Source organism: Xyrauchen texanus, chromosome 41 (genome assembly GCF_025860055.1).
Source record: "Xyrauchen texanus isolate HMW12.3.18 chromosome 41, RBS_HiC_50CHRs, whole genome shotgun sequence".
Lineage (NCBI taxonomy): Eukaryota > Metazoa > Chordata > Actinopteri > Cypriniformes > Catostomidae > Xyrauchen > Xyrauchen texanus.
The window spans coordinates 6,279,178-6,567,535 of NC_068316.1; the positions used below are offsets into that span (position 1 = coordinate 6,279,178).

Below are 288,358 nucleotides of genomic sequence, written 5' to 3' on the forward strand. Positions count from 1 at the left end.
TACTAACCAGAAGTTCTTGGACCTGCTGAACGAACTGATAGACATGACCACACATGATCTGACCAAGATGGAGAGAACCAAATATGAGACTCTCATCACCATACATGTCCATCAGAAGGACATTTTTGATGACCTGGTGATTTATCTTTGAATTTACCTTAAAATACCTTACAAGATGCACTTACAAGATCCATGCTGTCTACTGCCTACATTTCAATGGTAACCTGTATGGGACCGCATAAGTAAACAATTTGTAATGCTCTACATTGGCAGATACTCTGCCGTGCAAAATAGTGTTCATCATGGGAGACTCAGCACCCAATAAAGTTGGACATTAGCTGTTAAATGTTATTAAAACTAATGGCACGGTATTCTAATAAGCATAAAGAAAATACGTGCCATATACTTTTATTGGGTAAAACATTTTATTTCACTGAACTATTTTTTACAACTTTTCTGTGTTGAATAACTGAGCTTGTCGTAATTTGTTCTGAGATTACATTTCCGTAAACTAAACGTGATGCTTTCTTAGAATTTGGGTAAAACAAGGTATTTTAGGAGGTAGCAAATAAGTTGCATACCTGTTGGAACAGACTTTGTATAATTAGCACACATAATACCTACTGTATTATGTCTAAAAAATTTGGTCTCTGTAGGCATCTGACTATGTTTTCTAACAGAGCAACAGACTTGACTGCACTTGCACACAAACAGCACTAATTGTTGTGAATTCTTTCTGTTTTAATGATTAAGAAACCACTAACAATACAAGTCAGTTTATTGCACTTCTAAGCATCACACTGGAACACTAAGCTTTAATTTCCCACTCAAGGTGCGAATGAACATCCGGTCACCCTTAGACTTTGAATGGCAGAAACAGTCTCGCTTCTACTTCGAAGAGGAAACGGACAGATGCTTAATACAAATCACTGATGTGGAATTTGATTACTGCAATGAGTATCTCGGCTGCACTGACCGACTAGTTATCACCCCTCTCACTGATAGGTGAGCATAGACACATTGAAGAATTGATGGAACTCTCTCAGGTTTAGATTGGAAATTAGAGTGGAGTCAGCAAAATGGTAGTTAATGAGTGGCATACATTGTCTCCAGATTTATATTTAATTTGTCCCTTTGCAGATGTTATATCACATTGGCCCAGGCTTTGGGGATGAGTATGGGAGGGGCCCCCGCTGGCCCTGCTGGCACAGGAAAAACTGAAACCACCAAAGATATGGGCCGCTGCCTGGGAAAATACGTAGTTGTCTTCAATTGCTCAGACCAGATGGACTTCCGTGGACTGGGCCGCATCTATAAAGGTTCAGTGACTTGCATGAATATAGCAATTATCCTTATAAATTTTATGTGACTCCAAAAAGTATTTGGACACTTAAGCCACACTTAAGAAAAAAATATTTTTAGGGGATGTATGGAATCAGTGACTCTCAAGTTATACAACAAGATGTCATAACATAGTAACTAAAGGTTTAGTTCATCACATTAACTATGAACTATGTTCCACAAATGTTTGACAAACAGGTCTCCAAATACTTTTTGTCTTAATGTTAACATTATAAAAATGATCTTAGCATTTTAAACCTAATGAACTTTGCTTTAAAAGTGTGCTTCTGATAACTTACTTTAAAATACATGCCACTTGGTTTTATATTGTGTTATCTAATTTTTAAATGTGGCTTAAGTGTCCAAATACTCTTTGGGGCCACTGTAGAATAAATATTAAAAACAAAATAATTTTATTGATACTTTATTTTCTTTTTGAGCAAACACAGAAGACAAAATACCTTGTAAAACTGTCCAGAAGAACAGAATAACAGATTAACCTTACTAACCTTAAAAGAGCCTCTTTTTTATGCTTAATCAGGATAATGGACTACATATTTAAATTGTGTGACCTTTCTTTCATGGCTCTTCATGTTTATAATGTTTGTCAAACAGGATTAGCCCAGTCTGGTGCATGGGGCTGTTTTGATGAATTCAACCGCATTGAGCTGCCTGTGCTCTCAGTGGCTGCTCAACAAATCTACATCGTTCTGCAGTGCAAGAAGAACAAGAAGACCCAGTTCATATTCACAGATGGAGATTTGGTGGAAATGGACAGAGAGTTTGGCATCTTCCTTACTATGGTAATGTGGAAGAATAAATTTAGGCTTCCAACTTGTGCATCATGCAATATTTCAGTCATCAAAAGTAGTTTGCAGGTAATACACCTAATACAGTGGTTATCAACCAAAGGAATATTCTGGGTTCAATACAAGTAAAACTCAATTGACAGCATTTGTGGTATAAATCTGATTACCAAAAAATATATATATTTGGACTTGTCCCTTCTTTTCTTAAAATAAATTAAAAAAAGAAAATATGGGTTACAGTGAGGCACTCACAATGGAAGTGAAAGGTGCCAATTTATAAATGTTAAAATACACGCAGTTTCAAAAGTATAGCCACAAGATATAAACAATATTCTTGTTAACATGATTTTAGTGTGATAAAATGGCTTACTAACCTTTTCTGTGAACAGTTTTATCCTTTATTGCTGTGACAACATAACAACAAAAACCTTAAAACAACAATAAAAAGGACAGTTTAAAAAGTGTTACAGCTCAAATAATATACAAGTTTTAACAGAAGAATTAATGTAAGTGCTTTTATAAAATGAATAGCTTCTCCAAAAAAAATGGCCCATTTACTAATTTACTTCCAGTGCATTTACTTCCAATATTGAGTTTTCAGTCATGCTCTTTAATATTTTTTGTCTATCACTGAATTGCTATCATGTTCCTCTTTTCACATCACAGAATCCAGGTTATGCCGGTCGACAGGAGCTTCCAGAGAACTTGAAAATTCAGTTTCGCACGGTTGCCATGATGGTACCTGACCGAGCCATCATCATGAGAGTGAAACTGGCCAGCGCAGGCTTTCGTGATAATCAAGTTCTCAGTCGCAAATTTTACACCCTATACAAACTATGTGAAGAGCAGCTTTCCAAACAGGTGACCAGAATACATTTTAAAGATAAAAAATATGTGGTCATTTGTGGCTACGATTTTGTTAATAATTTTTATAAATTTTAATTAATCAACAGGTCCACTATGACTTTGGCTTGAGGAACATCTTGTCCGTTTTGAGAACTCTTGGTGCTGTGAAGAGATCCAACCCAACTGAGCCAGAGCAGACTGTGGTTATGAGAGTGCTCCGAGACATGAACCTCTCCAAACTGGTGACTATGATATATCCCAAATAGGGCTGTCGAGTTAACGCGTTAATAACGCGCGATTAATTAGACAAAAAATAACGCGTTAAAATTATTAACGCATTTAATCGCATGCTTGTAGTACCACCTGTATACTCCAGAGGGCAGTAAGTGAAATTTCAGCTGTGTGAGCAACACACAGTTTATACAGTGAAGAAAACAACACAGATATGCGTTACTAAGGTTTCAAATGCGAACTAAGGGATCTCAATATGTGTTTAAAGATTGAGGATTAAAATATATTATATTAAAATATATTTAACTTGACACAGTGACCTTTTTATGACGCAACTCACCTGAGACGCGACACAAGCATGTCTGACGCAGGTCATATGGTAGGGTGACCCAGTCCCGAAATTGGGAGCTTTGTTCCGCATCCCGCAAGTCATAAGCAGTGTCCCGCATTTCAATTTTGCCTGTATAATTATTTATCTTTATTATTATTTCGGCATAATTTTATTTCATCGTCCTTTAATTACAAAATCACTATAAAAAAAAGTTAATAAGAAATCACTGAACATGCGCAGCGCAGCCTTTTTTTCTTGCCAGAGCGGGAAAACACTGGGGAAAAAAACTGCAACAGAAAAATGGGTCTATCCGGAGCTCCTGAGAAGAAAAGTCTTTGTTCATATAATAAAGAATTGGAGAAAATATATACATGGTTAAAACAGTTACAGATGACCCTAAAAAAGGAGAGTGCAGTGTATGCCACCGAAGATTCACGGACAGCTCTGCTGAAGCATTTCAGTGCCCCAAACATGACAGCTCTGATATCTTTGGCTTTGAGCATTCCTGTCACCAACGTGTTCGTGGAGAGGTTGTTTTCACTGATGACCGCTGCGTGGACAGAGACAAGGAACTGAGGATCTGTGGACCTCATCAAAAGTGAACTCCTGGTGAAAGTGAACACCTACACTTGCCAGGAGTTCTACAGTCATAATGAATGAGAAGGCCCTACTCGAAGCAGCCAGATCAGACAAAAAAATTTTATTCAAGATGCACTAAATCTGGTAAGAACGCATTTAATCTTTCTAGTCTTTAATAATGGAATTGATGTGCTTATTTGGAAATGTGCTTTTTAACGATTAGATTATTATTTTCACTTCATTATATTTACAATGAGTAGGTCTGAGCTGTTAAAATTAGTTTGTATCGTAGACCTTATGCCAAACTGAGTGACATTCACAGCGTCGTCATTAACATTTAACATCGCTGCAAAAATACATCTAATATAAAATCAATATTTATTCACCTAGTACAATAATAGTAAGTTATCTCTCCCTCGTGTCCCGCATTGTCCCGCAAAATCAGGTCTGCTGACCTGCAACAGAGCAATAGCCAGGTGGTCACCCTATCGTATGGTTTTACCTCACAAATATTGAATTACTGTTTAAGGAGGTATCCTTTAAACTGTTACACCATTTTTACCCAGTCAATCTTTATTTAAGAAACATGCTCCCTGAAATAGATCCACTTTGCTGCTTCTGTAATGCTTTAGATAAATCTGCCCATGTCGTGGAAAATCGCGATGAATCTCTCTAAGTTGTAAGAAAACTCTCGGAGTCTTGAGTTCCAGATGCCAAAGTTGTAGTTTATTGAACACCAACAAACATGAGACCGGCCAGCTGTCCGTTCTGACATTATTCTCCTAAGTTCTCAATTATATACCTTTTTGCTATCTTTTACCCACTATCTCTGACCAATGGGATTATTGACCTTGCCACCAATATGTTTTATCTCCTTCACTAATTAAATATTGGTGGAAAATCCCCCGCTTATCTATTAAAAAAAAAAACATACATCAGCTGGTAACTTCACATTATCATTTGATTAATGAAAGAAAATGCAAGCTCCACAGATTTTTAGCTCATCAAGACAAAACATCATGGCAGCAAAACACCAGCTGCAAAGATAACATACATTCAGTTTACAATACACCATTCATATAATAACTGTTTAAAAGTATAAGAGATAAGTGATATCGTCAAGGTTACATGCCAGGACACTGCTGACCAATAGAAACACATTTTGTCTTTGAAGAAATACATATTTTGTTTTTGTTAGCTCATACACCTGTTTTTCAAGGTTATATACCATTCTTTGTGTTCTCTGCAGCATCAACACTTTTAGTAACCTCATATGCTCTCTCCTGGGTCACACAAAGGCCTGAAAACTCATATATGTATTTTGATATATAAAAACATACTAAAATATTGAAAATATACTATACCCATCATCTTTTTTGAGAATGTGTCCACGCAGTAGTATTTTGGAGAATTTTTTTTAAATATATTATTTAAATACTCTTTGTACCTCCAACAACTCCAAAGCATTGAAAAGCATTGCACTATGTAATGAATATAATGTCTTGGCATTATTGTAATATATATCTGTAGTATTGTGTACTATGTATAAAAAATATATTTAAAAAAAATATCTGACGCAGTTGTTCATTGACTGGCTCTTAAACAAGCCCTCATAATAAATCTCCAACTGATTGACAAATTCACTTGTGAAATGGATTGCTGTGAACTGTATCCCAATGATTGACTTATGATCAGTAATATGGTAGTAAACAATACATTGTATTCTAAAGCCGCTTTTTGTATTGTCTTATTAATGATGAACTCTTCTTTTAATTATCTGAATATTTATATATATATATATATATATATATATATATATATATATATATATATATATATATATATATAATTTTGTAATATTTAAAGATAACTATGTATAATTATTTCATCATTATGTATTGAATTATGGTTATATGAGGGGCTTTCTCAGCAAATATTTGTATATGCGATTAATCGCGATTAATTAATCGGGACACCATGTAATTAATTCGATTACAATTTTTAATCGATTGACAGCCCTAATCCCAAACTGTTCTGAAACAACTTTCAAGCATGAGAATAAATGTCACATTTGCATCTCTTCCTACCACTTTCCCTATACAGGTGGATGAAGATGAGCCTCTGTTCATGAGTCTGATCAATGATCTGTTTCCGGGCATCAATCTAGATAAAGCAGGTTACCCTGAGCTGGAAGCTGCTATCACCAAACAAGCTGAAGAGGCTGGACTAATTGCACACCCACCCTGGATTCTCAAACTTGTGCAACTCTATGAGACTCAAAGAGTGAGACATGGTTAGTAATCATCCATTTTATTTTTTCATTAATTTAATCATTTCCTCACCCTCATGTTGTTTTAAACCTTTATGTCCTTTTTTCTTCAAGGAAACTCAAAAAGAGATATTACACTGAATGTTAGCCTCAGTCACCATTCACTTTTATTATATGTAAAAAAGATGTAATGAAAGTGAATGGTGACTGATGTTTTGTAACAGTGTACAGTAGGTAAGTAAATGAGGACAGAATTGTAATTATTGGGAAAAGTATTCCCTTAAAGATTAAGCGATAAAGGTCGTTGATTGTGATAAGCAATGTTCTAGTCTGCTGAGAACATTCCTATTATAATCAGACAAACAAATTGCTGTTGAATTATTAAAATTATTCCCAAGCTAAATTCAACTAATAAGATGGACTAGATCATTTTGAGGCACAGCATGTTTTGTCAATTTTGTCATATGTTTTTTCTCTTTGTGTAGGTATGATGACTCTTGGCCCCAGTGGAACCGGAAAGAGCACATGCATCCATACTCTAATGAAAGCCATGACTGACTGTGGAAATCCTCACAAAGAAATGAGGATGAACCCCAAAGCTATCACTGCCTCCCAGATGTTTGGCACCCTCGATGTGGCCACAAATGACTGGACAGATGGTATCTTCTCTACACTGTGGAGGAAAACTCTGAAGGCCAAGAAGGTGAGATGGTGAACCTCTTAATGACTATTGGCAAAACTTTCTTTTTTAGGCAGAAGCTATTTGCATTACATGTGCAAACTTAATACTATGACTTCTCCCAAAAAACGAGTTCACTACAACATTACTAAAGTAAAACCATGGTTAATTTTACCCAGATCAAGCATTTTTCTCAATTCCTAGACCTTCTCTGTGACCAAATCACTGTGAGGAAATCAACGTTTATATTAATTTTATTAATTAATATAACAAGTATTACAGAATATTATTAAGAGTGGAGACATTATGGGGAAAAGTGGGACAAAGGGAGGACTCAAACCCGGGTCATCCACATGGTAAAGCACACCTACACAATCTTAACACACTATGCCATTGCATCAACGCTCGAGGGTGCATTTTCTCTTTTATTTCTTTGTGATAAAATTTCTTATCTAATCTGTGTAAAGTTATATTCAATATTACAGCTTTGTTGCCATGACAACATAACACCAGAAACCTTGTGATCTGGTAAACCTTGTAAATCACAGATTTTATCACACTAAAACCATGTTAACCTGTATCATGATTATATCTTGTTGCTATACTTAAATTATTATTTTTTTTTTTTAAATGGTTATAGACTGGCCCCATTCACTTTAATTTTAAGTGCCTTACTGTAACCACAATTTTTCTTTATTTTTATTTAAATGAGGGACTATTCAAACATTTTTCTTTATTTTTTTGCACCAATCAACTTTATTTTTTTGTCACAAATGCTGTTGATTGAGCTCAACTTTTATCAAACCCAGAACAATCCTTTAACATGGGGTCAACTCTTATTGCTTGAATAAATTATAGTATATGACTTGCAAAATATAATCAGAGTAATGAGTGATTTGAAATGGCAATTAGATTGACACAACTTCAATTGAATAGTATGTCTTTCTTGTCTGGTTTCAGATACTGTACCACTAAATAGCCTGTTACACATGACATTCACTTGTATCAAACAAAATGTGCATTTAATTTGCATTATGATAAACATCCAACAGGGCGAACACATATGGATTGTTCTTGATGGCCCAGTTGATGCAATCTGGATCGAAAACCTCAACTCTGTCCTAGATGACAACAAGACCCTTACCCTTGCTAATGGTGATCGTATACCAATGGCACCAAATTGCAAGGTGGTTTTTGAGCCACACAACATCGACAACGCATCTCCTGCCACTGTGTCCCGCAATGGAATGGTCTTCATGAGCTGCTCTGTTCTGGACTGGCAACCCATACTAAAAGCCTGGCTGCAGAAAATTCCAGCAACACAAGCTGATGTTCTTCTAGCCTCTTTCAACTCTGTCTATCAGGTGACAGCTAGACATGCAGGCAGTGTAAAGGCTGCATTGTAATTCATCCAAAAATGGTTTACTCATCCGCATTTTGCTCCACACCTGTACAACTTTCTTTGCAAAGCGTTTAAGCCACATGTGCTGTTAAGTGGTTTATTAATATGAAAAGATCCATTGATTTTTTTTAAATATATATATTGTTTTAAGAGTACATTTCCTAGGGGAAGGTCAGAGAGGATTTTTGTACACCATTCAAAGCTCTGATTATTGACATATGATTTGAACATATACTGTATATCAATTCAATGACTAACACCTAAAAACTAAAAAAAAAAAAAAACCTTTGCATTATATTTTCCTTTTCGTTAAATTCACATGCTTCTTGTCTGCCTGCACATGCTAATCATCTATGTTCTCCACAGGATCTGGTGAATTTCATCTCCACTGCAGTTTCCCCCAAAATGCAGCTGCTGGAGTGTATGTACATCAAGCAGACCATTGATCTACTACAGGTAAACTGCTAAGAAACAATGATTTTCATGCATCATGCAATAAAGCATTTAGCCACAGGAAACAGTGGTAAAAAATAATTTTTACACACTGCCTCGAGTGACGACAACAGCAGTATGATTAAAAACTAAAATTTTCAGTAAATATTTTCATTTATTAATCATTTATTAAAAATAATTGCATTAAAGGGGTCATGACATGGGTTTTTTTATTGTATTATTATGTTCCCTTAGGTGCAATTATAGTATTAATATATTTTTTTTTAAGAAAAACTTTTAAAATCTAGTGATTTATGACCTTTTCCCACCCTGTTTCTCATCCTCTGATTCAAACAGTCTGTTTTGGGGGCGTTTTCCATTTAAGACTTCAGTGTTAACGCCCACTGTTATGATTGGCTAACGTCAGTGCCTATGTATCAATTATTGACGCCCCCAGCCAGAACAATATGCAAGTAAACTAAGTAAAAACACTGTGATTATTCATAATGAATGAAATTGCGCTTTAAAAAGTAGTTTAAAGTTTAAAATAGATTACTTACAGTTTGCGTCGTCATTGTTCCCAGAATAGTCGGCACGGACTTATCTTTGAGCAACAGTTTTCTGGCAAAGCCAGCATCATATTGAGATTTGTTCTCAAAACAGTCATCCTTAAAATGTACAGAACAAACGCTTAAATTAACACTGCCGTGACTGGGACGTCCGCAAAAAATAAACTGCATCCATTTTTCCCTGACGCCTGGATCTTTCGGCAGCTTATTCAGAGGTTTTGTTTGACCACAGCCAGGAACAGCACATCTGTGTGGCATCGTAATTTTCCTGTGCACAAGTAGTCTCTGTCAGAGCTCGCTGTCCATCGACTGAACACTTGTGAGGCGCACGGCGATACTGAAATGAGCGTAGTTGTCTTGCGCTTAAAGCGTAGTTATCTTGTGCTGGAGGCGGTCATATGCAAACGCTGGTACGTCACTTCTAACCGTTACGTCACTTCTAACCATGAATCCAGAACGAGCTGTATTTTGAGCTTGATTAAATAAATGATTCGTTTAGAATGGGGAGGACGTCTTAAAATATTAAACTTGCAGGACGTTTTAATGATACAAAGACCTCTTATATACCAAAAGATCAAGGCAAATTTGGTTTCTCATGTCATGACCCCTTTAAACAATAATAGGTAATAATAAGTACTATGCATTAGCATAACTGTAACTGTTGGGGATGTTGTTCATATACAGAATAGACTTGTAACATTAATACAGAATTCAATTGATGTGTGATCACAGGTGTTCGTATATAATTTTACAACAGATTAGTAGCTCATCAATCACATTTTGGAGTCAGAACTATCCATTTTATAAGTTCAAAGGGATAGTTCACATAATGATGAAAATCCACATTTTCACTTTCGTTTTATGGAAAATATGCAATGGTGACTGAGCCTATATCAAAATTGAATGGTGACTGGGGCTTACGTTCTGCCTTACATTACCATTTGTGTTCTATGAAAGAAAATAAGTCATATGGGTAACAACATGATCATGAATAATCATGAGGGCAACAGTAGAATTGTAATTTTTAGGCAAACTATCGTTTTAAGTTTTCAGTCTTCAATAGAATGGAAATTGTTTGACTTTATTATGTTTTTCTATGCAACTGAAAGCACACTGCTCTTTATTTGTTTTCCATGCTGAAATTACAGGGCCTGTTGCCAGCTGTTGAGGAGAAACACCTAACAGCGGCTCACATCAACCGTCTCTTCATATTTGCTGTCATGTGGTCTGTTGGTGCTTTGCTGGAACTGGATGATCGAGCCAAGATGGAAGCGTTCCTTAAAAAGCACTCTGCCAGTCTGGACCTGCCCAACACACAGGAGGAACAGACTATATTTGAATTTGTGGTCAATGAGAGTGGACAATGGGAACTTTGGTCAAAAAGGGTAAAACCATGCTATTGATGACCGCAAATATTAATCAGTGATTTCTGTATAATGTATGGATCATGCTGTGGCATGTCATTAGTTATAATTAATTATATATTTTGATTGTAATATCATGATTAGGTGCCAGAATACCACTATCCCAAAGACATGGTTCCTGACTATGGCTCCATTCTTGTACCGAATGTTGACAATGTACGGACCGACTTCCTGATGCAAACCATAATGAAACAAGGCAAAGCTGTCCTGCTCATTGGTGAACAGGGAACTGCCAAGACTGTCATGATCAAGGTGTGTGTCTTTTTCAAATAATCCATTTTATTTTATTTTATCAGCAGAGTAAGCAGCAAGTCACACCTAACTAATTTTTGCATTCGTCTGCACTATTTTGCATTTTCCTTCAGTATACACTCCAACTCATCCATAAAGAATAAAATAAATAACATTTTAGTTTTTGTAAAGAAATACATATTTAGGCACAATTTATATTTGTCAACAAATAAAAATTCAAGTAATAAAACATAAGCCTTTAGATCATAATATGTCCAAAGATTTGACTGATCAATTTTATGGTTTATTTCAGGTTCAATACAAGTTGTGCTCAATCGACAGCATTTGTGGCATGATGTTGATTACTACAAAAAATTATTTCTACTTGTCCGTCCTTTTTTTTTAATGTTAAAGTGAGTCGCTTACAATGGAAGTGAATGGGGCCAATTTTTAGACAGTTTAAAGGCAGAAATGTGAAGCATATAATTTTATAAAATCACATAATTCTTATGTTAAAACTCATGTATTATTTGAGCTGTAAAATTGTTTAATTTTTACAGTCATTTTAGGGTTTTATGTTGTGTTGACATTATATTGTCATAGCAACAAAGTTGTAAAATTGCAGATAACTTTACACAGAAGAACTTAGTAAGCGATTTTATCATTCTAAAATCATGTTAACACACTTCTTGTGGCTATACTTTTGAAATAGTGAGTATTTTGATGTTTATTGATTGGCACCCTTCAATTCCATTGTAAGTGCCTCACTGGAATCCAGATTTTTGGTAATCAATATTATGCCATAAGTGCTGTCAATTATTGAGCTTACCATGTATTGATCCTGGAAAATTCCTTTAACTGAACTAAAAAATAAATTAAAATAATTCAGTGTGGATCGAGTCATTTTAATGACTATGCTCTAAAAAAGTAGTAACCTTCAGTTGTTACCTTGCGTTTCTATTTCTACTTGAACTGTTCAAAATTAGTAACATAATGGTTGATTCAGGTTGATTTAGACATTTTAAGTTATATTTTGACTTTTATAAAACCATTTCATTTATACATTTTAAAATAACATATTTTTAGGTTGCTGTGTATATTTTTGTATAGTATATATTTATTAAAGAGAAAGCATCTAAGTAATGGGTGATTCATGTTATCCAAACCTCTCTGCAGGGCTACACCAGCAAGTACGATCCAGAAACATATTTAAGCAAAAGCCTGAACTTCTCCTCTGCCACCCAGCCTGGCATGTTCCAGCAGACCATTGAGAGTTACATAGACAAACGCATGGGCACCACCTATGGACCTCCTGCAGGGAAGAAGATGACTGTCTTCATTGATGACATCAACATGCCAGTTATCAATGAGTGGGGCGATCAGGTCAGGTGTCAAATGCTGTTATTTTGGTCAAGGTCAAAAAGCATCCATTGAAAGCCCTAAATAAACATACTTTGGGCCTTAAAGTATTTAGACACTTAATCCACACTTTAATATGTCTGATTATCATTGTATTAGATAAAATATCAAACAAATTGCCATTTATTTTCAAGAGAAATAGCACAATCACACATTTCAAGCAAAACATTTCACAAAAAGAAGTTTGTTAAAGGTGCTGTAAGCGATTTTAGCCATTCTAGAATTTCCACAAAGTGAGCAGTTGGATTAGCCTGGCCCCCTCTTTCCAAAACATGCATTTTCAAAGATACCTAATTATTTTTATTGAGACAGATATAGAGCAGAAACAGTTGTCAAAAACAACAGCAGTAAAATAGTGCCCTCAACCGACAACTGTCATAAGCAGCATGGCATAAAAATTCTCTAAACTTGAAAATGTAAACATATACAAAAAAAATAATTCTCTACAATGCTACGAGAATGCGCAAAATGATTAACAGGCAGAAAGCGTCAATGACCGTGGACACATTTTTGTTTGCTGTTTACAGAGTCTAGAGCTGTCACTGAGACGGGTGAGATATCTCACGACAATTTTTTCATTAATATTTTTCATGGAGTGTGACTTTTTTGCACACCTTTTCATGAATTGCTTATATTTGCCTTTAAGTTTTAAAGGTCCACTCAGTTTTTTTATTTTGCTATTGCTAAACTTTTAAACAGAATGAAATAGAAATAGTAGAATAGTATCAGATGACTCATACCAGTCTAAGAGAAAAAGCTGCTTTATTTTAATTATGGTGCTTTGTGCATATTCATGAGCATCGCCATGTTGAGTTCAAATGACCAGCCGAATATTTCTTGCTTGATCTCATTAATCCCTTGTCATTGAATGCTTTCACTTACGGATTAAATTAATCATGACTGACTGAGTTTAGAACATTTTTACAATGACATCGGTAACTGAGAACTTCTGTTTTTGAATGATGCTGTATCTATGAGTCCACCCTTTATGATGAGAGCAAAAATGTCCCCTCCTGATTGAGGTTAAAGCAACTCTAAACAAGCAATCTTTTTTATTTTGCCTTAACTGAGCCTCCTTGTTTTGTGTGTGTGTGTGTTTTTTGTTTTTTTTCTTCATCTCTCAGATCACTAACGAGATTGTTCGTCAGCTGATGGAGCAGGGAGGCTTTTACTGCCTGGAGCGGCCTGGTGAATTCACCACCGTTGTTGATCTACAGCTGGTGGCCGCTATGATCCACCCCGGTGGCGGCCGCAATGACATCCCCCAGCGACTCAAACGCAAGTTCAGTGTGTTTAACTGCACTCTGCCCTCCAACTCCTCCATAGATAAGATCTTCGCCACATTGGCCAGTGGTTATTTCTGCCCGGAAAGAGGTTTCTTAGAGGAGGTGTGCTCACTGGCAGCTGCCATGGTGCCCACATCCAGGAGAGTGTGGCAGGCAGTCAAAGCCAAGGTACTGCCATATTCAAAAGTCCTTATTGAAGTGTAAAGGGCTGCTCAACCCAAGCTTTGTTTTTGCCTCTGTTTGTACTGTTTTCCAGTTGTTTATTTCTATGTAAACAAGGGCTAGACAGACATATTTGATTGTTGCCATTCATCGTGTCTTTTTTCTGCAAGATTGTCAAATGTAGCTGAAGGCTCTTGCGTGTTTTTCTTTACATAAACACCATCATGCTATAGCCAATATGCAGTTTCATATGCATTCGTCTATAGGGCACATATCTGTATCTGTAATGTTTTCTCCTCCATATGTTTTCCAGTAACAAAATTAATCATAATTGTTTTGAAACCTTAATTATGAGTATTCAGAATCGATACAGGATAATCTGAGAAAGAATATAGATATACAATACAATATTGCTAAAGATTATTAATAAAGAACATGTATATATATGGCCAAAGTATCAGAATGTCCAAATGATTGGAGAATGGCTCTCTCTTGTGGTCAGTCTGCTTCAAGGTTAGCTGTGAGCTCTATTAAAATGCTCAGCTTTAGTTAAAACTCCTGATCACCCTGTTTGTGTTTATTTTGTGATAATGACCTGCTTGGTGTACATCATTCCTTAAAGAGAGCCCTGCAGTAAACAATGTTTTTACCAAAACATGATGAAAAGTATAATATTATCTTAAAATTTTTGTTCTCAGATGCTGCCCTCCCCAGCAAAGTTCCACTACATTTTTAACCTGCGTGACCTTAGCAGGATATGGCAGGGCATTCTCACTGTGGGAGCAGAAGTGTGCTCGACACCTCAACTGCTGGCCTCTCTGTTCCGCCACGAGTGCTCACGAGTCATCGCAGACCGTTTCATCGATTACAAGGACACAGACACATTCAATGACATTTTGGAAAGGGTGAGTCAAGTAAATCCTAAAGGGATACACCCCCCCCCCCCCCACAAACCACATGAGTTGCATTCTTCTATGGAACATAAAAAACTGAATGTTAAGGATTGATCATCTCAGTCACCATTCACTTTTGTTGTATCTTTTTACATGCAATTAAAGTGAATGAAACCTTAGGCTAACATTCTGTCTTACATCTCCTTTTGTTCTCCACAGAAGAAAGAAAGTGATACTGGTTAATGATGTATATAACAGAGAATATAATGGAATAACAGTATACTATAAATTTTATTATTATTATCCATATTAATTTTATCAGTTATAAATGTACTCATGTTTTAGCCATATTAAATGTGTAATTTATTTTCTGCTTTGATGTGGTTTAGATCACAGAAAAGGATCATGGTCCTGGTATTTTGGAGTGTGGGTCATGGGAAGAGTATTTTGTGGACTTCCTGCGCGACGCTCCAGAGATGACTGGAGATGAACCTGAAGATGCAGAGGCTGAGACACCGAAAATCTATGAGCCCATTCCCTCCTTCAAAGCCCTGTCAGAACGCCTCTCTGTATTTCAACAGCAGTATAATGAAACTGTTAGAGGAGCAGCCATGGATCTGGTCTTCTTTGAGGTTGGTAGAATTTATTTTTAATGTTTCTCAAGTTATTTTATAATAATAACAGCACTTACCCTTATTACTTATGATTTTTGATAGCTTTTGAATTGTTAAATTATAACTGACAAACTATTCTTTTGTGATTCTCACAAAAACTGTCATGAACTTCGGGTCATATATTACCCCAAAATCGAAAGAAAGTATTTTGATATGAAGAAAACTCCCTTAAACTCCAAATAGTCACAAATAATATTGTATATGTTTACAATCTTAAGTCTTAAGACTTTTTGGTCCTAACTTTGTAAGCATGTTATTTCTGGTTCTGTCCACTCTATCGCCCTGGAAAAAGTATTATTTAATTCCACTAGATTACAGGAAGTACTACGATTTTTTTTTTCATCTATAACCTTCCATCACAAAATGCAGATCTGAAATGTAGGTGGTGCTCTAACAGATCTCAGCCATCACAGGTGTGCTCATCCATAGCATTCTGCCTATTTTTCAGTTCATGCACCACCCCCATTGTTTCATCCAACATTTCGGCCCGAGTGGACTAGAAGCTCAGTCTAGGTGTCATTAGAAAGCTGAGATCCTCCCCTCTGCTATGAGATATACTATTTTATCATCAATAGCAGATAATTGCAAGCATGCCTCATTTTGGTCTTACAGGACGCTATGATCCACTTAATGAAGATCTCTCGGATAATCCGGACACCTCGAGGTAATGCTCTGCTGGTTGGAGTTGGGGGTTCTGGAAAACAGAGCCTCACCCGACTTTCATCTTTCATAGCTGGATACCAGAGCTTTCAGATAACAATGACACGGTGAGTACACTACAGCTGCTTTTATGTTTGAATTCCGCTATTCTCAAAGACACAAATAAAGTTAAATTAATATTCATATATAAGATGTAACAAGAACTTCAACATTTAAAGACACGTCTTGTGACATCTGCATTTTGTTCCATTTTCTCTACTGCATCTAGCTTTGTTTAATGGAAGAATGTTTTCTGTCTGAACGACCTCTGCCCTGCTTATGTTGTGTTTTGGGTGCTGGTACGCTAGCATGGGATGCTGATGTGCAGGTGTCCCCACCAGGCTTTTAAACTGGCTTGACCAGCTGTATCAGAAAGAACATGCTGGACAACCAGCTTCACCTGTTAGGTTTTGCTGATGAAAAGCATGGCTATGCTGCTCCACCAGCTAGACCAGCACCAAACCAGCACTAGCCACCATATACCAGCCTAAACCAGCATTGTAATTGCATGCTGGTTAAGCTGGTCTTTTTTAGCAGGGTAAATGGCCTAAATCAGAGAACCCATTTTTACAAAATTTTTGGTACCATGTAGTAGCTTTTTACTTCATTGTGATACTAAAATTATGATATTTTCATCCTCAAAACATAATCTTTTAACAGATTTAACATAATTTAATTCCTTACAGAACATATAATGTGAGTAATCTTATTGAGGACCTGAAAGCCCTGTACAGAATTGCAGGTTTGGAAGGGAAGGGTGTCACCTTCATCTTCACAGACAACGACATTAAAGACGAAGCTTTTCTAGAGTACATGAACAACGTGCTGGCATCTGGAGAAGTTTCTAACCTGTTTGCTCGAGACGAGGTTGATGAGATAACACAGGGTCTTATTCCCGTCATGAAGAAGGATCTCCCACGCTGCCCACCAACCATAGACAATCTTTACAACTACTTCCTGTCCAGGGTGCGCAGTAACCTACATGTGGCTCTTTGCTTCTCTCCGGTTGGTGAGAAATTGCGTTCCCGGGCCCTGAAGTTCCCCGGCCTCATTTCCGGCTGCACTGTTGACTGGTTCCAGCGTTGGCCCCGAGATGCTTTGGTGGCCGTGGCTCAGCACTTCCTCTCCAACTATTCACTCAAATGTTCAGATGAGGTGAAGAAGAGTGTTGTAGAAACAATGGGAATGTTCCAGGATATGGTGGCTGAGATCTCGACAGAGTATTTCCAGCGCTTTAGACGTCAGACCTATGTGACCCCCAAATCCTACTTGACATTTATCAAGGGGTACCAGACGGTTTACTCTGAGAAGATTGAGCATGTGGGAATGCTGGCAAGCAGAATGAACACAGGTTTGCAATTATGTCTGTTTTAATTTTGTTTTTGTAGTTTTTTTTTCCTTTATATGATATGGATTAAACAAGGGCGGCAATGCTCTCAGTCTGGTTTCTTCAGCATTTGCACTGTCAGATTTATGTCTAGAGAGTTGTACTTGTGATCATTTCAAAACACCAATTCAGATAGATACAGTTGATAGAGATGGATGGATGGATGGATGGATGGATGGATGGATGGATGGATTGATGGATGGATAATTTAGCCTTCTTGACTTCACTAAAGCATCTGATTATTTGAGATACCCTACAAACTCATCTACAGGTCTCGAGAGACTCATGGAGGCAGAGCAGTCCGTTAATCAGCTGTCTGTAGAGCTAGCAGAGAAGGAGAAGGTGTTGGATGTGGCCACCCGGAAAGCAAATGGGGTTCTGGAGGAGGTCTCTGTCATTGCACAGGCCGCAGCAAAGGTGAAGGCTCAGGTACAGAAGGTGAAAGACAAGGCCCAGGCCATTGTTGACGAAATAGAGGGGGAGAAAAAGGTGGCTGAAACCAAACTAGAGGCAGCCAAACCAGCATTAGAAGCAGCTGAGGTTGCACTGCAGGTAGGTGCTAACATTCACTAGATGGATTTCTTTGACCATTTCATGTTGACTTTAAGACCATAAATAAATTTATGTCACCAACTTTATTTTAAATGTGGTTTCTAGACTATAAAGCCTGCTGACATTGCGACAGTGCGTAAGCTGGGGAAGCCTCCACATCTCATCATGCGAATCATGGACTGCGTGCTGCTGCTGTTACAGCGACGGATAGATCCTGTCACCATGGACCCTGAGAAACCTTGTGTGAAACCTTCCTGGTCTGAAGCCCTCAAACTGATGAACAATACAGGGTTCCTCAGCATGCTGTTGAACTTCAACAAGGTCAGGCAACACTGTGGTATTAATCAAATCTCACTTTAGGTCTTCATTAACTCTTTCACCACCAGCGTTTTTAAAAAAAAGTTGCCAGCCACCGCCAGGGTTTTTGACGATTTTCGCTAAACTTTAATGGCCCGCAGAATATTTTCTTCCATGAATATATGAAGATGCTATATATCAAAATAAAGATCTGGGCCTCTGCTTTTAGGCAAAAAAAACCGATTTTATTTTATCTTCATTTGTTCTTTTTTTATTGCGACTTGAACAGAGGTAGGTTTTGTCAAAAACAACATTTCAGACAAAAAGCTGAGAAAAAGGCATGTTTATGTCTGATATTTTGAGCTTCTCATACTCCACTTCTTCATGTTTGAGACGATCGCAGTCTGTTTCTTTGATCAAAGAGTTGCGTACTCTTTCAAAACATGCGGAGGGGTCTTCCTTACCGTATAACACCTAAAACACGGAAACCCGGAAAATTCCGTGTTTGGCGGGGAAGCGTGTCGTCTGTAGGGAGATGAACACAAAGTGCCCTGGTAATGATCCATGTTTAGAGCAACCTTAGGCCAGTGTGACAGTGTGTTATATATGCAGCCATCAAAGTCAAATAGTTTGCACATTCGAAGTGAAATCAAGCAACGATTTGACATCTTGATTAATAGCTGACTTTTTTTAAAAACCCATACACAAATTGTTTCACTTTGGCTTATATTTTGAATCATGCGATCATTGAGGAGAGGTTTACAGATGCTTTTCAAAGCATTCACTTTTTTCATCTGCTGGATGAAAAAGTGGATAAAAAAAACAATCACATAGACTTATATTGAAGGATGGACCTTAGCCATATAGAAACTAGAATACCATCGAGATCATTTGGGTAAGCTAGTAAGCAACCATCTCACCAACAATCCCCTAACAACCATCCAGAAGCCCCTAAAAACTGAAAAGCAATATGCTTAAAGCAACTCAGACAACCCTTGTATCCATGCACAACACTGTAGCATTGTGGTGGTGAATTTCAGATTATTTGTTTAAATCTTAATATGGCTATTAATGATGTTCTGAATTAAAAATTTAACATTTCTGATTTAAAATGTTTTCATAATGCAACACTATTGTACCATCAATTTTCTTTTTGTTATTTTTTAAAGGACACTATTACAGAGGAGACGGTCGAGCTGCTTGCTCCATATATGGCTATGGATGATTTTAACCTAGAAACTGTCAAGAAGACCTGTGGTAATGTAGCGGGACTCTATTCCTGGATTAAGGCAATGGTGGATTTCTATAGCATAAATAAGGAAGTTCTGCCCCTAAAGGTAATATCATATTCTGCAGTCTCACTTTGAGTAGTGTATTTATTAATAACTAAAGAGGTATTTGAAACGTACAAAAGTGTCTGTTTGAGGAGTAGCACTTGAAAAACAAAGGACATAAAATCTATTTAAATTTGTTGTAAATGCAAAGAATCTATAATGTTTCCAACAATTTTGACATGTTTTTCCTTGAAGTAAGTATAGAATTACAAGAAATGTGTTCACTATCGGCCTTACCTGCAGTCTTGATGGTTGTTAGCGGATGCTTGATTTTTTGTAATGTATATTTGTTAAATGTTTCTCGGTTTAATGTTTTATGTTTCATTTCTTTACAGCGTCCTTGAGCTTTGTGAAGGCACTATACAAAATAAACATTATTTGATTATTATTATTATTGATCTACTGACACACAAATCATGGTTTTAAAAGTTATGATAGCTCTTTAATATCATCTGCTGGTGGAATCCCCAAACTGGAAGTGGAGGAACTGATTTTAGGCTTTGTGCTGAGATTAGACGTGCTTCTCAGACCTCTAAGCACAGTGAACTATTTCTCAGGCAAATAGCAAATTGCGCTTTGCACAACATCACTAACATTCAATACAACCATAGTTTGTGCTCATACACCCAGAGTTAGTGCAAACACTCCCACCCATGCTCACTTGTGCTTTGTATTGTCACGAAAATTGCACTATTAATTAGCGCTCTCACGAATATTGTATAATTATAAGATGTGCACGGCCAATCTAAAATTTATTAGAAAACTAAACTAAAACTAACAAACACAGTTGGTAAAATAACTGAACCTAATCTAAATAATAATTTGAAACTGAAAATTAAATAAAAATTAAAACTAAATAAAAACCCAAAACTACAATAACCTTAGTCTACACAAAAACATTTAGTAACCTAAAAAAGTTCTAAATTTACTAGATTCTAAATCCTAAATCTAAATGAACTGGTTTAATTCGTTTAAAAAATGAAATGAAATGATTAAATTTCTGACTAATAGGACAAATTAAGTTACACCAATAAAAAATATTTTTATGGGTTTGATCAAGTCAAAATAGAACCTTGATGTAAGAACCTTAACAGTTGTAGGTTTCCACTTTGTTTAGTGTTTTTTTTTTTCTTCAGCTTTTGAAACTACTTGTGAAATATAGGTAAGAGATTTTTGTGAGTTCATGAGCATGATTGTATAATAATGTCCATGTATTGCAGGCTAACCTAAAGATTCAAGAGGCACGTTTGGGCGTGGCACAGGATGAACTGTCAAAGGCTCAAGAACAGCTGGACATGAAGCAGAAAGAGCTGAACGATGCTCAGGTAATTACAGCCGTGCTGATATTCAGAACAACAGTGCGATCAGGAGTGTGATTTTGCTTTTAAACAACAGTTCTACACTCAAGCGAATAATGTAGAGTATCATACAATTGTGTTCATAAGTATACATTCAAGACATGTAGCATTTAAAATGAGAGATCACAAAAATTGTCTTTTGATATTTTTTATTTAGTACTGCCCTGAAGAAACTGCATTACAGATCTTTAAGTATATTCCACATGACAAAATAATAAAATGAAATCAACTAAAGTGTGATTAAAAGAGTACACACTGAGCATCAATGACTGCCGGCAGCATTTTGTGATGTACTGTACAAATACAATATTCTGCTATGCTTAATACTAGAACTCTTGGAATGCCATTATACAACTGTTGTATAAACAGTTTTATAATGTATATTTAAATTATTGAAATCTCAGATCAATGTTTATGTACATTTGTTTGCACAGGCTATGTATGATGCTGCCATGGAGGAGAAAATGACCCTGCTGGAGGATGCTGAGGCATGCAGGAAGAAGATGTCCAATGCTGTCGCACTTATAGATGGACTTGGTGGAGAAAAGGTTTGCAAATTCGCTATAGGATTCCAGTTGTTGCAGAAGTCACTTTTATTTGATATTTTGTGAAACTGATACACTTTTAAGTGTGACATAGAGCCACTATATTTGCATGCTTTCCTGTGTGTGATAGGTTCGCTGGACAGAGAGCAGTGCTCAGTTCCAGAGGCAAATCACAGATTTGGTGGGCGATGTGTTATTGGCCACTGGATTTCTGTCGTACTCTGGGCCTTTCAACCAGGAGTTCCGCAACCTTCTCATGCAACAGTGGAAGAAAGAAATGAATATCTGCCACATCCCTTACAGTGAGGTATGACTTTAGGAAAAAATCGTTTTATTTGACTGATTTGTTTGTTTGGTCATTTATTTATTCATTCATTCCTTCATGCTCTTATTATAAGAAACTTCAAACTTGTTATGAGAATAGTCTGCTACTATTTGTTTGTTAATTTGTTAATTCATTTGTGCCCCAATTACAAGACACATTTTTTTTTTTAAATACGTTTTTGTTAGGATAGTATGTTATTCCTTCTTTGATCCATCATCAAATTCTTGATCCAAAGATTGATTCCATCCATCCATCCATCCATCCATCCATCCATTCATCCATCCATCTATCCCCCATCCATTGTTTGCCTTAATTAAAATATGCTCCATGCTCTGTCATTGGTTCATTCATTGATTGATCCAGACATCCATCTTTCTATCCATGCTCTAATTACCTGGAAGGAAGCTTATATAAGTAATTTTTATTATTAATTAATATTATGAAATTTGATTAATGTTTTCCCCCACAGAACCTGAATTTGATCAGTATGCTGGTGGACAATGCCACTATAGGGGAATGGAACCTGCAGGGTCTTCCTAATGATGACCTGTCCATTCAGAATGGCATCATCGTAACAAAGGCTTCTCGTTATCCTCTGCTTATTGACCCTCAGGGACAAGGCAAGATCTGGATCAAGAACCGTGAAATCAATAATGACCTACAGGTACCAATTTCTGGTTTTAGTCTGAGCCTGACTGTAAATGTTTGTCTTAGCATTTTTGTATGAATATATTATCATAAATAATATTTATATCAACACCATAGTTACTAATCATTTAATGAATCTACTTTGAATGAAATGGTGGGCTCACATTTTACCTCCTATAGCCTTTTTGAGGAGGAACTTTAGGTTTCTGCTTTGCTAAATAGCTGTCAATTAAGCAAAGGAACTAATTGTCAGTAAATATTCTGTCACTTTAACTTATATTTGTGTTGCCATCAGGTGACATCTCTTAACCACAAATATTTCCGAACTCACTTGGAAGACTGCCTGTCTCTGGGCAAACCTTTGCTCTTAGAGGATGTGGGGGAAGAGCTTGATCCAGTGCTTGATAACATTCTGGAGAAGAACTTCATAAAGTCTGGGAAAACTTATAAAGTAGGTTCTGTGATTATTCTGGATCACTGCTTTAACCCTTTGGGGTCAATGGACGCGCTGGCGCGTCCTGCTGGATATTTTCGTCATTACAGCGGAAATAATTTAAAATACTCCGTCATTTTTGGGTATACAGACAAGTGTAAGACATCATTAGAGACTATTAAGGGTCTACTTTTATTTGTGTACACTCACAATAACAACAAAATCTTGTGCTTTTGTAAAATAAAGAAAATAAAAAGGGTGAACTTTCAGCAGTCTTCAGCAGTGTCAGAAACACGTCACTAAAATGAACTGAAACTCTGCAAATACTTATAACACAAACATGAAACATATGTCTAAAGAAAGCTTAAAATTTCTACTTTTAAATAAAACAATTCAAATTTAAAACAAATATTCTCCTGCAATGCAATCTGTTTGAAACAAAGCGATGTACAGTTTTTTACCAGTCGATCTAATTATCTGTAATGTGATCACACCCACCAGCAGAGTGCGCCATTCATACGCTAATGTGCTGAGACGATCAACGCAAATGTACACGCCCCCGACAGTGAGGTTTAATGTAAACACAACACAACTCAACTTTTCTGCATGTTTGTAACGATACACAGGCGATGAAACTCCAGGATATTAAGAAAGAGTTAACATTTTCCTCAGAAGAAGAGCGGGACACCAATGAACCTTTGTATTTTGAAGAGAGACTTGATCCAGCCGAGGAGACAATTTCGGACGAGTAAGTCATTTAGTTTTCATTAGCTGACATGCTATTTTATATAAACATCAACATATTTTACTAGTGGGACTATTTACAGACTTGCCAGACAGGATTCAGGGTATTGACATTTGAAATATGACTGCTAATAAGCAAGTTTTAGTTACATATAAATGCTGTTTCGGCTAAAGCAGGTATTTAAATTGTATGCTGTATAATATAAATATGGTATGTAATATGATATGATATAAAAATAATATGAATGTTTAGATTATATTTTATCTAGTGTTTATAATGCCTCATTATCATCAACAAAGCTTGTGCTTGCAAATATGTGTTCAGGTTAAATTAGTAAAATGCACTTTAAATATGCCCATATTAGAAAATCAGCATATTATAATGATTTCTGAAAGATCATGTGACATTGAAGACTGCAGTAATGATGTTGAAAATTCAGCTTTGATCACAAATTGCTTTTTACAATATATTTAAATGGAAAACGGTTCTTTTAAATTGTAAAAAGAGTTCAGAATATCAATGTTGTTTCTGTATTTTGTATCAAATATATGCAGTCTTGTTGAGCAGAAGAGACTAAAATTAAGTAAAGTCTTTATGTAAAGAAAATGTATAGTCAGATTTCTTCTTTTAACTTAAAACTTGATTTTGATCATTAAGGGGGTTTTCACACTAGCACTTTTGGTGCGCACCCCGGTTCGAATGATGTCAGAGTTCGGTTCGTTTGGATGATGTGAACGCTGTCTTCCGAACTCGGGTGCGCACCCGCGAACCGTACTCGGGTCCGCTTAAAAAGGTGGTCTGGGGTACGGTTCATGTGAACTCCAGTACGGTTCGCTGCTGATATGAACGCAATCGAACCAAACCGCGAAAGTGAACCGCTATTGATGACGTATAATGTGGTCGTCAGTCTCACACGCGTCACTTTCAAAATGAGCGGAAAGGGTTTACTTTCGTGCGTGCGTGTGTGTGTGTATACACTTACCTTGACGAAAAGCGGGATGACACGCACACGCACTGCAAGCAGAGAGATGATTTCTGCTTGCCTTCGCAAAAATTGTCTTCGGCGGACAGCCCGCTGTCTTTTGAACGATTTCAGTATTTTTGCGGCAGACAGACGCAAGTGATTTTCTGTATCTTGATGTTGAAAACAAAACCAAAGGTTAAAAAAAGAAGAACAAATGTGAACCGAGCAAGTCTATTCATTGAATTTTGACGCCTTTTCATTTCGCGGTTATCAAGCAACACGATTACGCACCAGCTGCAGCTTGATGATGCAAGCGTACCGCGGTTCGGATACAAATATATAATGTGAACACAGTCCATCGGAGGCAGGGGGGAGGGGGGAGCAATCGAACTCGGGTTCGGAACAGGCAATCGAACCAAGTGTGAAAGCCCCCTAAGTCTCCTCACATTCATTCTCTATCCCTCATTGATAGGCCTAGGGGAGGGCCTTTTGTCTCTCAGGTGTGAATTACAATCCATATTCATGATCATTCACGCCTCCTTGCATATTACCTTAAAACACTAAAATTGTCTCACAAAAGTTAAATTACTAAATTGTTTTGTATAAATGAGTGATCAGGATGGTTTTCATATCATTTTGTAGCAAAAACTCTAGGCTACAAGATCCAATTCTCAAAAGGCTTGTGGACAAATATTTAGTATGTGTTATATGGCCTTATTTCAGTGACTTAAAATGTTTGTTTTTCAAAAACCATGCATAAACGTTATTTTCTAAAAAATACAAACCTGTACACACGTTGCTCACATATTATTGTAGCCCAGTTTGTGCTGAATACGGTGTTATCAGACTTTAGCCATTAATATGTTTTTAAGCAACTGAAAAAAGCACAAATGTCAAGGCATGTCAAAACTTCTCCAGGGCCCAAAATACCCTCAGACCCCAGAGGGTTAAAGACTTAATTTGATCTGGTTTTAAATTGCAACATTTCTAAACTTTCATAATACCAGTCACATGGTCTCCAACTTTCCTGGCCGTTAGGAAACCAAGTTAAGAACTTTTTTCTCCTCTTTTAGGTGAAAGTAGGAGACAAAGAGGTGGATGTGATGAAGGAATTTAATCTCTACATCACGACTAAATTGGCCAATCCTGCGTACAGTCCAGAGATCAACGCTAAGACTGCAGTGGTGGATTTTACTGTCACTATGAAGGGCTTGGAGGACCAGTTACTCGGCCGAGTCATTCTCATAGAGAAAAAGGCAAGTCTGAGCCTGTGCAAAACTTGGCACCACAATGCTTTGGTGGAAACGTAGCAGAAAAGGTGTGAGGTGTGTTATGCACCTAAGTTTAATACTTTAGGTTACTTATAGAATCTCAAAGCACCATTTGAGTGTCTTCAGATGCCACACTGTTGGACACCTTCTGAGGAACTTCTAGACAACCTCTGAGTCACAAATATCTGATTATGTCCTTATATATCTTAAGTCCCTCGAAACTTTGATTGGGTTACTGAAGGAACCGTTTATTCCTTAGAGTTCTTGGAGGAACTAAGAGCAAGTTTCTCAGAGTACTGAAAGTTACCTAGATGCTCTCTAAAGATTTCTACCATTGTGTGATCTCAAAAATATTTTAATGTTTCAAGTGTAATCTTCAGACATTTGATCAAATATTTTTTCAATCAAGGAAATGGAGGCAGAGCGTGTGAAGCTCTTGGAGGAAGTGACATCGAACAAGAGGAAGATGCAGGAGTTGGAAAACAATCTTCTATGCAGGCTGACCAGCACTCAGGGCTCTCTGGTGGAAGATGAATCTCTTATCGAGGTGCTCAGAGTCACAAAGACCACAGCAGAGGAGGTACGGTATTAGTGTCATGATTTTTATAGGGACTGACTCACAAAAACAATCTGTCACTATATTTGTTATTTTGTTCTATTGGTAACACTTCCTGTTATTTTTAATCTGGTTGCAACATAGTTTTGATAACTTTAACATGAAGCAGGTGTCCAGGCCTTACTTTCTAGAAATCAATAATTCAGACACTATATACAGCAGAAATGTCTCATTTGTAAATATCGAATTTACTTTAAATTATATAGCTGTTTACCTAAAACCATATGACTTTCTTTCCCTTAAACACAAAAGGAGATGTTAGGCAGAATGAATAATAGAATGCTCATATACCCTTCATTTTCATTGCATCTTGTGTCCTATGCAATGAAACTGTCATTCTGCATCTCCTCTTGTATTCCATGGAATGAAGAAAGTCATACAGGTTTGAAACAACATGAAGGTGAGTAAATGCTGACAGAATTTTAATTTTAGTGTGAACTATCCCTTAAATTAATTTATAAAATGTTTTTTTATTCTTGCGTAATCTTCTTTTGGTATATTCCAAACTGTCATCACATTATATATAGGGGAAGTATGAAATAGGATAAACCCTATTTTACTTCATTATCCTTTTTTAAACTCAGTAAAATCTTGGATAAGTTTTATCTAAAAACAGTGGGGAAATTAAACAGATATTTTAATTAGATTCTAACAACAAAACAATGCATCAATTAAGTATGTAATTCTTGCACTCTCTCCCAGGTGAGTGACAAACTTGCAGTTGCTGCAGACACAGAAATAAAGATCAACCTCACAAGAGAGGAGTACCGCCCAGTGGCCACCAGAGGGAGCATCCTCTATTTCCTGATTGTGGAGATGAGCCTGGTCAATATCATGTACCAAACCTCATTACGTCAGTTCCTGGGAATTTTTGACATGTCCATGGAAATGTCTCCAAAGTCCCCAATCACAGCTAAAAGACTCAGTTATATCATGGAGTACCTTACTTTTGAGGTGTTTCGCTACACTGCTAGAGGGCTTTATGAAAGTCACAAGTTCCTTTTCACGCTGCTACTGTCTTTGAAGATAGACCTACAGGCCAAAAACATATCTCACAGCGAGTTCCAGACATTCATCAAAGGTTTGGATCATAACGCTTTTCAAATTATGGGTTTTCTATGTTTAGTTTAACATTTAAAGAACACAATAAACAGTTATCTTTAATGTGATTAAGCAACAAAGCACAGAACAACGTAATATATATATATATATATATATATATATAGTCGAAGTCAGAAGTTTACATACACTTAGGTTGAAGTCATTAAAATTAATTTATAACCACTCCACAGATTTAATATTCACAAACTATGTTTTTTTGTTTAGGACATCTTCTTTGTGCATGACATGATTAATTCTTCCAACAATTGTTTACAGACAAATTGTTTCACTTTTTATTTAATTACAGAAAATTATGTCAAGCCTTTAGACAATTAGCCAATTAGCTTTTGAAAGGAGGTGTACTGAATTGGAGGTATACCTGTGGATATATTTTAAGGCCTACCTTCAAACTCAGTGACTCTTTGCTTGACATCATGGGAAAATCAAACGAAATCAGCCAAGACTCAGAAAAACATTTGGACCTCCACAAGTCTGGTTCATCCTTGGGAGCAATTTTCAAACACCCGAAGTTACCTCGTTCATCTGTACAAATACTAGTACGCAAGTATAAACACCGTGGGACCACCCAGGTACCATACCGCTCAGAAAGTAGAGGCATTCTGTTTCATAGAGATGAACGTAGTTTGGTGCGAAAAGTGAAATCAATCCCAGAACAACAGCAAAGGACCTTGAGAAGATGCTGGAGGAAACAGGTAGACAAGTATCTATATCCACAGTAAAACAAGTCCTATATTGACATAACCTGAAAATCTGCTCAGCAAGGATGAAGCCAATGCTCCAAATCCGCCATAAAAAAGACAGACTACAGTTTTCAAGTGCACATTGGAACAAAAATCTTACTTTTTAGAGAAATTTCCTCTGGTCTGATGAAACAAAAATTAAACTGTTTGGCCATAATGACCATCGTTATGTTTGGAGGAAAAAGGGTGAGGGTGAGTAGCCATCACAAAGACCTGATCTCAATCTGATAGAAAATGTGTGGGCAGAACTGAAAAAGCATTAGCAAGCAAGTAGGCCTAGAAACCTTACACCAGTTCTGTGTGGAGGAATGGATTTTTTTACAGCAACTTATTTTTAGAAGCTTGTGGAAGGCTATCCAAAACGTTTGACCCAAGTTAAACAATTTAAAGCCAATGATACCGAATACTAACAAATTGTATGTAAAATTCTGACTTAATGGGAATGTGATGAAAAAATAAAAACTGAAATAAATCCTTGTCTTTACTATTATTCTGACATTTCACATTCTTAGTGATCCTAACTGACCTACGACAGGGAATGTTTTCTATGATTAAATGAGTTTGAATGTATATGGCTAAGGTGTACTTAAACTAAAACTTTTGAATTCAACTGTATCTCTCTCTCTCTCTCTCTCTCTCTCTCTCTCTCTCTCTCTCTCTCTCTCTCTATATATATATATATATATACACACACACCGATCAGACACAGCATCAAAACCACCTGTCTAATTTTGTGTAGGTCCTCCTCGTGCCGGCAAAACAGCACCAACCCTCATCTCATAATAGCAATTTGAGATGATGTTCTTCTCACCTCAATTGTACAGAGCACTTATGTGAGTTACCATAGACTTTGTCAGTTCGAACCTGTCTGGCCATTCTCTGTTGTCCTCTAACTGGACGTTTTTTGCTTTTGGCACCATTTGGAGTAAATTCTAGAGAATGTTGTGTGTGAAAATCCCTGAAGATCATTATGATTATCTAATCAGCCAATCATGTGGCAGCATTGCAGTGGACCGTGGCACTAACAATTATCTATGTGATTATCTAATCAGCCAATCATGTGGCAGCAGTGCAGTGGACAGTGGCAATGGAGCCAGTTTTTCTGTAACTGCTGATCTCCTGGGATTTTCATGCACAACAGTCTTAAGAAATTACTCGGAATGGTGCCAAAAACATCCAGTGAGGGGCAGTTCTGCGGTTGGCTATTTGGGTGGCACGAGTTGGACCTACACAATGTTAGGCATAAGGTTTTAATTTTGGGGCTGATCGGTGTATATATATTTTCAAAATTTTTGTTGTTTTTTTGTAAAAAAAAATACATAAACATTCTTAAAACAATCTGTTTAATATATTTAAAAATTAGTATTTTTCCTGTCCCCATTGGAATTTTTTTAACTAAATTTAGTGAGGTTTATGCTTAAAATAAGAAAAAGCTATTTGCCAATGGGGTAAGAAAATCTATTTAATTTTTTATTTCAACGTATATCTCTGAAAACAAGTCTTGAAAACAGTTGATCTTGTTTTAAGTTTACTGGAAAACAAGAGAAAAGAACTGTGTACAGTTGGTGACCTGTGATTGCCTATACAGTTTTCCAGCCATATGAAGATGTTTGCAGAAAATTGATTTTGTTCTGTAAAACAGATGTTTTCCTCTCTTTTTTCAGGTGGAGCATCTCTTGACCTAAAATCTGTTGAGCCCAAGCCAAAGCGATGGATCCTGGACATAACATGGCTAAACCTGGTGCAGCTCTCCAGCCTGCCCCCCTTTTCTGCTCTCCTTACCCAGGTGGGCAGCAATGACCGTGCCTGGAAGAGTTGGTTTGATGAAGCGGCCCCAGAGGAGACCCCGCTGCCTGATGGTTATGAGAGCCAGCTGGATGCATTCCGTAAACTACTGCTCATACGTAGCTGGTGCCCTGACCGCACCATTGCACAGGTGCGACTAAAATCGTACTTACACAGACAGATAAGGTAGATTTGAAGAAAGAAAGAAAGAAAGAAAGAAAGAAAGAAAGAAAGAAAGAAAAAGAATCTTGCCTGCATTATCCAGTCCTAACAAATGAGAGCACTGAGGCACAGGAGAGTGTAAACTCAAATCTTTTTTTACTCTTTATATCTTTTTTAGTTTATTTCTCTCACGAGTTCCTCCAATCTATAAAAAGATCCTCTGAAATGAATTTGAACAGCTGATTAGCCTCTTATGATGTTTAATGCAACTGGTTGAATCTCACGAAACCAGTTAATTATATTTTACATAAAGAAAATGAAACCTGTTCCCTATCTGTCACTCAGTCAACATTGTGTACGGGTATAAAAGGAGCTGGCTTGCAACCATTCATTCAGATTTTCTCTTCAGAGCCGAGCGGTTGTGTTTCAGGTAGCTGAATTCCTCCACCAATCCATTCACCTCTACAAAGCTGTTGGATTTACTGCACATTACAGTGGCCTCTCCCCCTCATACACCGGCCCTCCAAGGCCTGCAGAGAACACCCCTGGGCGCTTCAGCAGTCCAAAAGAGTATATTCTTCCTCTAAAAGAGTATATTTCTTTCTAAAAGAGAGGCACTCATGGAGAGCGTCTTTTTAAAGATGCCTTTCCGTTTGTGTATAATTCCTTGTTGCGGTTATTACCTCTCCACTTCCGACGGCCATGATCACTGCCTCACGTGCTTGGGCGCTGCCCACGCGGAGACAGCGTTTATTGACGGGTCATGTTCTCACTGCGAGAACATGACTTTTGGCAACATTGCGGTCATGGCTTTCCTACCCCGCTCTGCCGGGCAACCCCCCCAAGGACATCCCGTTCCCCAGCATGCTCCATTGGCTGGTTCAGTCTGATGCCAAGGACTCGACGGGGCTACCACCTTTGGGTGCAGTTGCCCTGGAGATGATGGCCATGCTTGCCCGGGCGCCTGCGATTGTCAGGCTGGAGTGGAACCCTCCGCCCCCCCCCCCGGAACCCTCACAGCTTGATGATTGGCTGCTCCGTGAGTGGCGCTACCCCACCCCATCCCTGAGGTGGGAGGAGCTCATGAAGTCGTGGCAGGCACCTTTTACTCTCTGGAATCAATCTCTGCGCTCCTCTGCTCTCACTACCCTCAATGGTGTGGCTGCCAGGGGGTATTTGGCGATTTCCCATGTGGATTCAAGACTTGGTTCCTTGATGCCCCCATCTCCCAGGCTGGCCTATTCGGCGACACCGTCGAGGACTTCCTACCCCGGATCAAGCTCCACCTGTGGCATCGACACCGGCTCCGTCGCAGCCCGTCTCAGTGGGTCGCCCTTGCGTAGAGCCCCCCACAGGAAGCAGATGCCCCCGTCTCACGGCCCGCCACCAAGAACCCGAGGAAGGCTTTGAAGCGCCCCTGAGATGGGCAACCAGGGATGTGGAGACCCGCTACAGGCCTGGAGCTGGTGAACAGACCACTCCATCCCCTGGTGGAGGGCCGGGAGGAGAATCCTTTGTTGCCTTTCCTTTGATTTCGCCACATGCTGGGCTGCGGTACCCACATTTTCAGAAAAAGTGCAGTTTCCTGACTCCCTGTGTCACACATCCGGTGTTCACGCCCGTCATTATCAGGACCGCCAGACACCATGTTTTAATGGCAGGTACGGCACTGCAGAGGTGGGTCACCTGCCCCTGCGTGCCCATCTGTGGCACAAACACACCCACGACAGGGCAGTTGTGATGAAAGCCTTGGATGGGTTCTCTCCCTATTGCTGACCGGTCCTATGGTGGGTACCCGGAGCCAGGTAAGTGCTTCGATGTCCTAGACTCGCCACAGCTAGGAGTTCAGGGTTTGAGCCCCCTCGTGCCACCTCAAGGCCCCACCCGCCGGTACATCTGATACGTTTGTTCCCCTGGTCCCCCTCACCTGGAGTTTGGAGATGTGGTTTGCGCTCCCCAACCTGTCGTGATGGCTGACCAGGACCGGCCGACTCAGCTATGCGATTAAGTTTGTCAGGCACCCACCCCGGTTCAGCCCTGTCCATTTATCTCAGCGAAGGGCAAGAACGCCGCTGCCCTATGAGCAGAGATCGCGACCCCTCTACGGAAGGACGTGATAGAGCCTGTCCCTCCAGTCGAGATGAAGAAGGGGTACTACAGCCCCTACTTCATCGTACCAAAGAAAGGCAGTGGGTTGCAGCCAATCTTGGACCTGCACAGACTCCCGTTTAAGATGCTAACTCAGAGGTGTATTTTAGCATTCGACATCAAGATTTGTTCGCTTCGGTAGACCTGAAGGACGCGTACTTTTACATCTTGGTTTTACCTCTACACAAACCCTTCCTGCGGTTTTCCTTCGTGTGCCAGGCGTACAGGGACAGGGTCCTCCACTTCGGCCTGTCCCTGTCGCTGAGGCAGCCCTTGCCCCGCTAAGGGAAGTGGGCATCTGCATCCTCAACTATCTTGATGACTGGCTGATTCTAGCTCACTCTCGAGACTTGTTGTGTGCGCACAGGGACCTGATGTTCAGATACCTCAGCCGGCTGGGGCTTTGGATCAACTGGGAAAAGAGCAAGCTCTCCCCGGTTCAGAGCATCTCTTTTCTCAGGATGGAGTTAGACTCAGTCTCTATGATCACGCCGTCTCGCTCCCCTTGGCACAAATGCGCTGGCACACAGCTGGCCCCAGCGGGCTACGCAAGTATGCGTTCCCCCCTAGTGAGCCTATTTGCACAGACCCTGTGCAAGGTCAGGGAGGATGAGGAGCAGGTCATCCTAGTAGCACCCTACTGGCCCACCCAGACTTGGTTCTCGGACCTCACACTCCTCGCGACAGCCCCATCCTGGCGAATTCCCCTGAGGAGAGGACCTGATGCCCCGACCGAGCTCAAGGTTCCCACGACCCCATTTAGGGATCAGCTGGTGAACCTGCAAGCGAAGCCGCCCCAGGAGGAGGCAGACCCAGCCTTCTCGTTGCTGTGTCCAGTGCATAATTTACGCATCTATTTGGATCGCACACAGAGCTTTAGACGCTCTGGTCATGGAACATGGATGTCCTTCCTCCTTAGCCCTGTGGCAGGTGAGTTGGTGTATAAGCTCGCTGTCGGCCCAGTACATGTGCTAAATAGGCCCTTTACTGGGGTAGGTACTCCACATGCACTGGTTGCCTGTATGTAACCCTGTGTGATGTATCTTCCGCAAGACGGTTTCCCCATTGGTAAACCCACGTCTTCCTTGGGCAGAATTCCCTCTGCCACTGGTCACCATGTTTTTAGAGCTCCTCCCCTCTGGGGAGGACCTACCATGGGTATTTCTCCACCTGCGACACTGCTGACAAAACTCAGTAAGACCATGTGACATATTTCCACACAATTACTTCCCCCTCGGGTAGAGTGTGGTCTCCATCGTGTCTTCCCCTTGGGAAGGGACACCTCCCCGATGTAGACATTTATGGCACCCAGCTGAACGATTTCCATTGTTTTTTGGGGAGAAAAAAGAGAAGAGGCCACGGCCTGTCCCCTTTTTTTTTGCAGTTGACTTGTCCCCGAGGTGCGGGGGATGTACGACGCTTGTAGGTGCTTTGGGGGAGGTTACGTGATGGCTGGGTGCGCTGGCTACAAGACAAGCAACTGCTTGCCCGTCTCGCACCATCAGTCCACGTAACACAGTTCAGCTAGTCATGGCGTTGGGTATAGAGACACTAGTGCCCCTAGTGTCACTAAATCGACACAACATCGAGTGAGTGACAGATAGGGAACATCTAGTTTACCTTCGTAACCGCCGTTCCCTAATAGATGGTGTTCCATCAGGGAACGGAGGTTACTTTATTTTTTTATTTTTTTATTTTTTTATCTTTTTTCATTATTTTCATGATTGTCATTAGATTCTAATAATTGGAATAAAGTATTTTTTCAACATATTTCATACTTTACAACTGTCTACAGTTCAAATCAACAAAAAGGTATTAAAACAAATAACATGATGTATACTGTACATGCTTGACTATTAAAATTTTATATATATATTACAATAATGATAATTTGGGGGGAAATATGGGGGGCTGTTCTTGAGCTTCACCCTTTTATGTATATTGTATAAAAAGTGTATTATTGTTGGTGTTTTGTCATACAGTATGTCACCACATATAATGTTATATTAAAAAAAATTAAATCTGCAACTGCATAGGTAGATTGTTCATAGTAAATGGTGAGTAGAAGGATTGATGATGCTCCCTTACTAGTTTACTCAAAGATTTCATGCTATAAAAACTCTAGGGCTTTATAATTTAATTCCACGGGCCTGATTTGTGGTCATGGATAGGCACATGTTATTAATTTAGTATGTCAGTTGTCATTGGAGTGTAAACTGCTTAGTAAACCATTGGTTGACCGTTAAGCTGAAAATAGGTTTTCATTGGTCTTCATTGGTTTTCTTGCCAAATTTCACTGTTTTCTGTTCTGCTTGTAAAGTTGTTTTAACCTTTTTCACAACAAAGCATTGACAAATGTTGATTCAGCTACTTTGTTCCTAAAATGACTCTGAGCTAAGGATTACACACATGCTGTAGTTTCCCCTGGTACACCTGTTCACTCCCATCACTCACTGAGTTATGTGGCATACTGTTTAATAGCAGAAATCACATGTTGTACTGTAGCGACCTATTGGCCTACATATTAAGAGTTCAAAGATGGCTCATAGATTGTTGTAAATTCTTTAACTGGTAAACACCTATTATTTGTACAATATGAATCTTAATGGGATAGTTAAACCAAAAATGCTTATTTTATCATAATTTACTCACCCTTATGTTAATTTGAATTTGAGCCTCAGTCACTTTTCACTTTCATTGCATCTTTTTTCCATACAATGAAAGTGAATGGTGACTCAGTCTAATATTCTGTCTAATTTTCTCCTTTTGTTTTGACCAAAAAATCTTGAATATTAATATTATTTGGCTCCTTTTAATTATGTGCTAGGCACGCAAATACATCGCTGAATCAATGGGGGTGAACTACGCAGAGGGAGTGATTCTGGACATGGAGGCCTTGTGTTCAGAGAGTGAGAAGAGAACACCACTGGTCTGTTTCCTGTCTATGGGCTCTGATCCAACTGAGAATATAGAGAGACTTTCCAAGTCAAAGGTATAAATAATTATTATTCATTATTTCTCTTTCCATAATACCTTGTTACTGAGGGCCATTATTAATTTATTGTAGCATTATGTGTTCTGTATTCTCTAATATCCCATTTCAAATTAACTGCACATAAAAAAATTTAATCGCTGATGTTGTTGCATTCTTATTTTTCATTGAGATTTCTAGAAGGTTGTAACATAGAATGATTTGATGAATTTGGGCTTTTGAGACATTTCTCAACAGTTTTCTCGATTCTTTGGCAGGGTGTTCCTTGCAGACCCATATCTATGGGGCAGGGACAGGAAGTGCATGCACGAAAGCTTCTGGTCCAGAGTATGTCCGATGGAGGTTGGTTACTGCTACAGAACTGCCATCTTGGGTTGGACTTTCTGGATGAACTTCTAGACACAGTCACCACGGTTGAGAACGTCCATGACAGCTTCAGGATATGGGTGACCACAGAGGTTCACCCCAAGTTTTCCATTAACTTCCTGCAGTCTTCCATTAAATTCACCAATGAGCCTCCACAAGGTAGAGAGCTTTATAATAACCACCGAATATGACCTGCTGTGGTCCTGAGTTTTTATTATTATATTATTAATATTATTTTTATAATTAAACAATACTCACACAAGTTCCATGGCAATGACAAATGTTGCCTTTAGGCTATATTAAGTTATCCTATTCACACCACGTTTGTATTTGCTGAATGAATAACATGCACAATTGGATTTTAAAATAGACAATGCATCTCTATGAATTCTTTCACACAGCGTCCAAAACTACGATAATCCATAATTCTTTTTATTATTATTTTTTTTAATGTTCAGATGAAATTCAAAAGAAAATAATTTATTCAGGTAATAATAATTAGGACATCACTGATAATCATTGAATTTAATTACAGTGCAGAATAAGCGAGCCTCTCTAGTATTTCCAGAACAGAATAGCTGTAAATGTACAAGCATGTTTTTGTTTATCCATAACCATATTTACAGGAATATTGTAAAAAGATGTGCACTATAAATCATGTAAACTTCTTTGTGGAATAAAGTCTTAAATAGTATAATTAACCAGTATAGTTGTGAACTCATCACTTGATAGTGCTCAGGTTGGTGAATGAATGCTTGCATCGGAATTCTTACATGTAAATCGTCTTGTCCTTCCGAGACCTCTTCACCTTTGAAGACTTAATTGTAGGCAATTCTTGTGATGTTTATAAATATTTCTAAGACCAATGGTATGTAAAATGAGGGCATGTACTATACATGTTAATCAATTATTAGGACTACTACTACAACAACACTAAATAGTTCTGACATTTACAGACTGACAGCCTAGAGAATCTTGGTTGGTAATTAATGTAAACTGTCAGTTATGTCTTTAGTGAATTTAAACAGGCAGGATAACACATTTAGACATGGTTAAAAGATGGGATATGTGCATTAAGCCTTGTAATGCAGCATTAGATGTTATTGTGCTTTTACTCCAGAAGTAAATTAAAGCAATGAGCTACTAGAAGCAGTGTGTTAATATGTTATCATGGCTTTTTGCTTTTATAAAATAATGGCAACAGCAATATGATAAAATACACCAATATTTATTTGTTTGTGATTGTCAAGCAATGCGGCAACTTGGCTAATTAATATAGAAACCGTAATTTTTGGTATGATATCTAGTCATATTTTTGAGACAGAACTGTTTAATAATGATACTTTTATATTGTGCTGTTGTTATTTTATTATTTGCTAGATCTGTCACTTTCAAAAATTTCTGGTCCTTTCTGAAAGGTCAACAACAATGTGTCATTAAATTAAAAACAGGAAATGCTTCACAGATAATGTGGGGTTAATGATCTGTGTGCCATGATGCAGGGGTAAAGGCCGGACTCAAGCGGACATACACTATCGTCACACAAGAGCAGTTGGAGATCATCAACATGCCTCAGTGGAGACCTCTGCTCTATGCTGTAGCCTTCCTTCATACCACAGTCCAGGTCAGGACAGCTGCTTTACCAAATCAGTGCTTTTTCACAGATGCTTTAAATGCCCATAGCATTAGATGATTTTGAGAGTGAGTCATGTACAAAAGCAATTTCATGTTTTCCAGATATATGCCTGTAGAACTGTTTATTATTGCATTAGAATTTACAGTTACAATAGAAACATTTGTCAGAAGTAAATGGATTACTGTTCATTTTATAATTGGGCTAAATTTTAAATAATTGAACATACATTAATTATACATAAACAGTCGGGGGAAATCAATTGATAAATATTTTTGCTAAGTAGAGATTAGACATCCCAATAGCCACTGGCACTTTTGTTTAGATAGTTCCTATTTTGAAAAAAAAAAAAAAAGTATACAATTATATTAATTATGTATTTATAATGTATTTTACAAATAATTGTATTGAATATTTTATTTTATAATCACATATTACAATTATAATAAAAATTGTAATGCGCTAGTTCTGTTCAGAGCCATGTAGAATGTATTTCTTGCTTACTGTTATATCTCAAAAGGAGAGACGCAAATTTGGTCCACTTGGTTGGAACATTCCCTATGAGTTTAACCAGGCAGATTTCACTGCCAGCATCCAGTTTGTACAAAACCACCTGGATGAAGTGGATGTCAAGAGAGGCGTGAACTGGAACTGCCTGCGATACATGCTGGGAGAGGTACAGCACGGGCTCTTCACGGACCATGTTTACATGCACTTAAGGAAACGGTTTATTCCAGAGTTTTTGCAGAAAACGGTGGTCTGAAACGTCATGTAAACAAGAACGCCAAGGGAATAAAAGAAATCAATTTTACACACCCAGGTTTCTCCCGGAGAACGGGGCTTTTGTGGCCATGTAAACCCATTTGCAGTGTTCTTACAGGTCTTAGAAGAGTGCGTGGCATAGACCGAATAACTAACGTCATAGGATGGATCAACTAGTCAACACAGCGGAAATAATTCCACATTTCTGAGAGTACAGTGGAAAAGGGAAAAGCACATATACTATAAAATATACAGATTCATACACACCAATTTAAAATATAGACTACTGTTCCTTACAGTTGTATATACTGTATTCCTTCAATTATATTGGGGAAAATTGTTTTATGTAAGAGGGAATCCCCACTATTGAAGTGCAATTCTGCTGCAGCTTGCGATGGAAAGTTAAGCAAACAAACACAGCAACTATTCTGGAATATCTGGAAATAAAGCGAAGCAACAGAGTATAAAATAGCGAAGTCTTCCTCAGAAGACAAAACAATGCTGATTTCGAGTCTTAAGTAGCTCTCTGGCAATAAACGGCTTTCTGATGCCCATGTAAATGTAAATCACTGGTTTTACCACTTTAGAGTAATGCCACCCCAATACATTGACAATATTAATTTGCTCCACTTGGTTCAACCGAGTATTAGCAATAAAATGTCTATGAGTTGATGAAAATAATTAAATATTTTTTCTCCTAATGTTTGTCCTTTAGGTGCAGTATGGTGGACGTGTTACAGATGACATGGACAAACGGCTTCTCAATACATTTGCTCGGATCTGGTTCAGTGAGAACATCTTTGGGGATAAATTCTGCTTCTACAAAGGATATACCATACCGAAGGCCAAGATGCTACTGGATTACCATGCACATATTGATGCTCTGCCATTGGTTGACACACCTGAGGTGATACAATTATCTTTAAGGCGTGCCTATGTAGTATATGTATATTCTGTTATACATTTAACTTCAGCAACAAAATTCAGACTGCCAACAGATAAAGAAGTAGAACAACCAAAAGTAAATGAAATTACGTTACCATCATCCTTAAAGATTTCTGTGTTGTAGTACCAAGTGCTGTAGCTAATCATCAAATGATCACCTTTTTTCAATGTCAGTCTTTTGTTAACAGAATATCTAAATGATCCAAGATCAAACAAGCCAGTAGATCAGTTGAGCAATTGTTTCTAATTAAATCTAACAGGTATTTGGCCTCCATCCCAATGCTGACATCACTTACCAGACAAACATGGCTAATGAAACCCTGTGCACCATACTCAACATCCAACCAAAAGACAGCGGCAGCGGGGAGGGTGAGACCAGGGAGGCATCTGTTCAGCGACTGGCTAGTGAGATGCTGGAAAAGCTTCCTGCTGACTATGTGCCTCATGAGGTGAAAATGGCATCAGGGTCACTTGCAACATTATCATGCCACTTCATTTTTATTGGTGTAAAGCTCAAACCACATAATCGTAGTGATTCATAATACAGTATTTAAACCAGGCGTTATCATAGCATTCAAATTCAAATGTGTTTGTGTAGTGCTTTTCACAAATTCACTTTCTTCCAAAACCGAGCGTTTTAAGACATGCACCCGATGCCTTGGCTGTTCCAAAACGTAGGAAGCACAATAAATTGCCTCCTTAGAAATGTTTTGCTCCATTTATACGTCTCCATCACATGTGTCCTTCACAAAGGAAAAAATCCATCCAAGATGACAGACGTAGAAAGAAAAATGTTGGAAATGAATTCTTACATTTCATTCAATACTGAAAATTATTGATAAAAATGTTTTTCATTCTTAATTAAAAAGACTATAGCATTGTTAGCTTAGCAATATTCTAAAGTCCAACCCTATAGGAACCAATTGTGATTCTCATGTGTGGAGTGACTTTGCAGAGTGTTCCAAATCAGTCACTTATGAGGGTCCATCTTGGTTAGGAGACTGCCTTAATGTAGAAGGCAGCTTCCTATGTAAGCAGTAGACAGCGCCTCTCGCTAGGTTCTGGAACAGATCTATTTTTTCATAGCAGCAGTATCTTGGTATAATAGTATTATATAATCTTATTTAAATGTGCATAGACCATCATATTAATGATCTTAACCTTTCAAATGTTTATATGTAGGTGAAGAGTTATCTTCATCAAATGGGTGCATTCCAGCCCATGACTATATTTCTCCGTCAAGAGATTGACAGGATGCAGCGTGTCATTGGCCGTGTGCGCACTACCCTCATGGACCTAAAACTCGCCATTGATGGTGTGTTAAAAATTTTCACCCACATTTCAGAAAGGCAGTGTTAACATGGCTATTTGTATTGTAACACAACAATTTCATATTCCTAAGGGACAATCATCATGTCCGAGGATCTCCGCAATGCTCTTGACAGCATCTATGATGCTCGAGTTCCAGATACCTGGCAGAGGATATCATGGGAATCTGCTACTTTGGGGTTTTGGTTTACTGAACTGCTCGAGAGGAACCAGCAATTCCACAACTGGGTCTTTAATGGTCGACCTCTTCTGTTTTGGCTCACAGGGTTTTTCAATCCACAGGTGGGTCAATATGACTGTCAACTCAAAAGAAAAAATTACAGGGGGCCTGGGTAGCTCAGCGAGTTTTGACGCTGACTACCACCCCTGAAGTCATGAGTTCGAATCCAGGGTGTGCTGAGTGACACCAACCAGGTCTCCTAAGTAACCAGATTGGCCCTGTTGCTAGGGAGGGTAGAGTCTCATGGGGTAACCTCCTCGTGGTCACAATTAAGTGGTTCTCGCTCTCAATGGAGCGCGTGGTAAGTGTACATGCTGTAAGTCTCCGTGGTGTCATGCACAGCAAGCCACGTGATATGATGCGCAGATTGACTGTCTCAGAAGCGGAGGCTACTTTGACTTGTCCTCCGCAACCCAGATTGAGGTGAGAAACTGTGCCACTACGAGGACCTAGTAAATAGTGGGAATTGGGCATTTCAAAATTGGGGAGAAAGGGGGATAAAATGTAAAAATAAATCAATAACAATTAACAATTTAGAGAAACAGATTCAGATTCTTAATCTTTTGTTGAACTGATTTGCCTTCACATTTTAAGGCTTTGACTTTTACTATGCCTCATGTTACACTTCAATCACATACAAATTATCTCTCACCAATCATACTGATTCAGTTTCTGTCTTTGTTTTAAGGGATTCTTAACAGCGATGCGTCAAGAGACCACCCGAATGAATCTGTCTAAAGGCTGGGCTTTAGACACTGTCATCCTGGTCAATGATGTCACAAAAATGTTGAGAGAAGATGTCACAGCCCCCCCGCCAGCAGATATTGGCGGAGTCTACATCTATGGCCTCTATCTGGATGGTGCAGGTTGGGACAAGCGAAATGCAAAACTAACAGAAGCACCTTCGAAGGTATAATGGGGGAGTATATTATATTTAGGAAATACCCTACATGGACAACGGTGTGTGGACACCCACTTCTAATTAACAGACTCTAAATTCTGATTTGACAAGCCACATTAGAAGCCATTGTAAACTGACCGTAAACCCACCCCTGTGAGTGCACATTTTGTTTTAATGCATGCATATAATGTATTAAGTTGCTACTTTGTTTGGCAATCGAAAATTCCTACAGGATAGTATTAGGTTAGAAAAATAAACTATATTACTTGCTTGAAGTAGTTTGTTTTGATTATGATCCATGATCAATTTAACTATTTATTGAACATCAGAGACTTTTATCAACAGTAAGCCACTCGAGATGTGTATTACAATGATTTTACCATTGGTAATGGGAGTTCTTAACCACAGCGCAAAGTGGAAACAGCATTCCATAGCTTATAGAATTTTTGAATGCCCATGAATTTGAAATTAAATGTTCAACAAGCACATATGCCTATGGTGTTCAGATGTCCACATACCTTTATCTATGTAAGGTACTGTATACTAAATATATATTCTAAATGCTAAATTGGAATTTAGCAAATATGTGTTCCGTAGTTAGCCAAAATAGGCTTTGGAAGTATGCAACAACAATATCCCAATTAGTCTTAAATGGATTAATCTTCTGAACCCAAAGCCAAATAATCAATCATGTATGACTGTCATCTTTGTATTTGCAAACATTATATATTTATAATCTTGTTGGTAGGTTCTCTTCTCACCATTGCCAGTTGTGCATGTTTATGCAGTTAGCAATGCGACCACAGAAACCAAGAAGCCTCAGCCCTTCAGTCTGTATTATTGCCCCGTCTACAAGAAACCCAGACGAACCGACCTCACGTTCATCTTCTCCATAACGCTCAGAACAAGCCTGAATCCTGACCACTGGGCATTGAGAGGAGTGGCTTTGCTTTGCGACTGCAAATAAAAGATGCTGAATACAGAGCTGATTAGACAAATAAAATTTTTGTTTAGTTAGTTTAAAAAATAGAAAAACGTAAAAAGTTATGTAACTCTATAAAAATTGGTTAGCTAAAAGGTTTTAACATATTAAGACATTGTTTATAACATAGTAGTTTATAACAGTACAAAACCAGTTTTATTTATTAATTTAATAAAAAGACATTGCAAAGATTACCCAAAAGTTTTTTTGTGTAAAATTACCTAAGATAACTGATGTAAAAAAAAAAAAAAAAAAAAAAAAACAGAATAAAATATACAACCTCCGTAGTCACTTTCATGAATCTTAAGAATCTAACAAATGTCTTTTATGAATTTAGTCTATATAACTATACTAAAATATGAATATAATGAGAACAAAAGTAATGCACACACATGCACGAAAATTTTAGGATTGCACCTCATGGTGGTCATACATTTTGCATTATTACTTTTGCAGTGCATTGTTATTGATTGATGCTTTATTGGAAATAAAGTGCTGTACAGCCTTAAGATCCTCAAAGCACATCTTGATTGCAAAGCTCTTTATTATGATCAGTGAAAAAAACATAATCATTAGAAAAAATTGCTAGAATAATTGCTTAAGGAAAAGTTTGATGCTGAAACTTAATGAATTTCAAATTCATTTACTTCTCAAACTTTTTTTCATTTTCAGAGACTTCAGAAACCAGCTGATTTAGTTAATATGTTTATTTAAAAATTCTACAACTGAATAGTGATGTTAGATCACCAAGATTAGACTGCAAAAGTTGCTTCTTTTTTTTTTTAAGGTTCACAGGTTTTATAGCACAGAAAGCACAGAGAATTTTTACAAATGATTTGCTTGCACAGTAAATGCATTATAATCTAAACAGCTACATGAACTAAATTTTAAATAAAATTCTAAAATCATATATTGTTTTATATAATTTCAAGACCATTTAGAATATATTAAATATTCTCAAGAAAAAGTCCATCATTTCCTTTTTTTCCCCAAATCATGTAGATGGTGGTATAGATTGGAGGAAAATTCAGCTATTTTTGGAAATTTAGTTTGCTTCCTAAATGTATCAATGTAGGCTTTACAAATATTACATTGAAATAAGCTGAATTTATAAATATAAACCCATACCCTGCTCATCTTAATACACTAGTTTAACATTCACAACCCTTGCATCTTTCAGAGTCCATGGTAGATGTAAACAAGAAAATCCTAAAAACAAAACAAACGAAAAATAATGATCTTAACAGATATTCTGTGTAACTTCCTTGATTCATACATTAAGTTGTTGTAAGCACAATCCACTCAAAATCAAGACTGGCCCAATCTTATCACCTTCAAGTTCTTTAATTCCATATTCAAAATCATATTTGTACAATAGTCTTTTCCAAATGTGACTCAAATCTGCCAAGGTTCCTTAGTTAGTCAAACTTGCATTTTCAAGAAAGCTGCTTCATATCATACATTGGCACTTCCGATTCCTCGCCTTTTCCTTCGTCTGCACCTTCTTGTTTCTCTGTTGGCTCTGTGTAGGCCACATCAGGGGTGGCCCTGCGACCCTTTGGTGGTGGGACAGGCGCCGTTCCCTCTGTGGTCCCCTCTGCTCCTTCTTGACCTTCAGCCACCGTCCTCTCCTTCTTCAGGTTCAGCTTGGCTGGCACGGTTTTGGTGATGGTTTCCTTGAAACGTTCACCAGATTGTTTCAGGCGTTCCCCAGACAGGCGGATTTTCTCACGTCTCTCAGCCGATACTATACGCTCACCCAGCTTGTTGACCTTGGTTCCCAGGTTCTCCTTGGTCCTGGTCATGTTCTCTCTTGAAAAGGTTTGCTTCAGGCTCTCGATGCGTTTCAGGCCGGTTTTTTTCATCCTGGCAGCAGTGGAGGAGTCAGCCTCCTCGACAACCATGTATTCCTCATCAGAGTCAGGGAGTGGGGCCTCCGGTGCGTCAGGATCTACAGGGGTGTCTCCACCCATTGCTCCCTTTGGAGATCTTTTAGAGGCAGCTACAGCTGGGACCTCATTATCTCCCTGTGGGAGGAGAATACATTTAACTTTAATTGACTGTGCGTAGATCATCTAAGACCTTTAATCAAATGGTTTCAAGCTACTTGAAAGAGAAACATGTACATATCAATCAGCCCCACCCCAGTAGCTATTTAGCATTTGTAAAATGTATTTGTAATGGTGAATTAGTAGTGTGTAGTATTAGTCAATATACTTTGATTAGTGTGATGTAGTAATAATGTGATCAAAATAAAGCAGGTCTGTTCTGAAATAACAATGCAAAATGCAGATAAATGAAAACTAACCATATAATCATGCATATTTAGGATAGCAAAATACTTAGACATATAAAAAATATTTTGTTGTTTATGTTAAAGACCTTATGTCCAATCAAACTTTGCAGTATTTTGGCACAAATTAATCTGTTTATTTGTAGAAGCATGCAAAATTAGGCAGATGCCATCATGGACAAGTCGCATGACATGGTCTCATTCTTGAAACCATGAGCAAATCTATGCAATACATATAAAAATATATTTCAGACTATGTTAAATACAGGTTACATTTCTTACTGTTTTGGGTCGTCACTTGATTAACAAATGTTAATCCACTTGAGAACCATTTTCTTAGGCCACATCCATACTAAAGAAATTTCGATTTCTCAACATCATCCTTTTCCAAACTGTGTGCTACTGGATAGTGTTTTTGAAACACTGTTTTCGGTGGAAGAAAGCACTATTCTAGTGTGAATGCAAGGCGCAAACTTACTGAAATTAATGTTTTAAACAAAAATGTATTAGTGTGGAAGTGGCTTTAGAGAAGCTTATTATTGCACATGACTCACATAATATGATTTTAAAGACACAAGCATAACATATGTATGTAATTTTGATAACAGAGTATTATTCACTTCTATCACAGGCCAGTATATACCAGTTTACTCAAAGAGTTAATGACTTGAAACTTATATAGAGTAAGTGAATCAAGTTGTATGGCTCACTGTGGATCATGGACTAAAGCCAGTTAAGGTTGACCTACACTTTGCTTGTCCACACTTCCACAACATCTGATCATTTGTAGCAGTACCATACACTAACATAATGTTTTCAAGAAGAAAAAGACTATTGATATCAACCGGGCAGTTTAGATTGGTTATAGTTTAAAGAAGCAGCTTTTTTAACCATCACTCCGTCAGACTATACTATATTAGGACATGAAGCTTCACTGCGTTAGCTCTCAGAATAACCCTGAACAAATCTGTCAGCTGTTGCATCCTCACAGTACAGTCAGACAAGAGACGATCAATCCCAGTGCACAGTAATTTAAAAAAAATAAACATTATATTTGCATTATTTGAGAAAGATTATATGAAAAGAGTTAATTTGTTAAGGAGGATAACCCATTTGTCTCCAAGATTTTCTGTAGCTTGAACAGATGAGCTTGATTTCCACTTTTTATTGCCTTCTTTACTTGTTGTTGAGTCCTTATGTATTTGCACCCTGTGGGCTCTATTGAAGTGATTTGATTTCTGAGATTATACAGTATATGCATCAGTATGTCCCAGTATGCCAAATAATTCTTAAGATAGATATCGGACCTTGCCAATTTTGACAAAGAAAAATTGGTGTGTGATATCCACTTTTGGATAAGTAACTCAAACAAAGTAATTCACTTCAAATTACTAACTACTTCTTTAAAACTTTTAATCAAATTACTTTGCTGACAACTCCTTGGAATAAGTAATCACATATTACTAACTATGTAATAACACCAAACTAATTACTTTACATTTAAATTACTAACTTTTTCCAGAAATGTTTGCTTTTCTGCTCATCAATTTCAAAATAATGTCTATATATCCTCCTTATAATGTAATAATGTTGTCACGTACCCTTCAGCTGTCACAGAAATGCAAACAGATGTACAAATGATAATATGAATTCACATTTTAAATGTATTATACATACTGTTATTTTTTATATTTATGTAATTTGAGTAATATACTTGAAAGTAATTACGTTAATTGAAATTCAGTAACTGTAATCTAATTACAAGAATTTAAAATGTTGCACTACTTTTTGACTTGAAAGTAATTAGATTAGAATAACTAATTACATTGTAATCACATTAAACCCAACACTGCTGATTTCACAATTTCTGTATGGCTTCTCTTGGTGTTGAGTCATACTAATTTCATTTCAGACAGCTAACCTCATTTTAATCAACTGCTTAAAATATTGTCTGTTCAGTTTATCCAGGATTAGGCTCTAAACCTCTTAATATGGCTGGATATCAATGCCTTCTATGAATTTATGGATCAAATTGCCTAGTCTATCAGCTTATTTCTCTAAATGTCCTTCCATGTATCAGTTAAAAAAAAAAGCAGACAGCCTAATCCTCTATCCAAGTACCAGTCTCAGTGGGAATTGGCAGTACATTCTCGCTGTGTTACTTTTGGCTGTAGGCCATGTTCTGCCTTATGTTAGCATGATGTCTGACTGTGGTGAATCTTGCTTTTGTGAGATCATGTATCTTGAAGTAATCAAGCTATCGTTGAACTGGCAGACCCCATATTAAACACAAAGTAAACACTATCATTTTCTTCATTAAGAGGCAAACAAGCAATCTTTTTGCAGCTTTTTACCAGAGATCATCTAGTCTTACCTGGTAGATAACTACACGGAACTTGTTCTTGTTCAGCAGCTCAACTTGGGTCTCCTCTACCTTCTTGACACGAATGTTCTGCTTCTCCACACGGACACGGACGTCCTTGACATGACAGCTGACCTTGCGCGTTTTCTCCAGAAGTTTCTCCACAGTGCTACTTGTAGCTGTGTGCTCCTTTGTCAACTTCACGACTTCCACCTGGATGGTCTTCACAGTGCTTTCCAGCTCCAACTGTCTCTCCTCCATGCGTTGCTGGCACGCCTGTACATTGTCTATGATCCCAGACACCCTCTCCAGAAGAGAGAAGATGTTCAGGGCGCTGGGCTCATCTGCCGCACCTGCAAGTCCGAGTTTATCAGTCATGCTTTTCCTTGTGAGGACACTAAACTAAAACTGCCTAACGTCTCAGAATAGGGGGGTGTTGGGTTATGGAGTGGGATGGGCTGGGACGCTGGATCATGGAGCTGTGGTAGGTCCTGGAAGACACTTGAATGAGATGGACTCTCCTTCTGACTGGAGTGCCTTCAACGTTCTGGGTTGTAGAATATAGAAGCTCCACCCTTCCTGTATATAGGGAACACAAGGTTCAAAGGGCAGACAGACAGTGAGAGACTGAAAAAGAGGGTCGAGGGATTGGAAGGGGGGCACCGAACCAACTCGCCATGAATTTAGTGTTATAAATATCCACTGTAAGGTGACACGTTGTCATTTTTAGAAGATGTGTATATGTGCAGCTGAGATAATGGAAACCCCCTTCTTTATCAACTGTATAACCATTTATTTTTGAAGAATGAAGATGAGTGCTAAGCATCTTCAAACAAATGTTGATGACAGATGTTCATTTTTGTTTAAAATAAGTCTTACCAACAATGACCTTCTAATCTCCCAACTTTGACCAAAATGTTTCAGCTCTACCTTGCCAACATGATCACACTAGGACTCAACATTGGTAGACTGACATTGGCCCTATTCTGCTGAATTAGGCAAGTGGCATTTTCTATCACACATTTTTGCATCAATTCACGATTACCTTTTTCTGTGGTGCAAGCAACCTCCAAGACATGTGTTCTTTGGAAACCAGCAAACGCATCCACATAATCAATGATGAGCAAGATTCGGAGTTTGCATTTTCTCTCTAACATTAAATGTCTGCTCCACTAACGGTTGGGTTTAGGGTTGGGATTTGGGTTATGGTGTGTGGTTAATAAAATATGCATTCCTGTTGTATGTATTACACAATTTGCAACTTACTCTGTGGACATTTCAACCGGAAACTGGAGCTCACACATGCCCATCCATTTAACAACACATCCAGCTTTAGCCACTGGGGGCAGTGTTATGAATTTCAGTACAGACCTATTTCAGCTGAAGAACTTTCAACCTGCTTTCTCCAATTTCACAACAAGATCAGTCTGACCTTGCAACTTTCTGAATTCTGGATTGAGAAGTTCAAGGGTACTGTTTGCTACAACCCAAATCTCAGACATTTAGCCAAAACTTTTTGCATGTGTGAAAACCAGGATTTGTCAAGCACACGTTTTTCCAAGCTGTTTTGGATGAAACATGTTGACCTCAATCATTTAGTGACCTGGGTCCAGATTCACGAAAAAAAATTCTTAACATCAGACATTGTCTGATGAGTCATCTAATGGAGTTGCCTTGTCTAATAGCCTACAACAAATTCAGTACTTCAACACTGGTAAATTGTAACAATTTATCTATTAACCTTTTTTTTTAAAGTAGCAAGCACCTCACGATAATTTGAATGTAAAGTGTGTGAGATGTGTTAGTTTAACAACATTAACCATCAAAGGAGAATTGACTTGCTGCTAACCATTTTATAACTTGTAATTTAACATGGAGGAAAAGAAAAGAAACAAAACCTTTTAGGAGACAAAAGCTGGATGTTCTTGTACAGGAAATTACTGCAAGGAAAATGTTCGCTTTATAATAATATCACGTCAGAAAGTTAGAGGTGTGTAAATGGGCTACTCCAATAGGGATGTGGATGGGGGGTGAAAAATAAAGTCTCAGCTTTTTAACAATATAATTATAATGTTTCTATGAACTCTAAAGATCGCAGAGAGAGAGAGAGAGCACTATATGAATTTAATTAGCATGATTGGTCACCAAATTAAGAAGCTTCAAAACAAAATGTATTGTTTGAATTTGGTCACAAGTTACAAGTTGAAAATAAAAATATAATTAAACACAAAACAGTCAAAAATGCAACTTTAGACTCAACATGAAAAACCCAGTAAATTCATTAAACATCTTACCTTTTAGAATTTAAGTGAGTTTATCCTAACTTTAAGATGTTATTTACAACGATTATTAAGAAAAACATTTTCGAGAAGTTTTTTCTTAAGAACAACCTTAAGAAAAAAAGATAAGAAATTCCTTAAGAGGTTTTTCCGTGGGATACAAAATATTCTTAACTTTTTTCTGAAGTTAGAAATTAAGAAGAAATTTCTTCTTCAGAACGCTTCGCGAATCTGGCCCCTGGGGAAGATGATCCACCTTAAGGAGGAGGTGCTATCATCTCTCCTTGGGGATGAGAGGACTGTCCAAACTGTGAACTGATGCCACCAGCTGCGGCCTATTCTTAAACCTCAGGTCCATCTATAATTACTCATCAGTTGTGTCATGGCTGACTGAGGCTTATTTAAGTCTCAAGACCTCTTCATTCAGCTGATCCTCAACACCACTTTCTTGCACACAAATCTCATATGCATTGTGAGACTCGCATGACTAAACATTTAAACATATGCAATTTACTCTTTTAATTTATTTCTTTTAATTGCTGCCACTCATTACATTGCTCTTGCAATCTATGCCATTTTAAAACCCAATAGCTCAATAGACAACTTGACTTTGTTGACTCATTATTATTGGAAAGGTAACCCAAGTCCTTTCTGTCTTTTTAAATCGCAAAGATGACAAAAACACTTGAAGTGGATTCATAAGAGCTAAGAGAAACACAATGGTATTATTAGATTACTCTGTGTAGGCTTGCAATGCAATGTGTTTTAGAGCAGTTAATTCCTTTCTATTTAAAAGTTAAGTGTGTTATTTCTTCGGCATTAATGTAACCTAACGGATTGTAAAAAATGATGACTGTTTCTTACAGGTTTCCCAACACTCCCCCCGCCTCCTATTGGTCAAACAAAACAGAAATGCCAAAAATGCACGCCATTGATTGAGCCAATGTTTATGTGTCAAGTTGTTTACACTTTCCAAGGGAATCAAACTACAAATAGCTTACTTACAGTTGTCTCTTCATTTTAAGCTTGAATACGAGAAAGTATTTTAACATTTAAAAAATTACATCACCTCTAAGGCCTTTCTTTGGCAAATCATGTGATTAGCTTAAACGTGTTTTATTGAATGTAGTGAGACATACAGCAATACATTTAATAGAACAAGGAGCTTTGTATATAAGAATAAAATTAGGATGATTGATAACTATGATACTCCATGATTCTCGTAATGAAGATATTGTAACGACGGATACAAAAACGTTCTGTTTGTTCAATCATTAATTGTCCTATCATGAAGTTACACATTCTTCCAACTTGTAAATGTGATAATTGTGTACAGGTGACAAAAAATGTGTAAGACTGAGAATTTAATTTTATTAAATCTACATCACTGGACACAGTTTCACAGGTCATGCGATATGCAGTTTGTAGAATTAAATTAATAACAATAATGACTGTTTCAACATTAACAACACCGATAACATTAGAACATAAAAACTACAAACATTTCAACATTGATCAAATTAGCTAGTCAAACACGTTGCATTTCATTCTCTGGAATTACTCTCAAAAGAAACTGTAAACGTCATCACTTTGTCGGCGCGCTTGAGCATGTCCAATTAAATTTGGTGTTCAGCTGTGTTTGATTTAAGTAAATCAAATTTAAATAAATCAAATGGGGTTAAAGACAGAGCTAAGAGTTAATATTTTCAGTTAGAAGCACATTCCATTCCAAGAAAAAAAAAGGACCTCTATTTTTGTGGTACAGTTTGTGTCCCGAGAGTTACATTTAACAATACGTGAAAAATGGTACCACAAACTAAGAAAAATACAACAACAACAAAAACAAACTCGACAAAAAGGAGCTGGCTTTTGTCATTCATTTGACAGTGTTTGCCACTGACATCAAGTACCTAAAATGTCCTGAAAATAGAAAACAATAAGTCACCATCCATTAAAATAATCAAATAAAATGTAATCGAAAATAACCTTATTGTCCAGTCAAGAAAGCCCAAAACAAAAAAATTACATTAAAAATGTAATCCACTCGGTACAAAAAGTATAAAAATAAAAACAAGCTACATCATCCTTGAAGAGGGGTCTGATGAAAAATGTCCCAAGTTCTGCTTTTGTCGTCTTCCACGATTATTCTTCGGACATTTCCTTTAAAGAAATAAAATAGAATAACACCAAAATAAATCACATAACTTTAAATAAGCAGTGCTTGACTGTGATTATAAGAATAGTTGTCAAATTTGGGTAATGCTTTGCATTAATATTTAACTATAAACAGTATAAAATAAACTATGACACTATTAGACTAGTATTCACCCTGTTATCTGTACTACACAAAAGAGAAGGTTTCTGCTGGTGTCTAAATCATAAATTAGCTCAAATGAAACAGTCGAAGCACCATTGTTAAAGGGACAGTTCACTATAAAATAAAAATTCTGTTTTTATCTGGCAGACTGACAGCCTCAGTCACCATTCACTTTCATTGCATCTTTTTCAAAACAATGAAAGTAAAGGGTAACTGAGGCAAACATTTAGCCTAATATCTCAAGCCTTCAATATAGCTACCTTTTTACCTTGGCTTATAGTGTAGCAAACCACTTTTACAAATGTAGCTTCCCCAACAGTGTATTAATGAAACTCAATCTACTAAAGGAGAGTGAGATTTATTAGGCACTTACCTGGTAATGCACATTACAACTGCCACAATAATGGCAATCTGCACAGCTCCAATGATAGCAGCTATAAGCACATAATGAAGTTTCTGACCACTGGGTACCACATACAGGATGTTAAAGTCTGCGATCTCCTCACACTGTGTCCCCGTGTAGCCTGAATCACACCTATGGAAATACAAGAAACTATATGAAACTTCTTTGTTGAAATGCCATTTGATAACAAACAAGTCAAATGATTAACATGATTCCATGCAACCAAATTTCCATCCGACACTCACCGACAGGAGGCGATACCATAATTAAATTCACACTGGCCATGAACGCAGAAGTTAGCGTAGTCATCTGTGCAGGGGACAGGCATCCAACCGTATCCTTTTCCATCACCAGCTTTTGCTGGGTCTAAAAATAGGACAATCAACTGTAAACCACATTGCTGAAAGTGTACCACATTTAACCTCTTTACTTATATTAGCATTCAGCAAAATGCAAAGGATTGTAGCTATTTGAAGCATTTTTGAACATTGCTGGAGAATATTTCATAATTATTTTTTTTTATCAAAAATGTACATTAAAAGCGTTTATAATTAAATTAAACCTTCACTAGATTAGTTTAATGAACCCTTTTCACAGCCTCTGATAATGCATTTCCACCTTATATAGCAGCATATATCTTGCAAACTACAGTTGGCATCTTGATCTCTTCTGACTGTTGTATTCCACTGCTCTCTATTTTTTCCTCTTTTGGAAGTTGTGTAAACATAATAAAAAAAAAACAAATTTTTTTTTTACTGTTGGAGCAAATGGGAACGTAAATATAATATTTACTGTGGTCTCCCTTTCAGGGCAATTGAAGTTTACCCCACTATAATTTACTTCCACGTTCTAATCCCCGAAATAAGAAAAGGGTCCGTTATTTTCTTTGGTTATATGAGTATATCACTGCACGAAAAAGCATTAATCTAACATGTTTTTATGGAAGAATATAATTATTAGTGGGCTTACCGGTAAATTCAGGCTTGTAGGGAATTCCAGCATCAGTTTTTTTGCCTTTGTCTTTATCTGGGTGATGGAAAAAACAAAAAAAGGATTGGTTTTGGATGATGCAATCACTTTAGAACATCTAACATCCCACACCTTTTAACCAAGTATCAATGACTTTTTCAGTCATTCTTTTTTATTATTTTATACAGATCTTAATAATTTAATGTATAAATTAAAAATACATTTATGTTAGAGCTGAGCACAAGTAGAAAAAATGTATATTGACTATTGGAAATTTCATGACTTCCAAACATCTTTGTTTCCATCTATCCATTTAACTTGTTACAAAAAAATCCTGTCATTTCTTTTCGATTAGTGAGTTTTCAGAGATTCAGTAACATTTTTTGCATCAGTAATAAATTCAGTGTTTAAAAAAATGTATCACTGAATGCAAGTTGTAACATTTGAGCCACTATATAACAATTTAAGGCAATTCAATTTAAGAAATATATATATATATTTTTTCCCCCACAATGTGTTCATTTAATTATGCTGATTATTATTTTAGTATTATTTTGATTGTAATAATATATTCATTTGGTTGATTCTCACAAAACCTGTCAAGAAAATGTCCTGCACATATTTAACCCCAAATCAATTCAAAATTAATATGAAATTATATTTCGCATAAAGAAAATGAAGCCTATATTTATGACCACTAAGATTTGTTGTCATTGTGACATTATTTTCAGGACATTTAAGCTAATTTTACCCCCCAATTCTTATTAACACAACGTGTCTGTGCATTTTAATTTTATTATTAACGGTGTTTTCAAAGATGATTTTATTTCCATGACAGAGTAATTCTTTTTTACTATATTACAGTAAATAAATATGATATTGTACAATGAATTTTGCTATTAAAATCAGTGAAAATTAAAGGCAGTAATACAAAAAGGGAGTACTACTATTATGTACAAATAATTTACAATTTAATTAATATAACCTTTTTCACAGTGCGGTAATTAGAATATCATAATGTCTTTTTTTTTGCAATGCGGTTATGATAAATGGGGGGTAAAGTGTGCATAACTGTCAAGAAAATAAGGTAATTTTTTCAATATAATAATACAACAGTCCGTCTGATTATGGGTATTGATAGGGCCTGACCTGGGCATCTCCCCAGATGTTTCACGTCTATCTGTTCCTGCTTCATGCAGGAAGCCTCTCGCACAAGGCAGGGGTTGTGGTACGAGTTTCCGTCTGTACCGCATACAGGATTCTCATTATGCCCACTACAGTCGATTTTACACGAACAGCTGCAACAAAAAGAACGAAAGACATAGTTAAATGTTGTAAGTCACATTTGTGTTATGAATATTTACATAATGCCCAACACAAATATATTTCTGGTACAAGCACCTCACGAGTACTTTTACTGGTACTTTGTGTAATTGTTGTCTCCCCCTGGTGGTTCATTCATTAATGGTGCTCCATTATGAGGCCAATCTATTTCAAGCTATGAGCGTTTGAGTGTTGATGTAGGAAAAAGTTTTCCTTGGGCTCTACAGTGCTACAGTGGTTCCTGGACCTAGTCCATACTCTTTATTAGCACTTGGCATGAAAAAATGTGAAAACAAAAAGGAAAAACAAACCAGGCAGAAAACTTTAGATACAAAAACTTTTGTAGTGCTTCTTTTGCATCCCAAGGGTGTAGTTATTTTCTCACTTTGATAGAGCTGAATAATTTCCCAGATTGTTTTTGTATTATACAGAATGGCAGTTGTTTCCAATTTAAAAAAAATAAACATTCATTACCTTCATGAGCTGGTATGAAATAGCATGGGGACTCATTATATACAGACTCTTGAGTAATCTCTTAAAATTGGCAAGACTACATAACCGGTAATCATAAAGGAATTAAGCAGCACGTACGAGTCTTCGTCCTCGGCATCTTCGTCACATTCCGCGCCGTACTTACAGCTGCTGCATTTTGTGACTTTCTTGACCGAATCTGTGCCTGATCCCTCATATTCTGCAAGACAATTATAAAACAAATTCAGTTACATTTAATAAATAAAATTACATATCTTTTAAGGCAGTAAACACAGCACTGATTCTTCTTAAACAGTTTTGAAGGGTTCTCATGTATACTGTGCACTTTAGGCTGCTTTTCCTTTACTATCCAACTCAATCATTAAAAAAAAAAAAGTGAGTATTGGAATTTTAATTTTGAAAATTAATGTGTACACCGGCACAATTTATATTTGTCTACAAAAATAATTTCAATCATTTAATTACAAACATTCAGATCAAAAGGTTTTAAAGATCACTTTAGATTATCCACTTGATTTACAGCTTAAAATTCAATGGCATAGCATACATTAAAAAAAATGGACAGACTCAACAGCACGTGAGCATTTTTGCTGTGCTCTGTAATTTGCTGTAATGACAACTCTACAGTGGCCTCATGCGCAAATGGCACCCGAACCAGGGGAGGCACAAACTAAGCGCAGAGTCACTCTTTTATCACTGAACTGGCCAATTCAGCACAACGGAGCTAAAATTAACCTCAGATGGTGTGTTTTCTTTTGGCTAATCTACTGAGCTCTGGATTGCTGGGAGATTACCCATTTTTGGGATAATTTGAAGTCTGAAGGTCAAATTCCTAGAAATTACAATGTTACGATTTCCTCAATATTATTGTCTTTTTGATTTGGTCCAAAAAGACAAATTAAAACATACCTCCATCCCCAGATCCCGAGCTGCTGTCTGGAAACCAAAAAAAGAAGTCATTTTTAACTTTCCATCTATGAACGCACATAAAACCCCAATTCCGAAAAAGTTGGGACAGTATGAAAAATGCTAATAAAAACAAAAAGGAGTGATTTGTAAATTATATTCACCATTTGCTATATTAAAAGCACTACAACTAAACATTATATGATGTTTTACCTTGTGAATTTAATTTTGTTTTAAATAAGATAATTTCAAATCAGATGATTGCAACACACTCCAAAAAAGTTGGGACAGGCGAGTGTTTACGTCAGTGAAACATCACCATTTCTTCTAATAACACTTATTAAGCATTTAGGCACAGAAGACACAAGTTTATGTTTAAAATGTGGAATTTTCCCCCATTCATCCATTATGCAGGTCTTCAGCTGCGCAATTGTACGGGGTCTTCTTGCCATAATGTGTGCTTCATAATGCACCACACATTCTCAATTGGAGATGGTCAGGACTGCAGGCAGACCAATCTAGCACCTGCACTCTCTGCTTATTCGGCCAGTATGTGGTTTGAAGTTGTCCTGTTGAAAATGCCAGGACGTCCCTGGAAAAGGACGCTGCTCCAAAATTTTTACATATCTGTCTACATTAATGGTGCCCTCACAGATGTGTGAGTTAACATGCCATGAGCTCTGACACACCCCTGGCCCATACAGACACTAGCTTTTGGACCTGAAGCTGATAAAACCTTGGATGGTCCTTTTTCTATTTGGCCTGGAAAACATGACGGCTGTGTTTTTAAACCCATGTTCATGATATCCATTACAGATTTACACATTTCTAAGACAGTGATGTCTGAGGGATCAGAGATCACGCACATTCAGAAATGGTCTTCATCTTGCCCTTTACGCACAGAGATTTCACCATATTCCTTGAATCTTTTAACTATATTGTGCACTGTTTAGGGTGAAATGCCCAAAATACTTCTAGTTTCTCTTTGGGAAAATTGTTCTCAAAGTGCTGGATTATTTGTTGGCAAATTCACAAGTCTCAAATGATCCTTGTTCTTGAAGTCTATGCTGTTTTTGGAGGACCCTTATACAGTATACGACACATGACCTTACCTGTTTAACATCTCGTGTTTCATGTCGCCTTGTTATTTTACCTTGTCAAATTGTTATTAGTCTTAAATTGCCCCGTCTCATCTTTTTTGGAACGTGCTGCAATCATCTGATTTGAAATTACTGTCCATTAAAACAATTAAATAAAAAATGAAATTCACAAGGTAAGACAAATAATGTGTAGTTGTTGTGTTTTCAATTTAGCAAAGGGTGAATGTTAATTTACAAATCAAAATTTTTTATTTATTAGCATTTTTCATAATGTCCCAACTTTTTCAGAATTGAGTTATACCTCATAAAACATTAAGCAGAGTTTATTCAATAGTATATAATGCTACAGTTGAAGTCAGAAGTTTACATACGCCTTAGCCAAATACATTTCAACTCAGTTTTTCAGAATTCCTGTCATTTAATCATAGAAAACATTCCCTGTCTTAGGTCAGTTAGGATCATTACTTCATTTTATTAATTTTTCAGATATAAAATGTCAGAATAATAGTAGAGTGAATTATTTATTTCAACTTTTATTTCTTTCATCACATTTCCAGTGGGCCAGAAGTTTACATCCACTTTGTTAGCATTTGGTAGCATTGCCTTTATATTGTAAGTTGGGTCAAATGTTTTGGGTATCCTTCCACAGCTCCATCTGTGCTGTTTTTCAACAGTTTTTCTGTGTAAATATGCACTAAACTGACATATTTGACAGCGCCTCACTGTTTTTCTGTGTCTCCTATAACAGCACTGTTTTGTAGGTGGCTTATATATAACTTGAACTTTTAAAAACACTCAAGACTTTTTTTAGAGCAAGAACGGTTTGATTAGAACAGCCCCTGAGGATTTAAAAAATTTTTTTTTATGAATTAACAATATAGGTTTAGAATACAATGGAGGTAAATATTGAATATTAATATTGACAGAACTTTTATTTTTGGGTGACTATTCTATACTATTCACTATTGAGTGTGTGCAAATGTCTGAGATTTGTTCTAATATAATTAGCACAGTCATTGTAATATGAACTGAGCCAGAAGATGTTAGGCTTTCGTTTCATGTAGTTGACTCACCAGGATAGCAGGTGCCCTCAGAGGCCAGAGAAATTGGTCTCTGCTGCGTACAGGCTGCCTGTCTCAGATAGCATTCATTCTGATAGGTGTCTCCGTTAGAACCACACACGGGGATGTAGTTCTTAGGGCACTGCGGCAAATAGGGAGAGATGACAAATGAGAAAGGCTTCTCAGATACAGAACGTTTTGAAGAACAGGGTGTATGACTGAGTATGGACTAGGTCCATTGATCACTGGTGTGATTTTTCAGACTAGCATGTTTGAGATATGGGCTCATTTATTTTCCTATTTATGTAAAAAAAGAAGTAAAATGCTAAAGCATTGATCCCGTAGGATAATTTGAATAATTCCCAGAAGCACAAAGAAAAATCATAAGGACCAAGTGCTACTAGGCATAGTGGTCTGAAGCCATTGGATGCAAGGCAAGGCAAGTTTATTTATATAGCACATTTCATACACAATGATAATTCTAAGTAATTTAAATATGTATATGAATAATGTTACAAAATACATACTAACATTTGAAATAAACTATCCTAATAAATGTAATAGCCTAACGGTACGCTGTTTACGGTTGCCAAGCAACATAGCAACTTGGCTCATCAATATACAGTAGAATACAGAAGTGATAAGTGCTCACAAGTGTGCATTTATTGCCTTTTTTAAATGGTTATGGACATAAAATTACATTTTTATTTAAAAAAAAGAACAACATTACAAAGTATTTTTTAAATATGTGTACCTGAAACTGGCATACGCATTTGAGGTCAGCACCATTGTCTCGACAGGTCCCATCATAACGGCACGTAGTAGCATCACACACACGTAAGTCGCTCTTCTTTTCTGACAGATCTGCTGGGGTACAACAGAAGCCAAACTTTAAAACAAAAAAGGATGAGGATGATTAACCCACACAGACCCAAAAATAGAGATTGATGATGTATTCTCTTTCCCGCTTTGAACTTTTTTTTTTAGGAATCCACTGATTATAGGAGCATATTGATGATTTTTTTTATTTATATATATATATATATATATATATATACCAAAACTACAGTTGTGAAACACTTCAGGGTGTCATGCATTTTATTATTTTTAAATACTGTAAACAAAGAGAAGATCATACCTCTCTTACTTCGACTAAGCCATGTTGATAATTGACCCGGGTAGCGCTGTTTCATTCCACTTTTGAAGAGAGCAAAATGTGCTCCAAAACATACAGATGGCAGGAACAGGCTAATTTATATTCACGAGCAAAGCTCTAACGGATTGTTCAGTGAAACGTTGCGATCCCCTGCCATCCTGCTTTTCAGAAATTCGGAAATTTGCGGGCCACTTCAAATGAAGCGAGTGACGTCACTGTAAGTGTATTGGTGTGTGGTAGGGTCCCTTTTGCAGTGTAGACAGCGCACAGCTTACTGGGGCTGGCAAGCATTATGTTGATGTAACCAGTCCTAATTGCCCCGCTCCGAACGGGACTCGAACCGGCGTGGGAGGCGCGTGCTCTATCAAGGAGGCTAAAGGCTACAGCCCCTAGAATCAGTCGCTAGTGCACCTCTTGAGGTCAGGAGAGTGAGGTTTACACACTGCACAGCTCTCTACCAGCTGGCTCCCATTACACTCACCCCCCCTAAACCTCACTCCCATCCGGGTCACGGCACCATTGTAACCAGTCCTAATTGCCCCGCTCCGAATGGGACTCGAACCGGCGTGGGAGGCGGGTACTCTAACAAGGAGGCTAAAGGCTACAGCCTCTAGAATCAGTTGCTAGTGCACCTCTTGAGGTCAGGAGAGTGAGGTTTACACACTGCACAGCTCTCTACCAGCTGGCTCCCGGTACATTGAGTCAAGAATATTAAATGAACCATGTAAAATCCCACGAGCGGTGCTAATAATTCAGCAGTGGCGCAGCGCCGCGACAAAATGCAACTATGGTAAACACTGGAATGAGGCTTACAATCTGCCAAAAATCTAGAAAGTAGGTCACACAGGTTTGGAGCAACATGACAGTGAGTATATGACATTGAATGACAATGAATACAAATTTCTGGTAAACTATTTCTTTAGCATCACGAGGGCAGAGCAGGTGCGGTGCGGACTGGTCTCAACCACTCAGACCACATGTTCAACTGCAAAAAGGCTGCTGGGGTTTTCACACTTGAACCCTCTTAAAAAGAACCAAACTGAGACTTTTTTTCAGTTCAACCACAAACAAATAAATATATAAACAGTGAAACAAAGTCTTCTTCATATCCAAATGTTACCATCCACTGTGTACCTGTTTTTGTCCATTTTGTGACAGGATCTCATCCCACTAATCATCATCATTAGTTTTTGAAACAGTCAACTTGAATATTAGGGATGCTCCAATCAGGATTTTAACATCCGACACCAATCTCCAATTTTCATCTCATCAATCGATGCTGATCATTTAACTTTTATCAGCAGCTCTGTCAAAACTGGTTATATGTAAGCTGTCTGCTCAATGTCACTGTTAACTACATTTCCCTGTTGGTAAAACCATAGTTGTTGCCTAGATTTTGCTGTCAAAAATAATGTTGATTGATTGAATAATTTAGTATACACAAAATATAAATGTTACTCTTTATTCTAGGCCTTAAAAACTAGTAGGCTTATACAAACTATTCTTTACTGTATATAAGACAGTCCTAAAGAATGAGGCTTAATGTCTAACTGAAGTTGAACTGATAACCCATTTGTGTAATTCAATTTAAAGTGAAAATATTGGTTAGTTTGTTACCATTTAATTTAATTATTTGTATTCATTATTTTATTATATTTAATTTAGCAATACATTATATTATAGTAACTAAATATTTTATATAGATTTATACAGGTGAAACTCAAAAAATTAGAATATCGTGCAAAAGTTCATTAATTTCAGTAATTCAACTTAAAAGGTGAAACTAATATATTATATAGACTCATTTCAAGCAAAGTAAGATATTTCAAGCCTTTATTTGATATAATTTTGATGATTATGGCTTACAGCTTATGTAAACCCCAAATTCAGAATCTCAGAAAATTAGAATATTGTGAAAAGGTTCAGTATTGTAGGCTCAAAGTGTCACACTCTAATCAGCTAAACACCTGCAAAGGGTTCCTGAACCTTTAAATGGTCTCTCAGTCTGGTTCAGTTGAATTCACAATCATGGGGAAGACTGCTGACCTGACAGTTGTGCAGAAAACCATCATTGACACCCTCCACAAGGAGGGAAAGCCTCAAAAGGTAATTGCAAAAGAAGTTGGATGTTCTCAAAGTGCTGTATCAAAGCACATTAATAGAAAGTTAAGTGGAAGGGAAAAGTGTGGAAGAAAAAGGTGCACAAGCAGCAGGGATGACCGTAGCCTGGAGAGGATTGTCAGGAAAAGGCCATTCAAATGTGTGGGGAGCTTCACAAGGAGTGGACTGAGGCTGGAGTTACTGCATCAAGAGCCACCACACACAGACGGGTCCTGGACATGGGCTTCAAATGTCAAACGTCTTACCTGGGCTAAAGAAAAAAAGAACTGGTCTGTTGCTCAGTGGTCCAAAGTCCTCTTTTCTGATGAGAGCAAATTTTGCATCTCATTTGGAAACCAAGGTCCCAGAGTCTGGAGGAAGAATGGAGAGGCACACAATCCAAGATGCTTGAAGTCCAGTGTGAAGTTTCCACAGTCTGTGTTGGTTTGGGGAGCCATGTCATCGGCTGGTGTTGGTCCACTGTGCTTTATTAAGTCCAGAGTCAACGCAGCCGTCTACCGGGACATTTTAGAGCACTTCATGCTTCCTTCAGCTGACAAGCTTTATGGAGATGCTGACTTCATTTTCCAGCAGGACTTGGCACCTGCCCACACTGCCAAAAGTACCAAAACCTTGTTCAATGACCATGGTATTACTGTGCTTGATTGGCCAGCAAACTCACCTGACCTGAACCCCATAGAGAATCTATGGGGCATTATAAGAGAAAGATGAGAGACATGAGACCAAACAATGCAGAAGAGCTGAAGGCCGCTATTGAAGCATCTTGGTCTTCCATAACACCTCAGCAGTGCCACAGGCTGATAGCATCCATGCCACGCCGCATTGAGGCAGTAATTAATGCAAAGGGGCCCAAACCAAGTACTGAGTACATATGCATGATTATACTTTTCAGAGGGCCGACATTTCTGTATTTAAAATCCTTTTTTTTTATTGATTTCATGTAATATTCTAATTTTCTGAGATTCTGAATTTGGGGTTTTCATAAACTGTAAGCCGTAATCATCAAAATTATATCAAATAAAGGCTTGAAATATCTTACTTAGCTTGTAATGAGTCTATATAATATATTAGTTTCACCTTTTAAGTTGAATTACTGAAATTAATGAACTTTTGCACGATATTCTAATTTTTCGAGTTTCACCTGTATGTTCCTACCTTTTCATTTTGTTGGATGTTGGTAATATTAGTTCCGCTTTCACATGTTTCCGTGGGGAGTGTAATAAGGGCGACACGCTCTCTCGTGAGGTAAACAAATGACAGGAGAATGAAGAGCGCATGTTTCTGGATTCAACAGGTGTTACTGTTAATGCTGTTTGCTCAGCAATCATTTAATAAAGATGTTTGAATTATACCCCATCTTGTATTCTGCGATATCATTATGATACCTGTGCCTTGCGGAGACTGAGATGCTGCTACCGCAGATAATAATAACGGTAGTTTTGTGTAAATCAAGCGTTTAGCGCACGTAAGCAAACAACCGAACTCTGATCACTTCTGATACTCTTAAGCATGAGAGGGAGTTGTGGAGCACAGAACCGCTCTGAAAACACTGTAACAATTCGCTAATTTAATATAGACTGGACTGAGCAGCGCAAATAAACTTTGACGAGAGCAGACTATTTATTTAATTAAATCGCAGCCCTTGCTATTTAATAATCGCACAAGGTCATATCGCGGTTTAGATTTCATTTCGATAAATTGTGCAGCCCTATGGGAAACTATGATTTTTTTTTCTTTAATTCAGTGTTTTTAAATAGCTTTATAATAACCAATAATTTCTAAGGCAAGTTAGAAGGCCAATAATAACAATTCTTACTTTTATCCCCAGTATATAAATAAAGATTTCAAATAAATGACAACAATGCACCTCAATAAAAGGTCATTGTGCATGCAAATTAAGGGCACTGAGCAGCCGTAACCCTCGTGTAAATCCAAGAAGATGAGAGGAGGCGTAAAACAGCCGTTAATGAGGAGCAGACACTTAAAGCCACTACACACGATTTCTGGCATGTGGCTGAGACGTGCATTTGGAAAATGTCTTGAATGCTGCGGCCACAGAAACCCAGCCAAGTGGTTTTGGAGAGAGGAAGTGTTCCAGATTAAAAAAAGACTGCATAGACTTAAGACAAGTGAAGTTTGGAGGAGCAGCTTGAGAAGTTCATTAATAAAGGTGTTGAAACAAGATGGGAGGTTAATCTATGGAGGTGTTAAAGTGCTGTGATAAATGATACTTAGGTCTAGTAATAAATTCACTATCAAATCTAGCTAAATTTCAGAACTTGCTGTCTATTTGAATAAACTATTATTGTTGTTTTTTCAGTAATAATAAGTACCTGGAGATGGCTAACAAAAAAAAAAAAGTGCCTGTGCCATATTTACATACCATGGCACTCTAAAGTACAAAGAATAGATGTCCAAAAAAAAACATGGTATTACCATGATGACGTCCCAAAAAATAAAAACATTATATTACAATAGTAGTCCATAAAACATGTCAAATTTATCCACTTGGGAGCGTTTTCGAAAAGTTCTGTTTTTGCTATCAAATACGGCATCTCAGTGTGGATGGAAGGCCAAAACGTAGAGAAAAAATATGCATTTTCAAATAAAAACCAATTAGTGTGGATATGGCCTTAAGTTCAAATAGTTTGCCGTTTCGGTTTGTGCATACAATTAATACTCTTGTGAAACTGCAGAAGTCAGACCTGGTAACAACACGTTCTATAAAAACAACCAGCATTGCTACTTACTTTACAATAACGAGTTCAATCTGTATTTCCCCATTACATAAAACATTCCTAAATTGAACTGACTGAGATGTGCAAATGATGAATACACCATGCGATAAGGCCTAACCTTCACAACGGACCTCATTCAACTCTGAACTCCCAGTTCCTTAAACTTCCCTCATCTGAACTGACCCAGTTCCGATCGCCTATCTCCAAACAAACACAATGCACAATGTGTGTGATGCTAAAGTGGGGCAGAGGGGAGACCCAGATCTCATACTGAACAAAGATAATCAGAGCCGTGACAGAAATCAATGCCATTTGAAAGATAAGGACATCAGTCCATTGCCTGTAGCCAAACAGCTCATCCGCTCAAGACCAGTCGATACTCATCTTCTCAATGGGTCAATAGAGCCTGCACAGTCTCGTTAAAAAGGAGGAAGTTGTGGCATTATTTATCTGAACTTTAGGTCTAAATCCCATCTAAAGGACTTTTTAACTGCATACCGTGCTAGTTTCTTTCACACTTGTCTAACTTTAACAGATTAAAAAACATTTGGACAAAGTTCAGTGCAATACTTTCCAAGGTTCAAAATACGTTCAAGGTAGCCATGCAACTCTTCTCGTGTTATGCCAATATAACTTTCATGATGCTTCTGAAAAGACCAGCAAATGTTGTGTTTTGGATTTAGATGTCCCCGCCACCAGGTTTCTTAACTACCTTAACCAGCGAGACGTCCTTGGTCAAACAGCTTCACCACAAAGACCACCCGGCTGACACCAAACAAGTACTAGCATAAACTAGCAGCACAGACCTATATTGGTAAAACTGATATTATATTATATATACTGTATGTTAAGTCCAAGGTCTCAAACTCTTTATAAATAATATGATTCTAGAATTGAAGATTACATATGATTCATGAAACTACACAACACAATAACAATATTCTCTTTAAAATTAGGGCTGTCGATAGATGAAACATTTTAAATGAATTAATCACATGGTATGCCGATTAATCAAATTAATCGCATATATAAATATTTCCTGAGACAGCCCCTCAAATAACGATAATTCAATATATAATGATTAAATCATTATAAATAAAATATATATGTATTATAATAAAATTACTGTAAAGGAGTCAATGGAAAGTAGGAGGCGAGAACCGGCTTGATAATATAAATAATATTTTAATAATAAATTAGACACAAACACACATGACGGACATGTCCGTTAACGATCTCTCTCTCCCGCACCACCATCTGTCATCGGCCTTTATCCCTCTCTGAGACTTAATTAGCCTGATAAGGGACCAGGTGTGTATAATCACAACCCGGCCCGCCCTCCGCCCTGCCACAATTACATTTCACAATTTTGCAATTCACATAAAGCAATGACTTGAATATACCTCTTCTACGAATAACGTGTTTTCAATTACCAAGTTCGAAGTCATTTTGATATTTTTTCTGCGTTTTAAAGTAAACAATGTGATGTGGTGTAACCATTCAGAGGCAGTAAAAAAGTTTAATTAAAAGCTGAAATTGTTGAAAAAAAAAAAAAATACATTTTGGCAAGAGTAGTGCAGAATAACCTTTCATTATTATTTCTTACAAACAATATATGATTCATATTTTAAGTCATATGGTGTATCCAACATGTATGGTAGGTAGCCAATTTATTTTCATATGACAAAAAAATAAAAAATAAAACCCCTTTAGACCCTCAAGACTGTTTGTGAAGTTTAAAAGAAAATCATTATTGTGTCATATCATTAAATGCCAATCTAATGCTGGAGGAAACAGGTAGACAAGTATCTATATCCACAGTAAAACGAGTCCTACAGTACTGTGCAAAAGTTTTAGGCACTTGTGAAAAATGTTGCATAATGATGATGTCTTCTTACATAATGACATAAATAGTTTTCATTTACCACTTAATGTCATACAAAGTCCAAAAAACATTAAAAAAAACTTTGCCTTTAAAACAGCACCAAATCTCCTAGGTACTCCTGGACACAGTTTTTCTAGGTTGTTGGCAGATAGGATGTTCCAAGCTTATTGGAGAATTTGCCATAGTACTTCTATCTATTTAGGCTGTCTCAATTGATTCTGACTCTTTATGTCAGACTGACACGATGTTCAGTGGGGGGCTTTGTGGGGGACATGACATCTTTTTCAGGGCTCCCTGTTCTTCTATTCTAATCATTTCTATTTGCAAAAGTAATGTTTGGGAGTCTAACGTTTATATTTCCTATTGACACACTAAAGCTGAAGCTATAAATAACCATCTTAAGACAAATGCTTTGGTGAAACATCTCATTTGTAGAAGATTTTTGCACAGGCTGCTCAGCAAAGAAGAAGCCACTGCTCCAAAACTGCCATAAAAAAGCAGACTACACTTTGCAAGTGCACATGGGGACAAAGATCTTACTTTTTGTAGAAATATCCTCTGGTCTAATGAAACAAAAATGTAACTCTTTGGCCATAATGAACATTGTTATGTTTGTAAGAAAAAGGGTGAGGGTTGCAAGCCGAAGATCATCATCCCAACCGTAAAGCACGGTGAGGCAGCATCATGTTGTGGGGTGCTTTGCTGCAGGAGGGACTGGTGAACTTCACAAAATAGATGGCATCATGCAGAAAGAATATTATGAAGCAACATCTCAAGACATCAGCCAGGAAGTTAAAGCTCGGTCACAAATAGGTCTTCCAAATGGACAATGACCCCAAGAATACCTCCAGAGTTGTGGCAAAATGGCTTAAGGACAACCTCAATCTGATTTTATGGGCAGAACTGAAAAAGCATGTGTGAGCAAGGAGGCCTACAAACCTGACTCAGTTACACCAGTTCTGTCTGGAGGAATGGGCCAACATTACAGCTTATTGTGAGAAGCTTGTGGAAGGCTACCCAAAACGTTTGAACCAAGTTAAACAATATAATAAGCAATGCTACCAAATACTAACAAAGTGTATGTAAACTTCTGTCCCACTGGGAATGTGATGAAAGAAATAAAAGCTGAAATGAATCATTCTCTCTACTATTATTCTGGCATTTCACATTCTTTTTTTTTTATCCCCTTTTCTACCAATTTGGAATGCCCAATTCCCACTACTTTGTAGGTCCTCGTGGTGGTGCGACTCTTTACTTGTCCATGACCCTTTAAACAACTTTACAAATTTCCTTTGGTCTAGTCTTGATTTAAGAAGAACGTTTGTCCTGTATCCTCGAGAGACATAACCCTGTCTTTTATTATGTTTGTTCGTGTGTGTGTGTGTGTGTGCGTGTGTGTGAGCTCTGGGCTGTGATTTAATTGTATAACTGTAAATTGCTGAGAGGGATGTGAGTATTATAAGGGGGTTTCTCTATTGATTCTGTAGTCACTCTTCTTTGCCTCTGGTATATAAGGGACACACAAAGACAGACAATACATGAATTAAGAGGGACAGAAGAGAGTGATATAGAGGAGAGGCAATGATGTAAGAGTAATGTTTATTGGTGGGTGATAAGAGGACAAATGTACAGTGGAGTCCAAAAGTCTGAGACCATTAATGACTGCATTCTTTTCAAATTGAATACCATTTTTCATCAGAAATAATATTATCAGCAAAACAATTGTGAAAAGTTCAACTGAAAAATTTGTATTAATTTTAAAACCTCTTAGTAGCATGGCAAATGTTTGATATGGTAAACATCACAAATTTGATTAGTCACCAAGGAAAAGTGCAGAATCTTAAAAAATTTCTTAGACTTCTGTACCCCACAATATATTCTGCCAGACACTGCAGGGCACATTTGGGTTGAGTGTTGTGGTTAAGGCTCTAAAAAGAGAGTAGATGACTAGAGCTTGTTTTTGTTATCGACTTCCAACCAGAATTCATTGCAGTAGAGTTGTACTCTTGTAATTAGTTCAGTTGGATCTTTGAGATCAAAAACGCCATGAAACGTGTCTTATAGTCTTTGGCTTTAAGATCAAAGATTCTAAGGTATGAAGCTATCATACCATTACACTTTGAAGGAGTGCAGTTGATGCAGTCTAGTGGTCTCGAAATTACACAGCTTTGATCTGCAGGACTGTTAATTCATTAAGTTTGATATACTTGGTTCAACCTCAGTTTGGCAGTGGATGGTGTACGTCTTAGGACTTAATTTCACCGCAAGTTGATTTGTAGCTGCATGCAACCACTGAATCGAAAGTCAACGGGGCCAATGGTAAAGATTATATGCTGTATGTATATACACTCTCTGAGCACTTTATTAGGAACCCTATAACCCAAATAAAGTGCCAGATGTGGTATTTTGCTGTTATAGCCCATCCGCCTCAAGATTTGGCGTGTTGTGCATTCTAAGATTCTATTCTGCTCATTACAATTGTACAGAGTGGTTATCTGAGTTACCGTAGACTTTCTGTCAGCTTGAAGCAGTTTGTCCATTCTCTGTTGACCTCTTACATCAACAAGGCATTTCCATCCATAAAACTGCCACTCAATGGATGTTTTTTTTTTTTGGCACCATTCTGAAGAAACTGTTGTGCATGAAAATCCCAGAAGATCAGCAGTTACAGAATTACTCAAACCAGCCCGTCTCACACCAACAATCATGTCACAGTCTAAATCACTTAGCTCCTGACCTGTATATGCCTGATTTTATGCATTGCACTGGGTCCAGAAACCTTGGATTGGTTCCAGCCGGACCACAAGACATCATGACATCAGGTGCCCCATCTAACCATTTCTGCACTTTAGGTTAGCAGCGCAACAAAACAATGAAGCTCTGTACACAGCAAGCACTCTGGAGCATAGACAGCACTGATCTTTCAGTGCTATAGCCTTGAATATTTTTCTCTAACACCGAACATGCATAATTTATTAACTTTTGCGCACCGAACACGTTGCCTCTCTCCCCTGGCCTGCAACATGAGGGACTGCATAGTAGAGCCTTAGACGCGTGTATTTTAACGACAGTAGACCATAACGGAAAAATACAGTGAGCAGCAATACAGACAGATACCTTCATCTTTCCCTAAAATACACTACAGGAAATGAAAATGAAGCAAAGTGAAACAATCTTTATGTGTCTGGTAAGACTCAGAGAGTTCAGCTAAGCAAAATTTGTAACAGGACAATTTATTGTGGCTCCAGAGCACCGTTAGACTGTATATAATTTTTTCCCCCATCTAACATTTTCTTTATTACTCAGCATGTTTCCAGCCTATTGATAATAATCCAAAATATTTTTGTTTAAATGTACGGCAAAAAAGACAACCCAAACTTTGAAATTACGAGTTCTCTGTTTATGATGAAAAACATTTAAATTGCCCATTTGATAGTCAGCCCATTTATACTTAACTATAGCAAACACTATTTTTAAACTGCACTATATTTATATTCATTGTTGGTTTGTTTTTGGTAGATTCGCATTTTATGGAAAATGTAAAAATGGTTCATAAAGACTTTTACATTACATACATTTTCTCTCAGATGTTACCCCTGAACTCCAATACAGTCTTTCCTCAGTCACAAGGTCTCCTATGACCCCATAGGTATCTGAATGTAAAATATATATATGGTAGAAGATCCCCTGTAGCCCAGTTCTTTGATTGTCTTTGGGTCCCCATCATCCCCCCAATGTCCTCATCCTTGTCCAGTTATTAAGAGACTTTTTGACTGTTTATGATTTATGATTTTTTTTTAATTTTATTTAACAAAGTATTGCTGCCGACTTGGAAATGTATAATAATTTTTCAGACAAAATTGCAATACACTATGTCATTAGTCCGAATGGTTATGAAACAATGTATTATTGTCAGGCCATTTGGTGGGATGGAAATGTTGAGACCGGACCTCTTGTAACTTTAATTGAATACTCCTGGTGTATAGTTATTGATGCAACAAATTTAACTAAACACAATTTTTAGATATTACTTAACCTTTGGATAATCTTGGACTTTTGCATAATCCATTAACACTTTAAAATGAAAATACTTCATCTCATTTGATTTTCTCTTATTATTCAGAAGTTGATGGACACAAATCAAATTGGATGAGCCACACTTGAAGCCATTGCAAAATAGCCTATCGGTGCACACCTATGACTGCACATCAGTTGCACTCTATATTAATGAGTGCGTTTACATGCACAGCAATGTAAAACAACAGCCCAAGAAACCAGCACGTTTTTAAATCATCAAATGATTCTCTGCTTTTAACATCAAAACATAAACTATCAGTCAACCACACAATACTTGCGCACATTGGTAAGAACGGCATGCAAAAATCCATGTGTGCTGATCAGTTTGTCCTTAAACCATTTATGGCCATACCCCGAGAAAGGAAAGCCATTTAAATGAATAGTTCACCCAAATCATTTACTCACCCTTGTGCCGTCTCAAACTTTTCTTTTTTCTGTGGAACACAAAGATATTTTCAAGGATATATGATGTGTTTATGTCTATACAATGCAAGTCAGTGGGGCCCACAACCATCAAACTCCATAAAAGATATAAAGGCAGCATAAAGGTAATCATCCGACACGATAAGACTCGAAATAAGGCAGTGGTGCAGTAGTGTCTGAAGAGGTGGGCATATTGTGAATTTATGAAGGAGTATTCATAAATTCATACACACACACACAACATGCCTCCGATCTCATTTATTTACATGTATATACAGTATATATGTATAATGTTAAAAAAAAATTCAGTTCCATTAAAAATTATGATTGTAATTGTAATTATAGTCCCACATGAATTTACAAAATGTATATCAGGGTAAGTTTCTTGCTGGCATGGTGTAAAGAACAACTAAGAACCATGGTATGGTAACTTGATGTTAAATATGTATTTATATGTATATGTCTTATTAATGTTCCTTTCATTAGGCTACTACGAAATTTACTTTCATTAATAAACTAATACATACATAATACGCAATAAACTGTTAAGCATTGTATAGCTTATATGTGTGTAGTAAAGTTCACATTAACACATTATCTTGTATTACCATATGTAGCCTACGTAATAATGGTTATTTGTTTTATTTGTGTACTATAATGTGCTTTTCTGTGTATAGTGAAAAAAAAATGTAACTAAGAAATATACATTTAAATGATTTGATATCAAGAGAGAAAGGCACCACCGACAGCAGTAAAAGACACCAAAAAAAAGAAATTTGATATAATTACTGGACACAGTTGTCCAGCATCTGCAAAGAGCATCAAAAACTAGCACGGGTGCAATAACATGCAGTATTTTCACAAAGTTGAATTGCATAAGTTCAATTTAAATGTATGATGTACAGCTCAAAATATGCTTCCTCCTTGTGCATCAGCATTAGCTGGAAATGTCCCGCCCCTTAAACGGAAAATATTATTGGTTAGCAAATATCAATCGCATCTGAAATGAACGTTCTGATTGATGGATTAGCTTTGTTGTACTGTCTGTTTTACCAATGCATCAGTTGCTGTACACTTTTAAAAATAATAATAATAATAATAATACAAAAATACAAAATCTCTCACCAGTGCTGTGGCATTGTGTTATTAGATTGAAAACTTCCATTTTGGTTTGTCACCCAAAACCGAGTGTATGGATTACCTTTTAGATGCCTTTATGTCCTTTTTGGAGCTTGAAAATTTTGGACCCTATTGTATGGAAATAAACACCACTTCTCATTCAGTTTATCTTTGTTTGTGTTTGTGCTGCAGAAAAAAGACTAAGTCTGAGACAGCATGAGGTTCAGTAATGATGAGCGAATTATTTCTGGGTGACCTGTTCCTTTAAAGGGGTCATGACATGGGTTTTTTTATTGTATTATTATGTTCCTTTAGGTGCAATTATAGTATTAATATATTTTTTTTTAAGAAAAACTTTTAAAATCTAGTGATTTATGACCTTTTCCCACCCTGTTTCTCATCCTCTGATTCAAACAGTCTGTTTTGGGGCGTTTTCCATTTAAGACTTCAGTGTTAACGCCCACTGTTATGATTGGCTAACGTCAGTGCCTATGTATCAATTATTGACGCCCCAGCCAGAACAAAATGCAAGTAAACTAAGTAAAAACACTGTGATTATTCATAATGAATGAAATTGCGCTTTAAAAAGTAGTTTAAAGTTTAAAATAGATTACTTACAGTTTGCGTTGTCGTTGTTCCCAGAATAGTCGGCACAGACTTATCTTTGAGCAACAGTTTTCTGGCAAAGCCAGCATCATATTGAGATTTGTTCTCAAAACAGTCATCCTTAAAATGTACAGAACAAACGCTTAAGTTAACACTGCCGTGACTGGGACGTCCGAAAAAATAAACTGCATCCATTTTTCCCTGACGTCTGGATCTTTCGGCAGCTTATTCAGAGGTTTTGTTTGACCACAGCCAGGAACAGCACATCTGTGTGGCATCGTAATTTTCCTGTGCACAAGTAGTCTCTATCAGAGCTCGCTGTCCATCGACTGAACACTTGTGAGGCGACGGCGATACTGAAATGAGCGTAGTTGTCTTTGCGCTTAAAGCGTAGTTATCTTGTGCTGGAGGCGGTCATATGCAAACGCTGTTACGTCACTTCTAACCGTCACGTCACTTCTAACCATGAATCCAGAACGAGCTGTATTTTGAGCTTGATTAAATAAATGATTCGTTTAGAATGGGGAGGACGTCTTAAAATATTAAACTTGCAGGACGTTTTAATGATACAAAGACCTCTTATATACCAAAAGATCAAGGCAAATTTGGTTTCTCATGTCATGACCCCTTTAAGGTGTTTATATGACCTCATATGTTGCTGGCTTGTTAAGCATTGGTGTAAGATGGTGCATTTAAACGCGCTCATTGTGTCAAGTTGCCAGACTGCACTCTGCTTCATGTTGTACCCAATAACACCCATATAAGTTGACTTGACAAGTTGAATAACTTGACATGTCCCGTTCTGTATTTTCACATAACTCAATGTTTCTTTGTCTCTTTCATGTGTAAATAACATACAATGATAGCTTTGCAAATATCTGCAATGTATAAATAGTGTTGCAAAATCTCTGCCAGTTTTCTACCTTTGCATGGTATATGCTGTCATAACATCCAGCCATCATACTGGATTTTTGAGAGCCAAAGTTCATCTTAAAGACAATATTTCAACTGCAGTCCAAACAAGTCAATTTATAGCCACATGTAACCACTGAATATAAGTCAGCAATGCCAGTAATTACAAGAACTATAAAAAAAATACCAGAACCATATCAGTATAACTTGAGGAAGGAACTGGTTCTTGAATGAGGTCTTCTGGAGTATGCATGGACAACTTAGTCTTGAGTTTAACCATCAAAGTAGTGATATAACTACAAGCAAAGAAAGAAACAAAGGTCTACCCACTTTGGCAGTGTATGTGGGTGGGAGTAATTGTGGTTTACTGTGGGTTGGGCCTCTTTGAAGGCACCATCTGTGAAGGGGTTCCTTAAAATAATTGCCTCTTTATTATATGTTTTTGTGGAAATGACAGAATCTTCAAGCATGACATCAGAGTTACTTTAGGAATGCACACATGGTTGTACAAACAAAAGCATGAAGGTACAACACTATATGAAAGAAATATATATATATATATATATATAATTGCAGTGGAGTCCAAATATCTGTGACCACACTGAAAATGTTTAAACAAAAAGTTTAAGGATTTAGATAAAATGTAAGAAAATGTATGTAAAATGTACAAGAAACATTTGCATTTTTTCTATGTCACTGAACAAATGTAAGCAAATTTGTGTCACTGACCATGTTGACTCCTATACTGTAGGCTATGTGAAAGGTGAGGTCAGATTTTCTTTGATTCCATTGATGCACACAAGGTGCTCTTTGGAAAATTCTCCTTTAAAATAGCATGACAACATGTAACGTGAACATATTGCTTTAAATGTGTTTGCAAGCACCCAAGCTTTCCAATACTGCTTCCCTCCAGTCAAACTCCCGCTACGGCATACGCCATTGATTTTACACCTATAGGCTACGGGGAAGCTATGTGCATAAAGCATTTCTCTTGCTCCAGACTGATTTAGAGGCAGTTTGTCTGTTCAATGGAAAGTCATTAAATTGACTGATGAGTTTAAGAGTTGGGTTTTCATATGCCTTGGTTTAGAGTGCCGGCATCCTTGAATATAAAAAGCCGGATGCATGTCAATTGATATTCTTTCAGATCTGTGTGCTTTGTGCTTTGAGGGATGTGTGTTTCAACAGGGGTCTTGAAATGGGCTGAAGAATACTAATAGGTATATACCAGGTCCAATACAAATCAAGCTCAATCGACAGCATTTTGTGGTAAGATATTGATTTCCACAAAACATCATTTTGACTCGTTCCTCCTTTTCTTTTAAAAAAGCAAAAATATTGGTTCCAATGAGGCACATACAATGGAAATTAAATTGGCATATTTGTAAACGTTCATATACTCACAGTTTCAAAAGTGTATCTACAAGATGTAGACAATATGCGTGTTAACATAGTTTTAGCGTGATAAAAATACTTATTATATCCAATTTTACAACTTCATTGCCACAATGATGTAATGCCATAAACCATGTAATTCCAATATTACAGCTCATAAAATACACAAGTTTAAACAGAAGAATTCATTATTCTTCTTTAATAAAATGATAAGCTTCACATTTCTTCCTTTAATTAAACCCTCCAACAATTGGCCCCATTTACTTACCCAAATTATTTGTTTTGGTACAGTACTACAGTAAGGCACTTACAATGGAAGTGAATGGGGTCAGTCCATAAAAGCTAAACTACACATCATTTTCAATGATCACCACAAGATGTAAACAATAGACATGTTCATATGATTTTAGTGTGATAAAATAGCTTACCTTGGCTGCGTTTCCCAAAAGCATTGGCGCCTCTACGTTCAACTTAAGCTTGTAAAGCTTTTGGGAAACGCAGCTCTAATCTGTGTAAAGTTATATCCAATACGGCAACTTCGTTGTCATGAAAACGCAACCCTGTAATCCCAGTACTGGATAAAACTTCACACATATATGGTTAGTAAGCAGTTTCATCACACTAAAATCATATAAACAAGTCTATTGTTTACATCTTGTTGCTAAACTATTGAAACAATCAGCATTTTAGCATTTATGTACTGGCCCATTCACTTCCATTGTAAGTGTCTTACTATAACCACTTTTCAAAATTACTTTTGTGGTAATCAACACTATGCCACGAATGCTATTGGTTGATCTTAAACCCTGAATATTCCTTTAAGAAATCATTCTATGTAGCTTTAGACTTTAGAGGTTCCTAATTCATGAGACAGTTCCTGTCCAGGTAAAACAAAGATGAGTGCTCTGATTGGTAAGTGCACAGGAAGTGATCCACAGTAAATGCTATTTAAAACATTATCTAATGACATGATCTAAAATTCAAATGGGTGAAATCAAATAGAGTTGGTTCACAGTTCACATTAGGCCTTCACTTAAAGGTAAATTGTCTCATTTAAAAACATCCAGGACAGCACTGGGTTCTATAATAAAAGAAGGCAAGCTATTAACACACCTTGCATTAATGCAATTCTTCTGCAGTGTTTGTAAGGCCAAAAATAGGATGTCTAGTGAATTAGTGACACCAAGAAGCGCATCAATGAAGGGTGCATTTTTTGGTTGTGGTCAGAACTACCCAACTGCTCAGGGCAATTGTGATGCCCCTGAGACTTTCCCCATTGTGTCCCTGCCTTTTACAAAACCAGCCCCGCGTTTATGCAGGACAGCCACTGATTAAACCTCTGGTGCCTGCAGCTTTGAATCTGAAAACACTGGTGCACAATGGCAGCTATTGTCAGCTGCTTTTCCTTCTATTAATTCTAGGTGACAAAAAGGGTGTCAGGATTTTAAAAAGAAAGACAGCTAGAAGAAGGGGAAAAAAAACTCCAGCCCATCTGGAGAGTTAACATTATATACAATGACCCAAAAGGCAGAGATGGCCATTCTGTTGAAAAGGTTACATTTGAAAAGGCTACTTTGATAATTTGTATGCATTATGCAGTCAATTAATTTGTATCAAGTCATCAGGTTGCTAATGTAGTCTTCAGTTTTTGTGTGCTGCACCTTAACAAGGCCTCGAAATGTGGACAATGCCCCTTAAAACATTATAAAGTAATATGATATAACCACTTAAAAGGATAGTTCACCCCAAAATGTAAGCCTATGTCACCATTCATTGCATCTTTTTTTTCCATAAAATGAAAATGAATGGTAAGAGGCTTGCATTCTGCCCAAGGGTGTAGATTTGGCTTATTATACTTGTAAATGTAGCATGAAGCATTTACATTTTTCCAATGCTCATGGTATAAGTAATGGGGTGGGGGGGTACCTGCTTGTTTTGATTATTGGGAGGGTTACCTAAGTATCACAACTATTTAATAATCAGACTATAACAATAAAATATAATATTGGAATTCTAATAATAATAACTAGGCTATAACACTAACAAAATTACTGTTGACAAACAAAGTCAATTATGGCAATATGAAGAATGCAGACTTGATATTAAGGACCTGATAACCAATTATTGCTCTATCCCTACATTTTTATATAAGCCTATGTAGATAACCTAAACCGATCAAAAACCATTAGTAGAATGCATCAAGTATGGTTCAATCGAAATAGCATGACACAACATTACTCCTGCACTAAGTTGGTAACATCCAATATTCAATCTATAGTACAATGAACACGTTTCTAGGGCAATGGTAGAACATAAAAGACAAAAAATTAAATCACAGCACCATAAAAGTTTTTTTTAAAATAGGCCTATTTCATTCAAGTATTAAATAGATCCCATTGGTCATCATTCAGGACAGTACAAGGACAGGCTCACCGTTGTATTCTCAAGCTGCAGTTGACAAATCCATCCAGGATTAACCATGTGGCTTTAAAAATTACACTTGGCCTATCCTTAACCCGTGCATGGATGGATAACCACACGTAGCTTAAAAAGGCCAACCAGCATCTCATTATCTTAAAACCCATGGTTTCAAATCTGTGGAATAAATGGTCACCATAGACCCCTGATGTGAGTGATGTTGTAGGGTGGGGTTCATGTTTGCCTTTTATATTTTCTCACCTGATCTGTTCTATCAGAGATGGATACCTCACTTAAGACTATCCAAAGCATTGAAAGAGTACTGTATTACATGGGCACAAATAAAGATACCCCCATACATCAGTTTATTGCACTGATTGGTAAGTCACATTTTAGCATCCCTACACTGCCTGTATGTTGGAAGCCTCTGGAGGCCATGCTTGCTGCTCCATCTTCAAGATGCAAACAACAAATCTTCAACAAAGATACACAGGGAGCATGCATTAAATCCCATGCAACAAATTAAATTCTGGAAGCATACCTAAACAGCCTTTGCCTTTGCCGGACGCACAGTCAGTGTTTTGCGGGTGGGACGACTGGACAGATCCCAATACAGTGCTGAGGGCAATGGTCAGCAGGCAGAAAAAAGACCGTTTTGGTCCGGTCCACCTTACAAGCCCACTGCCCACCAACATGATTCAATGCAACAGCAGTCTATATCTCCGCTTTGACCTGTTAAATAAAGATACCGCGTAACAAATGAGGAGCGACCTATGGATGATGCGTTCCGTTTTAAAACGTGTTTGTGTCCCAGGAAGGCAGATCGAGCCAAGCGAGCATCACTCCGGTTAAAAACAATCGCGCATTTCGATTACAAGCACATTTGCATGGGTTTGCTGTTGTGTGTGTATTGCATTGAGCTCGTGCGTGCATCAATAATAGCTCGCGGACATCTTTGTGTGCATCTCTTGCGCGTCTTTTTGCTGGTTTGTCAAACTCCGAAGAGACCGAACCCGACGCGCATCGAGTGTTTTGCGTCCTTTATAAGTCCTTCTTCATCAACAGCTGCCGTTTGTAGCGATTTGCAATCCTTTCGTCTCGCGGCAATATCGCAATTCTCCTTGCCTAAAGTCCCTACAACAAAGGGTCGGCACGAATAGGTTGCAGTCACGTGACTCCACAACCACCTCCCCCTATTCCTGGAGGAAATGCAGGACCCCTCAACCCGACTGTTGGGTCATAACCACTATGCAGTAGCCTACATTTTACTCCAGACTTTATATATATATATATATATATATATATATATATATACACTCACCTGAAGGATTATTAGGAACACCATAGGCTACTAATACTGTGTTTAACCCCCTTTCGCCTTCAGAACTGCCTTAATTCTACGTGGCATTGATTCAACAAGGTGCTGAAAGCATTCTTTAGAAATGTTGGCCCATATTGATAGGATAGCATCTTCAGTTGATGGAGATTTGTGGGATGCACATCCAGGGCACAAAGCTCCCGTTCCACCACATCCCAATGATGCTCTATTGGGTTGAGATCTGGTGACTGTGGGGGCCATTTTAGTACAGTGAACTCATTGTCATGTTCAAGAAACCAATTTGAAATGATTCGAGCTTTGTGACATGGTGCATTATCCTGCTGGAAGTAGCCATCAGAGGATGGGTACATGGTGGCCATAAAGGGATGGACATGGTCAGAAACAATGCTCAGGTAGGCCGTGGCATTTAAACGATGCCCAATTGGCACTAAGGGGCCTAAAGTGTGCCAAGAAAACATCCCCCACACCATTACACCACCACCACCAGCCTGCACAGTGGTAACAAGGCATGATGGATCCATGTTCTCATTCTGTTTACGCCAAATTCTGACTCTACCATCTGAATGTCTCAACAGAAATCGAGACTCATCAGACCAGGCAACATTTTTCCAGTCTTCAACTGTCCAATTTTGGTGAGCTCTTGCAAATTGTAGCCTCTTTTTCCTATTTGTAGTGGAGATGAGTGGTACCGGTGGGGTCTTCTGCTGTTGTAGCCCATCCGCCTCAAGGTTGTGCGTGTTGTGGCTTCACAAATGCTTTGCTGCATACCTCGGTTGTAACGAGTGGTTATTTCAGGCAAAGTTGCTCTTCTATCAGCTTGAATCAGTCGGCCCATTCTCCTCTGACCTCTAGCATCAACAAGGCATTTTCAGCCCACAGGACTGCCGCATACTGGATGTTTTTCCCTTTTCACACCATTCTTTGTAAACCCTAGAAATGGTTGTGCGTGAAAATCCCAGTAACTGAGCAGATTGTGAAATACTCAGACCGGCCCGTCTGGCACCAACAACCATGCCACGCTCAAAATTGCTTAAATCACCTTTCTTTCCCATTCTGACATTCAGTTTGGAGTTCAGGAGATTGTCTTGACCAGGACCACACCCCTAAATGCATTGAAGCAACTGCCATGTGATTGGTTGATTAGATAATTGCATTAATGAGAAATTGAACAGGTGTTCCTAATAATCCTTTAGGTGAGTGTATGTTAAAATGAACTAATATAGCTTTTTCTCTGATCATGTTGCTACTTGTGCCATGCACAAAATTAGGACCATTTTATTTTTCCTGGCACTTTTAATTATGATCCAAATTAATCTTTGAAGACCCTTGTTTTGACCAAATCCCAAAATTTTACTGGTGAAGTTGGGCACTTGTATTGTGAAAGTGGTACACTTCATTGTTCCCTCTTAAGCAAGCTTGAGGTCAAACTGCAGTGAGTATTAGTTTCCCACTGACACACATAAATATAGTAAACAGATTTGTGTTTTTGTCACATTTTTCCTTATTACTTCCTAAAATATACATATAACATAGACAATGACATATTGTAACTTACAGCAGACTATCCCGATTCAAACAAGCCCAAACACAACATAATATGCTAAACAGATCTTGAAATATTCCTCAAAGAAGGAATGCACAAGAGGGCGCTCGTGTGTGTGTGTGTGTGTGTGTGTGTGTGTGTGTGTGTGTGTGTGTGTGTGTGTGTGTGTGTGTGTGTGTGTGTGTGTGTGTGTGTGTGTGTGTGTGTGTGCACACATGCACATATGTACTCGTCTGAAGTATTGGGATGTTCCGAACACTTCATATTTCTGTATGTTGTTGTCTAATCCGTTCATTTCTAATGGTCGGTCACTTTTGACCAGGAACACAATAGGTGTAACAAAGTGAAATAAAACCAATAAAATGTAAAGAAAATGGTCCAGTTTTTGTGTGTTTTCATAGACCACATGTAAACAAAGACAAGGACTTTTATTCCAATTGTACAAAGTAATTTCTTAAAAAAAAAAAGATGGAAAAGTTGCCTTTCATAAGGGTAACGTATGCAAAAGTATGCATACGCATTTGCATTTAATTTAATTTCAATAAAGCATTTAAATTATTTGAATCATATTTGTAATATACAGTGTATTATATTTATTATTATTTAATCACGTGTTAAATTACTGTTATTTGGGGGGCTTTATACATACAATTCATTTGATTAATTAATCGGCATGTCATGTAATTAATTTGATTTAAAAAAAATCATCAATTGACAGCCCTAATTATTTAGATAGTATTGTATATCAATGGTGGTTTAGCAGGATGAGATTATTTTGCACAGAGGGGGGCACATATCCTGAAAGTTTATGTCTGCTATAGCACCCCTTGAGGCAACTCTGAAAAAGCAACAGGTAATAGTTAAGCCCAAAAATCCAGTATAATGAAGTATTTTGCTCAGATGCTCTACAGTCGTCATTTAAAGTTTCCACCCTAGAGATTTGGCCTGTTGGGGCATATTACTGTATGCTCTGATTTGTAAGGACAGATCCATTTAAATGCAGTTGGTTGAGCTGTAACACACACACAGGAGCATTAAATGCGGTAATATGCAGTAAATCCTCATGAAATGTAAAGGTTGCAGGAATGCTCTTGTCAATTAGTGGTGAACACGCTTGCCAAATTTCCAAGGAAATCATAGGCATTCTGTCATTAGGGTGAGAGATGTGATTAGTAACATACAGTAAAAGAATATTACTATTGTTGCAACATATGCAAAAGCAGTTATTACACATATAATATATAGGGGAGACTGGGGCTATATGTCACTTTTACTCCAGTGACTATTTCTTAACGTAAGTTCATTTTTGTGTATTATAATATTAGTTTAGAGGAAATAATTACAAAAATGGATTTAAAACAGTTTTTAACTAGTTGCTTGAAGTCAACATGCAAGAAAAATATAAATTTCTAGACTTAAACTTTTGACTCATAACCTTACTTTCTTAGATATAGTCCTTGTGACAACCCCCATGTGTGCAGTAAAGTCCTGGTATCCCTAATATAATTATATAGCACTTTGCAATAGATGCATATCTAAGCCTGGGGCTACAGCAGGATTGCTAATCATAATTTGGGCTGGATGCCTCATCCGTGCTAGTGCTGTCAATATTGATTCTGGGGCCACACAAGTACACTATTGATCTCTGTCAGACAGACATTTAATAGACTGAGTTACAGAAACCAGACAATCACTGCAGCAACAGCAGCATGTGAGCTGTTTGTGTTCATCCTTTCTATCAAGAACAGTCTTCGTTATAGTAAGTATTTGAGAATGAGTTGTTTATTTCGAAGTGAGGAGATGTGTCTTGTGCAGCTGTTTTTTCAAAAGGAGTCGGCCCACAATTGTATCAGTGAACTTGGACATCTTGGATTGGTTCAGTTTAAAGATGTGAGTAACCAGTGTTTTGCTTGTGTCATATGTCATATGATTACAGCTTGTGTGTACTACTTCATATGTTTGTGTTTTTTGATACTTAGCTATAGTTTGGGGACACATTTGTCCCCGGAAATCGGACAAATACCTCCCATTGGGAAGATAAAATCAGTGATGTTTTATTTTTGGAAAAAAATGCAAAGAAAAACATGTATATATATATATTTTAAGGGCATAGTTTTGATTAGGTTTAGTCGATTGTAATTAGCTTTTCAAAAAAACAATAGATGCTCTACTTTCATAAGTGTGCAAAATGCAGTGCTACGTGCTACTGTACATAATGTCTTATCCAATTTTCGTAAGAGTGTTAATTCACAATATTCATGACAGCACAAGGAGCAAGTGGGTGTGGGCGTAAGTGTTTGCGCTATCTGTGGGTGTATGTGCATAAACTGTGGGTGTACTCTATGTAAATTAAGTGGCGCAAAGCGCAATTTGAAATTTTCCTTAGAAATAGGTAATTGTGCTAAGACGTTTCAAAAGCATGTCTGTTTTCAGTGCAAAGTCTAAAGTCAGTTGCTGTATTTGCAGTTTGGAGATTTAACCAGCAGGTTAACTCTTAAAATATAGTAGAAAATCTAATTATGTCCATGATGATCACTGTTTTTTGAAAAAAATATTGATGAGATTTGTGTTCAACTATCTTTAGTTCATGGTTTATTGTTATTATGTTTATATTTACAATTGTATGTATGGTCAAATTTAATTTGTATGGGTATTTTTCCACATGTTGGCGTAGAGTGATTTTTAAGTGCAAAAGGGGCCAGTTGAAGAAGTTGGACAGAATGTTTTGGATTTGATATGATTTATTTATTTTGATTATATTTTCTTTTCATTTAAAATGTCATTTGAATTTAGAAATATTACTGATTTTATGTTCTTTTTTTCATGTTTAAAAATGAAAATCAACCGGTAGAAGTGAAGTGCATTCCGATACAATCACTGTTAATACTAGCCTTGATTTCAGTAGATGAAAATTTGTAATAATATTATATTCTCTATAATTTAACAGAGCATAAATCTAAATCTTTTAAACATTTTTCAGTGCATATAAAAGAAGCATGTCACAATCATAGAAATTTGCCTGACATTCAGGGACGCAGTTAATGCACAAAAGAACGTAAGTCCATACATCTTATTACCAACGTCTTATAAATGTGCTGTCTTTGTTTATATCACTGGTGCTTGACAGGGAATGGACTATTAGGATACAGACGTTGCCAGAGAATCCCCTCAGAATTAAATTGCAATTTCGCCAAACCCACTTGCGCTCAGACATAGCGCATGCTTGCGTGAAAATACCAAAACTTAATTGCCATGCCCCTTGACTTTGGATGTATTACTTATGGCATAGAAGTAAATGGAAAGTCCCTACCATAATAGAAAAACAAATGCATGTGTATGTAAGTGTCTCCAGGCCAATTTGAATACAAATATGGACAATCCATTTGGCAATGTAAAGTGGCTACAGAGTCTGCACTGTTAAACTTGTACAATATGAAATGACATCATAGTTGAAAATGTAATTGTCATTAGGCCCATTAGCCATGATTACATATATAAATGATCTTTCCATTCTGGTTTGATTTTGTACTTTTATTGTTGTAATGGAGGATTCATTTGTTGCAGTAAATGCTCAGGGCATTTGGCACTCAAGTAGCCTTTAAAAACATTCCATTGATTTCTAAATGTAATCTGCTTTTAGTAGCATGCACACATATTCCAGTGTGTATCCTCACTCTCTACTTAATTGTTCAGTTCATATTGGACTTTCATTGTCATGGAATTTCATTTCTCACCATTGGCCGAATCAATGGAAAAAGCTGCAGAGAGAGAGAGAAACATATATTGATGTCCTCCAATGAATAAAGGAGCTTTTTCAGAGGCTAATAGGGCTAAAACTAGTCTAATACTTAACAACTCCAAAACTGATAAGTTGTTAAGACTCTGCCTTGATATGTTACAATTGTGAATTTAACTGTATTTTTTCCCAATGGTTGTCCAGCTGAATCCTGGTGTAATGGATTTTCAGAGGCGATTTGTGAAAGAAGTGAAGAAATGTGAAGAAATGGAGAGAATTCTGAGTAAGAACGTGGTGTTATTCAGAAAGCTATCACATTATTATACAATTTTCTAAATTAAGTAAATATTTATTAATATTTTTTTAAGCTCAACATTTATCATTTTTCACTTGTTAATTTAAAGTTATCTAACAGAATTACATTTGTTAAGATTACACTTGCATTATGTTCCTTAGATGTATTTAGACATTGCACACCAAAGAACTATCTTTGATATGATTATATTTCAAGCTTTCTTTGTCTCTTGAAATGTTATCATTTAGGGTATCTCGAGAAAGAGATGGTGAAATGTAACATTGTTATTGCTGCAACGAAGGAAAAGGAGATGGTCCCCTGTCCCAGAGACGTTCTGGAGCTAGAGGTGAAAAAATTACTTGCTATTTTGTTATTTTTGTTTTATTTACACTGGACATTTAAAATGTCTAATTGATATTGCATTCAAATGCAACTTAAAGAATTAGTTCACCCAAAAATGAAAATTCAGTCATTGTTTACCCCTGTGTTGTTATAACCCCGTATGACTTTCTTACTTTTTCTTAACACAAAGGGAGAAATTGTGAAACAATGTTGCAGAAGAATTGATGCATTTCATGCACATCCTAATTTTTTTAAACGGAGTATTCAGAAATCAAACAGAAACACAGAGGAGGCTACAGGCAGCCACAGTCACACTATATCCTAACCTGAAAGCAAATTAAATATGCTCTATGATAATCAGAGTTTTTGTCCTAACCAGCAAGGACGAGCGATGCTACATTTTATCGATCCCTTGTTTTCTATTTTCAGCATTGCACGGGTAACTCCGTCTGCTCTGAACTGGCACCAGTCCAAAAACTTTCAAACAAATCAGGCTGGGCATAGAAATGCATCAATTGTCCGACTAGAAACTCTTCAGACATGTTTAGTAAGTTCTGTTCTCTGATTTTGTGCAGCTGTGTTGTGTTCTGTTGTCACTATCACTATGGCGGACCTGTTTTTAGATTTTCGTTTGAACGCCCCAAGTGAACGTTTTCACGAAATAATACATTTGATTTCAGTTTGTTGCACACCAAATCTTATCATTTGCTTTAATAACAATCATAAATCTCGTGGAATAATTTATTAGACTTCTGAATAATAATTTTGCGTTCTTTTGAAACTTGAAGATGTCATCACTATAAACTGCCATTGTATGACATCACTGAGCACAATTGTTTTTTTGCAATTTCTCCCTTTGTGTTAAGAAAAAGAAAGAAAGTCATTCAGAGTTATAACAACTCAGGGGTGAGTAAACAATAACTGAATTTTGATTTTTGGGTGAACTATCCCTTTAAAGCTGAAGTGTGAAGAATCAGGTGAGAAACAATTGCACTCTTTTAACACAAAATTAATACACCAAGATGCATTTTAATGCATAACATAAACCGTAATGTTAATGTGATGCACTGTTACTCTTGCCTCCAAATCTTTAGTCCACCTTTGAGAAGTTGGAGCAGGAACTGAGAGAGATCAACTGTAACCATGATGCACTTAGGCAGAACCTCACTGAGCTGATGGACATTGACTCTCTGCTCAGGATGACCGAAAACTTCTTTGAGGAGGTAACGAAGATCTTGAGATCTTACACTTACCTGTACTCAGAATCATTTTCTTCCATAACTAAACCCACTATTAGAGCTTGCTGAACAGATTGATACTTTAGGGCCAGGGGCCGTATATGTATATATATATATATACAATTTTTTTGACTGTTTACAAATGTTGTATATGTACATACCTAGTTATAACCACACTAAATGTTGCAAAGGAAGGCTTCAGTACACATATGACATTCATACAGCATGCAGATTTAGTGCCGCTTCTATCTGAAATTGGTCTTTTATATATTGCTCCACATATTCTTTGAAATAATGGGTCTAATTGACTCCTCTTGAGAGACAACTCGAACCTTTTTAATTCAGATTAACATCATTCTCAAAAACGTATCTTTAAGTTTATTTATTTTTAAATGATTTTATAATAAAGCTATCATGCTTGTAAATGCCACTATTGGTAGCCTTATATGCCTTGTTTCATGGCTGTTTGTTTCATCATTTCTTTTAGTTATGTCATAGTAATATGTGAATGATGTTAGACTTGACCAAAGTTTTATTTTGAAGAACAGGAACTCCATCAAGCAGGGGTTTATACTGACAAAATATTTAAAAACGCTCTTGAAGTTGCAATTTCCTTGAGAAATGAAGTGCTCCTGGCAAAATATTTCTTTATTTGAGACCATGCTGCAATATGGCAATGTAGGTTGATGTACTTAAAGGGTTCATTCACCCAAAAAAATGATTTACCCTCATGTCAGATGTGTATGACTTTCTTTCTTCTGCTGAACACAAACAAAGATTTTTTAAAGAATATTTCAGCTTCGTAGGTTCATGCAATGCAAGTAAATTAAGGTCCAAAACTTTGAAGGTCCAAAAAGCACACAAATGCAGCATAAAAGTAATCAGTATAACTTCTGGTGGTTAAATCGTTATATTCAGAAGTGATATGATAGGTGTCGGTGAGAAACTTATACATATTTGTGTCCTTTTTTAATATAAATCTAGACTTTCACCAGCCCTCCTTTGCAAGTTCACCAGACTTCTTTTATTTTTTGCAGATTCGCATTCTTTGTGCAAATATGATTTATTTATTATTATTCTTTGATTCATTCCTTCCTTTTTTCCCTGCCCAGTAGGTGGCGTTATGCTAAAAGAATGTGCATCAGCAAAAAAGCAAAAGAAGAAAAACTCGAGAACATGCATAGGAGGGCTGGTGAAAGAGTAGATTTATTTAAAAAAAAAAAAAGACTTAAATATTGATCTGTTTTTCACCCACAACTATCATATCGCTTCTGAGGATATGGACTGAACAATGGGGTCTTATGGGTTACTTTTATGCTGCATTTGTGCTTTTTGGACCTTCAAATTTCTGACCACCATTCACTTGCATTAAATGGACCAACAGAGCTTAGATATCCCTTTAGTTATGTTGTCTTTCTAACCATTTGTGTTATAGGCTGAGTCTCTGCTGACCTGTTCAGAGCTTCCTTCTGAAGAATATGTGTCTATGACCGTCTCATCCCGCATGACCAGCCGCAGAAACAGCAACACCAGCAACACTGGACCTCTAAGTCTAGGGTACATTAGATACCGTTGTTGGTCACACTTTATATTAGGTGGCCTTTACTACTATGTACTAACATTAAAGACATACAATACTATGTATTCACTGTGTAACTACATGTCGTTCTGCAAAATACCCACATTTGCTGCTATTGAGGTTGGGGTAGAGCTAGGGTTAGGATAAGAGGTAAAAGTTAGGTTTTGGGGTAAGGGTTGGGTTAGGGGTAAAGTTAACAGTTGAACTACAAATGTAATTAAATGCAAGTACTTTAAATGTAATTACAATGCAACAACATGTATGTACATTATAAGTACATTGTATCAAATGGTATGGGTGGTCAATGATTCTGGTCTTTTTCCTGGAAGAATTTTAAATGTGTATATATGCTAAAGGTGAATTTTAGGAGTACTAATGTATAGATGCATGTAGATGGATTTAAAGCTAAAAGACTTGGAATAAAAGCCACAAAACTCCAGTTGTGATTACATGGGAATGCTTCCATGCTTCCCTTGTTGACATCAAATGCAGTGTGTCCAATCAAACTCTATATTACTTTGGACCAAGTCATCTGCCACTTGGTAGAATTGATCGAAATCGGCAGATGGCAACTTAGGCAGGTTGTGTGACAAATATATGCAAGGGAAACTATGACACAAACTACATTAAATACTGATTACTTTTGATATGCAATGTAAAGCATAATCAGTTCTATGCTTTAAAGAATCCAGAAACCAATACATCGAAATCTTACTCTTTTAATACCATAAGAACCATATAGATAACTCAAGCTCTATATTTCTACCCACTGTTAGATTTATTGCAGGTGTTATCAAGCAAGAAAGGTTTCCTGCTTTTGAAAAGGTTCTTTGGCGTCTTTTTCATGGAAATTTCGTCCTCCGACATGCCGAGATTCAAGACACTGAAGAACTCCAAGCAGAAGTGAGAGAATCTAAAGGCTGCATATTTTTCATGAGTATTTTCTGTATGTTTTATAGCTTCACTGATGTTCTTTGGACAACTAAATATGTACAAAGGTTTAAGACCATAAAAAAAAGTTATGAAGTAAAATATTTATAGATATTTCAGATTCTAGATCCCTTATTTATTGTAAACAAATATGCTTACAGATTGACCATCGCATTTAAATAGACAAGTGGTCTCTGGCATTTGGACCCGACTCTACGTGGCAATATGCCCATGCTCCAAACTCCAAAATAAACATAATAATTGCTGACACCAGAATCCAGAATCCATTATCAGAGTGTATTTATATGTGCTCATGAATATTTAAAGCAATCAATACGCACTTGACCGTGATTGTCAATACACACCACACATGTGGCTTTAATGCTCTCTTTTGAAGTGCACATTAGCCTTGACGATATAGATTGTTCTATTTAAGGCATTGTGAACTAATGCACAGACTCTATCTGAACACAGTCAGCAAATGTGTGTGTGTGTGTGTGTGTGTGTGTGTGTGTGTGTGTGTGTGTGTGTGTGTGTGTGTGTGTGTGTGTGTGTGTGTGTGTGTTTTAATTTTGTTTTAATTTATCAAATGTATTCATTTATTTATTAATTTAATTCATTTTTATTTGTATTATTTTAAGCAGAGGGGAACTGTGAAGAAGGATGTGTTCATTATATTTGTCCAGGGAGATCAAGTGCGAGACAAGATCAGAAAAGTGTGTGATGGGTGAGTGACATTTATTTCCAAGCACAGAAACATTTTAGAATGCGTTTAGATAATAAAAAGCAACATTGCTATAATAAGCATGTAGAAGTTTAGCTTAGCCAAAAAAATTCCATGCATAGAAGTATAGAATGATGGCTGTAATAATGGAGCCTATAGTGATAGACTGATGTATGGGTGTTTCTTCAACCGTTTTATGTACCAGGGGTTGTTAAATTTTTTCTCAACTTTACATTTTTTTTTATGTGAAGATCAAATTAAAATGGACTTACTAACTACTAACTAACTTTTTACCAGGCCTTCATCAGTTATTTTTTTGTACTTTTCAAAGGTCTTTTATGTATAGATTTGATTGTTCTAGCCTTGTCCCAGACCCAGACTTTCAATTTTATAATTATGAAATTATAACATGTTTACGTGTTAAAAACAAACAAACAAACAAAACAATTAAAATATCTATTGTGTGAAAATTATTTTATATGCATTACATTCTTGTGGCAGAAGAGTTTTTTGTAAATGTATTGTTTACTTCCATATTATTGATCATAAGTCAATCATTGGCACACAGTTCACAGCAATCCATTTCACAAGTGAATTTGTCAATCAGTTGGAGATTTATTATGAGGGCTTGTTTAAGGACCCGTCAATTTACACCTGCATCAGACAATTTTTTTTTTTTTATTAATGCTTACAAAACTTTTACACCGAGAGCCAAGAGGAATATTAAACAACAAAAGGAAAATAAATATAAATAGTTTAAATCAAAATACAAAATTCATTAACTTTAAGCATATTGTCACAATTCCCTTGTTGTCTGCCCTGGGTTTCACTTGTCATTGTTAAATGTACTACACTTCCCAGAATCCACCTGCCATCACCACTGCCATTTTGTTCATTGTTCTCACCTGTGTCTAATTCAGTCATCACTCCCTGGTTATTTAAGCCCTGCTTTTTGTTCACTCCTTGTTGTTCGTTGAATGTTTGTGAATGTGGTTAGCCTGGTCTGTGTTCCCTGCCCGAGTTCTCTGTTCATGTTTATTTCCCCATTGAGGGTTTTCCTTTGTATTTTTGTTAATAATAAAGTAAGCTGCATTTGGATCCTCAACCTTCGTCTGCCTTCGCTGCCTTCTGTTCATAACAGAACGAACGACCTACAATGGATCTAGCAGGGTTCCTCATGGAGCTGACACAGGCGGATTTGTCTGTCTGGGAGTTCTCCTACTTTTTCACCAACGTGGCCAGTTGCACCGGCTGGGATGACCACACTCTGAAGGTGGCGTACCGGTTCGGTGTTCCCAAACACCGGTGGTGGGAACTCCCGGAGACTGCACCTGGCGGGAGTACGTGGGACTCATCTTGGAGGAGTTCGCTGCCGGGGAACCACCTCTCCAGATCCCAGCTCCCGCCTCTGGGCTTTCCTCGCCAGTCACGGTGAGTGAGCCAACCCCCACGCCTGCCGTGGTCAACGAACCAGCGCTGCTAACTTCATCCGCCCGGAGGAGGAGGAGAAGAAAGGCCTCTGCTCTCCAGCCTCCGCTAACCACGGCCAACCAGCCAGCGCCTGTAGCCCCCGATGTCAGTGAGCCAGCGCCTGTAGCCCCCGATGTCAGTGAGCCAGCGCCTGTAGCCTCCGATGTCAGTGAGCCAGCGCCTGTAGCCTCCGATGTCAGTGAGCCAGCGCCTGTAGCCCCCGATGTCAGTGAGCCAGCGCCTGTAGCCCCCGATGTCAGTGAGCCAGCGCCTGTAGCCTCCGATGTCAGTGAGCCAGCACCTGTAGCCTCCGATGTCAGTGAGCCAGCGCCTGTAGCCTCGACCGTCCAAGAGCCAGCGCCAGTGGCCATGACCGTCCAAGAGCCAGTACCCCCCGAGCTTTCCAGAGCTCCGCCTTCAGAGCCTCCTGAGCTTTCCAGAGCTCCGCCTCCCGAGCTTTCTACGGCTCCTCTCCCAGAGACTCCTGAGCCTCCTGCGGCCATGCCCCCTGAGCCTCCCTTGGCTCCGCCTCTCGAGCCTCCCAGGGCTCCGCCTCTCAAGCCTCTCGAGCCTTCCAGGGCTTCTCTTCTGGAGCGTCCTACGGCGCCACCTCCCTCGGCTCCACCTCCAGAACCTTCCAGACCTCCGCCTCTAGAGCCTCCTACGGCGCCACCTCCATCGGCTCCGCCTCTAGAGCCTCCTACGGTGCCACCTCCATCGGCTCCGCCTGCAATGGCTCCACCTTCCACGGTTCGGCCTCCTGAACCTGTCCTTGCCCTGTGGCCAGCTCCCAGGCCTCCTGACCCTGTTTCCGTCCTGTGGCCTCCTCCCAGGCCTCCTGACCCGGTCCCTGTCCTGTGGCCTCTTCCCAGGCCCCCTGACCCAGTCCCTGTCCAGTGGCCTCCTCCCAGGTCCCCCAAACCTGTCCTTGCCCTGTGGCCAGCTCCCAGGCCTCCTGAACCTATCCTTGTCCGGTGGCCAGCTCCCAGACCACCTGAACCTGTCCTTACCCTTTGTGCCCCCTTGGACTTCCTGTCTGCTCCCTGTGCCTCCTTGGACTGCCTGTCTGCTCCCTTTGTGCCCCTTGGACTGCCTGTCTGCCCCTTGTGCTCCCTTGGTCTGTCTGTTTTCCCCTTGTGCTCCTCTGGTCTGTCTGTTTGCTTCCACCCCCCCACTCCTTGGACGATTTTTTTTTCATTTATTTTTTTACTATGTCACGATTCCCTTATTGTCTGCCCTGGGTTTCACTTGTCATTGTTAAATGTACTACACTTCCCAGAATCCACCTGCCATCACCACTGCCATTTTGTTCATTGTTCTCACCTGTGTCTAATTCAGTCATCACTCCCTGGTTATTTAAGCCCTGCTTTTTGTTCACTCCCTGTCGTTCGTTGAATGTTTGTGAATGTGGTTAGCCTGGTCTGTGTTCCCTGCCTGAGTTCTCTGTTCATGTTTATTTCCCCATTGAGGGTTTTCCTTTGTATTTTTGTTAATAATAAAGTAAGCTGCATTTGGATCCTCAACCTTCGTCTGCCTTCGCTGCCTTCTGTTCATAACACATATCTTGAGATCCCTTAGTTCGCATTTGAGCTCCTTCAAGTGTTTTGAACGCAAGAACTTCTGTGTTTTGGGTTGTTTTCTTCACTGTATAAACTGTGCCTTTTTGAAATTTCACTTACTGCCCTCTGGAGTAAACAGGTGGTACTACAAGCTTGCATTTCTCAGGAATATTCCTTATTATGGTCCGGGGGTATTGCGATTAAATGCATAAAAAAAATGTACGCGTTATTTTTTGTCAAATTAATCGCACTGAATTAATGCGTTAAATCGACAGCCCTAATATACTGTGTGTGTGTATATATATATATATATCTATATCTATATCTATATATCTATATCTGTCCAACAGTTGGGGTGTTTTTCCACCACACCAAACATTTTTGCCACTAATAAAGTTTTTTAAACGTTAGTGTACTTCTAAACCAAGTCAACAAAAGTGTCATTGAAAAGCATGCTTGAAATGAAATGTGAGACACCTGATGTTTGAAGAAAACAAAGAAAATTTAAGGTAAATATAACTTTTGAGCAGAGTAATTTTATGGATGTAATTTCTAATAAAGATGTAATTTTGTCAGATCATGGAAAAATTTAATTGTGTGTAAAAAAATAAATACAAAAAAAGTAAATTCCATCATCCTAATTAACAGCACAGAATTATATTAAACCATACACAGAATTTGAAATGTGGAGGGAATTTTAATTACTTTAATGACATAAATCTGCTGTAATCCATGTACATAGACTGTTGGACATGATTAGGAGACTAATTTACTAATTGTGAGAGTGTGAAAAATGTTTTATCGACACTTTCTAGAAGTTTACGATGCTATAAGTGCCCAGAGTTAATGAAACACTCACATCGGCCGTGCCCATTAATCAGCTGATATTTGGCCATTTTGAAGACATCTGGCACCATCGGCTGATTAACAGAAGAGTTATTGTTCCTATTGGTCATTTCCAAAATCTACGAGCCTTGACAAAGTATAATGAACAATTTCTGTTTGCAAATAATTTTAGTGAATTTTGAGTACATTGCAATCGATATAATTAAATTCTATTAGCATAACATAAATATCATCATTGTATAATTCATCTGCCACCCTGCTCTCTACAAAGATATCAGCATAAACAATTGACACTACTACTATGCCAGCATACTTACAAATGTTGTTAATATAGTTATATTTGCATTGGCTTTATGTTCAGTTTTAAATGCTATGAAATTGTCATCTTCTGAAGTCTGAAAACATTTCGTCTCTACAATCCTTGCAGGTTTCATGCCAATTTGTACACTTGCCCAAAAGCCTTGCATGAACGCAAGGAAATGAGACGCAATGTAATTACACGAATGGAAGATCTTCGAATGGTGAGTTGCATTACCGATTTTTATTTCATCCAAAACTTATGCATAAAGTTTTTAAAAGTGTCTTTTTTTTTTTTTTTTTTGCACCACAGAGACACAGTGTGTACAATTTTCAAGAACATTAACCTACAAATGGCTTACTTATGATTGTCTCTGCATATTAAGCTGGGATAGGAGAAATTGTTTTAACACCAGAAAAGTAACACACACTTCAGCTTTAAGCTGTTTTCAGCAGGGTAGTGAGAGACTACATTACATTAAAATAAGCAAAGTGTGTTTTTGTGTCCATGTCTAAAGATCCAGAAAAGAACCGTAGAGTATCGTGCCAGTGTCTTGACCAAAGCAGCAGATCGCGTCCAAGAGTGGGGCAGTAAAGTGAAGAAGATGAAGGCCATTTACTACACACTGAACCTCTGCAACATAGACATCACACAGAAGCTGATAGTAGCAGAGATCTGGTGTCCTGTTTCAGATCTCACTGTTGTTCATAACGCTCTGATAAAAGGATCAGTAAGTATTGCAAATGATTGTTCCCTTTCTTAGCTATGTAGCTAATGCAAAATTAAGCTGATGTGTAAAGTTTGGAATGTATAATGAGTCTCATTTTAGGGTTGCTGCAGCCTTATCTGACAATGACTTTGGTTACATTTTTGCAAAATGATATTACAAGGTTGCGGACATGTATCACGGCAGTTCCAGAATTAAATGTCCACTGTATGGTACTAAAAGCGAGTTACGTTTTTTCCCAAACAGATGAGGTTTTCAAGGTTAATGCTCTTAAACATGACCGATAGAGCCATAAAAGCAAATGTAACATGAAAAATGCAATCGCTAAAGCAACCATGTCATTTTGCGGTGCTAGTGGACACTAGCGGCTTGACATCAAGACTTAATATGTGTATTTAGGAGCAGAGTGGTTCTAGTGTAACACCAGTCCTGAACCGTATCCAAACCCAACAAACTCCGCCAACCTTCAACAGAACCAACACCTTTACTGAGGGATTCCAAGCAATTATTGACGCCTATGGAGTCGGTACCTATCAAGAGATCAATCCAGGTGATTGACTAGGACTCTCTAATCGCTATCATTTCCGATAAACAACAAGCTTTACTTTAGATTATTTTGTGATTTTTTTTTTTTCCTCAGCTCCATACACTATTGTGACCTTCCCCTTCCTGTTTGCGGTGATGTTTGGAGATTGTGGTCATGGATTTGTGATGACAATATTTGCAGTGTGGCTCATAAACCAGGCTGAATATTTAAGAAAGTGGAAAAATGAGGTATGGAGTGCTACTCTGTTTGCATAATCAACTTTTCGTTTTTATTCCCACAATTAATCCAGATTTAAATCTGCTTTAGTTTCAGCAATGTTTCTGTTGAAGTCCATAAACATCTTTTTCTCCCAGATTACAGACGTCCTGGTCAGTGGACGCTACATAATTCTGCTCATGGGAATGTTCTCCATTTACACTGGCCTGATATACAATGACTGCTTCTCCAAGTCCTTCAACATTTTTGGCTCTTCCTGGTGTGTTCGACCAATGTTCCATCCCCACGGGCCATGGCAGTACGTACATTGGAAGCATGCCAACCTTAAAGTAGCAGTATAACGTACTTCCATTTTTATCTTCCTGTATGCAATCAGCTGTATTCTTGCTTCTAGATAATTATGGAAAGAAATCATGATTTGTTTTTTGTAAATATTTATTTCAAGTGTAAAGAAATGTTGGTAACACATCGCAATACGCTTGCATTTGTTAACATTTGTAACATGAATAACAAATGAAATATACATTTTTAAAAATAAAAGTTGTATATGTTATCATTAGTTCAAATGCAATATGAATTAACACAAACTAATATGTTTTTATCAATTAACATTAACCAAGATGAGTAAATGCTGTTTAAAAATATTGGTCATTGTTAGTTCATGATATTTATGCTTTAAAGGGATAGTTCACTCAAAAATGAAAATGTTCTCATCATTTACTCAACCTCATGCCATCCCAAATGTGTTTGAGTTTCTTTCTTCTGATGAACACAAATTAAGAGTTTTAGAAGCATATCTTAGCATCGTAAAACTCCAGTGGTTTAATCCATGTCTTCAGAAGCGATATGATAGGTGTGTGTGATCAGTTCAATATTTTAGCCCTTTTTTTACTATAAATCTCCACTTCTAGCCCTCCTAAGTGCTCTTCTCTCCTAAGTGTTTTTCTTCTTTTGTTTTACTGAGCAGAGAGAAATTATAGTAAAAAAAGGACTTAAATATTGATCATATCACTTCTGAAGGCATGGATTTAACCACTGGAGTTTTATGGATTAATTTTCTGCTGCTTTTATATGTTTTTTGGAGCTTCAGAGTTTTCAAACCTGTTGACTCTCATTGTATGTACCTACAGAGCTGAAATATTCTTCTAAAAAATATTCGTTTGAGATCAGCAGAAGAAAGAAAGTCATCTTGGATGGCATGAGGGTGAAAAATGATGAGAGTATTTTTGGGTGAACTATCCCTTTAATTTACATTTCCAAATGGAAACTTATTGTAAATTGTCACCAAAGTTTTTTAACTTTTAGTTTAGTTAATGCAAAAAATTATTTTCATAATCAATATTTATCTGGTTTTCTGGTAACATATCTAAACATGCTTAAAACAAGATAAATCTACTTGCAAATCAAAATTGTATTTAAGAGATAATAACACTTGTTTTCAGAAAATATATATTTTATATATCAAAAAATATAATTAATTTTCAGCAACAAGTCACTGCAGGAACACCATCATCTTCAGCTGGATCCGGTCATTTCAGGGGTTTTTTCCGGTGACCCATATGTGTTTGGAATTGACCCGGTCAGTATATGCAACATTTTGTGTGTGTAGTATTTTATACAGTTATATTTTAAGTGTTAGCTTTTCCTGGCTACTATTAATTTAAATAGTCTAACACACATCTTAATTTGCTTCAATTGTTGTGACCCTGGCCTGTCTTTAATCTGAGCACCATTTCATAGATACATTACTGTGTTCTGAGAGACGAACAGCAGTTTTGTTGTCTTACTGTGTTTTATTCACTAGGTGGAGGGATTTTGCTATTCTGATGCTATAAATGAAAGAGCAAGGCAATAGAGGAGCCGTTTTAGTAGCAGTCAGTTAAAGTGATAAAAATGTAGGTTTATTGTAATCCACACATTTCTATACCTACAAGGCATGACGTGTTGTGGCAAAAGGTGCACACAGTATGACAATTGATGCTCAAAGTTCATATAGGTCTATACTGTCAATATACCACATACATTTAAATTGCAGAGCCTGTGTTAATCACTCGGATGAAAGCATTAGTGTCTGCAGGCTGAGAGAAAGTTCAATGAGTGTTCAGTGAGGCAGAGCATGTTCTCATCCTGATCGATTATGAAATATGTGTGGATTCGGCATTGGGGAAACTCCTCCCAGTTAAAGTTATGTGTTAATATTCAACATTTAGGTCCTCACAATGTACACCTTACCTATTCAAATATAATTCAAAACATACCAACCTTGTTTTAATTTGATGTGAATTTGAACTTGATTTCTTCTACAATTGTACTGATTCTGATTTTTAGGTTTGGAACATTGCATCAAACAAGCTGTCCTTTCTAAACTCCTTCAAAATGAAGATGTCTGTCATATTGGGAGTCAGTCATATGCTCTTTGGAGTGACCCTGAGTTTGGTGAACTATGTGTGGGTATTTGGTTATTTGATATAAATTCAGCCACACATATATATATATATACACTGTATATATGTGTTTTACTGGTTGCAATGTGTATCATGATTAAAATAAATAAACATTTTACTGAATATTGATGATGCAAAATCAAATGGTGTGTGGTACGCTAGGGGTAAAAGGCCATTGGGACTATAGTGTAGATATAAGGGCAATAGTTATATGGTAAAATGTCAACTTATGCAAATACTTTTTCAAATAACAAATTAGTTTTGCATTAAGATAATAACTACTTCAGACAATGGTTAACCATTTCCTGTGTATTTCAATCACATTTTTCAGTTCATAACATCTCAAGTATTCTACAAACAAATGAATCTCTATTTTCATTTGGCTCAGTCAATGTCAAATGTTGTAACAAATGACCTGAAAATCAACCTTAAGACATTGCATGTGATGACCTCATGGATCAAGAACATTTCGCAGTGCATTTGTGTTTAGAAAAATGATGTGGTAGTGTTTGCTAGTTACAGAAACAAATGAACATATGATATAATTCGTCACAGATCATTCGAAATAAATAACATTATTATAGAAACGTGTAAGTAATGTATTTAAACAAAATGAATTTAAGTAAATTAAGTACATTTCAAGTCAGTAACTATAATCTGATTAAAAGACTCATTGTAGACTCATTGGAGTTACACTACTTTTTAAAAAGTAAAATAATTTGATTACAGTAACAAACAACTTTGTAATCAGATTACACCCCAAACTGATTGTAATATACTTTTCTGCTCTTATGGAAACTATTTTTTTTATAAAAAAATATGTTATCATTCACATTTTCTTTTTAAAGATATTTCCAAAACTTCCGGGACATCGTATTTCAGTTTGTTCCGCAGCTGATATTCATACTCTCTCTTTTTGGATATCTGGTCTTCCTCATCATCTACAAATGGAGCATCACTCTACAATCTGACAAGGCTCCAAGCATTCTGCTGCTCTTCATCAACATGATGCTGTTTGATTATCAATCTCAACATAATCTCCTTTATGGAGGACAGGTTTGCTTTCAGGTTTTTCTATAACTCCTTGTCGAACAATAGATAATGGCTAATACTGTAGTTCTCTCTACAGAAAGCCGTGCAGATTTTCCTGGTTGTTACGGCTGTCCTCATGGTTCCTGTGCTGCTCCTGGCCAAACCCTTATTTGTCTACAGGACCCGCATGAAAACCAGACACCAGGTATGTGAGTAAAGCGACACTGTCTTAAGATCAGGCAATCAGTTAGGTTTCAACATGGAAACAGAGCTGTATTTTTTATATTTTTTTTACCTTATTTTACATCTTATCATATACTTTGGACTTTTAATTCCTTATGAATCGTGTTTAGGGTATTTGTGCACTTTTTTTTAATTAATTAATTTATTTTGTTTAAGTGGCTGCAACTACTGTAATAAGGTATCTATGCAGGTTTTTGGAAACTCTCTGAATGATCAGAGTAGAACAGATGCACGTTCTTCGTTCTCACATCATCAGAGAGATGAAACGGTACGTTTGTCAAGTCTTCTCATTTTGTTCTTGAACACCAGTGAACAATGTTACTTTATATCTAATAAACATATTTGAAGTTGTTTATGCACTTCAATCAATAAGCAGGTTTTTTTTTCTTCTTCTTCCTGTTCCAGGTAAGCATGGGTGACATATTTGTGTATCAGGCCATCCACACAATCGAGTACTGCCTGGGCTGCATTTCCAACACAGCCTCGTACCTTCGACTCTGGGCACTGAGTTTGGCTCATGCAGGTTTGTCCTGTCTCAATATTTCCACATGCCCACAAATAAAAAATATAAGGATTAATAAAAACCTGTTTGATTGTCCATTTGTTCTGGTTTCAATTGATTCTAAGTGATTGATTGTGCTTTTTATGAGGATAATCTAACAATACAGCTCAGGAAACCTAAAGCGTGTTTTAGACATTTTGGTCATCGCCTTGTGATTGTTTGTAACTCTTTAATATTTTTCATTTTTCAAAAGCATTCCAATATTAAACACTATTTAAGGTAAATCAAGTTCTCTCTGCTTCTCTTTTGCAGAGCTGTCAGAGGTGCTTTGGCGGATGGTTCTACAGGTGGGACTGAAGTTCACCTCTGGGATGGGCTCTTTCATGCTTGCACTGCTCTTTGCTGCTTTTGCTCTTCTGACAGTGACTGTTCTTTTGTTGATGGAGAGCCTTTCTGCTTTTCTGCATGCTTTACGCTTGCACTGGTATGAAAACCTCAAGTCATTCATAACCACTGACTTTCAAGCTTCTCTTCAATTTTTATTAAAGGCGTAATTCACTGGAAAATTATCAAATTCAACACAAAAGGAGACGTTGAGTGGACAGAACTCTTTTGAGGACAGGGAGGGAATTTATTTTCAGGAATAGTTTAGTGTTAGTAATATTGTAGTAACCAAGACGGTAGTAAACATGTTTTTTTCTTTTTTTTGGAGGAAATCATGGAAGTTATTTTCAAAAGTAATACTGTAGCATCCATAGAGTCAACTTAGTTTTATACACTCGAAAATATTTCAGCTTATTTTTAAGATTCACAAAATTCCATCAAATTAAATTGAGTAATCTTTAACAAAATGTAATTCAATTGAATTAAATATATATAAGTTTGACTCATTTTGTTAAACATTACTCTGTTCAATTTTATGGAATTTTGCTATGAAATTGAAATGCTTGAATCCAATTTATTAATTTTTTTTATTTATTAATTTATTTACTACAAATATCATGATTGAACATAGGGAAATTAATGTGTGTTCAAACAAAAAACGGATTGGTGTGGACATGGCGTATGGTTTCACTACAAATATTGTGGTAATAATATGGTAACTGTAGTAAAACCATGGTAAATTTTGTTATTATGTTTTACTAAAAATACCATAGTTCACTAATGGTTACTTGAAAGATACTGTATGGTTAATGTTTTACAAAGGAATGCAAAATAATTACGAGGGAACGCAAAACCTTTTATGAGGGTACGGAAAACTGTTGCGAGGGAACGCAGTCCAGCTTTTTTTTAAATGTGTGTATATATATATATATATATATATTAATGTTTAAATACAACTGGCCCAAAGGTTACTAAGTTTTAATAGAAAGGTATCCAAATTTAGCATGAGTTCAGTATACTCTACGACCTTTAATAGCATGCAAACTAATACAACTTTGTTTAAAAAGGAATTTTATAGAATTTATTCAACATAGTGACATAAATGTGTTAAAATTAAACATTCTTTCATTCTTTTGCTTTCAGGGTTGAATTTCAGAACAAGTTTTACGAAGGAACTGGCTACAAGTTCACACCCTTGTCCTTTGGCAGCCTGTTAAAACAATGATAGTTATTGATTATTTATGGCCTACTAACAGTTTAAGTCCTTATTATGTTTTAGTGAATATACTGTAAGAATATATATATTTTTTTTTTATGTAAATAATTATATATATTTACATTTTAACAGTGGTGTGTCCAGACTTTTTTGACTGGGGTGGCCCATGTGGGGCACAGACTCATTCAAGGGTGGCATGAAGCAAAATTCAAAATCCCTGATACTAATAATAAGAAGAAGAAGATATGTAAATATTCAGGAATTTTTAATAGTCGAATGTTACTTAACTTAATAATTGATTAATTGTTATTAATATTGTAAAACACAGAAGACTGTAATTTAGTATTTTTCTGTATAATTTTAAGTCGTTTCTCTTTAAACTGCATAAATGTTATGGACTCTGCTAATATGAACAAATTAAGAGCAGCGCATCATTGAACACACGGTTGTTCTGGGCAGTTTTGGGGAGTTTTGGGGTTGGAGAGATGACGCTACCGTGCGTTATGTGATAATATCAAGTAGTTTATTTTATTTTGAGACAATAAAGAAGATATTGAAGATATTTATTAATCCTATCAAGGGCCTACACATAAAGAACGTGCAGTGTATAATGTGAATGTGCATTCAGTTTAATGTATCTACTCAATTTAGCCAAATATTGGGACTGCCAAATGTAATTTGATTATTTCATTAATAAGTGCTTTAAAAGCTTAATTTGATAATTTTTTGCATCTTTTCTTAAGGGATGTACTATGAGTTAAGACTGAATGAATTACATTATGAAAGGAAGTAAATATAGGCTATTTGAACTTTCTGCTAATAAAAAATATATAAGTGTATTCATTTAATTTTAACTCAAACACATGATTATGATAAAAAACCTGCCAATGTTTACAAGGATCATGTCAATGTGACATCGTATCTTTAAAAGATTGTTAAAATCCTGGAGTGGGCTGTCAGAAAATATATATATATATATATAAAAAAAAACTATGTGGATATCTTTTATTTTAACTATTAAAAATTGCTGAAATTTTTTGTATAATTTTTTTTTTTTACACAAGGTAAATAAATGTGCACCACAGCACGGCAGAGCAAAGCGTGGACACAATGTGTCATCAAAGTATGTGTAACTCGGACAAGAAAATGATCAATTCAGTGTTAAGAAACCAACCTCAGGCAAGTCAGATGGGCATCATGGTCATCTGAATCTGATTATAGCAATAACAGAAAAATAAAACGTTTTGTGTACAGTTGTTGACTATTTGTATGGCTTTCGCCCTGTGTGGAAACAAATTCTGGGTTGAGGGAACGGGAGAGATCGGGAAGAACATCACTGCAGGCAGAGAGCCGGTAAACATGGAGTCAAATTCAGCAGGAGAGTTCAGATGTGGGATAGTAACTTGTGTTAGCGGGATGGAAAAAACAGTACCGCGTAGACCAAGTGTACGTGGCCAAAAATATTGGCACCCTTGTTAAATATGAGCAAGGAAGGCTGTGGAAAAAAATTGCCATTGTTTATCCTTTTGATCTTTCATTTAAAAAAAATATATTTAAATTAATTTAAGTAAAACAATTGAAAGAGAGGAAATATCTCATTTTTAAATAATAATTTTTCTTCAAAACACTTTGGCCACATTTCTTGGCACCCCTAGAAATTCTTATGAGTGAAGTATAAAAGTATATTCCCATTCATTTTTTGAATTTCTTTTTACAACTGGGTGATTAGGAACATTACATTTTTCAGCCATGACTTCCTGTTTCACAGGGGTATAAATATGATGTAACGCACATGATAAATTACCTTGATCATCAATCGGCAGTCACTTATTTCCAGGGGTTTCAGTACAGCGTAAAAATGTGACGTGGTAGTGTAGGCGTTGTCCTAATTCAAAATTTGCATAGGTCACCGATCATGCGCACTAAAAGTGAATGATGATGATAACCCACATCGCTAACGGTTGAATTATTTTCCTTTTTGCCGCTAATAGAAACTGATGTTGAAATTTAATATGTCAGTTTGGCAAAGTAGATTAATCCAAAATCACACGCTAAAATATGTAAATATTAATGTACCAATAGTATCAACGTAAACAATCTGAAGCCCGCGATGAAAATATGAAACGCCCGCGGAAAGAAGGCACTATAATGCGCATGTGCGCTGACCTGAAATTTGTTTTATGTCATGGCCACGCCCCTTGTGCGTCGCTGTACTGAAACCCCTGTATTTTAGTGAATGCCATCATCAATCACAGTGGGTTAGCCTAAAGAATATAGTACTGATGTGCAGCACAATGTTGTTGAGCTTCACAAAATAAGCTAGATGAAGCAAAATAGCTAAAGCATTGAAAATGCCCATTTCCACCATCAGGGCAATAATTAAAAAAGTTCCAATCAACTGGAGATGTTATGAATCGGCCTGGAAGAGGACGTGTGCCTATACTGTCTCCACACACAGTGAGGATGGTTCAAGTGGCCAAAGAATCTCCAAGGATCTCGGCTGGAGAATTGCAGAAATTAGTTGGGTTTTGGGGACAGAAAGTCTCAAATATCACCACAAGTTGTTTGGGAGGGTTTCAAGAAAAAAAGCCTCTGCTCTCATCCAACAACAAACTCAAGCATCTTCAGTTTGCCAGACACTACAACAAATGCGACTGGATTATATGGTCAGATGAAAAAAAAAAGAGCTTTTTGTCAGCAAACACCAGAGATGGGTTTGGCGTACACAGCGATAAAGTACCCAATGCCCATGGTTAATTGTGGTGCTACATCTTTAATGTTATGGGGCTGTTTTTCTGCCACAGGTCCTGGACATCTTGTTCGGATACATGGCATCATGGACTCTATAAAAATACCAACAGATAAAAAATCTAAACCTGGCTGCTTCTGCCAGAAAGCTTACAATGGGCCCTAAAAATCAACACAAATATGGTTCACTGACCACAAAATCAAGGTACTCTCATGGCCATCCCAGTCCCCTGAACTGAACCCCACAGAAAACATGTGGGGTGAACTGAAGAGGATAGTCAACATGGACCTCTGAATTTTAAGCATCTGGAGAGATTCTGTATGGAGGAATGGTCTCAGATCCCTTGCCAGGTGTTCTCCAACATCATTAGTTATTATAGAAGAAGACTCAGAGATGTTAGCTTGGTAAATGGAGTTTCACAAAATGTTGAATAAAAGGGTGCCAATAATTATGGCCAATTCGATTTGGTGAAAAATATTTATTTAATAATGAGATATTTCCTGTTTCAATCGTTTTACTTCAATTTTAGGATAGATTTTTTTTTTTATGAAAGATCAAAATGATAAACATTGCCGATTTGTTTTTTCACCGCCTTCTTTGCTCATATTTACCAATGGTGCCAATATTTTTGGCCACAGCTGGATCTGTCTGCATCCCATAAGACTACAAGAACACCCACGACACACCCATTGAATCATCAAGCGATTTTATTGGCTACAAGAACTTTTAAAATCCTATGCAACTCTTTAAATATGAGAAATAATAACTTTTTAATTTGTCACATATCAATTAAACAGAAGATAAATGGTAAACTGAACTTACTTGTTTAATGTGAAAACTGTTTAGTCTATTCCTGAAGGTTTTACAATTTCTGCTTGTTCAATTATAAAAAATATCTAAATCTATTTATATAGGAATAAACATTTATCTGTTCTGTTTTTTCCAGTTAGCTTACAAGCTAATTGATTAGCCTATTAGCTTAGCATGCTGCTAGCTTCTTCTCCTCTTCATTTTCATCACATTTCTTCTCACTGTTGCCACCTTGCGATATGGTGGTATATTTAATTAATAAAAACTGTAAACTTTCGTTAAGTCTATTACTATTATTAAACTGTATTTATTTACCTCTAACGGCATGGATGTTAATGGTGCTTTTTGTCACGTTGTACATTGTTTTCATTGAATGTAACCATTATTTATAGTGAAATGTTCCCTCATCTGATTTCCTCAAGCTCTCTTCATGGCTGCACTTTAGTGTCACAGTCTCGAGAATCATGTGACATGCAGCGTTATCTACGGTGCACGTTCAAGCCATATTTCATTTCCAGTGGTGGGCTGTGCATATAACGTCTAGGACTTCAGTGTGATTCATACCATTAAGAAAACAGTTTCACAATGAATAAGACACCCTATGCCTTTGGCCATCATACATTATGTTGCAGCTAACAAGTCATTTTAAAAACACGTCCACGCACAAAAGCCAGAACTTGAAACGACAGTTAATGCTCAAGCAAGCCTAATTTTAACTGCAGCATGACTGTTTGTGAAATGAACGTCTCCCAAACAGACATTCAAAAATCATAATTTTTCAAACGAATCTACCAAGGAGGTCTTTAATACCTGGAACATTTTAGAATATTTGCGATTTAATTGTTGCTTTCAATACATTTTGTTTTGTAAGGGTACACGGTTATGCTGAGTTCAATTCAAGTTGGATTTGGGATATTCCTACTTGATATCTTCGACCATTAATGCATTCCATTCCCCGATATTCGGAACCGCATCGCTCCCGTTAGCTTAGCAGGGGTTTGACTCTCATTAGAGATGTCTCCTAGCAACCCAACTGATAAACAATGCTGCAGCGCTAGCATTTGTGCTTCAGGTGTACGATCATCAAAAGAGATTATAATGTTTTATGCACCTGTTTCTGCAGGTGTTTGTTAAATAAGCTTTAATATCATGTAGTGTGGAAACAAACTAATTTATTGATAATACTTAATAAAGTGAATGTTTATCACTTTGTATATCTCCCTGAATGTAGACAGGTTTGTGTGACATCATGCTCCTGCATCTTGGCAAAATCGGAATTGAGAATTTCTGCACGAGCCTACAAGTTGTAATTCTGACTTCAAGATGCATTTCATTGCACTATTCCTTGTAGGAATTTGTAAAATCCGACTTTCCGAGTTGAATGGAACGCAGCGCTACTTTTCCAAACTTGATCCGACACTGAATTCTCAAATCAGCCAAATGAACTCCTGATGTTGCTATAATAATGCAAAAAGCACTTACCAATTTACTTGAAGTGAAAATCAGTCCTTCTTTCTTTATTAAATGTTTTATTTAATTTAATAAATTAAGCATTCACACGGTCATGCAGAACATCTCGTGTTTTTAATCCATAAGGATCTCTTTCTCAACAGCGATACCAACAGTGATGACAGCCGACTCGTCAGACAGCTTGATCTTACGCTTTTCACTCTTGAATTACGTACATCACTTAAAGTATGACTGCGTCACTCAAGGCCAGCTAGAAGGCCTCGACCGAGACATATCCTAAAGATCACACCCACCAAGAACAAATAAATCAGTCTGATTGGCTGATGAATCTGACAATCTGACTTTAGTTGCTCATTCATTTGCAATGTTGAGGGATTCTGTGGAAATTCTGAAGGCCTGATGGGATGAAGCTCAGACTCACGTGCTGCTTCGGCTTCGGGCATGTGATTTGTGAAACAGCTGTCACACTTTGCTTGTAAACATCAAGGAATAAATTCTAACTGGATAAACTTTTCTTTATAGTTTCAAATAGTTTTTCTCTATTTGTTTGTAGATTTATTAAGAGTGGAAATCAATTAAACATACATTATACGTGATTGAGTGATTGAGGATGAACAATATTAATTTATTTGGCATGTTAGGCCACCAGAGAAGGCATTGCTGGCCCAGAGAAATCACCACTGTTCATTTCGGATGACTGTACACAGTGTTACATCGAGTCCACTTGAATAGCTATAATTTCCTGACACTGCTTTCCGCACTTATTTAAACCAACGAGGTGTAGCAGTCCAACTGAATAAAACACATTTGCACTCTTTCACCGATGTTTGTTATTTTCTTCCTTTTAATCCTTTCACATATTCTCCACAACACAACATAAGAGCTAAAACAAGTAAATAAAGTAGTTTGGGTATTTGCAGTGGGCAGAGGTGTGTCCAGAAGGGGGGCATGGCGTGGCCCTGGCCCTAATCCCCACTTGAATTTGATTGGCCACCCCAGGTGCCACCCCAAATTCTAAACTGTGATTGGTCACTTCCCAAATCGGAGGTGGGCTTTCAATAAAACCAGGTAGAACCTTGTATAGGTCTCTGCAGAACAGTAATGGGTGTTTTCAAGTCTGTGGGCGTTTCCAAACGAGGACGGGCATTTCTAAACTAACCAATGAAACTAGGGAACCTCAATGGTTTGAAAACGCCCACTGATTGAGAAAAGACTATTTTTGTTCTGCAGAGATATAAGCCTCTAAATAACCCTCAGTTGTTTATAGCTTAGTTTTTAGTTGATTATTTTTGTATAACATTAAAAGACACAAGATGTGTGATTTTATATTTTTACTGTTGATCCTCAAGACCATGACACTAAAATGCAGCCGTGAAGATGGCTTGAGGAAATCAGGTGAGCTCACTATATACATTCACTGAAAACCCTGTACAACGTGACAAAAAAGCACTATGATCACCTGTCCTGATAGTGTTCTACACGGGACTGTTTTTTCCATCCCGCTACCACAAGTTACTATCCCACATCTGAACTCTCCTGCTGAATTTGACTCCATGTTTACCGGCTCTCTGCCTGCAGTGATGTTCTTCCCGATCTCTCCCGTTCCCTCAACCCAGAATTTGTTTCCACACAGGGCGAAAGCCATACAAATAGTCAACAACTGTACACAAAACGTTTTATTTTTCTGTTATTGCTATAATCAGATTCAGATGACCATGATGCCCATCTGACTTGCCTGAGGTTGGTTTCTTAACACTGAATTGATCATTTTCTTGTCCGAGTTACACATACTTTGATTACACATTGTGTCCACGCTTTGCTCTGCCGTGCTGTGGTGCACATTTATTTACCTTGTGTAAAAAAAAAAATTATACAAAAAAAATTCAGCAATTTTTAATAGTTAAAATAAAAGATATCCACATAGTTTTTTTTATATATATATATATATTTTCTGACAGCCCACTCCAGGATTTTAACAATCTTTTAAAGATACGATGTCACATTGACATGAACCTTGTAAACTTTGGCAGGTTTTTTATCATAGTCATGTGTTGGAGTTGAAATTAAATGAATACACTTATATATTTTTTTATTAGCAGAAAGTTCAAATAGCCTATATTTACTTCCTTTCATAATGTAATTCATTCAGTCTTAACTCATAGTACATCCCTTAAGAAAAGATGCAAAAAAATATCAAATTAAGCTTTTAAAGCACTTATTAATGAAATAATCAAATTACATTTGGCAGTCCCAATATTTGGCTAAATTGAGTAGATACATTAAACTGAATGCACATTCACATTATACACTGCACGTTCTTTATGTGTAGGCCCTTGATAGGATTAATAAATATCTTCAATATCTTCTTTATTGTCTCAAAATAAAATAAACTACTTGATATTATCACATAACACACGGTAGCGTCATCTCTCCAACCCCAAAACTCCCCAAAACTGCCCAGAACAACCGTGTGTTCAATGATGCGCTGCTCTTAATTTGTTCATATTAGCAGAGTCCATAACATTTATGCAGTTTAAAGAGAAACGACGAAAAATACTAAATTACAGTCTTCTGTGTTTTACAATATTAATAACAATTAATCAATTATTAAGTTAAGTAACATTCGACTATTAAAAATTCCTGAATATTTACATATCTTCTTCTTCTTATTATTATTATTATTAGTATCAGGGATTTTGAATTTTGGTTCATGCCACCCTTGAATGAGTCTGTGCCCCACATGGGCCACCCCAGTCAAAAAGTCTGGACACGCCACTGTCATCACAACAGTCATTGCAGCAGAAACACGAGTTAAACCCAGAAAAAAGACAATATACCTAAAACAAAACTTGCCGTAATCGCACTGGAGTGTTGTTTGCAGGGCTGTAATAAAATATTTCATTCCATCATTATTGAACCCCCTTCTATGTATTTTATGTTAACAGTTTTATTGTATTGTGAAAACCCCACACACACACACACACACACATATTTAAAAACAAATACATTTATAAAGCTACTTACTATATGTGAAACAATGTGAAATGAGTTTGAATCCCATTTTGATACACATATAATCAATACATTCAGCTGTCATCAGTCATGGTATCATGTTTTGAAATAAAACCTTTCTTTGAAGAGATATATTTACCTTTATTCATACTTAATGAAATGCTCATGACAAAGTTTATATTTCCCCACTGAAATCTACACCTTAATGCACTCCACAAAGATCATCCCCAAAAACCTTGTAGTCAGACAGCATCTGTTCCATTGATTAGCTGGTAGACAAACAAGGATCTGCCCCCTGTTTAAATTGTGTTTGCTCAGCGCAGTGTTATTAAAGTTTTGGATTTTTAATATAGTTTTTATTTCTATTTTATATTAAATTTGTCATTACAATTTTGTTTAGTTCTCATTCGTTTTCACAGTTTGTCTGTTAGTTTTAGTGTAGTTAATTTTTATTTTAGTTTTAGTGTTTTTTTAATGGCTGCCAAAGCTGAGCATTTACTGGTGTCATTTAAAAAGTCTAACAACAGTCTTCCAATTTCCAATAAGCTCAGATTTTAGTTAATGCAAATTATTTTAGTTATTTTCATTAACTATAATAACACTGGTTTAGCCTCATGAGACACAAGTGAACAGCAAAGTTTATATAAGGCAACACATTCCTGTACATATACTGCATGTAAAACACTCCAACTGCATATTAAGACATTCTCGTGATAACTGACAAGAGGACAATACGTTGCAGAGAAATCTACAATTGTAAATTCTTTTGATTGCCATTTCTTAAAGTTTGAAGAGAATCTTGCAGAGCAAGTAAAGTTAGTTAAACTATCGGCAGTCATAGCTAGCCACCAGAAAAATAACAAGACATCTGATTTCCTGGGCACAGACAAGATTACTATCACCCCCTTAAGGACTGAAATTTCTGACTGCCACAGTAACGCAAGAACACACATTAAGTTTGTACAACAAGCATTCTCATTCAAGTTTTTCATACTTCATCAATAAAACTTTCCACAGCATGCACCTCCTATATGACATGCAACCCTCTTAAACGGAGCTGGGGAAAGTTGTGATGTGGCCAACATGCCCCTGAGCATCTCATGGGTTTGTGGGAAGGACCTCTAAAAATGCCAGGAAGTGATGTACTGGGACTCGGGAAGCTTAGTACAACCATCTTAGTCTGGCATTCCTAGTGCCCCCTAACCTAGTCATCAAAGCCAGTATCATTATGTCAACTCTCTTTCTATTTTGTTATTTTTTTCAACCACAGGTTGCATTCATTATCTACTATATGACCTAACTGGAACTTTCTTTTCCATTCTGTTGCCAGGTCTCCCTCTAGGGTTCTTCTGGCTTGTAAATGTCCATCGCCATCGCTAAAGACCACTGTCGTTCATATTGTCGTTATGGCACTAGCAGCCCCACGGTGGCGGTTCAAGGCGTCGTCCAAGTACGCCACCATCTTGTCACCATCCTCCTGTGAAAATTGAAGGTAGAATTGGGGATGGGAGATCAAGTGAGTTTTTATTTGTAAAAATTTAACAAATGACACTGAGATGCTTTAAGATGCTAAATGATGAAGAATGCAATGAAATGATCATTTCAACTGGCAGATAAATGTAGTATGTGCAAAATGCTCAAAGTAAATGAGTGCCAGCCTCTGGTAAACATGCAGACAGCAACCCAGTCTTTGCGTTCTGTCTTACCTCACTGATGAAGGCATGATGGATAAGTTCATTGACCAAATCTCTGGAACTATCAGCTGCAATTACAGAAAACACACACTGTTTTAAAAGGTAAACCAATACCAAACACCAAAAGATTATTGCAAAAAATGCCTGTGCAATAAAATGCTTCATGTTATTTCAAATCATCTATGTTGTCAAGGCTTAGCCCATTTGAGCCACAAATGAGATGTCATTAATATCTAAATTTAGTGTCTACTAAACAGCAACAAGATTAAATGGAAGCAAATGGAGACATCTGCTTACAGTAAGTCTCGTGCTTCTTAGGTTTTTCTCCTGAGAAATAGCCCCCAGTGATAAAGAAATGTCAGCTATGTACCATCTGCGATTTTATATTTGCCAAGACACTAAAGTCTGCATTTAATCAGAGAAACATTCAAATTCAACCAAGATCAAATTACCTCAGCTACACTGCAAAAAAATAAAATAATTCTTACTGAGTATTTTTGTCTTTTTTTTATTTTTTATAAATACAAAAAAAAATTTTAAAGGAATCAATCACTTTGAAGCTCCAAAAGTCAGCGTACAAGTAATCCATACCATTCCAGTAGATTAATCCATGTCTTCTGAAACAATCCAATTGGTTTTGGGTGAGAACAAACCAAAAATAACTACTTTTCCAACTGTACATCTTTCCATTGCAGTCTCTAGGCGCTAGATGGCACTAGGAAATGTAATTAAGCTTGAATGTCAAGATTTATAGAGAAAATTTACCTTTTCCCCAAATCGACTGGATCGCTCCAGAAGACATGGATTTAACCACCGGAGTCTTATGGATTACATCTGTGCTTCCTTTATGTGCTTTTTGGACCTTCAAATTTCTGGCCACCATTCACTTTCATTGTATGGACCTACGGAACTGAGATATTCTTCTAAAAATCTTCGTTTGTGATCAGCAGACGAAAGAAAGTCATACATATCTGGGATAGCATGAGGGTGAGTAAATGATTTTAATTTTTGGGTGAACTATCCCTTTAATACAAGAACATAATATACTATTGAGAAGCAGAATGTCATAAGATATTACGATGATATACAACAGTTAGTTCCGGTCCTCGAATCTGATTGGACGAGAGACATTCCATCAGCACTCCGATGCTTCACTGTGTGTGTATCACTCCGCTTGTGTTGGTGCCGTTCTAAACTAAAGTGTAAGAGCAGTGCAGCTCTGTTAAGAGCTACTGTTTTTTTTTTTTACATTACATATGTTAGCCAGCAGGTGGTGGCAAAAGATTCGCTGGTTAGGTGACGTGAAGTGAATCTGCATTAGCCAGTGTTTACATACAGCACTGCGGGATCGCTCATATTACCACTACATTACTAAAGCTAGGAAATAGCTTTAAACGGCTTTAAATGAACAACTTTAGCATTAAGGTTCATCACAGCTGAGAGACACAACAGACTGATTTATTACACAAACTGAAGGTGCTTACCTCTTACTGGAGTTTCCACATTGGATATATACTGTTTAAAATGGCAGAGAAGATTGCGGTTTCTATAGTGAAAGACTTTTGTGCACCGGCTACCGCGAAATAGGGAGAAATACCCCCGCTTGGATGGCTATTTTTCCACTGAGAAAGCTGATCTTCAGAAAGCTGATAGCATCTCTGCTTGGAAGTGGCAACAGGTGATCGCACACGCTCCATCTCTCTCTCTCTATCACTCACACGCACGCACGCACGCAATGTTTATATATAAGTTGCTAGAGCTATGAAAGAGCAACATCTGAGCAAAACAATGTTCCTTTGGAAGGTTTCACTCACTTGGCATTATATCACAGCTGAGCTGCCGGTGGAGTTTATCATCTAGCTTTAAGAACAAGGTGAGCTGTGAAACACAGAGAGAGAACAATGAAAGCTATCTATGTGTTTTCCCCCCAACGTATAACAATATGTTGCCATAAGTGTCAACAGGAACACAGCATGAACTCACATGAGTTTTAGTCGTTTCTTCAATAAACTCCAGGTTACAGTGCATCTGTACCACCTAAAACATAAAGGTAACGTAAGAAATAATCAGAACTGAATTGAATTATAACAAGTGTATGTTTGTGAAATAGAAACACACACCTTCCGGGTTTCTGCCTCTTGGGGTTCAGGGGTGGGCGTCTTCACTGTCTCCACCTGTTCTTGGGACATGGAGAGGGCACGGGGTACGGGATGTGGTCGAGCAGAGGCAAAGTTCATCAGTGGGTAGATGCCATTCCTGAGAATCACATTAGACAAATGATGATTGGAGTTAGTTGATACAAATGCTTTTAAATGAAAATAATTCCCCCCAACTTCTCTATAGGCATATAGTGACATATAAGACATATTTGATAAATATTATCTATATAGGAATTATAAAAAAAATTTGTTAATCCAAAAATGAAATTTCTGACAATATTCCCCCATTCTCATCTCGCTCCATCTATGACTTTCTTTCATCTAGAGAACATAAATGGAGAAATTTGAAACAAGTGACGTCACGATTCGTCACATATTTTTTAGGCGAACTATCACTTTTAATTATTTCCTCTAAATTCAAATAACAGCATCCGATGGGCAACACTCACTTCACATCCTCTAAGAACTTGTCCAGCTCTAGAGGGGATACATGAGAGTATCTGAAAGACAGGAGAGATCAAACAACGTAATATAATGAGGGAAAGAAAGAAACAATACTAAACAGAGCAGTGATATGGTTTAGATCACTTTCTAACAAAGTAGCCTAAGGTGGGATAAAGTTTCTCCAGGTTGTAACATGTGCGACTTACTTGAGCTGAACGCGAGGACGATCTTTGTGAATTATCTCTGCCATGACCCCGTTTGGGTCGAATGATTTGGTCTTCTCCTCTACGCAGTTCTCTGGGAGCATGTCTTTGAAACCAAGAGGTTTTATAAGAAGAGTTGTAAATGCTACATTCTGCATACTATTGAAACAGTGAGCTAAAACAACATTTGACCATATAATACAAGTTGTGTAAGTTTTATTTCATTCATAATCATTCTGTGTTTTTCCTAATATCTCATACAGCTTAGAATGACCAAGTGCGTTTACATGCACTTTAAAATCTGATAACAGTCGGACTAAAGCTATAATTGTCTTTTTAAAATGTCATGTAAACAGACAAAATGTAAATAACAGACTTGGATAATGCGATTGTAGATCGCTTCGGTCCAGCATGCATACAAGCCAAATGGACCACAACAGTCCGCTGTGTTATGCGCATGCTCCGAAAAACTCAAGACGTGTTTTTCTAAGTTTCAAACCATGTTTAACTTGACATGCTTTTGTTTTTAATGTAAAATAACCAAAGTGAGCCGCTCCAAATGCATCCGTCTGATATACGTGTACATAAACACCTTAGAAAAGCCCATATAATAGGTCTACCTCAGACAGATTTACTAAATCAATTGCAAAATGGATTGTTGTGAACTGTAGGGCAATAATTGGCTTATGTTGAATGATATTGCACTCTAAGCCTTTTTTGTATTGTCTTACCAGTGTTTTACTCATCTGCCAAAATAATGTCACATATTTTAATTATCTGGACAGTTATATTTATTATATGTTATATTTATAATAATTTTTATATAATAATTTTTATTTATTTACTATTGGTAGCCTTTCTCAGCAAATATTAGCTGAATATACGTTTTAATCAATTGACAGCGCTACTTTGAATACATAACATATTGAGTATATGATTGAATATGTTGATACAATCAATTAAACATTGGTTTTATAAAGAGACAGAAAGAGGGGAAAAAGAGATGTGGCATTTTTGGCAATATAATGGTATAATGATAAAGCAATATGCTGTTACAATAAATATTTTATTTTATGGGGTGGTTTGTTGAAGCAGTAATATTGGAACATTGGACAGGAGAATATAATTTATATATACACTGGCAGACAAAAGTTTGGAATAATGTACAGATTTTGCTGTTATGGAAATAAATTGCATCTTTAGTCACCAAAGTAGCGTTCAACTGATCACATAGTCAGGACATTAATAATGTAAAAAATTACTGTTACAATTTGAAAAAATGTCAGAACTACTTAAACTACTTCAAAGAGTTCCCATCAAAAATCCTCCACATGCAACAATGACAGCTTTACAGATTCTTGTTATTCTAGCTGTCAGTTTGTCCCAATAGGGGCTGGCTGCAGACTACGGGGCGAGTGGAGCTCCATTCAAAAGTGGAAATACGTCACCTCCACTGCGCCGGAGCGCATATATACGTCACCTCTACTGCGGCCTTATACTGTCTATGACTGCGACCGAGCATATATATATGTATATATATATATATATATATATATATATATATATATATATATATATATATATATATATATATATATATATATATATTATTTATTTATTTATTTAACCGAGCGCATATATACGTGACCTCACCTAATCTTCACACACAATATCAAAGCAGTATAATACGGTTTATGTAATATTATAGTAAAAATAATTTCAGAATTTTCTATTTAAAGCTAAATAACATGTACAAATCAACCAATGTAAAATAATGAAGAATAATTTCCACAATTTAAGTTTTAATTGTTTAACTGGACAATAACTGGAGTGGAGGTGACGTATTTCCTGTTTGAGAGTGGAGCTCCAATCGCCCACAGTCTGCAGCCAGACCCTTCTCGTTTGTCCAGATACTCAAGTGACATTTCACCCCACACTTCCTGTAGCTCTTGACCTTTCACCCCACACTTCCTGTATTAGTCTTGTCGGGCACTTCTCACGCACCTTACAGTTTAGCTGATCCCACAAAAGCTCAATGGAGTTAAGATCCATAACACCCTTTTCCAATTATCTGTTGTCCAATGTTTGTTTCTTTACTCACTCGAACCTTTTCTTTTTGTTTTTCTGTTTCAAAAGTGGCTTTTTCTTTGCAATTTGTCCCATAAGTCCTCCTGAGTCTTCTCTTTACTGTTGTACATGAAACTGGTGTTGAGCAGGTAGAATTTAATGAAGCTGTCAGCTGAGGACATGTGAGGCGTCTGTTTCTCAAACTAGAGTCTCTGATGTACTTATCCTCTTGTTTAGTTGCACATCTGACCTTCCACATCTCTTTCTGTCCTTGTTAGAGCCAGTTGTCCTTTTGTCTTTGAAGACTGTAGAGTACACCTTTGTATAAAATCTTCAGTTTTTTTGGTAATTTCAAACATTATATAGCCTTTATTCCTCAAAACAATGATTGACTGATGAGTTTCTAGAGAAAGTTGTTTCTTTTTTTGCCATTTTTGACCTTAAGACATGCCAGTCTATTGCATACTGTGGCAACTCAAAAACAAGTACATATGCTTCATTTAACGAACCAAATAGTGTTCAGCAGTGTTTGATATAATGGTAAGTGATTTTCTAGTACCAAATTAGCAATTTAGCATGATTGCTCAAGGATAAGTTGTTGGAGTGATGGCTGCTGTCTAGATTTGATCAAAAATTACTTTTCAAATAGTGATGGTGCTGTTTTTTACATCAGTAATGTCCTGAATATACTTTGTGATTAGTTGAATGTCACTTTGGTGAATTAAAGTACCAATTTCCTTCCGAAACAGCAAAATCTGTACATTATTCCAAACTTTTGGCCACATATATTTAATTATTTCCGATCATACTTACACTGGTTATTGATGAGGCAGTGTGCTGCAAGCAGTTTTAGCGAATGCACTTCAAACAACACACGATGAAACAGAAGGTCATGTGCAGTTGGGCGGAGTCTGGGGTTATGACGTAAACATGACTGGGTGAACTCCTGTCGAGCATGGAAGAGCAAAACAGTGACAGGAAGATTGGGTTACAATATGAAGAGCTAGACTGTAATAGTATGTAAGTCTATGTAATTAATAAAAAATCATGTCTTCACACATACCCTCATGAGGGGGTCCTCCAGTGATTGTCCAGCACTGGTTATAGCCTCCTTAGACACAACAGAGTCCCCATTGGCTTGGATCTCCAACACAGCCATCTAAAGATCCAGTATATCAGTAATCTATATATGGGTGTTTCTTCAACTTCTGGCAACTTCATGTCCCAGGGGTTGATTTTTACAAACATATTTAATTTTTTTATTTTCCTTTTGTTACATGAAGGTCGTATTGAAACTGAAACTTTTTACCATATCTATAACATACGTATTTGGTTCTTTTCATATGCCTTTTAGGAATTGATTTGACAGTTATATCATTGTCTCAGATACAAATTATTACATGTTTAAAACTATGGTTATCTAAACAAAGAGTGAAATGAACACAAACCATTTCAATATTTATTGTGTTAAAATTATTACTATAATCTTTTTCTTTTCTTTTTTATATGACTGGCCACATTTCCAACACACCAAACAAATTTGCCACTAATAAAGTGTTTTATTAGTGTTGGTGTACTTATTAACCAAGTGTAAAAATGTGTCAGAACAGAGCATGCTTGAAATGAAACATGGAATTAGATGTTTAAAGGGATAAAAAAAAAAAGAAAAGAAATGTAAGGTAAAATATCACTTGTGAGTGGAATATTTTTATTCAATCATACAGAATTTTTTCAAAATCATATATTTTTTTTAATATTATTTTTGTGTGTGTATATAGGATACATACAAATTTAGACTTGTTCCGCCTTTTCTTTAAAAACAAAAATGAATAATGCAATAATCGCAGTTACAGTGAGGCACTTACAATGGAAGTGAATGGGGCCAATTTCCAGAGGGTTTAAAGGCAGAAATGTGAAGCTTGGAATTTCATAAAAACACTTACATTAATTCTTCTGTTAAAACTCATGTATTATTTGAGCTGAAAAGTTGTTTTATTGTTGGTTTGTGGACTTTACGTTGTCATGGCAATGAAGTTGCAAAATTGGATATAACTTCGCGCAGAAAAGGTTAGTAAAGCGATTTTATCACACTAAATTAAATTATAAATGTATAAATTAAAAAATGAACACACATATTTTTTATGCCTTGAGGCTATACTTTTGAAACCTTTATGGATTGGCCCCCATTATTTCCATTGTTAAGTGCCTCACTGGAAACCAGATTCCTGCTTTTTGTTATTTAGAGGACGGACAAGTTACAGTTTTTATTGTTGTTGAAATCAACATTATCCCGCAAATGTTGTTGATTGACTTGTATTGTATCTTGGAATATTCCATGAATATTTAAACATGACAACACATGAGATGTGGTGGAAATGACACTGTGGTGGGAATATCCATGACTTAAAAAAATAAAATAAAAAAAGGACAAAAATTACATAAATGTCCTGTGATGCTTGTGCATACACTATTGGAAATTAGTAATAAATAATAACAAATAAAAAAAAATAATAACTTGAAAAATATTTGAACAGAAATTCACAGGGCTGAAAAAAGATGACTTATTTCAGTTCAATAAAAGCTGTCTGGTCCGGTCATGCTGTCTCAGTGTTAGTGATCTCACCTCTAAAGCACAAATCCCAAAGGAAAAGATGTCAATGGCATAGTCATCCTCACATGCTAAAGGGAAAGAAGGAAATATATGAAATATTTAACTGCTCTAAAACGATATATTCTGCACAAACATCCAGTCAAAATCAAGGTGAAGAACTGGCCACACTCACAGCCATACTCTGGAGAGAAGAAGTGCAAATTTCTCTTATCATCTCGATGTTGGTGTATCTTGCCATGGACGCCCCCCTCAGGAAACACTGGATAAGAACCACGATCAGAGTGGGGCAAAAAGAATTCTTGCTCTCATACTCTAATACATTACTATAAAGGCTTCTATGCAAATAAATGGGTTGAAAGGTTTAAAACATTTGAAATGTATGAAAATTCTTACCATTCACAAAGAGTCGGTGCCAAACTACAGAAAGGACATAAAGAAATGATTTGCTTTATACAGATTGTTTTGTTCCATTACATCTATATATGCAAAGTGGCCATCACCTCAGTTTGTCATTTGTGTGAGCAAAAATGATTGTGGTTAAACCACATACCTTTTTACTTCTCAGTCAAAAGAAGAGATTGTGATTTTTAACTATGTCAGAAAGGTGATCATATGCATTTATAAGGTCCTTCAGTCCAAAATTAGATAAAAAAAGAAACATGTACCTGATCCAATTTTAATGAGTCCGTTATGCTGAATGAATATGGTGTCACAGGTGAGGTTGCCGTGAATTATCGGAGGGTCACAGGAGTGCAGGTAACTGACGGACAGAAGAGTGTGTACCATCAGTATCATTTCTGCATGCTGCATGCATTTTAACCCTGTTGAAAAGTCCAGCATTGTTGGTCACCTAATAATATGTTATTCTTTGGATGTTGGACCAGCATGAAATTTCATTCTGGTCACAGCTGGTCTTTTCACAAGGGAATGCACAAATTCTACAGTTTGAACACACATACACTCATGCAATGTATTGTGTCACCTTAGGGCAGACAGAATCTGTGTGCACCAGCGTTTCCAGGCCTGAAATACAGCAATAAAGCCAAAACTCACACAGATATTTCACGGCATTGCATAAACACAAAAACACATTCAGCAAATGTTACAGACAAAGCATAAAGATGGTAAACAAAGTGGCATACCTGTACAAAATATTATTATTAATTCATTGTTTTTGAAATCATATGGAAGGCTGACCTTGACATTCATGGTCTTGTGGTTTTTCTTGGTCTTCTTAAGGAACTGTTTGAGGCTGCCAGAGGACATGTACTCTGTGATGAACACAACCTGTGAGGTGAAGAGGTTAAAGTTCAACATTATACTGTATATTTGTTTAGATTTGTATATTACATTCTTGATATCCTTCACCCTTGTACAATTATCAATAGAGAACCCCGTTCCATCTGTTCGGGTCAAATTTGACCCGAAACATCAAATGTGGAACCCCCAATTTTCTTTTAAAGCAATGTAAAAACACTATCTTCACTAAAGGAAAAAACACTACAGTTATGCATTTCTTTTGTGACTTTATAGTCATTTACCTTATGCACCTGTTAATTACTCAATTACTCCATTCATATCCATATAAAAGAAGCACATTTATGTTATATTCACATCACTAAAAACCTTCATTTCAGTAAATCAAAAGGTTGTCAAAACATCAAAACATGTCATGCATTGGGGATCTCTTGTGTCATCTTCTGTAATAAAAAATAACAATTACATGAAATGACAACTATGTCCAGTAGATGGCTGTAGTGCTCCATGCATTGACTGATCTCTATAAGGCAATGTTTTAACAAATTTCAAAGTTAAATATTGAATATACTGTATATTTATACATTATTAAAAACAAAACAATTATGTCAAATTGAAGATTTTTTTAATCACTTGTGTTTAAGTGTCAGATTTTGCAATGATGCCCTAATATGCTCTCAAATCTGACCAAATTTGACTGTGTTACAAAGAAAAGATGTTGTTTGTGTGATGGTTAGATTTAGGGGTAGAGCTAGGAAATAGAAAAAAGCATTAGCCTGATATGAAATCAATGAAAGTCTATGAGAATCCTCTCTAATATAGTCAGAAAACCTGTGTGTGTACGTGTGTGTGTGTGTGTGTGTGTGTTCTGCATTGTGAATATTTAATAGGCTCACCCCTTCATTTATGTGTGTGTTCTGCATTTTCTGATGTATTGACAATAAAAAAAAATGCTCTGTGTTTTAGTCTCACCCATTTATTTCCTATGGTGGGTCAAATTTTACCTGAATAGTAGAACTAGTGAACAGTTTGATAAAAGAACATAGACTCATCGCATCCAGAACAAATGTTTGTGGGTGTATGGTGGCCATGTACTGCTAAGGTTAAGGAAACAAAAATTATTCAGTCAATAATGACCCAAACAGCGATGAAGGGTTAAGTGTATGATTTTTTCTAACCAGTGTTGTGTAAGATACTCAAAGAAAGTGCAGTCCACTACAAATGACTAATTACTACACTGATTACTTCACAGAAAAAGTAATCACATTACTAATTACTTTACTTTTAAGTTACTTTCCAAAACTATTTTCTTCCAAAAGTTTTTGTTTTTCCCCTCAACATATTTTAAATAATGATTATTTTATTAATGTCAAAGTAAAATAACTGTCAAAGAAACGCAAATAGACGTACACGCGAACATTCGAATCCACATTTTAAATGTATTAAACATAATGCTATTTTAGAAAAATGTGTAACCCAAGTAAAGTAATCACTTTAATTGTAAGTAATCAAATCTGATTACAAGAATATGTAACATGTTACACTACTTTTGGACTAAAAGGACATTCGATTACTTTGTAATCGGAATAAATCCAACATTGTTTAAACTACATAGCTGTAAACAATGAGTTTTTGTAAAACGGTCCTTTTAAAATAATTCAACATTATATGTTTTTATTCTAAATACTGCAAATATTTTCCTTGTGAGTTAGAGTCACACTGTGAATTTGGGATAGACTATATATTAATTTGTATTAGCTTTGAATAAATACCACAGAAGCCATTGAGGTATGTTTTTGTATGTTACCCGAGCGTGTTTATCTCCAATGTCCAGCCAGTATTTGTGAAATTTCACAATGTTGGGATGGTCGACCAGCATCAAATTCTCAAACATCTCTTTCATTTTGTCCTTTACAAATAAACACACACAAATGAACATAATAAAAGAAATGCACAATCAAATTTCATGTTAATTATTTTTGCTATCACACACAAAATCCGGCAACATTTACAAAATATCATCAGAAAATATTGAGGAATGGTTTATTTTAGCACATAGAAACACACACACACACACACCTCCACTATCTTGAAGACCTTCTTGTCATGGAAGAGAACCTCGTTCCACACCACCTCTACACCCTCTTCAGTGTCCATGGCCAGAGAGGCGCTCTCCACGCCTGGAACATTCCCCTGACTCACCTGCAGGGGGAGACAAACAAACACTTTTCACAACACTTATTGCACTTTTAGTGTCACAATGACTAATCTGTCTAAAGGTGACTCAAAATATGTGATTATGGGAAAAGGGCAAACACACATAGTGAGGTTTAAAAGTATGCGTGATTGAAAATCTAAATTAAGTTTAAAAAAATTGTGCACAAAGAAATGTTATGATGACGTAGACTGCATAAGAAATATTTAAGATTTCTAGGTCACTAATTAAGCAATTACCAAGGGAAATTTAAAGGGGCACTTCATGTCAGAAAGGTTGCCGACCCGTGCTCTAATCTAGTGAAAGGATGTGAATTTACTTCAACCAGAAATGCTTTATTAATTTGTTTAATAAAATATAATTTTCATAAAAACTGGTGTGCTTCGTATTTGTATTATTAAGTAACCATTAATGGTAACCAAGGCACTTGCGGCCATGTATACAGAAGTTATACAACTGAATCTTTTGATAAATTCTATTAATAGAGCAGAGAGACGACTGAAGTAGGATTTGGCTTAGAGAGAGACACACACAAAGAACACCAAAAACCTAGGCGCAATGCCAGAGAGACATAACCAAAAGCATCAAGCCGAAAGAGAGAGGATAATATGTGAATAGATGACAACTAGATTTTTTAGAGACACATTTATGCCTTTGTGTTTTATCTTTATATATATTTTAATATAAAATGTTTACCAGTGATGTCATTGCCAAGTTTTTAGCAGCATTTATTCCAGTATACTAAGAAAATAATGTGTCATGTAATCTTCGTCTGAGAAATGAAGAATTTTGACTCATAAATGTATTTGTCTGCTTTATATCTTTAGCCTGCTGCTGTAAGACACATACGGCTGAGCTCTTAACACTCTAACACTGAACATCTCCAGTCTGAATGCACGATACACTTTAACATGCCGCCTGTTTTACACCTACATTGCTTCTCGTGCATGTTTGCGAGGTACTTAACACCAAATCTTTGTGATATATTATATTTTGAGATACTTAGTAACTTAGTATGTCAGTGAAATAATCAATGCCTTATAATAACCGATAATCAATTGCTTTTGAACTGACAGTATGTATCATTTCAAAGTCAACTAAACGTCTAATAAAACATACTGTGGTTGGTAGCTTAATACAGTATCTTGGTCAGAGTAACCAGCAAAGTGGTTGTGTGCGGATTGCCTAAAGTGTGGATAATTTTAGCATGAAATAATCTGATTAGAATGCAATATGTGTCTCAAACAGGTTGGTAAATGGTAAATGGTAAATGGTCTGCACTTATACAGCGCCTTTTTTAACCTTAGAGGTTACCAAAGCGGCTGATGACACTGTGTCCCATTCACCCATTCACATACACATTCATACACCAATGGTGGCAGAGCTGCCATGCAATGGGTGCTTTTATCTTGCCCAAGGACACTTCAGCATGTGGAGTCATGTGGGCCAGGAATCGAACCTCCAACCCTACGATTAGTGGCCGAACTGCTCTACCTGAGCTACAGCCGCCCGGTTTGGCAATGTACATCCCCCCCCCCAGTATGATGTCAAATGCTAAATGCATTTCAAGGTTAAGAATTGGCTGAAAGGACCATATTACATGCATGCTGAAATCCCTGTGGGTTGATTGAGCCAATATAGACGGTCACCTACATTAGATGTTTTACGGTAATCCTAAGCATGATGGAAATTTGTGCCAAGGGGTCTGTTTCTAAAGATATGGACTAGGATCAAAAGTAATGTCTATTACATACACATTTCAGAACTGCTGGGTATCTTAACCGACCATGTGTGCATGAATTCAGGATCATTTTAATTAGCACTATGTCCAAAGGACAACCCATATTTCGGGGCCCTAGCAAACTGGTGCTAATTTAAAACATGCTTGAAACCTGTTATTTTTCTGACATCATAACTCATTCTTATTAAATGTAAATACAAAACCTTCAAAGCAAAGATTGCTTTTCAAATACCCCCTTTTTTTAATCCAGAATTTGGAATGGAGGGGTTAAAAGATTAAAGGCATACTGTCTCATTACATATGTCTTAAACCAGAGGTTTTCAAACTTTTTATTCCAAGGACCCCCAAATATGATGATCCCTTTGTGAGGGACCCCCTTCAAAAACAGTAAAAAGGCAGCAATATATTTTAATGAATAAAGACAAATTTATACTGAGTGAAAAAATAAGTGTAATATTGTTAAATAATTGAAATTAATTATTCAATAAATATCATATAAATAATCTATTAAATCAATTATTAAATGTAATATACAATCTAATTGAATAATGAGATGTTTATTGTTATTGTATTACAATAAATAATTCAAATAAATAAATATATGGAAAATATTTACTTTATATTAAGTTGACCACATATCTTTTTTTATACCCACTATTAAAGTAAAGTTACATGTAAAAACCTGAAGAAAAACATTTTCAATTCAAGTCAAATATATCTGTGGTAGAGGTCGACCGATAGTGGATTTTGCCAATACCAATAACTTAGGAGGTGGAAAAGGCTGATCACCAATTAAAAGGCTGATAGTTTTTCAAATCAATTCATTAAATGTTACAACATTCAAAAAATGAATAAAATCCCAGATGTAGTTTATTTTTCAAACAAAATTCCAATAATAATCAGACAAAAAGAAGATTGGGTGCATAATGTGGGATTTTTAACAGTGAATGAGCTTGAAACACACCAGGGACTCTTATTTTGAAATGACGTAGACTTGGCTTCGTTACAATGATTTATATTTAATATTGACCAAATTAAAGGTTTCTTATATCCTACGTATTATTAATATTATTATTAACAATATGAATTTGGAGACACAATTAATGTGCTGACGAGGGACGTTTTTATATAGTTGCATTTTGCTTTGCATGACCTTGCTTCAATTTAAAAAACATACATTTTCAGAGGAACAAAGAGGCAAAAAATAAATATCGGCAACTATCGGCATAGTTTTTGCCGATAAAAGCAACTTTTGTCACCGATTAATCGGTAAAACCGATATATCAGTCTACCTCTAATTTGTAGTCCTTTCAAAATGGAATGAAACAGCAATAATGTCCAATTTGCAAAATGTTATACTTTTTTATTCACTAATTAAAAATTATTTTCTCTCAGATTTTCCATGGACCTTCTTGTGGACCCCTAGGGATCCCCAGACCCCAGTTTTAACCCCCTGTCTTAAACAATCTATAAGTTTGTGTGTTCTGTATTTTTACATAACTTTATTCTGTGTATTTTTATAATAATTTATTTTTATTATTAAATTTTTCTTTCTTTCTTTACTATTTTATATATTCATCTTATTTTTGATCCATTTAGTTCTCTCTCGCTCACTCACTCTCTATTATACTACAGCACCTTAACTTGGTTTAGGCCTTGCCTTAGCCTAAGAGGATGTTTGGAAGTTTATTTTCTTCAGGTGTTTAAAATGTTTGTGTAGATATTATTTTTACTAAATCTGTCATACAAAAAAATTAAATAATAAATAATAAATACCCCATTTCCAGTATTTTAGCACTGGTTTAGGATGATAATGTGATTATAGCTGTGGAGGAACAGTGCATAATTCCAGAGCACAAGAGCCATTGAATCATGAGGAAGGAATCTAGCCCAGTACTAGCCAAAAGCCTGTAATATAACTCCCTCACAAACTAAATAAGGTTGCATGCATGCCATTTCTATAGCTTTCAGAGTGTGGCAAATAAGCTGTAATAATATATGTATTCTAAATGTACATCAAGATACATATACTTAAAAGCCCAAGGCTGATAGGGATAGAGAATTATATGCTGAAAAAAACCCATTATACAGCACAGTAAAAATGTAGCTATTTCTATAGGCCTCAGTCAATCCATCTAAATGTTTACACTGAATATGAGTGGTCCTTGACCATGCAAAACTTGACGCCATTATATTAGAGTGTCGTGGGTGGTAGTGTTGGGTTTGAGTCCACCTTAATCGAGTCCAATTGAAGTCTGAGTCTTTAAAAAATTGAGTCCGCGTCCAAAAGGGGCCGAGTCGGACTCAAAACCAAGTCCATAACAGGCAGAGTCCGAGTCGAGTCTGAATGAATCTGTTCATGAATCTGAATTCAAATTGTAACCATAAACTCAACATCAATATTTTAAGCTTATTTTAATCTTCACAACTAAGAAGAACAATTTGTCAATTTAAATGCAACAAAAACATTTTATAAGTATCCTGCTGAACATACTTCGAATTTGTTTCAGAATGAAAGCATATGCTTAAGGTGTATGAAGACTAAACTGTATTTCAACACACTTCTTATTGCGTTCAGTTGATATTTTCAATAATTTGTTGCTAAGTAAGATTTTTTCTCCCAAATTTGGCATGCCCAATTCCCAATGCACTTAAGTCCTCGTGGTGGCGTAGTGACTCGCCTCAATCTGAGTGGCGGAGGATGAATCTCAGTTGCTTCCGCGTCTGAAACCGGTCAATCTGCGCGTCTTATCACGTAGCTTGTTGAGCACGTTACGCGGAGACGTAGAGTGTGTGTAGGCCCACGCTATTCTCTGCAGCATCCACACACAACTCACCACATGCCTCACCAAGGGCGAGAACCACATATTATAGCAACCACGAGGAGGTAACCCAATGTGCCTCTACCCTCCCTAGCAACTGGGCTAATTTGTTTGTTTAACAGACCTGGCTGGAGTCACTCAGCACGCGCTGGATCCAAACTCGTGACTGCAGGGGTGGTAGTCAGCGTCAATACTCGTGGAGCTATCCAGAGTTGGGGAACGCACTTTTAAAAGTTTACTTACATTATTGATGCTCGATGAGAGTGGCAGAACACTGTGGTGATCTCTTTCGCTCACACACACGGGTGAGAGAGAAAGTACTTTGAAAGAGTGCGTGCTGCCGCTCTCAGCCAGAATAATCACAGGTAAGGATATATACGTGTGAAAACTGATGTGCAATATCAAATCCACAGAATGTACTAGCTGTAGAGAGCACATCATTATGAAGACAAAGCCAAATCCCAAACATTTAGAGGTCATTTTCAAATCCCGGCTGGAAGCTTTTTTCAGGTCTGAAAAAGAGGATGTATGGTTACCCTATGTTATGCATTTATTTTTTGTTTGTTTGTCAATGCATCACAAATGCCACAGACTCGGCTGTACGGCTGTAATCCCGAGTCTGAAAGGCTCGAGTCCAAGTCAAGTCCGTCCGAGTCCATTAACATTGGACTCATGACTTGAGTCCGAACTGGATTACCCCAACTCTAGTGGGTAGTTCCCAAGGCTTTGTTAGGCGGTTAATAGGATATTCTTGTTGACTACTTACTGGCCAGGTCTAATTAGCCCACCCCCAAGTCCCCTTGATATTCTGATCCCTAAATATGTCTTGTGGGTTTGCAGTAAGGGGTTTAGCACTAAAGTATGAGCAAAAGTAATGCTCAACTTAAAAGCTACTGAGCATCAGTAATGAATCATGCTAATGCACTAATGGATTATCCCTTCTGTGTAACATGATGACAGTACATTTTCAAAGAACAAAAACAAAACCATGCTAGACAAACTTTCGACTGAATGTCTTAAAAAAAGACTGACCAGTTGCTCAAACATCTTCACACTTAGTACGGTATATTTACAGGAAGCGTACTGAAAGGCCAGTTGCATGCAAGCAACAGGCACATGGGGATAATTTGCTTATTAAACTGCATTAAACTTGAATTTGAAATGTTTTAATCTTCAAGCCTAGATATCTCTTGTCATTGCATCCCATTGTTGTTTCACAGCTCAAAGGTTTGTTTTGTAATTCCCCTTAGTGGGTTGAGTTCAACTGGTTGATCCTACGACACCATGAAAGGAGCAGTACGAAACGCCAGGCTGAGTCCTGATTTGTATGTATTATCCACAATCTCTTTTTCTCGTGTGACCCGTGGGCTGCAACAGCTTTGCGGTCAAGAGGTTATAGAATATAGGATCTGTGTTGGGGGGGTTTTAACGCATGCCAAAATGAAAAAACGCCACTAAATGATGTGTAGAAACCTTGAGAGCAGTCAAGTAAATGGTTAAAGGAATATAATTCTTATAAGCTCTCTAACAAATAACAAAATAAATGCAATAAGTCTGCAAAAACTAAACAAAGCTATATTTCTACGGCTGAGTAATCGACCCATTAACAATTAAATACAAATAGAAAATTGACAGCAACTACAAAAAACATTATATAATAAAGTCAGCATAATCTTGAGAAAATTATAAGATTGTGGTGACATTTTTGCAAAATTTTAATAAGTGGTTCCTTACGCAGCGGTTTCGAAGTAAAATGTCCACTTTTTGGAGCTAAAAGCGAGTTACATGTTCTTGAACAGATGAGGATTTGAAGGTTAACGTTTTATCGAGTTTTAAATCAACATTCCTATCCTACCCTAAACCTTAAACCTAACTTGTCATAAAAGCACTTGTGACATGAAAAACTAAATTGCTGAAGCAACCATATAATTTTGTGGTGCTTCTATGACACTTTTGATTCGCATGTTGACTCGCGCGCTCTTCAGGACTCATACCCCAGTCCTTTTTTATTGTAAGTGCAACGCTCTATCAGTTGAGCAACCACGCAATTTGACTGCGCCCAAACAAACTTACATGTAGTTCATTTTATAATGCAAAAGTTCTAATGTATCGCCAACAAGCCATAAACTTTAGTGAAAGCGTTTACATGTCATAAGATAGCATTGTGTGAAAAATGGGGCAAAAAGTACGTGCTTATGGACTGATAATCTGCTATTTTATTCTTAATTTGTGTGAAATGGAATAAATGTCATTTTTGTTGTAGCGCCTCTAGTGTTCATTTCACCATGGAAGTGTCACAATACGTACAATGAAGCAGGTTAAAATGATATTGCAAAAATGTAGGTATAGTAACGTGATTCTGCAAGACCAGGTTGAAGAAAGTATGAAGATGTAATTGTTAGCTCTCCTGTGAAATGTAAAGTTCCCTCTTATGCTGATCTTCAATACAAGTGTATTATTTAAGGTCTAATTGCACCTGCCTTCTTACACTTTAACACATTAACCCACACAAATCTATTCTCAAGACGAGAAAAATATTGAGCCTTTATATGAGCCTTCATATAATGCATTAACATTATTTAATATAGCAAGCAAAGATTGTTAATGAGCAACATAGGGAACTGAAAAACATAGTAACAAACAGATACCTCATACTGTATATATGCATTTGAAAAAGCAAAGATGGCTTTGTAATCAATGCACTATAATAGGTCATTATATACTTAATTTTTTGTACAAATATAAAACATTTTTAAACAGCCCACTACAATACTTGATTATGGTCAATTGCAACAAATATTTTTGTATAATGACCACTGAACTGTATTATTGACCGTTGTCCCAGGAAACCAATTTCCTACACACTGTTACTGTGTCTCTGGACTCTGAGTATATTTCATATACTACTGTACAATTAATTTGCTACTGTACACAAAAAGTAATCGTGCAATAACTTCCAGAAGAGAATGTTTCTACATCAGCCTGCTCTGTCAGCATGGAAGATATGCAGTAATAAGCCTTAACTCTTGAAAATCTACAGAAGGGGGCGAGTAAATATAGATCAATATAATCCCACATTCACAGCTTCTGTTATGCAGGCCATTTTCTGTCTGTGTCACATCTGGTGTGTGTGTTTTTTCATTTAGCTCAGATGAGCAGTGCACTCTGCCCTCCTTTATGTTACCACAAGCGAATGAGCTTTATGGATGAAGGACAGTGTCCCCACACTGACCCCTTACAACCAGACTCTGCGGTCAATCCATGTCTGTCCACTTTCAACAAGAAAACAGCCCTGGGCTCATCCCTGCACTGCAGCAACCAAGGGGTTAATGTGGGTTAAATCAGGACTATGGCTGGCCTAGTTTTGAACATAATCAGACACCAAATAGCCATCAGAGTCAATGGGAAGATTTTGTGCATCATGCATAATTTTATTCATTTTGATATATGCCATAATGGAATATATAAAATCAGTATTAAAGCTAGATTTTTACATTTTCGGATTTTCACCCATGCAAAACTCAATTGCTATGTTTGTAAAGGTGTTCTGAGTGGGTTTTAGTACATTTCAGGGTGGATGGTAGGGTGTTCTGGGTGGTTGCTAGGGCATTCCTTGGTGGCTTCTAGGTAGTTGCTTAATGTCCCAAGTCATAAGTGCCCATTCCCAATGGCTAGCCTGATCTCATGGTAATAACGTGACAGTGGAGACATTTGTTATTATGTCGTTAAAAATTATATTACGTGTTTTTTTATTTGAGTTTTTTTGGGGGGGATATTTCACCCATTTTCTCCCTAATTTGGCATGCCCAATTCCCTCAATCCAGGTGGCGGAGGACGAATCTCAGTTGCTCCGAGTCTGAGAAAGTCATTCCGCGCATCTTATCACATGGCTTATTGAGCACGTTACCGCAGATATGTGGAGGATTCATGCTATTCTCCGCAGCATCCACGTACAGCTCACCACATGCCCCACCGAGAGCGAGAACCACATTATAGCGACCACGAGGCAGGTTAACCCAATGTGACTCAACCCACATGACTGGAGTCACTCAGCACAAATTACGTGGTTTCTTATACCTATTGCGGAAGTTCCGAGGTGGTATATCCAATGTGTGGTGCTAAAAGTACATTTAAAAATGTTATATCACATTTTAAATCAACAAAATCTACCTAAACCTTAAACCTACCAAATCTGAGATGAAAAACACGATCGCTGAATCACGTCATTTTGTGGTGCTTCCATGACGCTATTGGCTCACATGTCGATTTGTGTGTTCTCCGAGACTCGTACCCAGGTCTCATACCCATTGAACTAGTTTTTAAAAGTAGTTATTTATGTAATGCAAACATTAAACTGCATTGCCTTCCAATCATTCACCATTGTAAAATGTTTTGATATTATAAGATACATTATTTGATATAAGAATTCAAATGAGAAATACACATTTTAATGGCAGGAGGAACCAAAGCTTTTCTCTCTACTTCTATTTTAACAAACTAAAAACACAGTAGTCCACTTTGTTATGCTCGGAGGATGCTGCAAGTTACAAACCTCCAATGTGACTGTAATTTACCAAGTAATAATAGGCTCTAACAGACCAAGAGTTCAAAACACCTGGTAATGTGATAAAAGAGAGAGAAAACAATAGAATAATTGTTCTGAATCAAGCAAAACCTTTTTTTGTTCCAGGAGCCTACAGTTGCAGAAATAGACTTGTGTTTGCAAACCCTGGGAGAAAAAGCAACCTGGCATGTTGGCATGCATTTGTTTTCTCAGTTGGAAGAGTGTTGAAAGTGAATTTGGGCTGTGATAGCACCTTATGCAAGCACAGGTACATCAAAATGTTCTAATAATTCATTTCTGGTGTACTGCACCAAAGGTACAGGTGTTGGATATGCTATAATAAGAAGCTAATCATTATACTGTACCTACAGTACCAGGAAATAAATAACATAAATTCACATAACAATGTCAACTGTGCAAATGACATGATCAATATTAAATAAAGTAATTAAATGATTAATTGACTGAGTCAGAATAACAATCCTGGGTCAGCTGGAATGTGAAATAAATGATTGAGTAGTTTTTATTGGAAACGTTGTGTAATACTTCAAAGGTCAGTCTACATGTTGTTTTGTGTATGTGTTTTTGAGACCTTCAAAGCTAGCAAGCAACGAACACTGAACTTACATTTGGTAAAATATTTACTAGTTTGTCTTGATCTCTCATTTGAAAACACTGAAACAATAGTGAAGTATTAAAAAGCGACTAAGGAAACAAATAAGTCTATGCCCACACTAATCCGGACATATTTTCATTTTTAAAACACTCTCCGTTTGCACTGCTGTTTTCAAACGTTTTCTAAAAGTTGCTCGTGCACACTGAAACGTCTACAAATTCAAAAATTCCCTTACTGTGCATGAGGAATAAAAACTAACTTAAGAAGCGTGGCCCTGCGTCATTTCCATGTATGGGCTGAAACGCAATTTTCCTCGTGTTCCACCGCCAGACAGCAATTCCGAGTAAACGTCCGATCGCCTTTGAAGGAATGCATTGAGTAAATTTTACAAAGTAACATTTATCTTGAATAACGCTATCAAAGCGGATAGCAGGCACAACAACATCGCTACAACATGGGCCGCCATCTTGATTGTTTTGGGTTGACTGGATTTCATGACTGCGTCACATACGTCATCTTTTTCAGATATCTCTGTTTCCCTCACTACAACACAAAGACTGAGTTTTCAAATGTATCCACTTGGGAGAGATTTTTGTAAAAGCTCAGTTTTTCGCAGGACAAAACCGCCATCTCAGTGCGGGCAGAAGGCCAAAATGTATCGAAATTAATGCGTTTTCAACCGAAAATGTATTGGTGTGGATGTAGCCTCATGTAAAAGAAAATAAAAAAAATTATAAATAAAAATACAAATGGTACCATTCAGAATAGGGGGTTTTAGGCAGCATGATCTCGTGAAATGTATGTGACTGTGGTGACATTTTTGCTAAATGATATTACGTGGTGGTTCCTTACATGAACTGCGGCAGTTCTGAGGTGAAATATCCACTGTGTGGCGCTGAAAGTGTTTCAAATTTTCTCCCGAACAGAAGACATTTTTGTGGATAATGCTCTATCAAGTTTTGAATCAACAAAACCACCCTCCCTAAACCATAAACCTAAATGTTAGTGTCATAAAAAGCCATTGTGAGATTAAAAACACATTTGCTGAAGCAACCATATCATTTTAGAGTGCTTCTATGACACTATGGACTTGCATGCTCTTCAGGACTTGTACCCTAGTCCGTTGCATTGCCAGTGCAAGTTGAGCTACCGTGCAATTTGATCACGCTTGAACAAGCTTGTAAATGAAAATTAATGACCATTCATGCACTATAGTAAAAGTGTACATCAGAAGAGGACAAAAACAAAAACAGAACAGGATTATCAGTTTATGAACTGATAATCTGCCATTTTACTCATGATTTGTGTGAAAATTATTAAATGTCATTGTCGTTGTAGCAGCTGTAATGCTTATTTCACTGGATGTAATTCTATGAGACCAGGTTGGTTTTAGGCAATTCTCTTCATACAAACGTAACAAATTAAAACAGTAAAAATGAAACACTGAGTGGATTATCACGTTTGATGGTAGGATTATCCCAAAGCTTTTGTTCTAATCTGTTGTCAAGTTTTATGTTCTTCTATACAAGCTTCCTGCCTGTGTGCACATAATCATAGTTATCAAGATTTGAGTGTTGTTTACTCAAACTTCTCCTGTCCAAACAAGACCATCAATCTGTATTGTTAAAACTCAAAGAGAGAGGGCATCAACCAATGCTCAACTCTGTGAGAATATGGAGTCAATACATATAAATAAACAAAAAGTGCTTATTTATTATTGCAATCTGTTGTATTTCTCAATTATATACTGGGTGCTGCCTCCTGGCCCAATTGTAAATTGATACGAGGGCAATAAATAAATAAAAAATTAAATAAATAAAGATAATAAAAACAGATACATTAAAAATTTAATTATCAATCATTTAGCAAATAAATCCCCAAAAAATGTATATATATATATATATATATATATATATTTTTTTTATTATTATTATTTATTTTATTTTTTTTATTATTGTACGCATGTACTGTACTTATATACCAATTGCTAAAATGAATATTTGTATTTGTTAATTGGTTATATTGTAATTATCTATTTAGATACATGACCATAGTTGATATATAGATTTTATAGATTTCTCAATTGGTTTATCAATTTCTTAAATTATTATTTATAAGCATAAATGGGCATAGAACTGTCTGAAAGATCTGTGTGTGACTGCCTAATGTTGTGTAACCTTCTTAGAAATTCAGGAAAACACATTCTAGGAAAAAGAGATCCTTCAAATTAAAAAAATATTTGTAATGTATGACAAAAAAAGGTAAGACAGGGTTTACATTGTACAAAGAGGTGTTGAGAAATACATTGCAGCCAACCAAGTATGTGTTGTGAGAAGTAATGTGAGGCCATTACAACATTCATTAAAGGCATTTGGGTTTGGCTTACTACTGAAATGTTCTGGCAATACAGATCTTTGTTTCAAAAGCCCTAAAAAGAGAAACTAATTGCTACACACTGTATTACCAAACCAGACCAGTGAAAAAGAGGAAATCAGCTTTCATTTATAAACTGCCAGTTTCTCGAGTGTTAGTGAAAATCCTTTTGGATGGAATGTTCAACATTTGCCCCTCCAGGCCTAAAATTCCCAGTTTACTAGGTTTAGTAGAAAGTTCCAAGAGGCTAATCTGCCCAGAAATACCAGAGGGAAAAGTAAAGTCAACTGTTGTTTCCTGAAATGCAGTTTTATCAGCATCACTTATCTAACACGAAACTTCCATTTCGTAACTTTATTTCTGTTTTATTGGGGTCGTAGTTTAATAAAGATACAGTAAATGTGTTTGTAACATTACATTTTCCAAATCCCTGGAAAAAAAGTCATACCCAAAAGTATCATAAAAGTAGTCAATGTGATTTATGTGTCATATTCCAGTTCTTCTGAAGGCAAACAATAGTTTTACATGCTTAACAACATGAATTCTAGCATGAACATGCAAAACACTGTAAATGAGCTTCTCTCATGTGCTCACAAAAATGCAACAGATGTCAAGATTTTCACAGAAAAATGACTTGGTAGTTTCTCACAAACACCATATGGCTTCAGAAGAATTGATGCACGAGTGTTTGGGTCTTTTTAAACCTTAAAGTGAGGCACTATCCACTGCTATTGAAAGAGATGGACCGTGTCTGCAATGTTCATCAAAACATCTTTTGTGTTCCACATAAGAATGAAATCCATACGGTTTGTAACAACATGATGGTGAATAAAGTATTCAATATCAATTCATAAGGGTATATTTCAGTTACAATGTCCTTTTAGCTTACAAATGAAATAAATTATCTCCCATCTAATGTTGTTAATTATACAGGGGTCCTTCTAACTGGGTACAGTTTGAAAATATTAATCTTATTAATTATATTTGATTCATTTTTCATAATTCTGGTCATGTTTTTTTAAATATGACATATATCATATTTTGTTACATGTTTATTGTTTAATTCCATATTTTTTTGTTATTTCTGTAAAGAACAGAAAGTGTATTAAAAGAGACATTATTCGTTGATTAATCGGTTGCGTGGATCTCTTCTTTGGACACACATACACAGAACAACTTTTAATCTCAACACGCAGTTAAAGGATCTTGCTGAATACTCCACCACTATACTACACAATTCATTCACAGGTGAGTGAAATCGAAACAGTTGCGAACTAGCGGTGAGCGGTGGTGGAGTAGTGGGCTAAAGCACATAACTGTTAATCAGAAGGTCACTGGTTCGATCCCCATGGCCACCACCATTGTGTCCTTGAGCAAGACACTTAACTCCAGGTTGCTCCGTAAGTGCACTGTAAGTCGCTTTGGATAAAAGCGTCTGCCAAATGCATAAATGTAAATGTATACACATTTCAGTTGCATTCAGCGAAATTCGGTTAAAAATGATCACACTCATTGCACTGGACTGTTGCTCATAGAGTAAAAGACTGCTCTTGGGATTTAAGAATTGATATTGAGATTGTTCAAATGAAAATCGCGATGCATCGGAAAATCCATATTTTTACAAACCCCTATAAAGTATGACAGAAATGTCATTTTCAGGTGAATTATTCCTTTATGACTCATTGGTTAATTAATTGTACAGGCAAACCACAGACTATTAGATTTTAAATTATGTAGTCTTGCACATCCCTTTGTGCACAAATTTAATTTGAAATGCAATGCTTCAATATACACGGTCAGCCACAACATGGCATTGTTGTGCATTCTGAGATTATATTCTTCTCACTACAATTGTACAGAGTGGTTATCTGAGTTACCGTAGACTGTCAGTTCAAACCAGTCTGGCCAGTCTCTGTTGATTTCTCTCATCAACAAAGCATTTCTGTCCGCAGAACTGCCACACACGGAATGATTTTTGTTTTTGGCACCATTCGGAGTAACTTCTAGAGACTGTTGTGTTTGAAAATCCCAGGAGATCAGCAGTTACAGAAATACTCAACCCAGCCCATCTGGCACCTCAGAATGCTATTCTGAGATGCGGGTTCATGCTGTCTTGGTGGAACGAGGGGGACATACACAATATTAGCCAGGTGGTTTATGTTGTTGCTAATCGGTGTAACTCTCAAAGCTAATTTCTAGAGTTATAATTATGTTGAGTGTTTCGGCAGTTTTAAGTCTGAATGGCTCTGTGTAATTGACCGAGAATGCTGAGGAGACGCATTTAAATCACTGTTTTCAATACCATTAGTGGGAAATGGAAATGGTGGACTGTAACTTTAATTAACACAAACCCGAGGAGGTTGCTTGTTCAGCTGATCGCTCCAGAGGGATCTGAGCTCATAGTCTTGGTGACAGTATCTTGTGCACCTGTTACAGACTGATCATGACCCCACAACATTCATGTCCAAATCCACTCTCATTTATAGGCAAGATTGTGAAACATAGGCTTTCACTAGGAATTAAACATTGCTCCCAAAAACAAACAACATGGTCTATAACTACTAATATACCTTTTAATAACATGCAGGCTTCAGAAAAAGAAAATGTCAATTTAAAAAGGCAAAATGGTCTAAAGTTTACCATATGTACTGTAAATATAATTAAATGTGATTTTTATTTATTATAAATAATAATAAGGTATAATAGTATTAAATGACCTCTCAAACATATGACATATTCTTTTGAGTTTTACCTTATCTGTACGCTAGATTTGAATATATATATAAATTATTTGCTAATTTAGGCAGCATTCTGTTTTGCAGTATGGAAATGCATGAGTTATTCTTCAAACATTGCCTAAACATTCATTTTCCTCTTTCTTTCTTTTTTTGACACATTCAAACAAATGTAGTTGATGGCAAAAAAAACGATGGATGAAATAGTGCAATCATCTGTTTGAAACAAATCCCAAATGAGTTAGAAAGTCAACTCTTTGTACAGTAATACTTCTGAAGCTCTATCATACATGTTGCATCTTTAATGCCATAAAAGAACAATCAATACTAACATAGTCAGATATCATCATGCTAAGTATACGGCCTTGACTGAGATTACTGTTCCAAGTGACCTAATGGGAAAGCATCACTCAAGCAGACAGGGATACTGTGCTATCATAACATCTAAGTGCTACGCTCTTCTTGCATCAAACCAGTAGAACTTGGTGCAAACTGTCTATGGTGGAATTGTGCAGCAATTTGATCCTCTAATAATTGTGGATGTCAACCAAACACTATTTAGATAACTGATCTAAATACTTAAAAGCAACTTCATGAAGTCTGACACAGTGGCTAAGGTGTCTGTGGGTGCTCGAGTAGGGTTATAGAAGGGTAGAATTGGGTAGGGTAGGGTAAAGTAAGGTCATTCAGCCTTTTGTAAGGAACTGTAAGTGTAATTGTAATAATAACTTCAATATTCATGGTTGGTTAATCAATCAAGTTGCATGTCATGCCTTGGTTTCTCTTGTCGCTACAAAACAAAACTCAAAACAAAAACAAAAAAATTATAATCTAAAGAATGCAGAACTCTTTCCAAGAGAGCCCACAGGCTTTTGCCTGTGTTTTAGAAAAAGGAAATTGTTTTCCTACTTTATTCATGATATCTTTACCTGCATCTGTGATTCAGAGTCAAAGAAAAATAAACAGGCTTTAAAATAAGTACTGAGTAATTACTAAAATAAAAATTGATGAATATATAAGCCTAATGCCAGGAGAAACCCAGACAAGTATTTCCACCAAGGCAAAGATATATGAGTAGCATTAATTGTGCTTTTTGAGAAAACAGTAACACAATACTATGCCAAAGAGAAGTTGCTGTTCATAGTCATACTTTACCCAGCCATTTGCCAGCAAATGGGAAAATACCATTAGGGGAGGGTCTGCCTAATGCACTAGTCAATATAAATGATAAGTAAGTGTGAGATTGTGATAACATTCAGTAAGTTCTTATCTTGTTATGTCCACTCAACTTTAACTTTAATGTCTAAAGAGCACGAAAAAACAAAAACTATTTTTTACATTGACTTCTTATTCTGAGATAATAATGCTCAAATAGAAGCATGCCCAATAGACAGCATTGTTGGCTATCATAGCAAGCATAGTGTCGTGTCTAATGTACCTCAAAAGCATTTTTTAGGCATTATATACAGTGAGCTGCCACCAAAGTAAACTGCCTACCTAGAAAGCATTATTGAACATTAAAGTGAGCTATACCTACTAGGTATCATAGCAAGCAGCATACCAAGACACATCACAGTAATTCCTAGTAAGTTGTCTAATATACAGCATTTTTGGCCTACATAGTAAGTTGTCTACAAATTGAGTTACTGTAAATCCCAACTCATCCATGACACAAACTTTTAGAGTAGAGTCTACACAAATGGTCAGAAATGTCAAAACAACATAAAAATGTTATGTTCACTTGATACAAAAACACATATCATGTTAGTTTGACAGATTTTTTTATGTTAAGTCAACAGGTATTCATTTTTGAGTTAACTGTACTAAGATTTATAAAGCACATATAGCCTAATGTGCTCAAGTTCAATTAAAAACAAATACATTATGCACTTAGCATATAATTAACAGTCTACGGAACACAATTTTTTTTAATTGTTTTTAATGTAGTGATTTTGTTACTCAATAAAATGAATATTTCGTTCACTTCAGGTTGTGGGGCGGCTGCTAATCGCAGGGTTGCGACACATGCCGAAGTGTCCTTGTGCAAGACACTGAACCCCAAGTGGCAGGCTAGCGCCTTGCATGGCAACTCTGCTCTCATTGGTTTGTGAATGGGCGAATGAGACGCAGTGTAAAGTGCTTTGAATACCGCTAAGGTTAAAAAGGCCCTATATTAGTGCAGACCATTTACCATTTAAAATCTTTGAGTAGAAACAACAACTAAATTTGTGTCAAGTGTACTCAAAACGATCATGTTACTGTGCTGGACTAAACTAAAGGTTTTATGTGCAAGCCGTATCCACAAAAAATGTAAGTAGAGTGAGCGAGTTGGGATTTACAGTGTAATTGACAGCATTTTTGGGCATGATAGCAAGCTGTCTACATAGTGAGGAATCTAATAGACAGCATTTTTGGACATCATTGCAAGCTATATACATAGTGAGCTGTCTACTGTACAGTATGTTTTATGTACAGTATATAATGTGTTATTTATATTTTAGTGTGTCATATAATGACAAAATAATGCTGCCTACCTAGACAGCATTTTTGGACATTAAAGTGAGTTACTAAGTATTAAATTAAGCAGCATACAAGATAGAATTTCATCATAGTGAAATCATAGTAAGCTGCCAACACATTAAGCTTCTTACACAATGCGCTGCATACATGAGCATAACAGTGAGCTTCCTACCTACACAACCTAAATTCAAGTGTGCTATCTACTTAGGTATCATAGGAAGCAGCATACAAAGACAGAATTTCATCAAAGTGAAATCATAGTTAGCTGCCCACACAGTTAGCTGCCTACATAGTGAGCTGCCTACATTATAAGTTGCCTACCTAGACATTTTTGGACACTATAAAGGGGAAGCTACATAGACAGCAATTCTGGACATCATAGTGAGCATTTTTGGACAGCATGGTGAACTGAAAACAAACAGTGAACTGCCTACAAAGACTAAATTTGTGGGCAGCAGAGTAGCTGCCTACACAATGAGCTGCCTACCTGAGAATCACAGTGAGCTGCCAACCTAGACAAAAAATGTTTTCCATCAAAGTGTGCTACCTACTTAAGTATCATAATAAGCAGCATACCAAGACATAATTTCATTATAGTGAAACCAGTAAGCTGCCTGCACAGTAATCTACCTACACAGTGAGCTCCCTACCAAGATATAGCATTGTGGGTACTAATAGTGCTCAGGCTACATAGACAGCGATTCTGGACATCATAGGGAGCATGTATGAACAGCATATGCTGAACTGCCTACATAATGAACTGCCAACAAAGACAAAACAAATTTGGGCAGCATAGTAAGCTGCCTACACAATGAGCTGCCTACCTAGATAGCAATTATTTTATTTACATCAAAGTGCGCTACCTACTTAGGTATCATAGTAAGCAGCATACCAAGATAGAATTTCATCATAGTAAAATCAGTATGCTGCCTACACAGTAATCAACCTACACAGTGAACTCCCTACAAAGACAGATTTTGAGCTGCCTACCTACTGTAGAAATAGCATTTTGGGCACTAAGTGCGCTGGCTACCTAGATAGCGATTCTGGACATCATAGGGTGCATGTCTGGATATCATATGGTGAACTGCCAACATAATGAGCTGCCTACTCGGACATTACACTGAACAGTCTACAAAGACTATAAAATTGGACATCATAGTGTCAGTGAGCCCTCCAGAATGAGCAGTCTAGACAGCATTTTTGGGGCATCATAGGCGCGTTCCAAAAATGCTGTCTGATTCTGAGCTGTCTAGGTAGGCAATTCACTAGCAAGTAATGATGAACGCATCCTCGCGGACGGTCATGTGTTTCATGTACCTGTTCCTTTCTCTTCTGCCATCGACCGCACGGACTCTCCTCCACAATCTCACTCTCATCCTCGCTCTCCTCCTCCTTGTCCTCCGAGCCAGAGTTCCTCTCCTGGACTGACATAGTCATTATATTTCACAAAAACCGACAATTCACCCCGGTCACATAAACACTGCGCAGCCGTTGTGAAGAAAGCACGTCAAAACATTGTCGAAATGACGCGCTGCTCAGTGGATGTCCACACAGAATGACTCAATGTTCAACACGCCGCTGTTCATGGACATATTATCTTCTACATTGTATCTTTTTGTCTCAAAAAGTTAGATTGCATGCATATAAATAGTAGTAATATCTGTCCTCGTCTGTTTCCTGTGTGGCTGAATAATATTAAAGTTCAATTGAATCCATTACAAGATATTCTCCATATTAGAAAGGATATCTGGTCATTTGCAGACATACGTGAAGCGTAAAAGAGTTGTTAAAAATCAAACGCCCTCTCCTTCAGTAGTTTGCTGTTTTAAAGGGATACACACACACACTACACACACACACACACACACACACACACATATACACAGTGAGCGTTGGCTTTGATGACCGTAATGACTGTAGAATGAGAACATCCACTATTACATTATGTTGGCTTTTACACTGTTCAACACTGTAGAAGGCTCATTCAATATTTCCCAAATCAATTGGATAAACAAAGACTAAAATGCACTCACTCCTATGCCATCCCAGTTGTGTTATGCCGAACACAAACGAAGATTTCTAATAGAATATCTCAGCTCTGTGGGTCCATATAATGCAAGCAAATGGTGACCAGAAATGTGAAGGTCCAAAAAGCATATAAAGGCAGCATAAAAGTAATCCAAACGACTCCAGTGGTTAAATCCAAATCGTCAGAAGCGATATCATACGTGTGGGTGAGAAACAGATCATTATTTAAGTCTTTTTTTTACTACAAATCTCCACTTTCACTTTCACGTTTTCTACTATTGTTTTTGGGGATTCGCATTCTTTGTGCATATCGCCACCTATTGGGCAAGGAGGAGAATTTATAGTAAAAATTGACTTAAATAATACATAAGGGTCCTAATCTTTTGTTCATACACATTCTAGAGAGTATTAGCAGACAGCACAATTATAAAAATGTCCTATCCAAAATTGAAAAATTTTACTTTATTAAATGCAAACATATTAAAGAGCTGTGGGGGCATGTGCTAAAGAATAAGATTTAATTTCATACCCTGTAATCACTATTTTAAATGTTAAATGGTCTGCACTTATATAGCGCCTTTTTAACCTTAACGGTATTCAAAGCGCTTTACACTGTGACTCATTCACCCATTCACACACACATTCATACACCAATGGCGGCAGAGCTGCCATGCAAGGTGCTACCCTGCCATTGGGAGCAACTTGAGGTTCCGTGTCTTGCCCAAGGACACTTCGGCATGTGGAGTCGTGGGGCCAGGATTCAAACCACCAACCCTGCGATTAGTGGTCGACCCGTTCTGCCAACTGATCCACAGCCGCCCATATTTTCAATCTAGGGAAATATGTTTAGATGCTTACCTCAGTTTGCAATGCTAATCATTCATATTGTGTGTGAACTTTCTACCAAGCACTTGATGGGACTCTTCAAACCTTATTTATGACATTTCTACAAACTCTGTTCGTCCTATTTGGAAACATTACTGCCTTCTCGGTTCCGACATTCATTTCAATTGGGTCTCTAGCTATGGAAACATTGCATTCATGACTCTATTTTTAATTTAAGCACCAAAGTACCATTTTCTTAATTTATATTTTCAAACAAATGTCATTTTGAGGGCTGTTTATAATACTTACACATGATATAACAGTATAAGTCTAACACAGTATAAAATGCATGAGGTGGAGTAACCTATAGGCTGGATGATGTTATTTCAAGAAATCCAAATGAAAACTCTCAAAGTGCATTTTTAATATTTGATAAACTCTTTGTTTGAAGTCCAATCCAAAAACATATTTTAATACATATAAAGTGTCACAATCTATTACAAGTGCAAACACACAAAATATGGATCTATATTAGTACTGTCGAAGAGTTCACAGATTTTTGCACTTTTGTTACATTTATAGAGTTCACAATCTCTATTCCAGAGTTTTATAGAGTGAAAAATTGAAGTTAAATAAACAGCATCATTTAGATGATTCTCAACGTGTGCACAATATCCACTAAAAGTCATTTTAAATGTACAGAAGTGAAGAATGTTTTCTATCTATCAATTGTTTACTTATGAGAGCATAATACACAGTGCCAAGTTACCTCTGTAGTCTGACAGAATCAATAAAATATTAGCAAAAAGTCAAATAAAACATGGAGATAAGTTTCCTCTTTTACGGTTTGCTAACTGTCAGGAGGGAGGGTGTACCGTTCGCGTAACTCATATTGTTGCAGTGTTCAAATCTCATGTTCATTAATTCCTGAAATGAAGAAAAGCACACAATTAGTAACACACAGTCAATGACCTCCATGTCAGTGGTTAAGAACATACTTTAAATATGATCCAGCAAACCAGCAGTGTTGTATTAACTCCAACAAACAAAGCTTGAGTGTCTTGGCCATGGAAAAAAGTCAGAACTCCCAGAAAGTTTTCTTTTTGTCTTTTTCTTACTGTAACCTAAATTTTTGCTTTTATATATATATATAAAGGAGGGACAAATCAATACATTTTTTTTTTGTGGTAATCAATATTATGTCACATATGCTGCCAATTGAGCTCAACTTGTATTGAACCTAAAATATTCCTTTAAATTACAACATTGTGTCTGTTTTCTTTTTGTCAACAGACATAAACTTACTGCTCAGCGGCTGATATCTGATTTACCGGAAATGACATTCCATTGTTGCATAATGCACCAGAGCGCATGTTTTATGAAAAATGGGAACTTTTCCCATTTCATCCAAATGTGCCTGATTTCAGTTTTCCTTTCTTTCTTTGCTTTCTTTTTTGCATTTCACACAAGCTTTAAGAAAAGCCTCTCGTAATTCTAACAGAAGAAACCAAAACCAAACAAACAAAATAAATACGATAAAAGCTAAAGATATAAAATGCTAAATAAACAGCAATTGACCTGTGTGAGTTGTGTTCTGAATACACAGTTTATATATGGCTTTGGTTCGTTCTGGATCACTCCAACATGTATCTTATAGCAGATTCCACAGTCTATCAGAGGCTGCAAATAAATACAGACAGAATAATGATTCAATTACAAATGGATTTATTAAACACGCATGAAGCCCAATGGTTAAGATGTTTAAAAGCAGGAAAAAAACATACTAAAACCACTGACTACAATAAATGTAAATAACAGGGCTGTCAATGTACATTTGAGCTTGGCATCATGTATTTGAAAAAGTAGCCATCTCAAGCAATAATCATATTTATGAAATTAAGATGTGTAGCTGTGAAATACATTATTAGGTTCTGTAGCAACTTACTCTATCATTTCTGAAAGCACATTTAGTAGGATTGGCATCTGTTGTTCCTTTAGGGCATTTAGTGGGTTTAAGGTTGAAGTGATGGTAGATATAACTTACACCAAACCCACCCTAGAGTGAACAGTACAGAATGATCATGTTATGAAATATTCATATGGTCCATCCATAGTATATTAAAGTACAACATCATTTGATTTGACAACTAAAATGGATAATCACACCCCTGCCCATCCCTCTAGACTATGGAAACTGTGAACTATCATTGACCACCATATTTTATGTTGTTTAAAGTTAATTCAGAAAACTTACATCAAGGTCAGACTTGTCCAGACTTTTGAAGAAGAGAAAATGGCTCTTGATTCCTGTGTGGGAGTTCACTTGTTGGAGAGCCAGTTCCACACCTTTCTTGAAGTTTACTGGAAGTTCACTGAAGTCATTCTGTGCCTCAGAGGTGCCCAGAAAGAATCCAGCACTGCCCAGCATGATGAGAAGAATAACAGCCATCTTTCCACAATCTTCAGCAGAAATGTCTCAGACTGGCTTATCTTTAAATCAAACGCAAAGCTACAGTGTCTATTAAAGTCACCAACTGCAAAATGCCACAAAAAAGAATGCAAAAACCGAGGGTGATGTTTAAAAGATGCCTGTAAATCAGAGGAGCAACGTGGGTGTGTGGGAGGACGAATAGATTGTGCAATATTTGGGAGAGTTGTTGTTGCCGGAGTCCTCTTCTTTTCCTTTTGTCTGTTTTGGCTTTCACAATTCTAAACAGAGGTTATCTAAAACATGGAGTTTGAGTGAATGGACTGCCATCCAGTGGAGGATAGTAAGATTTAGGGATGCCACGATACCACTTTTTCTCTCAGCCGATGCCGATCCAATACCAATGTTGTTTTTTTGCATAATCAGTTTAAAATATCTTTACATATTAAAGTATAATATGTAATCCCAATTAGATCCACACAATGATGTAAAGAAACACAAACCTCTAACTACGCATTATTTCAATATAAATTATAGCTTATTAAGAAACACTTTATTATTAACTAGTATACTGGATAATGTAGCAGAAAAATTAACAGTACTTCCAGTCTTCAAGTCTTCACAGTTTCAGCTTGTATCTGGACTTTAAAGGATTCAGATTTATTTTTTGTTCAATTTAGTTGTAAGACATCAGCTCACTTTTCATACACAGTTATTTTTTGGAACCCATTCAACTTAAATATGATTATAATTTGTAAAGAAATACTAATGATGACAATAATAATAATAAATAAATAAATAATAATAAATTGTTATTAATATTATAATAATTATTATTGACTTTTAATTTGAAATACAACAGTAATATATTTAATTGTGCACTTTTTAAACCCTCAGGCTTTTATTTTGACATTCTAAACTCCCCAGGAAGTCCTGTATGTGTCCGTTTGTAGTCAAGTTCACAGTAGTTTAATTGGCTTCTTATTCAAATTCTGGTAAAATGCACCTCCGGTGCCGTTCTAAATGCATATTATAAGTGAACCGAACTATTGAGTGTATATATACACATATTATACATACATATATACATACATATACACTCACCTAAAGGATTATTAGGAACACCATAATAATACTGTGTTTGACCCCCTTTCGCCTTCAGAACTGCCTTAATTCTACATGGCATTGATTCAACAAGGTGCTGAAAGCATTCTTTAGAAATGTTGGCCCATATTGATAGGATAGCATCTTGCAGTTGATGGAGATTTGTGGGATGCACATCCAGGGCACGAGCTCCGTTCCACCACATCCCAAAGATGCTCTATTGGGTTGAGATCTGGTGACTGTGGGGGCCATTTTAGTACAGTGAACTCATTGTCATGTTCAAGAAACCAATTTGAAATGATTCGAGCTTAGTGACATGGTGCATTATCCTGCTGGAAGTAGCCATCAGAGGATGGGTACATGGTGGCCATAAAGGGATGGACATGGTCAGAAACAATGCTCAGGTAGGCGTGGCATTTAAGCGATGCCCAATTGGCACTAAGGGGCCTAAAGTGTGCCAAGAAAACATCCCCACACCATTACACCACCACCACCAGCCTGCACAGTGGTAACAAGGCATGATGGATCCATGTTCTCATTCTGTTTACGCCAAATTCTGACTCTACCATCTGAATGTCTCAACAGAAATCGAGACTCATCAGACCAGGCAACATTTTTCCAGTCTTCAACTGTCAATTTTGGTGAGCTCTTGCAAATTGTAGCCTCTTTTCCTATTTGTAGTGGAGATGAGTGGTACCGGTGGGGTCTTCTGCTGTTGTAGCCCATCCGCCTCAAGGTTGTGCGTGTTGTGGCTTCACAAATGCTTTGCTGCATACCTCGGTTGTAACAGTGGTTATTTCAGGCAAAGTTGCTCTTCTATCAGCTTGAATCAGTCGGCCCATTCTCCTCTGACCTCTAGCATCAACAAGGCATTATAAGCCCACAGGACTGCCGCATACTGGATGTTTTTCCTTTTCACACCATTCTTTGTAAACCCTAGAAATGGTTGTGCGTGAAAATCCAGTAACTGAGCAGATTGTGAAATACTCAGACCGCCCGTCTGGCACCAACAACCATGCCACGCTCAAAATTGCTTAAATCACCTTTCTTTCCCATTCTGACATTCAGTTTGGAGTTCAGGAGATTGTCTTGACCAGGACCACACCCTAAATGCATTGAAGCAACTGCCATGTGATTGGTTGATTAGATAATTGCATTAATGAGAAATTGAACAGGTGTTCCTAATAATCCTTTAGGTGAGTATATATACATACATTCACATATATGTGTATGTATATGTGTATATATGTATGTATATGTGTATATGTGTATACACACACACATATATATATATATATATATATATATATATATATATATATATATATATATATACATACATACACATACATACATACACATATACACATATACATACACACACACATATACACTCACCTAAAGGATTATTAGGAACACCTGTTCAATTTCTCATTAATGCAATTATCTAATCAACCAATCACATGGCAGTTGCTTCAATGGATTTAGGGTGTGGTCCTGGTCAAGACAATCTCCTGAACTCCAAACTGAATGTCAGAATGGGAAAGAAAGGTGATTTAAGCAATTTTGAGCGTGGCATGGTTGTTGGTGCCAGACGGGCCGGTCTGAGTATTTCACAATCTGCTCAGTTACTGGGATTTTCACGCACAACCATTTCTAGGGTTTACAAAGAATGGTGTGAAAAGGAAAACATCCAGTATGCGGCAGTCCTGTGGGCTATAATGCCTTGTTGATGCTAGAGGTCAGAGGAGAATGGGCCGACTGATTCAAGCTGATAGAAGAGCAACTTTGCCTGAAATAACCACTGCTACAACCGAGGTATGCAGCAAAGCATTTGTGAAGCCACAACACGCACAACCTTGAGGCGGATGGGCTACAACAGCAGAAGACCCCACCGGTACCACTCATCTCCACTACAAATAGGAAAAAGAGGCTACAATTTGCAAGAGCTCACCAAAATTGACAGTTGAAGACTGGAAAATGTTGCCTGGTCTGATGAGTCTCGATTTCTGTTGAGACATTCAGATGGTAGAGTCAGAATTTGGCGTAAACAGAATGAGAACATGGATCCATCATGCCTTGTTACCACTGTGCAAGCTGGTGGTGGTGGTGTAATGGTGTGGGGGATGTTTTCTTGGCACACTTTAGGCCCCTTAGTGCCAATTGGGCATCGCTTAAATGCCACGGCCTACCTGAGCATTGTTTCTGACCATGTCCATCCCTTTATGGCCACCATGTACCCATCCTCTGATGGCTACTTCCAGCAGGATAATGCACCATGTCACAAAGCTCGAATCATTTCAAATTGGTTTCTTGAACATGACAATGAGTTCACTGTACTAAAATGGCCCCCACAGTCACCAGATCTCAACCCAATAGAGCATCTTTGGGATGTGGTGGAACGGAGCTTGTGCCCTGGATGTGCATCCCACAAATCTCCATCAACTGCAAGATGCTATCCTATCAATATGGGCCAACATTTCTAAAGAATGCTTTCAGCACCTCGTTGAATCAATGCCACGTAGAATTAAGGCAGTTCTGAAGGCTAAAGGGGTCAAACACAGTATTAGTATGGTGTTCCTAATAATCCTTTAGGTGAGTGTATATATATATATATATATATATATATATATATATATATATATATATACACACATACATACACACGCACACACAGATATATTACACAATTACATACACACATACATATATATATATATATAGAATGTTTAAAAAAAAAAAAATCCATCAAATAATTTTTGCTTATGTTAGCATGAGACACTAATAAACTGCAATTAACAATGAACATGTTAAATCATCATTTATTATCATCTTTTTTGTCAGCATAGTGTTTGAATATTCATAGTAAAATGTTAGTATTTTTTTGCAAAGTTTAACAACCACAAAGAAAAACACTGACACACCAAGATGTAACAGCGATGTTTGCATATTATGACCACATTGGTGAAATGTTCTCTTTAATATTGTTACCATTTAGAATCAGATACATTTGAAGCAAGAGTTGATTTGGCACAGAAAAGATACGTGTAAATGACATTTAAGGTTACTGAGTGGCACTCTGCTACTAGAATCCAGAACTTTGAATGGCAACAGCAGGTATTGTCTCCAACCGTTATTCTTAAGATTTGGTTGCCAACAGAGTGGGAGATCCACTGCCATAACCCATATTGTTACAGTGGTCCATTCTCGTTGTCTTCATGTCCTTGGGTTCAAAGAATTATATAGTGTCAGTTTGTATTGACAGATCTTGAAAAGCAGCAAAGAGCAATAGTTTTGCTAATAGTGTGCAGTTTTGACCATAAAAATGTATATAATGCATTTAAGACTAGCTCAAGGTTTGCTGCATTACATTTGTATATTATATGTCATATTACATGCATTACATAGAGGGTATACCTCAGTGAGAGTTGGTTTATGAACACAGTTCACGTAGGGTTTGGGTTCTGCCTCAATCTCTCCAGCATAGGTCTTGTAGCAGATAGCACAGTCAATAAGAGGCTGTAAAATAAACATACAAGAGACATTTAACTTTGAGCCATGAGGCTTTTAACTTTTAATTAAACTTTTAATAAGGTACAATACCTCAAGGCATTTACCTCCATATTCCATATTTGCTTTTTACTTACAGTACAATAAAAATAAAAAAAATAAATCACACTTACACGGTCATTCCTGAATGCACATTTGGTTGTGTCAGCGTTCTCAGTTCCTTTTTTGCACTTGGTGGCTTTGAGATAAAAATTATGGTAGATGTATGTAACACCAAACCCTGCCTATAAAGAGATATAAATGCAAAAAACTGAATAAATAAATAAATGAATAATTTAGAAGCCAAATGTAAGACATTTTTTAGAACATTTATATTTAATATATAATATACTCAAAATAAATGATGATTTATCAATGCTGTTTATTGTTAAAGGGGCAGAAATGAATGGGGCTCTGGTCAAGAATGCCACCAAAAATGACCCTGAAATTCAAATTCAAACGTTTGTTTTATTTGTTGATGTTTCATCTGATGTAAATCTGAATATTATAGTATTGATTATACATATGTCAAAATATGGGCTGATGTTGATTTAATTCTGAGGGTAAAAGGATGGATTGAGAAAGTTTGTTTTAAATGGTTAGAATGAAAATATGCCCTAATAAAAGGAGAAAACAAAAAGCCTCTTAAAATCGAAACAAGGTGGCAAATATTACCCCCTAATGCACACGCACACACACACATATATACACTCACCTAAAGGATTATTAGGAACACCTGTTCAATTTCTCATTAATGCAATTATCTAATCAACCAATCACATGGCAGTTGCTTCAATGCATTTAGGGGTGTGGTCCTGGTCAAGACAATCTCCTGAACTCCAAACTGAATGTCAGAATGGGAAAGAAAGGTGATTTAAGCAATTTTCAGCGTGGCATGGTTGTTGGTGCCAGACGGGCCGGTCTGAGTATTTCACAATCTGCTCAGTTACTGGGATTTTCACACACAACCATTTCTAGGGTTTACAAAGAATGGTGTGAAAAGGAAAAACATCCAGTATGCGGCAGTCCTGTGGGCTGAAAATGCCTTGTTGATGCTAGAGGTCAGAGGAGAATGGGCCGACTGATTCAAGCTGATAGAAGAGCAACTTTGCCTGAAATAACCACTCGTTACAACCGAGGTATGCAGCAAAGCATTTGTGAAGCCACAACACGCACAACCTTGAGGCGGATGGGCTACAACAGCAGAAGACCCCACCGGGTACCACTCATCTCCACTACAAATAGGAAAAAGAGGCTACAATTTGCAAGAGCTCACCAAAATTGGACAGTTGAAGACTGTAAAAATGTTGCCTGGTCTGATGAGTCTCGATTTCTGTTGAGACATTCAGATGGTAGAGTCAGAATTTGGCGTAAACAGAATGAGAACATGGATCCATCATGCCTTGTTACCACTGTGCAGGCTGGTGGTGGTGGTGTAATGTGTGGGGATATTTTCTTGGCACACTTTAGGCCCCTTAGTGCCAATTGGGCATCGTTTAAATGCCACGGCCTACCTGAGCATTGTTTCTGACCATGTCCATCCCTTTATGGCCACCATGTACCCATCCTCTGATGGCTACTTCCAGCAGGATAATGCACAATGTCACAAAGCTCGAATCATTTCAAATTGGTTTCTTGAACATGACAATGAGTTCACTGTACTAAAATGGCCCCCACAGTCACCAGATCTCAACCCAATAGAGCATCTTTGGGATGTGGTGAACGGGAGCTTCGTGCCCTGGATGTGCATCCCACAAATCTCCATCAACTGCAAGATGCTATCCTATCAATATGGGCCAACATTTCTAAAGAATGCTTTCAGCACCTTGTTGAATCAATGCCACGTAGAATTAAGGCAGTTCTGAAGGCAAAAGGGGTCAAACACAGTATTAGTATGATGTTCCTAATAATCCTTTAGGTGAGTGTACACTCACCTAAAGGATTATTAGGAATACTATACTATATATATAATCTAGTATGTATGATATATAGTGTGTGTGTGTATATATATATATACACACACACACTGTATATGCATACACACACAGATTTTGCGTTTTTTGAAGGAAATTGATACTTTAATTCACCAAAGTGGCATTCAACTGATCACAAATTATAGTCAGACATTACTGATGTAAAAAACAGCTCCATCACTATTTGAAAAAAGTCATTTTTGATCAAATCTAGACAGCAGCATCACTCCAACACCTTATCCTTGAGCAATCATGCTAAATTGCTAATTTGGTACTAGAAAATCATTTGTCATTATATCAAACACTGCTGAAAGCTATTTGGTTCATTAAATGAAGCATATGTACTTGTTTTTGAGTTGCCACAGTATGCAATAGACTGGGATGTCTTAAGGTCATTTTTAGATCAAAAAGAAAAAGAAATGACTTTCCCTAGAAACTCATCAGTCAATCATTGTTTTGAGGAATGAAGGCTATACAATGCATGAAATTGCCAAAAAAACTGAAGATTTCATACAAAGTTGTACAATAGAGTCAAGAACAACTGGCTCTAACAAGGACAGAAAGAGATGTGGAAGGTCAGATGTGCAACTAAACAAGAGGATAAGTACATCAGAGTCTCTAGTTTGAGAAATAGACGCCTCACATGTCCTCAGCTGACAGCTTCATTGAATTCTACCTGCTAAACACCAGTTTCATGTACAACAGTAAAGAGAAGACTCAGGAGGACTTATGGGAAGAATTGCAAAGAAAAAGCCACTTTTGAAACAGAAAAACAAAAAGAAAATGTTCGAGTGGGCAAAGAAACAAACATTGGACAACAGGTAATTGGAAAAGAGTGTTATTGATCTTAACCCCATTGAGCTTTTGTGGGATCAGCTAGACTGTAAGGTGCGTGAGAAGTGCCCGACAAGACTAATACAGGAAGTGTGGGGTGAAATGTCACCCGAGAATCTGGACAAACTGACAGCTAGAATAACAAGGATCTGTAAAAGCTGTCATCGCTGCATTTTTTAATGAGAACTCTTTGTAGTGGTTTAAGAAGTACTGAAATTTGTTTTCAAATTGTAATTTTTCATATTATTAGATGTACTGACTATACATTGTGATCAGTTGAATGTGACTTTGATGAATAAAATGTGAATACATTTTTTTTCCATCAGAGCAAAAACTGTACATTATTCCAAACTTTTGGCTGCAAGTGTGTGTGTGTATATATGTATGTATGTATATGTATGTATATGTATGTGTATATATATATATATATATATATATATATATATATATATATTATTGCTTTGGCAATATTGTATGTAAACAATCATGCTAATAAAGAAATTGAAATAGAGAGAGACAGACAGATATATATAGAGTTATATATAAAAACTTACATATTTAATATTTACATTTACACTAAATGGTTATTTTTAAATAATTAAATAATTTACATTTTAAAAAAATTCTATTAATTGGGCAAAATTTGATTTATTGTATATTTAATGCCCCATACACACATTGATTTTCCAGCACCTCCATCTCCCATTGCTTGGACACTGTGTACATTTATTAAGTATTAATCTAGTACAACACTCTAGAAATTATACAGTGGTATGGTCTCTGTTGAAAGCACATTACTTGTACCAAAACCTCAATTTTAGCCTTCGATATTTTAAACATAAAATCAAAAAACTCGGTATGATGTCATGCCAAGTAAAGTCTTTGAACAGAAAGGAAGAACATTCAGATAGGGAGACAAAAAGATTACCTCAATTTGTGACTGCGTGATTGTTTTAAAGAAGAGAAAATATTGTTGAATGCCTTCATGAGCATTGACCTGTTGCAAAGCCTGCTCCACTCCTTTCTTGTAGGTATCTGAAAGATTGCTAAATGAGCCTTGGTCCTCAGTGGAAGTCAGCAAGACTCCAGCACCGAACAGCACAACATACAGCAGCAAAGCCATCTTTAACCAGTCTGAACACGATTCCCCCAGCATTCACTGAAAACAGACATTCCAGGAGGCTTGGCCTGTTTTTGTGTAGTTGTTAGGTAATGTTGAATAATACCACCATTGTCACCTATTGAAAGCTGAAATGTTTGGATCTAAACAGTAGGAATGTATTTTGAATTAGTAGTTTGTTTAAACCTTTAAGCTCGGATTGGCTCGACGGCCAAAATAATTATCAAAATTTGAACTAGTCAAAACACAAAATAGGTACTGTTTTATAGCATATTGCTTGAAAACATTATGACCAAAACAAGTGGTTTGAAATTTGCAGACAAATCATTTATGTTCCAAATTATTGTAATCGGTAAAAACATCAAATTGATCAAATAGCCATGTGTCATATGTCATTGGAAAGCTCTCGCAGAGTAGAATACAAACAGCCTATTTTTACTTGCAGACAAAACTATAGCGAGTAATGGCTACATAAGTACATGACTTTTACATACATGTTACAAGTAAACATGTGTTGCATTAATGCCACATTTTCAATCATAACTTCAGGAAAAAATAAACAGAACATAAAATAACCAGATATCTCATGGCGTTAATTAAAGGAGGTGATTATCTTTAAAATGAGCCCATACACAACGTAATCGGATGCATAGATCATTAGATAACCCACAGAATGACAATGTGCACACAGTGCATAATGTGCTATCTAGTGTCATGGAATGCTTAAACAAACATATTAGGATTCAGATCGCTGCAACCAGGAGGTGGAAGTCATCCAAATATGGGCAGAGAGGATTGTTCACTCTAATATCTGAATGAGATGGGGCTGCTGTGCCTTGTTAAAATTGTGTATGTTTACGGTTTCAATGCTGTTACGAACAACCCGATCTCATGAGGGTATTTAGTATGGTCGTATGGACGATGTTGTTCACATAAACTCGAACGCGAATCCAGCGACATCATTGGCTGTAGTGAAAGTCATAGGGATACAAATGAGTGCAGTCACACGATATCATACGAATTAGCCAAATTTATAAAAGTTGTACGAATCCTGACGATTTTGCTATGAGAGTGTGTTGGTTATGAATGTTGCCTATATTCTTACATAAAATAAAGCCTATTGTAACAGTTTTCGGGTTTGGGCTAAAAATCTGACGGTATCATTCGGGCCGGATAGGGACACACAGTCTCGGGTATAGGTAGGGTTCAGGTTTCATTTTAATGCCTGTGCAAACCTCAAATTTTTAGTCATTGTATTTACATGTGTATGATCTCTCATGTTTGGTGAGGCTTAGAGACATTTTTGGCCACTAGGATAAATCATATTTGTAATGCTATAACATTTGATTGCTTTGTCATATTAACACAAATTTCTACTCAGTTACAGGTGATGTTATTGCAACAAAGCAAAAGTAGTTTTTCGTCAGCTACCTTATTTACACCTTAGTTAATTTTTGGCTTGCTTTTTTTCCTTTGTTTCTTAGGCCGAGAGTCTCATTTATCACAATATATATATCATTAAATTATTATTTTTTTTTTAAATGATTCCAAACAATTGACCCTCTTTGTTTATGTTATATATACACAGTTATGAGCCTTTCATTTTGGGTATGCCACTGAAACAGAAAATCTTTAAAAACACCTTCAGAGCTTAAATGGTTAATTTGCTTTTTTTGTAGAATGTTCTGTTCAATTCCTGTTCTGCAGGTCAAAACTTGTCTATACACTGCAGGACCCCAAAATTAAACTAGCTGATTAACTGTGACAAATTACATGATGCTCATATTTAAAAAAATATGTAAAATAAATATGTAAAACAAGCCTTTCCTAGAGAATTTAAACTTTGATCATGAAATACTAGTTTGTTTGTGAAATAGCACTTTTTTTAAAAGATCTATAACCAGAAAAAATAAATGAATAAATATAGCTGCGAGCAGCGATTGCGGGCCCAAGCCGGTGGCACCGCCACCCCTGTGCCTTTAGGGCTGCTGTGCACGATGGGCAATAACGTAACCTCGCTTTGACTGTCGAGAGTCAGGGGTTTTCAAGGCTTGGGTCCTAATTAACAAAAGATGCATAGTCAATTTAAATAGAAAAATCAACTTTATTTTCAATATTTAAAATTTGCTGTAAATACTGCATTATGTACACAGGAACATTTTAAATCAAATATCAAATACAAAAATAACACCAAATGCATAATAATGATCATCTGACAAGAATGGTAAATGACCCTCACTTCCCTTTGCCACATATCAGCTATTGTAAGATATATTTTGTGATAAATATCATTTTAAATCATCACAAAAACATATAACCTTCATAAACTGTCTTCGACCCCCATTTTGCATTCAAGAGAGCAATTCCACTAAAGGCACAGAACTGAATAAATATTCCGGTCCGCATTCACACACAACCTCAAAAGTCCTGTTCTATGATCAGATTGAATTCCTGTTCTGCAGGTCAAAACTTGTCTACACACAGCGGCACCCAAACATGGGACTAGTCAATGAACTCGGGCAGAGGAGATGTGAAAAATAAACAACGGTGACAAAGTACAAATATGCTGTGATTGAAACACAGACGTTCTGATGTACTAAAAGACGACAACTCTTTGACAGATAGCACAACTATATAAAAATATTCTAATTCTAATTAATCATTTGTATGTACAAATATTGACATAAAACACCAAGCCCTTTCCTAGTCAAATAAAAATAAGGCCTAAAAATTTTAGTCCAGTCTCACTCTCACTAGTTAGTGCATACTTTAGCTAATGTTATTTATATTTAACGAAATGTGCACCATAATGTCCTATTGTTAAAAGACCCTAATAATTCTGAAGCGTCTCACACATCCATATCAGGAAAGTACATTGAAGCACTCTGATGAGCTAAACATTTTTATACTTCAAAGCACAGCTGTATGATAAAATCCAGAACCCCTTTCAATAACTACAGTAGAAGGTTTACAACAAAACATAACGAGAAAAATTAGGTGCCTTTCCAAAAAATGTGTTCTACCAATAAAATTTTCTATCTTTATATGGATTTTCAGAGTCTAAACTAGACCACCAGTCCATCCATCCAAGATAAAACTCATCAGAAATTCTCCAAAAACACCCGCCTCTAAATACATCCTCTAAAACCAAGTACAAGAATGAAATGTGGACTCTGTAACGGTCAAGTGCAAAACTGCACTAAATATATTTGCCAACTGCACATCTTATAATGACAGTTTAGCATTTAAAGTTACTGTATTTCCACTTCATGTGGAGTGGTGGTGGCGTAGTGGCTAAAGCACATAACTGTTAATCAGAAGGTCGCTGGTTCGATCACCATGGCCACCACCATTGTGTCATTGAGCAAGGCACTTAACACCAGGTTGCTCCGGGGGGATTGTCCCTGTAATAAGTGCACTGTAAGTCGCTTTTGATAAAAGCATCTGCCAAATGCATAAATGTAAGAAATGTAAATGTAATGTTTTGGAGCGGACAAATTCATGCATTAGAAAGGTGGAATACTGTGCATTAAAAAGCAGAAACCATATATGCACAGATGCAAAGTTTAACAAAACATATTAACAACATGGCAGCATTGTGCAAAATAAAAATACTGTTGATTGTGCGAATTAACAATATATGTCGCATCATAAATTTAATTTATAACAAAACATGAAAGAAAAGCCAGTAAACAAATACAAAACAATAGATTTTTTAAAACGGACCCCACACACACACACACACACACACACACACGCACGCACACAAGCGCACGCACACAAGCGCACACACGCGCACACACGTGCGGCCCTTGGCAATCTTCATGAATTTTCACTAAGCACTAAAGTATAATATTGCGTGTACCCAATATGTTGTGTTAAGAACATCCAGTTAACTCAACAAGTATACATTATTTTCTCCCATAAGCAATAAATATACTTGGTTAAGGCTAAATGTTATTGTAGCAGCACAAACCGACTAAAAAAATTAAAAAATAAAAAAATAAAAAAAGGTCTTTGTTGATGCTGGACTGAGATCAGGTTTGTTCGAAAATTGCAATAATGCAACATTCATACCTCTAGTGTTTTTTTCTATTCGATTAATTGAAAATTAAAAAGGCAACTACTGGCCAACGGTGCGACTAACATACAGGAGGGAGTGGCTCAAACTGGCATGTGCATTTCTGTGTACTCATCCTGTCCCTCCTTCTCATCGAATGTGGGTTCTGCATCATCTGCGTCCAACTGAGAAAGAGGAAGGACAGAGAAAAGCCAAAGTTAATTCACTATGAAATTTACCATTTTTACTTTCTTAATACACATTTTTTGTCTTATTGTGAGTGATTTCATCAGTGCAAATTATTCTGTAGAAAATATTTTTTTTGTAATCTTTCACTAAACTTGAATAGCTTGCTGAAACGACTCCCTTTTCAACTGATATCACTAAGTGTAATTTTTCAACCGCGCCCCTCCAACCACATTCCTGATGATAAAATCAAGCTGCACCCATTTTTCTCATTGAATATCCTGAAATATGTTACATTATGGATTCGGTTTCATTGCAGTTGACCTTTAATTCTTGCAATTTATATATATTTTTTTAAAATTCATATTATGTATATATTTTTTTATATTAAAATTTGTATTGAATGTAAAAAACAAAAAAAAAACAGGATTACACAAAAATAACATACATGCACTGAATCAATAAAAAAAAATTGTATATCCCTTCCCCTGATAAAACAGATCTGGGGATTTTTTTTTACCAGATTTTCAAACTCTCTCAAAACTCCACTTTCATATAGGTCACTGAGTGTAGTAACCCCCCACGCACATAAGTGAATGGGCACTTGAGCGTATATGAGGAGATTTGATTACTTTTGTAGACTAATTATATAAAAAAAAAAGCTTGACATGGTCTTACAAATTGTCTCCACATGGATGATCATACATACAGTATGTAGGTAAACTTGCACCAGCTCGTTAATTACACACTGGTGGGTTCTTGTTGACTTATTTTGACTGATTGAACAACATAAACAGAATGAGCAGTTGCAGTCAAGGTAGGTGGATCTCCAGGTCACACCTACCGATGACGTGGACCAATGGCAGTAAGGTGTTAAGCAGTTAGAAGTTTTCCTAAAAGTTCGCCAGACGAGCTGTTACGAACCACCAAAACAAACTCAAAAACAGTCTTTTTGGCCAGATTTTGTTCTAAATTACATCACACCCATTCGTTCTTTAATTTCGTATTAAGTATATTTATGCCATTATTGTTTGTATAACTCCACTTGCGTTCGTGACATTCTAAAATAAAGTGTAAGAGAAGCGCAAATGTCAAAAAGCAGCTAGATGATTTTAATTTTTGACTGTGACATATTTTAGCTAGCAGGTGGCGACAAAAGATCATTTTTATGTGTTGTGAGCCAGTTAAGCAAGCGGTTTCTTTGAAGTCATCGGCATTGTTTAAGGCTCCATGACCACTCGGATTACTACTATACAGCTGGGAAATAAAGTTAAACTAACAGCTTCAACATTAAGGCTCATCACAGCTGAGAGACACAACAGATGAAATAACATACTCAAGGTGCTTACTACAGGAGTTTCCACACTGGGAGGAGATTGTAAACATTCAAAATTGTGGAGGAAAGAAGGAAACAGCTACTGGGAAATACTCCATGAGGATGGCTGTTTTTACACAGAGAAAATAGGATGCATCTGACTAAAATGACATTATCATTTCCACTCACAGTTAAGGTTAGGGTAAGTGTAACAAATCAGGTTCATGGTTGGAGAGGAGGAAGCGGGGATTTGTGATCATCAACTCAAAAGGGTACATTTATTTTACAACTCAAACAAAACTCGCTTTTCAACACACTCATGCCACACAGGCTCAGTGTGTGCAGGGCTCTCTCTCCCTTTGCTGGCGTCTGGCTCGCTCTTAAATCTATCTCCAATTCTCAGTGCAATGACAAACAGCCGTTAGAGACAATCATTTCCAGGTAATGATCCTTACAGTTCTCATTTCCTGATCTCGCTTTCTATTCACAAGCCAGTGCTCAACCACACCCCCACCACCAAAGTTAGGTTAGGGGCTCCCTATATCTTTAAATGGCGATTTGGAGCTCACGCCCCTTTTTGGAGCAATGCCTGCAGCTATACCCTACTCAATGCGTGGTCCGGTTGAGCATGCTTAACGTGCATTCTTACAGTATCAAACCTCTGTACTCAACGGCACGATATAGTTACAGTCAAAAGTATGTGCCATTAAACGGAGTTTGTTTTAATTCAGGTAATTTTCTATAAATATATTGACTTTAATTTATTAGCTATTTATTAATCTATTAACTGTTGCTCTGCCATGACAGTAGTTGGATATAAAAAGTAAACTCACCATAGAAGCATTCTGACACATTTTGGACCACAACAATGCTTGTAATCTACCTTCCATAGCTAGAAGTGTAGGAGGAGTATGTTTCTGACTTAGGATTTTACAGACATACTTACACACTGCATTTCTCGAGCGCTAAAGATGCGTGGCAAGAGAAACATCTTAACAGGGACGGTCATGATGAGAAAGAACGGAAAGGCAAGCGAAGCCACGGTGGACATGACCGCCCAGAGGATAGCGAGACACACAACCTGCACAGCTGTGAACAGATGCATCCGCAGCGTCCGCACCTGAGGAGCACAAATCATTCAGGATTTACATTGGATTACAGTATTGCCTTCAGTGATTCTAATTGCCACTCACAGGATACTTATAACATTTACAGGTAGGTACAGTATATATTTGAATTTGTTATTGTATTATAAAAGATCAAAAAGGTTAAGTATAACATACCAATCAACAGCACTATGATACAGATTTAACAACACTTACAAAAAAGTAGCATTAAATTACTGTGGTTTATGGGTATGGTACCGTGGTATTAACACAATGTATTTATGTAGGATGCAAATACCCTGGAATATGAAAATAATTAATTGGTATTACTAAAAAAGTAAAAAACATTTGTGCTGATACTGTACCAATATCCAATTATTTTCAACAAAATCTGCCTATACCGATAGTTTGGCGAGTAACTGGTCTCTGAATTGGTAACTAGTAACTGAATTTTGAATGCTGAATTTTTTTTATGAAGAGCCAGATACCAACGGGTGATCTGAGGGTTGGTATCTTTCATGCGATGGAGCCACTGGAGCAGGCCATGGTCCGATTAGAGGGTGAAAGCAAAATGAGGTCTGTGGCTCCCTTTTAAGTTAGATCGGTCAGCGGGCTGGTGACATCCAAATAATTAGGTACAAACCTAGTAGCTAACCAGCCCTAGGAACTGATAAACCGAATGATAAATCTGCGTCAGCTTTAAAAAACTCTTCATAATCTGTGTCAAGCTTTCACCTCCTGAGACCCCACATCCACATGCATGGACATTACGTTTGGCTTCGCTATAGGCTATGCATAATTTAAACCAACTGATGTCAGTTCAGGAGACTCTAGGCTGTCATTTTAGGGCTATTCACTGTGCATTATCAAACTGAGGATCAACGGATGTATACAAAAGCTGGAAAATGTTGCTTTCAGAGGCTTTACGTGGAGTTAGGATGAAAATAATGTGCATTTCAAACTGTTCTGAGACCAGTACAGACAGACAGCACACTGGAGGTTAAGTCATTCCCTCATGAAGGCACCTCATGAAATTCTTACAAACTGCAACTCTGTCATCATTGCCACCCAATTCAAAGTAATCCCCCCAACCCCCCCCGTTTGTCCCTTTTGACAGAAAATAATCAGGCCCCGATCATCGGCTGTTTTAAAACATTCAACAGATGTCCAATAGTGCAGATAGTTGCTTTTATTGGCTGATATTGATGTATGGGCAATATATCGGTGAATCTCTGACTTCTTTCCGGTTTCATCACTAAAACATGGTACCACCACAGCACTTTATCGTCAAAGAACGATGACTCAAAGTGTTTATTAATAAGCCAGTAATAATACAGATTCGTTAAAGGGGCCCTGACCTTGCGCACATAGGTGTGGTCGGGATGGTATTTAGGGGGCATCAGGAGCAGCAGAATGCGTTCTGTCATCTGGATCCCATTCAGTGACATCACACCCATGTACAGGAAGATGCCAAAAAGCACAGCGATGGGGATTTGACGCAGGAGATCTCCAATTACTATTGAGAGACCTAAAGCCAGAGAAGTTGTTAATTCACACTTTTGTGAAACAGTAATAGACACGGTCTTCTTTTAATTGATTGATTTCATACATGCACATTCCAACATATGTATTACAGTAAAAATGTATGAATTTCAATACATTAGATAACAAAACAACAAAAACAAACAGCAAGCAAATGATGCAAGAGCATATCTCAAAACCTCTGAGCCATTTTTGCCATGATTTTAAACAAAAGCAGTCTAGTGCTAATCAGATAATTACCTAAGCAAAAGGCAGATATGAAAGTTCTTGTTGCCCGTACATGTTTGAATAAGTGCACAACCCGGCAGAACAATACTTTACATTTGAAATACTTCAATACTTTACATTTGTTGAAACCCACCTACAAGTATTGCCACCAGTAACCCAGTCACCCTCTGCTCCTTGACCTCCTGGATGCGAGGTTTGTCTCCGGGGGCGACGGCTTTGCTCATCACAGTAAGGGCATTGACATGGGTCACCGAGCGCACAGTGGCTGCAGCCATCCATGGCAAGCCAAACAGAGCACTGGTGCTGCCCAGAGTTACGATGAGCAACAAGTCCAGATGGAAGCCGGAGCCCTTTACCAGCATGCGCTCTTTTTTACTGACTATCAGCCTACAAAAAAAAAAAAAAAAAAGCATCACGCTTTAATACTGCCATCCACCCTGATGTCGTTCCAATCCCGTATTGATTTCTTCCCTTTAACACATTCAATATTATTAAGAATCTAGGGGATTTGTTTTTAACACTATACAAATGGAAGCATCAAGTTCCAATAAGCACCACAAAAGTAGTCCATATGACTTGTAAACTATATTCCAGTTCTTCTGAAACCATACAATATCTTTGTGTGAGGAACAGAGTGAAATTTAAGTCGTAATTCATTGATAATCTTAATAAGATAAACTTCTTAAGTTCTCTTCTCATTTGTACATGAGCATTTTCAAACTTGGCGCAACAATAAGAGAAATATTTCAGTGAAAAACTTTGAATATAGTTTGGAACATGGAAGAAAGTCAAATGTGTTTGAAATGGCATGAGGACCAGTAAATCATGAAAATATGTTCCTTTTTGGGTGAACTGCTCCTTTAAAATTGTATCCTTTAAATACGAGTATGATGAAACAAAACATGAACTCACGTGGTGATTTGTGTCTCCATAAAGATGAGGATGAAGATGAGCAAAGCAGGAAGAATGCTGGCAAACATCATCCAAATGGGGAACTGACCATCTGTTCCTAGGGGATTGATTATCCACCCTCGCTTATCAGGACTAGTCACGGAAAAACCTCTGGGGACACTAAGCTTCTGCAGTGTGGAGGATTAAAAAAAGAATACACTTAAAAAATATAGCTGCAAGCAAAAATAAATAAGTAAATAAAAAATAATTATGAGTCAAGTCATTGCTGCTGTTGTACTTGGAGGTTTTAAATGATAAATAATAATAATTTAGAAATTTCTTTGGCATTGTCTGAAGACTTCCGATAAGGAAGCAATTAAACATAAAAAGTTTTGTTTTTACTGACTTAAGTGTTTTGACCACTATGTGGCATTGTCTATGAACTGTTTAGGTATCCTCAGGACATACTGATGATGCTTCCCAAGTTTGTTTCAATGCATCAAAAAGTTTAAAAGATATGGATTGGAAAAATGTCAGACTACAAATTGGTATTGCATGACCCAAGAAATTAAAAGAGAACTCAACCATAATTATAGGCCAAATTATTCAAAAGTTATAAGCATAAATGTCCACTGATTGGATTTCTTGAGCAATAGGTGGTCATGGTCCTAATGAAGCATACCAAGATTAATTTAAATATGACAAAGCATTGCATAGATTTCTTCTCGCTTATTGGCAACACCACCAAATTCGTTACAGCGTAATTTGGTATTGCTTGCATGAATCAAAAAGCCAATGATAACTTGGTGTGGTTCGGTTTAGAAGATTATCTAAGGAAAATCCGCAGTAAATTGGACAAGTTTTACAGGGGGAGTATATATATATATATATATAAAAAGAAAGATGGTCACAATCCAATATGGTGGCCACTTTAATGTAAGGGGTTCATTGTAATCACCATTAGGAGAGTAATCAGAGGAAATCAGAGATTTTTGTCTCTAGACCAAGTGGTTCAAAAGTTAGAAGCAAATGAAATGTAATCTTTTTTCTATGTACAGATTTAAGGGCTGCCATACACTTGCATTTGGGAAGACCAATAATAAGAAGACAACTAACAGATTCAATACCCTAAAAATACTAGAAATGCTAGAACTAGATTTTTATGATTGGTGATACGAGTGGCACTTGTCAATATAAACAATGCAAAGGTAATGTGTTGTTGGTTGTTGCTAGGGCGTTCCAAGTGGTTGCTAGGTGGTTACTTAAAAGGCGCTCCAAGTTAAAAGCACCCATTACCAAGCAAGGTCAGAAATTAAGGGAAGCTAAGGGCAAAAATGCCCTCATAATCAATTCTTGTTTTTTATTTGTAATATCTGCTATAGTTACTTAATATACTTAATATTCTATTATAGTATATTAAGTATCTTAATATTCTATATATTGTAGTTATACACTCACTGAGCACTTTATTAGGAACACTATGGTCCTAATGATGTACCCGACATGGTCTTTTACTGTTGTAGCCCATCTGCCTCAATGTTCAACAAGTTCTGCTCACTTCAATTGTACAGAGAGGTTACCGTATCCTTTCTGTCAGCTCAGACCAGTCTGGCCATGCTCCGTTGACCTCTCTCATCAACAAGGTGTTTCCGTCCACAGAACTGCCACACACTGAATGATTTTTGTATTTGGCACCATTCTAGAATTAGGCACTCTAGAGTAAACTCAAGAGATTGTTGTGTGTGAAAATCCCAGGAGATCAGCAGTTACAGAAATACTCAAACCAGCCCATCAGGCACCAACAATCATGCCACGGTCCAAATCAATGAGATCAAATGTTTTCCTATTTTGATGATGTAAACATTAACTGAAGCTCTTGACCCATATCTGCATGATTTTATGAATTGCACTGCAATTGGATGATTAGATAATGACATAATAAGCACAGGTGTACCTAATAAAGTGCTAACAGAGTGTACATACTATAGCATAACATGAATGCATATTTAATCCTAAAAGAGTTAAGAGGAAATACATTCTCAGTGTTGAGAATTTGTATTAATGAATTGATTAAATTGACATCTTTAACATAAAGGGATGAGACATGTTTTGTTTTTAATTGTTAGAAAAATTGCCACTTATATGCATAAGTTAATTTCTGATAATACCACTAAGTCAGTTTTATTTTGCTCTGGTCACTCCTACAATAAAAGTTTGCCAGGTAAAAACCGAAAATCACTTAATACTTATAGCACACCCCTTCTAAACAAGCCACACAATTTAAGGTATACAAACCCTCCTTAAAGGTTTGTTAAAATACCTAAGTCCAAACAATATTAATATTGTTTTGTTGATGTTGTCCTTAGCAATCTTAAATAATAAGTCCATTCTCACCTGTGTGTACGTGTCTTGAATGCTGTAGTCTACCAGAACCATTATAAGTATAGCGATAGGAACTCCAAAATCTCCAATAACTCTTCTTAGCTGCGATAAAAAGACGTGACAAAAGACAACATGTTGCTTCTTTTTGACCAAAGGGGAAAAGTACAATCCTTTTAATCGCTTAATATTTGGTCACTTGATCAGACTGATCAAATAACTTCTTACCCTGCCAGGAAAGAAGGCACTGTTTTTGAACTTGCGCAGGTAGAAGGCGATGAAGAACGTTCCAGACATGAGCACCAATGAGAGAAGAGCAGTATTGGGCTCCCCAATAACGTTCACTGTCTCAGGTGTACTGCTGTTAGCCGATAATGAACTTGAGGTAAAGCTATCCACGCTTGAGTTGTACATTGTCCCATTCTGATCAACAATCCCAGCAGAGCAGCGTTTTAGGGGATGCTCCTGGAAAATCTGTGGGGCAAGTAGACATCAAGAGGGCTTAGGAAAGAAACACACTTTATATGTGCATGTTTCGGTCTTTACTAATTACATATGAAGACATACTTTGTATTAAGCATTATTGTGTATGCAGACTGTCCTGAGTGGAGTGTGAACTTTGAGCAAGACTACCTTGAGTAGTTTTGAGAAGGTCTCATAGATGAAGATAAGTGAGATAAGGAAAGAGAAGATCTCCTGTGTGAAACGGGAGACAAACCGGACCATGAAGCTGCCCTCAAAAGCCACCATTACCATCACGATGATGATGAGCCAAAATCCAATCCACACCCGACCTGTCAGATACTCCATATTATTGCTCTTACAGAACTGCAGAAGATGAGAACAGAGGATAATTTAAAAAAGGAAACATTTCAAGACTGAAAACTATAGTCAGTCGCCTCAAGGATTAATGCAACGGTATATTCATTAAAACATTTCCCTTTGTGTTCCACATAAGACAGAAAGTCAAACAGGTTAGATCGAAATGAGCGTGAGTAAATTATGACAGAATTTCCAGCTAAAGATGCTGATCTGGGATCACATCCAACAAGGCAAAATCACATCATCAAATCACAAAAATTTCGATCCCTGAAGGGCAGGAAATTGTTTGCAACGAATGACATGGTCTAAGTGGTCCAAGAAACAACAGCATGAACTCACAGAGAAGAAGGCTTCTTCAAACACCAGGATTGGTCCAGAGAAGCCCACCACTAGAAGCGGCTGAGCCCCAAGCAGACAGAACAGCACACCCTGAATAGATGTGGACACTATCAGCTCTGACACACCAATGAGCCCTTCAGTCTTCTCACCTGTATACACAAGACAGAGCTCTACATGAATTACTCAACAGTGATGTTGTACAAAGACAAAGGACACAAATACTGTCTAGAGTTTAAAGGGTCATCTAATCTCAAATACTTATCATGTTCAGAGTCAATCATTGCAACTAGTTTCCCAAACACTTCTTTCATTGTTTAGGCAAAAAAAAAAAATAATTATCACACATTGGTTGAGCCAATGTTGCCATGTTGGGTGGGTTGCAAACAGAACAATGTTTTGATAGTTTTTACACATTTTGGGAAATCAACCTACAAATGGCTTAATTATAGTTATCTTATTAGTTTTAACAATCATTTCAAATAATGTACTAAACTGATTTTTATGTTATAAATAACATTCAACTGTTATTGATCTCATGCATTTTAAAAATGTATTTTGTAATGTTAAGACCTGGAGATCTTATCTATACTTACCCAGAAGCCCTCCAAATGTGATGGCAGGGGAAAGAGCGGCAAAATAGATAAAGATGATGGCAGCCATGCACTGGGCATTCAGCGCATCTCTAAAGTCACTGATATACTTTGGGTAGCGTCGTTGGGCGTCACGGATCAGTCCACCGAACAGACGACCTGTACGTCGTAAAGGGTCGTCTTGTTTAAAGGGTGCCAACAAGGCCTCTTATATAAAAAGGAGAGAAGATGAATACTATTAATAAAACAGGCTATTAGTGTAATAACCATAAAGGCTGCAAACAAACAAATAAAATAAAAATTATTTAATGTTATCAAATATTATTGGTTACTGTTGTTATAACCATGAAGGTTGAAAACAAAAAACAAACAAACAAAAAGCAAAATATAGTGTGTACACACACACACACACACACACACGTATATCCAATAACTTGATAAATATTGCTGTGACATTATTTCTGAAGTGACATTTTTGAATTAATAACGGAGGTTTGGACGCATCATTTGGTTTGAACCAGCAACGACAGATTCTGATCCGTCGCGTAAGAAAGTAGTTCCATGCACAAATGCGTTTTTATGACCGTACTCAGTTTTTCCTAATTTTTTAAAAATGTACTTGTACATAAACAATATCACACTCGCAACCATGCTATATGGCCCTAAATCAGCACTGCTGTGATTACGTACGGCACTCGGCCTGCAGCCGAATCACAGCAGTGCTGATGAAGGCCATATATACAGGGTTGGGGAGTAACGGAATACATGTAACGGGATAAAAAATATTCAGATAATTAAAATGCATTACATTCTTGTGGCAGAAGAGTTAATCATTGATAAGACAATACACAGAGCGGCTTTAGAATACAATGTATTGTTTACTTCCATATTATTGATCATAAGTCAATCATTGGCATACAGTTCACAGTAATCCATTTCACAAGTGAATTTGTCAATCAGTTCGAGATTTATTATGAGGGCATGTTTAAGAACCCGTCAATTTACACCTGCATCAGACATGCTTGTGTAGCATCTTGGGTGCGTTGCATCATAAACATAAAATGTTCAGGTCACTGTGTCAAGTTAAATATAGTTTAATACTCAATCTTTAAACACATCTTGAGATCCCTTAGTTCGAATTTGCGCTCCATCAAGTGTTTTGAGCGCAAGAACGTAACGCATGTTTGTGTTGTTCTGCCTACTGAAGTGTTTTCTTCACTGTATAAACTGTGCATTGCCCACACAGCTGAAATTTCACTTACTGCCCTCTGGTGTAAACAAGTGGTACTACAAGCTTGGATTTCTCAGGACTCTTCCTTATTACAATCCGGGGGCATTGCGATTAATTGCGTTATTTTTTTTAACGTGTTATTTTTTGTCAAATTAATTGCACTGATTTAATGCGTTAATTCAGTGCGATTAATTTGACAAAAAATAACGCATTAAAAAAATGTACGCAATTAATCGCAATGCCCCCGGATATAGATATATATATATCTATACACACACACACACACACACACACACACACACACACACACACACACACACATATATACAGTATCTCACAAAAGTGAGTACACCCCTCACATTTTTGTAAATATTTGATTATATATTTTCATGTGACAACACTGAAGAAATGACACTTTGCTACAATGTGACCAGCTTTGAACAAAAAAGTAAAGGAAAGAAAATCTGAATTTGAACCAAAGTCAGCAATGATGGCAAATGATGGCAGACCTTTGTCCTCTAGGCTCTTGGGCTCTTTGGATAGCAGGGCCACCTCCTGCTCTTCTCTTCTGCGGAGCATCTCTCTTTGGAAGTGAGCAACAGAACGCAGGAGGTCTTCTCCACCCATTTCTGACGGAGGGAGCACGATACTGCAGTCCAGGAAGCCATTGATGCCGTTGAGCAGGTCTTCCCGGTCATCTGCCAGATATGCAGCTTCGTGAAATTGCTGGTGTGAGAATAGATCAATTTAACTCTTTATATTATTAATACAGCTAGTAACTATGCCTGAAATCAATAACAAGTCAACATATTTCCATAAATTGTCTACGACTAAAAACCTGGCCGCAGCTCACAATTTGATTAAAAGTGTTTTCATTCGGGGTTAAATTTAAGTTAAGCTCAATCGACAGCATTTGAGGCATAATGTTGACTACCAAAACATATATATATTTAGACAGCCCTCCTTTTCTTGGAAAAATAAAATAAAATGAAAATCAGGGAAGTGAGACACTTACAATAGAAGTTAACAGGGCCAATCTATAAACATTTAAATACTGTTTTAACATGGTAACCCTTAAAATGACTATTTAATCAACTTTACAGCTCAAATAATACACAAGTTTTAACAGAAGCATGCATGAGTTTTTTTTTTTAATTATAAGCTTCAAATTTCTGCCTTTAAATAAATAAAAAATTATAAAAAAAAAAACTGTCCCCATTTCCTTTCCTTTGTAAGTGCCTCACTGAAACCCAGGGACAAATTAAAATTCCTTTTTGTATTTATGTCACAAATGCTGTTGCTTGAGCTTAACTTGTATTAAACACAGAATATTCCTTTAACTACTTGTACTTTGTTACAGTATAATTAGCTTGTAGCTTGGGAAGCTACAGTTTCAGAGTAGATTCCCCAACACTGTTTCTCACCTTGTCAGACATAAGAGTAGAAATGGTGCGTCCGATCTGGTGGTAGTCCATGTTGGTGCTGGGAGGTCCGAGCAGCACAAAGAGAAACCGCACAGGAACCGGGACCTCCAACACAGAGTCCAGCTGCACAGCCTCCTGAAGCCGGACAAACGCCATGGTGGGCTGCTCCAGGAAATCAACGCTGCCTGACAAAAGAGCAATGAATTTCAATTTACTCCTTTTTTAATCAGACAATTACAGTTGATCGTGCATCCTGCCAACAGCATCAAAACACCAGGTAGCCACGCGATTGCCGTGATTTCCCCCTTTCTTCTCTGCAGCGAGCGTAAGTGCCTTGCTCAAGGACACAATGGTGGTGGCTGTGGGGCTTGAACCAGCATCCTTCTGATTACCAGATTACCAGTTATCTGCTTAGACCACTACACCACCACCACACTCTTATAAGTCCTAAAATTAGGAGTGACAAGCCCCTAAAAATTTGCTCCTAAAATTCCACGTTAGGAGCTACTTTAAGCCTTACGATTTCTTTTTTGTGAATTCGGGCCCAGTTCTCTGAATTCCTATAGAATGCTTCCAAGTTATACTAATAACTTACCAACAAGTACGACAGTGGCCTCAGCATTTACCGGAATTTTCTCCAGAAGCTTAAGTTCATGCTTGGATTTGGATTTGTGCATGCCAATAGATGTAGTCGACTCTTTCCGCTAATAACAAAACAACCACATGATTATTTATTTAATTTTGTTTCAGAAAATATGTGAGTGGTGCTTGCACAGGCAAAAATGCTAGGGTTTTGTTGGTGGCTTTCAGGGTGTTGCTATGTGGTTGCTAGGGTATTCTGGATAGTTTCTTACTGGCCTAAGTTAAAAGAGCCCTAAACCGCCTTATTTTCACACATTTATTTGATTTAAGATATTCATGTCCATAGCACAAGCCGTGCTGGATGAGTTATCTGTCAAAGTATAATTCTTAGGGTTAAGGCTTTGTTCAAATCCATTACCCAAGTAAAAACCACATTAATATTTATGCTTGCCTTTGAAAGCACCACTGAAAATCATCAAGACTGTTTTATGCTTTATTAGGAGCAGCAAAGAACACATTCACTTACTAGATAAGAGGCCAAAATGAAAAATAACTTCGCTGAGATCTTTCCATCCAATTACCTCATTCTTCTCTATGTTAATGTGAAATGTGCTGTCTTGACTGCCCCTTGAGGACCACATGAGAGGCTCTGTGACGATGGGTTCAGGGACAGACATGTGGTTACTGCTGTTCTGATGATGGTGCATCAGAGAACCCAGGCTCGCTGTTGAGATGTTCCTGGGGAAGGAGCTGTGCTCTTTCTCATCGCTCGGGTGACTGAGGAAGGGAGAGCAGGGGAACCAGCAGGTAAGAGACTGCAAAGGGTCAAATAGGACTATAGGTGTGGCGAATGGCATTCATTAATAAGGGACAAAAGAGTCGCAACTGATTTAAAATATCAGGAGAAAATACCACAAAGATATCATTCCCATTAATGTAATGTAAAAAAAATAAGCTATACAGTATATATGGGTGCTTCTTCAACTTTGGGCAATTTCATGCCCCAGAGGTTGATATATATACATCAACCTCTGGGGCAAGAAATATATATATTATATATATAAAAACTTATTTCAACTGTTTTTCTTATTTTATGAAGGTCACATTAAAACTGACTTTTAAACAGACTTTCATCATTTTCAAAAGACTTTTATGTATTTTACTGTCCCACACCCAGACTTTCAATATAAAACAACTAAAATCCATTACAAAAATACAAAATATAACATGTTTAAAACAATGATCCTTTAAAAAAGGAGAAAATAAACTATTTTTTTAAAAAAGGAGAAAATAAACTATTTCAATATTTATTGTGTGAAAATTATTTCCATACATTTTTCAAAAAAATTATGACTGTCCCACAGGTGTCAAAACCCCAAAATGAGTGTACTTGGTAACCATGTCGACAAACGTGTCAGAAAAAACATGCTTAAGATTAAACATGAGACAAGTGATGTATAAAATTAAATAAAAAAAAAAAATCAAGGTAACCATCACTTGAGAAAAGAATATTTTTTTGGGCACATTTCAAATCAAGCTGTACATTTGACAAATTTTTCAAAAGGTGTGAAAATATTATTCAACTGTGTATATTTAGGAAAGTTTTCTATAAAATTAGCCTCAGTCTGTGATTTTATTTCAAAGCGTTAAAAATGGCATTTTCATAATTGTCATTTCCATCACAGAATTCTATTAAACACAACACAGAATATGAGCTGTGCTGTAAAATACACTGTGGGGGAATTTTCATGACTTTCCGGAAAGAAAAAAAAAAGGACAAAAATGACAAGACACATTTGGATGTAAGCAGACAAATTACAATGCAAATAATTATTTATTTTTATTTAATTAGAATGTGATTAGAATCTAAATTCATTTGAATTAATATTATAATTCAAATGTGCTTAATTGTCATGGAAATAATTGAAACATTTCTTAAATGGTCCTAAAAATAGGCTTTTTTCTGTCAGAAAAATATAACTTCAAATGTTGTCTTTGATTTTGGGGTGAAATATGACAAAAATTTCTTTGCAAGATTAACCATTAACTATTACTTGAGCTTAATAATGTTTCAACTTTAAGCGTATAACATGCAATGCTCAAAAGATCAGCGTTACCTGTGTTTGAGCAGGAGAGCGTGGAGGACATTGGCTCTGTCCTTGGCTTTAATCTGATCTGAGATGACCATATGTTCTACCACCTGATGGGAGATACCAGGTAAAGTCTTCTGATCCAAGTCCAACAGCACCGCCCCTGATCAGAGCGACAAGAATTTAAGGTAACCATATTCCCATATACACTTTACTAACATTTACATGTCATTTCATGCATCATGATCGGACATGTGTTGAAGAGGGACTGCTAACTTTCTGTAGCTAATAGGAGGCACAATTATGTGGCAAGGTGTTAAAGGAATAATGTATAGATAATGAAGAACAGCACATTCATTGTGTTCAAACCTGCTTAGTGCCTAAGGACTAAGCAGGTTCTCACCATGAGAGATGGTCTTTCTCAGCTCCAGCAGACTGCGGAAGGACAGCGAGGCGACGTGTGGTTTACCCCATCGGTCAGTCTCCTCCTCAACATCCTCCTCAAACTTGATCCAGCGAGCCGTCTCTCTCCACTGCATTTCCTGGTTCTTATCCATGATCAGCTCATTCAGCTCCACAAACACCTGGTGCAGAAGAATAGGGCAACAAAATGAATGGAGACTAAGCCTGCTTATAATGGATAAACATTAGAATTAGCACACTACAATTGAATGAATTAAAGGGCTTTCTTTAGAAGGATTATCAAGAAGAACAATAGAGATGTGGGAGAAAATTCACATTTGAAAGTATTAAGATATACTATCAATATTCTAACACCAAGAATCAATAGTTTAAGTTATATGTTTCACATTAATATTATTGGGAAAAAAAGTGCTAAAGCTCAACAAGCGTGTTGGAACAGTAATTTATTCGACCAAAATGCAAACTCCAAAAAAGTCTAAAAGTGTAAAACGTTTTCTTTTTATATGCAAGGATGTCATATAGATCTTCTGCACAGCTAGACTGCAAGAGGTTTCGTGTAATGATAAACAAGCTATTTCTCTCACTGCAAATTTTTGTAATTTTTCTTTTGCAGTGCTCACATTTTTTTCACCCCCAAAAATAAAATAAATAATGTTGGCGTGCCTAAGCTCTACACTATTTCTTTGGCTCTATGATGAAGTAAAAGCAGGAAATTTGGCACTTGTTGCACAAAGTCCTATAAGGATGAATCACAATAGAATAAACATGCATGTATTGCATCGATAACATTTTGCTGATTGCCACCTCGTACAAAGATATTTAAAGCAATATACCAATTAAACCTCACCAGCGATCCAAATGGCTTTTACTTGCATTTAAATTGCCAATGGTTAGATCTTCAACAAAATCAGCCAATTCATGCATCCAAGCATTAGCAAGTAAACATTCTCTACCAACACACTGTTTCCTGACCTTCTGGCGTTTAGCAACCCTTCTGGAAAAGTCTTAGAGCGAAGTAGTAGAGCGTTAGAGCGCGACCAATCGCTGAGGTGACAGACAGAGGTGTGAACACCCACCACTGTCGTTTAGAAGTTAAAGGATCCATACACAAACTCATTTATCCCAAGAACTAGCTGGTTCACCTGGCTAGAGGGGGATCTGAGAGCGTTAATAAAACAATGCTGACTCTGAAGGCTCACGGTGTCTAGTTACCCCAGATGATCTTTTCTTTATTCTTAGGTGTGTGAAAGGGAAGACGTTCATACATTTTTAATTGGGACCAGCCGCCCTAAAAATCCTCCTTATTTTTGTTCTAAAGGAAAGCAGGTTTCTCCGAAATAAAAGTGGGAAGGCAGTGAATTAGTTTCAATCTAAGAAATGGCTTGAAACAATCGTCCAGAACTTTGTGATCTAAAAACTAGCTAGTCACAGTGGACCAAAAACAAGTTAGTGGGACAGGTGCAGCTAAAACATTTGAATTACTGCATAAATAATGAATGAATTACATGTATTGGTGATGAGACTGGGTTAATAGTTGACTGACATCTAGTCAGAGCAACCAAGAAACTATCCACTGAAAATGGGTCTTACCTCATGTGGTGTTCGGTCCAGTTTACAGGTGCGTGCGCTTGGTTCTATGTGATCTTTGCTAATGTGTACCACATGACCCTTGGTGCATTTTCTAACCAGGTGTCTTCGTACCCCTGGAACATCTTCAAAACGATGGCCTGGAAAAGTTAAATTACATAGATTTATTACACACCTATCTGGAATACTTGATTCTAATGGTTAAATCTCATCATTTCAGTCATCTTGGTTCCAGAAGTACTTTCCCCATTATTTTCTTCCAAAGAGAATGAATACAATCCTTCATAAAACAGTTCTAAGCAATAAACCACAACAACTAGCTCCGTGGTGAATATTTATAAGGTTAAAGTTGTTAATTATAACTAAAGAAACAATACATTACAATTTGAATGGAAAATATTAAAATATTTGTAAATACACGAGTAGTTTGAGAGTGTAGGGAAACTGGCTCGTGTGTTTAGGGCTGCTAGGATCACCGAGACAATTGCCCCACCACGGTGGTGGAGTGCCACTGGTGGTGATGTGCAGGAAAATGTATCAACTTATAAGACTTGACTGGATCATTTTACAAGGTTTTTCTTCATCTAAAACATTGTTAGTGCATTGGCTATATCTTGCAGTGTTATTTATTTTTGGTTATATTTTCTTCAACAGTATGTTTCAAGTAGAATTGTTAAACAATTCTCATGATGCACATTATTTTCCATCTAGACTTTAACGGAATAAAAATAAAAAAACACATTGTACATTTTTGTCAGTAACTTCGTTGACTGAATGTGTATTTAGCGCAGCTGGAGACATCATATCCCCAGTGGGGTCCTCTCTAAAACTGGACAATGTTGGAGTTTTGTTTTTAGTCGAATCTTTTTTTTTTAAACATCTGACATTTGAAAAGCTTTCAGCCAAGGATGTATTGTCCAGCTGTTTACAGTTGAATATTTGAGTTCATTTATTTTCTGACATTGTGGAATATTTTTAGCTGTTGACCATTACATGTTACCAACGTATAACGTTGCTATATTGTATATTGGTGCAATAACAGACAAACATTTAAACATTGCAAACAATTTTTTTGATTTGTATTATGGTATTTTGTGATATTTTACCAAGGGTTTAATTTCAATTATGCATTTTTTGTAGTTTGATCCACAATAAACATATAATTTGCATGGACCCCCTTACTTCCCTCCAACCACCGTACCACACCATTTACCGGCGGTGGTTGGGTCTTAAAACAATTGTCACCGCAACAGCCCTACGTGCAGTATGTTTGTCGCGATTCTCTGCTTGGTGTATCTTTTATCTTAAGGACCATGGTAAGTGCATGGTTTATTTATTTATATAATTTTTTTTTTTTTTAAATAAATAAATAAACTAAATTACATAGACTGATGGCTTCAACAGGAACATACACCATAATTCAACAACCTCTGCGCTCATGGTGGATTTGTCTTTAAACAGGGATGCAAACTTATGAGAGGTAAAAAGGTGAGTCATAGCAGTATTTAAGGTTTTTTTGTTGCTTTTAAAGTGTTTAAGCTTAAAGTGACCCTTTCAAGTGATTTCAATAATAATACTTAAAAAAATAAAAAAATAAAATTAAAAGTGACTTTAGCTGAAAGGTGATTAGATTGCATCCCTGTTTAAAGGTTTAAAAATGATTGTTAAAAATCAATTAGCCTAGTGAGAAAATGAATGGGATTTTTACTTCCGGAACACAGCTGTGCTAGGTTCAACCTATTGTAGACATGAATTAGATTTTTCATTCATGTGGAAGAAAGATGCATGCACCTACATCATTCCTCAAATTAGCAAAATGACCACACAGGTCATTGCCTTTGTTCATAACACAAAGCTCACAAGGGTTAAATTACAGGACGGGCCTGTTGCCAAGGACATTTAGGGTCAAAAGGTAAGGAAGAGAATTCATTGGATTTCACTAACTAGAGAGAGTACAGGAACTGTGGATGAGAATCTAACTGCAATCAAGGTAAGAGGCCAAAATAAAGGAGTGAATTAATTGTGTACATAGTTGGATAAAGCTGACTGCCTTTTCCCACACAGCTAATAAAGCTCTGCGAGTTTAAACAGGCAAGTTTAACAGTTCAGGATCTACACAAACATAAAAATGACAGGCTTCTAAAAGTATTAAATATTGAGTTTAATGGTGCAGTTATTTCCAGTGCACTTATATTCCAATTGTATACATGATACTGTGTACTTTAACACATACGCCACACAGTTTATGAATTTCATGTGTATGAAAATTCTGATATGAAAGTGCCCAAATACTTTCTTAATTTTCAACAGTATATCTAGCTTTCAACTGGGGATACGCACATATAGGATTTCTGGGTCGATACACAAATTATAATGAACAGCTCAGTGAGGCCAATACTGATACCAAGAACCAATAATTTAGCTTGTTGCATTTTAACCGTTTGAACTGGAGCTGCTAGCTTATTTATTAATTAACATACGTGTCACTAACGTAAAAGCTTGGAATCCAGAATTCATAAACTGACCAACTCTTTACTGCTGCTCTTTAAGGTTTGGCAAATATAATGTGAACCAGAAGTGTGAGTGTATTACAGATGTATTTATGGTAATCCTGATTAATCGCTAAATTGAACTTTGAACTTCGTAATAATGAATTAAACAAAAATGAGGCGATAAATTAAAAAAAGTGTTTAAAGAACATAAAACAGGAAAACACACAATACAACCACAAATCTGTGTATACAGGTGAAACTCGAAAAATTAGAATATCGTGCAAAAGTTCATTAATTTCAGTAATTCAACTTAAAAGGTGAAACTAATATATTATATAGACTCATTACAAGCAAAGTAAGATATTTCAAGCCTTTATTTGATATAATTTTTATGATTATGGCTTACAGCTTATGAAAACCCCAAATTCAGAATCTCAGAAAATTAGAATATTACATGAAATCAATAAAAAAAAGGATTTTAAATACAGAAATGTCAGCCCTCTGAAAAGTATAATCATGCATATGTACTCAGTACTTGGTTTGGGCCCCTTTTGCATTAATTACTGCCTCAATGCGGCGTGGCATGGATGCTATCAGCCTGTGGCACTGCTGAGGTGTTATGGAAGACCAAGATGCTTCAATAGCGGCCTTCAGCTCTTCTGCATTGTTTGGTCTCATGTCTCTCATCTTTCTCTTGGCAATGCCCCATAGATTCTCTATGGGGTTCAGGTCAAGCGAGTTTGCTGGCCAATCAAGCACAGTAATACCATGGTCATTGAACCAGGTTTTGGTACTTTTGGCAGTGTGGGCAGGTGCCAAGTCCTGCTGGAAAATGAAGTCAGCATCTCCATAAAGCTTGTCTGCTGAAGGAAGCATGAAGTGCTCTAAAATGTCCCGGTAGGCGGCTGCGTTGACTCTGGACTTAATAAAGCACAGTGGACCAACACCAGCCGATGACATGGCTCCCCAAACCAACACAGACTGTGGAAACTTCACACTGGACTTCAAGCATCTTGGATTGTGTGCCTCTCCATTCTTCCTCCAGACTCTGGGACCTTGGTTTCCAAATGAGATGCAAAATTTGCTCTCATCAGAAAAGAGGACTTTGGACCACTGAGCAACAGACCAGTTCTTTTTTCTTTAGCCCAGGTAAGGCGTTTGACATTTGAAGCCCATGTCCAGGACCCGTCTGTGTGTGGTGGCTCTTGATGCAGTAACTCCAGCCTCAGTCCACTCCTTGTGAAGCTCCCCACACATTTGAATGGCCTTTTCCTGACAATCCTCTCCAGGCTACGGTCATCCCTGCTGCTTGTGCACCTTTTTCTTCCATACTTTTCCCTTCCACTTAACTTTCTATTAATGTGCTTTGATACAGCACTTTGAGAACATCCAACTTCTTTTGCAATTACCTTTTGAGGCTTTCCCTCCTTGTGGAGGGTGTCAATGATGGTTTTCTGCACAACTGTCAGGTCAGCAGTCTTCCCCATGATTGTGAATTCAACTGAACCAGACTGAGAGACCATTTAAAGGTTCAGGAACCCTTTGCAGGTGTTTAGCTGATTAGAGTGTGACACTTTGAGCCTACAATACTGAACCTTTTCACAATATTCTAATTTTCTGAGATTCTGAATTTGGGGTTTTCATAAGCTGTAAGCCATAATCATCAAAATTATATCAAATAAAGGCTTGAAATATCTTACTTTGCTTGTAATGAGTCTATATAATATATTAGTTTCACCTTTTAAGTTGAATTACTGAAATTAATGAACTTTTGCACGATATTCTAATTTTTCGAGTTTCACCTGTATATGGAGTAATATTAATGCCGGCAGCCAGACTGTGTGTGCAGCGGTGGCTTGTGTGTGTCGCAAATGTGCGTACGCCATCTCATCGTTACAGTGCTCACTTGTTCCACTTTTTTATTTAATATATTATTAACTAATCATAATAGAAATAGGTAAAATAAAAAAAAAATAAAAAATAAAACTAAATAAACAAAACGTACAGATCGGATAGTCATGCGTCATAACATTGTAAAATTCCCAACTTTTAAAACACAACATTAGTTTCACTCTCAAACTAGTGTTTTTTAGCCAAGTTAACATCATTCTGTGAGGATTATTTCTAAATCTATGCAACGTCACATGTCGTGTAAGAAATTATCTGCCAGTTTCCATATTCCGTTAATGTTTATTGAAGAAATAAGCAAAAACGTGGCAATGATTTCAGCCAAGTAACGTACAATGTATATATATATATGTTTTTACTTAATTAAACATAAACAGAATATGTAAAATGGCATATCGTTACTTACAGCAGATGATCCCGATTAAAACAAGCCCCAAATAAACGCAACATGGTGTACAGATGTTAAAATAATCCTCCGAGCACAAGAAGTCAGAGATTCTCTGGTGCAAGCAAATAAACAGTGACAAATTATTGGTAAAAATACCAGCAGCAATTCCACTGTTGGTTCGATAATAATATTTACATTTTAAGAGTTATCGGCTGCCATAATATAATCAAAGCCCATTTTCAATAGTTGTTTGGAAATAAAGGCACTGCTATTTTTTTATCTTTGATATTTAATGCAATGACTTCATCATTTTTTAAGTGTGGCTAATGCTGCCTTAACGTGCCATCGGAATTATCGTAAATACGAGTTTCCCCACTCAGAAGTTGCACATGAACCACCCCTCAATTTGTAATAATGACTGGGAAACTCTGAGATAATTTTGATACCCAAAATTCTGAGTTGGGAGGAATTGTAATCTTTCTAGAGTATGGTTTTGTAGTAAATGACAGGTTTTATTCCTTCTAAATGCAACTAATTCGTTTTGATCATATTCCTTTAAATATACCAGCAACCATTTGATGCATGTTGTACACCGTGAAAATGGCTTGTATTTGACCAAAATTACATTATCGTCAGCATGCTAACGGAATAATACGTATTATGGTGTCAAAATAAAAGTTCCTCAAGAAATATGTCAGAATAAACCTGGTGTCATCCATGTTTTTCATTCTTTCCGACAATAAAGTACTTGAACGCAACGTCCTCTTAATTACCACTTCAGAATTGGGAAGTAGGATAATTCCGATAGCACATGAAGGCATCATTAAGTGTCCAAATATAATAACCAAATTTGAGGAGCTAAACACTTCTTTTGTGTATTAACTAACACAGATGTTAACATTCACAGGTCAAACAAAAGGGTAGAGAGCAACTGTGCGATTCCTGTTGTTGAGCATATGCCAGCAGCTGGGTCTTTTCCAGAGTAATAGGTGGCCCACAAGGCATAAGAAAGCTGATGTGCTATATAACATGAACTGCTGATATACAGCTGAATTCTGCGAAAGGCTCACCCCCCACTCAGGAATAAAAATCCCTTACTGTGAAGTGTAGCGGGATGCTTGGTACAAATCACTCAAAAGTCGATGAAACCAGTGGAAACACCTACGCACATTTGACTTGTGCGGTCTCAAAATACAGCTTGCTCTACCTCCTGGTGATACAGCAAGAATGGGCAATAATTTTGCACTTGATTGTCAAACGAATCAAATACTTATTTTTTACTTAATCCACCAGTGGTTTTACTCAGTAAATGTAAACAATGCTTTGTAGGGTTCTGTTTCAGGAAAAAAAAAAGAGGTTGATTTATTGTAGTGTTGGGGTGGCACAGTTAATTCGATTAAGCTCTGGGCTAGTGAGGACTGCATAACCCTTTGGACCATTCTTTGCTCAAGTTCAAAGCCCAACAGGAATGTGTAAAAAAAAAAAAAAAAATATCAAAGTGAAAAGTAGATATGCAACCAGGAGACCATATGTCTTATAAGATGAAACTGAATGGAAGCTTATAGAGTTCCACAGTAATACTCGTAAATTACAGATTACAAATGTGTCTGACCACTTTTTTAGCCATTTTGGTTCCGGAAGTATTTTCCCCTTTTATTTCTTTCCGTTGGGACTTCATAAAATCCCTCATAAATAGAGTTCATGCCATGAACCCCAAAACAGCTCAGAGGTGAATCACAATTGGAACCGCTCCAAAGGGATCCTCATCCAAGCAAAACATACTCTTTACGCATTTAATATAGGCAGGTCTATACCTAAAACTTCCAACTACAACTACAATAGAACACTTCATCATCACACTTCACAAATACCTACTTGGTTCAGATTGAATCTAGTAGGTATTTGTACTTCAAACTCACTTTTAATGCCGTCGAGGTGGGCTGAGACCAGGGTCATTGCCTCAAATTCATCTGTGGGGATACTCTGGTATTTCGCCTGGTCGGTACCCGTCATGTTGCCCATGCGTCGCCTCTCCTGAAGGTCGTAACTGCGGTTCGAAACGTGATGCAGAGAATTGGGCTCAGTTGTGCTTGGGGATGCTGGAGCAGGCTCAGATGTTCTGAAAGACAGAAAACAAGAAATTTGTCAAGCTTTTTTCATCAAGCCACTGATGGAGCAAGTGCTACATTAATGAATATATAACATTCAAACGTAATTTGCTTAATTATTATGGAGCCACTTAGAAGACGGGGTGGGAATTTTTCTGAAAAAGGTTTGTGTGCCATCGCAAAACAACTGACCATGGTTTTACTTCATTAACTATATTTTAACCATGACAACACAACTTACAGTATCCACCATTTCCAACATTACAATAATAAAACTGATAGGGAGTGAGTTGATTTCATATTGACTTAAGATATTAGATTAACTTCACTAAGGGTTAATAAAAGTTTGTTATGTAAATGAAGATAAATCCTCAAAGCAGATGGACTTACTCGGTAGGTGTGCTGTCATGGGATTCCACACAGCACACAGCAGAGGAGGGCATGATTAGAAGACTTCGAGCAGCATGAGGATGTGAATGCTCAGGTGTGGACACATGAGGATTGTCAAAGACAAAAAACTGGACAAGAGATGAAATGAGAGAAATAATGCTCAATCTGATCCTATAAACTTCAGATCTGATATGTACAGAGATGCATTTTAGATTATAGTAAATTTTTAGTCAACAATAAATCACACTTAAGCCACATGTATATACAGTATGTCTGAATACAATTGCATTAGATAACAAACTAATCAAACCAAGTGGTATTTATTTTAAAGATAGCACTTGATTGATCCAGTCCCCTTTAACGGTCATTACATTGAAAAGAGCATTCAAGATGTTCTTTAAAAATTCAGCTTTTGTGTTCCAAAAAAGAAAGAATGTCATGTGTATGGAACAACATGAGAGTGAATAAATGACAACCTTTTCAGTATCCCTTTAATAAATCACATTTAATAAAACAGATTTAATGAACCTACAAGGTTCCAACACTTTTGACCAATTCATTTCCATGACTTTTTCATAATTTTACATATATACACTGGCAGCCAAAAGTTTGGAATAATGTACAGATTTTACGGTTTCGGAAGGAAATTGGTACTTTAATTCACCAAAGTGGCATTCAACTGATCACAAATTATAGTCAAACATTACTGATGTAAAAAACAGCACCAGCACTATTTGAAAAAAGTCATTTTTGATCAAATCTAGACACACCCCATTTCTATTTCCAGCCATCACTCCAACACCTTATCCTTGAGTAATCATGCTAAATTGTTAATTTGGTAATAAAAAAATTTAAAATAACTTGCCATTATATATTATAAATTGTTTTTTAGTTGCCAAGGTATGCAATAGACTGGGATGTCTTAAGCTCAATATTAGGTCAAAATGGCAAAAAAGAAACAGCTTTCTCTAGAAACTCGTCAGTCAATCATTATTTTGAGGAATTAATGCTATACAGTGCTTGAAATTGCCAAAGTACTGGAGATTTCATACAAAAGGTATACACTACAGTCTTCAAAGACAAAAGCACAACTGGCTCTAACAACGACAGAAAGAGATGTGGAATGTCAGATGTACAACTAAACAAGAGGATAAGTACATCAGAGTCACTAGTTTGAGAAATAGACACGTCACATGTCCTCAGCTGACAGCTTCATTGAATTCTACACGCTCAACACCAGTTTCATGCACAACAGTAAAGAGAAGGCTCAGGGGTGCAGGACTTATGGGAAGAATTGCAAAGAAAAAGACACTTTTGAAACAGAAAAACTAAAAGAAAAAGGTTAGAGTTGGCAAAGAAACAGACATTGGACAACAGATAACTGGAAAAGAATGTTATGGATCTTAACCCCATTGAGCTTTTGTGGGGATCTGCAAAGCTGTCATTGCTGCACGTGGAGGATTTTTGGTTGAGAACTCTCTGAAGTAGTTTAAGAAGACATTTTTTTTCAAATTGTAATAGTAATGTTTCATGTTATTAATGTCCTCCCAATACATTATGCCACTTTGGTGAATAAAAGTACCAATTTCTTTCCATAAGAGCAAAATCTGTACATTATTCCAAACTTTTGGCTACCTGTGTGTATATGTATGTATGCATGTATATATATTGACAAAATTTACTCAACCAATGGCATGAGTAGGGGGCGGGTCTATCTATTAGCTTGACCAATGGCAGAAGTGTGTACTCAGAAAGCTGTTTGAAAACAATGTTGGATTATAGCTTTAAAATCTCCTAATACAGTATTTCCTTGTTTTCCATGACTATGGTAACCCTGAATCAGATCCCTGCGCATTGTCTTTTCTTTCAGTGTCTTTTGCTGATATAGGGGTGGCACTCAGGCTTACCGTAGCCTCTTCCTCATCCACTTCATTATCAACCTCCTCGATAGGCAATGCAGTGATGGGGCTAGAAATCCCTCCGTGGTCCTTACTGCTACTTCTCCTCCTCTTCTTCCTCCGGCAATCTCCCGTGAGCTTGGACAGAGGATGATGGATGTGATGGGAGGAGTGACGGTGATCTGGATACAAAAGATGGAGATTATTACAGGAGAACTTCGGATCTGCATATTTATATTAATAGCTTTTACAATGGAACAGGGTACTAGAGTAATAAAACTGGAAAAGTGCAAATCTGAATTATGTAAAGGTGTATATTTTGAAGCACTTTCACATTCTCAAATAAGAATAATTATACTTCAAAAGACATTACGTTATCATGACAAAGATGAATAACAAATGTATTATATTTAGGACTCTCAATTGATAAAAGGCTTTTACATGATGTGCCGATAAATTGATTAAATGAATGGCATAACAATATTTACTGAGGCCCCAAATAAAGATAAGAATAATTAAAATAATTATAAATATAAAATATTGGCCTAATAAATATTATAATTGGTAGGAAATGTTGGAGGCATAATTAATTGCATAAACAAATGTTTTGCAGTGTATAAACTGATGAGCCAAAACATTATGACCACTAACAGGTGAAGCGAATAACGTTGATCATCTCCTAACAGGGGCACATGTCAAGGTCTGGGTAGATTAGATGGTAAGTGAACAATCAGTTCTCATAGATAACATGTAGAATGTAGGAGAAATGGGCAGAAGAAAAGACCTGAGCGACTTTGTCAAGGGCTACATTTTTATGGCCAGACGACTGGGTCAGAGCATCTCTGAAACAGCAAGGCTTGTGGGGTGCTCCCGGTCAGCAGTGGTGAGTACCTACCAACAGTGGTCTGAGGAGGGACAAACCAAAAACCGGCAACAGGATGTTGGGCGCACAAGGCTCATCGATGCGCAAGGGCAACAAAGGCAATCCAGTCTGGTCTGAACAAACAGAAGGTCTACTGTGGCACATGTCACAGAAAACTTTAATGATGTTATGAGAGGAATGTGTCACAACACAGTGCATCGCACCCGGCTGCGTGGTCACAGACTGGTCAGATTGCCCATGATGACCCCTGTCCACCATTGAAAGCACCTACAATGGGCATGCAAGTGTCGGAACTAGACCTTGGAGCAGTGGGAGAAGATCACATGGTCCAATGAGTCCCGTTTTGTTTTACATCACACTGACGGCCGTGTATGTATGCGCCATTTACCTTGGGAAGTGATGGCACCAGGATGCACTGTGGGAAGATGCCAAGCCAGTGGAGGGAGCGTGAAGCTCTAGGCAATGTTCTGCTGGGAAGCCATGGGTCCGGCCATTCATGTAAACCAATTTTTCATGTACACCCAAACATTGTTGCAGACCAGGTACACCCCTTAAATGGCAATGGAATTCCCTGATGGCAGTAGCTTCTTTCAGTAGGACAATAAGCCCCGCCACATTGCACACATTGTTCGAGAATGGTTTGAGGAACATAACGAGTTCAAGGTGTTGCCCTGACCTCCAAATTCCCCAGATCTCAATCTGATTGAGCATCTGTGGGATGTGCTAGACCAACAAGTCTGATCCACGGCGACTCCACCTCACAACATACAAGACTTGAAGGATCTGCTGTTATGTCTTGGTGCCAGATACCACAGGACACCATTAGGGGTCTTGCAGAATCCATGCCTCATAGGGTCGGTACTGTTTTGGCAGCATGCAGAAGGACCATCAGCATATTAGGCAGGTGGTCATAATGCTTTGGCTCAGTGTAATTAATTGCACTAAATGTCTATGCTAAATATAGACCTAACTACAATTCAAAAAGTGGCTTTAGAAGTCAATATATTGTTTGTTTATTTACAAATCATTGACCATAAGCCTATCACTGTCCTACAGTCTAAAGCCATTTTACAATTGAGTTCATCAATCAACAATGCTCTCTCAGTATGTGAAAAATGCATGCAAAAAGACGGTGGAAAATTTCTTATTACGGTGGCATCATTAATTAGCTGAAGTTTTTAACACGTTATATTTTATACAATTAAATATCACTAAATTAATGTGTAAAATCAACAGCCTTCATTTTTATATATATCTTACCTTGGAGTTGCTAGCACCATGCTCTACCAGTTGAGCTAAAGGAACTAAAGCGTAATCATTAAAAAATATGATGACAGTTAAAAAGATACGACAAACACTACCAGCTCCATACATTACAGAGACATCTGAACTTACACTCATAGTCTTCTTCATTGTAGGCGCGGTGATGCTCGCCGGGACCTTTGGAAGTGGGGCTCAGGATCTGCTGGAAATGCTGAACACCTAATGCTTTGTTCAGGTCACCTTCCTCCTCTTCCTCCCACTGTGGTACTTGAACAGGTGAGGTTGATGACTCAGGCTGGGGAGGGCACACAAGATGACCAAGTTTAATTCCAGGCATGAGGAACTTGGACGTAATTTAATTCTCATGCAGCTCCTGAAACGTCCACTAGAGGGAGTAGTGGTCATAAGCAATTAATCATACAGTAACACACTAAAAATTAAATGACCAGAGAGCCAAGTTTAAAGACAAAAGTGGATATGTTAGGAAGAATGTTAACCTGTCAAAATTCACTTGCATCCTATGTAAAAAGATGCAATGAAAGTGAATGGTGACCAAATCTAATGTTCTTCCATAAATGTGTGTGAACTACCCTTTAACATATTAAACTTTATAGGTATGAGACTAATTAAATTAAGGAAGTTTAAGGAACATTTTCCTTATGTATTTTTTTCCTCTTTCAAAATGAGCATGAATCATGGTATCCTGTACATGAATGTAAAAAAATAGCCTTTTGGATTTACAGCTACTTACGGTGTGTGATTGGTGTGCTTACTATAATGACACAAGAGCAAATGCCCTCAAGTAAAAAACAATCCATTAGCTACACTTCAATGGTGACTTGTGCTCATTAAAATAAAGCAAATAAATACATAATAAACAACAGAAATAAAATGCAAATAAAGTGCTATTTCAATATGGGGGGGAGATCACGATACTACCATGGTATTCTTTGAATAACATGGTAAATTAATATGGCTATCATTTAATATTACTGTTTTGAAAGGGCAACATGCATCAGTGAACAGTTATTTGTGTTCAGCACAACAGATTATAAAGTTCATCTTTATTTTTGAACTCAATTATTATGTAAATTTACTGTTGGACTTAACCTGGGTCTAATAAACCAGCCTGGAGTGGCATACTGCAAGAAGAACTTTACCAGGTCTATTCCATTTCTACTCAGGTGAATGTTGTTTCAGAGATTGTTTCATCTACATAGGCTACAACAGAAACGTGTACACTATAAAGAGTGTAAAATGTTGAGACCTGGAACAGGCCATCCACAACATGGCATTTGTGTTTTGGGCCAGCGGTTAATGCAGGTTGGAATGCACAGCATGTATGAGAACAGAAATGCCTTTGCATGTTCACATGCCACATTGCGCTGTCAAACTGTAAAAGGCAGCGCAAAATCCATTCACACAATCAAGTCATTCCAGGGCTTAAGGGGGTAATTCATTGCAAAATGACAATTCAAATAATTTACTCACCATAATGCTGTTCTAAACCTGTATGATTTTTTTTCCCTTGTGTATTGCATCTTTATTTGTTTTCCATGGAGCAACTAAATTCTTCGTTTTGTTATTTGGCAGCCCTAAATTGCTTTAAATTATAATTTTTTCACATCATTCCATAACGACAAAGCAAAAACTGATTTTTGATAACTTTGCAAATTTACTAAAAAGAAAAAAACCATCACATAAGTTTTCAGACACTTTTGCTATGACACTTTAGCACAGGTGCATCCCATTTCTCTGGATCATCTTTGGGATGTTTCTACACTTTAATTAGAGTCCACCTGTGGCAAATTCAATTGATTGGACATGATTTGGAAAGGTACACACACCTGTCTATATAAGGACTCACAGCTAAAAATGCATATCAGAGCTAAAACCAAGCCATGAGGTCAAAGGAATTGCCTGCAGAGCTCAGAGACAGGATTGTGTCGTGGCACAGATCTGGGGAAAGCTACAAAAACATTTTGGCTGAAGGTTCCCAAGAGCACAGTGGCCTCCATAATTCTTAAATGGAAGTTTGGAACAACCAGGACTCTTCCTAGAGCTGGCCGCCCAGCAACAGGTATGGCAACAGCACCGCCCTTAACCGCAAAGTCCAGCAAAGGGTGGTGCGAACTGCCAGACACATCATTGGAGGTGAGCTTCCCTCCCTCCAGGACATATACACTAGGCGGTGTGTGAAAAAAGCTTTGAGGATCATCAGAGACTCCAGCCACCCGAGCCATGGGCTGCTCTCACTGCTACCATCAGGCAGGCAGTATCACACCAGCCGACTACATGACAGCTTCCTCCCCAAAGCAATCAGAATTTTGAACTCTTGATCGCTCACGATACATATACCAGCACTGCACTTTATTAGCCTCAGACTGGACTCACATTTTATACTTCTCTTGATAACACACTGGCAAACTGACCATCAACCTATGCCTGAATGTCAACACAACACTTCATATTTATTTCCACTGATTACAGTCTTATTTTGTATATACTGTATATTATATATTAATTTGAAATTGTATACATTCTTATTTTGTGTATACTGAATGTTATATTATTAGGTGTATATTGTGTTGTGTATCAAAATGTGTAACTGTGTTAAATCAGATTTCCATTTCTTTATTGTAACTGACATACTGCTATATTGCTTGGAACTGCACCAAGACTTTCACCCACTGTTGATATGTATATGATTGAGTGACTACTGACAGTCCCCACCAAACTGACAAAGCTTAATGGGATCTGTAGAGACGAGTGGCAGAAAATCCCCAAATCCAGGCGTGCAAATCTTGTCGCATCATACCCAAAAAACTTGAGGCTGTAATAGCTGCCAAAGGTGCTTCAACGAAGGACTGAGTTAAGGGTCTGAAAACTTATGTTAATGTGATATTTCAGTTTTTTCATTTTAATAAATTTGCAGTGTTATCAAAAATCTGGTTTTTGCGTTGTCATTATGGGGTATGAAGATTGATGTGAGAAAAAAAAATATTTAAAGCATTTTAAATAAGGCTGCAACATAACAAAATGTGAAATAAATTAAAGGGTCTGAATACTTTCTTAATGCACTGTAGATTGGAAAAAAAAATTAGATGACAATTACTTTTTCTTAAACTTTTTCTTTAAAAGGTAAATCTCACTACCTCAAAAACAAGATTGTGTATAGGACTACTTACTAATGCCACCTATTAATGATCTTGCTTAATTATCTCACTTTTACATGGTGTTTGAACATAAATGTGTGTTGGCAGTGTGTGTACACAATGATAAAAATCCACCCAGTCCTTTTATTTAATCCCCATTAATCATAAGCACGTTCATGGCTTGGTTAATGGGGGTGCCTTGCACTTTGCCCAATTGGTCATGTATAATTGACTAAAATTAATAAATATTACATTTAAAATGTGGATATTGTAGTAAAAAGACAAAAAATTACCAAAAAATAGATGTGTGTGACAATTAACACTGCTCTGCAGGTGTTTCATGTTTTAGACCATAACTGGGCAGTAATTATATTGACAGCCCTTTGATGTCAAAATCAATGACAGAAATAAACCACATTTGTTCCAAAAACTATCAAATGAAATTCTGTGACAAGGAAAACTTTTCATTGGCATTTACTGATACCTTACAGGCAATTATAAGAAATGATACCATAGCAACATAAGACATTACAATCCCTAAAAGTTCTAAAGTAAATATTACACTGGAGTGAGATTAGGAACATTGATATCCAGTAGACACAAGAGCTTCTTCCTATTTAGCCTACTTATTATTGATGAACCAACCTTCACCAGCCACAGCAGTCTTCCAAAACAAGCATTCATTTAATTGTATTGCTTGCAAATTATTGGTTTAAAACACGCTAAGACATATTACAAAACAGCCAATAATGACTCAAATCAGAGGGCCAGAGACTTATGTAGACAACTCCTGCGTGATCAATGAGGACACATGGTCATCCTGAACAATAACATGTTTCCTTTTAACCCAGTAAATGACTAACCTTTAAATTGCACAGGAAATCCATTGGTCATCTATTACGTTTAAACACCGGTGAGTGTGTCCCACAGGGAAAGAAAAATATTCTGTTTACTAAAGCAAACCTAAAAGATGAGCAAACAGAACCTGTACGCCGCTCTGTAACGTCCCTCGCCACATGACCACAGCAGGAAGAGGAAATGGAATAGCAAAGTTTCACAATATCAACCCTTCTCTTTAACTCCAACCACCGATTGTCTAATCTTCCCCAAAACACACCCCCATATACAGACTCAAGACACAACTGGCAGTTGTTTTAAGGGTTGATAATCATTAACCTAACAGGCCATTAGTTGCTTGCCGTCAGAGCGCTAGTCAAACGAGTTAGTCTAACTACAGTAGTTAGGCTTAATACTTGTTTTATTCTGAATTCCACCAACCAACAATGAGAAATTTATATCAATGCTGTTTTAAGACACAATAAACGTGGATGATACCACCAACGTATCATTTCTTGCCTTAAAGACTGCTTGGAATCCAAATTGGAGTTTTGTGTCTTTTAGTCCCATGTCTGCTTTGAGGTCATCTATATGCTAGTGTTCTCCATAACTTTGCTTAATGTATGCATATGCATGCATAGAAAATATACAATCTTTCCCTTCTGGGAAAACAAACCAAGGCTGTCAATCTAAAATGTCGTCAACTTTAAAAATGCACATTCAAATGCATAAACTGTTTATGCATTTGAATGTTTAAAAAAATTTAAAATGTGTGCCAAGCACTGGCAATGATTAAGGTGGAGGTCAGTGGGTCAAATGCTCTTATCAGCGTCTCACAGCATAAGGAGTCATTTACACAGAACTGTGTTTGTGCCATTTCCCCATTTGTTTTTCTATGTAAACACACGCTTTACCGATGCGCTGCGTTTAACTGATTTTTCAGCATAGTCATTTCGCCCTCTTGTGGACTCACGAAGTATGTCAAATTAAAAAATTGGTGATCATTGACATCTCGTAGCTTTTTTCCCTTATCTGAAATAAAGTCTTTCAAATTGAAATATCATTTGAATTTTTTTAGTATTAAAAGGTACTCTTTTATTTAGTTTCTAAGCCATGTTGACAGCCCTAAAACATACCCCAGATATTGATGACTCATCTTGCACTCCAATATTCTGTCCAATATAATGTATTTTCCAATAATACCACCTACTTCTAAGTGGCAGTAGCAAGTAGAAAATCATGTTAATGGGTGTGACGTACAGTTTAAAAAAAGAGGGACAATCTCTTTAATACTGTATTTCCTGACCTAATTTTCTATTTCAATAGGAAATACCTGTAATACAGTAAAACAAACTGTGCTCTTCAAGTAATTTCATGGAGTCTTCAGAAAGTGCAAACTTGTTTCAATTATTAAGAAATGTTTGAATTTATATCACAAAATCTTTCAATGTTGCATGAATACAGGTTTACAACATATTTGTAGAAGAATACAGCTTGAAATGGTAAAGTGACTGGCAGTGTTAATCTCGCCAACAAAATTATTGACATAAATTAATTTAATATAAAACTATTTGGTCAGTTACAATTTGATACAGGTGTCATTTTTGCACATTATCGTCAACAGAAACATTATTTTTGTCTAATAAAACTCTAAACAATTCAAGTTAAATTGACAAAAATGTATGAATATGATATGATGAAACACTGACTAAATTTCAGTAAAAAACTGAAGAAAAAGCAAAGCAAAACAAAAAACACTTAACTGGTATTGATATACTGTAGCAACAAATTACATTTATAAAAAAATGATAAAATGTTGAAAGGATAAAATGTTATTCCGACCATTGTTGGAATTGCAGGGCGAAACAGTAAACCAAATTTAGACTGAAGATACTCAAATCTAATAGACTGCACTGTTAAAGATCCTGCTCTGAACAAACAATAGATACAGAAATGATCAGGTCTTTAACGTTGAAGCCCTGGGGATGATGACACAGCAATGTGTGGGTTTGGAGAGGCTGACAATTAAAGTCAGATTCACGACAAACAGCTGCAGGAAAGAAAAACTTGAATTTTGTGTGTGAAAATTTTCCTCTGCAATGCCTAAATGAGTTTTATCGTATCTGTCAGTGATACTGGGCAAAGAGTAATTACACCAAGTGATTACAAACCGCACACATAATTACAACACAGGCGTATGTTTAGGAAATCAGTCTGAATCTTAATTACTATGGTCTATCAAAGAAACACAAAAAAAGGGAATATCTTTCACATGTAAAAGACAGAGATTGAATCACAAAAGTAAGTGACTAAATATAGTTATAGATAACTATGGAAACCACTGCAGATAGAAATCTAGGAAAAGTTTAATTCATATTTAAAGGTATTAAGAAAACTGCTCACCTCACTTCCAAAAAGAAACTACCATGACATCACCATGGTTTAGGACATGGTACCATGGTATTACCATGGAGTTTTGAATATGTACCATGGTAATACCACTGTACAGAATACCACTGTACGAATTTAATCTATATAGATTAAATTAATGAAATGCTTTTTGAGTGTGTACAATTGCAATATCAAGGCAATACCATGTTTTTTGTTTATTTTTTTGGATATGTAACATGGTATTCTTTGAAGTACATTGGAGGACCATGTAAACACCATGATCTATAAATATGACCTAGAAATATAAATACAAAATAAACATAAAAACAAAAACCCACCATGTTCATGAAAATTACTTCATACTGAATATCTGCATAAATCTCGGAATCATTCAATCAAGCAGTCATCTTACATTGTGAACGACTGAAGCCACAGCATTGGTGAGTTCATCTGAGGTCATGGGGTCACTCATGGTTGACAGCAGTTGGGCAGCACAAAAGACGCTGAACAACACAGTGTTCTGGACAGGCTTTAGCCTTTCTTTTTCTCACTGAGACTCAAGCAGGAGTTTATAGGCAGCATAACCTGTGAATGAACGACACATACAGAGAAATACTTCATTAAAAGGAGAGATTTGATTACTGGTAAAGTGGGGGTTGTGCATTTAAAGAAATATTCCGGGTTCAATACAAGTTAAGCTCAATCGACAGCATTTGTGACAATGTTGATTACCACAACAAAATAATTTGGACTTGTCCCTTTTCTTTAAAAAACAAAACAAAAAGAAGGTTACAGGGAGGCACTTACAATTGAAGTGAATGGGTCCAATTTTTGGAGGGTTTAAAAAGACAGAATTGTGGAGCTTGTAATTTTATAAAAGCACTTATTTTCATTATTTTTTTAAAACTAATGTAATATCTGAGTTGTAAATGTGCTTAAATCATCATATTTTACAGTCAATTTAGGGTTTGTTGACATTACATCATCATGGCAACGAAATTAGTTATATCTCACTAAAATAATGTTCAAAATGAAAAATCTCTCATTTACTCAGCCTCATGCCATCCCAGATGTGTATGACTTTATTCTGCTGAACACAAAAGAAGATTTTTAGAAGAATATCTCAGCTCTGTTGGTAGAATGGTGAACAGATCTTTAAAGCTCAAAAAAGCAGATGAAGTCATCATATAAGTAATCCATATGACTCCAGTGGTTAAATCCATATCTTCAGAAGTGATATGATAGGTGATATGAAACAGATCAATATAGAAGTCCTTTTTAAATATAAATCCCCCTCCCTTCCCAGTAGGGGGCTATATGCACAAAGAATGCAAATCACCAAAAACAAAAGAACAACAACTGTTATGTGAGAAGAGTGCTTAGGAAAGTAAATGTGAAAGTGGAAATTTATAGTAAAAAAGGACTTAAATATTCTCACCCACACTTATCATATCACTTCTGAAGATATGGATTTAACTATCTTGACTTAATGTGCTAAACAGAGCTTCAAAGTTCTGGTCACCATTCACTTGCATTATATGGACCTACAGAGATTAGATATTCTTCATTTGTGTTCAGCAGAAGAAATAAAGTAATACACATCTGGGATGGCATGAGGGTGAGTAAATGAGAGAATTTCCATTTTTGGGTCAACTATACCTTTAACAAGCAAAGTTTATGTTCTGTGGCTATACTTTTGAAATAGAGAGTAATGTATTTTAACATTTACAGATTGGCCCTGTTTCACTTCCATTGTAATTGCCTCACAGTAACCAAGATTTTTGCATTTGTTAAAGAAAAGGTGCAAGTAAATTTTTTTTTTTTTATGTGGTAATAAATATTATGTCACAAATGCAGTTGAATAAGCTTAACTTGTATTGGACCCAGAAAATTTCTTCAATCTAGACAGAATTAAGGACGAGTTTGAAAAAGTAGATTTTTCAAACAAATCGAAGATGTAGAAAACTTTTGTTGCGGAAATAGAAATTCATGTAACCACATCATTTGGGGCACCGATGGAGTCAGAAAAGCTTTAGAAATTGATTCTAGCCTATACAATTCCTGAGATATTCGCAAAAACATGAATTAGCTAATTATAGCACCACTGTGTGGCTGATTGTCACAAAATTTGATATACCACTTTGTGTAGATACCCTGCTTGAGTACTGAAATTTGATTGGCCGCTGGAGGCCATATTTGTTGATTTGTCAAATCGATTTTTTAAGAATATTTTAGCACCTTAACCAAAGAAGAAGCATATTTAATTTGAACTGTCACTCAAACAGCTGCAAAGTTATGACAGATTTTTTAGTTGTAGCGCCCCCTAGTGCCAAAATTGTACTAAACTTTGCATACATATTCAAAATGTCTTCCTGACAAATAAACCAAGTTTGGTTACATTTTGAGTTTACGTTCAGAAGTAATTGCAAATTGTAATGGTGTAGATGCTACACCAACTAGTGGTTGAAATAATTATCACATTTAGTGCACTGGTAATACACTGCAGGCTTGACTAAGACCATAAGCCGAGATCCAGATCCAAACAAAAACCACCTTTAAATGGTCTCAAGATGTATTGAGACTAAGACCACAAGATCAAGACTCCAACTCTGGGAACAAGTAACCACATTTGTTTAAAGAATTTTCCTTTCTTAAAAGAAAGTGTTGGATAGGAGGCTAGCTAAAATTTTATACCAGTATTGTATCAATTTAAAATTCTGTTTTTTGATTGGTTGGCCTAAAAGTCATAATTTATTTGTACGAGGCAATTCATACAATATCTTGCAATTTCACCATCTCGTGCAAATTGTCATGAAATTATGTTGTCCAAAAAACAAAAACAAATTATAATTGGTTTTATTTTACTTTTTTTTTTTTTTTTTTTTAGAATGATGGTATTTATGGAACAGTGGTTTAATGTGGTAAACCATCATCATCGGTAGCTAAACTCCAGTAAGTATAACATACTGTAATAGTCTCCCTCATATCCGAAGACTGATGATAACAATCAGACAATAAAAGGTTGCTACTGTAAGGACGTACAGATAAGAGATTAAAAAGTAATGATTAAAATGTTAATTTATCGATGTAGACAAGAAAGATTGTCCACAGACCCACGGACACTCGCAGCTTGTTTAGAACATTTAACACACTTCTCTGCCCTCCCCCTCCACCACCTGACACATCACTGACAGATGTCGTTGGCACATTCTTTACTAATAATGTTATAGCCATCAGCAATACATTCTCAGCACCACACCCTGTCAAACACCCATCTTCTGTTTGCAACTCTTCTGTCACTATGTTCTCTCCTCTGGCTGACACCGAGGTCTCAACTCCTCCTCTCCAACCACCCCACCACCTGTTCCCTTTGACCCCATACCTCCTCACATTCTCCATGCAATCTCTCCGTCCATCCTACCTGCACTCACACACATAATCAACACATCTCTACTTACAGGCACTTTTCCCACAACACTTAAGCAGGCCTGCTGCTGCTGAAGAAACCCACACAAGTAGAAAACTACAGACCAGTCTCTCTCATCCCATTCATGGCAAAAACACTTGAAAGGGCAGTTTTCAATAAAATCTCTACCTATCTCTCACAGAACTAGCTACTGATGACAATCAGTCAGGCTTCAAAAGTGGACACTCCACCGAGACTGCCCTGCTGTCTGTCACCAAGTCGCTGAGAAAGGCGAAAGCTGAATCCAGATCATCCGTCCTGATTCTGCTGGACCTTTCTGCAGCCTTTGACACAGTCAACCATCAGATCTTACTGGCCACCCTCTCTTCGCTGGGAATCATAGGAACTGTGCTTAACTGGTTTAATTCCTATCTCTCAGGTAGGTCCTTCAAAGTAGCCTGGAGAGTGAGGAGTCCAAGCCATATCAGCAACTTACTGGGGTACCTCAGGATTCTGTGTTTGGACCACTTCTCTTCTCTCTATATATACAACATCATTGGGACCATCATTCAGGCACATGATGAGACGCAACTCTACTTGTCTTTCCAGCCCAACGACACCACAGGGACTGCTTGAATCTCTGCCTGTCTGACAGACATCTCGGTCTGGATAAAGGAACACCACCTGCAACTTAACCCAGCCAAGACCAAACTCCTTGTCTTTCCAGCCAACCCTGCTGTTGAACACAACATCACCGTGCAACTCACAAGCTGACTCACGTTCGGTCTTCAAAAAAGGCTAAAATCACATCTTTTCCATGAGCACTTAACCAGTCACAAAAAAAAAAAGGAAGAAAAAAAACCTCTTGTTGCACTTTAATCTGTTTTGAATGCTACTATTCTGATGCTAGTGAAACTTGTAATATGACACTTTTCGTACCACTGTCTCCTTAAGATGATTCACTTATGTTTTCCTCTTTTGTATGTTGCTTTGGATAAAAGCGTCTGCCAAATTAATAAACGTAAAGATTAATTTAACTTAATACTATCCAAACATATAACAGTCAGTTTAATGAACAGGTTGATTATAACAGGGGTCAAAATGTTGAAAGCAACGATTGTTTTTTAATAATTTCTCTCTGGCAAAGGGATGACGGTTCTGCTGCAAAAATTATTAATGTGTGGAGATATTTATTTCCCCAGGTCGATACAAAATCGGGTTACTTGGATGCAGGCGTGGCTCGTACATATAGGCAGGTAGGGCAGAGCCCCACCTAAATATTCATCCACTCAAAAACATGTATCCATACTATTAGGATCAACATGTATATTTTGATCCTAATTTTAAGTTGTAAATTAGTTGAAAGCTCCGTTACACAGTGTTTGATATAAATGTACAAGCATCTGCTGCCCTCCTGAACTCCACAGCACCCCTCAGTTTTTCCAATGGAAATATGTGGTCAAATATGGTACTGCAACGAGACCTCATTTGAAATCTGAAGAATGTTTTGAAGAAAAATAAAGTGACACTCCAAAAAGCACATCAAGGCAGCATAAAAGTAATCCACATGACACCAGTAATTTAATCTATGTCTTCTGAAGCAATCTAATCGATTTTGTGCAAGTACAAAACCAAAACGTAACTCCTTTTTCACTGTACATCTTTCAATTGCAGTCACGTTCATGATATCAAACTCGATTACACTTCCTAGTTCATGACGCAGGCGCACCTAGTGCTAGAAAGTATATATCATGATCAGCAAGGAGCCTGCTGCTGTAGAGATTTATTGTGAAATAGGAGTTATATTTTGGTCTGTTCATCTGATGGATTACCTTTATGATGCATTGTGCTTTTTGGAGCCTTGACATTTTTGTCACCATTCATTTGCATTGTATGGAGCTAAGATATTCTTCTAAAAATCTCTGTTTGTGTTCTGCAGAAGAAAAAGTTATACATATATGGGATAGCATGAGTTGAGTAGATAAGAGAATTTTCACTTTTGGGTGAACTATTCCTTTAAGAGTTGATACAACTTGTAATAAAATAAGTCACAGTTTACAATAAGGTTCTATTTGTTAACATTAGTAAATGTATTAGGAATCATCAAATAACAATGAACAATGGTTTTCTAGCAGAATTGTTTTGTTAATTTATAAATAAAAATACTATTGTTCATTGTTAGTATTAGTTCATAATACATTAATGTTAACATAACTTGTATTAATATGTTTAAAATGTATTAGTTAGTATATACATTTTATATATACACTAACTAATATATAAAATGTATATATAAAATATAATTTATTTATATATATATATATATATATATATATATATATATATATATATATATATATATATATATATATATATATATATATATATATATAAAAGTTTGGTTTATGTTCTAACTTTCCTATTTGAGTTTGGCATCTCATGACGACACAATTTATACCTTTGTGCAACCCATCTGCTTCATGACAGTATAATATTTGGCTTTCATACATGAACATCCTTAAATGAATATCGTGGAACGTGAAGGGCATTGGTCATGTTGTTAAAAGGAAGAAAATTCAGACTTTTCTTAAAAAGAACACATGTCAGAATCAGCTTTATTGCCAAGTATGCTTACACATACAAGGAAATTGTCTTGGTGACAGGAGCTTCCAGTGTACAACAAAACAAACAATACAAAAACAGCAGCAAGACATAGGTAATTAAAAACAAAAAAACAAAACAATTCAAAATAAAAATAATTATACATATACGTACATACATTCACCTTCATACATACCCACATGTAGAGCAAATCAATTGCAAATCTGTTACATAAAGAACAAAAGTACAGTACCGTAATTTCCGGACTATTGAGCGCACCTGAATATAAGCCGCACCCACTGAATTTTAAAAAAAAATATTATTTTGAACATAAATAAGCCGCACCTGTCTATAAGCCGCAGGTGCCTACCGGTACATTGAAACAAATGAACTTTACACAGGCTTTAACGAAACACGGTGTGGCAGCGGGGGCGTGGTCAAGCGCCCGTCCGGGAGAGAAAATAAAGAAACTTTATAAAATTGATTGTAAACATTGCTGTGGCCATTAAAAGCCTTACCTGGAACATCAAGTGCCCTGCTGAAAACTGTCACACTGGTGCCCGTGTGACAGTTTTCCCAAGAAGGACACGTGAAGCAGGGCACTTGAAATTAGACACCGGTGTTAGACATAATTTAGCGCAGGTGTAAGCGCCCTTACAGCTTTTCTCTCCCGGACGGGCGCTTGACCATGCCCCCACTGCCACACACGGCTTGTAACAAAAACTAAAAAATTAGCAGTAAACAGTAGCCTACCAATAAAGTCATTGGTCACTATCTTTCTCGTCCTGTGCACTGAAACCACTGAAGTCATCTCCTTCGGTGTCGGAGTTGAATAGCCTCAGATTTAGTTGTCTTTTTGCACTAAGTCAATTCCTCACGCTGCTGTTTCCAACGTCTTATCATCGACTCATTAAGACCAAGCTCCCGTGCAGCAGCTCTATTTCCTTTTCCAACAGCCAGATCAATCGCCTTCAACTTGAAAGCAGCATCATATGCATTTCTCCATGTCTTTGCCATGATGAGGGTGACAAAATGACTACCATAATCAGAATTATGGGAAGTTTGAGCGTGCTCGATTTAATCTAAACAGTAAACAAAAAAAGTTGTTTTGACCTTAACCCGTTCTGCAATTTCATTGGTCTAATGAAAGCTTCACGCCGCCAAAAAACTGAGCACATCACAGAATGAGTTTTTTTTTTCCAAATTTATAAAATTTGAAAGCGGGAAAAATCCATATATTAGCCGCGTCATTGTTTAAGCCGCGAGGTTCAAAGCGTGGGAAAAAAGTTGCGGCTTATAGTCCGGAAATTACGGTATATTATGTACAGTGCAATGTATGTAATGGCAAAAGTGGATATGTTGGATAATATAAATAGACTTAAACTGTGTTGCACATAATTATTGCTCAATGGGGCAATTTAACTGTTCATGAGATGGAAAGCCTGAGGGAAAAATGTTTTCCTGTGCCTGACTGTTCTGGTGCTCAGAGCTCTGAAGCGTTGGCCAGAAGGCAACAGTTCAAAAAGGTAGTGGGCAGGGTGAGTGGGGTCCAGAGTGATTTTCCCAGCCTTTTTCCTCACTCTGGAAGTGTATAGTTCTTGAAGGTGGGGCAGGGGGCAACCAATAATCCTCTCAGCAGTCCGAACTGTCCTCTGTAGACCTCTGATGTCTGATTTCGTAGCTACACCAAACCAGACAGTTATTGAAGAGCAGAGGACAGACTTCAGCTGTGTAGAACTGTATCAGCAGCGCCTGTGGCAAGTTGAACTTCCTCAGCTGGCGAAGGAAGTACAACATCTGCTGGGCCTTGCTGGGCTCCAGGTAGTGCCCAGGAACCTGAATGACTCCACTGCTGCCACAGTGCTGTTTAGAATGGTGAGGGGGGACAATGTTGGGGTGTTCCTCCTAAAGTCCACAATCATCTCCACTGTTTTGAGTGTGTTCAGCTCCAGGTTGTTTTGACTGCACCAGACAGCCAGCCATTCAACCTCCATTCTATATGCAGACTCATCGTCATCTCGGATGAGGCCAATGACAGTGGTGTCGTCTGCAAACTTCAGGAGCTTGACAGGGATCCTTGGTGGTGCAGTCATTGGTGTACAGGGAGAAGAGTAGTGGGGAGAGCACACATCCCTGGGGGGCACCAGTGCTGATGGTACAGGTGGTGGAAGTGAATTTTCCCTGCCTCACAAGCTGCTGCCTGTCTGTCAGAAAGCTGGTAATCCACTGACAGATAGACATGGGAACAGGGAGTTGGTTTAACTTAGTCCGGAGAATAGCTGGGATGATTGTGTTGAAAGCCGAGCTGAAGTCCACAAAAACGATCCTTGCATATGTCCCCAGGCTGTCCAGATGTTGCAGGACATGACATGACAATCCCATGTTGACTGCATCCATCCACAGGCCTGTTTGCTCGATAAGCAAATTGAAGGGGATCCAGAAAGGGTCCGGTGATATCTTTCAGGTGGGCCAACACCAGTCTCTCAAATGACTTCATGACCACAGATGTCAGGGCGACAGGTCTGTAGTCATTAAGTCCTGTGATTTTTGGTTTCTTAGGGACAGGGATAATAATTGAACGTTTGAAGCAGCATGGGACTTCACACTGCTCCAGTGATCTATTGAAGATCTGTGTGAAGATGGGGGCCAGTTGGTAAACACAGGAACGAAGGCACGCTGGTGAGACGCCATCTGGGCCTGAAGCCTTCCTTGACCTTTGCTTCCAAAAGACACGGCACACATCATCTTCACAGATCTTGAGTGCAAGTTGTGTAGCAGGAAGGGGGAGGAGGGGGGTTGCAGGAGGTGTTAATGTTTGTGTCAAGTGAAGGTCAGAGCGGGTGTGAAATTTGGGCCTTTCGAATCTGCAGTAGAACACATTCAATTCGTCAGCATGTCGTTGGTCCACCACAGGGTTGGGGATAGGAGTCCTGTAATTAGTAATATCTATAGCATTATTACAGGAAGCTCACTTATCTGATAAGGAAGATTAAAAGTTGAAAAGAGACTGGGTTGGCCAGATCCACTTCTCATTTACTCAAGTAGCAGCTTAGAAAAGGAAAGCTTTAGAAGCCGATGTGATTCACTTAGAAAAACAACACAAACGGCCACCAACTCAGAATAATTGGGTTTTGTTAAATATGCCAAGGCAAAACTTAATTTAGAACATACTGAACACATTAAGAAATTATTCTTTTTTAGTAAGCAGAGATATAATGAGTCCGGAAACAAACCCGGTCATCTGCTTGCTTACCACTTAAAAAGGGAGCAGAATGCAAGAGCAATAAAAGGCAATTAAAATGGTTGCATGTCCTATGACCTCTTGGTTATAAATAGCACTTTTTCTGACTTTCTGACTCTATATACATCAGAGTGCAGTGGTCCCAGCGAGGATCTGCTGAAATACTTGCAAGAGCGTCCTCTTTCCCAGTGTTTCTGAAAATGCTAAACTCCTTTTAAATGCTCCTTTTACAAAGTAAGAAATTTGGCAAGCTATTCAATCTATGCCGTCAGGCAAAGCTCCCGGCCTGGATGGGTTTCCATTAGAATTTTCTAAGCAGTTCTGGCCTGAGCTTAACCCAATTTTAATGCCAGCTATTAACAGTGTCTTAGAAACAGATTCTATGCCTGGATCTTGGTCAATGGCTGTTATTAATTTGCTCTTGAAAAAGAGCAAATTAAAGACCTGTTTTAAATGTTCGATATCGTCCGATTAGTCTACTCAATATGGATTATAGAATTAAGGCCAAATCATTAGCTTGCCGGCTTGAAACTGTTTTGCCTCATTTTATTAATCCAGACCAGACTGGGTTTGTGAAGTCTAGATATGGTACTGATAATATTCGTAGAGCACTGAAAATAGATAATTTAAACAGGACAAGGGACTCTGCCATTATTGTATCTCTCGTTGCCAAAAAGGCATTTGACAGGGTTGAATGGCCCTTTCATTTTGCAGTGCTGGAGAAGGTGGGGCTGGGTCCTAAGTTTATTGCTTAGGTCAAACTTTCATATTCTAGACCTATGGCCAAGGTCAACACCATTAGAATTTTATCTAATATTTTCTCAGTAATCAGGCTGTCGTCAAGGCTGCCCGCTCTCACCACTTTAGTTTTCTCTGGTTATTGAACCTCTAGCTGTAATCGTGAGATCAAACACAAACATACATAGGCCCAGAGGAACATTGCATATCCCTTTATGCAGACAATGTTCAGCTATATTTTAAATAGCCTGAGACCTCTAATGACACAGTTTACACAGGAATTGATAATTGCAGTAATATCTCAGGATAGAAGATTCATTTGGATAAATCTATGGCTTTGTGTATGCATGTCACTCCGGATGTCCTTCCCGATGCCTCTTTGCATTCTTCCTTCCAGTTACCATCTTCTGGATTAAAATATCTGGGAATTAATATTACGCCTAATTTAGAAAAAATATTCAGTGCCAATTACCATCCTTTACCAAAATTAAACCGAATTTATCAGACTGGTCAAACCTTCCAACTTTCATCAGGATTAATGTCATACGAATGAACATTCTTCCCAGGTTAAACTTTTTGTTTCAATGTCTACCATGCTATTTGACCAAGTTTTTTCAAAAGGATAAATTCTTCGATTACAAGGTATATTTTGAATAAAAAAAAAAAAAAAAGCCTAGACTTAATATCGCCGTTTTGATGAAGCCGAGAGAATTGGGTGTTCTTTGCTTCACAATCTTCAGTGATATTATCGTTCTGCTCAAATTAAACACACGTTAAGTTGGTTTCTAGACAGACGTGATTCCCTCTGGGTTGAGATTGAGTTCAGAGAAATAGAGAGAGATGCCTGCAGCAAAGTTGATGTCTGTATACCACATTTGGCTGAAAAGTCAACAGTGAGACACACACAAAGATCAAAGATTCCCCCATTTATCCTTAACAGACTGTAGGGGCAAGTGCTGTTAGCGAGCACCTATGAAGGCCGGAACGGTACACAAGGGGGTGTGTGGCCAGCACCACGCCCGACCGTCTATGTCTCCCCAGTGGCGATGTTTACACACCACACCAGGTACTCATTTTAGGCTGAGTCGACCTAACACACACACACACACACACACACACACACACACACCTGTGTGTCAAAGATATTGTGTGCTGAAAAGCTATGTTATTGTGTTACACTGAAAAGTGTTTTAATAATGTTTGGATGTTTGTCAACATGAGAAGTTCCAACTCTTCCGGAAGCTATAAAGTTGTCATTCATACAAGCACCACCATTTTCATACCATCAGTGTAGAGACTCCCACCTGTGTGAGAGATGACATTATATGCTGGAGACGCTCCACCATTTACAACTAATAAAGTCACTTGGATGAGTGCCAGAACTTCTTGAGCAACAGTCCAGTTAACTAATCTCTACTAGACATTGTAGTGTGACCTATATAGCTGAGAATCTTCACAGATTTGAATGTGAGCTACATTTAACTAGGGTTCCCCTTCTGTCGCTCTCTCCACGTTGTGTCAGAGAAGCGACACTAGGGGTCTCTCTTGAGCGCCGATATTCACCTCTGAACTATGAAAAAAGGCCAATGAGAGTTGGCAACCAGTATTTGCATGTCCCGCCCCCGGACATACGGGTATTTAAGCGGCGCAAATACGGGAGTTCATTCAGAAAATTTCTTCGGAGCCGATGGTCGTGTTTGCAGACTGCTGCGTTTTACACACCGAGTTCCTGCTATCCTCTGCTGCATGCTGTTGGATTCTACAGCGCACAACAGCGGCTTTCTCCTGTTTGCACGGCTGTGCACTTCCTGCCCCTGAGCGCATCGACAGTTGCAGATAAGAAAGATCTCTCACAAGTTCTTTCATTCATAAAAGAGTGATATTATTTAAAAGAGTAATTTCCTCTAAAAGAGCAAAAACACAGCGGCGTTGAACGTCCTTCTCAGGACGCATCTTTTTAAAGATGGTTTTCCGCCTCTGTGTAGTTTCTGGATGCGTTGATTCTCCCCACCTCTGACGGCCATAAAAACTGCCTTGCATTCCTGGGTTGCGATCACACGCAGGCAGCGTTTTTATGAATGGTCTATGTTCTCAGTGCGAGAACATAACCATGACAGCATTGCGGTCGTAGGCTTATTCTTGTAGTGATAAAAAAACGCTTCAGCTGCCCCCTGTGCCTCGCCTCCTTCCTACGGGATTGAGGTAGGCGCTGTGGGCGATGAAAACGATCTGGGGACAATGACGGGCTCCGTTTTCGCCGGGTGAACCCCCTCGAAACCCCCCGCCTCCCCGGCACGCTTGCTTGTTTCCGTCCGAGCTCGGGATGAGCATTCTCTCCAATGGGTTATGTTTTCAGTGTGAGAACATAACCGCGGCAGCATTGCGATCCCTGCTTTCTCTTGTAGTGAGAGAGAGCCACTTCAGCCGCCCCCCGCGCCTCGCCTCCTTCCTATGGGATTGAGGCAGGCGCCGCGGGCGATGGAGAACGATCTGGGGAGAACAACGGGGCGCTTTCGCCGGGTAAATCCCCTCGAAACCTCCCGCCTCCCCGGCACGCTTGCCGGCTTCCCGCGAGCTCTGGATTAGTGCGGCCGGCTTAACGGCCTGCCGTCCGGTCACTCGAGCTCCCTGGCATTGGATGATGACATCACCGCAACATCGGAGAGCGTAACAGTGGCGCCGGATGCGGATAACTCGCCTGGGCCGCCACCTTTGGGTCCCCGCCCGGTCTGAGCCTGACGCACGAAGGTCCGCTATGCTTCCCCGGGCTTAATTGGTTCCGCGGGCATGTGCGCTGCTCACAACCGCGCCCCCCGGGCCCCTTCCCGGACGTGCATGATGAGCTGAGTAAGCCCAGCTTCCTCGCTCCTCCGCTCTCGCTACCCTCGGTGGTAGAACGGTCCCAGACCGCTCCCCCCTGCACGCCATGGCCCCCTCCTGCAAGTCCACCGGGCCAGGGCACTCCAAAATCTGCACTTGGGTAGTCCTGTTTTTGACATGCTGCAGGAACTGCACTCAAACAGGCGATGGACACTCCGTGGTCCAGAAACGCAACGATGGACAGGCAGTACAGGAGGCAGACAAAGCACGCTTTCTCAAATGCCCCCGTCTCCCAGTTCCGTCCATTCGGCGATGCCGCGTGACGACTTCGCCCAAAAAGGCAGTCCTCAGTGGTGAAGAAACAGACAAAGGCTATTTTCACACATCCTGCCCTGACGCAAACCTGCCGCCAGGGGCCATGCCCTGTCTGCTCGCCGAGGGCGCCCTCCTGCGGCTTTCAAGGAAGAAAGAAAGTGGTGCTCCGCCTCAACTAAGTGAGTGGGCCCAGCTCTCAGCCCCAGCGTTGAGCTCCTCGCAAAAGTTGGACGCCCATCGTCTCACGGCCCCCCTTGTGGACCCAGAAGGCTCCCAGGCGCCCCTGAGATGACCAACCCAGAGACCGAGACAGTAGCTCCGGAGCTGGTAAGACCACTCCGTTCCCTGGTGGAGGGCCGGAAGGAGAATTTATTTTTTGTTAAATTCTTTACACACTATAGAGCTATTTCCTTGTTGTCTCTGGGTCACCTGGCCCGCAAATGCCGTTCTCACGGCACTCTGCTTTCAGGCCTCAACAGTCCCGGCTTCCTGGACGCTGTGTCCCCGCCCTCAGCCCCACGACTGTTCCCCGGCCGGCCGGTTCAGACGAGACCAGAGGATGCCAGCAGACCTCCTCCTCAGTCATGAACCCGCCCCCTGCCGGGTGCGCGGAGCAAGGTAAGTGCTTTGAGTTTATTCTCAGCACCAGAGCCTCGGGACGCTGCAGTGCCTCCCGACGCCACGTTACCTGTTCCGCACCGCTGCGAAGCCCCGCCGGGTACGTCCAAAATACCCGTCCCCTTAGTGCCCCTAGCACGGAGCTTAGAGGCGTGGCTCTCACTGCCCAGCCCGTCACGCTGGCTGCACCGGACCATTCGACTCGGTTACGCCAGGTCTCCGCCCCCCTTCGTGGGCGTTCACTTCTCCGTAGTGCACGACAGACATGCTCAGTCCCTGCGCGAAGAAATCGCCTCCCTTTTAATTAAGGACGCGATAGAGCCTGTCCCTCCAACCGAAATGAAGAAGGATTTCTACAGCCCTTACTTCGTTGTACCCAAGAAAGGCGGCGGCGTACGACCGATCTTGGACTTGCGAGTTTTCAATCGGACCTTGTCCAAACTCCCGTTCAAAATGCTCACCCAGAAACAAATTCTATCTGGTTCGCAGCGATGGACCTGAAGGACGCATACTTCCACGTCTCAATTCGCCCTCGACATCGACCCTTTCTGCGGTTCGCGTTCGACGGCCAGACGTATCAGTACAAAGTCCTCCCCTTCGGCCTGTCTCTGTCCCCTCGCGTCTTCACGAAGGTCGCAGAGGCGGCTCTTGCCCCGCTACGAGGAGCGGGCATACGCATACTCAATTACCTCGACGATTGGCTCATTCTGGCCTCCTCCAGGAATTACTATGCGCACACAGAGACCAGGTGCTCGAGCACCTCGGCCATTTAGGGTTTCAGGTCAACTGGGAAAAGAGCAAGCTCACCCCGGTCCAGAGCATCTCTTTTCTCGGTTTGGAGTTAGACTCAGTCTCAATGACAGCACGTCTCTCCAACGAGCGTGCTCAGTCAGTGCTGGAATGCCTCGCTTCTTTCGAACCAGGCACCGTGGTCCCTTTGAAACGTTTCCAGCCCCACGACTCTTCCCGAGCCGAAGACCCGCAGAAGTGCGCAGTTAGGTCAGTGCTCGTGTTTCTTCAGGAGAGGCTGGAGAGGAGGCTGTCCCCCTCCACCCTCAAGGTGTATGTACCACGACATGGTAGACGGCAAGTCTCTTGGTAAGCACGACTTAATCGTCAGGTTCCTAAAAGGTGCCCGGAGGATGACTCCCTCCCGGCCTAACCTGTTTCCCTCCTGGGATCTCTCGGTCGTCCTTATGGGACTCCGGAGACCCCCCTTCGAGCCGCTTGACTCAGTTGGACTCAGGGCCCTCTCTCTCAAGACCGCCCTGCTGATCGCGCTCGCTTCCATCAAGAGGGTCGGGGACCTGCATGCGTTCTCTGTTAGCGACGCTTGCCTGGAGTTCGGTCCGGCAGACACTTTCGTGATCCTATGACCGCGACTGGGCTACGTGCCCAAGGTTCCTACCACACCCTTCAGGGATCAGGTGGTGAACCTGCAAGCGCTGCCCCGGGAGGAGGCAGACCCAGCCCTTTCACTGCTGTGTCCAGTACCTGCCTTACGTATTTACCTGGACCGCACACAGACCACCAGACGCTCTGAGCAGCTCTTCGTCTGCTTTGGGGGACAGCAGAAAGGGAATGCTGTCTCCAAGCAGAGACTCGCCCACTGGGTTGTCGACGGCATTTCCCTGGCTTATCACACCCAGGCCATGCCACCCCCCTTTGCGGGTCCGAGCCCACTCCACCAGGAGTGTTGCATCCTCGTGGGCACTGGCTAGGGGCACTGCCCTAGCAGACATTTGTAGAGCAGCGGGCTGGGCAACACCTAACACTTTTGCGAGATTCTACAATCTCCGAGTTGAGTCAGAATCGTCCCGTGTTCTCTCAGGTACCGAGCCCGTAGAACTCGGTGGCACGTCCACGATCTGACCGGGTGAATCGCTTGCACCCAGCGCCCTTCCCCCTAACCAGGGGAAACAGTGCGCCTTCTTTCCCAGGAGATCCCAGGTTTGGGACACTGGTTGACTCCTCCCTAGCCCTCGTGGGTCGCAGTTCTGCAGAGGAACTCGCCGACCCAAACCACTGCGGGTACCGCAAGCTACCCTGTACTGGTATAGGTGCCCCACAGGTAAGGCCTCCTGTTCGGACTCCCCCTGTGTGTAAAACCACGGTTCTGTCCCCTCACGAGAGTTGACTCCGTGTTTCCCTTAGGCAGTCACAGCTGCCTCGGGTGCCGTGCTGTATGCTTCCCCCTCTGCGAGGCTGGATCTACCACCGCACTACTGTTCCACATAAGACCTAAGTATAGGCCATGCGATGTATTTGCCACTCAAAATTTGCCTCCCCTCCCGGGTAGGCGTGGCCTCCGCAGGGTCTTCTCCACCCTAATAAGGGCTAAGACCCCCTTCCCTCAATGCGTATAAGGGCCCCGGCCATAGCTGCTCTATGCGAGAAACATAGAGAGAAAAGAGGCCCAGCCAGGCTGGCCCGTTCCCATGTTGGCGGACGTCACCTTGTTCCCCCTCCAGGGTAATGATAAGGAATCCTGATGGCTTAAATGGGGCATTGGGGAAGGGTACGTGCAGCCTGATACAGTTGGTCGTTCTGCACGTAGGAATACCTGCTCGCTCCTGTATCAGCGGATCACGTACACGGCTCAGCGCATGGCTCTTTTTAAGTGGACCCCTAGTGTTGCTTCTCTGACACAACGTGGAGAGAGCGACAGAAGGGGAACGTCTAGGTTACGTATGTAACCTCCGTTCCCCGATGGACGGAACGAGACGTTGTGTCTCCCCTGCCACGTCGCTGAGCCGAGCCCCTGTTGTGGCCGGACCATTTCCGGCTCCTCAGAAAAATCCTGAATGAACTCCCGTATTTGCGCCGCTTAAATACCCGTATGTCCGGGGGCGGGACATGCAAATACTGGTTGCCAACTCTCATTGGCCTTATTTCATAGTTCAGAGGTGAATATCGGCGCTCAAGAGAGACCCCTAGTGTCGCTTCTCTGACACAATGTCTCGTTCCCTCCATCGGGGAACGGAGGTTACATACGTAACCTAGACGTTACACAGTTACCACAGTGGGTCTGGTTTCTCCCAAGGTTATTTTTGTCCATTAACCAACATCTTCTGGAGTTTTGTGTTCCTTGCCACAGTCGCCTTCGGCTTGCTCACTGGGGTTATTAATACAATTATTATTTAATGACTTATTTTAAATTCACAATTGCATTTTATCAAACTACACAATGATGACTAAGACATTATAGATATTACGGTTTCATTTTCTGTTAATGCCTGATCTTCTGTAATGCTGCTTTGAAACAATGTGTGTTGTGAAAGGCACTATACAAATAAAAATTACTTGACTTATCTTCATTTGTCATAAACTCGTAGTAATGGGGATATTAACATTTAGTAAAACAGCCACTCATATCTTCTGACCTCTTTTCACTTGAGTGATTTCTCAACATACTGTTGCGAGCTCACGCATGCAGGCATATTGCCAATGCCTTTATAGGGCTGCCGTACAATTAGAAAACAAATGTTATCATTAGAAGTTACATTTTGATTTTCAATTCAATATTTTATATAGAATATATAATTTAATTACAGTAATGTGTTACTTTATAACGTATTACACCCTGCACAGGTCAAAAGACGTTTACAAAACAGGCACTGTTTGCAGACATCGCTCGACACGAGTGTTGTATAATGGTAATATTTGACAATAATGCACGTGAGGTTTTATTTAAAACATGCATGCAAGTTCTTCCTGTTTCCTCGTGTGGCTGTAATCTATTGAAAGCAACAATAATGTGCTTTGATTAAGGGCATTAAAATTCCATTGTAGTATAATGTATAATACATTGATACATGATTAATTTTTGGTGGGTTTATTGTTGTTACATAAATTTTCCAGTAATTTTTTAAGCCATCTGTAGTTGCAATATCCTCTATGGGCACAAATTCCTTAAGAGCCTCCAAAGATCGGCATCACAAGTTATGTTTTTCTAGCTCTAGCCTGTAACAAGAACTAAGGGGAAGTTGTAGGTCTTTGGAGGTGGTCTGTGGGCTGTTTTTGACCGTTCTCACCATCCTTCGCCTTTGACTCTCCAATATTTTACTTGGCCTGCCACGTCTGGCCTTAACAAGAACTGTGCCTGTGGTCTTCCATTTCCTCACTATGTTCCTCACAGTGGACACTGACAGCTTAAATCTCTGCGATAGCTTTTTGTAGCCTTCCCCTAAACCATAATGTTGAACAATCTTTGTTTTCAGGTCATTTGAGAGTTGTTTTGAGGCCCCCTTGTTGCCACTCTTCAGAGGAGAGTGAAAGAGAACAACAACTTGCAATTGGCCACCTTAAATACTTTTCTCATGATTGGATGCACCCGTCTATGAAGTTCAAGGCTTAATGAGCTCACCAAACCAATTGTGTGTCCCAATTAATCAGTGCTAGGTAGTTACAGGTATTCAAATCAACAAAATGACAGGGGTGCCCAAATTTATGCACCGATCTAATTTCGTTTTGATGCATATTCCACATTTTCTGTTCATCCAATGAACCTCATTTCACTACCAAAATATTACTGTGTCCTTCAGTTATTTGATAGATCAAAATGAAATTGCTGATCCAAACAACAACCCACGTAGCATGTGGAAGGGAATTAAAGCGTCACTGACTACAAAGACACTTCTCCACAAATCAATAATGACAGGGTCACAGGCCGCACACTTTGGGGAAGTGCTGACCAGCTAGCGGGGTTTTAACTAGCATTTTCAACCTTTCACTACAACTCGCCACTGTCTCCAACTTCCGCCATCTCCACTGTGCCCAACAAGTCTGCGGTGAAATGCCTCAATGACTACCACCCATTTGCTTTAACCCCTGTCATTATGAACGGCTTTGATTGACTCATACTATCGCACATCAAGACCATCATCCCCACGGATCTAGACAGCCGCCAGTTTGCTTACCGCACAAACAGATCTACTGATGATGCTGTCTCACTTGCACTTCACACAGCCTTGACTCATTTGGAGCAGCCAAACGCATGTTAGGATGCTATTCATTGATTTCAGTTCCGCCTTCAACACCATTATCCTGCACAAACTCATGCAGAAACTGGGCAACCTGGGCCTAGCCACTTCACTTTGCTCATGGATTATGGATTTTCTCACCAACAGACCACAACATGTCAGAATAGGTAAATCACACCTCCTCCACCCTCATCCTGAACACAGGTTTACCACAGGGCTGTGTGCTCAGCCCAGCCCTATTCACCCTTTTCACTCATGACTGCACACCAATTCACCACTTCAGAAAATCTAGGAAGACCATCCATCCCCTGCTGCATTTAAATGGAGAGGAGGTGGAGAGGGTCAACGATATCAAGTTCATTGGAGTCTACACAAAATATCTCACATGATCCTTCAACACCTTCCACCTGGTGAAGAAAGCACAACAAAGGCTATTCTTCCTAAGAAAACTCAAGCAGGCCAGACTACCCATACAGCTCCTGGAGAACTTTTACCGGAGCACCATAACATCCTTACCCACTGTGTGATACGCCAGCTGCGCTTGGGAAAATCGCAAAGACCTGTTCTGCGCAGTTAAAATAGCACAGCGGATCATAGGCTCTGAGCTCGCTAACCTGGACACTGTGTATGCTATTGGACTAAACAAAAAGACTAGCAACATCATTAAGAATCCAACCCAAATATTTTTCATTCTACAGTCGGGGGAAGAGGTACAGAGTCATCAGGTCCCATACAAACAGAGCAGCTTCTTCCCCAGAGATGTAGCTGCCACAAGATGATATCTGATGAAACTGCATATTAAAGCACACATCGTCAATGGCAACTAGATTTTAAATTAGTCGCAATAATTTATTTTTGATTGCATTTGTGACCATTTTAGTCGCAGTCTGGAGCTCTGTGTAAAATGTTTACTATTGCTTTCTGAGGGTTGCCACACTCAATTCGTTGTACTGTATTAAATGACAATAAAGTGTCTTATGTACTGTATTAAGTTTGTTTATGGCTTGCAGACTTAAATCAGATTATACAGCAGTAAGTTCCTGTCTTTGAATCTGATTGCATGATCTCAAACTTTCAGCACTGTGACGGTTTACTGTTTGTATCACTCCGCTTGTGTTTGTGGCGTTACAAATTTGTAAGAGCAGTGAAGATGTGTAAGAGCAGCTAGATGTGTGAATTTCCATTTATCCCTGTGACATAAAATATTCGTCTTTGACAAAAGACAGTCTTATATGTGCTCTGAACAAGTTGAACTTATGTTGACAAACTGTGTGTTATCAGTCAATGTGCAAATTTCACAGGGAACTTTTCAAAACGTCATAGGGAATTGTCTCTCACTCCATGATCACTCGGATTACTACTACACTATAGTAAGAAAAGGTTCCAGCATTACTGTCGATCAGAGCTGAGGATTGCGACAGGAGGAGTAATCAAACATGCTCAGGCAGAGTCCTGCATGTAGTGCTGGGGGATGAAATTATATATCAATATCGATGATAAACTTGAGCCGATGTTCTTCATCTAGATGTCCGGTCAGGTACGTGTAGCTAACGACAATAGAAGTTTGGCAAAGTGTGATATTGGTTTAGTAATTATTGGATGGTTACTGATATATATTTTAATAAGTTATAGTTTTTGTATATATTTTTTTTGTAATTGTAAATGTTATTTTAATTCTCAATTAAGACGTTGGTGTAAACAACTGTTTAAATAATCTGTTCTGTTCTATAATATGAAATAATCTAATTATTTGGAAACGGAAAATTGCTGGGGGCATTATATCCAATAAGAATTGTTTCTTATTTTTTTTTTTAAATCCTCCCACAAAAGTACTAAAATAAATGTTAATTGTACAGTTAAGGAACCAGAATTGTTAAATTCCTTATGATTCCCATCCACACATATAACCAGGCCCACATTAGCATTCAGAATTCCAAGGAAGAACAAGGCCTAGTTGTTGGATCTGCCAAAGTCTAATATTCCTGGCACTGAATCTTTGAAAGATAAGAATTTTGTTTAAGACAGTTTACTAGCAAAGGAGAGAGACCAGCAAATATTCCCTTACTTTTAAAGGAGATATCCTTGAGCACACCCTTGTCCAATCTTGACTTCCCCACCCCTAAATATAATGTAACAAGGATGGGCATCTTTGATGGTGATGATTCATTTTATCAAGAAAATGAAATGTCTCATTTGTACTGTCTGTACATTTCCAACTAGGATCATATTTTCAACCCCACCTCAGAAAGGTTTTTGTTAAAAAAATAATAATAATAATTGTATTATTTATTATTATTAGGTTACATTTTTCACTAGCCTGAGTGAAACAGCAGAACAAGAAGCAGTTTTGGTGCAAAGAAAGTTGTAGCTGCATTTTCCCAGCAGCTTTCTACTCTCTTTCCCCTTCTCATTCCTTCATCCTTCTTGTGTAGTTTGTGGTAAACGGAGCGAAGCATTTTAAGTGCCTGATCTCTCGTTCATTGATGCAGACATCTGCCTGTGTAACTGCGTGTGATAAAATGATGGCATAACTGATAATAATACGATCACATGTTTGCCAATAGATTTTTAAGGTCCCTAAATCCATTTTTCAAGCACTAACGTTGAATTCGCTGATGCAATGTTACTTATGCTGATGAAAGCCACCCTTGGTGAGTTTAAATAACACCCTTTTAGTAAAACTCGAAGTATCAAGCTACAAGACTGGAATCCTCAATATGAATACAAATTATGATTATATGTATATTAAGTCACTTAATTCATATTTCGCATTCTTATTGAATTTTGGTTGCATTTTTGTACATTTGTTACCAACTGTAGGTTAGGTGAGTTTTTTTTGTGGGGGGTTGGGACAAAATGCCAAACCAATTTTCTTTTAACCAAACCAACTTTTACTGATTTGTGCTGAAATTAAATACATTTTTGTAAAATATGTACAGTGCAATAATTTTTCCTTATAATACTGCACAAGACAACAAAGCACCACTTTGTTATGTTATTGTAAACATTTTAAAAACAATTAAACAAACAGGAAAAGAGACAAAGAATGCACATTTGACTGCTCAGACCTAAAAAAGTCCTGCAAGTTGGTCCAAACCTAGACTACAGTACATGGAAGCGCTTTCAACTCATTTAGCTTCTCATCTATTTGACACTCCACACTTTCTAGAGCCTGCTCTTTTTCTTTAGCAGCTCTTTAGCAGGTAGGTTGTTTGCAATCCGCTGCTAGCTGTTGCTGAAACAGATTAAGAGGTTGAGCAGGCCATAGCTTCACTGCTGGGTGTATTACATGTCTGCTGGAAAAAAGACCTCAAAGAAGGACCGAGCTATGTTTTAAAAGGTCTTGATGCTTCTTGCCTTGAGGAAAAAAAAAAAAAAAAAGATGATATAAAAGAAAAAATAAGAATATAACACACAACAAATGATCTGTTGTAGTCTAACATCAAATTTATAAGGAGAGGATGTTATTGAAAAATTCTGTGGGTCTATCAATTCAATATTTAATTGTTATTAATAAAATGCATTCAGTTATAATAATAACAATATTAATTAAAGCTGCAAGCAGCGATGAACTGGCCCTCGCACCCTGGTGCACGTGCAAAAAATTAAGAGACATATCAGAATGGTTGATTTCCTGTTGGGTTTAGGATATGTTGACATGTAACATACGCCTACCGGTTTTAGGTGAAATTTTGAAGGTGACGTTATCGAGCCATTTTGCCACACCTAATTCTGAAACCCATATCAGTCGTAAATTTTCGGCACTTCTGATGCGTGTTCAAAGTTTCATGAGTTTTCAAGTATGTTTAGGCCCTCAAAAATGCAATTATAAAATGACTAGAAGAACAATAGGGTCTTCGCACCATAATAATGCATTCAGTTCCTTAATTTAGTTAGCCGTAAACATAATCAGTGACGTTTAGAGATTAGTGTAATTGAAAACCAATTGATTGTATCAGTATTTGGTTCAAATAAAACAGCAAACTCCAGCACAGTTTGAGTTTATGACTCAAATACAGTAACACAGTCTGACCTCCATTAATACATTTTTTTCTGTACAATCCAGATTTTTTTTTACTTTTCACTCTACACCAAATCATTAGTTAATATGATACTCTCATGTATTATAACTTATAAGATTCTGCATTTGATCTAATAAAGTAATTCATTTAGGCATTTGATTTACTAATATATATATATATATATAGGCAGTGGGGAAAAAAAAGGCAGTGAACCCAATTAACATTAATTCATTGCATATCTTAGCTTTGAAAGCACTACATTTCTAAATGTTATCTCTATCACAGACAAACTAGGGTGACTTTGCTACAATAGAGCTCTACAGTTTAGCAAAATAACCAATGAGCGCAGAGCTAATTTACTACTACGTTTGAATTCGGTGACTAAATTATCATTTATTAAAGCATTTATATGATTACATATTAATTCAATATGAAAGAATTTCCTCCTTTTAAATAAAATGATTAGAAGTTTAAATTGAATATTTACCTTTGGAATAGGTCTGATTCTCCCATAGTGCACACATCAATGTCTGTCTTGCATGTAACAATATGCCTTTCTGTCTGTTGATCCTTGACGCAACCACAGTTTGTATTTATCTTCCAGCCAGATATCATTAAAATACAGCGAGGCGTTTTAATTGAGATGGATGCGTGCCAATAATTAGAATGACACTTTTTTTTTTTAGGATGCACCGCAACAGAAAACGCTGCCTCAGGAAACAGTGACTGGCAAGCATTTTAATTCGTCTGGCATTCTGAAAAAAAAAAATCTAGCATTTTCAAGGGCATATTTAAAATTCAAAAGTCTGTAAATTGTACATTTACAACACATTCCAACATTATTTGGGACATTACACATATTTGCCCTCAGATCATGAGGTTAGCTCTATAAAAAAGACAGTAAAAACAGCATGGTAGTTCAATTAGATTGGGATAGAGTTCTTACACATCAGGCTACAGTGCCAAATCAAACCTTTTCTTTAGTTTTGTCTTACATTTATTCATTTGGCAGATGCTTTTATCCAAAGTGACTTACAAAAGAGGAAAACATAATCGAATCATCTTTAGGAGACAGTGGTACAAAAGTGCCAAATTACATAGTTTCACTAGGATCAGAATAGTATTCAAAACATATACAAGTGCAAATATTTATTTATGTTTTTGTTAGTGACTAGTTAAGTGCTCTTGGAAAAGACAGAGAGTGAGTCAGCTTCACGGATGGATTTGGGAAGGTCATTCAACCAACGTGGTATGATGAAGCTGAAAGTCTGAGAAAGTGTTTTGGTGGCGTCTTGACTTGCCTGTGCTGCACAGGTTACATAATTTCCTGACACTACAAAAATATTTGGCATCTATACAGTCACTAAATGGCAACGAAGGGCTGCTGGTACAGTAACAATGGGCCTATCAACAAAATGAGCAAAACAACAGCTGAAAACAGCATATCATTCATGGTTTTCCTGCCACTTTTTATTGTCAGCAACTGCTCGTCATGATAAACAGGGAAGTTCAGGCAAAGACAGTAGTATCTAAACATTGGGAAATCTCATAGAAACGAAGAAAAGCTATTGCATAAGCAGGCAGTGACATGCATAATGCAAGATGAGGCAGCAAAGCACAAATTTCTCAAAATACAGATGCTTCATGATTGCACAGAGTGAGGCACAATATGAATTTCTACAAACTAAACCCAGATAACAGAATCATCTTCAGAATCAGAAAAGACAGAATTGAATACCATTATTGTATAAATGAATCAAGTTAACTCACTCCAACAGTTGACTGCTCAATGCCACATATAAATGTTTTATATCCACATCTGAAGTATCCGTATATCCGTTTCAGATGACATTGTAGAAATGTAGTATTCCCAGTCAGCCTTGATTACTTTAACCAATGATTTAATCAAATGTCAAATAGCAGGACAGTTACTTAAAGCAAGTAGTATTTGGCTGGTCAAGTGATTCTAACATGGCAGCCCCCATGTGTGAACCCTCTCCATGTAGAATAAAACTGCTTTTATAAGGTTACTGATATGACTGGAGTCTTCATTTTAATGCGAGTGCTCATGAATACCTACATTCAAGTCTTAAGGTGATAAACTTTTTTAATGGGTGCATCTTTAAATCGCTTTGAATAAACAGTCTGGCCATTAAAAATAAGTCACTGTTTGGATTTAAATAAGCAGATACTTAAGAGCCTATCATTGGATCATTATTGCAGTGATTAACATGTTTCAGCAGGCAACAATTCTTTTAACCCTAACTGATGCAGTGTGTAGCTTCTCATTTCATAAACAACCGTCTGAAGGTGTATCCTGTGGTCATGGAAAAGATGTTACTGTGTTTCAGAAGGGGCAAATTATTGTCCTGCATCAAGCAAAGAAAACAACTATGGAGATTGCTGAAATCACTGGAAATGGGTTAGAAATGTCAGGGCGACAATGTCAGGATACATTTGGCTAAAATTGTGAAATAGTGGTTCAGGGAGCATGAGGAATAATTTTCACACATGAATTGGCCACCACAGAGTCCTGACCTTAACCCCATTGAAAAGATGTGTTGGAGAAGACTTTACAGAGTGGTAAATACCCATCATCAATACAAGATTTAAGACAAAAATGAATGCAACTCTGGGTGGAAATAAAAGTTGTGACATTGCATAAGGTTGTTGAAACAATGTCACGATGAATGCGTGCTGTAATAAAAGCTAAAACTGGTCCAATCAAGTATTAGAGTATGCAACTTTTTTGGCCAGAAAGTATACATTTGAATAAATATTGCAACAGTCACATCAATAGCTTTGAATATAATCTGCACATTAAAAAAAACCTGTAACAGTCAACCATTATACTGTGTACAAACAATTCAATCATAGAAATGAAAGTGAAGTGAAGAACAAAGTACTGCTAGGTGATGCAGATTTTTAAACCTTAATTTATCACTCAACAGGTGCAACAGGTCTACAGAAAATCTGTTTACCAATAATTATTAAATTCAAAAGAAAACAACACCGGCACAGGTCAAATTCAAACAGCAATCCATTGAGCTGATTTAATTACCACTTCAAGACTAAACTGCTCTGGGACCACTGTTTAAACTAAAGTGTAAAGGTGTTCCTTTCCTTCCTTTAATGTAGAAAAGGTCTTTCTCTATTCTCACACTCTTTGTGTTTAACTTGGAGCAGATAATCATGTCTTTGTAACATGACAGCAGAGAAAGAAAAACTCAACAAAGCAAGTCCTGACCAGAGGAACTCTGTCATTCATACCTTGAGACACACCAAAACAAACAATTAGAATGAAATGACCAACCAGCTCACTACACAGTGCGCACAGCAACACCTATCCAGGGAAATATGAGTAATGTAAAAAACACATACAGTATAAGTCCCTGGTCAAGTGCTAGGTCAACCTATCCATTGTGAGGTTACATTTACACAGACCCATTTGCAAAAGAGCCGTTTCAGATTTTTAATAAAGTGGACAACGAGAACAACAGTCTTGTGTGTGTGTGTATAAAAAAATATTTAACAGTAAAACCAAACAGTGTGTTTTTTTTTTTTTTACTCTGGATCCTCTTAATAAATGGTCTGCACTTATCTGGCACCTTTTCACCCTTAACGGTATTCAAAGCGCTTTACACTGTGACTCATTCTCTCACACACACACACACACACACACACACACACAGGTGCTAGCCTTCCATTGGTAGCAACTTGGGATTCAGTGTCTTGCCCAAGGACACTTCGGCATGTGGAGTCATGTGGGCCAGGATTTGAACCACCAACCCTGCGATTTGTGGCCGACCCATTCTACCAACTAAGCCACAGCCGTAATTGCAAGTAATCTGTATTCTATCAGTTGTTAAAAAAAATACAAAATATCTCTAGAATGAACAACTGAATACGCAACTGTACAAATAAATTATTTCTCCACTAGGTTGCTTTGGAATGTTCCAATGTTGGTCGAGATAGAGTGTAAGTAAATAGAAATATATTTGTACCCTTCCGTCCTGTATACAGAGTCTACTCTGCATTTATTTATTTATTAGCCTCCGGCAATACAACTAAATCACACACACAAAAAGAAAAAACATCAAGTTGCCAATTTCAAGCTTGCAAGTACTGGTTCGACAAGTCAGTGCTTTGTATTTCTACAAATACAAAGGGATAATTCACCCACAAATGAAAATTCCCCTCATCATTTATTCACCCTCATGCCATCTCAGATGTGTATAGCTTTCTTTCTTCTGCTAAACACAAATTACGATTTTTAGAAGAATATCTCAGCTCTGTTGGTCCTTACAATGCAAGTGAATGGTGACCAGAACTTTTAAGATACAAAACGCATATAAAGGCCACATAAAATTAATCCAAATGACTCCAGTGGCTTAATCCAGGTCTTCAGAAGCTATATGATAGGTGTGGGTGATAAAAAGGACAATATCTAAATCTACAAATATCCACATCACTTTATATTGTGAAAGAGTAGATTTATAGTAAAAAGCACAAAAATATGATAGATTTTTGAATTACTTTTATGCTGCCTTGATGTGATTTTTGGAGCTTTAAATGCCTAGTCACCATTCACTTGCATTGTATGGACCTACAGAGCTGAGATATTATTCTAAAAATCTAAATTTGTGTCAAGCAGAAGAAATAAATTCACTGTGACAGCTAGTCTTCAATGACAGAAATAGTGACCATACACAACATTTATATCCAAGTTTCCTTTTCAGATGTGTTTTTAAAAACTCTATAGTCACTTGAAAATATTCCCATGGATATCAAGTGGCAGTGAGCCTCAGCCTACGTCTACGATACTGGGTCCGCTGGCTAATTTGACAGCTTTCCAACAAACGCGTTTTTCAGAAACAAAGTAAACAAGAAGAATGCAGACCAAGTCATCATTCCAGCCCACCGTTTTCTCGGCCCCCGTTCATTTAAAAGGGACATGTATAAAGTTAATTCACCTGTAAACTAGCGAAAGCTTAACGGTCAACGCAGACTAGCAGTCAGCAGACTCTGTGTCTACAAAACACAGGAAATGTGACCTACCTCACTGATGTTCCCTCATTTTAGACGATGAGCCAAATCTGACGAGCGCGCGTGCGTGTCATATATATTTGATGTTGGGGAACTCCTTCCCGTTTTAAAAAACCCCACCCAACATGCATTTTTTACAATGTGCACATGCTTGCACACGTAAAAGCAAAGATACGCGTGTCAAAATAATGCAACCGAACCCCACCCTTTTGGGTTTCCAAAAGCCAACCTTATATTATAGAGTTGCAACCGTATATTTGGTAAATTATTAAAGAGATATAAGTGAAAAGGTGTAAACAGTGAACATTTTACTATTACAAAGACTGCATGTAAAATAAATGAATGCCGGGTAAACTAAGATGACACAACTGACAATGCAACTGGATGTGATCCTATCTACGCGGAACACACTTTCAATAGGATATCCGATTCGCGAACGAGTCGTTCATTTGTTCTGATTCTTTTAGATGATTCAGTCGAACCAATTCGCAAACAGTGAAGAGGTGACTCAGAGTAAACAGTGATTACATATAATTAAAATTGTAAATAATTATTAATAATATATTGATAATTGATATTTGTGAAATTTTTAACAAGATTGTAAATTATGTTGTTAACAATGTATTGACCCTAGTCAAGGTTGACACCATATTTAATTAAATTATGAGGTTAAGAGGGATATTTAATTTGACAACAGGAGTCTTTTGTCTACTGAAATTTTTAAATTATTGGAATTATTGTAAATATGTTTTTAATGTTTCATCAACCTAACGGCTAACAATAACAAAACACAACACTACACCCCAATTCATTGAACAAACTCTACTTCTATCCCTCACATTTTCATTCGTCAACTTCAAAATATCATCAACATTATTAAAATCTATAGCCTATTAATGAAACAATACCAAATATTTGACGCATTTATAAATGCAGCACAAAGAAAAAACCGGTTCATTTAAAGGAACTGTCCAAATGAGCCGAGTCGCTAAAATGAATCAAGCATTCACGTTAGCATGACCGATGACATCTGCTGGAAAAAAATATTTACTGCATGCCACAAATAAAATAAAATAAACCAACCGCAAAATTGTGAGTAACTGTTTTTCAAGAGAAACGACCGTTGCATTTCGTTATCTAACCGTGTGAAAATAATTAACGATTAAGGTGTTATTCGTTAACATCTCTTGGGACGAAGAGGCGACGTCCCCTTTAATTCCACTTAGACGAGCTGTGATAGACAGCTTGAATGATCTGCGGGGGCTGTCCTTAAAGGGCGTTCCCAAATGTCAGTCATCCAATCAGCATCGAGCGCATTGTCAAGTACGGAACTTGTGACGTAGCAGCTAGGCACGTTCACCATTCTATGCGGACGATAAATAAACAGCTTCTGCCAACAAATCCAGATATTGAGCATTTTGGAGATTACTTATTACAATTATGGACTCCACATCGGTAAGCGAACCTTGTAATTATACAGAATTGCTTATTTAGCTATTGTAAAGGTTAATGCATTGCTATATTGGCTTGTCGTACTTGGATAAAACATGATAAACTATGACAAGTGTATTAAGTTTCTATTGACCAGCAGCATTCAAATGCTTTAGTTTGTGCTTCTTAAAGATTTAAGTTATACGTCATTGTTACTGTAAAAGTTTAAGATTACATGGAAACGTGAAGTAGGCCTAGACATCAGGAAAGCCTCTTGGGACATCCATATTAAACATTACCGATTTAAGATAGATTTTGTCACGCGTATATAGATTAGTGACAAAACTAGGTGCCTAATTAACACTTTTTGTGTGTAGAGTGGTTTAAGCTGTTTTTAAAAAAAAAAATTTTTTTTTTAAAGGGATATGACTTGGCCTATTCACACTGGACATGTATTTAAGATGATCAGAAATGTATAAGTTTGAATAAAAATAAGCATTAAGTCATGTGCATGGGAACTGAAGCATGATCTTGTTGCTCAAAGTAGTGTAGGAAATTAAACGTTTGTCATTTTAGATTAAAATGGGTAAAAAAAACTGTTAGTATAGAAACTCGGTAATAATGTCCCATGTGATAACATCAACTGTTACTTTCCATTTATTTTTTTTTACAATTTAATTATGTGCATTTAAAATATATAATCTAAAAGTATATTAACTTTACATCATCTGCGTGATATTACTGTATTGTTGTCATGTTTATTATTGAGATTAATGAAAGTGATTGTATATTCTTTGCACTGTACTGTATTGTTGTTGTTATTATTACTTTATATCATTATATTCTTATTGTTTTAGACTATTGGGGGGTTCATGAGAACTCTTACGGAGATGGGCTTCAGTGAAGATCAGATTCAGGCGGCGATGCAAGCAGGTTTCTTCTCTGTACCAGATGCAGCTGAATGGTAAATATTATTTAAGATGTCACATGCACATTTTTGCTTTGAATAACTGGATCACATTTTGCTGTTGTGAATAAGGTTATATCAATTTGATTGAAGGCACGCAGTCTATGTTACTGTATACCCTGCATTGTATAAATGCATAAAAAATCAACAATGCAAGAGCATTCTGTTAGAATTTTTTTTTGGTGTGCCAACTTTGACATCATGCTATTGGGTTTTCAGATATTTACAAATTGACATTTTAACTTGAACCATCTGTTTCAAGTCAGTATTGCTATTTAATCCATTTCGAACAGCAAACAATGGGCTTAGTCACTGGTTGCCCTTTAGTTCGTAGGCTACATACTCACTGGTGTAGTTGAATTCAGTGCCTGTATAATGGTAATGTTTTGATATTGCATTGTGGTTTATAATAATCAGGCAAAACACTTTCTTATATTTATTTGCACATTGCTCTGAAGGCTTTTACAGGGTGGGAGTCCACGTCATAAACTGGTCAAGCAGTCTTCACAGCCGCCAGAGACGGCATTCTCTGCATTCAACCCCCCAAAAGATGCTCTGTGCTCCAGTAACTCACAGTCTGAAGCAACAGGTAAAAAAAACTAAAAACAGTTTGTTCATTTATTCATTGTTTTTGGATAACATTAGTACACTTGTTTTACAAGAGGGTCAAACTTCTGCAGAAAATGCGATTACAAATAACCTCACATGTGACTCAGAAGTCATGTTGCTTGATGCAATAGTATGTAGTAGATTATAAGTAGTTCACTTATGCTAATAATTGATTCTGAAATGTTTTGAAATGCAGAGGAAGTCTGTTTTTACTGTTTGAAGGTCCTTCTTTGGTCTTGGGACCCCCCTCCGTCAACACTCCCACAGGAAAAGAACATCCACCCCTGGAAACACGGATCAAACAGGACAAGAGTAACTTCCGTGAGCAGCAGAGGCAGCGAGTAGCCCAGGAGGCACAGCAAGAAAGGAGACAGAAGAAACAGGTATGTCGTTGATAAGTTTCATGCACAATGTGGTTCAACAAATGATAACTGACACCAAAAAATGCTAATTCTGCTGGACACTAAAGGTGAATATGAAGGTGAAGAATAGCTTTTCTGAAGGAAATAAAAACTAGTGGTTGACCGATAAAAAATGTACATTTTTTTTTTAAGGTTTATTTTGTGTGAAATTTTGTAAATATAATGTTAAATAAAAGTGAATAAATTTTTTAGCACTTATGTACGTCATTTACTATCCTGTTAAATTGTGTGGGGAAAAAAAACTTGGCCTCTTGTTTATATATAAGAAATATATTTTTATGGATTGGAACAACATGTGTGAGTAAATGATGACATGATGAAAATATTTTTTTTGGAGTGAACTGTCTCTTCAATGGTTTGTCCTTTTAATCAGGAGCGTGAGTTGGTATTGAAGAGAATAGCAGAGGACCGGCGTAGTCAGCAGGAAAAGGCCCAATCCGAAGCCACCGCAGAGACCTCTCCATCCAGTGGACTTGGACAGAGACTTGGTGGACGTGTGGAGACAAGCATGGACAACCACTGCATCCTCATGGTAACAAATCAAAGGTTAAGGGTTCTAACAGTCGTAGAAACCTTGAAAGTATCAGGGAATTCTAAAATTATGACTTGCAGGCCTGGAAAGGTCATGGAAATTAATACTATAAAAAATATTCCGCTAGATGCCTTGGGTAGTGCAGTTTGCTGACAAGCCATAGGAATGTCTGATTTATGAGTAATTTCAAAATCCGTCTGCATTATTCATTTGCCACTCAGTCAAAATTATATATATATAAATCTGTTTCCAGTGATCACCGAAAACTAACTCTTTACTTTGGTATTTTCGAACAACTACTGCTGCCAGTTACATAACTAAAATGTACAGTTATTTGTTTTAAGGTCTAACCTTTTTGATTTGTTTGTGTCTGGTGTTGTAGATTCGTCTCCCTTCTGGGGAATCTATGCGTGAACGTTTCCCTGCAGACACTCCACTAAGCCACGTTGTTGAATACATTGTCAGTCGCCACCCTATGCTTCCCGCCTTCTCCCTTCTGCAAGGATTTCCACGCAAACGCTTCGGAGATGCAGAGCTGGCCTGCTCCCTCCGGTCCCTGGGACTGACCCCCAACGCTGCACTTTGCATACAGACCACACCCCCCGAAACACCTCAGGACCCGCCAAGTCCAGCTTCTCAATTGGCTGTTGTAGGACAGCCAGAATCGGAGTTGCAGGAGGAGCCGGTGGCACCACCCATTGAGCTGCCCCAAGAAGAAGGCAGAGCTTTAGAGGAAATGGTTTTACCTCCACCCCTGCCCAATCAGCTGTGGGAGGAAGCAGTGGGGTACGCTGGGATTCCTGGGGTCGAGCCTCCACTCTCAGGACCTTCTCACTTCTGGGGTAAGAAATGCGGGTCATATAGTGCCTAGACCAGTAGTTTCCACAGGCCTCTTCTGATTGGGTTAAGGACTGCAGGGGATAAAACGATGCTAAATGACAAATAACTAACCATATAGTTGTGCATTTTGGATAGCGGCATATATAGGCTTATCCATTTTTAAAGGAATATTCCAGGTTCAACACAAGATAAATTCAATCAACATCATTTGTGGCATAATGTTTTTCATCATTTGTGGCATTACCACCAAAATTATTTCGACTCGCTCGTCTCGCCTTTTCTTTAAAATAAGCACAAATCTGGGTTACAGTGTGGCACTTACAATGGAAGTCAATGGGGGCAATCCTTAAAAGTTAAAATACTCACGTAAACACTATGTGTTATAATTGTAGTGTGATAAAATCCCAAACCTTCCCTTTTTTGTGTAAAGTTATATAAACTTTGTTGCCAAGATGATGTAAACCCTAAAACGGCCCTAAAAATATTTTAAAATATATTTAATCTTTACAGCTTGAATAAAACACTATTTTTAACAGAGGAATAAATGTGTAAGTGCTTTTATAAAATAACAAGCTTCACGGTTTTGCCTTCAAATGCTCTAAAGATTGCCAGCATTGACAATTTAAAACCCTGAAGCAAAACCACAGAACCTCTGCCTTGCACAAATATTCTTGTCATTTGAAAATTCAAGCAATCTTTTGTAATTGGACACTTTTTTTCCTGATAGGACGAGGCCAGAAACTGGTGCCAAATGATGCTGAAGATGAAGAACGTTTGGAAAATGAAGAGCAACCAGAAGAAGTTTTACCTCCTTATGATTTCAACGGTATATACCATTTTAATTTTTACCAGATTTTTACATTTTCAAAATAAATATAATCTTGAATGGGGTTATCAGCTTTGAGACTCAAAAAAGCAGACCGCTGTTATATACAGGTAATTAGTGGACACTCTGCCACTCTGGGTAATATCATCCAGCTAATCCTTAAAAACATCCAAAGAACTGTAGGTTTGTCTGCTCTTGCACAAAGCAATCATGGTTAATAGGAAAGTACAAACATGGCTTACTGCAAAACTTGGAGGCAAAACTACACCAACATTGAAACTAAAAATAAACATAGGATTTTTAATTCACATTGCCTTTGTTGGAGTCACAGAGACATGCTATCATGAAACATTGGGTTATTGATTTCAGAAATATCAGTATTGCTGCCTTTGCAGATTTACCATTTCTATACTCAAGTCAGTCGCAGATCTTTGCTTGGTAGTCCCACATAGGACAAAGCATGGATCTTTAGTGAATGACCAAAGTTTGAGAAACCCAGGGAACTCGGGCAGATTGGGAAAGAGGTGAATGCCCTCGGTTGTCCTAGTTAAAACCCGGTTTATAAATTAAAACCCTTTCACCACATTTAAATGACAAAACCAGCAATTACAAGCGTTAGAGCTCCATATCCTGAACCATATCGACTCTCTCATTGGAAATTGAAGTCTGAAGATTTTATACGCTGCCGCAGAAGATATCTGATTGACTGAAGAAGTGCTTTGGACTTCATTTTAAGATGCTGTGAATTTGTTTGCAAGAGACTCCCAGCAGCTGCATTGATTTTCCACTGCGTCCTGTAAACATGGTAATATATGGTAATTATCCTCCGTTCTTTCCAGGGCAACTGTTTTCATATTGAGGCTGTGTAATTGAATGCATGCTTAATTTGCTGTTAGCAAGACATATAATTTACTTGATGTGCTTTTGGATTGTAGAAGTAAATCATCTTCATTGTTCTGTTGCGTTTTATATCTAAAATATATCTTTTTGCATAAGCTTTCCGTCTAGGACACGTCCCCCACCTGGAATTACCAAAGAGAAATTCATAAAATCTTAAAATGTCATGGAAAAGTTGTGGATCTTCCTATAGTCAATAAAATGTTTCTAGTCATGCTCATCTCTATACTATATAATCCGCTAGAATTTGCTTTTTGTAGGTGCAAGACTGCAAAGTCAATACATGGTTTAAAGTGTGTGTGTGTGAGAGGTGGGGGGGTGGGGTTGTAATGTGCTCAGTAAAAATAAATATGTGACATTTAAAATACTTCATCTAAACTGTATAGCATAGTAAAGATAACTTGTTCTTTGTCTTGCTTTGGCAGGTCTGCCTCAGTTGCCCCTCTTCCTGGACAGGGCGAGAGGTGGACTGGAGCTGAGACACCACTGGCCAGAACAAGGCAATAGACTCCGGTAAGACAAGTCTATCAAAGACTCCAGTGCAAGTGTATGCAATACAAATGTGTCTTTTGTGGCATTTAGTCCATGTCTGTTAGCTTTGGGGCCATCTAATGCTTGTGTACTGTACTTCTAAAAGTTGATGACTCATCTTGCACTTACGGTCAAATGCTCTTTTATAAGAGTCTGTAATAGCAAGGAACATGGTTCATAGATGTGATGTAAACTAAAGGCTATTTCAAGGCAATTTTTAAAAGGGGACAAGAACATATTTTGATGTGGATTGGGCCTTATGAAATCTGTATTATTTTGTCCATTCTTTTTATTTTTGTCCTTAATTCTGTGTTTGCCATTAGATTTTTTTGTTTCTGACTTTCATGTTTTGAAGTTTAATTTAATTTTAGCATTAAAAGGGAATCTAATCAAATAAATTCATAAAACTTTATTTAAATGAAAAAAGAACTATGAATTTCAACATAACATTGCATGTGTTTAATCAAATATCAATGTGCTTATTTACAGATACTCACTGCACAATCCAAAAAAACAATGCTGGGGTTATTTTATTTGTATCATATAAAGTGCTGTACAACAGAATATCACAGTATAAATGAAAACATTGATAAAAGCAGAAATTCAGTACAACTGCACTCTTGCTTGTGAGATATTGCTTAATATGATGATTAAATTTAGTATAACATGAAGATTACATTTTACTATACAGTAGTAAATGTAATTTTCATTTGTCCATTTAAATAAAGCTTTTATTTTTGCGGAAAACTGAGTGAAGACCTTTCGGTTTGTTTATTTGACTAGTTTCTCACCTGTGAATAAGTAGTTTACTCTATGGCCTTGTTTGATTATAAAACTGCAAAAGGCTGCGATTTTAATTGATTAAATATATAGTCTGCATGTGCTGCGTACTTCATAGTGAATGAGCAGCGCTTCTCTGTAATCTACTTACACTACTTTCAGTATATGATCGGCTTCACATTTATTTTGAAGTGTGCAACACACGCAGAATATACTGTATGTTTTGCGGTTTAATAACCACACTACAACGTATGATTTTAATTTATTAATTGCGCATTCATATATAAATATTTTCCCAAATATGTCAAACTCTTTGTTGTATTATTAATTTCATTTTTATGACTGGATTCCAAGATTCTGGCAGCGTGTTTTGCATCGTGGAAATCATATGGCCCTATTTGTCCCATCCAAAATTCATGGAGATTTTATGGAGTTTTCTTTAATGTGTAATTCATTGTACTTTCAATTGGTATACTTTTTGCATCACTTTGAATTTTGATTATGACTAACTGACATTGCAGCCACATGCTACATTAACCCTGCATCCTTTTAGCAGTCCAACTTAACCAGATGCTATATGCAGTCACAATATGTTAAACGGTGTACTGATCTAGAATAAATTGTCTTTTGTTGCATTTTTCTTAGTTTGAAGCAAACTTAGTGGCACAACTATTGAGTGAATTTGCTTGCAAGGCTCATTATGCACGACTAGTTTATGTGCTTTGAATGTGACGTGTTTTTGTGACTATTATTGGTTGTGTGCTGAAGGGAGGCAGAGCCTAATGATCTAGCGGCAGACCCTGAGGTGGGGCGTGCATTACGAGGGGCTGCGGGTCAAGCAGCAGTGCAGCGTTTACAGAGAGCAGCCCATAATGACGAACAGCAGGGGACACACGGACAGCCCTCACCCCCCAAAAAAGCTTTCAAGACCCCCCGCGTGCCCTCTCTCTGCTCCATGGCGACCAGGACCACCGTTACCCTCATGACAGGTCAGAAAAAGACTAAACCGTGTTTACCAAATTACATAAGTGCTTCCAGGTTCAATACAAACCTGTTTTGAACCCAGAATATTCCTTCAAGAAAAGCCATTAATCATGAGTGTGCCTCTCTCAGCTCCCAGCATGCAGTACAGTAGTAGTCTAGCGTGTTTGACCCCAGAGTTGGCTGAGCTCTTGTTGGCTCACATGGCACGTGAACGTCTCCTTCGACCACGTACCCTGGAGCTTTTCTTCGGCTGCCCGCTGCAGAAGTTTGTCCTAAACTGCTACCCGTACACCACCAATGAGCTGCTACGGCAACTGAGGGCGTTTTCCTGCCTCAAGCATCTCAGCTTTTTCAACTCCCCACTTATCACAGGTGTGTGAGATTGTGTGTTCATCTTGCACTGTTGAGAATTGCTTGGCATAGAGACTCAAATAGTTCACACAAAAATGAAAATCTGTCATAATTTACTAATCTTTATATCATTCCAAACCTGTATTTCGACTTTCTTCTGTGTAATACAAAAAGAGATGTGAGGAATGTTGACGCTACCCTTTTCCATACAAAAAAAAAAAAGTGTATGGGTACTGGATCTGTTAATTTTCAAAAATGTCAGCAACTAATAAAATTATAAAGCAGTCCATACGACTGGTGCGCTATATTCCAAGTCTTCTGAAGCCATATGATATCTTTGTCTGAGGAATGTATTGAAATGTATATTGTTATTCTGGTTACATTTTACAATAAGATTGGGGTTAGAATCCAAGAACCGGTTCCATTTATTTATTTAAATACCAAAGATTTTCATGTCTTTAGGTTCCATTAATGGTTCTTGAATGTGAATTTTTCCACCGATGCGGATGGAACACCATAATAAAACACAGTGTTTCCTGCTGCACTATTAAGTGCCAACGCTGCCTCTACTGAATCTACAGTGTGAAACACAGCACAATCTGATTACTGAATGACTTACTCTGAGCAGATTCTTTTGCATCTACAGCGCCACCAGTTTAGTTCGGTTCCAGAACGAATGACTCTTATGAGCCGGTTCTTTTAAATCTATAGCATGAAACACAGAGTGTGATCAATTTCAGGACCCTTCTACTTAGTGTAGCTTACAAACTTAGCCTAAATTAGCATAATGCATTGGTGCACAATTTTGCTACAGGTAGGTGTCAGTTTACGGGTCTTTACATTCAACAGAGTGCAACTGTTTGATTCCGGATGTAAAAATCCCATCCATTTATCCCAAAGGCAATTTGATTTTCAACGATAACTTGTAAACCTTTAAAGACAGACCTACCGTGAGCTCTGAGGTTGTGCATCAATGGAATATGCTTCCATTGAATCCATCCATCTGCGTTATCTCAACGTCATTGTTTAATAATCATGTTTGATAGTGGAATTCATGATAAACAACTTCATTACCCATGGTACAGCAGAGAAAGATCCACCAATCAGAGAACTGCGTCCAACGAACGACCGTACGCTCCCATGATGCACTGTAAATGACTTAATCGAGACGGTAATATAGAGAGGCAAAATGTACAGATGCATTTTAAAATGTACTCCATTTATATTTATACTGAAATTTAAGCTGAAGAATTCTTTATTTGCTAAATAATTCACTGAGGTGATATTATTTTTAACTCAGGACACTGGAAATTATAATTCTGTGGACAATTTAAATATTCTGGCACACCAGCAACGGCGAGAGAGTAGACTATTATATTTATATAAATTCCACACCTACATTCCAATCTACATCTTGATGTAATCCTTCCTCATGATCACGCAGCATGTTTTCATGAGCTGAATGGCAGCGCTTCACGTTCGGTTAATCACGAGAGTAAACGCACCCACTTTGCTTTGGCCAGGCTTTGAAATGTCTCTGTAAACATGCCTTTTGCAAGAATTTATCTCTGATTAGTCATCTCTCTCTCTCTCTCTCTCTCTCTCTCTCTCTCTCAGATGCTGGTCTTAGCGTATTGTCCAACCTCTCAAAACTGCAGCATCTCAACCTGTCCTCCTGTAGCAAGCTAACAGACAGCTGCCTACAGCATATCGCAGGTGAGACCTAATGACAGATATCACATCCAAATGATTATCATGGGACAAACGATTCATTTCTTTCTGTCTTCTCTCAGGACTCCGCTGTCTCACTTTCCTGGCTCTGGACCAGACTAAAGTAAGCGACGCAGGTCTTCTGATGTATCTGCAATCGGGTTCCTCTGTGCTCTGCCAGCTAAGTCTGAATCAAACAGCCATCACTGAGACCACATTGGCTGCGCTTACCACATGTGTACCGCAGCTACGAATGCTTAGCATCAAACACACCAAGGTAATACACACATCAGAGTGTCAATAGGCGATATCCCAAATGTAGCATGAAAACACATAAATGTAAACCCAGAAATTGTCAGTATGTCTACGCCACCCAAATGCCCCCCTCAAAAACAGCACCCCCTGATCATAAATGCCTTCACATGACTGTGTCCGCTTTTACAATCTCGTAGTGGTGGGGCGGTCAGAACTTGTTTTTAAGATTTGTTTTAGGCTGCATCAATGTGGCATTTAAATTGAATACACTATACGTTTTCTCCATTCTATTTGCATCCCAATACGGTGCATTTAGCTTGTGTATTTTTTGCCTTCAGGTGAGTGATGTGTCTGCACTCGCAGAGCTCCGAAACCTGCAGACGCTTCACCTGGACGGCACAGGTGTGCAGGAAAATTCTCTCCAGTGCCTAGCAACCCACCCCAGCCTATCAGCTCTCAGTCTGGCTGGGATACCAGTCACTGATGGAAATCAAACGCTAGAGATCATATCAGGTGAACACAAATCGAGAGCTAGAAGTATGTGGATTTGTGTGGCTATCAGCTTTTACTCCCCTCCTGCCTTTTCTAAACTTTTATGACTTTCTATTCTGAGTAGAACAAAAGATTTTTGAGAGAGTGTTCACACTGCTCTAGTCTATGCAATGAAAGCATATGAAAGTCAAGCTCCGAAAAGGACTTAAAAGCACCATAAATGTATTTAATATGACTTGTGCACTATATTCCAAATCTAAAACATGGAAGCTACAGACATAAAGTGTAAATTATTCACTTTAAACCTTCCTCCTAATCCTTTTTTACACTTCTGCAAAACTTTCAGTGTTGAAATACTTGTAAAGTCATACAAGTTTGGATTGACCTGAGGGTTAGTAAATGAGGACAGAATGTTTTTCATTTTTGGTTGAACTAAGAAAGGAATTGAACTGGTGTGGTTGGGTTTTCAGTTTACAAAAGGTTCTCTTGGCTGCTGTATCAGCAAATTAGCAGCACTTTCTACATTGTTTGATATCTTTTGCAGGCCTGAGGCTCACCCAGTTGACACTCCCTGGCAGACACTCTGTTACAGACAGTGGACTCACGTTTCTCTGCAGACAATCTTTGCTGTTAGAGCTCGATCTGACCGATTACACCCAGCTTACTGACCATGGCATTTCACAGCTTGCCAGCATGACCAGGTAGAGATTTAACCTCTTCTGGTGCATTTTTGGGCTGCTGCCTGCAATTTTTCACCCCCAATGAAATAGAAAAGTCTCCAATTATTCATAAATAGTATTGAATGTGTTCACTATCTTATGAAAAAAAACAAACAGTTATTTTCCTCTTTCACCTTACATCTCAAAATGCCGATCTGAAATGTAGGTGGCTCACAGATGTACTCGTTCATAGACATTAAGTCTAATTTTCATTTCATGCACCGGCCCCTGAGTGGACTAGAAGCTCAATCTATTGTCATTAGAAAACTGAGATCCTGCCCTTTGTGATGATATTTAAAAATATTTCTTCAATAGTTGATAACATATACGCTTACCGGCTACTTTATTAGGTACACCTGTACATCTACTTATCCTTGTGATCATCTAATCAGCCAATTATGTGGCAGCAGTGTAATGTATAAAATCATGCAGATATGGGTCAGGAGCTTCAGTTAATGTTCACATCAGCCATTAGAATGGAAAGTAATTTGATCTCAGTGATTTAGACCGTGGCATGATTGTTGGTGCCAGACAGGCTGTTTTGAGTATTTCTGTAACTGCTGATCTCCTGGGATTTCACACACAACAGTCCCTTCAATATCCATTGAGTGGCATTTCTGTGGACAAAAACACCTTTTTGATGAGCGAGGTTAATGGAGAATGGACAGAAGGGTTCAAGCTGACAGAAAGGCTACAGTAACTCAGATAACCACTCTGCAATTGTAGTGATCAGAATAGCATCTCAGGATGCACAACACGTCGAACCTTGAGGCAGATTTACCCTTTATAATTAACATTCAACTTCACAAACCTACTTTATAATTGAACCTTTTTCTATTACACTACAGAAAGCAATTCAGTCCTTTTCCCTGTTTTCTGATAGGTTGAAGAAGCTGTCTCTTAGCAACACTCAGGTGAGTGATACTGGGCTGCAGGGATTGGTCCGTCTGAAAGAACTTCAGGAGCTGTGTCTCGACCGTACTGCCGTCACAAGCAGGGGGGTTGCTGCCCTTGTCACACATTTACCACATCTGCAGGTATTAATATTATCTTAATATTTAGGAGTGTTGAATTAATATGCATTGGGGTCTAAAAACGTTTAATGATTATTCTGATATACATGTTCCAAATTGTTTCATTCCAAATTATATTTCTATTATATCCTAAAAAATCAGTAGAAATTGTATGCAAATATCTCTTTTAAACAAAATTTTATCTGCCACGATTCTTAAAGAGACAGTACTCTTTTAGCACTTGTTCTGCACATCAATGTAAATCAGGGCTGTCGATTTAACACATTAATTCAGTGTGATTAATTATATAAACAATAACGTGTTAAAAATACTATCAATTCCCCAGATTGGTAATAAGGATTATTCCTTCCACATAAGCAATTCAAGCATGTAGTACCACCTGTTTTCTCCAGGGGGCAGTAATAGAAAATCGCTGAATAGGCAATGCGCTGCTTAAACCGATAGAACAAACCACACTTACCGAGAGCAGACAACACAAGATGAGAACACGTTCTTGCATTCAAACACAGCTTGATGGAGTGCAAAACACGTTTTTCAAAGTTTCAAACTTTGTTTATCTTGACACAACAACCTAAAAACGGTACGTTTATGACATCGCTGCACAACCGACTGATGCCCTAATAATAAATCTCAGACTGTTTAACAATTTCAATTACAAAATGGATTGTTGTGAACCGTAATGATAGGGTTATGCTCAATAATATGGAAATAAATAATATATTGCATTCTAAAGCCACATTTTGTATTGTTTTTAAACTTGTGCCTAAATTATGTAATGCATTTAATTTTCTGTATAATTTTTTTTTAATGTATACATATATTTTATTTATAATAATTAATTCATATATTGAATTATTGTTATGAGGGGCTTTCTCAGCAAATATTTATTTATCTGATTAATATGATTAATGAATCGGCATACCATGTTATTAATTCGATTACAAATTGTAATCTATTGGCAGCCCTAACGTAAATACTTGTAAATAGTACAAATTATACATGCAAATAATAAACATGTAACAGTGTATATATATATATATATATGATATATGCAATTTCAAAACATATTTATTGATTGATTTGTAAATTTTTAAATGGCTAAAATGTGACAAATTATGGAAAATAACAATAAGGTAAAATTTATATTTCTGTAATATATCTAGTGGGAAAATTAATAATAAAATTTGTAAAATTAATATTTTCATAATGAACCTAGTTAAAAGGTCTGCTGTATTATTAACAGCAATAGCTGAGAGAGCTTTCATATGTTAGCAAAATTGACATTTTAACTGAAATATACCAATATGAATCAGAATCGATAGCTTATGAATCGGAATTGATCTATAACTCATTATAATCAATGATGCTGTCTAACACGGAAGTGTCCGTTGTGGCGCCGAGAGTAAACATATCCCCAGTAGCCCTACTACTGCAAACAACAAAAATAAACTGTTTAGAAAGTTTGTGTTGAAGCGCACGGTGTAGACAGCCTCAAGCCGTGGCATCATGTCGCGTCAACGGATGTGCCCAGTGTAAATAAGATGCCGTACCTGGATGCAAAAGTGAATTCACCTCTTGTTTATTAAGCATTTATGCCAAAATATGATTATGGTTGCCTTCAGTGTTTAAACTCTATAACTTGTGTGGTTGTATTCTAGGTGATTGGCTTGGCTAGTACACAAGTGGGCGACACAGTGATCCGACGGGGTTTAGTTCACTGTCCACAGCTGCTTAAACTCAACCTCAGCAAAACCAGAATCACAGATCACGGTACCATTACTGACTCAAAATGCAATATCCACCGTAAACCAACATTTTTCAGTAGGCCTCTATAAAAGATGCTTTTCTCTAACATTATGTGTTTTTATTAGGTCTAAAGTTCCTGTGTCGTATGCAGTTAAGTCAAGTGAATCTGGATGGCACAGGTGTAACTCTATCTGGCATTGCCAACCTGATCTCCGCCTGTGCTCATCTTACCAGCGTACGAGCCAGTCATACCCGCGCTATACCGCCAGAGCAACAGTCTGACGATGATGATAACGACAGTGACAACAGTGCCACCAGTCCCCCACGATCCTAGTCTTTCCTTTGAATGTCTTGCTTTGGTTACATCTTCTCAGCATAAAGATTCTTTCAAGCTTCCTTTGTTTTGGAGAAAAGGCAGTTTAAACTCCTTTATCGATAAAGTAGCACTACAGTCTCACTTGAGTTTGACAATCAAGTTGAAATACTTTGTTGAATGTAGTACGAAAAACCGTTGTTAGCGTTTTGAACCAAATGTTCATGTTTTATCTGCGTTTTTGTCTGTAAAAGAACTTAAATGTGCCATTGATATGCACAGTTCAAATTTATATTTTCTCTTAACACTTTGCATTTTTTTGTAAAACAAGCTTAATGATTTATTAAAATATCATTTTATTAATATTAACCACTTGTAATACATATACAGATGTTAAGAGACGAAGCATCATTCTAGTTGCCTTGTGTTGCAATAGTTTAGTAATAATGATGCTGTTAATTATCTCGCCCATATATTGATAATGAACTTTTCGCATGACATACTGTAAATCTTGTACATGGAATATTGCTGAGGATTTGTGCATGACCATTTTGATTCTAAACAGAATTTTTTTTTATTTGAAAAGTGAATGAAAACAGTTAATGTACTACACTGTTAGATTTGATGTGAATATACTGTATTTTGGATACATGAATCTGTATGTCTGAATGTTCATTGAAGAACTCAGTGGAAGTTATTTTGGACTTGGTTGCGCACACAGTTTCAACGAAAGTAGAAATGTTTAAATTTAGTTTAAAATGTTTAACTTGTGTAGTTCATGGAATACATGCCAGGGTACATTCTATGTATGTACTGTATTTTTTCACATGTTAAACTAATTAAAGTTAGACCTTGTTATTAGTCCAATGGCATCCACTAAATACAGGTTTACATTAGATTGTTAACTTAAAGTACATCCCTATCCAACACCGTTTATATCTATTCAAAATCTTTATTCTGAAATGTTCAATGGTCAAATTGGCACAATGTAATGCAGTTATGAAGCAAGTGGATGTTGAAATAGTGCTTGGAGGGGGAGGGGGGGGGTCAAATGAATAGTGTAATCACAGGCATATCAAAGCATTGGCATTTGACAGTTTTTGTAGATAGTATAAAGGCTTGTGTTTATGCATTTATGTGCTGTACCTTTAAGCCTCTTAGTGCAATAATGTTTGAAAATATAACCAAACTGTGTCTGAGTGAATTATCGATGAATTCAAGTATATTTTATGAGTTTCTCTATTCTGCACATGAACATACTTGGACTGCAGTGTTGCTCTGTTTGAATTGAAACTGGTGGAACATATTCCTCTAGCACCAATTTAGTTATAAATGTATCCCGATATGTGATATATATTATTTAGATTAGAAATAGACACAACTGTTTTAATGACCAGGCTCTTACATATTCAGAACACAGGAGCCAGTCAATGACAGCATAAACATGATAACACATGGGCAATGTATTTACATATAATTTGTGATTTTGAAAATTGTGCAGATGCCTTTTTAATTTCACTGCATAATGATGCTATAAGAACTGGTTAACCCTTTTTAATGTAACTAAGATCTACAGAAAGGACATTTCTCAAAATACACTTTTACAAGCATTTGGTTCTTAAAGGGGCAGCGCTTACCAACGAGGGTTACACCCACATTAAATAAATAAATACATGTATTTTTGAAGATAAGAGACATGAAAATAGATATCTATTTTTTTTTATGCATAAATAGTAGATCTCTCACTCGTGTCAGAGATCAAAGTTTGTCTCAAAGGTCATTTGAAAGGATCCTTTAGTGGGAAGTGGAAAGAGTACATTTCAAATTTTAAGAGGTCCTAAAATGGGAGTACAGGGTGATATGTAGTGACACCCAAAATAAATAAATCAGTTACTAGTTTAACAATTCTCCAAAGCCTTTTATAATTAGATAATAAAACAAGTGATTGTTTCAGTAACTCTCAATATGCAACTGCCAAGTGCAGGTGGCTATAAAACATCCCCAAATTTTGTGTAAAAATTGAATGCCGCATGAAAAGACACTATATAAAATATGCCGGGCTAGACCCTTCTCAACACTTCCCTTTCCAATGTTTTGACGAGCCAAGATAGAAAACTTTCCTCTTAAATGTAACCGCCATTCCATCTGAAAAAATTAAATAAAAATCATGCTGCATCTTTGTACCAACTATGTGATTGTGCACTCAAATCTGTGTAGATAATTTATTGATTTAGGCCTAATTATTTCTAAATTGCTTTATTTCTTTTATGCTTGTTAAATGAAATCATGATATATTATTATGCATTAGATAGACTAATTAAAAATTTTAATGGCAGAAGTATAGCTACTGCATATAATTATACTGTCTTTACACATGCCTAAAGAATTTACAACATTTTAAATAAAAGTACCTTGGCCACACTGCCACTACAGAGCATGTAAGAATCTCCATATTAACTGTATTAAATTGTATTAAGTGTAACTTTGTGATTGTCCTGCAGATGACTGCATAAGTCAATCAATGCTCTTAGCGCTGTACGATTACTCCAGAGTACTCATAGATCTATGATGTTTTTCAAGTACTGCTTAAGACCTAGTCCACACTAATACGTTTTCGACTGAAAACACATCTTTTTCTCTCCGTTTTGGCCTTCGGTCCACACTGAGACGGCATTTCTGTCTGCGAAAACTGAGCTTTTTGAGAACGTACTCCAAAGTGGATAAATTTGAAAAACGCCATTTTTGTATTGTAGTGTGGACTTGAAAACGAATGCCTAGGAAAGCAATGACGCATTTTTAGTCATGTGATCTATCCAACCAAAACAATCAAGATGGCGGCCTGTGTTATAGCGGCACTATTGTGCCTGATACTCACTTTGATAGCGTTGTTAAAAAATAAATGTCACTTTGTACAACCTTCACATTGCATTTCTTCAGAGGCGAAGTGAAGTTTACTCGGAATTGGTGTCCGGCGACGGAACACGAGGACAACTGCGTTTCAGACCGTACATGCAATGGGGATTTTCCGCATGAGCAGTGACACGATTTAAGTGTTTTCATACATTTCAGTGTGGAAGAAACAACTTTTGGAAAAAGCTTGAAAACGTTAGTGTGGACGGAGAGCGTTTTGAAACGAAAACGCCGTTTTCAAATGTATCCGGATTAATGTAGACATAGCCAAAGTTACAGTGCTTTTGGGAAACAGCCTGTAAATGATCTGCACTTATATATCGGCTTTTTAACCTTAGCGGTATTCAAAGCGCTTTACACTGCGTCTCATTCACCCATTCACACACACACTCACACACCAATTGGGAGCAACTTGGGGTTCAGTGTCTTCCCCAAGGACACTTCGGCACGTGGAGTCATGTGGGCCAGGAATCGAACCACCAACCCTGCAATTAGTGGACAAGCCGCTCTACCACCTGAGTCACGGCCTCATTTTGAATGATGCTGCATCCACACCTCTAGGTGTCACTATAGGGCCAAGATAAAAAAAATACTGAATGAACTTTTTAAGTACTACTAAAATCAATGTAATCAGAGTCCTGTTTTTGACTAAACGAAACTTAAAAAATGCTCTGATTGTCCATATATTCAGCATTAATGAATTCCTAATAAAAATGTTGCATCAGTTTCATTCAGTATTTTAGCATTGACTGCCTTCGCTAGAATCACATTACTATACCTACAGTACATTTTTGCTAAATAATTTTTTGTGAGTTGTAGGTATCTCATCATTTTCCTGGTGAAATTAACACTAGAGGCACTACAACAACGACTTGTATTCTCTTTCACACAAATCACGAGTAAAATGGCTGATTATCAGTTAATAAGCAATTACTTTTTTATCTTTCCTCATGCCTCATCTTATGACATCAAAACACTTTTACTATAGCGCATGATAGGCAATACTGTACATTTTAGCATTAGCATTACATAACAAATTACACTTACAAGCTTGTGCCAATGTGACCAAATTGCACAGTAGCTCAACTTTGCATATGCAACGCAAAGGACTGGGGTAGAAGTCCCACTATTTGTTAGTGTAAGGTTTAGATTAGGTTTGGCCCCTGGGTGAAGTGCTCCATGGGTCAGGGAGTAAGCCTACTACAGGTGGCATTGTTAAGCTGGGCACTAAAAATGTCAGAGGTGACTTAGAGGATTCTGACCTATAAAGAAAGTATCCTAAACCTCAGTAAAAAGGATGTATGCCTATATGCCTAAAGAGAAATACATGATCACATTCCAAGAGCCTGTTTTAAGCCAAGAAATATATAGTGCACTGACACAGGCTGTTTCACCTCCTATCTTTAGTACAGTACAGTTGTGCAGATTCAATGAAGACGCTTTTTGCACGGCTTTGAATAACTGTGTGTATCTATTACCACCAAGGTCACCGAAACAGTAATCATTATTTATTATAATCATTAAACAGTAATAAGACACAAATCTGCATGGATGGTGTCTGAATCGCATTGGCTTGTGCACTGGAGTCTGTTGAAGATAATAACGATATTAAGCCAGATAAGTAAAACTGTAATAAATCTATGCATTTGTTACCTTGCACAAAAATAGTGAGTGTCCAGAGGATGATGGTGAGAATAAATACCATTTTGTTGTAGTCTTGTAATCAGAAAAGCAACTAATAGTTATGAGATTAGCTTCAGGCTTTATTCACTCTTATTCCTCTAAAAATGGCATCGCAAATTGTGCACGTCCCATCATGGGAACCTCAGGCATTGGTAAATAATAATAAAGTTATTGATAAAAGTAGGCTATAATCTGGTCATATTAGTGTGTGCTTTTACCTGTGTGGATTTAAAGATTAAATATATATTTTTTATTTAGATGTGTAAATTGTTAAGATAATCATGATAAGTAATTTGTATGGAGAAAAATTTTATAATGACTACAGGAAAATAAAAATTTAGAAAGTTCAGTTCAGCCAGGTGGGATTCATAAACTTTGGATTTAAAAATGTTCCATGTGCTCAATAAGACACAACTTATAAGTAATACACAATAATACAAGTCTGTTTAACACAAAAGCTTACAAAGTCAAAAGTATAAAAACAAGTACATTACGTTACATAAAAGTTTATGTCGACAGATATTGTTTAAATGCTCACTAACTACATCTAGTTGTGATAACTTGAGAAACAGAATTAGATTTTATATGATTTTATACCTTTTGGTTTAATTACTCATCATGTTATTTAGATATTAATACAATAGAATGCAAACATGCAGTTCAGCGACTGTATTTGAACTGGTAAAAATGAAGCATTCTAATTATATTGTATTTATAGGACCTATATATAGTTATAAATGACTCTGATGTCCCAATGAGACAAGTTGCAGACACAAATAAAACTAACAAATGACTAAAACTCACATTATAAACATTATTTAACCAAATTATTGAATCATCAAGGATAACTCAAATTATTTGCCACTAGATGGCAGTAGAATAAAGAATTTCTCAGGTTCTATTTCCATGGCAACTGTCCTTTCTTAACATTATTTACATCCTACTAATTTGAAAACATTTGTGTTCTCACATTCATACTTGATAGTGCCTTTTTTATATTATACTTTATAAAGGTTTCATTTAAATCTCATTTAAGGGAATTAGACATTATCAACACTATATGAACTTTCTCAAATGACTGGTCGGCATAGCTGATTAATGCTTTATGTGTAGACAACAATGCACATTACATTAATGGATATTCATCCTATTAGCCTTTATAAGGTAAAATGTAGTTTCCGTGGAATTTTTGGCTTGTTTGTTTTAAATATAAAGAACTTACATTTGAAGATGCGTTTTTAGTGTTGTAGCTATAGGTGTCTGTCTCACTGATTGATTAATTAAATAATTTCTTAAAAAAGTAGGCCCTACACACTAAATACAGATCCAAATAATTGGTGGATAGTCGATGTAAAGAAAGGGTAAAAATACATTATATTATCAATTGTTCTTGGGAATTATGCATCGAAATATAATGTTATTAAACCAGTTTACAAGGCTTTCATTAGACACAGTGGCAGAAATGTGTGAATTTGAAACCCTTAAATGTTCTCAGAGTGAAAAATCAATTAACATCTAAAAGCATTTACTTTCAAGACCACAAACATCTGAAACGAACGTCCAAATAATGTGCACCACTCTGCATTAATGTCTGCCTTATCTAAAGCCAATTCTCTGCCGTCACAATGCCGGCCCGTGTGAATTTTATGGAAGGAGAATTCACAGTCTACCCGATATGCTTTTTAAATGCCATTGCAGGCAATAAGGCATTTCAGTTTAAGTAGGAGTGCTGCTTTACTCTCATCCCTATATCAGAATCCTGAGAGAGTCATTTTTGAAAGGTGGAGATAAGACAGGATACACAGGACATGGAGAGAATGTCTCGCTACACACCTCTCCTTTATGGGAACTGTAAATCTGGAGTGCCTGCAGCATAAAAGCCATTTCCCCTATGCATTTTCAGAGCAGTCTTTGTGGATTTAAATCACTCCTGTCATCTGAAGATGATCAATAAAAAAGATTTATTCCTAAAGAAAATGAAATGTAATTTCGAAACATATGTAATAAACCACGACCACTCACATGAATTGAAGACTCCAGTCATTTCTGTAACCTTATAAAGGCAGTTTTATTATACATGGAGGGGATCCCCTCATGGGGGCTGCCATGTTAGGATCACATGACCAGCTGGATACTACTAGCTTAATCTCCAGGGGGTCAGGAATCGGGTGGTTAGCATGTCTCTGTTAGCACCTGCTGGTAGATGATGGAACTACACAACCCGATGGCAAAAAAAGCATGTTTCTTTATAGACAGCCATTCAAAAGTAGCCGTGTTTAATGACGATAGTTTTTTACAATAACAATTTTAATTATTTAAGCATGAAAAGCATGAAATTGATTTATATTTTCCTCTATCTTTTCCCATTGACGAGTAATCAGTCACGTGACTCATGATCCCGGAATTGAGCGCCACGAGCAAAATTGCTAGTTTTATTGGGGAAGTTTCATATACATAAAATTAAATGATCTGGTGATAAACCACATTTTTTTTTTTCATTTTTTAAATTATTTTAAACAATACTGTAATATTTTGTATAAGTGTAAAAATAAAAAAGCTTCCAGGGCTTGTAATATTGTTTGCAAATTCAAAATTGCTAGATAAATGGCATCTTTTTTATTTGTTTTGTTTTATAATACTCTGGCATTATTGTTTTTATTTGTTTCATTTTTCTATATCTTAATATTTGAATAACTGAATCCTTTGTACCTGAGATGGAAATTATACAATGTTGATTATGTGGAATTTTCTCATGATGTTATATATGTTAATATTCAGTTTAAATAAAAAAAATAAAAAATAAAGAAAAATAAATATTGTAGCCTCCATTTCGCAAGTTTCCTGGTAACCCTGTGCTAGCTGAACACAGTCTTTGTGGTGAATGGGGATGCAAACAGATACCCCTCTCCAGATATTTTGTAGCTCCATATTTATCTCAGTAACCACCCTGTTATTGGACACTTTTACTCATGGATTAAACAAATTGCGTTTGAATGATTCTGCAACCATGCCACTAGATGTCAGTGTGCATCTAAGACGACATAAACACTGAAATGACTGAGTGCACTGTTAAGAATTGACTTTAATCACGTCAGGATGGGAGACTTGACCTGCTAAAATTGTCCTTGATTGATCAGACTGATTTCAGCGTACATCTCCTGAATAACTATAGTTTTAAACATTCCCTCTAAAACCACAAATGTATTGGCTAGAGAGCTTTTTGACATTTTTCTATCTTTAAATTATTTTTTATTTTATTTTTAAAGATGGACAGGTCAACTGTGAAATGGACTGGCTGATAAATGCTTCTCTTTTGCACTACCAAATATCACAGCAGGTTACTGTGGAATCTTTTACATTTAAAACGGACTAAATAATGTCCCTATATGGTAAAATATTATTCCATATTATAATAAAGTCTTAAAATCTATTTATTCTCATGAAACCAAACAAGAAAATGGCCTTGTCTTATTTAACCCCAGATCAGCATTTAAAAGACATGAAATTATATTTTGCATGAAGAAAATGAAGCTTACATTTAGGACCATTAAAATATCTTGCATTTGTGGCATAATTTTCAGATAGTTGACCCAAAAATGTAAATTCTCTCATCATTTACTCGCCCTCATGCCATTCCTGATGTGTATGACTTTCTTTCTTCTGCAGAACACATACTAAGATTTTTAGAAGACTATCTCTGCTCTGTAGGTCCAGACAATGCAAGTGAATGGTGATCGGGCCTTTGTAGATCCAGAAAGCACATACCGTAATTTCCGGACTATTGAGCGCACCTGAATATAAGCCGCACCCACTGATTTTTAAATAAAATATTATTTTGAACATAAATAAGCCGCACCTGTCTATAAGCGCAGGTGCCTACCGTACATTGAAACAAATGAACTTTACTCAGGCTTTAACGAAACACGGTGTGGCAGCGGGGCGTGGTCAAGCGCCCGTCCGGAGAGAAAAGCGGTAAGGGCGCTTACACCTGAGCTAAATTATGTCTAACACCGGTGTCTAATTTCAGTAAGCATGGGGAGAGCGGCATAAAAAGGCAGCAGCCACAGAGCTGAAAGTGACACACGTCAGTCTAGTGTTGGCGCATAGAAGAATTGAGAAACTTTATAAAATTGATTGTAAACATTGCTGTGGCCATTAAAAGCCTTACCTGGAACGTCAAGTGCCCTGCTGAAAACTGTCACACTGGTGCCCGTGTGACAGTTTTCCCAAGAAGGACACGTGAAGCAGGGCTCTTGAAATTAGACACCGGTGTTAGACATTATTTAGCGCAGGTGTAAGCGCCCTTACAGCTTTTCTCTCCCGGACGGGCGCTTGACCACGCCCCCGCTGCCACACACGGCTTGTAATAAAACATTTGCAGTAAACAGTAGCCTACCAATAAAGTCATTGGTCACTATCTTCCTCGTCCTGTGCAGTGAAACCACTGAAGTCATCTCCTTCGGTGTCGGAGTTGAATAGCCAGCTTTAGTTGACTTTTTGCACTGAGTCAATTCCTCACGCTGCCGTTTCCAACGTCTTATCATCGACTCATTAAGACCAAGCTCCCGTTCAGCAGCTCTATTTACTTTTCCAACAGCCAGATCAATCGCCTTCAACTTGAAAGCAGCATCATATGCATTTCTCCGTGTCTTTGCCATGATGAGGGTGACAAAATGACTACCGTAATCAGAATGATGGGAAGTTTGAGCCCGCTCGATTTAATCTAAACAGTAAACAAAACAAGTTGTTTTGACCTTAACCCGTTCAGCAATTTCATTGGTCAAATGAAAGCTTCACGCCGCCAAAAAACTGAGCACGTCACAGAATGTTTTTTTTTAAAAAAAATTTTAATAAAATTTGAAAGCGGGAAAAATCCATATATTAGCCGCGTCATTGTATAAGCCGCGAGGTTCAAAGCGTGGGAAAAAAATGCAGCTTATAGTCCGGAAATTACGGTAAACGAAACATAAAAGTAATTCATATGACTCCAGTGGTTCAATCCATATATTTAGAAGCTATATGATAGTTGTGGGTGAGAAACAGATCAATATTTTTAAGTAATTTTTTAACTATAAATCTCCACTTTCACTTTTACTTTCAGATGTGAAAGTGAATCTAAACAGGCACCACATGTGACTTCAGATGTAAAAGTGAAAGTGGACTTACAGTAAAAAAGGACTAACATTTTTATCTGTTTCTCATCCACACATATCATATTGCTTCTAAAGACATGGATTTAACCACTGAAGTCATATGGAAGAATTTAATGCTGCCTTTACGTGATTGGAGTTTCAAAGTTCTGGCCACCATTTACTTACAGTGTATGGACCTACAGAGATGAGATATTCTTCTAAACATTTTTGTTTGCATTCTGCTGAAGAAAGAAAGTCATACACATCTGGGATGGCATGAGGGTGAGTAAATGATGAGGGAATTTAACATTTTTGGGTGAACTATCCCTTTAAGCACATTTTACCCCCAAACTCTAATTTCTGCAACTAACCAAGATGTTTTACTTTTCAATGATGATGCATTACTGTAACACAATCATTTCTTACTGTATTACATAAAAAAAAATACTGTTGTACAATGATTTATACTTTAGAATTAGTATAATGTATAATTGTTTCACGTTGTGGTAATGAGAGTTAGGGGTATAATGTGCATAGCTGTCATGCACATAATGTCACAGTGTAAACATTTTGATGTCCCTAACAATAGGCTTAATTTCTATATGCAAAATACAGTACATTTTAATTTCCAGTGAATAGGACCAGGTCATTTTTTGACAGGTTTCACGTGAATCAACCTCTCACAGCCTCTGTATAATTTGTAGAACCTGACAGTGTCAAAATAATAATTTTTTGGTGCGATCATTAGAAACCTATTTGTATTAACCAGTAGATGGCAAAGGTGAGCTTTAATGCATGTTGTGTATGAACGTGTGCAGATGTGTAATAAAGTAATTAAAAAAGGTACTAAATATGTTGGCATTTGAATATTGTCTTACTCTAAAACGGTCTTGACTCGATTTCTGACTTGGATTAAAAACATACCGGCCCCCTCTCTTTTTTCTTTCTTTCTCTCTGCTTTTGTTTAATTATTTTCTTTAGTTAGTCCATCACAGTGTCCTTCACATCTTCAGTCCATCACAGTATCCTTCACATCTTCCAATGTGATTGCCATAGTGTGTTGAACCCATTTCAGTTTTAGTTGCCTCTCTCTCTCTCTCTCTCTCTCTCTCTCTCTCTCTCCCTCCCTCCCTCTCTCTCTCTCTCTCTCTCTCTCCTCTCTCTCTCTCTCTCTCTCTCTCTCTCTCTCTCTCTTTGATTGCTGTTCTGTTGGATCATTTCTTAATATTCTTCCACATCATAACTGAAACACCTGTCTGGTAAAATTGGTTCAAGTTACAGTGCAATTATTTGTGTTTATGTTGTGCAGTAATTTAAACCCAAGCTTATTGGATTTATCCCAGTTATATTATGTTCATCTGATCTCTAGCAGCGGTAGTTACAAGTCTTAAAATAAATAGTGGTTCTTACTAAAGTCTGCATCACTAATACTATTGCTCAAGTACTTAAAGGAATATTCCGGGTTCAATACAAGTTAAGCTCTGTCAACAGCATTTGTGGCATAATGTGGAGTACCACAAAACATTATTTTGACTCATCCCTCCTTTTCTAAAAAAAAAAAGAAAAAAGGAAAAGAAAAAAATAATCAAGGTTACAGTGTGGCACTTACAATGGAAGTGAATGGGGCCAATTTTGGGAAGGATTAAAGGGAGAAACATAATGCTTAGAACTGTATAAACACACATATACAGTATTAATTATTTTGTAAAAAACTAAATGTTTTGGAGAATTAAGGTTGTTTAACAATTATTATTATGGTTGTTTTTAGGGTTATGACATTAAGACATGGAAATGAAGTTGTAATATTAGACGTAACTTTACACAAAAAAGGTTAGTAAGTGATTTTATCTCACTAAAATCATATTAACACGTATGTTGTTTATGTCTTGTGGCCATACTTTAAAACTGAGCATTTGAATGTTTACAGATTGGCCCCATTCACTTCCACTGTAAGTGCCCCACCGATGCCCCAATCAGCGGGAGAGAGAGCGAGAGAGAGAGAGAGAGAGAGAAAGAAACACACACTGTGTGTGTGTGTGAGTGTGTGTGTCTGAATGTCAGCGTGAAGCAGTGTGTTATTGTGTGTGACTGAAAAGTGCAACAGTAAATATGTATGTGTACTGTACAACTTGCTGCTGAGCACAAATAGAAATTTTTAGAAAATTTCAGCTCTGTAGGTCCATACAATGCAAGTGAATGGGTACCAACATTTTGAAGCTCCAAAAGGACATAAAGACAGCATGAAAGTAATCCATATGACTAAATACATACCTTCTGAAGCGATATTATAGGTGTGGGTGAAAAACAGATCAATATTTAAGTCATTTTTTACTGTCACTCTCCACTCCCTCTCTCCACTTTCACATTTTTCTGTTTTAGTTTTTGGGTGATTTGCATTATTCGTGCATATCGCCACCTACAGGGAGGAGAATTTATGGTAAAAATGGACTTACAAATGTATCTGTTTCTCAGTCACACTTATCATATCGCTTCTGAGGATATAGAATTAACCACTGGCTATCTGGAGTTTTATGGATTAAAGTTTTAGAGCTTTAAAGTTTTGGTCACCATTCACTTGCATTGTAAGGACCTACAGAGCTGAGATATTCTTCTAAAAATCTTTGTTTGTGTTCAGTAGAAAAAAGAAAGTCATGCACATCTGGGATGGTATGAGGGTGAGTAAATTATGTGATAATTCATTTTTGGGTGAACTATCCCTTTAACTTGCATTGAACCCGGAATATTGCTTGAGTGACTTGACTAAGTCTTTTGATTTAGGTCTGTAAACAACCATACTGTCTACAGTAGCAAACACCTAAAACACCAGTGCTATAAAACCCACACTGAACACCTAGGCAACCAACACCCTAGCTTTGGGGTAAGTTGTCATGGCAACAAATTTGCAAAATTAGATTATTTTCTGTGGTAATCAACATTATGCTCACAATTCTGTTTATTGAGCTTAACTAGTTCTGAACCTGGAACAGTCCTTTAAGAGCCCTCCAAAAAATCTGTGTCTGTTGAAACATCTTATACTCTTCTAATTTTAAATAGCTGTCAGTGGAGAAAGTATTTTTGCCCTCATAATATTATAGTTACAGTATGACATACCAGCAGGGGTTAACTGCTCAAACCAACTCGCCAAACCCTGGCCTCCTTGATTTGATGTGCGTAATTTTCAATTCTAAATGCTTAGACCCTCTGTACTGAGACATTTACATTCTCTTCACACCCTTTGAATTTCTGATTAATCTGATGGGTCAGTTTAATTCTTAAATATGAGACATACACGTCAATAAGAAGTATAAGCCTAATCAAGACTGGCACTGATGATCATTATGATTGTTCTATATTAAAATAACATAGAGACCATTAGCATGTGATTATGCAAATTGTCCCTATCAATGATGTTCTAATCATAATTATATATGCCTTTGATAATGATGTATAATATAATAGAGTCTCATATGTTTCGAAATTGTGAAAGTGACCACTAATGGTTAATATTGGTTGACAGGACTGGAACAAAATCCCAATACATCTAAAAAAAAGTGTCTGTCTAACAGTGTGCAAAGAAAGCCAATAGACCTCAAATTTGCTACGCTTAGCGCCTCTCATGTGTCTCTGTGATTAGCTGGAGCGGTTACATTTTCTGAGACACAAACAGCCAATTACCACTTCATTGAGATGTATAAATGCATAGCTATGTTCATCAGCCACTGCTTTTATTTAAAGAGAAGTTAAACGATAGATTTAGAGAGTAGTAACAATGCTGAGAAGCATAAAGGATACACAGATATTAATGGCGGTGATGTGAATGTGGTAATTAAGATTTCCATTAATGAGTCAATAATGAGCACTCTTTCACAGTGTGTCAGAAGACACCCAACGGGCAAATAAGAAACTGTCAAGTAAGTACTGTTGTTTTATATGGGGACCATTTTTCTTGATGTAAAAAATAATCTATTTGTAAATTATGGAAATCATCATCATTACTATAATCATTTATTATAACATGCATTGCTAATGTTGTACAATATGGTCCTCAATGCAAAAACATAATGCTGATATTTCAGAACGTTTCTCTGTATTGTTATACTCTGTATCATAATGCTGTATGAAATAATAATGCTCTATAATAATGCTGCATAATGTTGCTTAAGCTTTGGGTTAATGCCTTACAATAACACAGGAAACTCACGAGATTTGCTTCAACAATATCCATAAGACCTAAATTAACACCTGCCTACATGGATGACAGTTCAGAGGGGAATTAAGAAGGAAATAATTTGATTTGTCATTATTGCTTATGAATTTAAGCCAATAGGCCTCATGATTGATGGATGGATGGATAGCTAGCTAGCAGGGTAGCTTCCAAAACACTGTTCATCATGCATCATATTAATAACATTGGGACTTTGCAGTTCATGGTACACACACACACACACACACACACACACACACACACACACACACACACACACACACACACACACACACACACACACACAAAACAAACAAACACACACACACATACAAACACACACGCACACACACAAAACAAACAAACACACACACACACATACAAACACACACACGCACATACAAATACACACACAAACAAACACACATACAAACACACACACACAAACACACACACACACACACAAACATACACACACACACACACACACACACACACACAAACACACACATAAACACACACAAACATACACACACACACACACACACACACACACACACACACACACACACACACACACATTATGCTTGTTCAATTTACTTAAGTAAAATGAACTAAAGCAACCCAGTTCTAGAAAATTTTGTCACAACTTGATTTTATTGTGTTCTATCCATTTAAATTTGCAAAATGGAAGTTTACTTAATCCATTTGATTAAGTACAAATTTACACTAATACTTTTTGTCCAACCCTGTACACGATTGAATCAAGTTCAGCAAAAGAGCTATTTCTTTGAGTGTAGATTGCTACATTTCAGTGTTTGATTTAAGAACATTTTGTTACTTTTTTATTCTTATAAAACCAGTGGAGCTTAACCAGCTGAGAATCACTGAGATAATATTATTATCCAGACCCGATATAAATAGCCTTTTATTGTCTAGACAACAGCTGAATTCTGCACCATAATAGCTTCAAACAAGTGCTCCTAAACACTCTCACGGATCCATTAGCCTCTCCCACATCACTAATAATACATTACACATTGCAACATTTCACAAACATTTCCAGCTTGAGTAATGCACTGTGATGAGTTTTGCTTTTAAAAAATTGAAGGTCTCCATAATTCGCTCTTAGATCTACAAAAAAGTGCTCAAATCTCTGTCTCTTTCTGTTTGCTCTCTGGATTTACCGCAGTACCTCTCTGGTACTTACTGTTAACAATCGACACCTTTTTAAAGGGCTTCAACACACACTCACACACATTAGAGGGCCTGGATTCCCTGCTGAATTTATGAGTCGTCTAATCCTTATCCGTGCAATCTGTCACTCCCTGCACTTCCTGCATTGGCATTTCAGTCAGCACAACCAAAAACTGGCAAGACAATTTGTTACAGAACTGGATCTCTCAGTGGTTACAAAAGAGCAATTGCTGAATACCAAACGACCAATCTGTGTCCGAAGCTGTGCTTTAAATGTTAAAATAAGTGAGAAATATCGATTACACTATCACTTTATGGAAAGGGGGTGCAGATGCTTTCCTGACTGTAGGGAAATGCACCCTGTGGCTCCTCCCTTGACACACAGTTTATTCAGCAGAAATAATTGGTAATGCTAAATAGCTTAGAGGTAAAGTGCGCAGAATGATCATTGACACTTTTCATATTTATACGTGTGCCGATCACGTCTCCTGCAATTTTTGCAATACAGAAGTGGTGTTAGAACTGATGTTTAGTAATTAAAGGAGCATGCACAGGTGAAATTGAGCCTGTATTTAAAACACATTGGTTAGTTTATTGTAGTGTGAATGTGTGTGTGTGTGTGTGTGTGTGTGTGTTTCAATTTCAAAGCTAAAATCTCTCAAGATCTTGAACGAAGCTCTCTGCCTCTCCAGAGTCCAACAGTATAGATGCCGAAGTAAAATTGACAGTCAAAAAGACAATTGCGAAATACATTTTTAGCGATAATGTATAAATCTTTCAAGCTACCATGTAAACCAAGGTTGTATATGCAATAATATATGCAAATTAATTTTTAACTTGTTTTTTAAATACATTTTCAACTTCATTATTTAAAGATTTGTGTTTAAAGGAATAGTTTAACCAAAATTTTTAATTCTCTCATTATTCACTAACCTAGATGCCATCCCAGATGTGATTTTTAGAAGAAGATGGAGCTCTGTCAGGTCGTTATTATGGAAGCACACTGGTGCCAGCACTTTGATGGTCCAAAAGTCACATTTAGGCAGCATAAAAGTAATCCACACTCCATTCGATCAATGAATGTCTTCTGAAGCAAACTGATACATTTGTGTAAAAAAAAATTGACAATTAAAACTTTATTAACTTTTAAAAAGCACTTCCTGCCAGCAGCTGACGCATCATGTACAGTAGCTGTTGCACCTTGTAAGCACGACGCTTATTTACAACAGAAGAATATCCATTTATCCTCACTGTCCTCTTATTCCAACAGAAGAAAAGACATTTCCAACCACATCAGAGCCCTGGATGGAAGCGTTGACTTATTTCTTACATAAACCCATCGATACACTTCAGAAGACATTCGATCGACTGGAGTCGTGTGGATTACATCTATGCTGCTTAAAAGTGACTTTTGGACCGTCTAAGTGCTGGCACCAGTGTACTTCCATAAGGACCTGACAGAGCTCTATTTTCTTCTAAAAATCTTCATTTGTGTTCTGCTGAATAAAGACAGTCATATACATCTGGGAAGACATCAGGGTAAGTGAATAATAAGAGAATTCCAATTGAACTATTCCTTTAATTGGAGGATTCCCAGTGAATTACTACACTACCCATAATCCTGTATAGCGAGATCCACCAATCTCAGAACTTGTTGTTAATGTAAAAACAACATTTGTGGAAATCTCCACAGTTTTTATTTCCATAATAAAGAATTACATCTTCATAATTCACAAAACCACCTAAAATATGTAAAGAAAGTAAATAGTCAATTTTGATTTCATGTTGTGAAATTAATGTATATAACTTTTAACCATTATTAACCATTTTTGTCTCTGAGTTTGAAACACTTCCTTGGTTTAAATTAAAAGTTGTAACAATGTGATTCATCTTGGAGCTGGTTGGTTTTGTTTAAGGGTTAAAATTCATGATTAAAACATTTTCTGAAATGTCTGTAGTTAAATGAATGGGAAATGTAGGCCTACTGGTTAATTTTTTAGCTCTAAAATGTCAGTTCCTCTGCAGAAAAGATATGTGTGATTGATGATCATGAATTTGATTATTGTAATTGTAAATGATGATCATAATTTAGACATTTACGGCAACAAATAACAGCAGAAGTACCAAACGGAGAGCAGAAAGAAGGGCGAATATATTGCAATCCTGCTCATCCTACAGGAATCCTACTGCAGGGATGAACCAATCCAAAATAATGTGCTTGAGCTGGGGCAATTTCTTTTCAATCACAAGGATTCGACTAAATCTCAGTTAGTGATCCTAAAATAATGGGAGCTGTTGTGGACAAAAGGAGGAGACAAAATAAATCCACATGAATCAGGGCTGCTGCTCCAGATCACATCAGGGTATTTTTGCTCCATCTGACATTAGTTGTCTAAATCCAGGCCACGGCTGATGTTTACCGCTGCTGTCCACATTTCCTTCTTGATCCATTTGTGTACACAATGCCCTTCTGTCTCAGGTAGCTTGGAACATGTTATGTTCTGCTAACAATGTACAACTGAAGAGAAAGTGAAATATGATAATTAAACTTTCCTGGTTCTCAAAAGTGGATCCAGATTTCTTTTAGAGTTGTGCTCCAATCCAGAACTGAATTGAGAATGCCTTTTAAATTGCAATTCGGTCCCTCAATATGAACTATATCCAGACACCAATCCAGAACTATCATTTAAAATGGGGTTCGCGTGATATGAGCGTGAAGCGATCGTCTGTGTTCCCCAACTGCTTTCGGGTCCTTGAATAACGTATAAAGTGCGAGTAAGGGCAGCTGGTGGACTTTCTGGTGCCCTCCTATGGTAAGATTGTGCCCCCCTAGGAAGTTGTTCCCTACGCAGACTACGTGGTATGTGTATAGGGAGCGGCGATACTGAATGGGGTAATGGAAATGACAGTGGTTGAATACTTTTGGAATAAAATTGCATCTTTTTCTTGCTCAGGCAAATTTCAGAGCTAGATAAAAAATATAAACGATGAAGTCATTGAAATAATAAAAAAAAAGGGCGGCACGGTGGCTCAGTGGGTAGCACTGTCGCCTCACAGCAAGAAGGTCCCTTCCTCCGGGTGCTCTGGTTTCCCCCACAAGTCCAGAAACAAGCAGCTTAAGTGAATTGGAGACTCTAAATTGTCAGTCTCCCAGCCACAGGGGGTTGTGTCAGGAAGGGCATCCGGCGTAAAACTGTACGCTAGATCAAAAATTAAATACATATGTGAAGCGGACCCAGCATCCACACGGGACAAAAAACCCCCAAAACAAACAAACCAAAAAAGCTAGGAAAGAAGAAGATTGTAAAAAAAAAAATATATATATATAGGTGATCTTATAACCAAAAGGAAAAAAAAAGTTGCAATCATGGGACATAATAGTGCCTCTAGAGAAGAAACAGCAACATCCTGTTCATCACAGGTTTTCTAGCATGTCATTGTTATATTGGCGATTGAAAACCATCTCCTTCAATGCTTGAATTATATTGCTGCAATGGAAAGTCAATTTGTGTGGCTTTTCCTGTAGTCTGTTGTGACTATTCCAGCTAGATGTGTGATGAGTCCAGACATTTGCAGTGTGAGCAACCAGCATTATCTTTTCCTGATTTTTCATCCATGTAATCCCACTTTGCCATAATCAGCCAAGGATTTCATTGAATCAATTCTTTTAAACCTCACAGAGTCTATCCTCAAGTTCATTCTTTTTTCTCTCTTGTTCTCTTTTTCTTTTGTCCAAAAGGGCTCTCGTAGGGTTCTGGTTTCTGCGCCTTTTCATTTAACATATGGATGGGGAAAAAAGGAAAATCACATGTAATTTCAAGCTAATCCACTAAATGCAGATATCCACTCTTTGGTTTCTGGTTGTAGAAAAGAGTATTTCTACACATTATAACAAGTTATGCATTGGATATGTTTAGGCATCATCGAAGATTATTTAATTTAGCATTTATTTGTTTGACATATTGTTCTGAAGTGTCAGTTTTTTGCAATGATGCCACATACTGATTACTGTCAACTTGACTATGGTGTTACAAAGGACAGACACAAAGTAAGCATTTTTCTTACCTATCATTTATATCAAATATCAAACATCTGAATCCAATACATTGTGAATGTGCTATAGTCTCACCACTTCATTTCTATGTGTGTGTTCTGCATGCATTGTGAATGTGCTATAGTCTCACCCCTTCATTTATATGTGTGTGTTCTGCATTGTGAACGTGCTATAGTCTCACCCCTTCATTTCTATGTGTGTGTTCTGCATTGTGAACGTGCTATAGTCTCACCCCTTCATTTATATGTGTGTGTTCTGCATTGTGAACGTGCTATAGTCTCACCCCTTCATTTCTATGTGTGTGTTCTGCATTGTGAACGTGCTATAGTCTCACCACTTCATTTCTATGTGTGTGTTCTGCATGCATTGTGAATGTGCTATAGTCTCACCCCTTCATTTATATGTGTGTTCTGCATTGTGAACGTGCTATAGTCTCACCCCTTCATTTCTATGTGTGTGTTCTGCATTGTGAACGTGCTATAGTCTCACCCCTTCATTTATATGTGTGTGTTCTGCATTGTGAACGTGCTATAGTCTCACCCCTTCATTTCTATGTGTGTGTTCTGCATTGTGAACGTGCTATAGTCTCACCACTTCATTTCTATGTGTGTGTTCTGCATGCATTGTGAATGTGCTATAGTCTCACCCCTTCATTTATATGTGTGTTCTGCATTGTGAACGTGCTATAGTCTCACCCCTTCATTTCTATGTGTGTGTTCTGCATTGTGAACGTGCTATAGTCTCACCCCTTCATTTATATGTGTGTGTTCTGCATTGTGAACGTGCTATAGTCTCACCCCTTCATTTCTATGTGTGTGTTCTGCATTGTGAACGTGCTATAGCCTCACCCCTTCATTTCTATGTGTGTGTTCTGCATTGTGAACGTGCTATAGTCTCACCCCTTCATTTCTATGTGTGTGTTCTGCATTGTGAACGTGCTATAGCCTCACCCCTTCATTTCTGTGTGTGTGTTCTGCATTGTGAACGTGCTATAGCCTCACCCCTTCATTTCTGTGTGTGTGTTCTGCATTGTGAACGTGCTATAGCCTCACCACTTCATTTCTGTGTGTGTGTTCTGCATTGTGAACGTGCTATAGCCTCACCACTTCATTTCTGTGTGTGTGTTCTGCATTGTGAACGTGCTATAGTCTCACCACTTCATTTCTGTGTGTGTGTTCTGCATTGTGAACGTGCTACAGTCTCACCACTTCATTTCTGTGTGTGTGTTCTGCATTGTGAACGTGCTACAGTCTCACCACTTCATTTCTGTGTGTGTGTTCTGCATTGTGAACGTGCTATAGCCTCACCCCTTCATTTATATGTGTGTGTTCTGCATTGTGAACGTGCTATAGTCTCAACCCTTCATTTCTATGTGTGTGTTCTGCATTGTGAACGTGATATAGTCTCACCCCTTCATTTCTATGTGTGTGTTCTGCATTGTGAACGTGCTATAGTCTCACCCCTTCATTTCTATGTGTGTGTTCTGCATTGTGAACGTGCTATAGCCTCACCACTTCATTTCTATGTGTGTGTTCTGCATTGTGAACGTGCTATAGTCTCACCCCTTCATTTCTATGTGTGTGTTCTGCATTGTGAACGTGCTATAGTCTCACCCCTTCATTTCTATGTGTGTGTTCTGCATTGTGAACGTGCTATAGCCTCACCCATTCATTTCTATGTGTGTGTTCTGCATTGTGAACGTGCTATAGTCTCACCCCTTCATTTCTATGTGTGTGTTCTGCATTGTGAACGTGCTATAGTCTCACCCCTTCATTTCTATGTGTGTGTTCTGCATTGTGAACGTGCTATAGCCTCACCACTTCATTTCTATGTGTGTGTTCTGCATTGTGAATGTGCTATAGTCTCACCACTTCATTTCTATGTGTGTGTTCTGCATTGTGGCTGATGTATGTTTTTTATTTGACACATTTAAAAAATGTGTTTTAGTCTTTTCCATTAATTTCCTATAGTGGGTCAAAAATGACCCGAAACACCTCAAGTGTTACTTTTTACTGTGTCACATGGCATCAGATGTGTACAGATGGCAAATGTAGTAAAAGCAACCAAGTCCTTGGTCCACTTCAATGAAGGCTACAATTTTAATGAAAGAAACAATATCAAAATGGGTTAAAACTGACCCGAACACCACATGAGGGTTTAAGTCAAATGGAACATCATAAGTGACCATCTTAGAACACTCTACATAGGCACAACTTATGAAAAAAAAAAATACATTACATTTTTTCCATAGTGGAAATTATTTGTAACATTAACTAGTAAACCCTTAAAGACAGACATCCTGTGAGCTCCAAGTTTGTTTATCGATGGTATATGCTCATGTTGGAGCCATCAGTCCTACTTATTTAAACGTAACAAATTGAAAAAACACATGCACGCACGCACGCACGCACACACACACACACACACACATACAACTCGCTTCACTTTTGGTGCTCCTCAGTGGATATTACATTCTAACAATGGAGCTCACACATGCCCATATGTCCAACAACACTTACTGCTTTGGCCACTGGGGGCAGTGTTTGAAATTTCGATAAGCAGACGGATTTTAGCTAAATTATATATTCAATAAGCAGACGGATTTTAGGAAAATTATGTATTTGTATATATCTGACTATTTTGCAACAAACTTAAAATATATGGTTCCTGTACTTCTAAACAACAACTTACGATCAATAGTTTTATATAATTTCATTGTTTTTAATTTGATTATGTCATTTGTAATGCTTCATAGGTTTGTAGTTAATTCCCTATTAGTTAAGACATTACACAGTCTTGTGCCTTTGCCTTTAAGTCTGATTTTCAAATCCATTTTTGCTTCAAATCAACGCGTGTAGTCTTGTGATTCTTCTCAGATCTGGTTGGTTTGGTTCATGGCCTAGGATGCTTTTATGAAGACTTTTGAAATCTTATGGAAAAAATGAATGGGAAAAACTCTTCCGGAACCAAGGCAGCTTAAAAAGAGGGTGGCATTGCACTCTATGTAGTTTGGCTTCAGTAGGTTGCTAAGCTAATACAACAATATTCTAGTAACTCTAAAATATAAAGCAAACACAAATATTAGGTAAAATAGCCCTTTTTTTTTTATATATGATTGACATTTTTATCAATATTGCTTGGTACTTAAAGGTGCACTCTTGTGCAATCTTGGACTTACACTGACACTTACGGGCTTGGATGCAGCATTATTATAAATCAATAGTTTTAGTTTCAGATTGTAGAAATGAAGTATTCACAGACAGGCATGATTAGTTTAATCAGTGAGTGAAAGTGTCAAATTACAGGACGGTTACTGAGATCGTCGTCTGGTCATGTGATTCTAACCACGATCGGACCCTCTCTACCTACAATAAAACAGCTTTTATAAGGCTACTGTTATGACCGGAGTCTTCCTTTTAATGTAAGTGCTCATGATTTCCTACATATATTGCAAAATTACAATTCAGTAGTAATTCAGAGTAAACATTTTTAATGAGGAAAAAATGACCAATTGCAACTTTAATGATGCTAGCCAAAACAAGGTATCTTAAAAGACAGTATAATTATGCTGCCTAGGGAACTCTTTGGAACTGCCTGTCAAGAGCGCACCTTAAAATGCTCCCTTCATAGGCAGCTCGCTAGGTTTTGGACCTGAGGCCATTAGAAACTTTCTGAATCCTTTTCAGATCAAATCAAATATAAATATGCAATGAGAGACAGTAGAGGTAGATATAGACAGGAAACAGGGAAAGACATCTCCACTCACAAACAGTTCAAATCAAGTTTTAGTCAATGTTTGAAGATTTTATTAATTTAAGTACCTCTCAAACTCTGAAGGGGTCACTGGGGATAAAAACAGCACATGGTAGATGCAGCCTCAATAATACATTTGCGCAGTGCATTGTGAGAAATATTATTGGGAAAAGTAGGACTGGCTTCTGTCAAACCAATACCATAAAAGCATTCGGATAATAAATTCCCAACTAAGAGACAGACGTGATCTTTCTTTTCAGGTAAATAATAAAAAGGAAGAAAAAAATAACAAAGGATTTAGTCCCATGATGTCTCATTATTTCAACCAGGCAGGTTTGTTTTTCACCCTTTGCATTTGAAACATCATTATGAAATTTACATATCTGTCCACAGACATTTAATACAAAAACTTTCAATAATAAAGTGAAAAAAAAAAAAAAAAAAAAAGAGAAAACATCTGAAAGATATAATCACACTTTAGAGATGGCAATATTCTGTTTCAGTTTTCTTAAAATTTTAATTACATCTCTAGCCATGTGTGAACTACACAAAGTATTAATTAAGCAATTTTACAATGAATGAACATAATAATTATTCTATGGCTGAATGCAGATTGATTACTGTCAGATGCACAGTAATTACCAAACCTTTGACCCTAACCTTTCAACCCCTGCAGTCATTATCTATGACCTATAATAACCCCTGATAGAAGGGGAAACATGCTGCCTTATTTTCTAGGAGTATTGAATTAGACATGGACTGGTTCCCATTAATTAGTGCAAAATGCAGCCTTGTAATGTAGGAAGAACAGTTAAACCCATTCATTTGTGTAAGATCTGTCAAATCTGTTTTGAAACATTTCTTTTCTTCTTTTCATTTAGTTTCATTTCATGTTGTTTAGTAGACCACCATTTTTGTGCTACTGAAGGTTCTGGAGCATATGTGATCCATCACCAGTGAGATACTGTAACTGACTATTATTATTTTATATGGACCTGGCATTGGAAAAGAGATGGATTATTATTAATATTACGGCTTTTCTGCAGTATGTTGGGTTTCTCTTTTTAAATCCGAGCCAGAGTTGAATTATTTGGCTGTGCATATCTAGACTTGACTGTTTAGTTCTTCGTTAATTGCATAATTGAGTAAAGTCGATGTCACTGATCCAATCTGCTTAAAAAGGATGGTTGTATTTTTTTCAGGAGTGATTATACACAATATGCATTGGATAACAGCTCTTATTTCAGCAAAGACAATTGCCTTTTGCAAATTCCCTAAACATCTGTGCTACCTTAGTGTGCAGTAGGCCTATTTCATCTTATTCTAAGAGTTATTCTTAAAGTATGCCAAATAGCAGTATGGAAAAAAGATGGAAAAATGTGCCATTCAAATGGGTGTATTTGCATCGTTACCAGACTTTTATAATACCTTTAGTGAATCAGGTGCAAAAATTTTGCAGTCAGCGTGTACAAATAAACAACACAATACTATCCCCATAGAGTGTTCACAATACTGTAAGGAATATTGCACATGAAATATTCAGCGTGTTTGCTTATAAGGCTTGCTGTTATGCTTGTGTGTATAATGCATTCAGTCTCCTCCATTCTTACTGATTGAATATGATATATGGAACAGCGTGGTACTTTTATATCATTCTAGCACATGCTATAAATGAAGTACTGAAACCTGGAAGATGATCCTAAAGACACCTCCATCTCATAGCATCAGTCAGCTATCTGGACCTCTTTTGAAGTCACCAGTGCAGTACAGCATTTTGTGCTGGGTGTCCCATTTTCTGATTTACATATTGATAGATTTACCATGAATGGGAACTCATTTCAACATTGAAGATTCAGCTTAGAAACGAAAGTGAATTAATTTAGATTCCCATTTCCAGCACTCACAAGCTCTGGATGCCCCTTAACCGACCCAAAGCAAGAGCGAGGCAGTAGAGAAGGATGTCACAATGATTATGTTTGACACAATAGCACTCAATAAAGATAAGAAAGTGAAATTTAAAATACATAAATGGCCTAGAGAATAAATTTTTTTTTTTTTAAAATGGATTTGAATTTTTTGTTTTTATTTTGATGTTTGAATATTTCTACTACCAAAGAATTGGCATTACAAAGCTTTAATTTGTGGTTGTGAGTCACTTGTTTATTCAGTGACCAATTGCTGAATGATTGAATGAGTGTGGCAGGGCACACCACACACCTGGCCCCTAATCAGGCTAATTAGCCCTCGAGAGGGATAAAGGCCGACCGAAGATGGCAGTGAGAGAGAGAGATTTACGGACAGCTGTCCGACACCTGTGTGTGTGTCTTTTTGGTTACGTTTATAATTAAAATATTATTTATATTGTCAAGCCGGTTCTTGCCTCCTCCTTTCCATTAACCCCTTTACACTGGTACCGAAACCCTGAAAGGGGGAGGGATGCGCCGTGGAGTTCTCGGCGCTACCATCCACCCCAAAGGAGCAGCCGTGCCCATCCAGCAGAGGACGGAGGAGCCCGGCCGCCTGAAGCGGAGGAACAGCCGCTGACCATGAGGGGAGGAGGGGCTCCCAACCATATATATACAGTATATACAGGGTTGGTGAGTAATGGAGTACATGTAACGGGATTACGTATTTAAAATACAAAATATTAGTATTTTAGCCGTCGACAGCAAGGAGTCAGGTGCTCTAAAATGCGGTTAATTATGACTGACGTCACTTCCGATGAACATGCCCCACAGTAAAAATTCTCACCCCCAACACTGATTGACAGGTGTCTTTGTAAGGCATCGGAAATGCAAGCGCTATGGAAATTGCGATTCCTATTGAATTTTGATGCCAAGGAAGTGAAACAGCAACCGTGTTAATTAATACTGCTTTTCCAATTTGACAGGGTCATAACTCAGGAACATAGGAAATACAATAGCAAATGGACTTTGCTTTTACTATTGAAATTTGGCAGACAAATTTAATGCAAACGGTAATATGCAATTTACAGTTGCATTTGGATTATGTCACAATTTATGCATTCACAAATAGAAAACGCAATTGCAAATACAATTTGTAATTCTTTTTGAAAATAGTCCTGAAAATCCTCTCATAGGAATCGCTGTCACCTCCTCTATTTCTGTTATACTGTGTCATGTTTTGAGATTTGTATAATTACTTTAAGCTGCATCAAATGTTTGGAATTGTGCGAATGGGTGCACCAGCAGCACTTCACAATGCACGTGAACCGTTCCGATAAGGCTGAAAACATCGTATCCATCCATGAACACAGAACAATGCTTCACCCCCCTTGAGCTTTCCGAACCGGCTAGTGAATAGATGCTATTTACACTAATTAGCAACAATCAAAAAGCATCTTCTTTGCACTAAGTGCAAATAATGGCAGATAATAGTTGCATCCATAATTAAGTACTAACACACAGTAAAGGGTATCACTGCAGCTTGTTTATTGTCTCACAGTAACCATAGTATCACCATGGTATTTTGTAGTAAAATTATAGTTACCACAAAATTAAACAAGGTTACTATTAAAACAATATTACTGCAGTATCGCCATGGTAAATTGCATTTAGGCTTCTGCCAAAAAACATGGTTACTACCATTATTATAGTAAAACCATTGTACATTTTACCCAGATCAAACCTTTCTCTCAACTCACCGACCTTCACTGCAATCGATGCAAGGAAATCAACCGTTATATTAATTTGTATTTATTATTATAAGTAATATTAAAGGAAATATTAGGAGAAGAGACAGGAAGGGAAACAGGATGGGAAAAAGTGGGACAAAATGTGGAATTTAACCCAGGACGTCTGCACGAAAAAAAGCACATCCACATCATCGTTACTAAATCTAACCCTAAGCCTAACTTTAGTAAAATCAAGTGCGACTCTTGCGAGACATTGGCATGGTTACCTTGTAGACACAGCCTGGCACAACAATGAAAGACGTACATTTAGCACATGTTGAACATAAACAGCAATTAAAAAACAGTGGAGACAGATGGAAAAACACATTTGGTGTGATGTGAACCCTTAAAAAGGCTGGCGACTATTACAACAAATTATTGGAGATCTCCATTAACAAAGAGAGACGCATGGAATTCATGTTCAAGTAAAGGTAGAATATTTATTTATTTCTTCAAATCTGTGTTGTGGATACTAGTAGGGCACAGCACACCGTAGAACTCACGGCCATGTTTAATAGTGAAAGGATGATTATTTCCACATGCAAAATGCAACGAGCACTTACAGGATTGGGACTAAACAGTTGTGTGGCCACAAGAAAGTCACTTGTTAGTGAGGCTGATCGGAAAAAAACGACTTCAGTTTGCTAGGGAGCATAGAGATTGGACTGTGGAGCAATGGAAAAAGATCATGTGGTCTGATGAGTCCAGATTTACTCTATTCCAAAGTGATGGGTGCGACAGAGTAAGGGAAGTACATGAAGCGATGCACTCGTCATGTATAGTGCCCACTGTACAAGCATCTGGAGGCAGTGTTATGATCTGGGGTTGCTTCAATTGGTCAGATCTAGGCTCAGCAATGATATGTGACATAAAAAAAGAAGTCAGCTGAATGTACTGAATGACCATGTTATCCCATAAATGGATTTTGTCTTCCCTGAGGGCATATACGAGGATAACAATGTCAAGATACATTTGGTGGAGTGGTTCAGGGAGCATGAGGAATCATTTTCACACATGAATTGGCCATCACAGAGTCCTGACCTTAATCCCATTGAAAGGATGTTCTGGAGAAGACTTTACGGAGTGGTTTGACTCTCCCGTCATCAACACAAGATCTTGGCCAAAAATTAACTGGACTAGGATTGCTCCGATACCAAAATTTTGGCTTTGGTACGATACCAGCCCTGGTACCTCAGTATTGATACTCGATACTTAGGCAACAAATTAAAATAAAGAAGATTTTTATTTTTTTTATTTTTGATGAAATTACTTGACTTAAAGAACTGCGTTATAGATACAAATTATGCCTTTTCTTTTTGAATTATTCTGGATTCCATATTTTAATGAAATGTTATGATCAAATTGTGTTTAATCAAATACATACTGTACAGCATTAATCAATGAAAATAAAATACTTAAAAAAAAAGAAGACCTTATAATATTATTTCAACGATAATAAAATATATAATATTTTTGGTAAAAAACAAAAAAGATGCACAACAGAGCTTTACAGTATTAATGTAACATTAAATGAAAACAATCTGATAACATGAGGCAAAAGGCTGCCATGGCTGAACCACAACATGCTGATATTCAGTAAACTTGCTTTTATGATATTGTTTACAGATAATAATATTAATAATATAACCTTTTAATACTATACTATTGTTATTATGAGTATTATTGCAACTACTTTGAATTGTACACTTTTATACTGTAGTAAAAATGTTTATGTTGTAATATCTTCAATTTTACACATCCGATTGAATAGAGCTCTTATTTCAGTGGGACTTTTATTTTGAAAGACATTTGAAGTTTGTGAATTGTTTGTTATATCAAGCTTCCTGCGACTCGCAGTCTGAAATCTCCGAGCAGCAATGATGAAAACGGTCATTTGAGAGTTCACAACCAATTATATACTAAGCAAACTGCTCTGCGACTCTGCAGATGGATACTATAGGACACATTGCATGAAAATCAAGCATTAGTAGTGTGTATTGCATTTGTGTGCATGAATGCTTGTGTGTGTGTGTGAGTGTGTGAAGATGATGACAGAGCAGGACGGAGCCCCTCATTCGTTCTGTGGTGCGTATGTGACTGTTTGTTATTATTATTTTATTATTTTTATTGTAGTGAACATACATATAGTTTTGTTAAACCTAGGCTGTTAATTGTTTTATCTTTTTCTTTTTAAACTTTGGAGTGATACCACGCTCTCCGCATGGCTGAATTTATTAATTATTTATAAGCTTTTGCCATTCACTGACTGTCAAAGTGAATAAAAAATACCAGCAAATGTAACGCATCATCAAATCATATTCAAATGCAAACATAGAGGTACATGCATGATGCATATGCAAATTGATCTCAATATTGACCCATTGTTGTGAATGTGGCAGATGGAATTTATAATTCTTTAGTTATACTATGCTAAGCAGCTTACTAGTAATTATGGAAAATGATTTCCTTCACTTTTGGTTCCGTAACACTGCCATTAAACAAAGCAAACGGACTGATTTGAGTTAATTGATTAATGGGTTTGTGCAGTGCATGGACATGGAGACCAAGGGTGTTGCCAGGTGATGATTTGCTGATTATTTAGTCAAAAAGGATGATCAGCAGCTTTAGGCCACCTCTCAGCACCAGTGTTGTTGTATTTGCAGCTTAGTTTCAATAAATGTTCTTGCTGTAGTTTTGAGTTGTGAAAGTATAGTATGTCTACATAGCACATTGAACTCAGAAAAAACTAAACAAATCCATTATATGCTCCTTTTCAAACACACACGTACATCTAATATATGGTATTACAAAAATGTGTATCTTCATATTATGCCCTAATGTTCCCAGGATGGCCCCCCTGTAGTTTGTAATATGTCTCTCTGTGAACAACAGAACCATGACAGTTCAGCTACATAAATCCTCTCTGTTTTGAATGGGTCTTTAAATACAACGAGCTCTCCAAGCTGCTGAGAGGTCTGCGGACCATGCAGAGTATTTCTAAAGAACACAATTCCTTGTATCCAGTATCTACAGAGACCTCATTAAAGAATGGGTTAGAACTTAAAGGCATGATGTTGAATTTTAAAACACAAAGTGAGTGTGAATGAGGATGCTCATAAGATTACGCTTTAAAGATGCTGCAACCTTGAAATGACACTCTCTGAGTTTGCTCATATTTGTTTTTGCAAAGGTAATAACGCTCCAACATTAATATTACGTTGAATTGAACAAAAACATCCTGAGACTGAATAAAAGGAATACTCCGGTGCAATACATAAGCTCAATTGACAGCATTTGTGGCATCATAAGTATTATAACAAAAATCATAAAAAAAATAAAATAAAAGCAAAAATCAAGGTTACAGTGAGGCACTTATAATGGAATTGAATGGGACAATTTGTTTGGAGGGTTTAAAGGAAGAAATGTGAAGCTTATAATTTTATAAAAGCATTTACTTTAATTCTTCTGTTAAAACTAGTGTATTATTTGAGCTGTCAAGTTTTTTAATAGCTGTTTTTACAGTTGTTTTTGGATTTTAGGATTTTGTCATTGCAAAATGGTATATAACCACACAGAAAAGGTTAGTAAGCGATTTTATCACACTTAAATCATGTTGACACACATATAGTTTACGTCTTGGGGCTATACTTTTGAATATTTTAATGTTTACAGATTGTCCCCATTCATTTCCAATGTAAGTGCTTCTTTGTAACCTGATTTTTTGCTTTTCATTAAAGAAAAGGAGGGACACATTGAAATACATTTTTTGGTAATCATCATTAGGTAATAAATGCTGTCAATTGAGCTTAACTTGTAACCCGGAATATTCGTGATGGATCGTTGATCCTTGTATTTAATCTAGATTCTCTGGTGGATCTTTTCCCTTCAGGATTATGGATAGCATAGTTATTCACCAGGAATTCAGAAAAGCCATCTAAAAAAAAAAAAAAGTTGTAATAACAAGGACTGATGGCTTCAACATGCATTTACATTGATTGACAACCTCAGAGCTCACAGTAGGTCTATCTTTAAAAGTTTATAAGTTCTCCTACGGAAAAAATGAATGGGATGCCGTTTTGCTCTATAGTGAACCCTGACATACTTAGATAGCTACAAATTTAATTGCTTGTTAGGGCACAGTAGCATGACTTTGATACGTGTGCAAATGGATAGGATGCCTGTAACTTTGTAGAGAAATATTTTTCACCTCAAATAAGCAAAAACTTTCAGAATCAGAATGAGCTTCAATGGCAAGTGTGCTCACATACACAAGTATTTTTTTTTGTGATAGGAGAAACAAGTGTACACAGAACATTACAGTGAAACACAGAATATAAAACAAGGTAAGTGTATAAATAGACATACTAAAAAATAGGAAATATAACATAGAATGGTGTATGTACATGTACATGTGGTAATATATGTGCATGGTAGGGGTATGTACAGCTATTGAATTAAATATGAGTGAATTTAGCCTGTGAATTGATTGCGGAGGGATTTCTCCTTGAGTCCACTATAATCTCCACTGTTTTGAGCTCCGTGTTCAGTTCAAGGTTGTTGTGACCGCACCAGACAGCCTGTTCAACTTCCTGTCTGCATGCAGACTCGTCAACATCGCGGATGATGCCAATGACCGTGGTGTCATCTGCAAACTTCAGGAGCTTGACAGAGGGGTCCTTTGCAGTGCAGTCACTCATGTACAGGGAGAAGAGTAGTGGAGAGAGAACGCTGAATCCCTGAGGAGCACCAGTGCTAATAGTGAGAGTCCTGGATGTAATTTTCCCCAGTCTCACTAGCTGCTGCCTATCCGTCAGAAAGCCGTTGATCCACCGACAGATTGCGGTTGGCACGCAGGGCTGGGTCAGTTTAGTTGAGAGAAGATCAGGCATGATGGTATTGAAGGCTGAGAGTGGATTGTCAATTAACTGACAGGACATAGTTGGCTATAACTTTCTCTGTCTGCACTCTGTAGTTTTATCTTTGATTAGATGTTATGGTGGTTTAAGGTCATACAGCACTTGGTCTTAACCAGAAACTGCTCAAATCAAACAAACCCAAACAGGAAGACACTTCCCCTCTTAACAGAGGAAGAAACAGAGTCAGATCAGATGAATGTGACAGTCATTTCCTACAAAACCATCTGCAGTGAAATCCTCTATAAAATCCACCCACTTTCCTGTGACTGGTACAGGCTGTCTGTACATCATGGACTTCATTTCTTAATAAGGATAACTAGATTTGTACGTTTCTGAAGAAAATGTGAGTGGTGCTTGTCCATGCAAAAGTCGGCACCGTAATGCTGTTGTGGGTTGTTGCCAGGTCATTGCTAAGTGATGGTTAAAGTGTTCTGCATGGTTTTTAGCATTTTGCTACGCAGTTGTTAGGATATTACTAGGTGGTTGATATGGTTTTCTGAGTGATTGCCAACATAGGGTGCGTCTCAATCAGCTCCCTAGTTCAGTAATCAGGGCAATGTACAGGGAGTCATTTTTAGGGCTGTCTCAATCATAAAATCGTTCCAGTGCACTGAAACGTTCGCTCCTTAAAAAATCACACAATTCACCGTAAAAAACAGGGAACATCGTTGCTCACTATATTGCTTTTACGAAAATGTTGCCATGACATCTGAAGTCTCTCAAGTCGTTAGAAGACGAGCACAAGTGTGAATACATGATGACAAATCTTCATTTTATATTAAAAAAATATGTTGTTTGCGATTTCATTCATAATTACAATGAAACGGAAACAATCTTTTGAATATTAGAGTTGTTAAAAGAAGGTTTAAAATACACTCCTTTATATTTTTCTCTCTATTTAATGTAATTTATCTTTCATAATAACACTGTACATTTGAATATCTTCAACGGAAATGAACACTAGTGTCATTTATACAGCGATGGTGCTGATTTGAATATGCAAGCTTGTTATCTGTCGCAGATGGTTGAGTCAGAAGTGTCCCAATGTTCATTGGGTGGACAACCTTGCCAGTGCCGAATTTGTGTTCCCGATATACTGATTCATGGCATAGGGAGGTATGGAGCTGAGTGAGATGCACTCATAGTCTCACGAATAAACCGTATGACTTGACTCGTACGAAAAAGTACGACTTCTATTCCCATAGAGACAAACCAATCAGCAAACAGAATTTCAAATGGATACAATAGAGGCTAGTCTCCATTTAACATTTTAGCTAGTCTCCTAATTTGTTTACTCATTCCAAATTTCTTTATGCAATACAATTGACTGATGGATCCCTTGCTCCAAACACAGATATGTTCACTTTTACTATTAAAATCATGGTTTGGTTTGGGTAAGGGTTTAGACTGTATGGTTACATTTGGGCGAAGCGGTTAATCTTAGGAAAAATCGTAATAACATAGTTTGTTGGTTCGTTTTTTTCTCTCTATGGGAGTAAAAGTTGTCAGTTTCTGTACGAGCCAACATCACCAGAATCGAGTTGTATATTTAGTTGTAAATGATGTAATACAGTCAACAGGAATGCATATTTTATTAAGCATATGCCCTAACTCTGATCCTAAACATGCAATTTTACAGCAAAAATAGCACCTCAGAATCGCGTTCACCAGAGCGATTGTGAATATGATTACTTCTTCTTCTATGATTACTACTTAGCACTAGATTGATAAAATGCTATCACGTTTGAATTGATGCAGTAGTGTATAATGGGGATGCTGCTTGTCAGTAATTCAGCTGAATGTTGTTGATTTTAAGGTACATAATCTTTCGGATGCAACATGTTGATTTCTCGTGTGATCATGTTCAGGTTGGGAAATAACTGAATACATGTAACGGGATTACGCATTTAAAATACTAAATATTAGTAACTATTCAACTACAGCTACTGTACTATTTAAATTGTTGGTACTGCTCACCAGCGCCTCTTCTTCCTGAGACGGCTGAGGAAGTTTGGAATGAACCACCACATCCTCACACGGTTCTACACCAGCACTGTATATATATATATTTCATATACTCCTTACTTATTGTATTGTATATTGTGTATTCTATATTGTGTGTATTGTATATAATTATTGTGTTGTGTAAGTATGTGTACATTTGATATGTAAATTGTGTTGTGTAAGTATGTTGTTTATTGTAACTGGTATATGTCTCGTCACTGTCATGACTGCTATGTTGCTCGGAACTGCACACAAGAATTTCACCTACTGTTGCACTTGTGTACATGGTAGTGTGACAATAAAGTGATTTGATTTGATTTGATACTGTAATCAGAATACCGTTACTGAAGAGATTACTTTGCTTTTTATTGTAATTTGGTTCATTTAATATTTAGTCTATTCAGTTGGAAAACATTTATCCATATAAATGACACAATCTGAGGAGCTTTCAAACAGCCGTGAAGCACTTGTGATTTTGTTTCATGTATACAAGCGCTTTCACTCTGTTATGAGTGAAATATGACATAATTTAGGAACTTTCCCTTGGGAGCTTAATAGAGTGGTTACAATGTGTTTCTACAGCTTAACAAAAAATCAGTTAGAATCGCTTTGACAGATGAGACATAAATCCAATAAAAACACGATTACATCCCTTATCCATGTTTTTTACGCTGTTTGGGTATTTTAAAAGAAATGCTAACCAATGTTGCCTTTAACATTGTATATAAAGCTACAATTAATATTGTTTCTGCCTCAATCTATGAACGCAATCCACACACATTCAGAATAGGATGTCATTGTTTACACTCTGTCAGGTTTTGAAGTTTGGAGCAGCAAGAATAGTAAACATTGTGTAAATTGTCATGTGAACATTTAGCTTTATGCTAAGATAAAATGTTTTTGCCTTTAAGTGCATCTGTTACCAGGCATGCTTATATTTTAAGAGCATAACTTGTTCTGTTCTAAGAACTTTGATATTAGGGAAAAGATGTACTGCAAAAAATATTTATTTTAATATTGTTTTCCTGTAAAAATATCATAAAATCCTTAGAACAAGATACATTTACTGTATTAAGATGCTGCATAAGATATTTAGGCATTTTTTCAGAAAATGTATTTGTACAGTGAAGTTTGTTGTACTTTATTTACTTCTTTATAATCAAAACAAGTGAAAATTAAGTGCCGAGTAAGTAATCCAAAATATATAGATTACGTTACTGACCTTGAGTAATGTAATGGAATATGTTGCAAATTACATTTTACAGCATGTATTCTGTGATCTGTAGTAGAATCCTTTTTAAAAGTAACCTTCCAAACCCTGATAGTGTTGTAAGTTTAGAGATTTTTCAAAAACCCTTATCCTAAATATTAGCAATAGTAATGATGGTCACAATTAATGCCAATTTTTTTGGTTTAGTTCAAGGATAAACAGTGAAGTTTAGGATCTGAGGAAATTCAAACAGTCAGTACTTTTTTCAGCATTTTAATACACATTTGATGCTAAGAATCACTGCCAGGAATCAATAACATAACACATTTTTAAGCGCCTTTGAGCAAGCAGCTGAGAAAGGACGAATACATCAAAGATGAGGGGCCGAAGGCGGATGCGGTCCCGGCCCGCCTGCACATAAATTCTGCATAGGCCTGTGGGTCCTCTGGGCCAAACCTCAGAGGACCAGCATCATGAAAAGTTGATGTGGTAAAATACAGAAGGAGCACTAATAAGAGACAGCGAGGGAAGAGCAGAGAATGTGAAAACTGCAGGCAGGATGGAGAATAAAAAGAGACAAGTGGAACAGACGAGAAAACCAGCAGCTGTGAAAACTTTTGGCAAGTCTGAATTCTGTCTGATCACAAGTATGGAGTTTGTGAGACAATTTAGATCAAATGAAGGGAAGTGCTGATAGGCAGTGTATTCTATTGTGGCCAGATCTTCAAAAACAATATTTCTGCTGGTAAACATTTGGACATAGTGGAACTTGGTAAATAAATGAGCATAGATAGCGAGAGTGACAGCCAGGGAAAAAGCTCACAGGGCAACTATTTCCTGTCAATGATTTACAAAGGCAACAGTGTTTACCAAAGGCCAAAAGAAACCGTTGTCTTGCAATTATAGAACTAAAATCTCGTGCACACAAAACAACTAGCTTTGAAATTCAGTTCTAAGCAAAAACACAATTCTATTAATAATTGATCAAACATTAAAAATATATATTTTTTACACTTTCTGAAGAAACAGTGAGTGTTCTCAAGTATGAGCAATAGTAACAGCAGTGGCGAATTCTTAGGGCCAGAATTTCTGCAGAAACCCTCAACAGTGCAAATGAATGGGCAACTAAAGTCAGACTGTCAGATTCATCAGCCAATTAGATTTATTTATTTGATCTTGGTGGGTGTGATCTTTTGGATATGACCCTGTAAAGGGATTAATGGAAAGGAGGAGGTGAAAAAGACATACACAAACACATACAGGGCAGCTGCCCGTAATTCTCTCTCTCTCTCGTACTGTCGTCACCGGCCACCTTTATCCCTCGTGCACCCCATAAGGCTGATTGGGGACCGGACATGCGTCAGTCCAGCCTGGCCCCGCCCTCTTCTGCTCCACAGTCCCAGTCGAGACCTTCTAGTTGGCATTGAGTGACGCAATCATGCTAAGTGATATACGTAATTCAAGAGCGAAAAGCGTAAGATCAAACTGTCTGACGTGTCGACTGTCATCACTGCTGCTATCGTCAATGAGAAAAAGATCCTTATGGATCACGCTGAAGGCCTAGACTTTAAATGCATGGCCCGTCACTGAGTAATAGTGATGCCTATCTCAGCAGGTTTGCAATCTAAAGTTTGTACATACAAATCTGCATACATGGAATCTTCTTAAAACTGTTAGGGGTCGTTCACACAGGAGGCATTTTTGCCTATGAAACAGTGTGAGAGAGATGTTTTTTGACTGTTATGCTGTGATTTGTTGCTTTTTTTGCATTTTGCATTCATCTAGCTTTTTAAAACAAGAACACGTTCTGTTTGAACACCCCTTAGCCTCATTAGTCAAAGTACTTCATTGTCAATCATAGTGGGGTAAAACTATCGAGGCTGATTTCTTTTTGATAAGTGTTAACATGCATTACAAACCTGAAACACTTGTTTTCGTTCAGGGTTACACGAGCGAAACTCTGAAATCAGTTTGAAAACAAATAATGGATCATATTTAACAGCCTGCAAATGCTGCAACTTACTTTAAGGAGAAAGAATGATGCATTGCAGTAATTAGGTGAATCCTTTGGCAATGATACACACACACACACGCACACATTGTCTTTTCCCCTCTCTCTTTAGGTGTCTCAGCATCCAAATGAGCTGATTGATTTAGACTAGAGTGATGCCAGAAGAATCAGACTGGATGAGGCTGTTGGATCGCAGCACGTTATCTTCAACAAACACATGTCTTTCAGTCCAATTACACCCCTGCTGCAAATGGAGCTTCTGACTCCCCTACACCCACCCACCACATCGCTGTCACTCACCAAACCTCCACCAGTTCAGGCCATGCCCACACTAAATCAGCAAACACACAAGGATACACATACACAACTATTACTACACAGGCTGAAAATCGTTAGCTTCCACAGCAGATGAAACGTTTTTAAGTTCTGATTTTCACTGCACAACAAAAGTAAAAAATAAATAAAAAATCACTATGGTTACTGCTCATTCTTCAGGTTAGGGTTCTAAACAGTGGAGGATTTAGGCATGGGCAGTGCAGTCCAGGGCAGCATCTGTGGGGGAGTGGGGGGCGGCACAAGGCGGCGGCACCCACCCTGCCATAGGTCAACAACTTTGGGGGTGTGTGGAAGCGGGTTTTGCACAGGGTGCCAAACAAGCTAGAACCGCTACTGGTTCTGAACACACATTTCCTTTTTTTTTGTTGCAAATCACTGTGCAACTCGTCCAGCACCATTTTTGCTACAGAATTGAATGATACCTCAAATCATGTGGCTTGTGTTGTGGTGAGTTTTGCATAAGCAAGTGGGTCAATGACGTGATGCTCATTTTTTTGTCTAGAGCTATAATATTATATAAAAATACAATACAAATGCAATTCACACAAAACAAATACTTTGAAAACACCTCTTATATAATGTTTACAATTAAAGTAAAAAATGCCATGTGATATAATCACCTCTCATTAAAAGCTTAAATTCTTGAAAAAATAAATGTAGGCATGAGTAGTGCAGAATTATCTTTTTTACTAGGGCTGTCATTTTAAGGCGTTAATTCAATGCGATCAATTATATAAAAAAATCATATAATTTAATTCATCATGTCCCCGGATTTTATTAAGGAATTTTACTACCATCGGAGCAATTTAAGCTTGATGTACCACCTGGTTTCTCCAGGGGGCAGTAAGCGAAACTCCAGCTGTATAGACAATGTGCAGCTTATTCAGAGAAAAACCACACTCACCGACAGCAGATAGCACAAGATGAGAACATGTTCTTCCTTTCAAACACAGCTTGATGGAATACAAACTCCGAATGCAGGAATCTTAAGACATTTTTTTCAAGTTTCAAGTTACGTTTTACTTGACAGAGCAACCTAAAAATGAAACGTTTATGACGCAATGCAACCAAGATGGTCCAAAAACATCCAACTGATGCAGGTGTACATTGGCGCATCTTTAGACAAGAACTTATAATACTGTAAATCTTGGACTGATTGACAAACTCAGTTGCAAAATAGGTTGCTGTGAACTGTTATTAATAGCTTAAGTTCAATGATATGGAAGTGAACAATATATTGGATTCTAAAGACAATTTGTCTTATCAATTCTTTATTCATCTGCCACAATTTAATAATTTGATTCATAATTTTTTAGAATATATATATTATTTACATTTATTTAAATAAAACTACATAGAATTATTTAATCATTATTGAATTGTTATTTGAGGAGATTTCTCAGTGAATATTTATATATTTTATACATTTTTATTAATTGATGAATTAATTGGTATACCATGTAATAATTGTAATAGATTGACAGCCCTACTTTTTACTATTCATTTAAAAAAAAAAATAATAATAATAAACAGTGAAACACTTTTATTTTAAAAATATTATTAAAATTTGAAAACGTTTGTCCACCAAATCAAAGTCATGTGATGTAAACAACAACCATTTTGTTGTCATGTGAGAAACATAAATAAATCAAATGAAATAAAATAAAAAGGACCCCTTTAGACCTTCAATACTGTTTGTGAACTAAAAAAAAACAAAATAAAAATAATATTATTAAATATCAATATTTTGACTTTTATGAAAAGGCACTTTTTTTCAGGTTATTTGGTGTAACCCTGAGAAAACTTCTTAATATTCTTAACTCCATATATATATATATATGTAATCAAGGTGAAAGGAAAGCATTTTAATGCATTTTACATTTTACCACATAACATTTTTTAAAGTCATTAAATAAAATATTTGATAGAAAATGCTGTAAATGTTTTTCAAAAATGTTTGAAACAAATATGGACTCAGATTACATTCATACGAACTTGACACATGTTTTAAACTACATTTTTAAGAGAATTCTCTCTCTCTCTCTCTCTCTCTCTCTCTCTCTCTCTCTCTCTCTCTCTCTTTTTTTTTTTACCTCAGACAACCTTATCTATCAATGACAAAGTACCACTCATGTTTTCTTAGAAAAAAAAAAAAGAAGAATTAAAAATCTTTTGAGCAAAAACAGTACATATGATCATATTTATATTACATGTATTTTAATAGGTGGCATCTGGCTTTTTCTTACTGGTTATTGGTATCCAGGTGAAAGTTGATAAAAGGCTCAAAAGTTATGATAAGCTATGGGTTAGGGTTAGGGATAGGCAGATTCTGATATTCTGATCCTGGAATATATAATCTTTATGCTATATCAAGGATATACATTATTTAAAGATAATTAAACCAAACACTGCAGGTGTTAGCTTGTTTCTCAGCACTGCAGCTCTGCACTTTCATTTTCTCAAAACAGATTAACCTTTAATGTGCTTTGGTGCCCAGTTGTGTTGTCTGTCAGTTACACAGAACAGGGGTTCATAAACTGCATGTTCAAAATTTACTGTACAAAGTCGTAGTTGACTGAATCTTTCCCCACTGTAGATATTGACCAAATGTCAAAGAGACTGAGATTTTTCCACAACGTCCCCTTTAGATGATCTACAGACCTCTGGATGTTTTTCCCTTCTGGCTCTTTCCTGCAAAGTAGGCCCTCAGATTTGATAGATAGCCCACCTGAACATGGACCCAAGCTTAAAGATTTCCTGCCATTGCAAACAATATCAATCTAAGCCCTAATGGGGCTTAAGTCCCTAAGGAGGACATCCCAACTTTCATCTCCGTAGACAGAAGGGCGCTACCTCTTGCTGGATCTCTCATTTGTAATAGACTAGGATGGTTAAGTTTGAGGAGTCTGCTCCATGACAGTTTCAAACCTGAGATCTGTCTCTTTCTCCATCATTCCACTCTCAAGACGATATTTTCTCTGAGTCTGATAAAAACATGGTGTGGAAGAAATTTTCATTTAACATCACTCAGACATTTGCGCTGTGCCTCAAAACCTACTGAGCTGTCATTCATGAACATCAGAGGTGCAGTTGAAATGGTTTGGTGAACTGTTTGTAGGTTGGGATGATGAAAGAAATGTGTGGCGCTTGCCTTTGCAATGATGCTAGGGTGATGTGGGTGTTGTTGCCAGGGCAGTGCCATGTGGTAACTAAGGTGATTTGAGTGTTTATAGCATGTTGTTCTGTGGTTTTTAGGGTGTTCTGGGTGGTAACTTACCAGCCCCAACCTCAGATTTAGCTCTAGTCCCTCCTTCGAAGAGCTAGAAATCAAAGATTTGGTTGAATTCTGATTTACAAGTTCTGTATTTGGGTTGCTGGTAACCCAAAGTAACATCCACACGAATGCCAGGACCCAAGGTTTCCCTGCAGAACATTGCCCAGAGCATCACACTGCCTCCGCCCTTCCCATAGTGCATCCTGATGTCATCTCTTCCCCAGGTAAACAACACAAATGCACCCAGCTGTCCACATGATCTAAAACAAAATGTGATTCATCAGACCAGGCTACCATATTCTATTGCTCCATGATTCAGTTCTGATGCTCACGTGCCCAATGTAGGCACTTTTGGTGGTGGACAAGGGTCAGCATGGGCACTCTGACCTGTCTGCGGCTACACAGCCTCATATGCAGCAAGCTTCGATGCACTCTGTGTTCTTACACTTTTCTATCATGGCCAGCATTAAGTTTTTCAGCAATTTGTGCTACAGTAGTTCTTCTGTGGGATCGGACCAGACAGGCAAACCTTCACTTCCCACGCGCATCAATGAGCATTGGGCGCCCATGACCCTGTCGCCAGTTCGTCGGTTGTCCTTCCTTGGACCACTTTTGGTAGGTACTAACCAATGCATAACGGGAACACCACAAGACCTGCCGTTTTGGAGATGCTCTGGCTCAGTCGTCTAGTCGTCACAATTTGGCCCTTGTAAAGTCGCTCAGATCCTTTAGCTTGCCCATTTTTCCTGCTTCCAACACATGAAATTCAAGAACTGATTATTCAATTGCTGCCTAATATATCCGAACCCTTGACAGGTGCCATTGTAATGAGATAATAAATGTTATTCACTTCACCTGTCAGTGGTTTTAATGTTGTAGCTCATCAGTGTGTGTGTCCATCCATCCATCCATCGATCAACCGCTTATCCTGTGTACAGGGTCGCGGGGGCTGGAGCCTATCCCAGCTAACATTGGGCGAAAGGCGGGGGACACCCTGGACAGGTCGCCAGTCCATCGCAGGGCCACACATAGACAGACATACACTCACACTCACCTCCACATCCACACCTAGGGCAATTTTTTTGGAGACACCAATTAACCTAGCCTGCATGTCTTTTGGATGGTGGGAGGAAGCCGGAGTACCCGGAGAGAACCCACGCAGACACGGGGAGAACATGCAAACTCCACACAGAAAGGCCGGGGCAACCAGGGTTTGAACCCACTTGCTGTGAGGCGACAGTGCTAACCGCTGCACCACCGTGCCGCCCGTCAGTGTGTGTGTGTATATACAGTAAATGCACTATATAAACATCATTTCTCTTTCTCTGTCTGTAGATTCAAGATTCAAGTAGCTTTATTCTCTCTCTCTTTCTCTCTCCCCCTCCCCCCTCTGTCTGTGTGTACCTGGCTCATTTGTTGATTGATTCTCCCGCAGTGCTGCAGTCGTAAAGAGGAGGCGGGTGTTGGGGAAATGCTAAGGGTAGCAGATCTCCCATCACTCAACTCACTTCCAATTAAACTCGTACAACTTGTCCTTCTCTTAACTACTGCTGTAATGGAATTAAAACTAATGAGAAATCCGCCGTCTGACAGAGTATGTGCCACTAAACTATTTATTCTGCAGGGATAAAGCCTTTTTTTCTCATTATTTATTTGAATAAATGATTAAGCATTTCTCATTCCGGGGTTATAGCAGAGAGTGCTGAATCAGAGCTTTGGATGGGAGCAGTTAATTTCCTAATCTGCATTCCTTCGGCCTGTGGAGTACAATACTTTTGCTTCTCTGTATTTCTGCTTTATAAATGTAATTTGAGCTCTGAAACTGTATCTTAGAATGATAATTCAATACACACCAATAACTTTAACTCCATTCTAAGATCTAAAATGAACATCATATTGAGGCAAGTCTAATTGTACTGAAGAAACATAAACATTAAAAAATGTATTATAAATATTGGTGTTTTCAGGTTTTATTGGTCAATATTTGGCTGATAAATATCAGTGGCCGATACATTGGTTCATCCCTAGTCACCATCTTACAGCATGCTGTGTTTTGGATGCTGGTGTACTGGCATTATTTTTGTATGCTATTTAACTAGCTTTACCAGGAAGGTTACCAGGTACATCCTTGGTCAAGCAGCAAGACCATGCTGGTCAACCGTTTAATTCTGTCCACCAGCTAGATCTGCACAAACCAGTTTACAGTAGCTTGGACCAGCTTGGAAATTCATACCAGTCCAAGTTGTTAATTTCAAGAGTGTTCAGACCAAACATGAACGAAAGTTTTTTGTTAGTGTATAAGGGGGCATGGGTCATTGGTCTTCTAGTATTTGCTTTGACATCAGCCAAAGCTGCTGACACCCAGTGTCGTAGAAACAAACAGCTGGTGAAGTTTTACCACCGTAATCCCCCATAACATGAAATACTGTCTCTTTTTATGTCTGGGAATGATGGCAAAGTGAAGCTTTAAAAGAGATTTATGTCTCCAGTGCAGAATTTAGTCCCAATGTAATGTATGCTTGAAGCTGCCTCTTGAACATTTACACTGCTAACGTCGCCTCATGCTAATCACAATTACATTAATGTGTCCATCAGGTATCGTGAGAATGTTTGCTATAGTCTTAAAAGGCAAAAACACTACCGAGAGTGCTTTTAGGTACACTGATGGCCAGAGATTTCCTTTTTGAGCATGTCAAGGAGATGGTACTAAACAATATTTCAAATCTATCACAACAATTCTTGACGGAACTAAAGCACCAAAGCTACAATTTTCCACAAGTTGAATTCAATTGTGCACTGTGCCATTAATATTTACCAGAATGAGATGATTCAGGCATTCAGCTACTATTTGTTTGCCTTTCAATATTGAGATGAAGCCTTCTGCATGAAAGGGACCCTACTGTTGAACTAATATCTTTTGATATGGCACCATCTTGGCCTAAGGTGTGTTGACTTCCCATAGTCTTCCTTGTTTTGACAAGGGATGGTCACGATGGTCGACTAGTCATCCAAAAAAAAAACACTAGTCAATTTGTGAGGACAAATAGTACAGTAAACCTTATTTTTGTTTGTATTAAAATAAATGAGGGACAAGTCGAATGTTTTTTATGTGGTAATCAACATGCCACAAATGTTGTAGATTGAGCTTTACTATCAAACCATAAATGTGTTCAAACGGATCTGTCTTTGGCAGTTGAGTCCTGCCAATAACCGTTGAGTTTTTTAAATTTGTGTCAAGTTCAAAATAGTACAACTTTTTAAAAAAACCTAACGAAACCTCTGAATTTTGTTCCACTGCACCGCATCCAGCTGTTTTTGAACAGGAATGCATCTTAATTGGTGTCAAGTAAACCCAAAACTAACCTAATCATAAATATCTTCCTTAATACCGATTAGTCAACCAGGCAACCCACCAACTAGTCAACTTTGAAAATATGTAGTTTCAAACTATATAGTTTCTCCTACAGTCGTGTCTCTCCATTTTCTCAAACCTCCTTGATGCTGCTGTCATTTAAAATATCCACATCTGTTATCAGTGTTCTCTGTTTTGGAAAATGTTGTGATATGAAACTGGTGTCTTTCATTTATTTGACATGACCAGCAGTTTTGGTCTTAACAAAAGATCTTTGCCAAAGAGGTGCCACTTCCTCTGGGCCGCCAGTCTCTGCTGCTGTCTGAGGAATTTTACTAGCAATTCATCATTTGGAGCCATTTGTTGGATGTTTTGTGAATGATCCAGAATGTTGGCTTCGACGCCTGACACATCTTTCTGTACACTGTGCTATTGACTTTGTTGTGCCGTCAGTTGTACCTGTCAGCATCTTTCATCCCGTGATTACATTCTTGATTGTCTCAGGTGCTGAACTGCACATTTTCAGATATTTTCTGTCAACGATAACATGTAATTACATGTCTAAGACTGAGACTGAGACTTTCATTGTAAGCCACACCATTATTTATTTAGAGATTGTACATCATTGCAATAAATACACTCTCACAAGGAAACATTGTTTTGCTGATATTTACCAAAATGATGTACTGGGTCGATCAGCTCCAGTTTGATGTTTTTGTGGTGGAAAATTAATGTTGCTATGCATTTTTATTTTGAGATACGCTACAATAAAACCAGCCTGTGGATACGTTTTTTGCACAATAACATTACATCATTCTTTACACGTATCACGGCACGTTTCAAGCTGAAATGTTCACTTTGCATTTGTGAGATTCAAATGTGAAATGAAAAACAGAATTGCTGAATCAACCACATCATTGTGTGGTGCTTGTTGACTTGCTTGCGCTTCTGGACATGTACCCTGGTCCTTTGCATCACAAGTGCAATGCTCAACTTGATCACACACATAACGCAAACATAAGATGAACTACATTTCCAAAAGATCATAAGATAGTATTTTATGAGGAACTGATAATCTGCCATTTTACTCTTATTTTTGTAAGAGTCATTGTTGAAGTAGTGCCTCAAGTGTTCATTTCAAGAAAACATGCAGATTTCAAAACAGGGTTATAACATCCTCTTTGACAGCCTACATCACATTGTGTTTTACCACGGTTCTGCACTTTCTTTCTTGAAAACTTTGAGAAAAATGTGACCTTTTGGATATGTAGATGAAAGTGAGAACCTTTTATCAAATCGTATGCCTTGAGGTTGAGCAGCTGAATATTTCTACTGGTGCTGTAAATCAGCCACTACACAGGCTGAAGTTTATCTCATGGCCTTTAGTTCAAAGACATTCCAGTGTTTAAGTTTATAAGACAACAGGGTGCTTTTTCTTATATCTCTCCCAGAAGTCCCAGAAGACTTAGTTTGAGTCCTCGACAGATTCCTGGTGGAAGCTCACAGCATGTGTACGTATTCTTAGTTTCTCAACTCAAATGTGGCTTGATGACTCTTTACAGTTTCTAGGTTACAGTTGCCAGCATATCGCTGCATAAAAACAGAAACGTTTAAACAGAGCCCTGAGCAAAAAATACAACTAAAACTGTCACCTAGAACTTAAACTCAATACTGCATCTTTTTAAAAATGTAAATGTCTTCCTTAAAGGATATTTTCTTACCAAAGGATCTTAGATGGTTGTAATGATTCCCTTGGGAACCAAGATGAATGCATGCATAGAAGTATACAAATGCAATGCCATCAGTAGAGTAAGAAAGTTTTGTTTCTTTATGACAGGTTATTGTGTATAGTTTTATCGTTACTTGAGGGCCTTCCGGTGGAAGAGCAACACGGCACATATAACTTTATAATAGTAGATTTCTTTTTAAATGGATCTCCTGGTTCCTGTCCCATTGTAGTAATTTGCCCACACATAAAGAGATTGTTAAAACAGCTTAAATGTATATTTCACTAATGGGTAAGGATGGGTATAGAGGAGGCGGGAACTGGCAGAACAGTCAACATTAATGACATAAATGAACTGAAACATATCATAAAACACACAAACACACACACACACACACACACACACACACACACACACACACACACACACACACACACACACACACACACACACACACACACACACACACACAGCGGCCGTGTGTGTCTCTCTCACTCTCAAACTGGCACCTCTGGCTTGTCTTTATCCCCCTCATGGCTGATTAAGATAATTCAGCACCGGGAGTGTGTCCTCACAGCCCGGCCACACCCTCTGCCTTGTCACACTCCACCTGATTCAGGCCGGGGAAACCTACGGCTTGACATACTCCCCTCCCTTAATGGAGGGAAGGTGTTGCCCTTGCGGCCATCCTTCTGCCTGTAGGTCTTCCCCATCTCTCTGGAGCCCTGGGAGAGACGAGGGAGGGAGAGGGAAAGAGCAAGAGGGAGAGACAGAGAAAGAGAGAGAGAGAGAAAAATTTGCTTGGGAGTCCCCAGACATGCCGTCGCCTGGTCATCAGCCACTCTTCTGCCCTCTGACGGATGACAGCCGCTCCTCCCCTGGATAATGGCAGCGAGTCCACCAAGGGTCGGGTGGATGGAACAGCTCCTTCCCTTCTTGGTGGATGGCAGCGGTTCCTCCGACTCCCGGCAGCCGACAGTGACTCCACCATCCCCTGGCGGATGGCAGTGGCGAGGACTGCATGACTGTGCATCCCTCCTCCTTCTTGGGTTTCGGCACCAGTGTAATGGGTAAGGATGGGCAAAGAGGAGGCAGGAACTGGCAGAACAGCCAACATAAATGAACTGAATCACATAAATGACATAAAACACACACAAGCACACACACAGTGACAGCGCGTCTCACTCTCGAACTGGCTTCTCCAGCTTGTCTTTATCCCCTTCCCGGCTGATTAGGACAATTCAGCGCTGGATGTGCATCCTCACGGCCCGGCCACACCCTCCTCCATGTCACATTCACTTAAAAATGAAAATTCCCTTATCATTTACTCACGCTCATGCCATCCCAGGTATGTATGACTTTCTTTCTTCATCAGAACGTTGTTTCACTTTAGAAGACATTAGTTTATCCAGTGGAGTCATATGGATGATGTTTATGTTGACTGCCTGTTCTTTTTGGAGCTTCAACGGTTGGATCAGCCTCCACTTGCATTTTAAGGACCTACTGAGCTAAGATATTTTTCATTTTTTTAAAAAATATGTTCTTAAGAAGAAAGAAAGGGGTGAGCAAATTATTTTGGATGAACTATCCCTTTAATAAAAGGAAGAAGGAAATAACACAGTAGTCTAGTAACCACACATGCGCATTGACTGTGTGCACATAGCACAGGAAAATTTAACAGACTATTTATCGGCCTCTACTATTTTATCATTTGACTACTAGTTTATAGGGTAGCAAACAATTTTTCAAAAGTAGCTTGACTGTAGTTTACGTACTTTTAAATTATAACTATATGCATAATGTATTGTATTGTTTAATACACACAATTTTACTTTACCTCAAAAATATTGCTAAGTTATGACACATGCTCTCTGTTGCTGATGCCGAAAAACGAATTCATGTGTTCATGACCTCAAGACTAGATTATGGTAATGCATGAATGGGAGGATGTCCAGCAAGATCAATAAATAAAATGCAGCAGCCAGAGTGCTGACGAGAACCAAGAAATATGATCACATTTTATCATTGTTACAATTGCAATCTGTTCAATTTCATATTAATTTTACAATTTTGTTTATTACGTACAAAAAGTCTAGCTCTGCAATACTTAAGTGATCTTCTGACACACTATATTCCATCATGTTCATTACGATCGCAAAATTCTGGCCTGTTAATAGTTCCTAGAACATCAAAATCCACAAAAGGAGGTAGATCCTTTTACTATATGGCTCCTAAACTATGGAATAGTTTCCCTAACACTGTTCAGGATGCAGACACACTCACTCTGAATTTAAGTTTAGACCAAATACAAATTTAGCCAGGCATACAGCTAATTTATCCATCAACTCTGCTTTAGTTAGGTCTGTAGGAACCAGAAACATTTATCATGACCTATAACTCTTAAAAAAAAAAAAAAAAAAGAAAAACGCAATGACATCTACGCTGTGGCAGGGCGGAGGGCAGGGCCGGGTCGTGATTATACACACCCAGTCCCTTATCAAGCTAATTAAGCCTCCAAGAGGGATAAAGGCCGATTGCGGACGGTGGTGCGAAGAGAGAGAGAGATCATTTACGGACATGTCCGTCATGTGTGTGTGTTTGTCTTTTGTTTAAGTTAATAATTAAAATATTGTTTATATCGCCAGGCCGGTTCTCGCCTCCTCCTTTCCATTGAACTGCTTTACACTAAAAGACAAACACACACACACGACGGACATGTCCGTAAACGATCTCTCTCTCTCGTCGTACCATCGTCCACAATCGGCCTTTATCCCTCTTGGAGGCTTAATTAGCTTGATAAGGGACTGGGTGTGTATAATCATGACCTGGCCGCCCTCCACCCTGCCACATATGCTTATATTATTATAGTATATTATTTGTAGCGCTCGCTCAACCTCGGGACTTCTATCCTGTGGTTACCAGAGCCAGCCAGATCCAGCTCCGTTCCTGCTTGGTGTCGAACTCCACTGCTATGTGTCTCTGAGTGATGATGGCTAATAGCAGCCGGTGCCAGCCAGACATCACTTCAGTATATTACGATGGACTTCAGAGGATGAACTGATGCCAACTTCAACCATAAGACATCGGATACTTCAAATGCCATTGCCTGAAACTTGGACTCACCGATATTACCTGCCGGTTGAACTGCGTTGCACCTCACTCATTCTGCCTCCATCACCTCGGTCTAACGATGAACTACACTCTTAAAATGTAATACAAAGACTATCAATTAATTGCCAACAAAACCCTTCATCAGCCAACTAACAAAGGACAATTTCAACTATGTGAACTTCTGCAGTTAATACAGGGTGAACTTCAAAGACATTAGTCATTAATCTTACAGTTCAAACAAAATCATTGTTTAAACACTGGCCCTAAAAAACGTACTTCGTTTACTGATTTTAAACCATGACTTGCACTATACATAAGTAATAATGTCATTATATTCATGATGTTAGCCAGAGGGGAACTGGCCCTCACAGTGAGTCTGGTTTCTCCCAATGTTATTTTTCTCCATTAACCAACATCTTCTGGAGTTTTGTGTTCCTTGCTACAGTCACCTTCGGCTTGCTCACTGGGGTTATTAATACAATTCTTTTTTAATAATTTTTATACACAATTTACAATCCAATTTAGACTTAATAGATATTACGGTTTCATTTTCAGTTAACACACGATTTTCTGTAAAGCTGGTTTGAAACAATATGTGTTGTGAAAGCGCTATACACATAAAAATGACTTGACCAAATGTAATAAATGCAATGAAAATGTAGTTTTTTTAGCAGTGAATTTAAGTTTGCTGCCCCTGTGTTAAAAAGCTTCAACACTGAGCCTGATTAACTCGAGTCCATGATCAAACATTCACTCTGGGCTTTGGAGACAGATTGGGACAGCTCCTACTCCTCTGCTGGCTCACATTTAATATTCAGTCTTTTCTTCTTCGTCTTTTTCTTTTCTCTCTGAACTGTATCAATAAAAGAAAACATAATAGGATGAGGATAAGGACACCCACATACAGGCACGACACGTCATTTCCCTGTTAATGTAAAACTGGACTAATGAAAAGTTAATTTATCACAGCTGGCTCTGTCATTCCATTGCTTCTAATTTAATCAGTTAGTCTTTTATCTGTGTCTTGTCTCTTTTATAAGTACAGCGGCATGCAGAGAGTGACCTTTGAAGATACACAGATCAGGGGAAACCCGTCACCAATAGAACCACAGGGTTATTCCCATGGGAGGCTGACACTTCAACTTTCATCTCCAGTGAGACTTGGAAAAGATTTAACTGTTGCATATAGGACACACTCTCTCTTTGTCTGCCCTGTTTCTGTGTTAAAGACTGGGTATACTTCCTTTTTCTGCATTCTGAATAGGATCGTGCCCGGTCAAATTTAACTGTGAGATATTCGGCCCTCCATAGTGCACTGTGGCACCAAAAAATGACTTAAAACCAGCAATTCTGATTGGAGCTTGTGATTTTTGTGTACAATATGCATTAGATGGTCAATGAATGGTCATTTGACATGTCGAACGAGAGTGAGACAACATACAAAATAACTTGTGGGTTTGAATATGTATGTTTGTACAGTATATACATGTAAAGTAGTGAGAGAACATTTTCCACTCATTTTCTCTGTTGCTCTTCAAAAGTATGAAGACACTTTGAAATGCCTTAGGATTCACACAGGAAAAGAACCTTCTTTCATGTCACCTCTGGTCATTCAGTGGAGATTACTGAACTGCTCAGACAGTTGATAACTCATATGACTTAAATGTTCGCCTATAGAGGTCTGATTGATGCAGACTCCAAAGGATGGATGAAGATAGAGTTCTGAGCCACTCTTGACTTTGGGGATTTGTAAGCATGTCTTTGGTTTATTTGTAATATTTTCACGGGGTTTATGGATGTCGAAGTCTTTCTGCATGTATTCAGTCATGAAGGTTTTCACACTCTTGAATGAATGACATGTTGCATAACCCCCATTCAATCTTCAATCCATACACGCACCCAGATCACATTTTTCAGTGTTAGGAGCAGATTTTAGAGTGAAATATGGCTTGTTTGCTGTCATGAATACATCATAATTCCCGAACTAAGTGTCAAACTAATAGCAGTGTATTAAAAGCACGTTATAAAATATACCCATGGGCAATTGCGAATCTCTAAAATGTCATTTTTTGAAAGGCAGAGGAACTCTTTTCAAATCTCTATTTGCCTGTTTTAGGTTTTGGTAACATTACAGTAAGGTTTTATATGTTAACAGTATTTAATGCAATTGTTAAAATACATTTACAATGAACAATACATTTACAGCATTTAGTAATCTTGGTTACTGTTAATTTCTACATGCACCCCTACATTTTTAACATAAAACTTTGTAAACTTTAAATTGGTTGGCCATTAAAATTGAACTAACAATGAACATTTGTATATTTATAAATGACCATGAACCAAGATTAATACAGTAAATGCTGTAAAAAAAAAAAAAAAAAAAAAAAATCACTTTTAGTTAATGTTACCCAATTGATTGACTTATGTTAAAAAATATAGAACTTAATTGAAAAGTGACCTTCATTTCTTTATTATCTTTATTATAATCAGCAGAACTGATGTACTGATTTACCTGTATGTTCAGAAATAATTATCCTGAAATGGCAAAGCCCTTTTGAGAAGAAATTCTGTTCAGTATCAAAGCCGGTGAGGATGATGTTTTTCTCTTCCCTATAGAAGTCTCCTCTAAAACATCTGTAGATGTACCAGCTTTGATCCACATTCAGATTAAAATGTGCCTCTGTGCAGAGAAGATGAATTTGTTGGTGACTTCTTCAGATAGATCAGCAGCTTTGATCAGTCAAAGCTTCTCCACGTATCAAAAGAGCGAAAAAAGTGCAATCGGATGTGTGACTCGAGAAAGAAGTGAAGTGTTTTTGCCATGATTATCATTTGGAGAAAAAACTAAACAAAACAAAAAAACTTGAGAATTGCTTTGATATCTAAAAACGATGGAGAGACAAGTACTTTCCCCAAAGAAAAATGTTGTGCACAACAACAGCAATGTTGAATACAGAAGGCACAAAATTATAACAATACGCAACCTGTCCATGTTGGCACCAGCACAATTATATGGTTAGTTGCATTTTATTATTTGCTTTTAGCATTGTGACCAACATAGTTTGATGAATAATGACAACACGTATGAGATGGCCAAATTGTAAGATATCATACAACTTGGCATATGCAAATGTATGACATTTATTCCCATAGAGACCAACAAATCAACAAAAAGACGTTCTGAGCAGCTCTTTGTCTGCTTTGGTGGACAGCGGAAAGGGAACGCCATCTCCAAACAGAGGCTTTCCCACTGGGTAGTGGACACCACTTCATTGGCCTATCACACCCAGGCCGTGCACCCCCAATCACACCAGTGAGGTTTTGCAGGACTAGTAACACATTGAAAGTAGAAATAAATGTAAACACTTGTTTACTACGTGTTTATTACTTTCTTTAAATCATGCCCATCAAAACATCAAACATTGACAGAGTATGATGACTCTCACAAGCTGTCAGTCTTTCATGAGCTTACAGCAAGAATCTCTTGAGGGGAAACACAACAAGAAATGTCCTACATCTGCCACCGTAGAACCGGGTTCTTGCCCACAAGTCACCATCTGATGCATCTTTGAAATTCGGCCCGCTCGAGAACACATCCGGGACATTTTTATTAATTCCCTGTACTTGTGTTCTTCAGTATTGAAATTGAAATTCGGCAGTGGATGATGACGCTGCAAGAGTTCATGAGAATGTGAGAACACAAAAGAATGCACATTGAGAAACAGCCTATACTTACTGTAACTAAAGACTATTGGTTGTTTAATACAAAGAGGACAAACCCTTCAATGTGTCTAGTCTTAATAGGAATATGTGTCGTAATAGGAAATCCATTAACAAAGGACAAAAAATGCGCTCGTCAGGCAAATGGGGTCTTGAAGAGGAATCCGAAGTGGAGGGTTGGTTAACCAAACTCACATGCTAAATCTGAAAAATGCTTTATATGCTCACCAATTGTAATACCCTTTGGGCCCATCGAGAGTATTCGGTTAGTTAAAGTGCCTCCCATTATAAATTCTTTATTTAGAGGACGTTAAAACCCAACTGGGACACTGTTGTCGAACCATGAAACTGTAAACAGCAGACTGGTACAAATGCACTCAAAGGGCAGAGACAGAGGTACAAGCACCTGATACACTGACAAAGGCCATTAATCAACACAACATATCCCATTTCACCAGTGCGATTATTTAAGCCACATCCTGCTGGGAGAAAGTGTTCTGGCCACAACTCTTCTAAGCTTCAGTAATATCTCTAAAAATGATATCTCTTGGCCTTTAGTTCTCCAGTTTGGGCGGAAAGTGTAAAACAGCAGGGTGAAATAAATGGAATGAACATCAGAAAGATTGAATCTACTGTCAGCAACTCTTTTCAGGTAAACTCTTGCCAAGGACTGTCCTTAGCTGTATCTTGATTGAAGTTCTCCCTGCCTTTTGGTTCCCTTAAGGTTTCTCCAAATAAAGGCTATATTACATAATAAAATGTTCCAAGCTGTGATTAGATGGACAGATAGAAAGAGAGTCCCATGACAACTTGTAATAATTCAAAAGAGATTCTGAAATTATTTTATATCGTACGACTTGGCTTGTACAAAGAATTATGAATTTTGTTACTTATTTCATATAAATTATGCTTTACAAATGACTAATGTATATCAGTAACCTGTAATACGCTTCCCTTATCTCATTTCAAACCCTTTTTCTTTTCCAAAGTCTTTCTTCCTGGGTTATTTTCCTATTAAAATCATGATTTGACTTAGAGTTTTGGTATGGGGTTGGACTGAATGGTTAGGTTAAATTTGGCTTAGGAAAAACTGTAAGAACACTCATTCAAAACCCCGATGTTTCACTTTCTTTCATGGTACACAACAGTGATTTTCCTATTCAAATCATGGTTAAGTTTAGGTTTGCTTAAGGGTTTAGAGTAGACTTTATGGTTAGGTGTACGTTTGGGTTAGGGGTTAAACTAGGACTGGGCAATATAGCCAAAATATGATCACAATTTCTTTTTTCATATCGTTCGATATCGATATTTATTATGATATCTCAATATTCATTTCATATCATTAATGGAGGAGGAAATGCATTCCACATGTTTGTTAGACCTCAAGAAAGGATGCACACGCAAACATTACTTGTTTGTTTACAAGTAAACCCCAGAGGGTAAGCTACCTTTAAAGTATACTCAGTTTAGGCTTTAATCGTACATATGGTATGTGTGACCTATTTTCAATGAAATTTTGCCAATTTAATCATCCTCAGCTGACATTTGTCTCAACTGAAAGACATTGTGATGGTCCACACTCCAGTTCAGTAGGTGGCGGTAATGCACCATAAGCTGGATTGTCAACTGCCAATAAACATTACAAAAAGTTCAAATGCTTTCTTGCCTGTGACAGTGCTATTGATCATGTAAAAACGTTTAGCTAAATAGTACATAAATAAATAGCAATGGAGGTGATGTTGGTGCAGTTGATAGCTGTATTGCACTGTCAGTGCTGTCTTGTTCAGTTCACAATGATATAATATTAGCTGAATAGCTAGCTAGCGGCTACCGATCCTCATTGCTGGTTTCTATGACAGAAGGGCTATGTAGCCACTAGCCTGCTAAAACTTCCAAACATGCAGATTTTATGACTGTGATTTAGTTAGCTAGTTGTGTGTTAACATTGTTGAACTGATCCAAGATGTACCTGATCCAATCGTCTGTATGTAGAATATAGGCT

General features: G+C 37.5%; 9 protein-coding genes across 14 annotated transcripts in view; 3 read left to right on the plus strand and 6 right to left on the minus strand.

Moving 5' to 3' along the window:
- Positions 1-43,384, plus strand: part of dnah5l (dynein, axonemal, heavy chain 5 like) — a 95,929-nt gene extending 52,545 nt beyond the window's left edge. Inside the window, exons 41-80 of the mRNA XM_052113512.1 lie at positions 1-136; positions 833-1,005; positions 1,141-1,319; positions 1,957-2,144; positions 2,817-3,011; positions 3,104-3,238; positions 6,241-6,430; positions 6,892-7,109; positions 8,138-8,449; positions 8,854-8,943; positions 10,637-10,873; positions 10,997-11,164; positions 12,320-12,526; positions 13,687-14,016; positions 14,709-14,915; positions 15,293-15,535; positions 16,190-16,344; positions 16,963-17,627; positions 17,935-18,215; positions 18,321-18,536; positions 19,682-19,849; positions 21,067-21,171; positions 21,639-21,752; positions 21,880-22,056; positions 22,544-22,738; positions 23,018-23,173; positions 25,938-26,120; positions 26,545-26,715; positions 27,454-27,832; positions 30,278-30,549; positions 35,536-35,700; positions 35,958-36,225; positions 37,569-37,690; positions 38,220-38,375; positions 39,177-39,368; positions 39,667-39,855; positions 40,589-40,721; positions 40,809-41,017; positions 41,644-41,865; positions 42,605-43,384. The exon at positions 1-136 is cut by the window's left edge and continues 11 nt beyond it. Of these exons, the coding sequence (XP_051969472.1) occupies positions 1-136; positions 833-1,005; positions 1,141-1,319; positions 1,957-2,144; positions 2,817-3,011; positions 3,104-3,238; positions 6,241-6,430; positions 6,892-7,109; positions 8,138-8,449; positions 8,854-8,943; positions 10,637-10,873; positions 10,997-11,164; positions 12,320-12,526; positions 13,687-14,016; positions 14,709-14,915; positions 15,293-15,535; positions 16,190-16,344; positions 16,963-17,627; positions 17,935-18,215; positions 18,321-18,536; positions 19,682-19,849; positions 21,067-21,171; positions 21,639-21,752; positions 21,880-22,056; positions 22,544-22,738; positions 23,018-23,173; positions 25,938-26,120; positions 26,545-26,715; positions 27,454-27,832; positions 30,278-30,549; positions 35,536-35,700; positions 35,958-36,225; positions 37,569-37,690; positions 38,220-38,375; positions 39,177-39,368; positions 39,667-39,855; positions 40,589-40,721; positions 40,809-41,017; positions 41,644-41,865; positions 42,605-42,823 (8,320 nt within the window). The 3' untranslated portion in view covers positions 42,824-43,384. The remainder of the gene's footprint in view (positions 137-832; positions 1,006-1,140; positions 1,320-1,956; positions 2,145-2,816; positions 3,012-3,103; positions 3,239-6,240; positions 6,431-6,891; positions 7,110-8,137; positions 8,450-8,853; positions 8,944-10,636; positions 10,874-10,996; positions 11,165-12,319; positions 12,527-13,686; positions 14,017-14,708; positions 14,916-15,292; positions 15,536-16,189; positions 16,345-16,962; positions 17,628-17,934; positions 18,216-18,320; positions 18,537-19,681; positions 19,850-21,066; positions 21,172-21,638; positions 21,753-21,879; positions 22,057-22,543; positions 22,739-23,017; positions 23,174-25,937; positions 26,121-26,544; positions 26,716-27,453; positions 27,833-30,277; positions 30,550-35,535; positions 35,701-35,957; positions 36,226-37,568; positions 37,691-38,219; positions 38,376-39,176; positions 39,369-39,666; positions 39,856-40,588; positions 40,722-40,808; positions 41,018-41,643; positions 41,866-42,604) is intronic.
- Positions 43,385-43,604: 220 nt separating this feature from the next.
- On the minus strand, positions 43,605-48,026 carry cavin4b (caveolae associated protein 4b). The gene is made up of 2 exons (XM_052114309.1): positions 47,506-48,026; positions 43,605-44,865 (listed from the first exon to the last, which is right to left on the minus strand). Exons 1-2 carry the CDS (start codon positions 47,869-47,871, stop codon positions 44,275-44,277), a joined length of 957 nt encoding a protein of 318 aa, XP_051970269.1. The 5' UTR covers positions 47,872-48,026; the 3' UTR covers positions 43,605-44,274.
- A 2,871-nt stretch (positions 48,027-50,897) lies between these two features.
- LOC127634456 (tomoregulin-1-like) lies at positions 50,898-78,359 on the minus strand. Of its 4 annotated transcripts, none has more exons than XM_052114035.1 (10): positions 59,482-60,865; positions 59,098-59,207; positions 58,356-58,485; positions 56,186-56,212; positions 55,376-55,475; positions 54,611-54,759; positions 53,462-53,518; positions 52,738-52,858; positions 52,463-52,624; positions 50,898-51,932 (listed from the first exon to the last, which is right to left on the minus strand). In XM_052114035.1, the coding sequence occupies exons 1-10, from the start codon at positions 59,534-59,536 to the stop codon at positions 51,848-51,850; spliced, it is 996 nt and encodes a 331-aa protein (XP_051969995.1). In that variant the 5' UTR covers positions 59,537-60,865; the 3' UTR covers positions 50,898-51,847. The 4 variants fall into 4 exon arrangements, with proteins under 4 accessions (XP_051969995.1, XP_051969994.1, XP_051969993.1 ...); XM_052114034.1 differs by having other exon boundaries at positions 59,098-59,210; XM_052114033.1 differs by lacking the exon at positions 59,482-60,865 and adding an exon at positions 77,735-78,359 and having other exon boundaries at positions 50,899-51,932.
- Positions 78,360-81,785: 3,426 nt separating this feature from the next.
- On the plus strand, positions 81,786-101,281 carry si:ch73-173p19.2 (V-type proton ATPase 116 kDa subunit a 1). 2 transcript variants are annotated; one of them, XM_052113637.1, is made up of 20 exons: positions 81,786-81,965; positions 84,016-84,094; positions 84,355-84,452; positions 85,543-85,671; positions 87,122-87,243; positions 88,042-88,168; positions 88,837-88,922; positions 93,222-93,315; positions 93,610-93,822; positions 94,219-94,369; positions 94,460-94,593; positions 94,720-94,880; positions 96,068-96,161; positions 96,911-97,029; positions 97,875-98,082; positions 98,156-98,263; positions 98,492-98,569; positions 98,707-98,824; positions 99,116-99,287; positions 100,331-101,281. In XM_052113637.1, exons 1-20 carry the CDS (start codon positions 81,849-81,851, stop codon positions 100,410-100,412), a joined length of 2,490 nt encoding a protein of 829 aa, XP_051969597.1. In that variant the 5' UTR covers positions 81,786-81,848; the 3' UTR covers positions 100,413-101,281. The 2 variants fall into 2 exon arrangements, with proteins under 2 accessions (XP_051969597.1, XP_051969598.1); XM_052113638.1 differs by having other exon boundaries at positions 88,840-88,922.
- A 5,892-nt stretch (positions 101,282-107,173) lies between these two features.
- Positions 107,174-140,297, minus strand: nrbp2b (nuclear receptor binding protein 2b). The gene is made up of 18 exons (XM_052114125.1): positions 139,786-140,297; positions 120,959-121,081; positions 120,687-120,788; positions 118,820-118,909; positions 118,605-118,645; positions 118,288-118,382; positions 118,016-118,039; positions 117,795-117,881; positions 117,635-117,690; positions 116,075-116,170; positions 115,825-115,957; positions 112,948-113,050; positions 112,747-112,797; positions 112,259-112,394; positions 112,122-112,175; positions 111,953-112,016; positions 110,151-110,206; positions 107,174-109,921 (listed from the first exon to the last, which is right to left on the minus strand). Exons 1-18 carry the CDS (start codon positions 139,903-139,905, stop codon positions 109,838-109,840), a joined length of 1,515 nt encoding a protein of 504 aa, XP_051970085.1. The 5' UTR covers positions 139,906-140,297; the 3' UTR covers positions 107,174-109,837.
- A 1,437-nt stretch (positions 140,298-141,734) lies between these two features.
- On the minus strand, positions 141,735-144,007 carry zgc:195173 (uncharacterized protein LOC792613 homolog). Its single transcript, XM_052114099.1, has 4 exons — positions 143,576-144,007; positions 143,267-143,377; positions 142,900-143,001; positions 141,735-142,248 (listed from the first exon to the last, which is right to left on the minus strand). Exons 1-4 carry the CDS (start codon positions 143,768-143,770, stop codon positions 142,162-142,164), a joined length of 495 nt encoding a protein of 164 aa, XP_051970059.1. The 5' UTR covers positions 143,771-144,007; the 3' UTR covers positions 141,735-142,161.
- Positions 144,008-147,655: 3,648 nt separating this feature from the next.
- On the minus strand, positions 147,656-152,353 carry si:ch1073-406l10.2 (uncharacterized protein LOC100536977 homolog). Its single transcript, XM_052113724.1, has 4 exons — positions 152,138-152,353; positions 148,537-148,647; positions 148,271-148,372; positions 147,656-148,076 (listed from the first exon to the last, which is right to left on the minus strand). Exons 1-4 carry the CDS (start codon positions 152,330-152,332, stop codon positions 147,993-147,995), a joined length of 492 nt encoding a protein of 163 aa, XP_051969684.1. The 5' UTR covers positions 152,333-152,353; the 3' UTR covers positions 147,656-147,992.
- Positions 152,354-154,461: 2,108 nt separating this feature from the next.
- slc4a2b (solute carrier family 4 member 2b) lies at positions 154,462-218,725 on the minus strand. 2 transcript variants are annotated; one of them, XM_052113694.1, is made up of 23 exons: positions 218,639-218,725; positions 191,250-191,422; positions 184,587-184,749; positions 182,318-182,490; positions 180,411-180,538; positions 179,832-180,031; positions 173,128-173,264; positions 171,518-171,698; positions 171,142-171,277; positions 169,606-169,801; positions 169,038-169,146; positions 168,443-168,627; positions 167,528-167,744; positions 165,791-165,994; positions 165,198-165,346; positions 164,670-164,864; positions 164,265-164,510; positions 164,052-164,141; positions 161,679-161,845; positions 160,900-161,153; positions 160,355-160,524; positions 158,837-159,010; positions 154,462-156,574 (listed from the first exon to the last, which is right to left on the minus strand). In XM_052113694.1, the coding sequence occupies exons 2-23, from the start codon at positions 191,307-191,309 to the stop codon at positions 156,494-156,496; spliced, it is 3,615 nt and encodes a 1,204-aa protein (XP_051969654.1). In that variant the 5' UTR covers positions 191,310-191,422; positions 218,639-218,725; the 3' UTR covers positions 154,462-156,493. The 2 variants fall into 2 exon arrangements, with proteins under 2 accessions (XP_051969654.1, XP_051969655.1); XM_052113695.1 differs by lacking the exons at positions 191,250-191,422; positions 218,639-218,725 and adding an exon at positions 188,473-188,616.
- A 1,226-nt stretch (positions 218,726-219,951) lies between these two features.
- si:ch73-173p19.1 (uncharacterized) lies at positions 219,952-235,250 on the plus strand. The gene is made up of 17 exons (XM_052113696.1): positions 219,952-220,081; positions 220,915-221,021; positions 221,483-221,613; positions 221,856-222,016; positions 222,429-222,587; positions 222,970-223,429; positions 224,155-224,253; positions 225,576-225,663; positions 227,230-227,450; positions 227,575-227,817; positions 229,414-229,512; positions 229,590-229,783; positions 230,100-230,274; positions 230,798-230,954; positions 231,856-232,009; positions 233,665-233,776; positions 233,878-235,250. The coding sequence occupies exons 1-17, from the start codon at positions 220,067-220,069 to the stop codon at positions 234,084-234,086; spliced, it is 2,784 nt and encodes a 927-aa protein (XP_051969656.1). The 5' UTR covers positions 219,952-220,066; the 3' UTR covers positions 234,087-235,250.
- The last annotated feature ends 53,108 nt before the right edge of the window (positions 235,251-288,358 follow it).

Bases quoted from the DNA above. Each gene is read 5' to 3' on its own strand.
- cavin4b (XM_052114309.1), bottom strand. From the start codon at position 47,871: ATGACTGATAAACTCGGACTTGCAGGTGCGGCAGATGAGCCCAGCGCC. The intron at 44,866-47,505 runs GTAAGACTAGAT...CTCCTCCCACAG, and splicing joins TCCGTGTAGTTATCTACCAG to GGAGATAATGAGGTCCCAGC.
- LOC127634456 (XM_052114032.1), bottom strand. From the start codon at position 77,888: ATGTTGGTGGGCAGTGGGCTTGTAAGGTGGACCGGACCAAAACGGTCT. The intron at 56,213-58,355 runs GTGAGTCAACTA...TTTGGTTTCCAG, and splicing joins TGAGGGCACCTGCTATCCTG to ACAGCAGCTCGGGATCTGGG. The intron at 53,519-54,610 runs GTCAGGCCCTAT...TCCATCACCCAG, and splicing joins ACATCTGGGGAGATGCCCAG to ATAAAGACAAAGGCAAAAAA.
- si:ch73-173p19.2 (XM_052113637.1), top strand. From the start codon at position 81,849: ATGAGTTGTTTATTTCGAAGTGAGGAGATGTGTCTTGTGCAGCTGTTT. The intron at 98,083-98,155 runs GTTTGCTTTCAG...TTCTCTCTACAG, and splicing joins ATCTCCTTTATGGAGGACAG to AAAGCCGTGCAGATTTTCCT. The intron at 98,825-99,115 runs GTTTGTCCTGTC...TCTCTTTTGCAG, and splicing joins ACTGAGTTTGGCTCATGCAG to AGCTGTCAGAGGTGCTTTGG.
- nrbp2b (XM_052114125.1), bottom strand. From the start codon at position 139,905: ATGACTATGTCAGTCCAGGAGAGGAACTCTGGCTCGGAGGACAAGGAG. The intron at 121,082-139,785 runs GTACATGAAACA...CTCCCCCTGCAG, and splicing joins GGCAGAAGAGAAAGGAACAG to GTGAGTCAGGGGAATGTTCC. The intron at 112,798-112,947 runs GTAAGTCGCACA...CCTGTCTTTCAG, and splicing joins CGTCCTCGCGTTCAGCTCAA to ATACTCTCATGTATCCCCTC.
- zgc:195173 (XM_052114099.1), bottom strand. From the start codon at position 143,770: ATGGCTGTTATTCTTCTCATCATGCTGGGCAGTGCTGGATTCTTTCTG. The intron at 143,378-143,575 runs GTAAGTTTTCTG...TGTTCACTCTAG, and splicing joins TGGACAAGTCTGACCTTGAT to GGTGGGTTTGGTGTAAGTTA. The intron at 143,002-143,266 runs GTAAGTTGCTAC...ATTTATTTGCAG, and splicing joins GTGCTTTCAGAAATGATAGA to CCTCTGATAGACTGTGGAAT.
- si:ch1073-406l10.2 (XM_052113724.1), bottom strand. From the start codon at position 152,332: ATGGCTTTGCTGCTGTATGTTGTGCTGTTCGGTGCTGGAGTCTTGCTG. The intron at 148,373-148,536 runs GTAAGTGTGATT...TTTATTTTACAG, and splicing joins GTGCATTCAGGAATGACCGT to CCTCTTATTGACTGTGCTAT. The intron at 148,077-148,270 runs GTATACCCTCTA...TTTGAACCCAAG, and splicing joins ATAAACCAACTCTCACTGAG to GACATGAAGACAACGAGAAT.
- slc4a2b (XM_052113694.1), bottom strand. From the start codon at position 191,309: ATGAGTGACCCCATGACCTCAGATGAACTCACCAATGCTGTGGCTTCA. The intron at 184,750-191,249 runs GTAAGATGACTG...TGCCCTCCCCAG, and splicing joins TGGCTTCAGTCGTTCACAAT to CCTGAGTCATCAACCTCACC. The intron at 180,539-182,317 runs GTAAGCCTGAGT...TCTCTTGTCCAG, and splicing joins TGGATGAGGAAGAGGCTACG to TTTTTTGTCTTTGACAATCC.
- si:ch73-173p19.1 (XM_052113696.1), top strand. The intron at 224,254-225,575 runs GTATATACCATT...TTGCTTTGGCAG, and splicing joins ACCTCCTTATGATTTCAACG to GTCTGCCTCAGTTGCCCCTC. The intron at 227,818-229,413 runs GTGTGTGAGATT...TCTCTCTCTCAG, and splicing joins CAACTCCCCACTTATCACAG to ATGCTGGTCTTAGCGTATTG.